The sequence below is a fragment of the Microcaecilia unicolor genome, chromosome 5 (genome assembly GCF_901765095.1).
Source record: "Microcaecilia unicolor chromosome 5, aMicUni1.1, whole genome shotgun sequence".
NCBI classification, from domain to species: Eukaryota; Metazoa; Chordata; class Amphibia; order Gymnophiona; family Siphonopidae; genus Microcaecilia; species Microcaecilia unicolor.
The window spans coordinates 325,966,442-326,206,850 of record NC_044035.1 but is presented as its reverse complement, the minus strand read 5'-3'; the positions used below and the strand labels follow the sequence as shown (position 1 = coordinate 326,206,850).

The following is a 240,409-nucleotide window of genomic DNA, read 5'->3' as shown; positions in this document are numbered from 1 at the left end:
CCTAGTGGTTAGGGTGGTGGACTGTGGTCCTGGGGAACTGAGTTCGATTCCCAGCACAGGCAGCTCCTTGTGACTCTGGGCAAGTCACTTAACCCTCCATTGCCCCATGTAAGCCACATTGAGCCTGCCATGAGTGGGAAAGCGCAGGGTACAAATGTAACAAAAATAAAATAGATACTATTGGAGATTCTACATGGAATGTTGCTATTCCACTAGCAACATTCCATGTAGAAGGCTGTGCAGGCTTCTGTTTCTGTGAGTCTGGTGTCCTGCACGTACAGGACGTCAGACTCACAGAAGCAGAAGCCTGTGCGGCCACATTGGTGATCTACAAGGACCGACTTACAACTACTACTACTTAACATTTCTACATGGAATGTTGCTAGTGGAATAGCAACATTCCATGTAGAATCTCAAACAGTAGCAACAGTGGAGGAGTGGCCTAGTGGTTAGGGTGGTGGATTTTGATCCTGAGGAACTGAGTTCAATTCCCACTTCAGGCACAGGCAGCTCCTTGTGACTCTGGGCAAGTCACTTAACCCTCCATTGCCCCATGTAAGCTGCATTGAGCCTGCCATGAGTGGGAAAGCACGGGGCACAAATGTAACAAAAAAAAAATACTATGTGTTAGATTATCTATTTTACATATTTCAGAAGGCTTATAATCTGCTCATTATAATATCTGGACGGAGTACAACTAATGGCAGCTGAGCTTCATCCCCCTCACACCTCGATTGATCCACTTTGAGCCAGGCTCAGTCAGAGGTCTATTATTTGCTTTTCTGCTAACATATTTTCCATGCAACTGTGAAATCTATATATATAAAACTCACCCTCAACGTTCTATTGTCTGACGTCACTGAAGTCAAGGTTCGTAAGTTTGAAGCTCTGAAGCCACGAAAAACACAGTCTCGGGGCCCCGCCCTCGCGTCAAATGTTATGATGTTGAGGGCGGAGCAATTCACTCACATCGATGGCGGCCAGGGCGGCGCAATGGTGTCACTGATGACGAAGGTGCGTTGGGTGGGGGGGCCAGAGTCATACATCGACGGCGACACAATGGCGTCACTAACAACGAAGGTGCGTTGGATGGGGGGCCGAAGGGCAGCCTTGCTAGAGCCCGTTTCATTGGCTCTAGAAACGGGCCTTTTTTTACTAGTAACAAATAATAAAAGAAAGCCCTCTGTGCTGTAACAAGAATGAAAACTGGAGCTTAAAAAGAGAGTTGAGGGTGCTGTCTAACAGCCAAAATCTCCGCTAGGCAGAGATATTCTCTTTGATATAAACCTCTGGAGTTCAATGAGGGTTTAGAACCTGTTAAAAGTTCCAAATAAAGTAAAATTATCATCAACTTTTTTATTACTGCAGGCCAGGCAGAGAACATGTTGTGCAAAATCAATTAGATTATTGGTGAGTAATATGTACCAAGATGATTGTGAAGTAAGGACCCAGCTGCCTGTACAGCTAAGGCTGTAGAGTTCTTGTCTAGTTGGGTCCCTGGTTACTCTGTCAAATGGCCTTATTTGATTTACAGCTGTGCTGGGAAACTTGTCCTGTCTCTTGCTTCTTTGTCTAGAATGGCTGATCTCCAGAGTTTACAGCTTAAAGTACAAAATCAGGTGGTTTTTGGCTCCTTGCCAAACGCACTGTGGTGCCGCGTCTGATGTCTCTGTAGGTACTGAAGTGTGTTTACCAGTCATGCTTAAAGTGGTGTTCAGTTTGGCATGCTTACTGTGACAGGCTGATAGTAATGTAGCCATTTTGTGTGGGGGAAGGTTCCCGAGTGTAGTAATTTTTCCTACTGTTATAATCAACAAACTTTAGAATGAAATGCATATTGTTTTAATGCAAAGCTATTTTTCACATATTTTTCCTAAATTACTTTCTTTGCAATTATGTTTTTTCACACTGCCAACAAAACACACATTGTCAGTGGCAAGCTGAGCAGAAGTGGAGTTCACTAGTTCTTTTTAAGAGAGAGAGAGCTTTTGAATTTGACAGGGTTATATTATCTCCCCGCTTGTTTTTCTGATTTGTGTGAAATCCAAATTAATGTCAGCTACTCGGCTTCAGATATGGTGCTGTGAACTCTTCCAGCTGTGCGGGCTGTAAGTCAGGGATGGCCAAATTTGTACACACCAATCCCTGGATTCTATATAGGTCATCCAAATTTGAGTGTGGACCCCATATCCATGCGTAAACTAATTAGTTCATCAGCCGTTAACAATCAGTAATTGATGTTAATTGGCAACAATTTGGATTTATGTGCAGATCTGCCCTCTGCCCTGTGCAACTCAAAAGGGGTGTGGCCATGGGAGGGGCATGGGCGGGTCAGGGGTGTTCCCAGAAATTAGGTGTGATGTTATAGAATGGGGCCATTATGCACCCAACTGCTATTAGTTGCATGTCAGCATTTACACCAGGTTTCAGGCATAAGTGCTGTGCCCAAAGTTAAGCACAAGATCCGTGCTAAACTAGTATTCTGCAAAGGGCCTATACGGCATTTGGGCCCATATTCAGCTGTTTCATTTAATCATTTGCCATTCAAAGAAATTGCTTGGCTACTTTTTTTTTCTTTTTCTAGATCTTGTTTTAAAAACTAAGACCTTTCTGTTAAAAATAGGTGTGATTATACTGTCACTTTTATTGACTCTAGTAAATCTGTTAGTGAATGCTCTAACTACATTCCATTTTTAGCTAAAGTTATGGAGAGGATGGTGGCTCATCAGCTGTAGGAACACAGACAAATTGGATTTGATCGCTTGGTAATCCAGCTTTTGGAGAACATATAGCACAGAATCTTGTTTACCGGCTCTCTATTCAGAGTTTCAATCAAATCTAGATAAGGGAACATCAGTTGTTTTGATGCAGGAAGATCCACTTTCGATCTAGTGCAGGCCTCCAGAACTGCAGACAGGCCAGGTTTATAGTAGGGGCGTAGCCAGACCTCGACAGGAGGGGGGGGCAGAGCCCAAGGTGGGGGGTACTTTTTGGCCTGCCCTCCCGCCGCCACTTCTGCCCCCCCCCACCGGTGGCTGCTGCTGCTCCCACCTCCACCGCCACTACCAAGGTACCTTGGCTGGTGGGGGCTAAAGTGTTTGTCCCGCACTGGTCTCACATTGCCTGGCACCCTGTTCTGTTTTCAGTCGCTGTGCACGCTCGTTTTAATAAAACAGTCTTCCGGAATATCTGGCAAAATTAACTGTTCCCTATGCTCCCTCCAGTTGTTTGCATTCCATGAATGATCATAGTTTGGTGCTGCCTTGTTTGTGCCAATCCTATTGGGAAGTAACACGTAAAAGTGCTTTTTATTTCTTGGCCCGTTATCTTTGGAACAATCTTCCCCTTGACCTCAAGGCTGAACCATCCCCGAAAACCTTTAAGACCAATTTAAAGACCTATCCTTTTTCCAGGACATTCTTTCAGTGAACTGGCAGGTACTTGGGATACAGTGCAGAAGGATAGATATTGTATGGCACTCATTTGACCTTTGATGTGTTTGTTCTCTGTTCTATAATTTTATGGCGTTCTTTTTCTTACTTTAGTTTTTACTTTTTGAATTTGTATGCAAATCACTTTGACTTATTAAAAAAAAAGCAGTCCATCAAACTTTAATAAACATAAACATATGTCCTTAACTAGGAATGAGATCACCCCAACAGTCTTTTCCCCCATGATGTTACTCCTTTATGTAAAGCCCCCCTACAAATAGCAATGTAGCATTCTGAAACATCTGTAATATAACTGCTACTCAACTTCCTTCTCCCGCTCACCCTTTGTCTCCACACAGACAGAGGACCTGAGAAAAAGGGGATGCCATCTGCCGCAGAGGAAGGCAGACCACCTTCGGGGGGACGAGATGCCAAATGCAGGTTGAGCTAGGTAATATTGCACTGTCACATGCACACACTATTGGCTGCCTCTTCACTTTGTGGTTATAATGGTCCAGAGTGTAACTGAGGAACTGCATGACTGTAACCTATGTCCATGTTCCTTGCCTTTGTAGGTATTCAACCAGCCACATCATCCCCCAGAGCGGCTGCCGCAGGGCTGGCTCCAGCAGACCCTTGGGAGAGGGAGGAAGAAGGAGGAGAGGAGGAAGCAAGAGGAGGAGGAGGAGGAAGAAGGAAGAGGAGAGGAGGAAGAAGAAGAGGAGGAGGAGGAGGAGAATGAGGCAGCAGCTGCCCCCCAAGCCCAACACCCCCTTCCTGCCCACACCATCCTCCCTGTACCACCCCAGGAGCAGCAGGACCTCCCTCAGGAGGGGGGATATCTCTGCAGGAGAGGACAATGGCCTCCCGCATTGTCTACACATCTTCCCCAAGACAGAGAGCTGATGACCGAGAAGAAAAATGAACCAGTTAAATACAGTACCACCTACACCAGGATAGAAATTCTCAGCCATAATGCCAATCACATATGTCAGCGAATGTTTAATATCTGATTGATCTTGCAATGTTTTGGGATTGCAGTACTACGTGTCTTTAATTTTCTTGAAGACTAAGCTCTGCTTATTTTATTTCCTTGGGATGGTATTACTGCTTAATATTTTCTTTTCTACTATGTAAATAAGTGGAAGATGAGGTGGGGAGAAAATACTAATGTAAATTTACTTTTTCTTATGGTGTTTCTATGTTTTTATATTTTTTGTTACATTTGTACCCCACGCTTTCCCACTCATGGCAGGCTCAATGTGGCTTACATATTGTATACAGGTACTTATTTGTACCTGCGGCAATGGAGGGTTAAGTGACTTGCCCAGAGTCACAAGGAGCTGCCTGTGCCTGAAGTGGGAATCGAACTCAGTTCCCCAGGTCCAAATTCCACCACCCTAACCACTAGGCCACTCCTCCACTGTTGCTACTATTGGAGATTCTACATGGAATGTTGCTATTCTACTAGCAACATTCCATGTAGAAGTCGGCCCTTGCAGATCACCAATGTGGCCGCGCAGGCTTCTACATGGAATGTTGCTAGTGGAATAGCAACATTCCATGTAGAATCTCCAATAGTAGCAACATTCCATGTAGAATCTCCAATAGTATCTATTTTATTTTTGTTACATTTATACCCCGCGCTTTCCCACTCATGGCAGGCTCAATGCGACTTACATGGGGCAATGGAGGGTTAAGTGACTTGCCCAGAGTCACAAGGAGCTGCCTGTGCCTGAAGTGGGAATCGAACTCAGTTCCTCAGTTCCTCAGTTCCCCAGGACCAAAGTCCACCATCCTAAATATGTAATTTTTGTTGAACTTATAATTATAAACCGCTTTGGATGACCCTAATTAGGCTGGGAAAGTAGACTATAACTAGTTTAAAAAAAGATTTTATAGGATGATGGAACACTAGTAAGGAGTGTTCAATAAGGTCAGTAGTGCCTTTCAAATCTAGCAGTACAATGCTGGTGACCTTTCCATTATCCAGGTGGAGCTAAAGTTCATTGATCACAGCTACCAAAATGGACTCAGTACTGCGATCAATGTGGAAGCCTTTGGTAAAAGGGACAAGTTTGTCGAGCTGTCCGTCTACCAGTTCTTTTGAGATTTGTAGAAATAAAAGTGAGGTTTGATGGTGGCTGGTAGTGTGTGATGCTGAGTAGATCCAACACAGGCTTCTTAAGAGCGGACAGATAATAGCTTACTTCCAAAGCTTGGAAAAATACTGGATACAAGAATCTTTCATCATAACAAGGATGTAGGGAAGAAGAGAGAGCACAAAATTCTTAACAAACTGAGTTGACATGACATCACTAGGCGAGGCTGAAAGCTTCATGGAGAATATAATCTTCTTGATTACGTGGGAAGGGGAGAGGGAGGGATTAAACGTATAATAGTTTTCTCCTCGTTTGGGTTTCACAAGTCCCAAAAAAGCTAGCTCCTAGAAATTCATTTTTAGTCCTGAATTAACTTCCTATAAAATGCCGCTAGGCTGAGAGCAGTAGGCATGGATTCCAAATTGATGGAACTAAGTAGAAAATTGCAGCTGGCTTAGCAATACCATGGGTATTACTATACACTGTATACACCAGGGAACTGGGAGAGGGAGTCCTAGCAGTGACCTTCATAGAGGAAGAGCATTTTCAAGTAGCAGGCTCATGTTTTTTCTGCTACTGTTGTCAATAGTTTCCAAAATAGATGCATAAAACTTTCATAGCTAAGAGAAATGCTCAGATTTACTGTGTACCAAAATAGATCTGGATTCTAACCAAAGTGTCTTCTATAGAGCTGATTGTAATTCCATAGTATTGACATCTCCTACTGTAAGAAGGCTATATATATATATATAAATCTCTTCCTGGATATGGGGAATTCTTACATAGTAAAATAATAAGGGGAAAGCCATGTGATTTACTGCTAATGTGGAGGGCTCGGCCTTGTCTGATTTATATCTGTCAGGTGCATATGTCACTCAGAGAAATGTGTTTGTCTGGTTCCTAGTAAAAGATTATGTGCCTTTATGTCTCTTTGTCCACCACTTATTACAGAAGTTGTTATAGCAAAGATATAAGGCGATGAATAATTACTACTACTACTATTTAGCATTTCTATAGCGCTACAAGGCATACGCAGCGCTGCACAAACATAGAAGAAAGACAGTCCCTGCTCAAAGAGCTTACAATCTAATAGATAAAAAATAACTAAAGTAAGCAAATCAAATCAATTAATGTGAACGGGAAGGAAGAGAGGAGGGTAGGTGGAGGCGAGTGGTTACAAGTGGTTACGAGTCAAAGGCAATGTTAAAGAGGTGGGCTTTCAGTCTAGATTTAAAGGTGGCCAAGGATGGGGCAAGACGTAGGGGCTCAGGAAGTTTATTCCAGGCGTAGGGTGCAGCGAGACAGAAGGCGCGAAGTCTGGAGTTGGCAGTAGTGGAGAAGGGAACAGATAAGAAGGATTTATCCATGGAGCGGAGTGCATGGGAAGGGGTGTAGGGAAGGACGAGTGTGGAGAGATACTGGGGAGCAGCAGAGTGAATACATTTATAGGTTAGTAGAAGAAGTTTGAACAGGATGCGAAAACGGATAGGGAGCCAGTGAAGGGTCTTGAGGAGAGGGGTAGTATGAGTAAAGCGACCCTGGCGGAAGATGACTTAAAAGTTCACCATACATGAACAACCTCTGATGAGGGCTGGATTTCAGATTTTGGATCATTTAGGCATGATCAGAAACAGGGGTTGGGGGGAGGAGGAGGAGGAAGAAAAGAAATCCTAAACAGTTTGGAAAGCCAGAAAGGGAACAGAGGAAGGCAAGAGTAGCACCCTTTTACAGTTTATTTAGAACGTGCTATAGTTCTATTTGTTATACTGTCATAACCGTTTACAAATAATTATAAACAGAAGTACAATGTTGAATAAAATATAGGTATTTAGAATATAGTTGCAGCATGTTAATGGCCCCGCACGAAGAAGGGTTCTCTTTGGCATGCATATTTGGTGCCTTCAAAATTTGTTACGCTACACTACTACTATTTAACATTTCTAAAGCGCTGCCAGGGTTGTGCAGCGCTGTACAATTAACAAAGAAGGACAGTCCCTGCTCAAAGGAGCTTACAATCTAAAGGACAAAAAGTGCAGTCAATCAAGATTGAGGCAGTCTAGATTTCCTGGATAGAGGTACAATGGTTAGGTGCCGAAAGCGACATTGAAGAGGTGGGCTTTGAGCAAGGATTTGAAGATGGGTAGGGAGGGGGCTTGGCTTATGGGCTCAGGGAGTTTATTCCAAGCATAGGGTGAGGTGAGGCAGAAAGGGCGGAGTCTGGATTTGGCGGTGGTGGAGAAGGGTACTGAGAGGAGGGATTTGTCCTGTGAGCGGAGGTTACGGGTAGGAGCGTAAGGGGAGATGAGGGTAGAGAGGTAGTGAGGGGCTGCAGATTGAGTGCATTTGTAGGTTAGTAGGAGAAGCTTGAACCGTATGCAGTACCTGATCGGAAGCCAGTGAAGTGTCTTGAGGAGAGGGGTGATATGAGCATATCGGTCTAGGCGGAAGATAAGACGCGCGGCAGAGTTCTGAACGGATTGAAGGGGGGATAGATGGTTAAGTGGGAGGCCAGTGAGCCTCAGCAAAGAGATCTGTCTCTCTTTTCTCCCGGACTAAGACTGAAGCAACAACCAGCAACTGCTGGGTAATTTCAAACTCCAGGCCAATCAGAGCCCAATCAACAAGTTTTAAAAGTATACTGCTCACAGTACTGTAGATTCACATCTTCACTGAGTGAAACTAAAATAGGGCGGGCACTTTTCTATAACGGCTTTAACATACAACATGCACCACCTGCTGGCCAAACTAGAGAAATGCACTTCAAGGTTTAATAAAGGCAGTTTTACAGGTTTAAAACACACTGTTTCTTTACAGGGGGAATAGCTTAATAAATCTGATGGGCAATCTGTGGTATCTTGCTACTGGAGACTAATGGGAAGAGCCATAGAATCCAAAATTTCTGTGATGTGAAATGTAGAAGAATACAGAACAGATGAATTATTAGGTGGATGGGAGTATAGTCTTATTATTCAGATCATGGGGGGTAATGCAATGTTTCTACATCGACATCACTTGTTTTGTTCTTAAGATGTCTTATGGATGATGGTATTGGTGGTTGGAGTGGGCAATGGGAGATGGAGGAGGATGGGGATGATTTGCCAACTCTTACAGATACTCAATACAGGCGAGAGTTAATGCCTTGTGGATTGGGAGCATAGGAGGACTGGGTGGTGACAATGCCAAGGCACTCATTTTGCACATCCTTATGCACGAGTGTTAAACCACCCTACTTACCTTATAGCTGTTTCAGTATCCTCTGCCAAAGCAATCTTTGAAAGCCTTTATGTCATGTTGCAGCTGTGCCAAAAGCAAAGTGATGGGATTTGTCACACAGTATCATGTGGCCTGTAACGAAATCCAGGCATTTACATGTGTTAACCAATTTTAAGACAGTTTTAGTGTTCCTTGATGACATCAGTTCTAATGTCACTGAAAATGCAACGAAGTTTGAGCATGAATCAAGAAAAGATAAACAGAGAAAACTATGGCAGATAGAGACCATCTGGCCCATCCGATCTGCCCATCCATACCAACTACTTGGTATGGATGGGCAGACCGGATGGGCCAGATGGTCTCTACTTATCTCTACTATCCTTTCCTCTCCCTTAGATCCTCTTGATGCTTTCTTGAATTCAGGTACAGTCTTCACCTCCACTAGGAGTTCATTCCATGCATCTACAGTATCACCCTTTCCCTCAAGTAGTATTTTTAGATTATTCCTGAGTCTATCTCCTTTCACCTTCATTCTTTGGCTTCTCATTCAGTTGCAAGAGGCTCCTTCGACAAATTTGGCCTGTTCAATTTAACATTCAATTTTGGTCCCAGGGTCTATTAAAATAGCAGCAGCATGCTTCAGAAGTGCATTTAAAGAGCTTTAGAAAATGGAATATATTGAATGTATTTCTTGGACAGTGAAGGGATTTGGCCCTCAGTTTCCCAGTGCCTTAGAATAAATCTTTTAATGCACATCCTGCCAAGTACTGTTGCCTCCTTTTGTAAACTGTAACCTTTCCTAGTGATTTCTTTTTGTTCTCATACAAAGGAGTACAAATCTACCATCTTAAGCTTACTGATTTGGGGGTAGGGGGTAATGTCAAACTCATTCACCTCAACTGTGGAAGTTTACTGTACAGCAAACTCCAGGGGCTCATATCACGATATATTTTAAAGGAGTGGTGTTCTACTCTGTGTGACTCATTCCCAAGCTCTGATACGTGGGCTTTTAGTAACACATTCAAGAGAAATTAGAATCTATTTATAAGTCTGGCTTGGAAGCTACTTATTAAATGGTTAGAAATGTCAGATGCAACCGGAAAGTCAGAACTCTGCCTGAACACTATGGTTTTCCAATTAGCAATGCCTATGACCTTGATTATTTTCGCAAACAGCAGTGACAGTAGTAATGCAATAATAGAAGATCTTTAATGTGTGCATTTGTTTACTAGAAGTTAAAAAAAAAAAAAAGACTAGAAAATTTATTGGGTTTTGGGGTTATTTTCATTCCATAATTTTGCACTTCAAGGAAAAATTATATTTTTAGTTTATTTTTGGTATTTATATAGCATGCAAAAATCATGCACCTTTGCAGTTAGTTACCTACATATGAAAGCTCTTTCCCTAAACAGCTTACAGTTGAAATGGGTCCCTGATGCAAGAAGAGACAAAGCAGTTTGCTCAAGTTCACAAGGACCATCAGTGGGAAAAGCAGGATTTGATCATTGGTCTTCCGACTTCTTGTTTATGAGTGTTACCCAGGGGCGTAGCCAGACAACAGATTTTGGGTGGGCCTAGGCAAGAAGTGAGTGAGCACCAAGTGTTTCCCTATCTCAGCTGGTGGGAAAATGCTTCTTTCCACCTTGGCAGTCTGCAGTAGGCATGCTCTGAAAACTGAGCATGCGCAGATGCTGGTATTGTGGAGAGTAGCGTTTTTGTTACCATCAGGGGGAAGTCTTTAGCTGGTGGAGCATGGGATCCCCACCAACTACCACTAAACTTGTGCTACTGTTGGGTAGGCCTGAGCCCTAAGTGGGTGGGCCCATCTGTGGCTACGCCACTGGTGTTACCACTTGCCTAGCACACCTAGCTAGAGACACTCAAACCCTATCTGCTTTGCATTTTCCTGGTGAGTTGGGTGTTCCAGTGTACCATAGCAATATTTGCTATCAAGCTCTTATTCACTAAAGAGCCTACTTACTAAATTGCACTAAAAAGCCTATTCCATAACTCCATGCCCACAATTGTATGCCACTTGGTGTCTGTAAATGTACAGAATACCAGCACTTTCATGGGTCAGTGTATACATACCCACATAATTGGCAACAAACATCTAAGCGCCATTCTGTAAGGGTGTAATTAGGTGACCTAGTGCATAAAAATGCAAGGGGACATTCACATGGGTGGAACATGGGAGGGGCATGTTTTGGCTTGGTTCTGAAAAGTCCTGCTCTAATAGTTAAAACAATGATGAAGAGGTTGTGTCTAGTTCATTGAGGGGCTGCTGTGGGTCTGAGGGGAGATCCTAGGAAACCGAGGAGAGGAAGAGGCTCTCTCTTTGCAAGATTACATTAAAGCAGTCATTTTGGAAGGGCTATTCAAGCTTGAGACATAAACCAGCACTTAAACATTTATCCTGCATAAATGTTTAAGTTCCATTTTACACAGCTGGGATATGCATGACTCTAATGTAAATGTGTGTAAATGGGAAGGGGCGTGGTCTGGGTTTGTCATGGGCAGGGCTAGGATGTTCTCAGAAGATACATGTTTATTCCCCATTTCAGGAGTATAAACGTGTCAGCCGTTACACATCAACATTGGGATTTATACCTTCTCTAATCCATGAACAAGTAATAACAAGGTGATACTTTGAGCAAGACGTTATGCTTCACATACCTCCTGCCCAAACTGACATATTGGTATTTACTTATTTATAAGCCCAGTCCCAACCTATCAGCATACCCCCCCCCCCCCATAAACATGCCTCTTCCCTGATTAGCATGACCTTCTTAACCAGGCCAACCCCCAAAAGCATGGCCTCCCAAAACCTGAACCACTCTCGATTTCCATGCCCTTCCCCCTATACCAGTGCTGCTCTCTGGAGCCATTCCCTCCATCTATACCAGACCTCCCACCCTCCCTGGGCAGCCCTGGGGTTTACTGGAGGGTAGCCTGGTGGTCTAGTGGATGGAGATGGGAGTGGTCCCTCATTGCTCCCTCTCTGACCAGCTCTAGCACAGCAAATTGTGTATATGAGTTCTTCCAGTAGTCCTGAGAGACTACCACTAGGGGTCAACCTTAAGGTTATATACAAAGGGCCCTGTTTACTAAGCAGCGTTATAGGCGCGTTAACCATGTATGTGCCTACAATATTCCTATAGCCGCCTACATGGTTAGCGCACATGCTAAGTGTAGGTGCGCTAAAACCACTAACACAACTTATTAAACAGGGCCCAAAGAGAGGAGCAATTTTATCAGCCTATGGTCTTCTTTTACAAAGCTGCAGTAGTGATTCCTGCGTGGTAAATGCGACAAAGCCTGTAGGAATTGAATGGGCTTTGTCACATTTGCAGCGCTGGGAATCACTATTGCGGCTTAGTAAAAGGAGCCCTAGATGTTTAAAATATAGATGGGATCACCCTGGGGCTTAAACTTGTGTGTGCTGCCAGTTACATATGTAGGTTGCAAAATAGCCTTGAGACAGCACATACATAGGCAGCAAAGAAGGGAGCTCAGGCAGCAGATCGCTTTGGCTGCGTGTAAGCAGTGTTGTAGCCACTGGGGGGAGGGGGGCCTTGGGGTTTGAGCCTTCTCACTTAGAACTCAGGCCCCTTCTAAAATTGTGGCATTCATGGAGTGGCTGGCGGGGATGCCCAAGCCCTGCCAGCCGAAGTGGCCCACTGTCCGAACATCCTCTCGCTCTGCCTGAACAGCGAAGAAGTCGGTGGCGTAGCTCAGCTTCTGATGCCAGGAGCCCCGTGCATGCTCAGTTCAGCAGCATGTGTAGGAGTGCTGGCATCAGCGGTTGAAGCAGGCCACTCATGACTTCACTGTTTAGGCAACCTGGGAGGGGGGCTCAGCCAGCAGAGTGCTATGGCTTACAGGGCTTGGGCATCCCTGCCAGCAAAGGTAGGATTTAATGCCACTGGAAGGTGTTGAAGGGGGGAGGGGGGAAGAGATGAGTGGAAATGCATAGCACTCCCAGTCCACTCTCAGGCTCCCCCATTGGACTTCAGCCCATGCCTGCATGTAAGTGACAGCACACATATGTTAAAGCCCCGGTGCGTGCCCCATCATTATTTTAAACATGGAGGATATTACAATTTCTCTTCCCTCTGTATCTTCCTAGCACCTTCTTCTATATGTTTCCCAGCCCACCTAAATGTTTTTTTTTCCTGGGGGCCAGGGATTTGTCAGTTTTAGATGGGACCTGCACATTTAGCCCTGCTCTTGTAAAATATCTCACGTTTTCTGTCCATTTTTACTTCCGTGTCAATATTCACCCATATATGACCAGTGCATTTTTTCTAGCAAAAAAAGGTGCCGGTACTCAAATGCAAGGCCACCCTTCAGAAATGGGGTGATCACCGAGGGACCCACCCCACAATAGCCAGGCCCCCCGTGCAACCAGTCACAGAATCTGTGACAAGGCAGATTTGGTGTGTAGAGCTTGACCTCTTTCATTAAAACTTGGGGACCATGAGCCAATTTTAGCAGACAATGGAAAAGGTGCCGGTTCTCAGTACCCCCGAGTACCTCCTCAAAAAAAGCCCTGTATATGACTTATCTAAAATGGCACCGCCTGTCTCTCAGTCAATCAAGGAAATTTGGAAGATTGTTCAAAACCTGTCCAAGTGACAACAATTTAATATTACTACAAGTAAGTGGAATGTGACATCCATAGAGGAGATAACATTTTTTCGATGCCATGGTCACTACATATCTCCATCTACTACAGTGAATTAATTCCATTATCTCTAACATAAGCCACGAACACATTGACAGGATCTGAAATGTGTGTGTGCCACCAGTCATGTGGCCAAAGTTCATCAAACGTTCTGAGTCTTTAAGTCAAAAATAGCCAGCGCTGAATATCTTAAATGAAAGATGGGCTATAAAAAGCCCTCACTAAGCCTGCTGAGTGTCCACATCATTCAGCTGGTGGGGTTTATTTTTGTTCAGAGTGTTGACACTGGTGCTTGTAACCAAGACAGATAGTGTCAGACAGTCCGTGTGCTATGACTCTCAAGGATAATGCAATGTACGGAAAGCCACACCTCTCGCAGGAAAGTATGATGTAAACGGCATACATCTCAGAATCACCTTTTAACCTGTAAAATCCCAAACAATTAGAAACCATCTGTAGGGAAAATGAAACGTGCAAAATTATTGGAACATTACAAAGACTAGGGGAATCTCGAGGAAGTTACATGGAAATACTTTTAAAACATATAGGAGGAAATATTTTTTCACTCAGTGAATAGTTAAGCTCTGGAACTCTTTGTCAGAGGAGGTGGTAACAGCGGTTAGCGTATCTGGGTTTGGACAAATTCTTGGAGGAAAAGTCCATAGTCTGCTATTGAGACAGACATGGGAAGCAACTGCTTGTACTGGGATTTGTAGTATGGAATGTTGCCACGATTTGGGTTTCTGCCAGGTACTTGTGACCTGGCTTGACCAGTGGTTTGGAAAACAGGATACTGGGCTAGATGGACTATTGGTCTGACTCAGTATGGCTACTTTTATATTCTTATGCTCTTATGCCTCCTTGGTACAGCATAGCTGTGCAAATGTGATGCTGTTTCAAATTTTCAACTTTTAAAGACTAAAATATATTGGATCAATATTCAGTCACTGCAGTCAATAATAATCCACATTTTCAGCATTCTGTTTCATTGTGTTTATTTACATGTGTCCTTCATTCGTGATTTAATCAAAAGATCTCTAAAAATTGAAAACCAAAATCCAGATGTTCAGCACCACTATCAGGATACGGCTGGTGCTGATTGTCCAGAAAAGGCAGTCAGCACCAGGAGTTATCCAGATAATGATGATATTCAATCTGCTATCCAGATAATTTAGGGGACCTTTTACTAAGTTGTGACAAAAAATGGCCTTAGCACATCCTTGCACAGGTTTTCCTGAAAAAAAAAATGGCCTTTTTGTATTAATGCCACAGCAGTATAGGGAAAAACCCACTCAAATTCAACCTCAATGGTCACACACAAAGGAGCGAGCAAAATTCAACAAGTGATTAACACCACTTAAAAAAGAAGTTAAGGGGAAAAGATCTCAAGAAAAAGGACCTGTCATCGCTCAAAAACCCCCCAGCTAACCTTTGTGGTTGGCTGGGGGATTTTTGAACCTTTGTGGTTAGCTGGGGGGGGGGGGGGGGGGGGGGGGGGGGGGGGTTGACCGATGATTACAACAAACTGGCACCAGACAAACATTGTCTAATGGCCATGGGCTTGCAGTGACAGGTCCTTTTTCTTATGAGGTCTTTTCCCCTTAACTTCTTTTTAAAGTAGTGTTAATCACTTTTTGTATTAATGGCCATACGCTGTTGCTATTAGCACATGGCCATTAAATAAAAATTAGCACATGAGCACTTAGCACCACCCATTTTGTAGGTGGTAGGGGCTCAGGTGGTATTCCTGTACTAAGCAGTTAGTGTGAAGTAATGTCATGATTTGCACAGGAATGCCCACTCTCCGCCTCTGACAGGCCCCCTCAAAAAGAAAATCAAAAATATATTTTAGCGTGCAGTTAGGGATAAGTTCTATGAGTTGCACCTACACATAGCTGCTGAGAGGGGGGGGTGGGCAGGGGGGACAAAATTCCCCGGGCACAGGCCTCCAATGGGAGCCCGGCGCCGCAGTCCCACCTGCCCTCCGTCTTCGGCTGTCTGCCCCCTGCATTGAAATCGCAGTCTCACCTCCATGAAAGCAGCACTGTAGGCAGCAAAACGCCTCCCTTCGGCCCTCCTTCCCTCCCTGTGTCCCGCCCTCATCTGATGTAACTTCCGTGAGGGCGGGATACAAGGAGGGAAGGAGGGCCGAAGGGAGGTGTTCTGCTGCCTGCAGCGCTGCTTTCATGGAGGTGAGACTGCGATTTTAATGCAGGGGGCCTGGCCCGGTTGCGGAGGGAGGGGGGAGCGGCGGCGGCGACCCCGGGGGGGTGTAGGGGGGAGCAGCAGCCTCTGGGGGTGGAGGGGGGAGCGGCAGCGGCGGCCTCGGGGGGTGGAGGGAGGGAGCAGTGGCTGTGGCGATCTTGGGGGGGTGGAGGGGGGAGCGGCGGCGGTGACCTCGGGGGGGGGGGGGGGGGGGAGGGCAGTAGGGGCCCTGCACCTACAAATCAGCACTGAAAATGTTACGTTCTGATCACTATTCTATAAAGGGTATGCGTCCATTATAGAATAGCACTTAGAGCATAAATTAGGTGCAGTTCTGCCGAATTGTGTATTTATACGTGTAAAATTTTGGAATGCCCCTGAAACACCCCAAGTCATAGTGCCATAAATTTATGCACATTAGAATTTATGCATGGATCCTTATAGAATATGATTTGCATGTGAATCCTAATTAAGGCAAATTAGAAAAAGTAATTGGATGTTAGCAGTCAATTATTGACATTGATTGGCTTGATAAGCAATTAAGTTGTGTGTGTAAATCAACTACACACTGATTTGCATATGCAACCCTTTTACAAAGGCATGCCTACAAGTGGCCTGCAGTAGTGTGGGTGCATGTATTGGATGGACACTGGACCATTTCTCCAATGCGTCTGGAAAAAGTGGGGGGAGGGGGGTTGGACTGGGAAATGGATGTACGCAAAATGAAAACCAGCGCGCATCTATTTACGACCTGAGCCCTTAACGCCACCCATTGACTTAGCGGTAAGGGCTCAAACGTTACCCGTGCGGTAACCATCCAGTGCGTGCCAACTGCCGATTACTGTCGGGAACTCCCGCTTGGTAGAAAATAGAAAATTATTTTCTACCTCGTGTTTTTTTTGCACACTCTAAACTCCGAATTACTTTCAGGTGCACGCACTAGCTGGGCGCTAATGCCGATTTGAAGCGTGCTGCACTTGCATAGGCCCTTACTCGCCTTTGTAAAAGGGTCCTTCAATCGCCATTTGTAGAATTCGAGGGCTAGTGCACATTAATTTGTAAGTTACTGCAGGACAGCTGAGCACATCCTGCAGTATGCCATTTTATGCTGCATCAGGTGTGTCTTAGCGCCTAAGGCAGCTTGGTAAGAGGGCCCCTTAGGACAGTTTTCTACCTGTCCTACATATTCTAAATAAGTTATCTGGCTAGCAGACTAAATATTGCCACCGTCTGGATAAGTCTTGGGACCCTGCCTCTGCCCATGCTCCACCCTGGCCTTATCCATTAGGGGAACATTATTTACAGCTCACCTAAAGTTAGGGGCCAGGATGATGTGCGCTAAGTGCCAATTCTATCTCCAGCAATTACACATGTAATTGTTATTATAGAATACTAGTGTAAGTCCACAGTTACATGCCTAACTTTAGGTGCGAATACTTACACTGGTTCAATGGCTGGTGTACATGCTTGATCCTAAATGCTGTCAATTAGGTGCATAACTGACAGTATTCTATAACGTATTTTTAAATGACCTAGAGATGGGAGTAACTAGTGAGGTCATTAAATTTGCTGATGAAACAAAGTTATTCAAAGTTGTTAAACTGCAAGAGGATTGTGAAAAATTGCAAGAGGACCTTACAAGACTGAGAGACTGGGCATCCAAATGACAGATGACTTTTAACGTGAGCAAGTGCAAAGTGATGCATGTGGGAACAGTTATATGATGCAAGGCTCCACATTAGGAGTCACTGCCCAGGAAAAGGATCTAGGCGGCGTTGTTGAAACCCTCTGCTCAATATGCAACAGCGGCCAAGAAAGCAAATAGAATATTAGGAATTATTAGGGAAGGAATGGAAAACAAAACTGAGAATGTTATAATACCGTTGCTCCATAGTGTGACCGCACCTCGAATACTGTGTGCAGTTCTGGTCATCGTATCTCAAAAAAGATATAGTGGAATTAGAAAAGGTACAGAGAAGGGCAACAAAAATGATAAAGGGGTTGGGACGACTGCCCTATGAGGAAAGGCTAAAGTGGCTAGGGCTCTTCAGCTTGGAGAAGAGACAGCTGAGGGGAGATGTGATAGAGGTCTATAAAATAATGAGTGGAGTGGAATGGGTAGACGTGAATCGCTGTTTACTCTTTCCAAAAATACTAGGACTAGGAGGCACGCAATGAAACTACTAAGTAGTAAATTTAAAACAAATTGGAGAAAATATTTCTTCACTCAATGAGTAATTAAACTCTGGAATTCATTGCCAGAGAATGTGGTAAAAGCAATTAGCTTAGCAGGGTTTAAAGAAGGTTTGAATAATTTCCTTAAAGAAAAGTCTATAAGCCATTATTAAGATGGACTCGGGAAAATACATTGCTTATTTCTAGGATATGCAGCATGAAATCTGTTTTGCTGTTCTGGGATCTTGCAAAGTACTTGTAACCTGGATTGACCACATTGGAAACAGGATAGTGGGCTTGATGGACCTTCGATCTGTCCCAGTATGGCAATGCTTATGTTCTTATGTTAACCTATGTGCATAAGTGCTAGACATGCCCCTGACCCACCCATGCTCCTTTCAAGTTCTCACCCTCCTTGCAGTTGGGTGCTATGGATTTTGTAAATTTGTAGAATATCGACTATGGGCAGTGGTGCACATAACAGAAAATTACTGCCAGTTAGCACCAATTAACACCAATCATTAGTTGTTAACACCAGCTAGCAACTAATTTAACAATTAAGTTGTGCACATAACTGGCACTTTTCTATACCTTGCGTGAGCAACTTTGAGCGCTAAGTTTAAAGAATTAGGGTGATAATGTTGAGGCAATCGGTAGGGATATTCAGAAGCAATTTCTGGGATAGCATCTCTGAATATTCCAGTCAGCACTTCTCTAGAGAGCAGGTGCTGTTATGGACTAGATTCTACACATGACGCCTAATAAAGTGGCACAGAAATGAAATATGCCTAGGCGTATTTTATAAAGTACGCCTAAATTTAGAATAAGCCTAAATTTCCACACGGTTTATAGAATACGCTGAACGCCCATTTGTGCGACTAAATTTAGTCATGGGCAGTTACGCCTAAATTCCGTGCAGATTGAGTGTATTCTATAACAGTGTGCATAGATTTTAGAGACGCTCACGACCCACCCATTCCACGCCCCCTTTTCAACTATGGAAAGTAGAATTTACATGCATTCCGTTATAGAATACGCCTTAGACAGTTCTGCATGTAACTTCTAATTAATGCCAATTAGTGTCAATAATTGCTTAAGTGGCAATTATTGGCACTGATTGGCTTGTCAACGAATTAAGTTGCAATGCAAACCCAGAATATGACTGGATTTGTGTGCGCAACTTAAGTTGTGCTATATAGAATCCAGGGGTATCTGGATAAATGCTTTTGAATATTGAACCCCATAATTTTTGTTTTGTATGCCGTAATATTGATTACTTCATAAATAAACTCATGTTGGTAGCAAAGCTCTATCTTGTCCTTCTTTCTGGTGAAAGGATGTTAAACTTACATCTGAGCTCCATCATGCTTTCTTTCTCATAAAGTCTCAGATTATGAATAAAAAGTTTGAAAGAATGTTGGGCACAGAAAATTTTAAGAACTGATTTTTTTTCTCTTTCCATATGACATTGGTGTCAGGGTCTTTTTTTCATTAAAACTGTTTCCCAAAGGCAACAAATCAGTAATGCCCTGAGACCATGCATTCAGAAATATTAAGAGAAAAATAACATGTTTTCCTTTATAAATGGCTAGTACACATTTTCACTTTTCTGGGTCACACTGAACTACACAAATTAATTTGAGAGGTGGAACAGTGTCATTTTATGTCTTACTACATAGAGGCATATTTTCAAAGCACTTAGCCTTCCAAAGTTCCATAGAAACCTATGGAACTTAGCCTCCCAAAGTGCTTTGAAAATATGCCTGATAGTCACCAGATTTTTGTAGGGAAATGAGGCTGGAGGTTTGCTATGTTCATTTGAACACATAGAAGTAAAAGTCAACAACTAAACCTTTGGTGACGTCGTTTTATTTTGCTAAAGTCCAAAGTTAAGAGAAAACAAACAAACAAAAAAAACTTCCACACAAAAATGAAAGCAAACAAACCAAGAGTGGAAGATGACAAATGTCAAGATGACCAAATGTTGAAAAAAAGTTCCTTTAAATATCAGGGTAATAAACGTGTTTTTTGAGTCCACTCAATTACGGACATTTATTGAAGCTGAGAAGATCATCAAATAGACGATATGACGGAAAAATTGAGAAATAGTCGGAAGTAGGCTAGGCCATTTGCTAATATATTTTTTCTTTTCTTCTTTTCTTTGAAAGAACTCTCCTCATTTGAACTTCACGCCCCCATTATGCTCTAGTTGTGGTCTAAGAAAGCATGTTCTTTTTGACTTTCCTCATTTAATTAATATGTAAAGTATTACTTGCTATTTTTCTGGTTTATAAGTGTATCTTGTAAATTTAAATGTTTAAATTCAATAAAAAAAAAAAGTTCCTTTAATGGGTAAAGAACATATAGATACAAGTCCCAGATTGAGAAACTCATCACAGGCTGTGTTTCAACTGGACAGACTGCATCAGGAAAATCTTGATACATAACAGAAAACCCAAAAGATATAATGATATTTTATTTATTTATGTTACATTTGTACCCCGTGCTTTCCCACTCATGGCAGGCTCAATGTGGCTTACATATTATATACAGGTACTTATTTGTACCTGGGGCAATTGAGGGTTAAGTGACTTGCCCAGAGTCACAAGGAGTTGCCTGTGTCTGAAGTGGGAATCAAACTCAGTTTCTTAGCCCAAAGTCCACCACCCTAACCACTAGGCCACTCCTCTCCATGGTACAACAATGAACTAAAGGAACACAAAAATTTGAAAGATTATGGCAGAAAAACAAAACAGAAGAAACAAAACAAATGGAAATCAGAATCAGACAATACAAATCTAAATGAAAGAACATCAGATTTAACTACTACAAACCACTAAGCAGGAATGACAATAAAACCACAAAAAAACTCTACAGCATAATCAACACTCTTCTATCCACAGCCCAACGTACATTCTACACAGAAGACTCACCGAGAGCTCAAGACCTAGCTAACTATTTCGAAGACAAAATAACATCACTGAGAGCTGGCTTAAAAAAAAACCTTAGTTCATCAATTACTACTCAAAACTACCAAATCCCACTGCGCACTAGACACATGCCCAAGTTACCTACTAAATGAACCTCCTGACCAGGAGGTCACGTGGTGCCATGTGGATGAGCAGTCGCTGAAAAGCGGAGCTCTTGCACTTCCTCCTAATCTTGCTCACTAAGCAAGCTTAAAGGCAATTTTATTGGCTTGAAGACTCCTGTGGAAATCTCTTAAGTGTTTTGGCAAGGGGATTTGGTACTGACCCCCAAGAGAAAAGCGAGATGGCGGCTAAAGTGCAGAAAAAGGAGAAGCAGAGGAACAAGAACCTGGAAACCAAAATGGCAGATACACAGGTACCGCAATGTTCCACTGTGTGCTTAATGCTGAGCCCTCCAAAAAAAACCCCAAACCCAGTGTACCCACATGTAGGTGCCCCCCTTCACCCCTTAGGGCTATGGTAATGGTGTAGACTTGTGGGCAATGGGTGTTGGGGGGTATTTGGGGGGCTCAGCACACAAGGGAAGGGTGCTATGCACCTGGGAGCTCTTTTAATGTTCTTTTGTAATGTGTAAAAGTGCCCCCGAAGGTGCCCAGTTGGTGTCCTGGCATGTAAGGGGGACCAGTGCACTATGAATCCTGGCCCCTCCCATGACCCTATGCCTTGGATTTGTTTGTTTTTGAGATGAGCGCCTTCGGTTTCCATTATCGCTAAAAACCGATAGCGCCCAGCTCAAAACCACCCAAATTCTAAGCATTTGCCCCGCACAAACCCGTATTATTGAAAAAAAAGATGGGCGCACAATCTTTTTCCGAAAAATGCAGTTTGTCCCGCACTTTCATATGGCCGCTCACGGAGATGGGCGTTCGCGTTCGATTATGCCCCTCCACATAATTCAGCAAATTAATTTAAACAATAAGCCATTGTTGTTGGTTAATATATATGCGCCTGATAAACATTTTTTTCAAACTATAATTAAACACCTGCATTCTTTTGATCAGATCCCAATAGTCATGGGAGGAGACTTCCACTTTGTTTTTTGACCCTTTGGTGGACAGTAGTGGGCCCTCATAGGTGAGACCTGTGAATTACTCTAAGGGAGTGCCATGGTTGTGCTCCGTTTTGGATATGTTGGACTCTTGACGCCTACTGCATCTGGGGGAAAGAGATTATACCCATCTCTCTAGAGCGCATGGTACGCAATCGCGTATAGACTACTTACTGGTGTCGAAGAGTAGTTCAGCAGCGTTACTAAGGCGGAGATAGGCCCGACTCAAGTGTCAGACCGCACTCTGGTTTGGATTTCATTAGACTGGAATGGGGAGTTGAGCTGACCTTTTCGCTGGAAATTCTCTAGAACCTTGTACTATGACTCTCAATTCCACTCTTATATGCAGTCCCAGTGGCGAGACTATGCAGACTTTAATAAGGAAAGTTTTCAATCTGACCCAGTGATTTTTTGGGAGGCGGCTAAAGCAGTTTTGAGGGGCTCCATCATATCTTAGTCTGCACACAAAAAGAAGATGAGAGAGGCTGAGCTGCTACATTTGGAGGCACGGGTACGAAGAGATAGACAGTTATACTGTTCTGCGCCAATCACAGTTAATAGGACCCACTTGCTTGCTTCTCAGGAAGCATTAAATCAGCTGATCTACTCGAGAGCACAAAAGTCTCACGTGTACTATCGCTATCAGTTATGTAAACATGCCAATAAGCAGGGAAAGCTGCTTGCACGGTTGGTAAAACAAGTAAGGGGATGCGATGTGTGACCCAGATAAGGGATAGGGAGGGCGGTACCATCACACAAATGAGGGTATAATAAGGTGTTCAAACATTTTTACGCCAATCTATATTCATCTCCAGCAGATGAGGGCCTTGAGGCTGGGTCATATGTTATGGGACAAGAACTTCCTAAGCTCATGGGAGCTCAACAAGACATTCTTAATGCAGATATTACCGAAGAAGAGGTCAGCTGATGTATCCGAGACAGCCCGCTATGTAAATCACCCGGAATAGACGGATTCTCCTCAGAGTTTTAGAAAATTTTAGTAGCGGAAGTGGCTTCTTGTTTGACAGTGGTCTTTAATGTTTTTATTCAGAGAAGGGAACTTCCTGATTCTTTATGAAAAGCCCAGATAATTGTGATGTTAAAACCAGGGAGAGATCCGAGCAGGGCAGAATCCTATCGGAAAATATCTCTGCTACCTTTCGAAACTAAATTGTTTGCAAAAATTATGGCTAACTGTCTTGCTTGGATTTTGCCCGACCTAGTAGCAGCCTCCCAGGTGGGTTTTGTGAGGGAATGTCCAGTAGCACGGAATTTAAGAAAGATCTTGTTATTGTTGGAGCAGTTACAACATAGCTTCACTCCTTCATTGCTTATCAGCTTTGATGCGGAAAAGGCATTTGATCGAGTCCATTGGAACTTCCTGTTTGCGACCTTAAAGGCATATAGCATAGACAGGTTTTTTATGTCGGCTATAAAAGCTCTTTATCTGGATCTGGTAGCGGAGGTGTGGGTGAATGGGATGTCATTGGACATGTTTGAGATTGCGAGAGGTACAAGACAGGACTGTCCCTTGTCCCCACTTCTTTTTGTTCTGGTGTTAGATCCTCTGATTTGGGATATCATGGGGGCGGAAGATGTGAAAGGTGTTTTGATAGGCACAGAACACTTCAAATATCCGCTTTTACGGGTGACTTGTTGGTGATTCTGCGGGAGCCTCAAACGTCTTTGCCAGCTATTCTAGAGCTCTTTGCTGAATTTGGGGATTTTTCAGGTTTCCGTCTTAATTTAGACAAATCGGAAGTCCAAACTATTCATGTAACAGAGGCACTATGGAAGCAACTGAATTGTCCATTTAAAAGAACTAGGACATCTTTCGTCTACTTAGGGATACAGCTACCGGAGAACCCTGAGCAACTGTACCAGCTAAATGTTGCCAGATTGTTTTCTTTCACTAAGGAGCTTATTGAGAGATGGGAAGTCTTACCGTTATCCTTGCTGGGTCGTATATCCCTGTTTAATACGATTATTTTCCCTAAGTGGCTATATTGCTTACAGATATTGCTGTTGTATCTTGCTAAGAGGAATTTGAGAGTCTTGATGGGCTTGCTTTCTAGATTTTTTTGGGCGAAGAAACGGCCACAGGTTCGTTTACAAGGCATGGTGGGTAATTGGAATAAAGGAGGCTTTGGCATCCTGGACATAAAGCGCTACAATATGGCTTGCTTGTTGAGACACTTGGGGGATTGGCTGCTTGGAACGGCATACGGTACACTGATCCAGAGGGAAGCTGCTTGGTGTCACCCATTGCACTTACATTATGTCTTGCAGGCCTTGCCCTCAGCATTGCCGCGACATCTTCATGCAAGTATTATAATTCGTCCCTTAAAGGCACTATGGGGAAACATGGTGTGACTTTGGTCCTTTGACCCTCACTATAGTAGATTATTACCTATTCATGGGAATGGAGATTTCCTCCTGGGAACAGAAAATTCACTCCTGTTGGCTTGGCAAGACAAAGGGTTTCAATCAATACAAGACTTTTTGGATCCAAGTGGAAACATCAAGCTGCTGTAACTATTGGATCTCGGCACAACAGAATGGGCAGATAGATTTGCATATAAACAGGTGTCCCATTATATAGCAGCTTTGCCCCGGTCCTCTCTTGATGTTGATGTGTCCACCAAATTTCACGAGCTTTATGAAACAGCCACGAACGAAGCTATTTAGATATCAATGCTTCACAAAAGATTATTGCAGAGCTGCCCCCAAAAGGAATTAGGCTTTCTTGCTCAATGATGGTCGGAGGACTTACAGAAACCGATTACAACAAGAGTTTTGGTGTGATGCATGAGTCAAATACCAGGTAGGGAAAGTAGTGCAGAACTCAGAAAGTGTCAGGGTAGAGTGATTTTTAGGGCCTATACCTCAAGGTCAAGGTTTCATAAAATGGGCGGCGCAGACTCGCCTCAATGTGTTAGATGTAGAGGACCTATGAGTACTTTTTATCATGCTATCTGGGCCTGCCCAGCGATAAAAGCTTTTTGGTTAAAAGTGATTTGCTTTATGGAGAGAATTTTGGGGTGGAAGCTATTGGTTTTGCCGGAAAGTGTTCTGTTGGGAGCTGTTGCCCCTTTGGGGGTACTGTCCATCAAAACTTATTAGTTCATAAAGCATATCTAATAGGTAAAAAATGTATTTTAGTAAATTGGATAAAACCGGAGACTCCTTCTTATTGGCAATGGCATAATAGATTTCATGCATTATTCTTATTGGAGCTTCGAGATTCACACTTTAAATTTAAATTACGCCAATTTTACTTGGGAGAGTTATATCTACAACCTAGCACACCGTGCCCGCAGCCTTATTCTTAACCAACTAGGTGCACTATCAGGTACTGGATGAGGATGGGTAGCTGTGGGATGGAGTAGGGTTCCCTCACTATAATTAGATAGATTTTAGGAGATATTGCATGAAGTGGGAGGGGGTGGGGGTTGGAGAATTCTAGGGGAGGGTTTATTGAATCTTTTCCAATAGGCTCGTATAGGAGGTCTGGGGTTTCGTTAATAATAGGTGCACTTGTTCTGGATAGATGAATAGCGGGTTAAGGAGGAGGGCAGGTCTGAGCAAGGGTTTCCCCTCTCCTTTTTTTACTGTCAATGATCCTTGCATTCAAGACTTCATCTGCTTGCTTGTTAGTAACTATTGCTTGTCGGAGAATGGTAAGATGTGATTTAACTGTTGAAATCTTTCAACAAAATTCAACATCCATACCCAACATAACCATAGACGGGACTACATACCCCCTCACAAATAACCTAAAACTCCTGGGAGTAATCATTGATCAAAAACTGACATTCGAACCCCAAGTCACAGAGGTGGTAATGAACTCATTCCACACAATATGGAAGCTGAGGAGAATCAGAAACAACTTTCCCGCAAAAGTATTCAGACTCATAGTACAATCCACAGTTCACACCCATACAACACATTGTAAACCCCCCTATAACCTCTCTTCTCACTATGTCCCCTCTCCTCTCTACCTCTTACTCTCCCATCCTTCCTATTAAAATGTAATTCACTATCTCTACTTTACTATCAATACTTAATTCACTGCCTCGACTAACTAACATTGTCAGCCACATCGAACCAAAATTGTTTGGAGAATGTGGGGTATAAATGTTGTTATAAATAAAAATAATAATTATGTAAGTATTCATATTGAAAAAGAAAAAAAATAATTATCTGCATTACAACAGAAAAAGGAAAAAAGAGAAGAAAATTTGAACCCAAAAACAAGAAATATGAACCAAAGCTCAAAACACTTGGTGGAGAGATCACTGTGATCACATGAAAATACATAGTTGTGAAAAGATGTGACTAACTGCCAAACTTCAAAAATGTATGTGAATAATCATATCTCAACACATAGTGAATGTCCATTGTACAAATATAAGGCCAAGAACTTATAGATAACCACACCGAAGCTGAAATGAAAGCGAAGTGCAAGAGGCAGTCAAAGTATTAAAAAACTTAAAAGAACAAAATATCTAATAACCTGTTGAGACTCCACAAAACAGAATTCAATTCAAGCGAGATAAAAAGGTGTTTGAAAAGTACCTCATGAAAGACTCCAGAGGAAATTGGAGAATCATAGGATAGGAGGTAGTGTTCTATTGTGGATTAAAAACTGGTTAAAAGATAGAAAACAGAGAGTAGGGTTAAATGGTCAGTATTCTCAATGGAGAAGGGTAGATAGTGGGGTTCCCCAGGGGTCTGTGCTTGGACCTCTGCTTTTTAACATATTTATAAATGATCTAGAGATGGGAGTAACTATTTGCTGACAACACAAAGTTATTCAAATTTGTTAAATCGCGGGAGGATTGTGAAAAATTACAAGAGGACCTTAACAAGATTGGGAGACTGGGCATCTAAATGGTAGATGACTTTTAATGTGAGTAAGTGCAAAGTGATGCACACGGGAAAGAAGAACCCGAACTATAGCTACATAATACAAGGTTCCACTTTAGGAGTCACCGACCAGGAAAGGGATCTAGGTGCCATTGCTGATGATATGTTGAATCCCTTTGCTCAATGTGTTGCGGCGGCGGCTAAGAAAGTAAATAGAATGTTAGGTATTATTAGGAAAGGAATGGAAAAGAAAAATGAGGATGTTATAATGCCTTTGTATCGCTCCATGGTGTGACCACACCTTGAATGTTGTGTTCAGTTCTGGTCACTGCATCTCAAAAAAGATATAGTGGAATTAGAAAAAGTACAGTGAAGGGCGACGAAAATGATAAAGGGGATGGGACGACTTCCCTATGAGGAAAGGCTAAAGCGGCTAGGGCTCTTCAGCTTGGAGAAAAGACGGCTGAGGGGAGATATGATAGAGGGCTATAAAATAATGAGTGGAATGGAATGGGTAGACGTGAATCACTGTTTACTCTTTCCAAAATTACTAGGACTAGGGGGCACGCAATGAAGCTACAAAGTAGTAAATTTAAAACGAATTGGAGAAAACATTTCTTCACTCAACGTGTAATTAAACTCTGGAATTTGTTACCAGAGAATGTAGTAAAAGCAGTTAGCTTAGTGGTGTTTAAAAAAGGTTTGGGATAAACATAAAGGAATCCTGTTCAGAAGGAAAGGATCCTCAGGAGCTTAACCGAGATTGGATAGCAGAGCCGGTAGTGGGAGGTGGGGCTGGAGGTTGGGAGGCGGGGATAGTGCGGGGCAGACTTATACGGTCTGTGCCAGAGCCAGTGGTGGGAGGTGGGACTGGAGGTTGGGAGGCAGGGATAGCGCTGGGCAGACTTATATGGTCTGTGCCAGAGCCGGTGGTGGGAGGCGGGGATAGTGCTGGGCAGACTTATACGGTCTATGCCAGAGCCGGTGGTTGGGAGGCGGGGCTAGTGCTGGGCAGATTTATATGGTCTGTGCCCTGAAGAGCACAGGTACAAATCAAAGTAGGGTATACACAAAAGTAGCACACATGAGTTGTCTTGTTGGGCAGACTGGATGGATCGTGCAGGTCTTTTTCTGCCGTCATCTACTATGTTACTATGTTACTATGTTCCTAAAGGAAAAGTTCATAGACCATTATTAAAATTCACTGCTTATTTCTAGACTAAGCAGCATAAAATGTATTGTACTGTTTTGAGATCTTGCCAGGCACTTGTGAACTGGATTGGCCACTGTTGGAAACAGGATACTGGGCTTAATGGACCTTTGGTCTTTCCCACTATGGCAATACTTATGTACTTGTACTGATAGAGAATCCAGCTAAAGATTTAAAAAGCTGCACACCTGTAAGGGTGCATATGAACTACATAAAGGGCTCTGTTTAGTAAGGTGTGCTAGCGTTTTAAGGGATGCTAACTTTGTAGGTGCCCATAGGAATATTGTGGGTGCCTATACCATTAATGAATGCTAAAAATACTAACGCACCTCTAGCGCGGCATAGTAAACAGAGCCCAAAATGTCTAATGTGTAATGGAATAAACCCTGCAGAAAATAATAGTTTAAGATTCCACTATTTAGAACATAAAACTGCAATCATTGTAGATTTAACTAGCTTAAAAATACCACGCTTAATTATATAAACAGGCCACATGGCCAAAATTTGCATGAAGTAAACTGTCTGCAATCGCTTTCATGGTATAAAGTGAACACAGGGGTCAATACAATATACTGTCATTTTTAGGAGCCATGCTTCCCTCCCTCATCAGGCCAGTATTGAATGAACTCATTCTGGACAGGCCTACTGAATGGGATTTAGTAATCAAATGCAGGTCATTGATGTATTTAAATGAGTGCATTTATAAGGCATCACATCTAACTTATATATGTAGAGGCATATAAAAGTTAGGTGTAACTCATGAAGCTTTTATTTTTTCATGACACCCCAACTTCTAAACACAGTTTTCCCTGCTGTTACAGCACATGGGCCTCTGAGTTCCACCGGTTAAAAAGGTTTCCTCTGCCAAGTTTCCAGAGAATGTGTTTGATAAGGGGTGGGCATCTTCATGACCTGACTGGCTATTACCTCGAGGGTAGTGGGAATATGATAGCTTACACAGTGCTGAGTAAGAATAGAAACATGGTTAACTTTAAAACAGATAGGTTAAAAACAGACTACTTGACACCTTCTATAATTAAGATTCCAGTTTCTGGTGGACATTTTAAAGAAGTGAAGGAGAATCTGAAGCAGGACTAAAAATAAACTGAAATGAGATGTAATCGGGGAAACAAAAGAGAACAAAGTTCTAGGACAATGGTGATTGGCTGTATCTGGTGTTCTGACCCTTATACTGGTTGATCACCATACATTTAGGAAAATCGTATCTTAAGAATGCCTGTAGAGAAAAATGTAATAATGTATTTTCTGCCTTATTTTTGTAAAAATATCTTCAGATTGTGCAGGTGAAGGAAAGAAAAATACATTTATTTTTTTATTTATTGCATTTGTATCCCACATTCCCCCACCTATTTGCAGGCTCAATGTGGCTTACATAGATTTGATAACATTGTCATAGCTGGATATCAGATACAGTTAGTTATGTGTAGCGATTAAGGAAGGGGAGAGGGAAGAAGGAAGAGAGTTGTTAAGGTAGTTATAGAGGGTGTACGATCATAATTGAGTGGACTTAGTGAGGTTATAGGTTTTCATTGTAGGCCTTGTTGAAGAAGAATGTTTTCAGAGATTTTTGAAACATAGTTGTTTCTTTGATTGCTTTCAGGTCTGTAGGTAATGCATTCCATATCTGCGTGCTCTTGTAAGAGAAGGTAGTAGCGTGCATCAGCTTGTATTTAAGTCCTTTGCAGCTGGGGTAGTGCAGGTTGAGAAATTTGCGGGATGATCTTGTGGCGTTTCTGGGAGGTAGGTCCACGAGGTTTAGCATGTAGATTGGGGCCTCTGCATGAATGATTTTGTGTACCATCGTGCAGATCTTGAACGCAATGCGCTCCTTAAGTGGAAGCCAGTGAAGTTTCTCTCTTAGGGGTTTTGCGCTTTCATATTTGGTTTTTCCAAATATGAGTCTGGCGGCTGTATTCTGGGCAGTTTGGAGTTTTTTGATTGTCTGTTCTTTGCACCGACATATAGTGCATTGCAGTAGTCCAGTTGGCTTATTACCATTGATTGTACCAGGGTACGGAAAATGTATCTCAGGAAGAAAGGTTTTACTCTTTTAAGTTTCCACATGGTGTAGAACATCTTTTTCGTCGTGTTTTTCACGTGGGTATCAAGAGTGAGGTTTCGATCAATGGCGACTCCGAGAATTTTCAAGTTTTGTGAGACCAGAAGAGAACAGTATGGTGTTATTATGGCGTTGAAGTTCTTTGTGTTATGTTGTGAGGTGAGTACAAGATATTGTGTTTTTTCTGCGTTAAGTTTTAGTTGGAATGCATCTGCCCAGGTGTGCATTATTTGGAGGCTTTGGTTGATCTCGTTGGTGATTTCATTTAGATCTTGTTTGAATGGGATGTAAATTATGACATCATCTGCATAAATGTAGGGGTTGAGGTTTTGATTGGCTAGTAGTTTGGCTAGAGGTATCATCATTAGGTTGAATAATGTTGGTGAGAGAGGGGATCCCTGGGGGACTCCACATTCCGGTATCCATGGTGGTGATCTGTCCCTGTTCGTTATTACTTGATGTGATCTTGTGGTCAAGAATCCTTTGATCCATTTGAGAACAGTGCCTCCTACTCCAAAGTATTCTAGTATATGTATTAGTATTTCATGGTTGACCATGTCGCCTGGATGTGCTCAACAGTAGTGCTGTTTTGCCACGTGCTACCTGTGTGCTAGCCCTACTGTGCCTTTTGTAAAAGGGCCCTTTAGTTAGACTGAATGGCTGAAATCTCCTACTCCAATATTGCATTTAAAAATCTGTGCTTTCCAGTGGAATGTGTGTTTGTGAGTGATTTTTTTTTTGCCCTTCTTAGTTTTCTTGAGTTTTGCAATGCCATACAAGGCATACAATGATTCCTTTATATTGGACAACTCAAGATCATGTATACATATGTAGTATCACACCATACCTTATGCTATGAGCTTATCTTGTTGGGCAGAGTTGGATGGACCATACAGGTCTTTATCTGCTGTCATCTATGTTACTATGTAAGATTTTCTGATTAATGCATCTGACAGAATAAAATCCTTTCTACTGTACTTATTCAGCATACATTATAGTTAGGTTCTCTGATTTTTGGCTATAACTAGAAAACCCAGATAGAACTCTACCAATGAAGAATATGGGGTTTCTGATTATAAGTGGAAGCATGAAGCGATTGGTGGTATGTAAAAATTTTAATAGAGAAAATTGAGACCTCCCCAAAAATATTCTTCCTTGGTGTTCTGATACATCAGAGGGAGATCGGCCTGTTCACCCTAAACATAATATAGTAACATAATAACATAGTAGATGACGGCAGAAAAAGACCTGCACGGTCCATCCAGTCTGCCCAACAAGATAAACTCATATGTGCTACTTTTTGTGTATACCTTACCTTGATTTGTACCTGTCCTTTTCAGGGCATAGACCGTATAAGTCTGCCCAGCACTATCCCCGCCTCCCAACCACCAGTCCCGCCTCCCACCACTGGCTCTTGCACAGACCGTATAAGTCTGCCCAGCACCATCCCCGCCTCCCGCCACCGGCTCTGCCACCCAATCTCGGCTAAGCTCCTTAGGATCCATTCCTTCTGAACAGGATTCCTTTATGTTTATCCCACGCATGTTTGAATTCCGTTACCGTTTTCATTTCCACCACCTCCCGTGGGAGGGCATTCCAAGCATCCACTACTCTCTCTCTGAAAAAATACTTCCTGACATTTTTCTTGAGTCTGCCCCCCTTCAATCTCATTTCATGTCCTCTCGTTCTACCGCCTTTGCATCTCCGGAAAAGGTTCGTTTGCGGATTAATACCTTTCAAATATTTGAACATCTGTATCAAATCACCCCTGTTTCTCCTTTCCTCCAGAGTATACATGTTTAGGTCAGCAAGTCTCTCCTCATATGTCTTGTAACGCAAATCCCTTACCATTCTCATAGCTTTTCTTTGCACTGCTTCAATTCTTTTTACATTCTTAGCAAGATACGGCCTCCAAAACTGAACACAATACTCTAGGTGGGGTCTCACCAATGATTTATACAGGGGCATCAACACCCCCTTTCTTCTGCTGGTCACGCCTCTCTCTATACAGCCTAACAACCTTCTAGCTACGGCCACCGCCTTGTCACACTCTCCAAGACCTGGAAACAGTAACGTTTCGCTATGGAGGTCGACAGTGGAAACGCCCGAAGTGGGTTAGGATTTTCACGCGATCCGAGGAGGTCCTGGCGCAGCATTGACTCCGGATAATAAACCAACTGGGGGATTGGAGAGTGAGCTTTTCCCCCCGAAGATATCTGGAGCAGTTTCTGTGGAGAAATTGGACCTGGTGAAGCCAAACAATGTCACAATGGACGCACTATGGGAAGTGCTGCAGAGTGTGAATAACTCTCTTCTTCAGATGTCAAAAAGTTTTTAGGAATAAATATGTGATTATATCAATACTTATCTAACAAAGTGGAAGTCCAAGATAAAAAAATAAAGACTTTGATTTCGGAAATGGTTTCTCTATGAAAATCAGTTAATCTGGTAATGAAGGACAATTATGTTTCTTGTAAAAAATTGGAACTTCTGGAGAACCAATTAAGGAAAAATAACTTGAGAAAGATAAATTTTCCTAAAATACCCTGTATATAGAGTTATATTATTAGTGACTTTTGCCTTTGATTTAGATTGGAACAATGTTTTGAAATTGTATTTCTGACATATGGCGAATAGTTTTTTTGGTTTCAAAGATAAATATATTTCCTGATATATCAAGGGAATCGCAGACTAGGAGGTATGAACTCTTGGCTTTTAAGCCAAGAATCATTGCCTTAGGTGGGACATTCCTAGAGCGATTCCCTTGTAAGTGTTTTATTTCCTGATTACTTATTTGTTGAACCCAGGAAATTATAAGAGTTTGTGGAGTTACAAGACCAGATGAAGAACCCTCTGCAGCAACTTCCTTTAAGTTACCACTGTACCGGCTGCAATTACCGATTAACATTCCTCCCTCAGAAAATATGAATTGTAAGATTAACAATTCCGTGTTTTTCTTATTTTCTTTGAGATTGTTTTCCTGATCTTGGATCCCCCAATTGTGGACAATAATGTGGACTAACAAAGATGATATTTTTCCTTAATGTTTGTTTTAATTGATATTTTCTCTTTTCTTTCTCATTTATGTATTGGACATAAATGTAATATAAAATGAATAAATAAAATAATCAAGGGGGCATGTCAGAGGCATAGCGAAGGCGGGACTTGGGAGTGCCTAACACTTGGACGTCCTCGACCCATAATCGAAAGAAACAAGGACGTCCGTGACGAACACTTGGACAACTTTACCTGGTCCTGTTTTTCTTACGACCAAGGCACAAAAATGTGCCCGAAATGACCAGATGACCACCGGAGAGAATTGGGGATGACCTCCTATTACTCCTCCAATGGTCATCAACCCACTCCCACCCTCAAAAAATATCTTTCAAAATATTGATTGCCAGCCTCTATGCCAGCCTCAGATGTCATACTCCGGTCCATCACAGCAGTATACAGGTCCCTGGAGCAGTTTTAGTGAGTGCAGTGCAATTCAGGCAGGTGGACCCAGGCCCATACCCCCTCCCCACCTGTTACGTTTGTGGAGGAAACAGCGAGCCCTCCAAAACCCGCTGTACCCATATATAGGCCATATATAGGTGCTCCCCTTCATCCATAAGGGCTATGGTAGTGGTGTACAGTTGTGGGTAGTGGGTTTTGGGGGGGGGGTTAGGGGGCTCAGCACACAAGGTAAGGGAGCTATGTACCTGGGAGCAATTTATGAAGTCCACTGCAGTGCCCCCTAGGGTGCCCGCTTGATGTCCTGGCATGTGAGGGGGACCAGTGCACTACAAATGTTGGCTCCTCCCACGACCAAATGGCTTGCATTTGGTCATTTCTGAGATGGACGTCCTTGGTTTCGATTATCGCCAAAAATCAGAAACGACCAAGTGTAGGGACGACCAAATTTAAGGATTTGGACGTCCCTGACAGTATTTTCGAAATGAAAGATGTATGTCCATCTTGTTTCGAAAATACGGGTTTCCCCGTCCCTGGATCGGGATGTTTTGCGAGGACGTCCATATCAAAACATGGACGTCCCTTTCGAAAATGCCTCTCCACATCTTTCTTGAGATGCGGTGACCAGAATTGGCTGTTAATAAGTTTCGGGTGTGTGGTGGAAGAGCACCTCTGCTGGTCTGAATGTCTCAAGTCTAGCACAGGAATTCCTGCACAATGTGGAATAAGAGCCCTGTGGTGAAGTTAATAGAGAGTAACTTTTTATAAGCAGTGGTTATATGTTATGCCTGACGTGACCAGAATAGAGACTGTCACTGAAATCAGTACCCTGTAAACATGCTGCACCTTTGTTTGTATTCAAGATCTAGGTTTACATTTTGCCTAAGGATTGTAGGTGCTGTGGCTGTTTTATTAATAGAATTATTAGCAACTCTGTAATTTTGTATTTGTGTGTGGGTGCAACGTTTGGCATCTCTGAATAGGCATAATTAATGGGCCAGACCATGGGTTTTCACAGAGTAGGGAGGTCTGTACACTTGAAACCTGAATATCTAGAGAGAGAGGGGGGGGAGAGAGAGGGAGGGAGGGAGGGAGAGAGAGGGAGGGGGAGAGAGAGAGAGAGAGAGAGAGAGAGAGAGAGAGAATAGGATTGGGGAATGAGAGGGAAACTGGGTGAGGACAGGTTGGGATGAATGAGAGGCAAAAGACTGGGTGGGGAGTGAAACTGCTGGGAATGATGACAGGGACTGAGAGAGTTTTGGCAAAAACTGGAATCCATGTAAAAATATATTTAAAATGACATTTTTTTTATTTTTGAATTATATTTTATTATTTATGCTGATTTGTTTGCTGCCAAGTATTTTTGGATTGTGCAGGTAATAAATAAATAAAATTTCATGATGCAGAAACACCGATTATTTACAGAATTTTAGTAGCTTCCTAAAGGCCCTAGTTGGCTTGACAATAAATAGCTAAATTTACAATTTAAAAATATGGCCATTCAGCTGGAGAAGCCACAATATCACATTGTTCTTTGCATGTATAGATTGTTTGTGAGCCCTTTCTACTGCTCTTAGGGTATAATCAAAATGTAAAAAACGAGTAGACTGATTCCTGAAGTGTCGCTGATTGCCAGAGTAGACGGTTCCCAGGCAACGAGGTCTGGCTATAATGCCGTACCATGCTTAGTTATAGCACAGCATGAGTACAGTGTGTTCTCTTGCTCAGGCCAGTGGCCACCAGTGAATAACAAATGGAAACATGCTGCATTTCATACTGCTTCAAAAGCATTTAGTATCAAGATTCTTGGCCCTTTTCTTCAATTTTTTTTTAAGAAACACTGCCTGGAGACTAGATGCCAAGTGACTTTTTTTTTTCATGTCAGCTCTTTTAATTGATCTTAAAACCAGAGATCTAAAGAATTTTCAGTTTACCTGTATTCTTGATCTTTATCTCTGCTTCCTCACCTGTTTTGACAGTTTTACTTGGATTCTGTGGGTCTAATGAGCTCTTCTGATTGGCACACATTACAGATGATCCAGAATACTGCTGTGAAACTTATCTTGGGGGCCCATGGCTTTGATCATGTTTCTAAGGAGATAGCGGAGATGACTCAATAAAACGATGACGCCCTGAGACAAGAGGTCTTCTGGAGAAAGGCTGTGAGAGAAAGAATCCTCCCAAGGAGTTGGCTGGGCTACAGTACCTGGGGGAGGCTCAGGGAAACAGAGTGGTCCTTAAGGTAATATCTCCAGAGTCTATGTGGGAAAGACAATCAAGACTCCTGAGGCAGGCCAGTGGGCCGAAACACGGCCGTGTCGAGTCATTGTTGTTGACCAATAAATCTTCTAGACCAATACAGCATCATCGTTTTATTGAGTCATCTTCACTGTCTACTAAGTGGCATTATCTCTGCAAAGTTTTTTGTTCTTTTGTATTTCTGCTTGATCATCTTTTCCACTCTTTTCAGGAAGTAACATTGGTTACCAGTTCCTACAGGCTGATTTTTAAAATTCTAGCACCAGTGCATAGAATCTATTAATTAGGGTCTCCCCTCTTCCTATCTCATTGGCTTCTTCTGGTTTCCCTTCTAGATCTATGCAGCAAAATCTTTTGGTTGTTCCTTCTTGTAGACATGACAACATAAGTAGTTCTATCTTTAGAGTCACAGGGTCCTCTTTAAGGAACTCATTGCCATTTGCTTTTCGGTTGGAGGAGTAGCTTCATGGTTAGTGCAGTGGGCTGAGAATCTAGGGAACTGGATTCAATTCCTACTACAGCTCCTTGTGACCTTGGGCAAGTCACACTCCATTGTCCCAGGTACAAACATAGATTATGAGCCCACTAGAGATAGAAAAAGTACCTACATATAACATGTAGAGTGCTTATATTGTACCCACAGAAAGAGAATATATCAAGTCCCTGACCCTTTATCCTAGGTTCCAATCCTTCCTTAATACATATCTTTTTTTCAATTGTTATTCCTTAAGTACATAATTCAGTAGGTTACCATGTGGAGATGGTGAGGGCTGAGCTTGGAATGCAAAGACAAATATATGATACTATCTCTCTATTTCCTTTTTGACTGAATATAATGGATTTCCTCTTACCTGTTTCTTGTTGATTTTCCTGTATGTTCATTGTAAACCACTCAGGTAGTATGCTGATGGGTGGTATATCCATTTTTAAAAAGTTGGAAACAGTATGGGCCACTACAGCACCTCAAGGGTCTGTGCCCTTACTTTATCTGTGGGTGCTGATGAGGGATTACTGTGCCAGCACCTTGATGGGACGTTTCTTCATGCATTGGGGTGATGCCTTTTCATCGGTCTTAACAAAGGCTTACTGGTAGGTAGATAACTCCATTTTATATATGTGTTTAATGCACACAGAAGGCTGAAATTCTGGGGGCCTGAAGATTTAGGACGACAGGAAAACCTTTAGTAAACAGAATTCAAAATGTTTCTGCCAAATACTAAGGGACCCTGTTAATAAACAGCAGTTAAAAAGTGGCCTTAGCCTTAGAGCACCTTTATGCGGGTCTTTCCTGTGTGCTAAGGCTATTTTTATTTGTTAATTTGTACAGCGCTGCGTAACCCTAGTAGTGCTCTAGAAATGTTAAGTAGTAGTAGTAGTAGTATTTTTACCTCTGGGTAAGATAAGCAAATTTCCTATTTTTTGTATTCATGGCCATGAGCTAATTTTGCCATTAGCCTCTGGCCATTAAAACAGATTAGTGTGTGAGCCCTTATTGCCACCCATTATGTAGGTGGTAAGGGCTTAAGTGTCAATGGCGGCCCTACCATTAGGCCAACTGAGGCGGAGGCTTCAGATGGCACTCTTCTGAGGTGGCATGGCGCCCCCCTTCCTTCCCAAACCTCCTTCCCTGAATTTACCTTTTCTTTTCTTATCTTTAAAAGGGCGGCTGTGGCAGCGTTTCCCTTAGGCTGCCCTGCCACTGGACCCGGCCCCTTTTCTCTACTGCAGCCCACTTCTCTGACTTAACTTCCTGTTTTCTCAAAGGCAGGCTGAAGTAGAAAAGGGGCTGGGACCGACAGCAGGGCAGCCTATGGGAACTGCTGCCGCTGCTTTTTGAAAAACAAGAACATAAAAGGTAAATTCAGCGAAGGGGCCAGGGGTTGGGGAAGAAAGGGGGAAGATGTCAGACCGTGGCGGGGTGGTGAAGGGCGGTGTCGGCAGTAGCAGCAGAGGAGTTGGGGCAGCAGCTCATTGCTTGCCTTAGGCCGCAGATTGTCTTGGGCCGCCCCTGTCAAGTGCTAAGCATGCACTAATCATTTAGTGTTCAGCAATGTAGCTATCAGGGGCGCAGCCAGACTTCAACAGGAGGGGGATCCAGAGCCCGAGGAGAGGGGGCACATTTTAGCCCCCCCCCGGCGCTGCCGAGCCCCCCTGACCACCGCCAACTTTCACCCACCCCCGCCGCCGCTGCCACAACCCTCTCAACCCCCCCTTCCCACTGCCAACCCTCTCCCGCCGCCATTGCGTACCTTTGCTGGCGGGGGACCCCAACCCACGCCAGCCAAAGTCCTCTTCTCGGCTGTGCGGCATTGCCGAATGATCTGATCAAGTTTGAATCTGTTTCTGTGCATGTGTCTGACGTCCTGCATGTACAAAGGGCAGGACATCAGCGCACGCACATAAACTTGATCAGATCATTCAGCAAGCAACGCCGTGTGGCTGAGAAGAGGACTTCGGCTGGCGGGGGTTGGGGTCCCCTGCCAGCAAAGGTACGCGATGGCGGCAGGGGAGGGTTGACGGTGGGAAGGGAGGGGTCGAGAGGGTCATGGCAGGGGGTTCCAGGGCCAAATCTATGGGGGCCCATGCCCCCGTGGCCCCATGATAGCTACACCCCTGGTAGCTAGGCTAACTGATTAGCACAGAACATACCCACTCTTCATTCCCAGACATGCCCCCTGCACTATAAAATAAATTATATATTTTTAGCACATGGGTAGTGCATGCACATGGCAAAATTATCACAGGTTACCTCAGCGCACCCTATGGTACACCATCTTTTGCTGCTATAAGCATGCATTAGTGTTTACCACAGCTTTGTAAAATGGCCCCTACATTTTTATAGTCCCCATATGTCAATCATAACAATGAGGAAAATTGCATTAAGTTCTATGAAAACTACACTACTTATTTCCCTTAATACTGAATACAGACTGCAGTATTCTGGGAACCATTGCATAGGACAGGAAATACATCTTAAATAGAACATGTCCTCACTGAAGGGCAGGCATGATTTGCTCTGTTACAACATGCTTGATATATATCCAGCTTTTCCCATGTCAAAAGATTCTGGTCAGAGCTGTCTTGTTGACAATTACAAGAGGAAAGACACTGCAAGCAAAGTGACTTCATACACAGAGGGTGACGTTCCAGTGGATGCACAAACCAAGCGCATTTTCAAGCAAAAGGGGTCTGAATACATTAAGTTTGAAAATGACTAAATGTGCACACTTAGGGGGTGAGCAAAATCCAGATGAATAATAATGATAACTTACTCTACTGAAGCCATTGCTGTGACAGTGTTCAGCAAAGAACCATGCACTCTTCAAGTATAAGCCCTAAATCTAGCTGAAAGGTGTCACTGTCAAAGAAGGACTATGATTTCCTCCACTTAGAGGGAGTATGAATTAAGAAGGCCAAGAGGGAGTATGAAAAAAAGATAGCATTAGAGGCAAAAAAACATAGTAAAATTTTTTTTCAGTATATTAAAAGCAGGAAGCCGGCAAAAGAATCGGTTGGGCCGCTGGATGACTGAGGGGTAAAAGGGGCGATCAAGGAAGACAAAGACGTAGCGGAGAGACTGAATGAATTCTTTGCTTCGGTCTTCACCGAGGAAGATTTGGGTGGGATACCGGTGTCGGAAATGGTATTTCAAGCGGACGAGTCGGAGAAACTTACTGACTTCACGGTAAACCTGGAGGACGTAATGGGGCAGTTCGGCAAACTGAAGAGTAGCAAATCTCCTGGACCAGATGGTATTCATCCTAGAGTACTGATAGAACTGAAAAACGAGCTTGCGGAGCTACTGCTAGTGATATGCAACTTATCCTTAAAATCGAGCATGGTACCAGGAAGATTGGAGGGTGGCCAATGTAACGCCCATTTTTAAAAAAGGCTCCAGGGGAGATCCGGGAAATTATAGACCGGTGAGTCTGACGTCGGTGCCGGGGAAAATGGTAGAGGCTATTATTAAAAACAAAATTACAGAGCACATCCGAGGACATGGATTACTGAGACCAAGTCAGCATGGCTTTTGTGTGGGGAAATCTTGCCTGACCAATTTACTTCAATTCTTTGAAGGAGTGAACAAACATGTGGACAAAGGGGAGTCGGTTGATATTGTGTATCTGGATTTTCAAAAGGCGTTTGACAAGGTACCTCATGAAAGGCTACAGAGGAAATTGGAGGGTCATGGGATAGGAGGAAATGTCCTATTGTGGATTAAAAACTGGTTGAAGGATAGGAAACAGAGAGTGGGGTTAAATGGGCAGTATTCACAATGGAGAAGGGTAGTTAGTGGGGTTCCTCAGGGGTCCGTGCTAGGACCGCTGCTTTTTAATATATTTATAAATGATTTAGAGATGGGAGTAACTAGCGAGGTAATTAAATTTGCTGATGACACAAGTTATTCAAAGTCGTTAAATCGCGACAGGATTGTGAAAAATTACAAGAGGACCTTACGAGACTGGGAGGACTGGGCGGCTAAATGGCAGATGACGTTAATGTGAGCAAGTGCAAGGTGATGCATGTGGGAAAAAAGAACCCGAATTATAGCTACGTCATGCAAGGTTCCACGTTAGGAGTTACGGACCAAGAAAGGGATCTGGGTGTCGTCGTCGATAACACACTGAAACCTTCTGCTCAGTGTGCTGCTGCGGCTAAGAAAGTGAATAGAATGTTGGGTATTATTAGGAAAGGTATGGAAAACAGGTGTGAGGATGTTATAATGCCGTTGTATCGCTCCATGGTGTGACCGCACCTTGAGTATTGTGTTCAATTCTGGTCGCCGCATCTCAAGAAAGATATAGTAGAATTGGAAAAGGTGCAGCGAAGGGTGTCTAAAATGATAGTGAGGATGGGACGACTTCCCTATGAAGAAAGACTAAGGAGGCTAGGGCTATACAGCTTGGAGAAGAGACGGCTGAGGGGAGACATGATAGAGGTATATAAAATAATGAGTGGAGTGGAACAGGTGGATGTGAAGCGTCTGTTCACGCTTTCCAAAAATACTAGGACTAGGGGGCATGCGATGAAACTACAGTGTAGTAAATTTAAAACAAATCGGAGAAAATTTTTCTTCACCCAACATGTAATTAAACTCTGGAATTCGTTGCCGGAGAAAGTGGTGAAGGCGGTTAGCTTAGCAGAGTTTAAAAAGGGGTTGGACGGTTTCCTAAAGGACAAGTCCATAAACCGCTACTAAACGGACTTGGAAAAATCCAAAATTCAAGGAATAACATGTATAGAATGTTTGTACATTTGGGAAGCTTGCCAGGTGCCCTTGGCCTGGATTGGCCGCTGTCGTGGACAGGATGCTGGGCTCGATGGACCCTTGGTCTTTTCCCAGTATGGCATTACTTATGTACTTATGTACAGCTCCAACATCCACGGCCCTTATACCATGGAATCAGGGCCGCCGAGAGGGGGGGGGGAAATTCTCCGGGCCTGGGCCACCAAGGAGGGCTCAGCACCGGAGTCTCTCGGCCTCTCTTGCTCCCAGGCCGCTGGCGCTGCAGTCCCGTCTCCACCTGCCTACCCTCAGCTCCCTTCTGTCCCTTCGTCCGACTCCTGCATTAAAAAAAAATCTCTAAAGCCGGCAGCGCAGCGCCTTCTCTGCGAAAGCGGCAGATCGCCTTGGGCGGGCCTTCCCTCACTGTGTCCCGCCCTCCTCTGATGTAACTTCCTATTTCTGCGAGGGCGGGGCACAGTGAGGGAAGGCCCGCTCAAGGCCATCTGCATTTTTTGCACAGAAGGCGCTGCGCCTGCTGCTTTAGAGATTTTTTTTTTTAATTTACACGAAGGAGGTCAGATGGCAGGCAGAAGGGAGCAGAGGGTAGGTAAGTGGAGACTGGCGACTGCGGCGCCGGCAGCCTGGGAGCAGGAGAGGGAGGCAACAGCAGTAGTGATTGAGGAGCAGGGCCGTGCCGACACGGTAAGCGAGGTAAGCATGGCAGGAGGGCGCCATCCTCTGGGGGGCGCCCCGCCGCACCATGCTTACCTCGCCCTCTTCTCCCCAGATCCTTGTCCTTTTTTTTTTGTTTAAATTTACCTCTCCGGCGCGTGGCAGCGTAGCGTTAGTGAGGAGGCGGCGCTCCCCCCGCCCCGTCGTGTCAGTCTCTTCCCTTCGCTCGGTTCCCCCTTCTTCTGACGTCAGAAATGACGTCAGAAGAAAGCGGGACACTGAGCGAAGGGAAGAAGACACATTGGGGCGGGGGAGCGCCGCCTCCTTCTCACTAACGCTACGCTGCCGCGCGCCGGAGAGGTAAATTTAAACAAAAAGGAAAAGGATCTGGGGAGAAGAGGGCAGGTAGTGTAGCGATCGTTTTCGGGGGGGGGGGGCGCGCCGGCGGGGCCAACTGCAGGGGGGCGCCGGAGACCCTAGGCACGGCCCTGTTGAGGAGTGGGGGTGCAATCCTTGGGGGGGGAGGCGGCCTTGCCCCGGGCCCGGCTCAGTCTCTCAGCGGCCCTGCATGGAACGTGGAAGACCTGATCTAGTAACTGAATTCAGGCATCACCACTTGGCTGTGCCACTGAGCAATTGGGTTAACCTAACTGGAGTAGTTTGGAATAGTATAGAGAAGATTAACTTGGAGTGTGAAATCACCTTCAAGTTCAAAAGACAGGCTTGTACTTCATGTGGCTTTTTCTAGCACTAGAAGCCATGGACAGGAATATGGGGGGGGGGGGGGGGGGGGGGGATCAACAGATTTATGGGTGAGTTTTAGATTGTTAAAGCGGTTTGAGGGTATAGGATAGTGGATGAAGGAGGGAAATTTGTTGGTTGTTTACCGTTTATTAGGATGGCTTCATTTTATTTGTAATCCACTTTGGGACCACTGAGAAAGGCAGGAAATCAAAATATATAAAATAAAATAAAATAAATAAATAAGGGCTGAGAATTTTTTTTAAGCAACATATGGCACTGGTTTCTCAAATCTGTCCTAGGGGCTTCCCAGCCAGTCAGGTTTTCAGGATATCCACAATGAATATTCATGAGAGAGATTTGCATGCAGTAGAGGCAGTGCATTCAAATTTCTCTCATGAATATTCATTGTGGAAATCCTGAAAACATGACTGAGGAACTACTGACATATAAGCAGATTCCAATTTTTTTCTAGTTATGTGAATCCTCATCCCACTGGATGGTGAATTACTGTCTGAATGGTGCCCTTCATATTTTTCCTGTCCATAAAATCCTTTGCTGCATTAGGAGGAGCAAAGCTGCCGGATTATGTCAGTTGAAATGATGTCATACTCTACTCTTTGTCACTGTACCCATTGTCAGCTGAGCTGAGTCATAGCAGTTGGCTCTGCTCCGACCTTTGATTTCATCAGGGGAATGATGCCTGTGGACAGAAACATCATGCGGGTGGCTGAGGACGTTCCTTCTCTTCTGGCTTCAAAATATATGTAAAAATCCTAGAGTTCTTCTCCATTAAGATACTTCTAGTGGTGGTTATACCCGAGTATTAGGTACTCCTGCCCAGTGATTGACAATGGTAGGAGGAGACATCTCTTGGAGGGAAACTGTGCTGGTATAAATACCTAGCCCAGTTTTAATACCTTTGTCCTTGGCTCCTGCTTCCTTGGCCACTGTACCATTATATTAAGAGAAGAGGGTCTCAGGCTAATGCAGCCTCTGCGTCTGGAGAGAGGAGGAGTGGGGAGCAGTACTGCCCTGCAATGGCAGAAGGAATTGAGTCCACTTATGCTCAAAAATAAGTTATGTACCTAAGGGCCTCTTTTACTAAACTGTGCTAGTGATTCCCGGCATGGCAATGCTGATAAAGCCCATTCGCTTTGAATGGGCTTCATTGTTTTGTTTACATTTGTACCCCGCGCTTTCCCACTTATGGCAGGCTCAATGCGGCTTACATGGGGCAATGGAGGGTTAAGTGACTTGCCCAGAGTCACAAGGAGCTGCCTGTACCTGAAGTGGGAATTGAACTCAGTTCCTCAGTTCCCCAGGACCAAAGTCCACCACCAATTGCTATTGCCGTGTGGGAATTGCTAGCATGGTTTTGTAAAAGAGGCCCTAAGTTAAGTCATGGAAGTATGTCCCATTATAATGTATATTGGACTTCTGCATGGTCTTTTCAGAAACCCCAATATGTCAGAGACAAAAGGCAGCAAGTTCATTGCAGAGAAACCAAGTAAAACGTGTTTCTTTTCTATGTTCCCACAAATCAGTCAGAGTGGACTTCCTTCTTTCTGCCGTTGTAGAGCATAGTGGCTGAGCTGCTTAAGCTGCTGCACTTGCCACAGGTCATCCTGCAAGTTACTACTACTACTTAACATTTCTAGAGCGCTGCTTGTGATGTAATTACTTTGAATACATTTGTGTCATGTATAAATTTGTTCACGTCACTAATTGTTCCCATTTCCATAACATCAGTTATAATTTTTCTCTTCAAAACTTCTCTTCACAGTCTACACTGTAGACCCATGATATTTTTGCTTTGGGTGTCTTGAGATTTTGTTGAGTAGTTTGTGTGGCTGCCTTCTTTGTGTCTTGGCCAATATTTCGGGAATGCATTCCCGGCTGAAAGGCGGTGTGAAACGTATTCATTATCTAAAATTTTGTAAGCAGTTCAACTGGTATTTAAAGACTCTATCAGGAAACAGGGTAGAGAGAATTGTATTGTAAATGTGTTCTACAGACTCATATATCTCCATACAGGGTGTAATGGGAAGGTATCAGTACTGAAGGAGTTTCTTTGAAATGTGGTGGAAGTCCATCTGTGTTGGGTTATTTATTTTGGGCCTGTCAGAGAGTTCAGTCCTTTTGGCAAAAGGTCACAGAGAGAGCCTTCTTAAGTTTGCAATATCGTTTTCAATGAGAGCTATGTTTTTTCAAGATTTTGTAATTCTCTAGACTTGATTTGGGGGGGGGGGGGGGAAGAAGTTTTTTCAAAAGGCAATTTTCTTGGCCAGGAAATGTAAGGAGAGTCACCTCCTGAACTGCAGTGAGTGGACAATACGACTCTTCCAGATGATGATAATGGACAAAATAGAGATAAATAGGTTAAAACTAGGGGATTGACAAACCTTTCAGAAGACGTGGGAACCATTTTGAGTATCCTTCACAAAGCTAGAAGTTGTCTCTTATATAAATCTCCTCAACGATTCTCATTTCCTTTTCTTGGGGTGCATTCATTATGAATCAGTCTACTCTTGGAATCAAGTGTTTTGAATATGGAGAGCAGGGGTATATATGTTAGATTGGGAGTTATGGGCCCTTATGATTATGCAGGAAAAAAAGCATAACATGAGACATGCTAAAGCATTCCATGTTAGTTTTGTCATGTGCAAAAATATCCTCTCTCTGTACCCCTCAGAGTACTCCCCTATATATACCTATAAAGCCCCCCAGCATCCCTACCCGCCTTCCCCCAGCCCCTCCATGCACAGAGAAGAACCCCACACAGTACTCAGCCCACAGTGCCTCAATCTTGTATACCCCATTCTACCAACGCCTCGAGCCCACTGCCGCCCCAGCCATACAAGCAAGAAATCTGCCCATAAAGTTGTTCCAACCGAAACTCCAATGCTCAACTTACTGCTGAGGTGAGTTGTTAAAGCTGGGTTTCTGTAAATGGCGGTGGCACTGGCTAGGCAGTGCCATTCTAGCCTAACCCCAGAGCTTTTCTTTGTCTTACCAGACATCTCGTTTACAACTTTGGATAAAAATTTGTCCATATAGCTATAAGCAAGCCTTTGATGTGATCTGCTCCTCTGTGTCTGACAAAAAAGTTACCACAAGGAAAATTTGTAGATTTTTTTTTAAAATTATGAGTTTCATGGGTTGATTGTTTCAGCACAACAGATTCTAGACTTTTCACACATGAAGCTTATTCAGCTTTGGTACATTATCAGCATCCAAAATAAACCCCAAAAGCAGGTCAACTGTCTCTTAGGTTTTATCACTTTATATAGAAAGGTTATATTCTACAAGACATCTCTTTAAAACTTTCAGGGGCTGATATGAACCTATTTGTGCAGCCACTCTGTAACTCACATCTTAACTGCAATCACCAGAAAAGCAGCCGATCGGGCAGTCTGGAGTTTCTCAGTAAGAGGAACTGGGATTTTTGTTAACATAAGATCAGATGTACTAATGGACGTTTTTCTGTTTTTTTGTATATGTACTAAATATTTTTCCCCACAGACACAAAATGCAAAATGCTTTTCGTAAAGCACACCAATAGAAAAAAATATTTACTGGTCAGTATTCGCTGCTGACAGCCATGGGCTGAATTAAACCCAGGTATTCAATGCTGGGCCATCTCCAGACACTGGAATTGAATATCCGGGTCAGTACAGTGCATTCACTCTGCAGCCCCTCACTACCTTTCTACCCTCATCTCTCCCTACACTCCTTCCCAGAAACTCCGTTCACTAGGTAAAACTCTCCTAACTGCACCCTTCTCCTCCACCGCTAACTCCAGACTCCGTTCCTTTTATCTTGCAGCTGAGCCGCCTTGTCAAGCTCCAACTCTGGCCGCCTTCAAATCCGGACTAAAAGCCCACCTGTTTAATGCTGCTTTTAACTCCTAATTTTTCACTTGTTCGTAACCTTTATCTTATCTTCCTCTCTTCAATAGTCCCTTATCCCTATGTGTCCTATCTGTTTGTCCTATCCTTATCCCTTATTTGTCCTGTCTGTCTGTCCTGATTTAGATTGTAAGCTCTCTTGAGCAGGGATTGTCTCTTCTTCATGTTCAATTCTGAAGCACTGCGTACGACTGGTAGCGCTATAGAAATGATTTGTAGTAGTAGTAGTAATACAGTCACCAGGAAGTAAACTGGGCATCAGCCGATATTAGACCAGTGCCCAGTTTGCTTGGTTTGATAAAGTTAGGACAGACTTTTTGTTCTCCTAATTTTATGCACTTGTTTAACCAGTTAGTCAACTGAATATCATCGCTAACCAGTCAAGTGCTGGATCCACCTAAGCTCCGCCTCAGTCCACCCGGTACTAACCAGATAGGCGCAATGGTCAGAGGCAATATTTAGTTAAATTGCAGCTGGCCCAGTGTGGTCTAAGTGGGCAGAAGCCTATCCTGTCTGCTTAAACTGGGCTGAATATCAAACTCATAGTATTTATACCTCATAGTTAACATTGGATCCTTTGCATATAATCACAGTACAGATCACTTGCTAATTTTGTGCAAAATAAAATGTATTCCTAATCTCATCTCCTATGCCTAGAGTCTTTAATTGATGGCCCCAGTGCAGCATCATCTTGTTTCACATATCCATCATGAGGGGCTAGACATCTTTAGAATCAAAGTCCCAGTTAAAGCCAGAGTAAAACCATTTCTTTATCATGCCTGTTAACATTGCTTTAGTGGTAAGCAATAAGTTCTTCCAGTTGTATCATTCCTGATGAGGATTATGTGTGTACATCTTGGATACAAGGCAACAGCCAAAAAACGGCATTGAATTAGCGTTAAGTCTGAAACCTGTGAGTAGTAGTGTCACTTGTCAAGGCTTCAGTCCTTTGGATAAGTAATTTGGGATGTGGCCTTAATGCCTGGCGCTTATGATCCACTGATGCTCACACGTGTCAGACCTGTGCTAATTCAGCTCCTTAGGAATCAATGTGGAAAGGGTTTGTTTGGAATTAGACAGATAAACCTTCACAGTTAAAAGTCTTCCTCCTGCAGTGACTGGTTAAATTTTGTTTGAGCTTACTGTTTCTGGACAAATTTAGTCAAACAAAATGAGGTGGAACAGAGGCACGGTTCAATTTTAACCATTCTGCTCTCATATTACACATGGGTCAGCCAACTGAGGCAGCTCTGGTCAACCAGACTTCAGGCCTAAGATTAACTGGTCAAGTATCTAAAGTTATCTGGATAAAGTTGTCAGGATCACTTTACTTATGAAGGGTGGACTGAAAATATCAGACTTTCTGATTAAAATGCCATTCAATTTTTTTTTTTTTTGCTTTCCTGTTTCTTCCTGTTCCTTGGACTTTTGGCTGGCTCTGTTGGAACTGGGGTTGGTATTTGACAGTGTGAATCCTTATTTGAAATTTCTTGGATTTTTCCCCTTCCATTCACTCAGCCCTTTTATTGCAGGGACAGACTTCATTTGGGGAACCAGGAACTTGAGCACCAAAGCTTCTGGAACCCTACAAACATCAGGTAAGCAGAATTAAAAAAAAAATATGGGGCAAACCTAGGTAGTCACAATTGAAGGTTAATGGTTCCATAGCCCAACTGGAACCTCAAAGGAGCAGGAAGAAATTGTCAGGCAAAAAACTGAAACTGAAACAAATGAGTCCCTCTTATCAGTCAATGCACACAGAACACTATATCAAGGACGTCTTAGAAAGCAATACAGTCTGTCATTCTAGGATATAATTGCATTAAACATGAGAGACAGTAAAAAGATTTTATTATGCAGGTGATATCTGGAAAATCAAAAGTTCCGTGCTGGTTTATTTTATACTGGAGACTGCAAAGGAATTGTGTCCGATGTCCTTGTTGTCTTCTTTTTGCTGCTTCCCAGGAGAAAGAGTCGTACAAAAATTATAAGCAAGAAGAAACCTAGCCAAAAAAAAATAAATAAATAGCATGGCCTAATTAAAAAAATACATTCATAGGGGTTTTGCCTGGCCTGTTAAACATTAATTATTATTCTATATGAATATACAGTGGGGGAAATAAGTATTTGATCCCTTGCTGATTTTGTAAGTTTGCCCACTGACAAAGACATGAGCAGCCCATAATTGAAGGGTAGGTTATTGGTAACAGTGAGAGATAGCACATCACAAATTAAATCCGGAAAATCACATTGTGGAAAGTATATGAATTTATTTGCATTCTGCAGAGGGAAATAAGTATTTGATCCCCCACCAACCAGTAAGAGATCTGGCCCCTACAGACCAGGTAGATGCTCCAAATCAACTCGTTACCTGCATGACAGACAGCTGTCGGCAATGGTCACCTGTATGAAAGACACCTGTCCACAGACTCAGTGAATCAGTCAGACTCTAACCTCTACAAAATGGCCAAGAGCAAGGAGCTGTCTAAGGATGTCAGGGACAAGATCATACACCTGCACAAGGCTGGAATGGGCTACAAAACCATCAGTAAGACGCTGGGCGAGAAGGAGACAACTGTTGGTGCCATAGTAAGAAAATGGAAGAAGTACAAAATGACTGTCAATCGACAAAGATCTGGGGCTCCACGCAAAATCTCACCTCGTGGGGTATCCTTGATCATGAGGAAGGTTAGAAATCAGCCTACAACTACAAGGGGGGAACTTGTCAATGATCTCAAGGCAGCTGGGACCACTGTCACCACGAAAACCATTGGTAACACATTATGACATAACGGATTGCAATCCTGCAGTGCCCGCAAGGTCCCCCTGCTCCGGAAGGCACATGTGACTGCCCGTCTGAAGTTTGCCAGTGAACACCTGGATGATGCCGAGAGTGATTGGGAGAAGGTGCTGTGGTCAGATGAGACAAAAATTGAGCTCTTTGGCATGAACTCAACTCGCCGTGTTTGGAGGAAGAGAAATGCTGCCTATGACCCAAAGAACACCGTCCCCACTGTCAAGCATGGAGGTGGAAATGTTATGTTTTGGGGGTGTTTCTCTGCTAAGGGCACAGGACTACTTCACCGCATCAATGGGAGAATGGATGGGGCCATGTACCGTACAATTCTGAGTGACAACCTCCTTCCCTCCGCCAGGGCCTTAAAAATGGGTCGTGGCTGGGTCTTCCAGCACGACAATGACCCAAAACATACAGCCAAGGCAACAAAGGAGTGGCTCAGGAAGAAGCACATTAGGGTCATGGAGTGGCCTAGCCAGTCACCAGACCTTAATCCCATTGAAAACTTATGGAGGGAGCTGAAGATGCGAGTTGCCAAGCGACAGCCCAGAACTCTTAATGATTTAGAGATGATCTGCAAAGAGGAGTGGACCAAAATTCCTCCTGACATGTGTGCAAACCTCATCATCAACTACAGAAGACGTCTGACCGCTGTGCTTGCCAACAAGGGTTTTGCCACCAAGTATTAGGTCTTGTTTGCCAGAGGGATTAAATACTTATTTCCCTCTGCAGAATGCAAATAAATTCATATACTTTCCACAATGTGATTTTCCGGATTTAATTTGTGATGTGCTATCTCTCACTGTTACCAATAACCTACCCTTCAATTATGGGCTGCTCATGTCTTTGTCAGTGGGCAAACTTACAAAATCAGCAAGGGATCAAATACTTATTTCCCCCACTGTATATGACTAGAACTTGAGATGCACGTGTAGGGGGCAAAACTAACTTGCAAAACTTGACTTGCACTGTTTACTCTATTTGGACTTTTGTGGACTTTTGCACTAGCAGGATTTTCTATTTGGACTTTGCATTCATACTTGCACCTTTGCTTTGTACCAAAACCTCAGCTTTTCTATAATGAGCCTAGACTAAAACCTACAGTTTGGACTTTTACTAGTAATATCTATTTGTTAACCAGTAGCTAGATAACAAATTGTAGTAGTCAGCAATTTAGGTTTGTAAGGAAGGCAGCTGGCTCTGCCAGTGCAGTCTCGTGATCCATGCATGGAGGCTGTATTGTGTGAATGTGCTGGAACACTGCAATAAGTTACATTTCTTGCAAAGTAACAATTTCTATGAAAGCTATGAAACTGACGTATCTTTTCTCTGTGAGAACTACAGAACTACTAATGTACTGCGTATGTGTATGTGTGATGTATGGTGTGTTTTATGCGCATGACCACTAATTTGTATAAGAACGAGTGTCAGGTGACGCTAGGGGCGCAGTATCCTGAGTCTGAACTTAGTACTGTGACAGCTAGCTAATAAAAGTTGCCTTGCTTTGGAAGTCAGGGTCTCGGCCTCCTGATTTACTTGCTAATTAGTCCTGTTTCACAAGGAGTGTGACGTGTTAAGATGAAAGGAAAAAGCTGAAGTGAATGAGCCAGGAAAACTCCCAGACTTGTAACTTAATTCCTGGCCCTAATTTGTGTGATTATCAGTCAGCTTACTTACCTGCCTGTGTCTCAGGTTGAGGGAATTACACTGACTCCCACTCAATTTAAGAATTCAGGGAGCAGGTACTGCTTGTTAACCTGAAAATAGTGGGAACACCCCCAGTAGGTGGTATGTTGAATTTGCAGCTTCAATGGAGAAAAATCCAGCATTAAGCTGTGCTAACTGCAAATTTTACCATGTTTAGTAAAAGGGCCCCAGAATTTGTAAGAAAATTGGGCAGAATGCACCACTGCATGTGTCATTAATGCAAACGCCATTTCTGATGTGAGTTGCAATTCCATCTTTATCTAAGGAGAAATTGATTATCTTGCAAACTCATTGAATGGCCCTTTTGTATTACAGAGGCAACCATTTCTCATGGACTGGCAGATGTCTTATCTGACGTAGCAAGAAGGTATAGCTTAAATGCCCTAATTCTATACATGGTGCTAAAAATTGCACACGTAAATTTGGGTGCACCCAATTTGCACACTCAATTTAACTGATAAATGAGCCAATTAGTGCTGATAATTGGGCACGAATAATCAATCATTGGCGCTAAGTGACATTAGAATTTGCATGCACATCTTTAGGAGACGGGATCTGCATGGAAAATTTACACTCAGATCCGAAAATAGGGTGAGGCCTTGGGAAGGGCATAGGCGGATCAGGGGCATTCCTAGAATTTGCGCATGGTGTTATAGAATTCAGAGGATCCACGCCTAACTTAGGCATGAGAATTTACACCGTTTATAGACTAGCGTTTAGCATTAATTTTTATTGGTTGCTAAATCTGAGCACCATTTACAGAACTGAGTCCAAAACAACTATTGAAACTACACATGCCACATGCTGGTATCATGTTACTTTTATAGTTACAGTGTTACAACTACTTACTACTACTACTTAACATTTCTAGAGCGCTACTAGGGTTACGCAGCGCTGTACAAATTAACAAAGAAGGACGGTCCCTGCTTAAAATCTTGGAAGACCATTTCTCCTTTTCCTTTTTCATAGGAGTGGAGGAGTGGCCTAGTGGTTAGAGCACCGGTCTTGCAATCCAGAGGTGGCCGGTTCAAATCCTGCTGCTGCTCCTTGTGATCTTGGGCAAGTCACTTAACCCTCCATTGCCTCAGGTACAAACTTAGATTGTGAGCCCTCCTGGGACAGAGAAATATCCAGTGTACCTGAACATAACTCACCTTGAGCTACTACTGAAAAAGGTGTGAGCAAAATCTAAATTAATAATAATAATAATAATATACCTACCCATAACTCCCAGGGTTCCAACGATGAGGCTGACTGCTGAAAAGATTGTGGGCATTCCTTCCATCCTCCCAACCTCTCTGAAGCAGTAGCTTGCAGCAATGCACTTACAGATAGTTACTGTTTCAGAAGGGAAAGAAAAGATTCAATATTCATTTGTCCACTCAATAGCCTAATGTGTAGAGCAGCAGACAGAGAATCAGGAAAGCTAGAGTTGAAATCCCACTGATGATTCCTTGTGATCTTGGGCAGGTCACTTTACCCTCCATTGCCTCAGGTGCAAAATTAGGCTACAAGCCTTCCAGGGACAGAGAAATACCTATAGTGCCTGTATGTAACTCACATTGAGCAGCTACTGTAAAAGTTGAGAGCTAAATCCAAAACCCTTCAAAGACAAGCAAAACACTATGTACTTGAAAATGAGATGTATGTGTTGGTAGAACAAACATAAGTAAAAAAAAAAATACAAAATGGGATCATAAAAATATATCAAAACCTCCAAACACTAAAATATAAATTAGAGGTTATAGGTTAGATTCTATCAGAGCCGAAAAAAATATGCTTAAGCGTATTCTATAAACTACACCTAAAGTTAAGCGCGGTTTATAGAATACATCTAAATTTAGGTGTGGTTTATACAATACACCCAGCACCCATTTCCTGCAGCTACATTTAGTCACGGACATTTTCGCCAACTAAATCCTGGTATAAATACCAACGCTTAAGTTACATGCGAAACGGGCATATTCTGTTATACTGCACGTAAATTCTAGGAATGCCCCTCCCATGGCCATGCCCCCTTTTCAGATCTGTGTCTTAGAATTTGCATGCATCACTTTATAGAATACTAGTAAGAAATGCCCGTTTCTGGCAAAAATGAAACGGGCGCTAGCAGGGTAATCCCCCCCCCCCCGTCCTCCCTCCCTCCTGAGTTGCAGACACCCCCTCCGTGCCTCCGTTCCGAGTTGCACACCTCTCCTCTTCGTCCCTTCGTCCCTCAGTGACGTGGTTGTGTGGGCCGCCCCGCCCTCAACGTCATCGCGTTTTGACGCGAGGGCCGCCCCGCCCTCAACATCATCGCGTTTTGACGCGAGGGCGGAGCTACAGTGACTGGAGCCTGCAGGCCAAACCGGATATCTCGGGCGCCTCAAGTTTCCGGCTTGAGGCTTCAAAGTGCCTTTTATATATATAGATGCTTAGAAAGTTGTGCCTGCAAATTCCAATTAGTGGCAATAAATGCTTGTCAAGTGCAATTATCGGTGCCGATTGGCTTTATTAAGCCAATTAAGTTGCACACACAAATCAGAATATAACCAGATTTGAGTGCACAACTTAAGTGTTTAGAATTTGGGGGTATATGCAAAAAGAAAATTTTAAATTAAATATAAAAATAAAACAAAACAAACTATCAAAATAGCACAAAAAAATACCCACAAAGTAGGTAATAATGATATGTGAGATTGGTACTCAGAATCATGTAGCGTGATCAACCAAGCAATTGGCAAACTCCAAATTCAATCATTGCACCAGACCCTATCTGAAAGGATTCAAACATTCTTGTTTTTTTAAGTAAAATATCCACAGTTTCAAAATACTGCAAAGAAACAGAGGAAGCCCTTTGTACTTTTCTGACTTATTTTATACAAAATATAAATACAGGCCAAAGGGTATAAGAGCCAGGATAATGTAAAATGAAGAAAACTGCCTCTGTAGAAGTCCCTGCTCAGATCTCATTTAGAGTGCTGTGAACAATTCCGGAGACCGACCCTACAGAAAGATATAAACAGGATGGAGTATACATATAAAGTATCACATACCATGTAAAATGAGTTGGCAGATTGGATGGACCATACAGGTCTTTATCTGCCGTCATTTACTATGTTACTATGAGTCGATTCAGAAGGCAGCTACTAAAATGTTCTATTCTATTCATAGTATTTATTAGACACCAACTCCCATGCGACTGATCCAATGATCAGGATTTAACATACACACTAACTCCCTAATTCTATAAACTTGCACAATTTCTAGAATAAGGTCTTTGCACGCGCAACTTAATTTAGGGGCCCTTTTACTAAGTCGCCTAGGCACCTACGCACACCCAACGCGCACAAAATTGGAGTTACCGCCTAGTTACCGCATGGCCCTTGCAGTAAATTTATTACCTCCCAGTTACCGTGTGAGACCTTACTGCTAGGTCAATGGCTTGCGGTAAGGTCTCAGACCCAAAGTGGACGCGCGCCAATTTTCATTTTGCCACATGTCCATTTTAGGCAAAATTTTTAAAAAGGCACTTTTTGTAGGTGCGCTGAAAAATAATTCTGTGCGCATCCAAAACATGTGTCTACACTACCGCAGGCCATTTTCAGCACACCTTAGTAAAATGACTCTTTAATAATTCGTTGTTAAGTAGGGTTAACAGTTATTGGCTTAAATTGGTGTTAATTGGTGCTAATTAGCAATTAGAAATGTAGAAAACAGAGAAAATGACAGCAGATAAAGGCCATATGGCTTATCCAGTCTGCCCATCCATATCATCCGCTATCTCTTCCTCCCCCTAAGAGATCTCACATGTCTGCCCCAAACTTTCTTTGAATTCAGATTCAGGCCCAGATGCACAAAACCTAACGAGCCCACAACTTGCGTTTTAAACTGGCTCCAGCCAGTTTAAAACGCAAGTAGTTCACCCCGGGCATGCACTAAGGGCATTTTCCCTGCCACGGTAGCAGGCAACGAAAACGGAATGCAAATGATTGAAAAGCTATTATAATGAGCTGCACTACCGTTGCAGCCCATTATAATGAGATGCACTACCGTTTTTCCGATTCCCTTACCGTAGGAACCCTAACGAGATGTCTGACCTCTTGTTAGGGCTCCTGTGAGGGAATCGGAAAGGAAAAGGGCCCCCAAAAAAGGTAAAAAAGAAACAAAAAAAAAAGCAGGGAGTGCATATGAGGGGCGTCCTTTAAGGACGTACTCTCCCTGCGCTTCTGAGAGACGTCTTTTTTTTCGCATTTTTTTTTTTAGCTCTGCCAGCGCTAGTGTTTTTCCCCCTTCTATTTTGTCTTCGCCGCCCCTCCACAGCAAAACTTTTATGTTTTCCTGGTTGCCGGAGAATCGGGACGTCCCTTTAGATTAGGCTCCTCTTCCTGGTTTCTTCAGCCAATCAGAGCGCGTTTCGCTGACAACAGCCAGCTAAGCCTGCTTTGATTGGCTGAAGAGACCAGGAAGAGGAGCCTAATCTAAAGGGACGTCCCGATTCTCCGACTCAGGTACCGAAGGACTAGAGAATGCAAGTGAGCTACAACAAGTAGCTCATTTGCATTCCCTATCGTTAATGCATTCCTGTTCCCTATCGATTCGCTATGGAATCGGTAGGGAACGGGAATTACCAATGTCTTTAATGCATCTGGGCCACAGTCCTCATCTCTACGACCTCCACTGGCCACCGGGAGGTCATTCCATGCATCCACCACCTTCTCTGTAAAGAAGTATTTCCTTAGATTACTTTTGAGTCTACCTCCCTTCAACTTCATCTTATGCCCTCTCGTTCCAGAGCTTCATTTCAGTTGAAAGAGACCTGCCTCCTGTGCATTTATGCCATGGAGATATTTAAATGTCTCAATCATATCTCTTCTCTCTCATCGTTCTTCCAAGATATATACATATTGAGATCTATGAGGAAGGGTATGGAGTCCAGGTGTGCGGATGTTATAATGCCGTTGTATCGCTCCATGGTGCGACCGCACCTGGAGTATTGTGTTCAGTACTGGTCTCCGTATCTCAAAAACGATATAGTAGAATTGGAAAAGGTACAGCGAAGGGCGACGAAAATGATAGTGGGGATGGGACGACTTTCCTACGAAGAGAGGCTGAGAAGGCTAGGGCTTTTCAGCTTGGAGAAGAGACGGCTGAGGGGAGATATGATAGAAGTGTATAAAATAATGAGTGGAATGGATCGGGTGGATGTGAAGCGACTGTTCACGCTATCCAAAAATACTAGGACTAGAGGGCATGAGTTGAAGCTACAGTGTGGTAAATTTAAAACGAATCGGAGAAAATTTTTCTTCACCCAACGTGTAATTAGACTCTGGAATTCGTTGCCGGAGAACGTGGTACGGGCGGTTAGCTTGACGGAGTTTAAAAAGGGGTTAGATAGATTCCTAAAGGACAAGTCCATAGACCGCTATTAAATGGACTTGGAAAAATTCCGCATTTTTAGGTATAACTTGTCTGGAATGTTTTTACGTTTGGGGAGCGTGCCAGGTGCCCTTGACCTGGATTGGCCACTGTCGGTGACAGGATGCTGGGCTAGATGGACCTTTGGTCTTTCCCAGTATGGCACTACTTATGTACTTATGTCTTTATATGCTGTTTGATGAAGACCACCCTCTGGCCTGACTCCATCCTAGTTATATCTTTTTGATGGTGCGGTCTCCAGAACTGTACTCTGAATTAGTCTCACAAGAGATTTATACAGATTTTATCACCTCCTTATTCCTGCTATCCATTCCATGCCCAACTGCCCTTAGTCGCTATTCTAGAATTTGCTTGTGCAAATTCTATCACATACAACTTCTAGGGGGCATGGATGTAGGAAGGTCATGAACAGGTCAGGGTTGTGCCTATGAGTTACACTTTCACAGTATAGAATTCTAAGGGTTCCTTTTAAAAAGCTGTTCTACTGATTAGCAGTCCACTGGATGCAAAGAAGCCCATTCTGTTCCCATGGTCTTCTTTGCATTCAGCATATTAACATAGTAAATGATGGCAGATAAAGACTTATATGGTCCATCCAGTCTGCCCAACAAGATAAATTCATTTTACATGGTATGTGACACTTTATAGTTATACCCGAGTTTGATTTGTCCTTTCCATTCTCAGGGCTTAGACCGTAGAAGTCTGCCCAGCACCGGTTTTGCTTCCCAATTACCGGTATTGCCACCCAATCTCTGCTAAGATTCCATGGATCTATTCCTTCTAAACAGGATTCCTTTGTTGTGTTTATCCCTGCACGTTTGAATTCCATTACCGTTTTCATCTCCACCACCTCCCGCGGGAGGGCATTCCACGTATCCATCACCCTCTCCATGAAAAAATACTTCCTGACATTACTCCTAAGTCTGCCCCCCTTCAACCTCAATTCGTGTCCTCTAGTTCTACCACCTTCCCGTCTCCGAAAAAGGTTGGTTTGCGGGTTAACACCTTTCAAGTACTTGAACATCTGTATCGTGTCACCCCTGTTTCTCCTTTCTTCCAAGGTGTACATGTTCAGGTCGGCAAGTCTCTCCTCATATGGTTTGCAATGCAAATCCCATACCATTTTTGTAGCTTTTCCTTGCACCGCTTCCAGTCTTTTTACATCTTTAGCAAGATACGGCCTCCAAAACTGAACACAATACTTCTAATCGATAGCCCAGCTTTGTAAAAGGAGCCCTAACACTTGCACATCTAATTGCCAGACTTTCGCTAGTATTCTCAGGGCTATTTTTGAGGGGGTACTTGGGGGTACTGAGTACCGGCACCTTTTCTATTATCTGCTAAAATTGACCCATGGTTCCCAAGTTTTAATGAAAGAGCTCAGGCTCTACACACCAATTCTGCCTTGTCATACATTCTGTGACTGGTTGCAGGGGGCCTGGCTATTGTGGGGTGGGTCCCTCAGTGATCACCTCATCCCTGAAGGGCGGCCTGGCATTTGAGTACCGGCCCCTTTTTCACTAGAAAAAACGTACTGAGTATTCTAGAACATAAATTCCACATGGAACTGCCATTATCGAATTCATGCTAAACCGCATCATCCCAGCGCCTAAATTATGGTGCTCTTTCTTGAATCTACCCCTAAGTCTAAAATATGTAAATCTAATTACACTTTTTGAAAATATTTGGCAAAATGAAATATTTTAATAACATGACAGAAAGAATAATAATAAAAATGATGATATTTCATCCACTTAAGAAAACTATTCCATAGTTTAATAGCCTGGAAAGCAAATGAAGGGTTCAAAAGTCGTTCATACCGGACCCCTTTGACGGATGGAAAATTAAACAAGCGTGGACTTGTACAACTAGAACAATACCTAAGAACATAAGTGGAGGAGTGGCCTAGTGGTTAGGGTGGTGGACTTTGGTCCTGAGGAACTGAGTTTGATTCCCACTTCAGGCACAGGCAGCTCCTTGTGACTCTGGGCAAGTCACTTAACCCTCCATTGCCCCATGTGAGCCGCATTGAGCCTGCCATGAGTGGGAAAGCGCAGGGTACAAATGTAACCAAAATAAAATTGATACTATTGGAGATTCTACATGGAATGTTGCTACTATTGGAGATTCTACATGGAATGTTGCTATTCCACTAGCAACATTCCATGTAGAAGGCTGCGCAGGCTTCTGTTTCTGTGAGTCTGACGTCCTGCACGTACGTGCAGGACGTCAGACTCACAGAAGCAGAAGCCTGCGCGGCCACATTGGTGATCTGCAAGGGCCGACTTCTACATGGAATGTTGCTAGTGGGTTGCTAGTGGAATAGCAACATTCCATGTAGAATCTCAAATAGTAGCAACAGTGGAGGAGTGGCCTAGTGGTTAGGGTGGTGGACTTTGGTCCTGAGGAACTGAGTTCGATTCCCACTTCAGGCACAGGCAGCTCCTTGTGACTCTGGGCAAGTCACTTAACCCTCCATTGCCCCATGTAAGCCACATTGAGCTTGCCATGAGTGGGAAAGTACAGGGTACAAATGTAACAAAAAAAAAAAAGTGTTGCCATACTGGCACAGACTGAAGATCCTTCAAGCCCAGAATCCTGTTTCCAACAGTGGCTAATCCATACTCTGTTTATCCTAGAAATACTGTTCAGATAACTGTAAACTTTTAAGTGGCGTTTTACTACTATCACAAGTTAATACTCAATACCAAATAGTAGAATATTAAACAAGCGTCGAGTGCTTTCAAGCCACTGTCTCACAACACGATGTTGTTTATAGGGGAAGTCTCATATAGTCACTACTTAGATTTGACCCAATCATAGAGGTCTATATCTGTCTCGTGACGGCTGTAATCATTGACTCTTCCCCCTTCCTATGTGAGGTAGGAAGGGGGAAGAAAGGGGGAAGAGTCAATGATTACAACCGTCACGAGACAGATATAGACTTTTATGATTGGGTCAAATCTAAGTAGTGACTATATGAGACTTCCCCTATAAACAACATCGTGTTTATTTATTTATTTATTTAGAACATTTATATCCCACATAATCCCAACAGAGCAGGCTCTATGTGGCTAACAATATATAGAGGATGAACATCAAACAAATGCAAGGGCGGAGCAAAGGAAAGGTACATTGGGGGGGGGGGGCGACGCCGCCTTAACTCCGAGGTATGCCTTTTAAATTTCGGAGGAGGGGGGCCCTGGTGCTGGGAGGGAGGAAGGGTGAGCGGGCGGGTGGCCTGGTGCTTGGTTGGCTGGAAGAGGGAGGGAGGGCGGGTGGCCTGGTGCTTGGTGCGAGGGAGGGAGGCTGGCCTGGTGCTCAGAGGGAGGGAGGGTGAGCGGACCAGCGACAGCACGCGCCATGATGGACGAGTCCCTGGGGAGCAGAGGCGAGCTGGCTCGCACTTCCTAACAACCAGCTCGCAAGATGCCACTAAATTTAACAACGGGCTCTTGCGAGCCGGAGCGAGCCGGCTCCAGCACACCACTGGCTCTGCCAGTTCCCTGCTTCCTCTGCTGTTACTTCCTGTTCCGGGGCACAGGGAGCAGGGAACCGGTGGAGCCAACATCCGCACGACTACTCCCAGCACCCCAGCAGGTAAGAAGAATGCTACCGGGGGGGGGGGGGGGGGGGGGAGGGGATGCTGCACCAGGGGTGTGTATCATGCTGCACCTGGGGGGAGGGGGACACAGATGACGCTGCACCTGGGGGAGGGGGGTGCGCAGCAGTGATCTGCACCGGGTAGCAGCCAACTAAGGAACGCCACTGCCAAAATGCTTGGCGGCTACAATTCAGTGTCAAAAAGGGCATCTCAGATCCCAGATTATTGCAATTCAGATTGATGTTGGATACATTCACCATTGCAGCCGGGAGTAAGCTAGAAGGTTGAAATCCATTTCAGGCAGCTGATGTGAAATTAGCATTTGCATTTAGGATGCTGAAAGCTGTTAGAATATTTCTAAGGTCTCTTTCACAGGGTCAGAATAAAGACAGAAAGCAGCAAGAAAAATGGCAATAGTCAGCATGACCTCACACTGAAAATCCTTCATACAAGAGCTGCACAGTTAGCAATTAGCAGGTCTTTGGTCTTTAAAAGGTTAGAACATAATTAGAAAATGGTAAGTTGCCAAGGGATTACTCTCAGTGCCAAAAATGAATCCAGAGTCATTGTGAAACATTAATACCTTAAGAATTACAGGAGCTCTAATCCCCTTCTGGCTGCTACTGCCGTAGCTGTAAATATTGTAAATCAACAAATGTCCTTGTTGATTTGTACTTTCTTAGGCTGGGTGTTTTGAGAGCAGTAAAAATGATATTTTTCTTTCTTTGATTGATGTGTGAAGGCCTGTCAGTAGAATGGAAAGGAATGGAAAGCAAAAATGAGGATGTTATAATGCCTTTGTATCGCTCCATCATGTGACCGAACCTCGAATATTGTGTGCAATTCTGGTAGAATTAGAAAAGGTACAGAGAAAGGCGATGAAAATGATAAAGGGGATGGGACGACTTCCCTATGAGGAAAGGCTAAAGCAGCTAGGGCTCTTCAGCTTGGAGAAAAGATGGCTGAGGGGAGATATGATAGAGGTCAATAAAATAATGAGTGGAGTGGAGCGGGTAGACGTGAATCGCTTGTTTACTCTTTGCAAAAATACTAGGACTAGGGGGCATGCAATGAAGCTACAAAGTAGTAAATTTAAAACAATTTGGAGAAAATATTTCTTCACTCAATGTGTAATTAAAGTCCGGAATTCGTTTTTTCTTCTGTACGTCTATTGAAATATTATTTTGAGGAAATTCTTTTGTTGCCAAAAGAAGTGTTTCCACCTACTGCTAAGGCATATTACATACTAAATAAATGTAAGAAATTTCCTCAACAGGTTAAGACCTTAGAGGCTGCTCAGATTCGAAACCTGGAGGAAATATCTCAGGGCAGCCTTGATTTAACTGCTTTTTTGGAAAAATCTGATTCTGAAATTGTGACTCGAGAGATACTAATTGTAACTTTTTTATTTCCCCAAGACCGTGACCATATTTTGAAATTGTAATTTTGTCACAAAAACCTTTTATGGGTCAGAAGATATGGACGATTCCTGATTTAACTAAAAGCACACAAGATCGTAGAATGTTATTTCTTCAGATGCAGCAAAAAAATGCTTGCAATTGGTGCCAAATGTATTTTGAGAGTTCCCTTTAAATGCTGTGAGACTTTGGGTTCCCAGAAATGTATCTTTTTTGACCCTAATCAGTTGAAAACATTTCTAGAAGCAAGGAAATTAGAGACCCCTGTACCTGCGGGCGAATAAGAGCAGATGAAAACTTTGTATAGATAGTTTTTCTCATATGTAATTTCTATTTTTGTTATTTAGGTTTTTCATGTTTACCCTTGTTTCAGGGATTTTTTTTCCTTTAGATCTCCTCTCTTTATTGTGGACTGCCAAGGCACTAATAATTTCCTTTTCTTTCTCTTGTTTGCATTATTATTGAGTTGTATTACCTTATAGTGCTTTTCTTATCAAGACGATACTTGTAATATTTTGTTAAATTCAATAAATATAAATATAAAATAGATTCATTGCCAGAGAATGTAGTAAAAACAGTTAGCTTAGCAGGGTTTAAGAAACATTAGAGACCATTGGATTAATGCATGAGACTAAAAACTAAGAAAAGGATAATGGATTATACTAGGAGGTAGAAGTCATGATGGATTGTTATGAAGCAGGCTTCATACGACCATAGTTCCCTGTGTTGAAGACAAAGGGGAGCATTGGAGCCGACTGTGGGTGCTGTGGGTGCTTGAGCACCCCCAATATTGAGAAAATTCCTTGTATGTGTCCAAGGAGGGGTAATTTTCATTGGGCTTAACACCCCCAATAATTTTGAAAAGTTGGCTCCTATGAAGGGGAGTGCTGGGTACTTGTTATCATAAGTGGTAGGACTGCCCAGTAGGGAAGCCATTTTGGGAGCAGTTTGGATCTGAACTTCAGGTGGTTTTAGGCAGTGCTTTTTTTCTAGCGAAAAAGGTGCCGGTACTCAAATGCCAGGCCACCCTTCAGGGGTGGGGTGATCACTGAGGGACCCACCCCACAATAGCCAGGCCCCCTGCAATCAGTCACAGAATCTATGACAAGGAAGAATTGGTGTGTAGAGCCTGAACTCATTCATTAAAACTTGGGAACCATGGGTCAATTTTAGCAGACAATGGAAAAGGTGCCGGTACTCAGTAACCCCAAGTACCTCCTCAAAAAAAGCCCTGGTTTTAGGTCACAAGTGTGTGTTAATTCCCAAAATGTGTCTACTTATCAAGGGATTATCAGCTCATGACATAACTTTGTAAAAGGTCATAGCCAACTGTCTTATTGTAGTGAGACTTGAAATAGATCCTGAGTGGAAACAAAACTATGTTCCACTGCCCAGAAGGTGGAAACACAGATTGCACCATGTTATACTAATGTAAAAACTAACAGCTATATGTATAGGTGCCCTTGAAAAATTCTCCACTGGCTGGGGCCTATTACAACCATAGGGGTCCTTTTACTAAGGTGCACTGAAAAAATGGCCTACAGTAGTGTAGGCGTGGGTTTTGGCCGCGTGCAGGCTCATTTTTCAGCGCACCTGTAAAAAATGCCTTTTTCGGGAGGGGGGCTGAAAATGGATGTGTGGCAAAATTAAAACTGGCGTACGTCCATTTGGGGTCTGAGACCTTACCGCCAGCCATAGACTTAGTGGTAAAGTTTCACGCATTAACCGGGCAGTAACGGTCAATGCACGTCAGAATGCCAATTACCGCCTGCGCCCCAGAAAATAAAAATATTTTCTGATGCTCGTATTGGACGTGCGTCAAAATTGAAATTACTGCCCGGGCCACGCAGTAGCCGGGCAGTAACTCAGAACTGACGCATGTTGGGCACACGTAAGCACTTAAGCAGCTTAGTAAAAGGACCCCATACTTAGATGGTGATTAAGTATATTCTTAAGTGGTTCACTGAGTATTTCCTTCAAGACTTTTAAAAACCTTTTAAAAACAAAAAAACTGTTTATGCTGCTGGGAGGGGGAGGGCAGGAGGCGGCACATGGATACTAGGGTAGAAAAAGTCGTACAAACTTCCTTTGGAAAGATAATTGGACAACTCAATATTGTTCCTTATTGGTTGTAATATGGTTAATGGTGTGCACTCTGGGCATCTTTTACTAAGGCACGCTCACGTGTTTAGCGCGCGCTAACATTGTGGGTGCGCTAAAAGTTAGAGATGCCCATAGGAATGCATTGGCGTCTCTAATGTTTAGCGCACCCTCAATTTTAGCGCGTGCTAAAAACATGAGCACGCCTTAGTATCCACAGGAAAATCTTCGGTGAAGTCCCAGAATATATGCTTGAGTTAATTGCCTTACCACCCAGACACAGATTCAGTACCTCACTATCATACCTGAACTTGCACTACCCAGACTGTAATGGCCTTAAATACAAGTCAATTAACGCCTCCAGCTTTGCATACATAGGCACTCAACTGTGGAATGCTCTACCTAAATCAGTAAAATCTACCCAGAACTACCTAAACTTCAGAAAATTATTGAAATCAGTATTGTTTAAGAAAGCTTATTTCCCAGGTTCAACTTAATTTGAATTAACTCTTACCATTAATACAGTGGCGTAGCAGGGGGGGCTGCCACTCGGGGCGGGGTGGTTCGCCGTTGCACCCCCCCGGATGCAGCACGATGACACCCCCCCCCCCCGACGACCAGCTCCTGCACCCTACCTTTAAAAACCTTTAAAAAGAATATTGGGAGTCGCGCCTGCCCTGCACGTACAAGAAATGTGGACCGTCGGCTCTTCCCTTGCTCTGTCCCGCCCTCCGCTGACGCAACTTCCTATTTTCGCAAGGGCGGGACAGAGCGAGAGAAGAGCCGACAGTCCACATTTCTTGTACGTGCAGGGCAGGCGCGACTCCCGATATTCTTTTTAAAGGTGGTGGGGGGGGGGGGGGGTATTGATTCGGTGGGAAAATGTGGGATATAAATGTAATAATAAATAAATAAAAGACGCCCTCTGTTTATTACAGTATTGTACTTTGGATGTGATATTTTCGTATTGTTGTTGGCCGTCTCTATCTTTTCAATAAACATTCAAGTTTTAGAAAAAAATATCTAAGAGAAATTTTATATCATCCAATGGTGAATAAATTTCTGTCTTCAACTTATATTATTTGCCTTCAAAAATTATTAAGGAAGAGGAAGAAAGTGTGACTTATGACGTGATGGAATCCAAGTCTGATTTTCTCTTAACTAATTTCTAGAAACATTTCAGGATGAAGTCGCAGAACAAAACTTCATTGTTATCATTTGCGTTTGAATGTGCTAAAATGAAGATTTTGAAAGCTTACTTTAAAAAGGATTTGCTTTGCTGTGGACAAAAATGGCAAACGTTTGCAGCTGTGGCGCAGGCCACTCAGTTGAGATGGAAATCATTTCTGAAGTTAAAATCTAGAACATTTGCATGACAGCTAGTTTTCATTTAAAGTTCCCATGTCAGCGTCTGCTCAAATTTCAAAATAGTTATAAATATGTTTTCACAGATCCCTCACAGTTGGAAAGAATTTTGCTTGAGGGAAAGTTTGGCGGTTTGTTTAGTGGCCAGCTTGGGGGTGTGTAAGTTGGAGGATTTCTTATGTATTCGGCTGTTATTGATGTTTTCATTTTCCTTTTTTTAGTCTCTTGTTTATTGATTTTTTTCCCTTTCTCTCTTGATGTGGGGCTTGATATTGAAATATGCTGATTTATGTTATTTTTTTATTTCCTGGTTTATTTTCTTCTTACATGATTTATTTGCCTATTTGATTGAAAATTAAAATCTGAAAAAAAAGATACTTTGGTTATAGCTCCAAAATTAATCAATTTAGGCATTGTCTGCCATGCCCATTTTCTGGAATTAATGTGACTACAACAAGGTAATTGTATAAACCATTTTTTTGTGTGAAACAATGATTTATGCACCTAAACGGGCTCTTATAAAAAAGTACAGGCGGTACAAACCAGAGCATAAGTACATAAGTAATACCACACTGGGAAAAGACCAAGGGTCCATCAAGCCCAGCATCCTGTCCACGACAGTGGCCAATCCAGGCCAAGGGCACCTGGCAAGCTTCCCAAATGTACAAACATTAAGTACATAAGTAGTGCCATACTGGGAAAGACCAAAGGTCCATCTAGCCCAGCATCCTGTCACCGACAGTGGCCAATCCAGGTCAAGGGCACCTGGCACGCTCCCCAAACGTAAAAACATTCCAGACAAGTTATACCTAAAAATGAGGAATTTTTCCAGTCCATTTAATAGCGGTCTATGGACTTGTCCTTTAGGAATCTATCTAACCCCTTTTTAAACTCCGTCAAGCTAACCGCCCGTACCACGTTCTCCGGCAATGAATTCCAGAGTCTAATTACACGTTGGGTGAAGAAAAATTTTCTCCGATTCGTTTTAAATTTACTACACTGTAGTTTCATCGCATGCCCCCTAGTCCTAGTATTTTTGGAAAGTGTGAACAGATGCTTCACATCCACCCGTTCCACTCCACTCATTATTTTATATGTTATTCCTGGAATTGTGGATTTTTCCTAAGTCCATCTAGTAGTGGTTTATGGACTTGTCCTTTAGGAAACCTTCTAACCCCTTTTTAAACTCTGCTAAGCTAACTGCCTTCACCACGTTCTCCGGCAACGAATTCCAGAGTTTAATTACGCGTTGGGTGAAGAAACATTTTCTCCGATTTGTTTTAAATTTACTACACTGTAGTTTCATCGCATGCCCCCTAGTCCTAGTATTTTTGGAAAGTGTGAACAGATGCTTCACATCCACCCGTTCCACTCCACTCATTATTTTATATCTCTATCATGTCTCCACTCAGCCGTCTCTTCTCCAAGCTGAAAAGTCCTAGCCTCCTTAGTCTTTCTTCATAGGGAAGTTGTCCCATCCCCGCTATCATTTTAGTCGCCCTTCGCTGCACCTTTTCCAATTCTACTATATCTTTCTTGAGATGCGGTGACCAGAATTGAACACAATACTCAAGGTGCGGTCGCACCATGGAGTGATACAACGGCATTATAACATCCTCACACCTGTTTTCCATACCTTTCCTAATAATACCCAACATTCTATTCACTTTCCTAGCCACAGCAGCACACTGAGCAGAAGGTTTCAGTGTATTATCGACGACGACACCCAGATCCCTTTCTTGGTCTGTAACTCCTAACGTGGAACCTTGCATGACGTTGCTATAATTCGGGTTCTTTTTTCCCACATGCATCACCTTGCACTTGCTCACATTAAACGTCATCTGCCATTTAGCCGCCCAGTCTCCCAGTCTCGTAAGGTCCTTCTGTAATTTTTCACAATCCTGTCGCGAGTTAACGACTTTGAATAACTTTGTGTCATCAGCAAATTTAATTACCTCGCTAGTTACTCCCATCTCTAAATCATTTATAAATATATTAAAAAGCAGCGGTCCTAGCACAGACCCCTGAGGAACCCTTCTCCATTGTGAATACTGCCCATTTAACCCCACTCTCTATTTCCTATTCTTCAACCAGTTTTTAATCCAAAATAGGACATGTCCTCCTATCCCATGACCCTCCAATTTCCTCTGTAGCCTTTCATGAGGTACCTTGTCAAACGCCTTTTGAAAATCCAGGTACACAATATCAACCGGCTCCCCTTTGTCCACATGTTTGTTTACTCCTTCAAAGAATTGAAGTAAATTGGTCAGGCAAGATTTCCCCACACAAAAGCCGTGCTGACTTGGTCTCAGTAATCCATGTCCTCGGATGTGCTCTGTAATTTTGTTCTTAATAATAGCCTCTACCATTTTCCCCGGCACCAACGTCAGACTCACCGGTCTATAATTTCCCTAATCTCCCCTGGAACCTTTTTAAAAAATGGGCGTTACAAAGTATTTCGTACAGGAACTGAAGCATTAAAAATCTGCACGGTAAACATTTTTGCTTAGGCGTATTCTATAAGCAATGCTTAGAAACAAGGACTGAAGCCAAGGGGAATCAGCTGACTACACAGTGTGTTCACTGGCCCCGCAGTGGCCCTCTCTTCGTTTCTATGGTTCTTCTATTTAAAATCTGAAGCTCTGCAGAGCAGGGGCATAGCTATGTGGGGCATGTGTCCCCACAGATTTAGCCTTGGCCCCCTCTATTTTTGACCCCCCGCCGCTGACCCTCCGCCACCATTTGATCCCCCCTCTCGCTGCCACCAACCCTCCCTCGCCGCCGCCAGGTACCTGTGCTGGCAGAGGTCCCCAATCCCCGCCAAGCCGAAGTCTTCTTCAGCGCCGGTCTCCGGTGCCTTCGCTGATCTGTTTCTGTCAGTCCTGACTCCAGACGTCCTGTATGTAGCCCCATGCAGGATGTGCATGCAGGATGTCAGGAGTCAGGACTGACAGAAACAGATCAGCGAAGGCGCCGGAGACCGGCACTGAAGAAGACTTCGGCTGGCGGGGGTTGGGGACTCTTGCCAGCAAAGGTACCTGGCAGCGGCGAAGGCGATGGGGAGGGTCTGTGGCGGGAGGGGGTCGGCGGCAGCAGGGGGAGGGGTCTAACTTTTGTGGCAGACAGTGCACAGCATATTAAAATGCATGGTAAGTAGCAGTGTTCCCTTTAAGCTGAGCAGGAGTCCTCAACTGCATTGCTGCTGGGGGGGGGGGGGGGGGGTAGGTGCTTCACTATTATGTTTTCAATCGCTAGGGACAGGCAGGTTCCCTGGAGACCTGCACAGCTTACTTGTCCCTCACTATTGAAACTGTGATAGTAAAACAGCACCCCCCACTGGCAGGACTGTAGATGGAGGACTCCCACTCAGCTTAGTGGGAACAGTGGAAGCAGCCTTCTATCTAACCCTGAGCAATGCAGAGTTGTGCACTGATCCTACCATGCAGCCACAACACGAGAAAACCCACCCCCAGGTCTGAGATAGCATAGGGAGCCCCTACAGTCTGCATCTGCCCCAATCTCCCTTCCCCTTCCCCAACTTGACCTGACCCACACATAAATACACAGCAGCACCCTCCACATTCCTGACATGCCCCCCCTACACTAAACACAAATTACCACCTAGTAGCATCCCCACTGACTCAAACTAAAACTCCCTGGTATCTAGTGGCAGCTCCTCCAACCCCCCTAACCCGTCCCCTCCTTCATTGTAGTGCATAAAAATGCCTGGTGTTTAGTGTACCCCATCCTCCCTCTCCCCCCAACTAAACCTGCCTTCCCCCGACTTTTAAAGAACCCCCAACAATTCCCTGGTGCAGTGGCATAGCTAGGACTGAATGGGCCTTGGTTGGAAAAAATAAGATGGACCCCCTATAATATCACCTCTCCTAGTAAACAAACCCTGGAAAAAGCAAACACATTCCAGACCTATATAGAAAACCTGTTATAGTAATAGAAATAGAAACTGAAATACAAGATATCAGAAATGCACATTTCCCAAAGTTGACATATTACAGTTAGTAAATTCAGAAAAAAAAACATTTTTCTACCTTTGTTGATTAAGCATTGTTTTGGTCCCAGTGTGTCTTTCCTGCTTTTTCTTAACTCTCTTTCTAGGTCTCCTGCCTTTTTTACATTTTTTTCTCTCTCTTTGTCCACCATCCATCTTCCCTCTGTGTCCATTATTCATCCTATCTAGTATCTCCCCTCTGTGTCCCTGTCCCTATTCTCCTGTGTCTAGCAATGCCCCTCTGTGTCCTTGTCCCTATTCTCCTGTGTCTAGCAATGCCCCTCTGTGTCCTTGTCCCTATGCTCCCTCCATGCCCAGCATCTCTTCTCTGTGTCCCTGTCCCTCCCCCTTCTCTCTTCCTTTCCTTCTGCACCCCCTGTCCTAGGCCCAGCATTTCTCCCTCTCTCTCTCCTGCCACTCTTGCGTCCGCTCTCCCACCCCCAGGCCAGCATCTCTCCCTCTCACATCCTGGCCCCCCCATGGTCTGGCATATCTCTCTTTCCCTCTCTCCGTTGGTCCAACCTTTCTCCTCCTCTCTATCTTCCCCTCCTTTTTGGTCTGGGTGTCTCCCTTTTTTCCCTCCACTTCCCCCCAGCATCTCTCCTTCTTTCTCTCTTCCTGCTGTGAGACACCACAGATTTTTAGTTGAGTCAGAGGGGGGTGCCACTAGATGGGAATTTGTGTTTGTTGGGGGAGGGGGATCATGTCAGGTAGTGGGATGGTGCTGCTAGACACCAGGGGGGTTGTTGGGAGGGATGCCATGACTTTTTTTCCAGCAACTTAAAAATAATGTCACTCTTACTGTTAGTGGATGAGCCAATCATCGCTCATGCGCTGACAGGAAGGGGGACGCTTTTCAATGAGCTGCAGATTACTGCTGTGATTTTAACATAGCAGTAACTTGCCTGCTCATTGATTACTGCATCTGAATGGTATTTATTTGTGGAGAGCTTGTGTTAGAAACTGTGCGATTAGCAGCTCTAATGCCTGGCTTTCTGTATTGATCCCTCTGTGAATCCCTGTAATGCTGACCCATTAGTGGGGGGAAGGAACACATGGCAAATGGGCAGAAGGAATGGAAAATAGAATGGCGGAGAGGGAACAGTCACCCTGGGAGTTTCCAGAAGGAGTTTAGACACTGGAAGGATGATGGGGCCCAACTAATCTAGAAATCTCTGCAGTTTTGTGAGTGCATACTAAAATGCAAACAAATACCTGAATTTACAAAATAGAAAATTTTAGCTCTTGATGCTGTTTCATAGTGAAACTTCTTCCAGGGCATGTTGACAGAACCCAGGTATGTCTGCAACAAGTTTCATTGAAGCAATGGATGACCTATTCCCTTGTCTGTCAATGTACTCCAAGACTGCTTTCCAGTTGGGAAAGGATTAGCTGATCTCTCGTTTTAATACTATGTGGCATTTGCCTTACTGTTACACGTTATATGCTGCTTTTATTCTGTGTATATTATCTGTTGTATTTATTTACATTTCCTTGGACACTATCTGATAAACTGTGCATATAAGTGCAACACAACTCCGCTTCCCCCAAACCATAGACTCTAAGGAAGTATTGGAGGCACAAGGTGCCCAAGATCACAGAGTAGCAGCAGAGGGCACCTGACCAGACCTCAGATTTCCTCAATCTAGCTCATTTCTCAATGGACTAGGCCATGTTATACTACATTCCCTCCCCTAGCCCTCTTTTAGGGAGTCTTTTACTAAGGCGCGCTCACATTTTCGGCGTGTGCTAAAAATGGGCATTTCTAACATTTAGCGCTCATCTGTTTTTAGCGTGCTTTGAAAACGTGAGCGAGCCTTAGTAAAAGACCCCCTTATTTTCTTTCTCATTGCCATCTGGAAACAACACTTCATGGTCTACTAACTGAGAACAAGGAGGCAGCTGTTCTCGTGGCTTCTGGAGCTCAGTGCCACGGTCATAGCTTCCATCTGTGATCCTTCCAGTTCTGCTTGCGGGTCTGCCGCTCACACTTCTCTCCCCACCCAGGGTTCAGCAGCATCTTCCCCCCTCTCCACTCCGAACCCTTATTTTATCATCCTCACTTTAATATTTCCTTGTCTCTTGTTTGTCCTGATTGTCCTAATTAGATTGTAAGCTCTGTCGAGCAGGGACTGTCTCTTCATGTTCAAGTGTACAGCGCTGCGTACGTCTAGTAGCGCTTTAGAAATGATAAGTAGTATCTTAATGGGGCATAACTATTCAAGCTCATGTTCCTCTTCTGAGTGTGTTTGGTCTAAGGAGGTCCCCTTTAATGACCTGTCACAGAACACTCAGAGAGGTTCATTTTCAAATAAAAATGAAAAGCACACAATTTAATCTGAATAGCAATTTGAGATGCAAGCATCAAAACATTATCTAGGTTAAGTTAATTCTAACATGCCCACAGCAATGGACTCTTAAATTTTTAAGTGCCCGTTGACCTTATAAAATGCTAATGAAGCTTTGGAGAATTTTATGCTGTGCTAGGAAAACAAATACTGTGCTAACTGCTAAAATATCTCGAGAGCAGTTTTTTAAAATAGGAAATTAAAGGAGTAACCTAACGGTCGGTGAAGTGGTTTGAGAACCCAGGGAACTGGGTTCAATTCCCACTAAAACTCCTTGTTACTCTGGGCAAGTTGTGTAACCCTCCATTGCCCCAGGTACAAAATAAGTACCTGTAGATAATATGTAAACTGCTTCGATTGTAACCACAGAAAAGCGGTATATCAAATCCCATCCCCTTTTCCTTGGTAACAGCAGCTTTTAGAAGAGGCTCTCGAGTTTCACCAATTGTGTATCTTTCTAAAGCAAAATATGAATCTTGCTCAGGTTTCAAGCTGACGAGTACAATTTTGCATACCATGTAAGGTTGCCTCTTGTTATAGTTGAGTGACTAATAATTAGGTTATTGTTCCCTATTATTCAGGTCTGTTTCCTGTGCAGCATTCCTGGAACACAAAATGATTAGATAGAGCTCCAGTAGAGAGGGAAATGAATTTTGCCGTGTGAGTCAGGTAGAAAATTATGGGGCAAAGAAGTTGTGGGTTTTTTTTTTTTAAAGTTGAAGTGCTCTTTGGTTCTTTGAAGAATCTGTAATCTTACAATATGTGTTTTGCCACTATAACGCCATGCAGGAGCCTAGTAATAGCGACCGATGCTTCCCATATAGTCCAAGAATGTTTGTAGCTATTACCTGACATCTATAGCCGCTACAGCTCAGAGGTAGATCTGCAGCAAAGGGTAGATAATTCTGTGGCGGTTTCTGAAATTATGTGACAGTTATATGTCACATCTGCAAAAGTATGAATGATATTGCATAAGAAATAATGGACCTTGCATGATAAAAAAAAAAAAAGTAGTTTTCCCAACTTTGCTTTGTGTCCAAATAATTGTACTCTTTTGGGAGTTTTATGATATCAGAGGAGGGGAGACCTGCTGCAAATGGGAGCAGGCAGTGAGGGGGTGGGGGAGAAGGGGAGAAAGGAAATGGGGGAATAAGAAGAAGGCTCTAAGATGTTGTGGGGAGGGAACAATGGACTCCAGAGAGAGGAGAGAGAGAGAGGAATTCTTCCTCTGGTCCTTTCCCCTCTCTTGGGACCCGATGCAGGGGCGTAGCCAGACACCCAATTTTGGGTGGGCCTGGGCCCAAGATGGGTGGGCAGAAGAATTCTACCCTGTCCCACAAGTGATTTGATCTCTCCCTCTCTCACCTGCATGCCATATGGACTCTCTAACAACCCCCCCCCCCCCCCCCCACATACCTTTTAAATAGCCGATTTTCACTGGCAGCAAGCAGCAACTAATACACACTGCTCATGCTGGCCCCACAGCCTTCCCTCTGATGCAACTTTTTGTTTCCGCATAGGCTGAAATACATCCGAGGGAAGGCTGTGGGGCCGGTGCGAACAGTATGCATCAGTTGCTGCTCGCTGTAGGTGAAGATCTGCTATTTACAAGGTATGCAGGAGGTACAGTTGTTGAGAGTTTTCGGCTGGTGGGCCTTAGTGATCCCTGCCAGCCACATCACAGGTGTGCTGCTACTGGGTGGGCCTGAGCCCAAAGTGGGTGGGCTCGGGCCCACCTGGGCCCATCCTTGGCTACGCCACTGACCCGATGATCAAAGGTAAGTGCGGGCGCTAGAGGCCACTAGCACCGGACTAGAGTCCGCATTTACCAGCGCGGGATGATCGGCACCAGGGAATACTGCAGAGCTCATTTAAATGATGGGCAATATTCCGCCCATATGATCAGAGCACTGTACTCTGATCTTATGGGCGGAATAGCATCTTTACCCTACGCCATCTTGAAGCTGGCATTAGGGTTAAGGCTCTCTTCCTCCTCCCTGTTCATACCAGGCAGCCTAGTAATAGCGACCCAATGGCTAAGGCCTGCCCTGGTGCCCTCCTCAACTCCCCCCCCCCCCCCCCCCCAGACAGAGACCCTGGAGGTCTAGGGCCCCGACTTACCCTGACCTAATCCAACCACCACCACCCCTGAAAGAAGAAAGTACTGATAGTTTAGTGCTCCCTGGTGGTCTAGCACAATGGCGTACCAAGGGGGGGGGGGGCGGTGGGGGCGGTCCGCCCCAGGTGCATGCCGCTGGGGGGTGCTGCGGCACGCGCCTGTCGGCTGAGTCCGAGTTCGCTAACTTCGCTAACTTCGTTCGCTGCAGCTCCCTCTGGCCCGGAACAGGTTACTTCCTGTTCCGGGGCAGAGGGAGCTGCAGCGAACGAACGAACAAAGTTGGCGAAGTTAGCGAACTCGGACTCAGCCGACAGGCGCACGCCGCAGCACCCCCCTAGCGGCGTGCACCCGGGGGGGGTCATTTCGTAGGGGGGGGGGCCGCGCTGCACCCGGGGGGGGGGGGCGCATCGGAGGTCCGCCCCGGGTGTCATGCAGGGTAGGAACGCCACTGGTCTAGCGGCCCTGAACTCCCCATACCTTCAAATGATGGAGGAGGGAATAGCACTCCCTCCTCCTTCCAGAGCTGTCTACAAAATGGTGGTATCTTGATCTGCCCAGTGCATCCTGGGATGTGCTGATCAGGGTTTCCCTACCATATAAAGGAGTTTGAAGCTGTGAGGAGGGGGGGGCACTAGACCACCAGGGAGGGGCTGGAGGTGCAGCTGACCTCTAGCTCTTTCTTATGTCAAGGGGAAGATAGGGATCGGTCCTAGGTTCGGCTCTTTTTAACATCTTTGTGAGTGATATTGTGGCAGGGCTGTCTGGTGGCAGATACCAAACTCTGCAACAGGGTGGACACCCCGGAAGGTGTAGATGACATGAGGAAAGACCTAGCAAAGTTTGAGGAATAGTCTAATATTTGAAAACTAAGATTTAATGCTAAAAAATGCAGGGTCATGCACTTGGGTCACAAGAATCCAAGGGAACAGTACAATATAGGGGGTGAAATACTTCTGTGTACAAAGGAAGAGTGGGAATTGGGGGTTATTGTGCCTGATGACCTTAACGTTTTCAAACAGGTAGAAAAAACGATGGTCATAGCCAGAAGGATGCTTGGGGGAGCATAAGGAGAGGGATGACCAGCAGGAACAAAGGTGTCATAGTACCCTTGTATAAGTCTCTGGTGAGGCCCCATTTAGAGTACCGTGTGCAATTCTGGAGACCACACCTACAGAAGGATATAAACAGGATGGAGTTGGTCCAGAGGACGGCTCCAAAATTGGTAAGTGGTCTTGAACATAAAACATATAGAGACAGGCTTATGAACCTCAACATGTATACGCTGGAAGAGAGGAGGGACAGAGGAGATATGACAGAGACGTTTAAATATTTCAGGGGCATTAATGTACAAGAAGTGAGCCTTTGTCAAATGAAGGAAAACTCTGGAATGAGGGGGCATACGATGAAGTTAAGAGGAAAAAGACTTAGGAGGAATCTAAGAAAGTATTCGTTCATGAAAAGGGTGGTGGAAGCGTGGAATAGCCTCCCACTATTTTTGTAGTGCTGGAGTGTACCCAGTGGTAATTGGGCAGTGCCGTGCGCTGCCTGGTTTCCGCTGGGTTAACGCAGGAGCCCTTACCACCTCTTCAATGGGTGGCGGTAAGGGCTCCCCCCTGAAATGGCCGTACAGCTGCAGAAAGGTGAGACTTCCCTTTTACCAGCTGCGGTAAAACGGGGCCTCAGCGTGTGTGTAAAACATGCACTGACGCCAGTGCAGGCCCCCTTTTGCTGCAGCTCGGTAAAAGGGGCCCATACCGGTTATCGGCTACCCGCTAAGTGCTAATATTCAATGGAGATAACCGGCTATCTCGCACTGAGGATTAGTGATTAGCTGGCTAAGCGCTATTTAATTGGCCTGGAGCCATTCCTGGCTGGTTGGATGGCACTGAATATTGGGCCCACTATGCTCCGGGAGAGTACATGCTTCCTGTAGATCATTCCAAGACCCAGTAGAGAAGAAACTGAGTCTGTCAACTTACAGAGGGCGTACACTCAACCTCTCTGTAAAGTATACAGCTACAACAGATTTTATATAGCAATTTTTCCTTCACTAAAGGTTTGTGCTGCTTAAAAATAGTTTAATCGGACTTCATCATCCATTGAAAATCTGCATCCAGCAGAGAAGTATGAAGAATGCCAATTTTCAGCATATACTGGATGACTCATGCTGGTTTTATATGTAGTGATTGTAATTTTTTGCATTGTTGATTTTACTGAAACAATTTTCTGTTTTAATGGCGCAGACCTTGTGGGATTACTGTAAATGTGATTTAAGGCATGAGTTCCCTGGAAGAGTGCCTCTCTTTTCATTGTTGAACAAAAGACACCAAGTTCTTCAGAGGACAGTGAGACAAGCAGACTGGGTAGGTCTGCCTCCAGGACTGGGTAAGGAAACACAGGCCTAATCTATCATTGAGCAGTTATAATGGGTTCTGGGAAAAAATGTTTCCTGTCTTCTTTTGTCCAATATTTTTCATTTTAAGAGTTAGATAGAAAGGAATCTGATGATAGCTGATAGTAACTCATGCTGGAACATCAGGGCTAAAAATGAATTACTAAGGGCTAGCTTTGGGGGGCTTGGTTGAGTGGGATTGGGGTGGGTGGTGCAGCATTGTGTTGGCAATCTTCTTAGTTCCTTGATTTCTACCTCAGTCCTATGTTGTGATTACTGATAGGGTTGTACCGAGTCCTTGCTTATTCTATTGTAAATTGTGAAGTCCACTGCAGTGCCCCCTAGGGTGCCCAGTTGGTGTCCTGGCATGTCAGGGGGACCAGTGCACTACGAATGCTGGCTCCTCCCACCACCAAATGGCTTGGATTTGGTCATTTCTGATATGGGTGTCCTCAGTTTCCATTATCGCTGAAAACCGGGGACGACCATCTCTAAGGATGACCATCTCTAAGGTTGACCTAAATGTTAAGATTTGGGCTCCCCTGACCGTATTATCGAAACGAAAGATGGACGCCCATCTTGTTTCAATAATATGGGTTTCCCTGCCCCTTCCCGAGGACGTCCTGCGAGGACGCCTTCAGGAAAACTTGGGCGCCCCATTCGATTATGCCCTCCACGTCTTCATCAGGAGTCAACGAGCTCGTGAATGTTGAAAAAAGCAAATGGCAATTATAGATACACTTCTTTTAGATATTCTCACTACACAAGCTTCCACCAGTAACAAAGCACTGTTATGTGGTGCCAATGAACATCATGTGTGACTGGTATGATACTACCCAATTAGTGCCAGAGCGGTCCAGGGGCAGAGCAGAAGCAAAGCCGGACGTTATTTGGGTACTGTCGATACCGAATGCCAGCGCTTGGATATTATAACAGTCCTAACTTGCTCAGATAGCTATATGGGTACTGAATATTGGTGCTAGATAGGTTCCAGCAGCTTCCAAAGATCCAGTGCTGGTACCCAGATATGGCCCAGCACTGAGTGTCTGGGTCTAATTCAGCCTGCACCGTGCAGTGTTTACAATCACGTCCTACCACTTCTGATGCATCAAGGTTCAGGAGCCTCACTGGTTCTTGGCCCAGGATGGAAAAATAGCGTTCACATCCACGCTGAAGGATAAACAGAACAGTCCTAAAAATGTCCTCATGCAGATTGGCAACCAAGCAGCAGTTTGGAGAGAGGTTTCAGAAATAGCCTCAGTGGGAATGCATACGACCCAGCAGGAGTTCAAAAATGCTAAGTTTAATCTTCTTGGATAAACAGATTTTTTTTTCAAACCTTGATAGCCTCTGGAGCAAATTCAGCTTTTACTTCATGCCATGTTTTCTGACTTAAGAAGTCCTTTATAGTGAAGAAGATTCTGGAAACCTCAGTTCAAGCCCTCGTGACCAACAGTTTTGGCAAGATAAAGAAGCGCTTTCTCTGCTTTGAATGTGAGGTTTCTGTTCTGCTGAGCAGAATGAATTGAAATCTCTAGAATAGCTGTTTCTGGTACAAAATGGAGGTGCCAAGCACAGGAATAGCCCTTGGATTCGGGAAAGATTTCTGGAGAACAATTTCTGCTTAAAACTTACTACTTAGCTAGATAACCTAGCTGAGCCCAGTTTCATAAAGCAGTTATATATTTGGTGCCATGCTGAATGTATAACTAAGAGTCTGGCAGAACTACACATTACATTAGGGAAATGGGATGGGATTTGATATACTGTTCTTTTGTGTTTACAAAGTGGTTTACGTGTTTACTTATTTTGTATCTGGGGTAACAGAGGGTCAGGGGCGTAGCCAGACAACAGATTTTGGGTGGGCCTAGGCAAGAATTACTACTACTACTTAACATTTCTAAAGCGCTACTAGGGTTACGCAGCGCTGTACAATTTAACATGGAAGGACAGTCTCTGCTCGAAGAGCTTACAATCTAAAAAGACAAATGTACAGTTTGGGTGGGCACCAAGTGTTCTCCCCCCCCCCCCAAAAAAAAAAATTATCTCAGCTGGTGGGAAAACGCTTCTTTCCACCTTGGCAGCAAGCATGCACTGAAAACTGCGCATGCGCAGGTACCGGTGTTGTGGAGAGTAGCATTTTCATTACCATCAGGGGGAAATCTTCAGCTGGCGGAGCTTGGGATTCCCACCAGTTACCACTAAATGTGCTATTGTTGGGTGGGCCTGAGCCATAAATGGGTGGGCCCTGGCCCACCCAAGCCCACCTGTGGCTACGCCACTGCAGAGGGTTAAGTAACTTGCCCAGAGTTACAAGGAGCTAAATTGGGAATTGAACCTAGTTCCTCTGGCTCTCAGACTGCTGCACTAACCATTAGGCCAGTATTCTATAACTTACCCATGTAATTTTACACGCTAATCAGAAAAGTGCATGTAAGATTACAGACTTAGGGGGTTAGTTAGTTCATAGGTATGTACATAGATTAGTGCATTTTAAGATCAACATAATATTTCATGACTCCACCTAGACATTGTCCTTGGCACCACCTACAGTACAAGGATGTGTGTACTTTTGCGCCTGACTTAACTTTTCATGCACATATATTGCCACATATACCCAAAAATGACTTTATAAAATTACCCCTTTATGTTTTGGAAAAAATAGGAAAGCTATTTGCAGGAAACCTTTGCTCTATAGATAACCCATTCCCCCCTCCCCCTCAAATAGTTTAATAAACTACCTCGGTTTTTTGAGCTTCATTTAGGCAGGCAAAGGCCATTTTTAAAGGGCTAATGTCACTTTTCCCATTGTTTGACATATGTACCGCTGCTTGTTATCTCTCTCTTTGAAAATGTCTTCTGTCTTGGAAGAGTGTTACGAACCATACTGCGAAGTGTACAATGTACATGAAAGTTTGCACTGTTCAGACTTTTTCATGATATAGTTCTCTGTATAACATTTCTTGCTATTTCCAGATAACTAGAAATGGGGTAATATTCAGCCCAAAGTGGCCAGTGGATTTTAAGCCACTGACAGCAGCAGCAGCAGGCTGAACTGATCTAACTGGAGGTATCGTGGAAGAGATAGGCAGGCATGAGTGATTTCACCAGGCAGGAGACTCTCCTGTCCAGTTAAACCATTTTGAATCTGGTTTTTTTTTTTTTAATGTGTTTTTTGTCGCATAGTAATTTAAAGTTTTTTTCATTGAGAGTGGGGTGGGAGGGAGATTTAGTTCATGCCTGTAGTTAAAGCTAAGTTACATGTAGATACAGTATGTATTTCTCTGTCCCCATAGGACTTCCAATCCAATCTAAGGCTGTAATTTACTAACATGTTAGTGCACATAGGCAGTGGCGTAGCAAGGGCGGGGTGGTGGGGGTGGTCCGCCCTGGGTGCACGCTGCTGGAGGGTGCAGAGAGCAGCCGCGCGCCTGTCGGCTCCGCTGGTTTCCTGCTCCCTCTGCCCCGGAACAGATTGCTTCCTGTTCCGGGGCAAAGGGAGCAGGGAGCCAGTGGAGCCGAGAGGTGTGCGGCTGCTCTCTGCACCCTCCAGCAGCCAAGAATGCACCCGGGGGAGGGGGGGCTTGATACGCTGGGGAGGGGGGTGTCATTGCGCCGGGGGGGGGGGGGGAGGTGTCGTGCTGCACCCGAGGGGGGGGTGTGCAGCGGCGATCCACCCTGGGTGGCAGCTGACCTAGGATCGCCACTGCACATAGGGCCTCTTTTACAAAGCCACGCTAGTGATTCCTGTGCGATAAGTGAGAGGAACCCATTCAATTCCTATGGACCTCCTCTCATTTACCACGCAGGAATCGCTAGTGCTGCTTCGTAAAAGAGGCCAAATGTACACTAATGTGTTACTAAATTACAGCCTTAGATTGGAAGTCCTCTGGGGACAGAGAAATAGATACTGTACCTACATGTAATTTAGCATTAACCAGGGGCGTAGCCAACAGAAGGTGACCACTCCACTGAAGATCAAACGCCAAGCAAAAAAAGTGGAGATAACAGACCTCTCTCAGATGGTGTCCACAACTAAGCCTTTATTCAAATTGATAAAATCAGCGACCTGACACTAGTTGTGTTTCGGCCTTATCGGCCTGCATCAGGGGTCTAGGAACTTATTAGACAAAATATATTCCTAGAGCAGTTAGATTGCAACCAAATCTCTTATGGTGTCATACACTGATCTCACCAAAACAAAGCGTAACCTCTCTGTGAAACGCTGTCTACTGCATAGAAAAAACCCAAGTTCCTAGACCCCTAACGCAGGCCAATAAGGCCGAAACACGACTCGTGTCGGGTCGCTGATTTTATCGATTTGAATAAAGACTTAGTTGTGGACACCATCTGAGAGAGGTCTGTTATCTCCACTTTTTTTGCTTGGAAATAAAGAACACATTTCACAGAATGTATTAAGCATAACAACGTGGGCAGGCAAATCGCTAATTCTCCTTCTGTAACCATAGTACATATTCAGCCAGACCTGCTCAGCAGTATGAAATCTGGACTGAACTGACACCACGTGCTTTATTTGTTATCGTGGTGGGGTATGAATCAGACGACCATGAAGTATTAAATTAGAAGTCTGAAAGTCCCTGGCAGATCATTTTATATAAACATATATGAAACCTCCTGGCTTCTGGACACGTGTAATGTTTTTGTTCATTTGCACTGGGAATTCCATTCTTTGAAATCTCCAGACACTAAAATTTGCAAGTGCCCTCAGGGGAATGCATTATCCAAGATTTCATACCTCTGAAACAAAAGGGCCCTTTTACTAAACTGCACTAGTGAATGGGCTTGGTGCCTTTACGTAGGTCTTTCCTGTGTGCTAAGCCCACCGTAAACTTTTTCAAATTGTAGAATTCTGGCCATGTGCTAATATCAGCATTAGCGCGCGACCATTAAAAACTTAACACAGGAGCACTTTCTGCCTCTTATTTATGAAGTGCTAAGAGCTCCCGCTTTAGGTCTGTGTTATTCTGTTAGCACGCGCTAAAGTCTAGTTAACTAGCGCATTCACGCCCATTCTAATTCCTGATATGGCCCCTCTCCAAAAAAGTAATAATAAAAAAATTACCGTGCGATTAGTGCATGCAGATAGCAAAAGTAGGGCCTCTTAAAAATCCGCTGGCCACTTTGGGCTGAATATTACCCCATTTCTATTTATCTGGAAATAGCAAGAAATGTTATGCACAGAACTATATCATGAAAAAATCTGAACAGTGCAAACTTTCATGTACATTCACTTTAAACGGGCTCCGTCAGCATTTCTGCACAGGAATCGCTAGCGGGGCTTGATAAAAGAGGCCCCTAATGCGGAACATTTTAGTGCATCCCACGTTAGTCCATTTTTGTTGCATTAGGTGTGCAGCGCCTAATCCATTTTAGTAAAAGGTCCCCTACGCCAGTAATATACTTCTAATGGATTCTCTTCGTTGTACAGTGATGCAGGTTACAATGCTGAAACTCAGGAGGCTGCTTTTTTTCTGTAGCTGGCCCATTTAATGTGGAATAAATTGCCTGTGTATTTATGATTGTGAATGTTTTTTTATTTTTTTATTTTTTTGCGGGCCTACTGATTTATTCTATGTAGTAGTACCTTGATCATTTAGCCTCAGTCATTGGGAAAAGCACAGTTTCATATGTGTATATTGTATATGTTTGATTATAAATCGAGGTTTGAAAGCTCAAGACCGCTGCGTGAGAAACTGCATTGGCTCCCTGTCAAGGACCGAATAACATTTAAAATTTGCGCACTGGTGCATAAAATTCTCTATGGTGAAGCCCCTGCGTATATGGACACCCTTGTCAGCTTACCACCTCATAACTCTCACAGATCAGCTTGCTTGTACCTAAATCTGCATTACCCAATCTACAGAGGCCTCAAGTATAAAACCACCTACGCTTCCACCTTTTCCTACATTAGCGCACAACTGTGGAATGGTCTACCTAAATTTGTGAAAATCACCGTGATCATCCGACCTTTAAAACAATACCTTAAGACCTTCTTATTCGGGAAAGCTTACGCTCCTGACCCGCCCCGCACCGCTGTCTATTGAATTCCATTTCTCTTTCCACATTTCCCCACCTCTGCTATTACTTACTAGCCTCTTTCACTACAATGCCATTGACTGTTTGTTGTAGACTTGATGTATGCTTTCTGTAAATTCCTGTAAGCCACATTGGGCCTGCCCTTGGGTGGGAATATGTGGGATATAAACGCTATAAATAAATATAATTTGTATATGAAGGTTTTTATTGTAACCTGCCCATGGGCGTAGACTGGGGGGGGCGAGGGGGGGCAATGCCCCCCAAATGATGACGAGGCGCCGCCGTGCCAGTAGTTAAAAAAAAAAAACAAGCAGGCACGCGCTCCTCTCCGTCCGCTTGGCTTCCCTGCCCTCTCTGTCTGCGCCCCGCCTTCCTCTGACGTCATTTCCTTTCGGGTGGGACGCAGACAGAGAGGGCAGGGAAGCCAAGCAGATGGAGAGGAGCGTGTCCGTCTACCCCCTCTCTTCCTCCCTCTCTCTGGTGCAGGCAGCAGTCTTTTTCAGCGTTCCTGGTAGCGGTAGCGATGTACACGCTGCCTTTGGATCTGCCCCGAAGACTTCTCTTCAAGTTCCTGTTCCCGCATAGGTGGGAACAGGAGCTTGAAGAGAAGGCTTCCGGGGCAGACCGAAGGCAGCGTGTACATCGCTACCGCTGCCAGGAACGCTGAAAAGGACTGCTGCCTGCGCCGGAGGGAGGGAGTGAGGAAGAGAGGGGTGTAGATGGAGTCACGATCTTGGACCTCGCGGGGGGGGGGGGGGCAGCAGAAGAAAGATGGATGGAACTGGGAGGGGTGGGGAGCAGATGGAAGATGGATGGGACTGGGAGGGGTGGGGAGCAGAGGGAAGGAGCAAGAGATGGATGGGACTGGGAGGGGTGGGGAGCAGATGGAAGATGGATGGGACTGGGAGGGGTGGGGGGCAGAGGGAAGGACCAGAAGATGGATGGGACTGGGAGCATTGGGAGCAGAGGGAAGGACCAGGAGATGGATTGGACTGGGAGGGGTGGGGAGCAGAGGGAAGGAGCAAGAGATGGATGGGACTGGGAGGGGTGGGGAGCAGAGGGAAGTAGCAAGAGATGGATGGGACTGGGAGGGGTGGGGAGCAGAGGGAAGATGGATGGGACTGGGAGGGGTGGGGAGCAGAGGGAAGTAGCAAGAGATAGATGGGACTGGGAGGGGTGGGGAGCAGAGGGAAGTAGCAAGAGATGGATGGGACTGGGAGGGGTGGGGAGCAGAGGGAAGTAGCAAGAGATGGATGGGACTGGGAGGGGTGGGGAGCAGAGGGAAGTAGCAAGAGATGGATTGGACTGGGAGGGGTGGGGAGCAGAGGGAAGATGGATGGGACTGGGAGGGGTGGGGAGCAGAGGGAAGTAGCAAGAGATGGATTGGACTGGGAGGGGTGGGGAGCAGAGGGATGGACCAGGAGATGGATGGGATTGGGAGAGGTCAGGCACAGCAGAGGGAAGGAGCAGAAGATGGATGGGACGGAGGGATGGTGAGCAGAGGGAAGGAACAGAAGATGGATGGTACTGGGAGGGGTGGGGAGCAGAGGGAAGGAGCAAGAGATGGATGGGACTGGGAGGGTGGGGAGCAGAGGGAAGGAGCAAGAGATGGTTGGGACTGGGAGGGGTGGGGAGCAGAGGGAAGGAGCAACAGATGGATGGGACTGGGAGCGTTGGGAGCAGAGGGAAGGAGCAAGAGATGGTTGGGACTGGGAGGGGTGGGGAGCAGAGGGAAGCCTACTGGAAAGAAGACACTGCATAAAACAGAAGACACTGGGACCAAAGCGAATAGAAAACTAAATGATCAGACAACAAAGGTAGATAAAAGTATTTTATTCAGAATTTATTAATTGAAATATGTCAGCTTTTTGAAATGTGCATCTGTGATATTTTGCCTGTAAATTTCAATTCCTTCCTCCATATTAGCATATTCATTTGCATATATATATATGCAAATGAATATGCTAATATGCTCCACCCATCCTTTGCCCCCCCCCCCCCCCCCCCAAATGAAACAGTCAAACTACGCCTATGAACCTGCCTATGTTTTGGGTAGAGTAGGAATGTCAAAAATAAATAATGAATACGTAAAGAGGAGGCCTATATGGCCTAAAAATCATTTACATAAAATTCCTTAAATAATATTGGTCCGCTGTACCTGCAAAGCATTACTTTCAGTGGAAATCCTTTTTCTCTTGTTACTCTACCTGGCAGTTGGATGTGTTGGTACTGAAGTGGTGTTCCACTATCTGAGATGGTAACAGGGACAAGATGCACTTTTGGTTCCAGCCAGCTGATTCCCATTGAGAGCCGAGCATGTGTGTCTAAAAGATACCAGGAAACACACAGTGAGGGTATTGCATGACAGGGTTCTTAAGTTAAGTGGGCTGGAAGGCACCAATCTTGTGCTTATTTTACAAAGACAAATAGGTGAATATGTGCCTTTATAAATTGCTAGCATAAATCCTGCAGAGATTGCACCTACATTGCAGGCTTGAGAGCACGTGTAAATGTCTGCGCATAAATTAAGGATGTTTATAACCTATGCGCATACCTTGTGACTTTGCCCTTGCTTCACCCAGACTGTGCCCCAGGCAGTGCCTATTCATGACATTGTCCTCCTAACTCCTATTCACTTGTTCAGTACCCATGTCTGTTTTATCATTCCCACTACAAGTAATTCCCTGTTTGTCTGTCTTGATTAGATTGTAAGCTCTGTTGAGCAGGGACTGTCTCCTACATGTTCAGTGTACAGTGCTGCGTACGTCTAGTAGCTCAATAGGAATGATAAGTAGTAGCAGAAGTCTTTCAGATTCCAGAATGTTGCTACTCTTTGGGATTCTGGAATCTTGCTACTCTGTGTCCTTATCCCTTATTTGTCCTGTTTGTCTTGATCAGATTGTAAGCTCTGTTGAGCAGGGCCGCCGAGAAGGGGGGGGGGGCAGGGGGGAGAAAATTCCCCAGGCCCGGGCCTCCAAAGAGGGCCCGGCGCTGCAGTCCCACCCGCCCTCCGCCGTCGACCGTCTGCCACCGGGCCGGGCCCCCTTCATTGAAATCAGAGCGCCTCTCACCTCCGTGTGAAAGTGCTGCAAGCAGCAGATCACCTCCCTTCGGGCCTCCTTCCCTCCCTGTGTCCCGCCCTCGTCTGACGTAACTTCCGTGAGGGTGGGACCCAAGGAGGGCCGAAGGGAGGCGATCTGCTGCCCTGCTGCCTGCAGTACTTTCACACGGAGGTGAAAGGCGCTGTGATTTCAATGCAGGGGACCCGGCCCGGTAGCGGACGGAGGGGGCGGGTCGGGGGGGAGCGGCGGCGACCTCGGGGGGGGGGGGGGGGGGGAGGGGGGAGCGGCGATGGCGACCTCGGGGGGTGGAGGGGGGAAGCAGCAGCAGCGACCTCGGGGGGGGGGGGCGGCCTTGCCCCGGGCCCGGCCCAGTCTCTCGGCGGCCCTGCTGTTGAGCAGGAATTGTCTCTTACATGTTCAGTATACAGCACTGCGTATGTCTAGTAGTGTTATTGAAATGATAACTAGTAGTAGTAGTAGTCTTTGGGATTCTGGAATCTTGCTACTCTTTTGGATTCCGGAATCTTGCTACCCTTTGTCCTTACCCCTTATTTGTCCTGTTTGTCTGTCTTGGTTACATTGTAAGCTCTGTCAAGCAGGGATTGTCTCTTACATGTTTAGAGTACAGTGCTGTGTACATCTAGTAGCGCTATAGAAATGATAAGTAGTTTTAGTAGTAGATTCTTTATATGTCATCCAAATTTTGGCACGGATCCCAGATCTGCATGTAAACTAATTAGTCAATTAAGCACTAACAACCAATAAGGACTTAATTGACAGTAATTAGACTTTTGCCCAGATCTTCCTTACACCCTATTCTATAACATGCGCACCTAAATTTCACCGTGCCCAACTCTAAAGGCGGCATGGCAAAGGGAAGGTCAGGGGTAGATCAGGGGCATTCCCAGAATTTATGCAAAATGTTCAGTACGTGTTTTCTAGCAAAAAAGGTGCCGGTACTCAAATGCCAGACCACCCTTCAGGGGTGGGGTGAACAATGAGGGACCCACCCCACAATAGCCAGGCCCCCTGCAACCAGTCACAGAATCTATGAAAAGGCAAAATTGGTGTGTAGAGCCTGAGCTCTTTTACTATAACTTGGGGACCATGAGTCAATTTTAGTAGAGAATGAAAAAGGTGCCGGTACTCAGTACCCCCAAGTACCCCCTCAAAAAAAGCCCTGATGATGTTATAGATTATCTGCATTTGTGCACCTCTCATGAGTTTATTAGATATGTAATGCGAGTTGTAACACACATTAACTGCTAACATGGATTTCAAACAAACAGGTGAAGGGCACTTCTATAACTGGGTGTGAACATTTATGCACCTGTTGCACACGTAAATATTTAGAATATTAGCATATAAGCACGTAGGTGTATACAATAGACACATATATGCAAGCATGGCGCCTAACTTAGAGAATAGAAATAGAAAAATGAACACTGATAAAGACCATATGGCCTTTCCAGTCTGTCCATCCATGCAATATACTATTCCTTACTCTCCCTTAGAGATCCTATGTTCTTTTCCCAAGCTTTCTTGAACTCAAATACAGTATCAACCATTTCCACCAGGAGGCCTTTCCACAAATTCACCACCCTTTTTGTTAAGTATTTCCTCAAGCTACTCCTGAGTCTATCCCCTTTTACCTTCATCTTATGCCCCCTCATTCCAGATTTTCCTTTCTGTGAAAGAGACTTGCCTCCTGTCCGTTTCCGTTTATGAACACCTCTATAATGTCTCCCCTCTCCCGCCTTTCTTTCACATATTGAGATCTTAAGTCTGTCCCCACATGCTTCGTCATGAAGAACATTGACTAGACTAGGAATAGACTCCCTGAGCCGCTACATCAAGCTCCATCTCTTGCTGTCTTCAAATCTAGGCAAAAGGCCCACCTTTTTGATGCTGCTTTTAATTCCTAACCCTTACTCACTTGTTTAAGTACCCATATTTTATCATTCCCACCTTGTTATTCTCTTATCTCTTATTTGTCCTGTTTGTCTGTCCTAATTAGATTGTAAGCACTGTCGAGCAGGGACTGTCTCTTCATGTACCGTGTACAGCTAGGGCTGGTGGTAAGTGATCATGGAAGGGGTGTTTTAGGTATCTAGTTTGCTTTGTACAATAGGCTTGAAACAGTTGCTGTTCTTCTGCCTTAAACTAAGTGCCTGATCATATAATACCCTCCACCCGTGCTATAGACAGATGGGCAGAAGTGGTACCAGAGGTGTCCGCAGCATGATCTCAGCATGGAACACGGAGCAGTTTTTACTGTGTTACAGGGCACAATGGACAAACAATGCTGTATCACAAAGATACGTGATAAATCATGAGATCTTTGATCTGTTTACATACCATTGATGGCATCAATTCTCCAGTTTCTCTGAACTGTGGGGTCTCGAGAAAGGGAAAAAATAAATGGGGTGCTATGCACTATGGAATCCCGGTCAAAAGCACTGAGCGTGATAGCTTGCCCTTCTTGTTGTGGGGTACAGAGGAATTCCTCAGAGTAATCGCCAACCAGGATAGGGTAGTTGTCATTGACATCTACAAGATGAATCACTACTTCTGCAGTGGCTGACACAGATGGGCTGTCTTCGAAACAAACAAACAAAACAAAAAAGCAGGTTAAGCACACATGTCAGTCTTAATTTCAATCCAGCCAATATTCAAAGGGGCTACCAACTGGTTTTGTGCCAGCCAATGGAATATTTAGAGACTCTAACCAGATAGTGCCACTGAATATTCCCACCGACAACCTTGGCACTATCTGGACAGTGCAGGGGCAATCTGTGGCTGGAGCTTGGGTGGAGCCATGTTCTTTTGAAAATTCATATAATTATTATGGTCATCCTATAACAGATATCATAGCCAATAAATAGAAATAAAATAAAATAAAACATGGAAAAGAAAATAAGATGATACCTTTTTTATTGGACATAACTTAATACATTTCTTGATTAGCTTTCGAAGGTTGCCCTTCTTCGTCAGACCGGAAATAAGCAAATGTGGTAGATGACAGTGTATATATAAGTGAAACATCAAAGCATTTCAGTGACAATCTAACAGGGTGGGGGTGGATAGGAGATATGCATGGGAACATCAAAGCATTTCAGTGATAGTCTAACAGGATGGGGGTGAATAGGTGAGAGGAGGGTGACAAACAGAGCAATACAATTTTATGGTTTATAATGGGCTAGAAAACCTAGATCTTTGTTAAGTCCTGTCTGTTGGGTGTCAAAATATTCAATCATTCTGACTTCATAGCCAATAAAGAATGCATATGGGCCCACAGCAAAGTATCCTATGAAACCTCAACCAACTATATTACAAAGAAGACCATCATTCCTGCCACCCTCCCAAAGGTGAGAGGAACAAATTCGTTCAACCAGTAATAAATAGAATCTCAGTAAATACTGGAGGAGAGGGTAGTTACAAAGCTGTGGTAAAAGTTGGCATTTTACTGTAAATGTTTAGAATACCAGCACATATGCACATTACCTCCAGGTTCTATATAGGTTGTCAAAAGTTAGGCACCAAATATTAAGCATGGATCCCAGATCAGTGCACAAAATAATTAATGGACTCTAATCATTTAGTCATTCGAATTAATGAGCATTTAATTGGCAGTAATTATGATTTACGCATGGATCTGGTGGCACATTATTCTATAACACTGCATATCTAAATTGGCTCGTGTGCAACTCAAAAGGGGACATGGCCATGAGAGGGGCATGGGCGGGTCAGGGCATTCATGAGATTTAGGCGCAATGTTATAGGATACTGGGGATCAGCATTGAACTTGCATGCCAGGATTTACACCAGGTTCCAGCAGGTATAAGTCCTTGCGACCAGTGTTGAGCACAGGAATCCATGCTAGGTGCTATTCTATAAAGGATGTTCATCCCAGAATGTCCTTTATAGAATAGCGCTGAGCATGGATTTTTTTCCTAGCACTTAATTCTTGGTACCATTTACTGAATTCGGCCCATGGTGTACCTGAATGTAACTCACCTTGACCTACCATTGGAAAAGGTGTGAGCAAAAAAAAAAATACAATTAATTAATTAATTTGTGAACATATATGCATGTAAATGCTGAAAATCTGTTCTGTAAATATGCATGTAGAGTGCTTAGGGTTCTGCGATGGGGTGATAGCTGTCTTCTAGAGACAACTAAAGAAATATACTTTTCCCTAACCTTGACAACATCACTGGTTGCTGGAGGAGGAGTTAAGAGCAGCTTCGCAACAAGTAGTGTATCCTGATTTTCCTATTACATCAGTGGTTGCCAGGCAGAAGCATACACTTTAGATCTTTCCAGTGCACCAGTTTCTAGATAGTAGCAGTTACACTTGTGGACAGTACTCCAATGAGTAGAGGAGACTTGTTTTGGAGGAACTGCCCAAGATATGTAACCTTCTGCATAACTCAAATCCTATTCTTTGGGTTCCTGCCACTTGAGCCACTGACCCACATGTGAGGAGAGGGCAATTCAGCCCTCAGCCCCTAGACCTCTAAGCCTAGCACTTATAGAAGGTAGAGGAGCCTGTCTACATTAGCCAGGACAACCTAATAGTAAAAGTCTAGGAACCAGTACAGTAACAGTAGTCACTTAAGTTCTGGATGTGAAGGGGACAGGTGGAAAAAGGGCGCCTGCTGCACCCACCCCTAGGATTAAGGAGTAAGGGAGAAGCTGGGTTTATTTGTGTATTTCCAGCAGGGTGACTAGAACCATTTATCACCTGTCCAGGTGCCTTGAACATCCAGTGATGCTGAGGAAACAAGACCCATTTACATCTACAAGTCTTCTGGGGACCATCATATTTCTCATCAGGATCAAACTAGTTAAGTACTGCCCTGGAGTGTCAGAACCCCTGATTCTTCCAGCTCAGCTAACCATAGAGATTTAGGTGATAGTCTTCTTTGAAACATAATTATTTATACTTGCTATTTTGTGGTGCAGGAGAGTTACAGAGAGGATATGCATATATTCTCACATAAAGGAGTTAAGGATACAGAAGTAGTAGAGGACTCTGTAAATATTGTTTTTTATACTGTCTCTTCCAAAGAGACGGTCTCTGCTATTGTTGTTTAATGAATACCAGACTCTGCAGTAAACTAATTGATTCAGAACAGTATCTCTAGAATGGTCTGACTTATGGACTGAGTGAAGATTGCAGCGTGAGTGAAATACTTGCCTATGGCCTCTCAGTTTTTACTGGTTCCGGTCCTGACCCAACCAAATAAATATTGCTATGTCAATAATCCCCCCACACAGCATCTGGGCATACAAAGGGATCCACCTTACACGTGCATATCTTACAAAGTACATATTTTACAGGTAAGCTTATACATGGGTGGGCTTATACTAATGGGTGTAACTTATAGTTTTGCTTTGTTTTTAAATTTGGCTTTATTTACCACTTTTTTGAAGGAATTCACTCAAGGCGGTATACAGTAAGAATAGATCAAACGAGCAATAGGCAATTAAAGCAGTAAAAATAGTCAACTAACAATACAAAGTATGGCATGGTATACTACTTGTAATATCAACACAATACGTAATAGAACATTATAATTGATAGTGAAGGGTAAGGCAAAGTTGGCATATAGATGGTTAAGAAAGTAGGAACAGTTAGAAAGTAAGGTGACTGACTTGAAGAAAGTTGCACATGAGGTTAGAAAGATGGTTAAATATTATCTCAGCTAGGGAAGGAGTGGATAACCATGTCCCGCTGCAGTATGTGCAGCCTGAGTCACTCCTTGTGTGTATGAGTGAGACTAATAAGTTAGTTACTTCTTCCATTAAAGGCCTGGTTGACGAGACAAGCTTTCACCTGCTTCCTGAAGTAGACATAGTCTTGTGTTAAGCGGAGCCTTTCAAGCAATGCATTCCAGAGTGTGGGGGCTATTCCGGAGAAGGTTCGCTTGCGAATATCACATCGTGTAATGTCTTTTGGAGAGGGTGTGGTTAGTAAAAGTCCTTGGGAGGACCTTAGTGTCCTTGGCGGTGTGTGGAGGATCATCTTATTCTTCAGATACTCAGGGCCATTTCCTTCCAGGGCCTTGAAGATCAGAGTTTTAAATTTAGCCCTGTATTGCACTGGTAGCCAATGAAGTTTTTGCAAAAAAATGGTGTGATGTGGTCACGTCGCTTGCAACCTTCTATGAGTCTTGCTGCTGCATTCTGAATCACCTGGAGCTGGTGCAGGCCCTTTGTAGTCAGATCATTGTATAGTGTATTGCAGTAATCCAGTCTTGATGTTACCATGGCATGTACAACTGGGATAAGATTTACCCTCTCTATATGACACCAGAATCCCAGCATTGGTTCTAACTGAGCTTGAAGAAAAAAAAAAAAGGAACTACCTTCCATATTCCAATAATTTATTTAGGCATAAGCACTTACACCATGAATATAAAAGTTCATGCCTCAAGTGCTGCAAAGAGGCCAGGTTCTCAGAATATCTATAATAAATATGCATGAGACAGAGTTGTATCCATGGAGGTAGTATCAATGCAGATCTGTCTCATGCATATACACTATTATTAATCTCCTGAAAACCTGGCCTGTGTGGCAGTCAAGGCCTGAACTCCTGTATCCCTGACCTGCACCAGGTCTTACACCTAAACACTAGGTAAGTATTTCCCATGTTAAACTAATATGCTAATAAGGCAAGTAGGTGTCTTTGTTCCTTTATAGAATAAGCAGAACATAGGCACCTTCTGGGTGGCTATCATATATAAGTGTTGTGTTTTAGAATTACATCTCACCCATTCCTGCTTGTTCTCTACAAACCTACATTTAAATAAACCTTTTTCAACATGTACACCTCAGTTATTCAAGCACACAGCATACAATTATTTCAATGAGTAAAATTAAATTTTTGGAACCTTTCCTTCAAAAACAAAAAACCATCATGAACCTTTGTGACAATGCCAGGTTGTAATTGGAAAAATTAAAGCATATGTGGCCTCTGAAATCTTTACAGAATTAAATTCTAACGAATGCTAAATGACAGCAAACTTACGGAATTGAATATTTTATCTGTATTAAGATTCATTAAGTTCATAAAGATCGATCTTGTTATAATGCATAGCAAAAACAGATAATGGAATGGTACATTAGCTGCATTAAATGTATTTCTATTGAGCTGTAGGATGCATCGTCTTCCTGGACCTAACTGGTTTTAGAAAGCTAGATGTAACGGTAAAAGATACTAATCGTCCAAAGTCAAAGTTTTGTATTGTTTTGGTTTTTTGGCAAAGAGAAGTCTCCACTGTGTCTAACTCTACCGTCCACCTTTCCTAAAAGGTGGCTAACTCTGCCGTCCACCTAAAAACTGAGGGCCTGATATTCATCCCTGAATATTCAATTCTGGCCATTTTCGGGCTCTGGCATTGAATATCCAGATGTACACAACTGGGCAAAACTTAGCCAGTTAAGTGCAATATTCAGCACTTAACCGGCTAAGAAGAACTGCATAATGATAGGACTGGGTTTTATGCAGTTCTATTTATGTGATTATCTTAGCCGGTTAAATGATGAAAATTGGCACTTAACTGGCCAAGTGTTGACTTTGGCCCAGGAACGCCTCCAAAATAGATGGTTTTGACTTGGACACTAACAGGTCATTTTCAGTGGCACTATCCAGTCCCAGTTAGCCCCAGATAGGCCGTTGAAATAGTTTTGAATACGGATCCCTGAGTTAATAACCAAAGGAGCAAGAGTGGAGGATAGAATAATGCAGTCTTAAATCCAGTAGATTGTAGAATCCACAGCACTCTTATTTTACCTGAGGGAGATTATGGGGCTCATTTTCCAAAAAGTGGCGTAAATTGGCATTTGGGTATTTTTCTCACTTAACCGACTATCCACGAATATTCAGCGGAAAATAGCCAGCTATCTCCCGCTCAGTATTCGCAGTCAGTGCATACCCACGGATTCTATATAGCACGCCTAGAGATCCACGCCAAAATCAGAGTGGATTCTATAACAATGCACGTCATTTAACAAGCTTAACAAGCTAATGAGCGCTGATAATAACACTTGAGCAATAATGAGCACAAAGTGGCTCTGATTAGAATTTAGGTGCACAACTCATTAAGCATATTCTATAACAATGTGCGCTGAACTTCTAACGTGTGCAGGTAAAAAGGGGCATGGTTATGGGCGTTCTGAAACTTACATGCCTAGTTATAGAATATGGCCCAGTGCACCTAAATCTACATGCTGGTGTAAATGGATGCGCCACTGAAATATCAACTACACGTATTCTATAATCGGCACCTAAATCTAGGCACTGATTATACAATACGCTTGGTTGGCACTGATTTCAACGCTGATTTTTAGGCGCCATATATAGAATCTCCCCCATAGTGGCTAACTGGCTATATCGCCACTATGTAAAAGTGGTGTGTGTATCTGTGGGTGAGTGGATGGTAATTTTGTCTGTTTGGCACGGGGTCATCAGAATCCCTTTCAGGGGTCCCCTTTGCCCCTCACACTCACTAGGGGATCAAATGGTATTAGTCCCTTCCTTGAGAGTATAGTGATTTTCATTGTTTTTAATTTGATTTTTGCAATAAAGGGATTAGATTTGTTCAGCTCCACTTCTCCAAGGAGGCTATGAACCTTCTCTGGGGCAGCAGAACATTTTTTTGACTGAAGGCGCCAAACAAACCAATCTCTAGCCCTACTCCAAGCTCTCCATTGCTGATGCTTTCTTAGGCAAAATATTAGTGGGTCCATGTGGTCCATCCCATTCTGTTGCATATGAACCTCCTAGCTTGTGTGTTCCTGTCGGAGATGGGAAAGCTTGCATCAGTATTGGAGAGATGAGCGACTTCTGGCATTCCCTCCTCCTATGATTCTGTAAGAGACCCTCATATCCTCAGGAGCTGGAGGACCTAAAGAAGAAGGTGAAGTCCCTCTCCATGAGGCAGAGTGGCTGGAACAGGTGAGAGCCACTCTACTGCCCACTACAGGTAGGTGGTATTCATTGATATGTTTCAGTCTTGCACACTTCTATATATGCTGCCTCTCTCTTTCATCTTACATATACCCAGTGCATTTTATCTAGCAAAAAAGGTGCCGGTACTCAAATGCTAGGCCACCCTTCAGGGGTGGGGTGATCACTGAAGGACCCACCCCACAATAGCCAGGCCCCCTGCAATCAGTCACAGAATCTATGACAAGGAAGAATTGGTGTATAGAACCTGAGCTCTTTCATTAGAACTTGTGTTCCATGGGTCAATTTTAGCGGACAATGGAAAAGGTGCCGGTACTCAGTACCCCCAAGTACCCCCTCAAAAAAAGCCCTGCATATACCCACTAGCATGAGTCTTCCACCCAAGGAATTGTGTCCTCCCAAAAGAGTACAACTAAAGTCACACTCAAAGCCGCTTCTAACATACAGTCATTCACAGAGCTGTATTTTGGAAAAATAAAAATTCAACTCTCCCTGCTCTGACTGATTAGGGTTATAATGGAACATGTTTCACAAAGATATTATGGTCCCAAATTATGCAGGGCCTTAGAAACATTGGACTAAACCCTCAAGTGGTATATTGTAGTAGAATACATAATTGGTGACACTTGATCCCTTCACTTTAAATTCTGAAAGACCCTGGCTGTGGAATTCTTCATCTGTGCATTTGCATTTATTGACTTTGGGCTGAAGTCAAACAAAAATATTTCCACTCAACATCCCATTGCACATGCTGCCACTATAACCTATGTTATAAGATGCATTGCTCTAATCTTGATTTCAATTGTTGCTTGTGCATGTCTCAGATAGTTTGTCTATTCATGAATGGAAGATTATAGTTCCTCAGGTTATCTTGTAATGTCAAGGCAAACTTAATTCCATCCTTGATCTAGCTACTACTCCCAGAAAAGTTCTAGGTTTTGTAATTTCTCCGCAATTTTTACAGATTTGACAAGCTGGAGTATAAGTGATGGGGCTTTTACAATTTATGTTCCTTGCTTTTGTTTCCTTTTTTACTCTCCATTATATTAATTATTATTTTATTTATGACATTTATATCTTACATTATCCCGATGTACCTGAAAAAGGCGTTACTATAAGTTTTTGTCTCCATGTGTCTTCTTGACAGTTTCTTCTCTAAAATCTTATTAGGATATCTGGAGAATAACAGACCCTCCCACCCTCCCAACCTCTCCTTTAGGATTATACAGATCTTGCAGAGTGGTGAACAGCAAACCAGCTAAACAACTCTCTTCATCGAGATAGGCAGTAGGGCTTTTCTGATGACTCCCTATATTCAAGGGAGTGCTTTACCTGGATGTGTAGTCAAGCATAGGCTTCAAAGAAGGAGTCTGAAATGTATCAACAATCTCTCTTTCCCTTCTAGAGTTTTCTACAGCAATGGTTCTGAACCCAGTCCTCAGGACACACCCAGCCAGTCACGCTTCAAGATATCCACAATGAACATGTATGAGATTTGCACCCCAAGAAGGCAGTACATGCAAATCTATCTCATCCATATTCATTGTGGATATCTTGAAAAGCCAACTGGCTGAGTATGCCCTAAGGACTGGGTTGAGAGCCACTGTTCTGCAGGCAACCTACCAATTAACAGGCTACTCTTAAAACCCTGGACTGGATTATAGAAAAATACTGCAATCCAGGTAATAGTCTTGTTTCCTCTTGCACCCCTTCTCCATCATTTGCCAGTACAAATATAGGTATAAAATCAATGTATATTGTCTGCTGTCTCCTGTATACCTGGTTGCAGTCTTTTATTCTGATAAGAATTGCATGAAATTTTCTATTCATTGAAAAAGTGTCAGCCCCACACTCAAGGCTTTCTTTTTGCATGTATCATGAATTTTCTTAACAATTAACTTGACATAACAGAATTCAGGGATGGGATGTACATTTTTTCTCCTAGCTCAATTATATTCTTTTCATATTTAACAGAGGTATTCTGAGCCTATTTTATCACTGATTTATGGCTCAGTTTAATGCTTTGTGTTTTTGAATTACAGGAATCATTGCAGGAGAATCTTCACCAGATGAATACATGGAGGGACATTTTCGATCGGGGATGCCCATCTCTAAGGGCGCCCATCTTCGAGGATGGCGCTGCGAAGGGGCGGGGCCAACCGTATTTTCAAACAAGATGGGCATCCATCTTTCGTTTTGATAATACGTTGGGGGCGCCCAAATCGCGACCTAAATGCTGAGATCGACGGATTTAGAGATGGGCGCCCTCGGTTTTCCCCCATAATGGAAACAGATGGCGCCCATCTCAAAAACGAATAAATCCAAGGCATTTGGTCGTGGTACGGGCCAGGATTTGTAGTGCATTGGTCCCCCTCACATGCCAGGACACCAACCGGGCACCCTAGGGAGCACTACAGTGTACTTCGCAAATTGCTCCTAGATACATAACTCCCTTATCTTGGGTGCTGAGCCCCCCCGAACCCCCCCAAAACCCACTCCCCACAACTATACACCACTACCATAGCCCTAAGGGGTGAAGGGGGGCACCTACATGTGGGTACAGTGGGTTTCGGGTGGGTTTTGGAGGGCTCCCATTTTCGACCACTAGTGGAACAGGTGGGGGGGGGGGGATGGGCCTGGGTCCGTCTGCCTGAAGTCCACTGCACCCACTAAAACTGCTCCAGGGACCTGTATACGGCTGTCATGGACCTGAGTATGACATCTGAGGCTGGCATAAAGGCTGGCAAAAAAAGTTTTGAAAGTTGTTTTTTTTTAGGGTGGGAGGGGGTTAGTGACCACTGAGGGATTCAGGGGAGGTGATCCACAATTCCATCCGGTGGTCATCTGGTCAGTTCAGGCACTTTTTTGGGACTTGGACCTGAAAAAAAGGGACCAAATAAAGTTGACCAAATTCTCGCCACGGACGCCCTTCTTTTTTCCATTATCGTCCAAGGGCGCCCATCTCTTATCCACGCCCTGGTGCGCCCCTGTCCCACCTTCGCTACCCTTCCGACACGCCCCCGGGAACTTCGGCCGTCCCGGCGATGGAAAGCAGTTGGGGACGCCCAAAATCGGCTTTCGATTATGCCGATTCTGGCGCCCCTGAGAGAAGGACGCCCATCTCCCGATTTGTGTCGAAAGATGGGCATCCTTCTCTTTCGAAAATAAGCTGGATAGGGAAATGGAGGGCTTTTTCGTACTGTTTAAATATGTGTTTTACCTCTGTGATTGGCTGTTAGTAGGTTACAAGAACGAATAAGATTACGTTTCTCTCCCATAGCAGTATGGCCACTTGAACTCCTCCATTCAAGCTGAAAACAGATAATGACCTCAGCTGGTCTGACTAAGGCCCGTTTTGCCTCTCCCCCTCCCCTAACTGAGTCCCATTTAGGTAAATTGTTGTTAGCATCAATGGGGCATGAATCACTGCAGAGAAACTCATGGATGAATAAACAGCCAGTGACCATCTTTGATAGATTTAGCTGCTCTGGTCATTAAAATAAATGTATCTTGGGGTTTTCATTCCTCACCCACGTAGCGTAACACATTCAGAACAGAACGAGGAGCCTTCCAATGCAGTGAGTGATGGAGGCTGGCAATGCATCATGAAGACATCTTTTCGACACGGGAAGATATATTGTCTCCCATACTGATGTTGAGTCATTTCTAAGTCAGCCTGCCCTCCTGCCGCTTACGCTGGATATGCATTATCAACACCTTGTTTTTCAAGTCCTAAGAAAGATGTATATTCATTGAACTCATCATAGGAAACGTATTATGTCAATTATATTCTTTATAAGGAGTGCACTGCAGTGCTTAATCACGCTGTAGCCCTTCATGTGCAATTGTAAGTTATGGTTGAATATACTTTAACTGAGAAAGGGAACCAAGCAACAAGGATTAAAAAAAAAAGAGTAAATACCTTTTCTGGAATTAAAGGGTTGAGGATTAATCTGCTCTTGTCCCTGAATAAATTGATCCCAACAGGGAAATGCCCTATTTATTTATCTATTTATTTATTGGGATTTATTAACTGCCTTTATGAAGAGATTCACATAAGGTGGTGAACAGCAGGTACAGCTTGACATAAAAACTTACCTCTCCCCCCTTTTACAAAGCCAGTGGCTGCCGGTGCGGTAATACTGAGCGGCAGCCGCTAGCACGGCTTTGTAAAAGGAAGGATTACAGTTTTGTTAATAGCATAACTGTAGTACAATGACCAAATATAAGCAAATATGAACTTGGAGATGGCAAATTGAATCCTAGGACTAATGCTATACAGGATCAGAAATAGAGAGGCATATGAGCCCCATAGTCATTTAATAGCATTGTAAAACAGAAATATGATAAATATCAGGAAAATGCAAATGATACCATAATAGCATGGGAAAATATTCATATCAGGGGCGTAGCCAGATCTTGGCGGGAGGGGGGTCCAGAGCCCGAGGTGGGGGGGGGCACAGTTTAGCCCACCTCCCCCAGGCGCTGACCCCCATGCCAACCCTCCCCCACCGCCGCTACCGCCGCCAGGTACTTTTGCTGGCGGGGGTCCCATCCCCCACCAGCAGAAGTCTTCTTCAGCGCCGGCTGACTCTGGCGCCTTCGCTGATGATCTGTTTCTGACTTCCGACATCCTGCATGCACGTCCTGTATGTAGCCCCGTGCAGGACATGAACGCAGGACTTCAGGATTATCCCTGCATGTCCTGGGCTGGAGGAGGGGTTGTAGCTGATCACAGAGGTGCTGTATGGCAGTCCTGTCGAAGCAGAACCTAGTCGGGCATTCCTGGTCAGTGAGGTCTCGGAAGCAGGTGCAGGGCCTGAACACTCTATGATACTGATATCTCCTCTGGAACCTCCCCTCCAAACTCTCATCCACCTCCAGTGAGGCGTGAGTCGCCATTCAGCTCATCCATGATTGGCGTGCAAGTGTCCCACCACAACAACAGGTGCAACCACTGTGCACACCTCGACCTACAGCACCTCATGAGACCCAGACCAGCGCCCGCACACACACAGTCATGAGCAGTGGCGTTCCTAGGGGGGCGGACACCTGGGGCGGCGCCCCGCCCCCCGGGTGCAGCGCCCCCCCCCCGATGCAGCACGGACCCCCCCGCGAAAGAGCCCCCCCAGGTGCATGCCACTGGGTGGGGGGGGTGCCGCAGCACGCGCCTGCTGCAAGTTTACTAACTTTGCTCGTTCGCTGCAGCTCCCTCTGCCCCGGAACAGGAAGTAACCTTTTCCGGGGCAGAAGGAGCTGCAGCGAACGAGAGAAGTTAGCGAACTCTCGCAGCAGGCGCGCGCCGCGGCACCCCCCAGCGGCGTGCACCCGGGGCGGACCGCCCCCACCGCCCCCCCTTGGTACGCCACTGGTCATGAGACACACACTAGCTGCCCAAAACACTCACTCACCCATCACCAACAAACAATCATAACATATACAGCTGGAGCATTAAACGCTCACTCTCCCAAGAACAGCACAGAGCCCTCACACAAACAGCAGCAGCAGCACAGAGCACAGTGAGACACTGGGAGTGAACAGAGGAGCAATGAGAGACAGGAGATAAGCAGAGAGGAGATAAGTAGAATGGGAGATGTGGGGGTTTGGGGACAGTGAGGGTTTGGATGAGGGAAAGAGGCGAGATACAGAGGAAGGGAAGGGTGTGGCTGTGGGGCTAGGAGGTGTAGGCAAGGACTTGAGGAGGTGAGACACAGAGAAGGCAAGTCAGGAAATGTAAAGGTCAAAAGGTTCAGACTGGGGAAAACAGACAAAGGTAACAAAACACTCAGCAACTTTCCATTATTTCTCACAAACTTCTACCTCTCCACTCCCCAACTCAACAGCAATCACCATCCCCGGATTCCATAAAGGTTGCCCAAATTTGGGCACAGATCTCAGGTCTGCATGCAAACTAATTAGTTAATGAGCTATTATCAATTATTGACGTTAATTGGCACTAATTAGGATTTATGCTCAGATATGCCTATGTGCTATTCTGTAACACTGTGCACCCAAATTGTCTCGCACACAGCTCAAAAAGGAGCATGGCCAGGGGAAGAGTATGAGTGGGTCAGGGGCATTCCGAAAATTGGGTGCAGTGTTATAGAATAGGGTCATTGACCCGTCCAACTGCCATTGGTTGCACGCCAGCTTTTACACCAGGTGACCTTTATAGAACTGGCGCTTAGCGCGGAACTTAACAGCGTGGAACTTAACAGCACCTAACTTTGAGCGCTATTTACTGAATCCAGCCACATTGGTCTACATCATTAGAAGAAGCATCCTTGGATTACTGTGAAGCTTTGAACCTTGGCAGTGCTCTTCTGGTATTTTGCATGGTCCTACCTTTCTCCCACGCTATCACCTCTACAATGTACAAGTCTGGTACCAACTCTCGGTCCAGTAGCTGAATGAGCTGAATCTCCCCAGACATTTCATCCATGGAAAACCAATTTGTAGAATCATTTCTCAGAGAGTAACTGTAAAGGAAAAACCACGATAGAAGAAAATAAGATGATACCTTTTTTATTGGACATAACTTAATACATTTCTTGATTAGCTTTCGAAGGTTGCCCTTCTTCGTCAGATCGGAAATAAGCAAATGTTGGTAGATGACAGTATATATAAGTGAAACATCAAAGCATTCCAGTGACAGTCTAACAGCATGGGGGTGGATAGGTGAGAGACAGGAAGAGTCGGGTGGATGAGGGACAGGGAGATATGCATGGAAACAGGAGGGTGACAAAGCAGTACAATTTTATGGTTTATAATGGGCTAGAAAACCCAGATCCTAAGTATAGCAAATTGCAATAGTCCAAAAGCCTAGAGATGTAAGCAGTGCTGTAAACAGGGAGGCTGAACCCCATCTCTTGAAGAAGCAATGAGGCATGGCAAATGGGGAGCCTGGAGGAGGAGATACAGATGGTTAGATGAGGGGGAGGAGGAATTAAAGAAGACCCTCCACCTGGCAAACTACTTCCATCATTCTGAAATCAATGCTCATATTCACTTACTCTTCCCAGCAATGCTCTTTCAGCTTCCCCTGCATTCACTCAACCCACTGCCACTCATAAGATCACCCTCCACCACATCCTATTACTCACCCAGGCTCCCCCTCCTGCCACTAACTTCCACCCACTCACTTATCCTGACATTTATATCGCCATTTGCTTACTTGGCTCCTCCACCATGAACCCTTATCTACTCACTAATTTACTTACTCAGCTCACCCTGCCACTCTCTGCTTCTACTCACTCAACCATCTGCTACTTGTAACCCCCATCCACTCACAAACTCACTTAAACATATAATCCACTACTCTTAACTGTCACATCCATTCATGAATTGCCCCCAACCCCCATAAACTCATATGCACTCACTCAACCCACCTGTCTCTCTGAAACCCTATCTACTTACAGTGGCTCACTCCACCATTCATAACACCCATATCTACTCACTCTGCCCACATTCGCCATTTATAACTCTCCAGGCCAGTGGCATAGCTATAGGGGGCCTTCGGGGGCCTGGGCCCCCCAAATTAGATCCAGGGACCCTGGTTTGGCTGGCGGGTGTCCCCAACCCTCGCCAGCTGAAGCCTTTCTCCTGCACTGTTCTCTGCGCATTGCCTACCCTGCTTCCTCTTACATCGCATGCATGCTTGGTTTTAGTGAAACTGAGCATGTGCGACACTTTGCGCAGGCTCAGGTTCACTAAAACCAAGCATCCATGCGACGTGAGAGGAAGCAGGGCAGGCAATGTGCAGAGAACAGCGCTGGAGAAAGGCTTCAGCTGGGGGGGGGGGTGTCAGGGACCCCCGCCAGACAAAGTATGTGGGGTGGTGGCAGGGAGGCAGGCCAAACTGTGCCCCCCCCCCCACTTTGGGCTCCGGACCCCTCAAACATTGAGGTCTGGCTAAGCCCCTGCTCCAGGCATGTACTTGCTTATCCTTACTGCCAGTCTTAATCCCTCATACACTCGTTCATTTAGCCTTCCCATCCATTCACACGTTTGCTCACTTTCTCAGCCCCAGCACCCACTAATAATCCCCTATCCACTCAATCACTTGGCTTCCGCCACCACTTCTAGCCTCTCCGTCCATTCGCTCATTCATTTAGTCCCTTTACCACTCTTAAATGCTCCATCTACTTGCTCACAAAGCCCCAGCACACACTCCCAAGTGAAACACGCCTTTGTGCAGAGCTCAGAACGTGTGCTTTTCAACTGATTATTTTGGTATTGTGTATTGTTTTGTTTTTGGCTGTGTTAAAATGCTACATGAAGTCTACTGCCTAAAATCTGGAATTGTGGCAGACCCAGTGCAGTCGCCCACAGAATACGCTGTTGACATGAGGCTGCCAGGGAAACTTGCCACTCACATTATCATCCTTCATGTTTCATGATTTATCTCACCAAAGGGGTAAACAAGATTTCAACAGTCTGTGGGAAAAGCTGGAAAGACTTTCTGAAGTACAATATTCCCTCATGCTGGTGGATGGTTATGCCTTTTCTAAGGAGCATTGGGAGGATAAAATATTCTTTATGTGTTGCATGTTCACTTACAGATAAACAGAGAAAACCTGAGCCTAGACCACTCTTTGCCTATGCACATCTTGCAAATTCTTGCCTAGAGGAAATAGGTAAAAACTGGATCCTCCTGATCCTATGCTTTCCACCTTTAAAAACTGCTGGGGATCCAGTGGATCCGACTTTTGCAGTGCTCTGGAACTGCTTTTATCCCGGAGGCTGTAAGTTGCAGCTCCAGGAGCCACTGTAGAGGACCCAGTTTTCAGCGGATCCTACTTTAGAGCCAGCTGCTGTCATTTCAAGAACCAGGACCCAGAGCAAAGACCAGATCCCATACACTGGCACCCAGAGCGCTTTTCTATTACATGGCGCTTAAATGCGATGCTGCATAGTTTGATGGTGGGGGGGGGGGGGAGCGGTATATATGGGCGAAGTCTGGGCAGAGTTTGGGTGGGACATACGTTTACATGCAGACCGCTTCTTTCTATAACTTGGCATTTACATTTATGCACTAAGTGTATGTGTAAGTTATAGAATGCTAGCACTTATGTGTGTGATTGTCACAGTTGCACATGTGCCAGTTGTGCACTAAGCAATGTTCTAAAACTTTAGCACACAGCTTGCTTAGTGCATAAATGCAAGGGGTGTGCACGGGGGAGGCGCATGGGCATGTCCTAACATCCCATCCCAAACTCCAGACCACCCAAAATACAGCAGCCATAGGAGCCAACTTTTCAAAATTATTGGGGGTGCTAAGCCCAATGGAAATGACCCCTCCCTGGACACATACAAGGAATTTTCTCAATATGGGGGGGGGGGGGGTGCTCAAGCACCCACAGCACCCACAGAGTCGGTTCCAATGAGTCAGGCTGATATTCAGCAAAACACGCTTCGAAAGTGCCAAACCCCTCCGAGAAAAGTTAAATTGGCTCCCAATCAAAGAACGGATCATCTTCAAAATCTGCACCTTAGTCCACAAAATCATGTACGGCGTAGTCCCAGGATACATGACAGACCTTATAGGCTTACCAATAAGAAACAAAGTCAGATCGTCAAGATTTTACCTAAACCTACACTACACAAATTGCAAAGGACTGAAATACAAAACAACTTACGCAGCCGGCTTCTCCTACATAGGCGCACAACTATGGAATGGGTTCCCAAAAGCTGTGAAAACAATCTACGACCACTTGAACTTCAGGAAATCACTAAAAACCAACCTCTTCAAAAAGGCCTACCCCAACGACCCCACGTAACCCTCTTCACCTACCAACACAGCATGACTATGATCGAACAAGACAACACGCAATCTTCATTCATTCTGACCCTCCACTTATACCTCTTACGATCACTATACAACTTTGTATTTGTTAACCACCGACTGGGCAAACGCCTTTGATGGTACTATGTAAGCCACATTGAGCCTGCAAATAGGTGGGAAAATGCGGGGTACAAATGCAACAAATAAATAAATAAATCTACATGTGCAACTCTTTTGAAAATGGGGTCTGTGGCATTTCCCCTAGAAAGAAACAGCAATTTCTTTCACAGTAAATTCTTATCTGTTCCCATTGAATTCCATTGACAGAAAATGAACTTGTTACTAAATGGAAGCATGCATAATAGATTATAAGCTGGGGTTGTTGAGATTCTTACCGTAAGGATGGTGTAGGAGTGGTATCTGGTTCCAAGGCTTTCACAGTTACGACTACTGTTCCTGGCTGCAGGTTCTCAAGTACATCTACCTCATACTTCTCTGAAGTAAAGACTGGGGCCTCATTTATGTTTTCCACCAACATGTGTACGGTAGCTGTGGAGCTGACACCATACTGGACTCCAAGCAGTGGGGCTTCATTTTTTGCAGACACAATCACAGTATACTCTCCGATTTTCTCATAGTCAAGTTCCTGTGAACATATTAACCAGGTACTTTATAAGATCTTCCATGTATTTAAAAAAAAAAAAAAAAAAAAATATATATATATATATATATATATCTCATGTTCTTGATTCACAAAAGAAATCTGCTTTAAATGTCAGAAGTAAAATCTTTCCATTACTACCTTTTTCCAAACCATTACCCAAAATGCTTTTCCTACAAGGTATTACATTAACAATTCTAAGGATAAATATTAGTGGCATTCATCTGGAAGGGTTGTCAAACAAAGATATGTCACAAAGGGTTTTGACAATGTGGAAATATCACTAAGCCATGCTCGAGTCATAAAATGCATGACTATTTTTTTAACCTATTATGAAGTTCTTTTCTTTGCTTTTTTTTTTTTTTTTACTGTCATTACAATGACACCTTGTTCTGTGGCCACAGAGGTGTTTGTGACTTAGAAATTCCAAGCCCCTGGCATGAAGGGGGAGCATGACACGTGCTATGAATAAATGAATGCGCTTCAGTTTCGATGACAAATATTTGGGAGTACCAGAACAGAAGTACATGCAATTTTGTTTTGTTACTTTCTTTGAGTGTTAATGTTTTATAATGGATGAGAGAGGGAGGGTAGAGGACATAAATGACAATGAAGAGTACGGGTCTGTTGGGGGAGGGGGATTCATATCTCTGACTTGGGTCCCAAGTGTATTGATCTTTCTGGCATACATTTGGCCCATAAACTATAATTGATCATGTCACAAAATCAGCACTAATGATGGAGAACTAGTTATGTTGCTTAGTCTCAGTTCGAAATGTTCTTGGTCTGTGATGCTAGGATAAATGGAATTAAAGGTCACAATTAAATTATATAGAACTACAAGCACTCAGGCTTCTATAATATTCTTGTACTATGGACAGAAATAACCGTGTTTATGATACTGCAAGTGACTGTGAAAGCCAGCTGAAGTCTCGCTTCCTTGCTCTACTATGTGACTATCTATTGCTAACCTTTTTCACATAAGCACTAAAACTAATGAAATGTATAAGCAAAAACAATTCATTATCCTTAGTAGCTTTGACTGTAATGATAATTGATTCCTGGCTCTATAAATCCTGAATTTTTTTTTTCCTACATAGGAAAGTCTTGGATACTGGAGCACACAGAAAGCTCGTGTGAAAACTGATTTGCTCATCTGTCTGTGCAGCTGGTACTGGCCCAAAATATCCTTGCTGGCACATGCCTCAACAATAACAAAAACTGAACAGTGGAACAGAAACCTGGACAAATTCTTGCAACAGCTAATATTACTCTACAATATTTGGCTCTGGAAATTTTGAGAAGAGCAATCGTTTTCTGACATTTTCGAGAATTCAACAGATGTTTGTCTCCCCCAGCCCAAACCTATAACTCTTCCCGTCACCCCTTCCTGATCCAACCAAACCCCAGTGATGCCAAGGGTAAAACAGTTTTTGCTGCATATCGCCTAATGCAGCCTAGTAAAAGGACCTTTAAATGATATAATTATGACTTACTTCATCTTAGTTACGGCATTTAAGGTTGGCTTGGCAAACTCTTACAGTACATGGCCACGTCAAGACAGTGATAATGAATTTAAAAACTCCAAACAGCCCAGAACACCGCAGCCAGACTCATTTTTGGAAAACCTAAATATGAAAGTGCGAAGCCCCTAAGAGAGCAACTGCACTGGCTTCCGCTCAAGGAACGAATTGAGTTCAAGATCTGCACGACCGTACACAAAATTATTCACGCAGATGCCCCACTTTATATGTTAAACCTAGTGGACTTACCGCCCAGAAATGCCAAAAGATCAGCCCACAAATTCCTCAATCTGAACTTCCCCAGCTGTAAAGGAATGAAATACAAACAGGCCTATGCTACTACCTTTGCGTACAAAAGCACACAGTTTTGGAACGCACTACCCATGGCCTTGAAAACCATGAATAATCTAACTAGCTTTCGCAAAGCTTTGAAGACATATCTTTTCAATAAAGCCTACAAGAAACATCCTTAATGAAACAAATCATTCCTTAAACCACCCAAGTACATAAAAAAACACCTCTCACACGACCTTACCTAACACCTGCCATCTAAACCCTCTTTACCTTCAGCTTACTACCGACTGTATTTCAAACCATGTAACGACTATATCATTACAACACTCTGTAAGCCACATTGAGCCTGTAAAAAGGTGGGATAATGTGGGGTACAAATGCAATAAATAAATAAATTAATTAATGAAACATTTTCTGTGTCTTTTTAAAAAAAAGTCTCCCATCTTATGTTCATGGCAGATCGCTCCTTGCCCTTCCCCGAAGAATTAGATCTACCACCCCAAATGAGCCAGATTGAAAACTTGGGTCTGCATAGGCAACAGAGCGGCAGATCGCAAAGATTGGCGAGTGAAAAGAGGAGCTGAGGAAGGACACAGTGCCCCAGGTACGCCTTTAGGACAAGGTGCATGGGGATTTGGTGTCTTCAAAAGCTGTGAACTAGGCAGCTGCCTGTGCTGCTTATACCTGCACCCCAAAGAATGAGATTGAAGGCAAAAGAGTGAGATTTTTAGTCAGTGAATCCAGGGTATAAATCTAGAAAGATTTAAGAGGCCTTTTTACTAAAATGCATTAAAAAATGGGCTTCGCTCATTGTAATGCTGGACTTCCCTACGCACTAAGCCCATTATTAATGCAGAGGTAATATAGAGCTCTTTCTTGTTGTACTTTTGCAGGTCCTGTGCTAATTTGTCTATCAGCATGTGAAACCTATCAAAAATTAACATGGGCGCACTTACCATCCAGCGTTAACTGGTTAGCGTGTGCTAATCCTAACATGCTAGCTGGCTAACGCTTCTGTGTCTATTCTCCACCCATGATACACCCCTATTAAAAATATTTTTAAAAATAACAAGTACATTAACACAAGCAAACAGGTAAATTACCGCAGAATACTTTAAACATGTTTTTCATTAAGCCTGCGTTAAGGCTTAGCACATTAGTAAAATGAAACACATAAATCAGATGAATATATTTATATTAAAAATTAATTATTTTGGATATATCGCAAAGGCAAATTTATTACCGATAGTATGTTTAGTAGTGGACAAGTTTTGATATATATGTAATTAATTTTGGTATATATATTTTTTTATATACTTTTATTGTTTATAATTATTTTTCAATTTTACAAATAGAAGTATTCTCTCTATTGTTGATTGTCCAGACAAAGCCGTAATGATACTACATATGTATGATTCATTCATAGTGATGTCTTCCTACCATAATGTTTATTATCTTTTTAATTTAGTATAGAATTATTATTATTATTTTTTATTGTTATTGTACTGTGATTAAATTTATGATTCTTAATTATTTAATTTTTGCAAAAATGATATGCATGTTTTTAAAATATGTTTTATTGTTAGACCCCTGAGGCAGGCGTTGCTTTACGCCGAAACACGACCCGTGTCGGGTCATTTAGTAATAAAACACTCCTGTTGTCTCAGTCTTGAAGGCCCAGTGTTGCTTTTTTGTTTGTGTACTTTTTATGTATGCTGGTTACCCTCTCTGTTTGGCTTGAGCCCTTATGCCACCCACTGAGGTGGCGATAAGGGCTCCCGCGCTAACTTGGTGGTAACCGGGCAGCACGCAGCGATGCCCGATTACCGCCGAATTATCACTATGCAAGCCATTTCCGGGTTTTTTCTTTTTCCCCCGGAAATGGAGCACGCTTGAGGCGGGATTACCACCGGTGGCTGTGTTGGGCCGGCGGTAGTCCTGAAAGAGCGAGCGGTAAGCCCAACATGCGTGCGTTCTGTAAAAGGGCCCCTTAGATGCTTAACTGGAGCCTGTTCTATAAAGGAAATAGGCACCTACTTTCTTTATGGATTACTAGTGTAGCAGGGCAAATACACAAGTATATTTCAGGCACGACCTCTTATATCAGCTATAAAGCTGGTGTAAATGCTCATACCTTAATTGCTAAAAACCATGCTTAAATTATAGCATTCTCTTATTTACACTCTTAACTGTGCACCCTGCCCATGCTACTACTACTACTACTTATCACTTCTATAGTGCTACAAGGCATACACAGCGTTGTACACCATACATGAAAAAGACAGTCCCTGCTCAAAGAGCTCACAATCTAAAAAGGCAGGTAAACAGATAGAACAACTAAGAATTAAAAAGAATTAAAGGGAATTAAAGAGGTGGGGTACAGGGCAAGTGAGTAGAGGTTAGGAGTCAAAAGCAGTGTCAAAGAGGTGGGCTTTTAGCCTGGACTTGAAAATGGCCAAAGACGGGGCTAGACGTACAGGCTCGGGAAGTTTATTCCAAGCATGAGGTGCAACGAGATAAAAGGAACGAAGTCTGGAATTAGCAGTAGAGGAGAAGGGGACAGACAAGAGAGATTTATCTACAGAGCGGAGTATCCGAGGGGGGGGGGGCGTAGGGAGAGACAAGAGTGGAGAGGTACTGGCGAGCGGCAGAGTGAATGCACTTATAGGTCAGTAGGAGAAGTTTGAATTGAATGCGAAAACGGATAGGGAGCCAGTGAAGTGACTTGAGTAGAGGGCTAATGTGAGCATAGCGACTTTGGTGGGAAAATGCTCTGGCCAGACTCCGCCCACATGTACACCCACCTTCAAACTACACACCACTGTTTTTAGGTGCCATTTTATAGAATAGGGCTTAGCTGGAAAACTTGCATTTGCGCGTGAATGGGCACACATATGTACATATATACCAGTATTTTGGTCATTTACAGGCAATTTTGGCAACTAAATAATTCCCAATATGAGTACATTCTCTGGGTTTAAAATTGCTCTCCACTCATTGGCTAAAAATACGTGTAGTTTATGGTTTATTAAATTTATTATACCGCTTTATATAAATTCAATATCAAAAGCAGTTTACAATACACTTATATTATTAAAGAAAAAGAAAAGGAAATGAAATGAACTACAATAACAGGAAAGCCCACACATCTCAGACCATTCATTCAAAGATGAAAACATCCACTTCAGTTACCAAAAATCAGACCCCCAGACTTGCTCTTGGAAAAGCCAATGGAAAAAAAAGTATGCTTTCAAAAGTCGCTTAAAATAAGATAAACTTTTCTCAGCCCATAAGGTCCCTGGAACCTTATTCCAGAGATCCGGTGCCACTACATAAAATGCTCCCTTTCCTGTTGCTACCAAGCCTCTGTATCCCCTATGCAGAACTTATTTTATTCTGATTGTATGGGGTAAGATCTTCATCGGCTTAAAAAAGCCTCCTTCACAATTCCAGAGCACACTAAGGAGAAGCCTAACTGGGATAATCAAACCAGTTCAAGCACGAGGTCTATACCCTTGAGAAAGCCGTATTCGGCGAAACGGGACCCCGTCGGACTAAAAGATAAGTGCTTGCCGTTTCACAATTAAGTTATATGAGTTAAAATTACAATAATTTGTGTATTCAAAATGGAATTGTGAAGGAGGTTTTTTTTTAAGCCGATGAAGATCTTACCCCACACAATCAGAATAAAATAAGTTCTGCATAGGGGATACAGAGGCTTTTTTTCCTCCACAACTGTGTAAAATAGATTGCCACGCTATTGTCTAATCCACCATTGGAGGATTTAACAATATTAGTTTTGAATAGTGTGGTCGAGTCCCATTTAATAGCAGAAAGATGTAGCCCATCATTACAAAACAACCTGGGCCCTGTGCTGGTCAGTTTTGTTCCCCCTCCCCCCCCCCCCCCCCCCCCCACACACACACCCAGGACTTAAGATTTCAAATGAGGAGTCAGGGATTTATTTATTTCAACAGAATTCTTTAATCTTAGTGGTTTAGAAGCTTGGGATACCCTGGATCGAAAAAGCAATAAAATGGAACTGTCCCTCCGAGGAGCATGAAACCAAAGGGCAAGGGGGAGTGAGAGGGAGGTGATGTAAGGGCTAGCTGGCAGTGAGGTAGGAAGAGTATGATTACCAAGGGGGAGGGGAAGGAGAGAGAAGGAGGCAGAAAGGAAGATGGAGATGGAAAGAGAAAAGAAGCTTTAACTTTTGGTCAGCTGCCAACTGCAAAGTGGGATGCATGGGAGCACAGGACCCTATGGGGCTGCCCATGAATCCCATGACTCTATGGCTTTTGCAAAGAGTGTGCTCATACATAGCTTAGTACATGCATTTGATGATACACAGCATCCCCTGCAGGCACAGCCAAGACCAAGGTCCTTGATAACCAGCATAGAGCAGAAGCCACGTTTACTTCAAGTGCATTGCCGTGCTAGCATGTGCTGCCAACACATATTAACGTGTCATTTACTGCAGATCCGTTTTATGCAATGAGACTTGTTTACTAATGCATGTTAAATGGCAGTAGTGTGTGCTAATGCAGTAGTACATTTTAATAAGTGCATTATATAGAGAGAGGTTTTCTTTGAGAAAATAGTTCTACTGCGTTGACTGCATATTTTTTGAATTGGGGGTAAGAAGGAGAGTTGTCTGTTCAGAGAACAGCCTGCTCTTTGCAAGCTAGAGGTGCCCCTTTGCTAAGCCACATTATATTCAGCTGTTTGTTGTTCTGGTGGGTGAAAGCATGATTCATCTTTCATTTGAAAAGACAGATTCTTTGGACTTCTCTTGCAGATAAAGCACAGTACATTCTGTTCTCTCGGGAAGAGAAAGCCAAATAAAAATTACTTTTTTGTGGTTTTTGTTTTGTTTTGTTTTTTTTCTTTTTCTCTTTAAGATGATAACATTTAGTGATATCCAAATTGAAAGCTGCAACAACAACAGATGTCAGATATTGGGTCCGATGTGCTAAAACTGTTTTCTCAGACTGAGCTATGCTGGATGGATCTCAGGCCTTTTTCATAGATGTCTTCAGCTGATGGGACTTGGGAATCCCCTAGCTCAGGTGTATAATATTTAAGTTGGGGTGGGGGCACAGAGAGAGAAGGGTGGAAAGGGCTGGCTACAGAGAGGACACTGTGCCCCCCATTTTGGTGGTTGGCCCACTGCTTACAATGGTGAACAGGTTATGTAATGTGGACAAATGTCTATTGATGACCAGGTTGTATGCTGAGAGGCTAGGTCTTCAGAAATGAACCAGCTTAGCCCAAATTATTAACTCCATCCTCATGACAGAAGTCCACTTGCCTTCAGAGTCCTAAAACTGAACTTCTCATTTTTCCCCCTAAACCCTCCTACCCTCTTCCCCCTTTCTCTATCTCTGTTAATGGCTCTCATATCCTCCCTGTCTCCTCGGCTCGTAACCTTGGTGTCATCTTCGACTCCTCTCGCTCCTTCTCTGCTCATATTCAACAAATCGCCAAAACCTGTCGCTTCTTTATCTTCAACATTAGCAAAATTCGCCCCTTCCTTTCTGAACACGCCACCAAAACCCTTATTCACACACCCTTGTTACTTCTCGCCTAGACTATTGCAATTTACTTCTCACTGGTCTTCCACTCAATCATCTTTCTCCTCTCCAATCTGTCCAGAATTCTGCAGCTCGACTTATTTTCCGCCAGAATCGTTATGCCCACACTAGCCCACTCCTCAAGTCACTTCATTGGCTCCCTGTCCGCTTCCGTATACAGTTCAAACTCCTCTTGCTGACCTTTAAATGCATCCACTCTATGACCCCTCACTACCTCTCCTCTCTCCCTACATTCCTCCCCGTGAACTCTGCTTTCTGAACAAATCTCTCTTGTTGTCCCCCTTCTCCTCCACCGCTAACTCCAGACTTCGTTCCTTTTGTCTTGCGGCACCTTATGCCTGGAACCGTCTTTCCGAACCCATACTGTACGTCTAGCTCCTTCTTTACCTGTTTTTAAATCTATGCTAAAAGCTCACCTTTTCACTACTGCCTTTGGCTCCTAACCACTACTCATTTGCCCTCCTCCCCCCTGTTCCTTTTTACCCTGTAATTCCCTTGCCCGTAATGTCTTGTCTGTCTGTTTTATCTAGATTGTAAGCTCTTTGAGCAGGGACTGTCTCTCTATGTCAAGTGTTCAGCGCTGCGTGCATCTGGTAGTGCTATATAAATGCTATTAGTAGTAGTAGTAGGTTTGCCTTTATTGTGCCATGATAAAATGTTTAATGCAGCCATACACCCCACAAAATTAAGCACTGGTACTGTTGTATATTTAGTGGCCCTGGCTGTTCAAAGGACATTGCTAAAAATATCTATAAGTGTCTACTGTGCTGCTGCTCACACACATTAATTTTTTTTTGTTACATTTGTACCCCATGCTTTCCACTCATGGCAGGCTCAATGTGGCTTACATGGGGCAATAGAGGGTTAAGTGACTTGCCCAGAGTCACAAGGAGCTGCCTGTGCCTGAAGTGGGAATTGAACTCAGTTCCTCAGAACCAAAGTCCACCACCCTAACCACTAGGCCACTCCTCGAAGGCTTGCTTTGTTGGGGTACCTTTTGTGCATAAATTATATGAAGAATCAACTAAAGTAACAACAATGATGGGTGTAGAATTACAAAATCACTAAGATAAACAAACAAAAATTTTTGTTTATGTCACAGTCCCACCATCTGGGACTCTGAAGCAACTAAGCGAAACGCTGGCCATCGTAGGCCCGGGAGCGAGTGAAACAGGGGCGTATCTGCGTGGGGCCACAGGGGCCTGGGCCCCCGCAGATTTCTCCCTGGACCCCCCTACCACCGTCAACCCTCCCCTGCTGCCGTTGTTTACCTTTGCTGGCGGGGGACCCCAACCCTCCGCCAGCCGAGGTCCGCTTACCGCCTTTAAAGCTATTTCTTCAGCTGGCGGGGGACCCCAACCCCCGCCAGCTGACCCGATGTCAGACTCCGAACTGGATTGAACAGCTATCAACCACAGCACTGCCATGGAGGCCAAAGAAGAACTTTAAAGACGTCGGGTCGGCTGGCAGGGGTTGGGGTCCTCCGCCAGCTGAAGAAATATCTTTAAAGGCGGCAAGCAGACCTCGACTGGCGGGGGGTGGGGTCCCCCACCAGCAAAGGTAAGCAACGGCAGCGGGGGAGGGTTGGCGGCGGGGGGGAGGGTGGAGAGTCGTTGGTGGGGGGGATCTGGCAATGGCGGGGGGGGGGTTCTGGCAATGGCAGCGGGGGGTAAAATGTGCCCCCTCCCTCTGGCTCTGGCCTCCCCTACTGCCGGAGTCCAGATACGCCCCTGGTCAGTGAAAAATTGGAAGAATTCACTAGGATCTTTATCCTGCATATTATTGCTTCACTAAGGTAAGTGGGTTTTTTTTTACACTTGTGCTTTCAGTAAATAATAATGGACATTGAATGCTTGAAGATTAAAAAGATTTCGCTCTCTGGATATCTTGATAACAATTGATAAAATAAATTGAATACATTTTATGGAAGATTTTTTGCCAAGGATGAAGTGAAGATCGGTTGATCAAGATAGCTCTGCAAATCTTTTTGATTTTGAGCTCTTTGAGGCTTTTTCTTCCTTTTTTTTTTTTTCCAAATTTTTGGTTTATGTCACATATCATTGTTTTATGTGTTTTCATTTTGTGGATTACTTTTTGTTTGTTTATCCTTGTACATTATATAAAGAACAGCTGAATTTTGTTGCTCTGTACATAACTGTTCCTCTAGCCCAGTGGTTCCCAAACCTGGTCCTGGAGGCACCCCAGTCAGTCAGGTTTTCAGTATATTCATAATGAATATTCATGAGATAGATTTGCATACAGTGGCAGAAGTACATGTAAATCTGTCTCATGAATATTCATTTTGGATATCCTGAGGTGCCTCCAGGACCAGGTTTGGTAACCACTGCTCTAGCCCCTGGCCCGCCCCTAACTCAGTCTCCCAGTATACACATGGAGGGGCATTTCAAAAAAGCTGTCTAAATTAAAAAAAAAAAAAAAGTCCAGCTCATAACATCAAAACTGCCATCTCACAATGTCAAAATGGTCATCTCACAGCCAAAGTCAAACAGGAAAAGCATCTGGATTTCCTGTTCAATTAGGGCTGTGAGATAAACATTTTAACACTGAAAACATCCAAAGTGAAAAGCCATTTTCCAAAGTGAAACTTTTGAACAACAAGAAACCAGGAACCTGAACATGTGTCTGGCATCTTTTTCAAAAATATGGCTACACAGATGTCCTTTCAGAACAGAGGAGTAGCCTAATGGTTAGTTAGTGGACAGTAAACCAAGGGACAAAGGGTCAAACCCCACCATGACTCTTCTTTTTGTAAATTTGGTTTATGTTTATTAACATTTTTTGTACCGCTTAACTTTCACTGAGCAAAGCAGTTTACAATTTAAAAAAAAATACAGCATATATATCAGTAAAATAACAGATAAGAACTCCATTATTATGATAGGAGAGCCTAAAATCTTTCACCCAAGAGACCATTGATAAACCAGGGGTGTAGCCAGACTTCGACGGGAGGGGGTCCAGAGCCTGAGTTGAGGGGACACATTTTAGCCCCCCCCCCGGCGCCACCACCACCTTTGACCCTCCCGGCGCCAACCCTTTCGACCCCCCCTTCCTGCCACCGCCGCCAACCCAGGTACCTTTGCTGGCGGGGGTCCCCAACCACTGCCAGCCGAAGTCCTCTTCTCCGGCGCTGCCACATTGCTGATCTGCAAGGCTTCTGTTTACAGAAGAGGACTTCGTATGGCGGGGGTTGGGGACCCCGCCAGCAAAGGTACCCGACGGCGGCGGCGGCAGCGGGGGAGGGTTGGCGGCGGGAGGGGGGTCGAAGGGGTTGCCGATGGGGGGGGCAGGGCCAAATCTACGGGGGCCCATGCCCCCGTTGTCCCACATAGCTACGACCCTGTGATAAACATATCATCCTTAGTAGATCATGTTTCCTGGAGAAAGACATACATCCTGTTAATATATCTTGTCATTCTGTTTTATGTCAGTATACTATACTGTATTAGCAGAGTTTTCTATACTGCTGACATTCCTTGGAAGGATTCAGAGGGGTTTATAGTTTTTAAGATATCAGTGATCAAGGAGAGAACATAACAGAGCTTGACAGCATTAAGTACAGGAGCAGAAACAGAGTTGAACCTGCGGAATTAGAAAGTAAAGTCAATGTTATTGTTCAAACAGATAAGTTTTCAGTATCAAAGGCCTGATTAAAAAATAGAGCTTTCAACATAACCTTGAATCTACTAAAATTTGCTTCTGCCTGTAAGGAAGGTGGCAGATTATTCCATAGTGAAGCTGCAGCATAAAAGAAGACCGTATACTGAGTGGATACCCGTCTAGCTCTTTTCAAATTAGGTATAACCATTGTGTTACCTTGTAAGGAGCGTAGATTTCTAATTGGTGTATACGGAAGTGTCATGGAATGTAAATAATCTGGACATTGTCCATAATAGGCTCTATAGGACAAAGTCAACTGCTTAAAATTTATTCTATATGATATGGGCAGCCATTGATAATTCAAATAATAGGTGACATGAACATAAAATCTGCCACTTCCCAGCAGTCTTAAATAAGTACATAAGTAATGCCACACTGGGAAAAGACCCATCGAGCCCAGCATCCTGTCCACGACAGCGGCCAATCCAGGCCAAGGGCACCTGGCAAGCTTCCCAAACGTACAAACATTCTATACATGTTATTCCTGGAATTGTGGATTTTTCCCAAGTCCATTTAGTAGTGGTTTATGGACTTGTCCTTTAGGAAACTGTCTAACCCCTTTTTAACCTCTGCCAAGCTAACCGTCTTCACCACGTTCTCCGGCAACGAATTCCAGAGTTTAATTACACGTTGGGTGAAGAAACATTTTCTCCGATTTGTTTTATCGCTGCATTTGTCTTATCGCTGCATTTTGTAATGTTTGCATCCTTTTAAGGTTGGAACTAGGTTCTAGCTAATACTACATTGGCATAGTCCCTCCAGGCCTGAAAAATACCTACTGTACCTGAATGTACACCACCACTTCAATAGCCTCCAGGTTTGCAGGTGTCATATATTTAGGTATAATAGGTAATTTTCTGTTTCTGGAAGGCTCAGAATTATTTAAAAAGAGTTGAAGTAATACAGCAGAACCCGAATCGGCGGAACCACTCCTAAACACCTAAGAGAAATCAACTTGGAGTTTTGGCTCCCGTGGAGGTTACATTGAATACCATCTGGAAGGCGCTTCGGGACCTAACGGTGGCAGTAAATAATTTTGTTTCAGATATAATTTTATTAGAGAGTTACATGGACAATTTAACTGAACCCTTTGAGAGTGAAAAATTGATATAACAAATGATTCTACACGAGCAAGAAGTGGTTATGATTTTGAAAATGATAATAGACCAAAAGCTTTGAATAATAAAATGAATATTATTATAGATGATTAATATCGAGATTATTGTTTTTCCCAGAGTTCCGGGTATGACTCCTAAAGTTTTCCTCACAAATATTTCCTTAATTATTGCTTTAAAAGGAGTGAAGCCTGTGAAAACTGGGATTACTTTAATCAGTGGGATTTGAATTAGAGACTTAAGTAAACGTATTGTTAAATAACTTCTGGTTTTTAAAAGAGAAAGAATGTCATCAGATGTATTATTTCTAACTAATATTGGACAATAAGTATGTTTTCAATGAAATGATTTGACTATACACCGTATTGGCCTTGAAGAAGCCAACCAGATGATCAATGTGGAATAATGAATTAGACGAGTAATATCTGGGGATAATCAGGTTAATACCACGTTTTTTTTCTGTTTACTGTTTAATTAATTTCCTTGTTTTGTTCCACTCTCCCTATTTAGTGGTCTAAGGAAGAGAATAGAATTACCTGACTGAAATAATTCCTATATATTACTTTCTCTGTATTTCCGACAAGTTGTTTTATCACTTGTAAAAATTTAAATGGTTATAAATAAAAAATTTAAAAAAAAGAAAAAAGAGTTGAAGTAGGACTTGAACCTGAATTTCTTGGTTCATAGTCCACTGCACTACTCCTCTGACCTGCTTGTGTTTTGTTTAGAATAGCCATAATACCTACAGAGAGAGGGGTGGAAGCCTGGTTTTTCATTCCAGTTTCACTTTCAGGGGAGAGGTAGGGGGGCAGCAACCACTGGGAGATTAAGGAGGGGATCATGCCTTAATCCCCCCAGTGGTCAGCTGCTCAATTATAGCAACTTTTTGTAACTTGAATGTGACTGAAATAGGTCTAGAAAAAAACTTCCTTCTTTTTAGACATGGACGTTTCTTCCCATTCAAATATTAAAACTCAATAGAGATAAAACCCAATGTCTCATTCTCTTGTCCCAATACAATAATGTTCTCCCCTCGGCAATTAACGCACAGGGTTCATCCCTCCCAATCTCAGACCACTTGAAAATCTTAGGAATAACAATTGACCGCAACCTAACGCTAGAAAGCCAAGCTAAGAACACGACCAAGAAAATGTTCCATACTATGTGGAAGCTCAAACGTATAAAACCTTACTTTTCTAGGGATTCATTCCGCAACATGATCCAAACCATGGTGCTAACCCATGTAGACTACTGCAATAGTATTTACGTAGGCTGCAAAGATCAAATCATAAGAAAACTACAGACAGCACAAAATACAGCTGCCAGACTCATCTTCGGAAAAACACACTTTGAAAGCGCGAAACCCCTCCTAAGAAGCTTACATTGGCTTCCTATTAACGCTAGCATAACATTCAAAATATGCACAATAGTCCACAGAATCATCTACGGACTCGCACCAGATTACATGACAGAACTTATTGATCTACCATTAAGAAACGTGATGTGAACAGCAAGAACCTACCTAACCCTTCACTACCCCAATTACAAAGGTATAAAATACAAATCTTCACATGCCACCAGCCTCTCCTTTATAGGTACACAACTTTGGAACTCACTACCCAAAGACCTGAAACTCACAGAAAACTACCTACAATTCAGAAAAAAACGTGAAAGCACATCTTTTCAAGAAGTCTTTCCCCCCTGGATCTGCCTAATTCCACACCACCATACATCATGAAAAGTTCAGAAATGGAAAACAATAATATTAACCTCTCTCACAACATGCTAATATATCAACCTAAGCATTTATTGTACTTCTGTATTATGTACTAGACTTTTACAAATTTAAATTTTGTATCCACCTTTTTAGCAATATGTAAGCCACATTGAAGGTGGGAAGATGTGGGATACAAATGCAATAAATAAATAAACAAACAAATAAATAAAATAAATAAATATCCTTGTTAGACATCTTACTTTTGGGCCCTCCCTATTGCCGCTCACAACATACCCCCCCCCCCCCCCCCCCCCCGCTTCCTATTTGGATGAATTGCATTGTGAAATGTACAAATTCTGACTTTTCAAAATCAGGTTTTTGACTTTTTCAGCAGATTAATGTTTTTTTTAGGCATTTTAAGAAGTCCATCTGCTTTGAAAATAAGCACCATAACTTGTATCCGTAGAATTCACAATGGTACAATCTACCCCACTGCTTATCAATACAGTCCCTGGGGAACACCCAGCCAGTCAGGTTTTCAGGATTTCCACCATGCCAAGAAGGCATGCATGCAAATCTATCTCATGTATATGCCTTGTGGACATCCTGAAAACCTGACTGGCTAGGTGTTCCCTGAGGACTGGTTTGAAAAGCACTGGTTTTCATATAAAATTATGCATATAACCATCAAAAATGTAAAATATAAACACTTATGCAGTTGGCATTGGTGCTGACTACGAGTCTTTTTGAATATTGGGCCCATTGTGTCTGTTGGCTGATGCACCCTCTAAGTAGTTTGAAGTTCAGCTCTGTGCATCTGACAGTATCATCAGCCAGAGGAGAATGGAAGCATTTATGAAGTGTTTTAGTGTTAAGAAGGTCTGCAGAGGGAAAGAGAAGACAGGGAAGCTCAGTTTAAGACTAAACTGTGCTAAGGTTAGACATCCGGCGCTACGGAAAAACAAATCAACTACTCTGTATATTTCAGGTATCAAGGGAGGCTGACTAATTTTCCATGTATATTCCATTAAATTTATTACCCTTGTTCCGTATTTGAAAAATTCCTCGCTGGAGTGGGATTATTATAAGCACTACCAACCAGTTGCGAACATTGCCTTTTTAGCTAAAATGTTGGAAGAGCTAGTTGCTTCTCTGCTTCAGATTTGTTGAGTCTCATCAAATACTGGATCCTGCTCAGGCTGGTTTTAGAAACTTTTGTAGCACTGAAGCAGTACTGAAGAGTATGTTAGCACAGCAGCGGTCTTTGGTGGATAAAGGAAAAGAAAAGATTGGTTACCAGTATACAACTGGATCAAATCATTGCATTCAGCCTTCTTGATCACTCCCTCTTACTGGGTAAACTGAGGGCTACAGAGCTTGAGTGGAGCTTTCTTGAACAACAGGATGATGTGAATGAAGCAGAATAACCTATTATCTTCCTCCTGGTGATGGGTTGTTTGTCAATGTTTATTGTAAAATTTTCTTGACTGCCCTTCCAACCATGACCCATCGAGGTTGTTTACAATTAAAAAAAAATACAAAGACATGAAGTGACATTAAAAGACATAATATAAAACCAAATGAAGGGCCCCGTTTACCGATCTGCTGCAAAAGGGGGCTGGTGCTGGTGTCAGCACGTGTTTTACATGCGTGTCAAGGCCCCCTTTTACCACAGCTGGTAAAGGGGAAGTCTCGCCTTCCTGCAGGAAATGGCCGTGTGGCAAGTAAAGCACTTGCCGTGAGGCCATTTCGGGCGGGGGGGGGCTTACTGCCACCGGATACACTCCAGCACTACAAAAATAAATACATTTTTGTAGCGCCAGATGTGATGTCGCGCTAGGGTGGGGGGGAAGTACCGTCGGGCTGCTGTGGTAGTCCAGAGGTACTTCCTGCATAGCAAACGGTAAGCCTGCTTTGGGCTTACCGTTGCTTAGTAAAAGGAGCCCTAAAACAAGACAAACTGAAACCTGTGAAATTTCTCACTTTAATATTCCCTGCTCAAGTCTTGTTAGAAAAAACAAGATTTCGGACCACATTTGAATTTCAAAAAGCCAGGATCTGATGCCAAGGCATTCCACAGTACAAGAACAGGGAAAGCAAAGGCAGCATGACACAAACTCCCTATGCGAATGAAGGAGGATGAGGAAGAAATGGACAACAGTGATGCCTGAGATGATGAAAGACTAAGAGGTCCTTTTACTAAGCTGCGCTACAAAGTGGATGGTGGTAATTTTATTGTGTGGGTTTCCTGCACTTCAGCCACTTTTTAGTGTGGCTCTAAAATGGCTGAATTTCAATTTCTTCCATTAATGGCTGTATGTTAATTTCCAAATTGGCACACGGCCATTACCACCTGAGCCCTTACTGCTTCCTATTTAGGAGGCGGTAAGGGCTCACGAGCTATTCCTGTGATAATTGGGCCACATGCGGCAATGTGCCTGTGCTGCCCGATTACCACCGGGAATGCGTACGCCCTGTCTCCCATGCTAGAAAATAAAAATGACTCTCTAGCAGGCAAACCCAGAACTACTGCAGGGTGCCTGGGTGCTCCCAGAGGTACTGCATGTGGTATCCCTACCGTGCTTTTGTAAAAGGGTCCCTAAGAAAGGAAGAATAAGGAGCAAGACAGTGCTCAGTAGGCAGATTGGTAAGTAGGACCACTCTAAAAGAATCTAAACGTCATCCACATAAACATATGGATTAACTCCACGTGCCTAGATTAATGCAACTAATGGACAAACAATGGTGTTAAAAAGAGTAGGCACTCTGAGGGATACCACATGAGAAAGGCTTTGCCATAGGCAAATTACCACTCAAATGATCCCTGAAGGACTGATCCTCCAGATAAGGCTTAAATCAGCTGAAACGTTTACAAGTAATCCCCAGTTCCTGATCTCATTACAGGAGTAATAAATGATCTACCAAGTAACGCTATGGACAACTCCAAAAATATTAAAAAGACTAAATTTCTAATCCAAGTCTGATCCCATAAAGAACCCTGAAGAGCCTGTAGAACAGTCCCCAATTTCACCAGTTCTTTATGTATGCAGATAACATACAAATAAAGGATAATTCTATAGGGTGAGGCAAAAAAAAAAAAGTAACCCCCGACAGTCTGCAGTCGCTTGGAATTTCAATGTGAAATTTTAAAGCTTTGGGCCCTCTTTACTAAGGTGCGCTAACGTTTTTAGCGCATGCTAATATTAGCGTGCGCTAAATGCTAGAGACACCCATATGCTCCTATGGGTGTCTCTAGTGTTAGCGCATGCTAAGAGCACCTATAGCATGGCTTAGTAAACAGGGCCCTTTACTTGCTGTTACTATCTATGTTTATGGGCTCTATATTCCCCCTTCTGTCAAGTGATAAGTAGTCAGACGGTAGACTCTACTGCTTCTGACTGTTTAAAGAAGACATATCTTAAACATATTGCCTGGTTTCTGCAATCCCCATTTTAAGCTGATGAGGCACCAGGCAGAGGTTAAGGAGTTCACCTTCAGAGGTTGCAGCCAAAAAACACCACTACAGGGAAAATCATTTACCCCATAGGCAAATTCACACTTAACCTTGGTCTGATACTTGGGCCTCAATGCTTTCTCAAAGGTTTTCTTCACTCCATCAGCCTAACCTCTCCTTCCATTCTCCCCAGTAAGCTTTATTATTAATTCTTTTGTTACATTTGTACCTCGCACTTTCCCACTCATGGCAGGCTCAATGCAGCTTACATGTGGCAATGGAGGGTTAAGTGACTTGCCCAGAGTCCCAAGGAGCTGCCTGTGCCTGAAGTGGGAATTGAACTCAGTTCCCCAGGACCAAAGTCCACCACCCTAACCACTAGGCCACTCCTCCACTCCATTATTGAATTCTTTATATATTTATGATTATTTCCTTATTGATGTGTGTGGGTTTATATATTGTGGAGGAGTGGCCTAGTGGTTAGGGTGGTGGACTTTGGTCCTGAAGAACTGAGTTGGATTCCCACTTCAGGCACAGGCAGTTCCTTGTGACTCTGGGCAAGTCACTTAACCCTCCATTGCCCCAGGTACAAATAAGTACCTGTATACAATATGTAAGCCGCATTGAGCTTGCCATGAGTGGGAAAGCACAGGGTACAAATGTAACAAAAAAGATAAATTTTGTAATGACTTCTTTTTAGCTTGTTAGCCACATTGACCTCGAAATTGTACGGGAAAATGTGAGGTATAAATGTCATAAATAAATAATAAATATACTTTTCTCAAATACTTTTTAGAAGATTCCATTTCACATCTGGTTGTTCTCCCTATGAACTGGGGATTGGTACCCTCTGGAACAAACTCCATTTAAAAGTCATCCCTAACTTTGGAAAGACACCCTCTAAATGTCCCTATCTTCTCCTCGTCAATGACTCCACATTTTATACCACTTGGAAGAATGAACAGAATCTCTCTCTCTCTTCAATTTTCCCCTTTCATAACCCTCTCAGCTCTGGAAATTTCTCTATATTGACAAAAAAGACAGTAGTTTCTGAAGTGGAACCCAACAGACCCTCACATATCTACAGTAAAGGCAGTCAGCAATATCAGGACATGTATATTTCAGTGTGCTTTTTAATATTCAGTATTTACATTCCAAACTTTATTATAATGGCATTAAACATGATCTGGAAGTTAAAACAAGCCCCTGGATTCTGTATATCGTGTCCAAATTTCTGTGCCTGTGTCTACTTTGATCTTGGTAAGGTGGGCAATTTTCAGATAGTGAAGCTACCCCAAGATGTGTTTACCTGTGTAAATGGTTTCTGAAAATTGCCCTTTCTGAGATCTCCTAGTTCTACCCCCTGAACGAATTATTACCTGACTCTGAGCAGTCAACACCTAGTACCTTGAATTAAGTGCCAATCTCATCATACACCTCCCTAATTCTGAGTGGAATACACATCTGTGCCATTCCTTTCCACCAACTTTAGTATCCTCAACCTTTTCGAGATGAGAACTTATTCATAAAAATAAATAAAGGTCATTGCTAGCCTCAGTCAACACCTCTCTTTGGTAAATTGCATTGGCCTCTGATTAAATGCTGTTTCCAATTCAAGATCTTTCTTGCTTCTTACAAACATAGTATAATGTGCATGCTGACAGTAGAAAAAGACCACTAGCCCCTTCCAGTCTACCCAGGTGCCTATGCACACTGTAAATCTATGCTACTTATTGTTTTGAATGTCTGAAAACTGGAATTTAGATGTCCATACTGCACGGATGACAAATACCGATTTTATAAAGCCTGAATATGGATGTTTAAAACTGCTATACATCCATATGGCAAGAGGGAGTGCTCTGGGCATGGAGAGGTAGCCTAGTGGTTAGTATGGCAGCCCACGAACCAGTGGAATTGTGTCCAATTTCCGCTACAGCTCCTTGTGACCCTAGGCAAATCACTTAACCCTCCGTTGCCCCATGTACAAAATAAGTACTGGTGTATAATATGTAAACCACTTTGATTGTAGCTACAGAAAGGCAGTATATCAAATCCCATCCCCATATCCCTCTTTTGGGAGGGACCAAAGATGGACATCCAGCTCTGATTTCAGAAGAGGAAGAGACATCCATATTTAGACCTGGTGCCTGGTACATGCAAGTTACAGAAAGTGCTCTGATTGAGCTGTTCTCCACTGAATGGAGTAAGGGAAGTCACAGTAGATATTTTCCTGTCTCTGGAAGGCTCACAATTTTAAACAAATAAGAAACAAAAACTACAAAAAGCTACAATGGGACTTGAACCAGGAACCTTCAGATCTCTGCTCTAGCCATTACACTACTCCATCACATGGATGTCTCTGTGTTCATTTTATAAGAGGTAAGAACACTTCGTCAGGAAAAGAAGACCAAAATGTTCTACCTATAAATAAGTACAAAACTTCAACATTAGGTGTGCTGTACCAGAGGAAAAAAGATCTCAGATGTCACAAGACACATTTACCCAAAACCCTGCACATAACGGGTAAGGGAATTTTCACTTCAGTGACCATTCAATCACTGCTCAAAAAACCTCCGGTTTAAACGTTTTTCTTGTGTGCTTAACTGAAAACTCCTCTGTGATAATAGAGTTCATGGTATGTTGTTCTAAATTTATCGAATCAAATCAAATCCATATCGCAGGAAATACGGCATGACATGGATTGGCCGCTGTCGTGGACAGGATGCTGGGCTCGATGGACCTTTGGTCTTTTCCCAGTGTGGCATTACTTATGTACTTTAAAGAAGAATCCTAACAGGCACCTACTTCACCTATTTGCTTCTTCAGAGAATCTTCCATAATGGTCTCTCGCCTATAACCTGTATTTCTTGCTATATGGATTTGTACGTCCTTTAGCTTCACATCTCAGCTGCCGGCTGTAGAAGCATGACTACTTATCACTCCTTATCCATTCCATTTATGTTTTCTTTCCTCCGGGTAGATGAGCATAGACATTCCCACACTTAATCCAACAACAAGCCCCAGAACTTCTCTATCTAATCGTATCTTTCTCTCGTCCAAATCCTAACCCATAAATCTCTATATAATTTTTCTCTATTTCTCCCTTCCTGATGTCTCCACTGTTCTTACCAGACTTATTACTATGTTCCTTGTGGTAATTAGACTTCTTCTTGATTTCAGGTTCTCTCTGTCCTTGTTCCCCTATAGAATGAGCTCCCACCTGGAATCCAAGTCTTAGCCACATTGACTGCTTTTACATCCAGGTTAAAGACTGTTTTTCAATTTCACTTTTGATTAAGCCATTACTTATGATTTTGGTCACCTGTACTCTTAATATCTACCTGCCTACTCTCTAAATAGGAATCAATGTCTTACAAAGTGTCCTGGTTAAGGGCATCTGATACATGTGAACAAATAAGTTGCTTCTGTACAGCAGCACAAATGTGACATTTTAAATTATTTGACCATTTATCACTCAGTGGTGTCTTTAATTCATCTTCAGATTAGAGAGTTAACTATCTAGAGGTAAGTCTCCATTCTTCACCTTAATTACATATGCTATCACTTTTGGTCGCTAGGATCAGGGCCGGTCCTAGGGTCTCTGGCGCCCCCCTGCAGACTATGTTGGCGCCCCCCCCCAGCATCTCCTTTCTCTCTTCTCCCACCCTGCCCCTGTCCAGCAGTTCTCCTTTGCCCCCATCCCCCTCCCATTTATGGCCACCTGCCCGCCCTCTTCTCCCCCCAACATCCCCCTTTTTCTTCTTGCCACCCTGCATGGTTTAAGTCTTTTCAAATTTACCTCCTTCCCAGCGGCCGCATCATTTCAAAGCCCTGCCCGTCTCTAGGCTTCCCTCCCTTCGTGAGTTCATTCCCTCAGAGTCCCGCCCTTGAGGAAATGACATCAGAAGGCAGGACTCTGCGGAATGAACTCACGAAGGAAGGGAAGGCTAGAGACGGGCAGGGCTTTCAAATGACGGCTGCTGGGACGGAGGTAAATCAAAGATTTAAACCCCCAAGGGCGGCGCGGTATGGTGCCACAGCGGCGCCCTTGAAGGCAAGCGCCCCCCTGCGGTGCTTACCCCGCTTACTGGGTTTGACCGGCCCTGACTAGGATAGCATACAGTGTGCAGTATTTAAAATCTAACAAGTAGCAGGTCAGGTCGCATTTGTTTATATGTTGTTTTATTGACATGTAGATGACCTTTTGAAGACCTTCTAAAGGTAACCAAGGACAGAATGAACCTATTGAATGGGATTGGGAACATCATGTTAAGGGACCAGCAGGTGCATTCTTCCAACTTGTACTCTGTTTTTCTTTATAAATAGCCTGAAAAGATGTCCTTAGTGAATGTTTGGTATGACAACCACTGTGTGACATGCCAAACTGAGACAGAGAAAACAAAAAACATTTTACCTTTTCAAGGAAGATGTGGACCACGCCATTCTGCTCTGCCCTTACAATTTCAAACATTCCATCTTCATTTCCAGACACCACAGTAAAATCTATGAGCTTGTACTCTGCTTTTTCATCTTCATCAGATGCTGTCAGAGTCGCTATCAGCACACCAGTTTCCGTGTCTTCTGGAATAATGAAAGGGCCAAACTGCAAAATGAGAAAGACAGGGCTCTTTCATTCCATGAGGAAAAGCCAGTTTAAGACACTCTAATTGTTAGCAAAAAAAATAGTATGCCAAGGAGTGGCCTAGTGGTTAGGGTGGTGGACTTTGGTCCTGAGGAACTGAGTTCAATTCCTGGCACAGGCAGCGCCTTGTGACTCTGGGCAAGTCACTTAACCCTCCATTGCCTGCTGCATTGAGCCTGCCATGAGTGGGGAAAGTGCGGGGTACAAATGTAACAAAAAAAAGATCTAAAAGGCTTCCATTACGTGAATTCGCAGAAGCTCTGACAAAAGCAAATCTACCTCTTGGCAGTTTGATGTATACAGTAACCTGCTTTCTTGATGGGATGGAATTTTTTAAAATTTGTTTTCCATTTCTTAGGTTTTGTTTAATGCTAACTGCTATTAATTTGGAAGGGTCGTGCTGCTTGCTATGTATGTGACTTGCCAATTGTAACGTATGACATGTTTGTGGTGGCATATTGAGATCAACATTGCATAACCTAGTTTATCATACTAATATACAGCACACATTGTTATCTTTGGTAGCCTTGTAATGGGATAGTTCAAAACTGTGAGTCAGACTCTGGACTGGGGCAGCATATAAGTTTGATCAGATAGAACAGAGATTGGCACCATCATGTGGCATGTAAAAAACACTCTTCTGGCCCATCAATGTGTGAGCAGAGATGGCTTGTGAGTTTTGAAAATGTGATGCTGCTCATCCAGGTGGGTTTGGAAAATTCAGAATTTTGCCAACATGCCTGCCCCCTAGAGTGCAGAAATTTTCTAGGGGATAGCCCCACCCTCCTAGAGGAATGCTAAAACCTCTCATGTCTGAATGCTAATTTTTCGCAATGTGTTCCTGAATTCTTCCCAGCAGGCCTTATCACAGACAGGGCCGGTGTTAGAGGGGGGCAAACAGGGAAGCCAATCTCTCAAACCTCACCCCCCCCCCCGGTCTATTTTAAAGCATCTCCAGGGGCCCTCCATGGTCTGCATCTCTTCCCATTCTCACCACCCCAATCCAAGGTCTCCCTCCCTTCCCCTCACCTTCCCTGTCTACCTTACATTGCAATTTTTGTTGACAGGGGGATGGCAGTGCAGCAGCAATTCTTATACACTGCCTGCGTCCACCCCAGCACTGTCCCTCTGTCATGATCCACCCCCTTCTGACACAACTTCCTGTTTCAGCCTGGCAGGGACCAGCAGAGAAACTGTGCTGATGCAGATGCAGGCAGTGTATAATAATTGCTGCCGCGCTGGCGACCTCCTGTGAATAAAAAACGCAATTTAAGGTAGACAGGTAAGGTGAAGAGAAGGGAGGGAGACTTTGGGAGGAGATAGCAGACTACGGGGGCCCCCTGGAGTTGTTTTAAAAGTAGACAGGGAGGAAAGGTTTGAGAGATAGAGGGATATACTGGGAGTGGGGGGAGAGGATGGAGGAAGAAATGATGGGCCCAGGAACAGAGGAGAGGAAGAGAGAGAGAGAGAGAGAGAGAGAGAGAGAGAGAGAGAGAGAGAGAGAGAGAGAGAGAGAGAGATGGTGGACAATGGGGTGGAGGGAAGAAGAGAGAGGGAAAATATTGGCTATGGAGTGGTGGAGAGGGAGGGAGAGGTGCTAGATGGGAGGGCAGTTGGGAAGAAGGAGAAAGAAGTTGGGCCCAGGTAAGCAAGGGAGGGAGAGGCAGGTGCTCAACAATGGGAGAGTGGAAGGGAGAGAAGAGAAAGGGAGAGATGTTGGCTCATGTGGGGTGGGGTGGGGGTAGGGAACAACAGCAAGAAAGAGAGAGGGAGTAATATTGGACTATGGAGGGGAGAGAGAGGAAGAGAGATGACTTACCATGGGGTGGGAGGCAGGCGGGAAGAGAGATGGGACAGGAAGATGATGTGGGTGTGGAGGAAAAGAGACAGGGAGAGGAGATAATGGGTTGCAAGAGTGGAGGGAGGGAGGTGGAAGGGAAATAGTAGAAATGGTGGAACCATTTGGGAGAGGCCAAGAAGGGGTGGCAAGATAATCAGTGAGAGGAGGATAATGAATACAGAGGTAGAAATGTAGTAACGGAGGGTAGAAGAAAGATGGAAGGGAATAGCAGGCCGGGGAAGGAGTGAGATGGGAAATGGGAAAGCTAGGGAATAAGAGAAGAATATAGAGCGTTAATAGGTAGCTGAAAAGTTAAAAGAAGGAGAAGGGTGAGAAAGAAGGTGAAATCTGAGTGGATAGAGAAGCAGAAAATAAAATAAAATAAATGGAGGAAAGACCTATAAAGGAAGGATCAATATGTCAGAGACAGGTTTAGTGAAGGAATACAACAAGACAGGAGAGAAAAGAAAAGACAAATGGAAAAAAGCCACTGGAAAGAGAATTAGCAGAAACAGATGGAGAAACTGGGACCAACATCATAGAAAAATAAAATGTACAAACAACAAAGGTAGAAAAAAGTGTTTTATTTTGAATTTATTAAGTGGAATATTTAACTTTGGGATATATGTTTTAGATTTTCTAGAGAACTCTGATGCAGGCATATGCTTATGCTGAAACACAGCTGTGTCGGGTCATGTAATTGATGCTGGTTCTCATTGTGGACTCCACTTTGTGTTCCCTTTGGATTTATTCTATTTGTGGAGGCTTTTTCCTTCTTTGTTTGTGGTTTGGGATATATATATATATATATATAACAGATGTCTTTGTGTTATGTTCAGTGGCATAGCCAGATGGTTGATTGGAGGGCAGAGATGAACTCAAAAGTAGGTGGCCACCAATTTTTCTCCTTACCTCTTGCCCCCAGCCTGAATGCAAAATATAAATACCTGAACTGGCAGGGATCTCCAGGACCCTCCAGGTGAAGACTTCCTCTTCCTTTACCGCTCTGACAGCCAGAACTCTGTAAACGCTGCTGTCATCTGCAGTGTCCCTGAGCTGCTGCCACCATTGCTGACCCACCCTTTTGAATGCTTGGTTTTTCTGCATGCATAGGGTGGGGGGGGGGGGGCAGCAGTGGCAGCAGCAGCCTGAGGAAACAGCCACCAGCTGCAGAGCTTGGAGAGCTCTGGCTGCCATACCAGAGGAGGTGGTCTTCAGCTGGCACAGCTTAGGGATCCCTGTCAGCCACAACAAGGGTGATGGATAATTTTTTTTTTTTTTTTTGGGGGGGGGGGGGGGGGGGGGAGGCCCAGGTCCCCTGTGGCTATGCTACTGATTATGTTCAATACAAAAGGAAGTACATTTCTGTTTTTCTTTCTTCAGTGTTGCACTACTTGCCAAGTTTAACTTCTTGGGGTTCCTAGTTCAATTTTGGTGTTCATATTTCTATGTCTAATTTCTGATCCCTTGCTCTGTATTTGGTGAAGGCCTGTGGTGGACTTTGGTCCTGGGGAACTGAGGAACTGAGTTTGATTCCCGGCACAGGCAGCTCCTTGTGACTCTGGGCAAGTCACTTAACCCTCCATTGCCCCATGTAAGCCGCATTGAGCCTGCCATGAGTGGGAAAGCGCAGGGTACAAATGTAACAAAAATAAAATAGATACCATTGGAGATTCTACATGGAATGTTGCTACTATTGGAGATTCTACATGGAATGTTGCTATTCCACTAGCAACATTCCATGTAGAAGGCTGTGCAGGCTTCTGTTTCTGTGAGTCTGACAGGACGTCAGACTCACAGAAGCAGAAGCCTGCGCAGCCACATTGGTGATCTGCAAGGGCCAACTTCTACATGGAATGTTGCTAGTGGAATAGCAACATTCCATGTAGAATCTCAAATGGTAGCAATAGTGGAGGAGTGGCCTAGTGGTTAGGGTGGTGGACTTTGGTCCTGAGGAACTGAGTTCAATTCCCACTTCAGGCACAGGCAGCTCCTTGTGACTCTGGGCAAGTCACTTAACCCTCCATTGCCACATTGAGCCTGCCATGAGTGGGATAGCGTGGGGTACAAATGTAACAAAAATAAATTTAAAGTTGATGTATGTGTTGACACTAATGGTGAGTGGGGTAGGGGGCCCTCTCCTTAATTTCTACTGTGGGCCCTGATCACAGATTCCAAATGGCAGCAGAGTAGTGACCTTCTCTTGTGTGCGCCCAGTGTTCTAGAATGATCTGTAAATGTTTATTTATTTATTGGGGATTATTAACCACCTTTATTAAGAGATTCACTCAAAGTAGTATACAGCAGGTGCAGCTTGACATAAAGCTTACAATGTGGTTAACAATAGTACAATGAACAAAAATATACATGAATACAATCAATGAGAAATTTGGAAATGGCAAATTGAATCCCAGTAACATGAAATAGTATCATAAACATTTAACAGCACAGTAAAACAATCATATAACAGAAATATGAAAAATGTCAGCACAATATGAGGTGATAAGTGCTGGTACTGCACACTAATGGGAATATTAGGGCATGACCTGTAAAAAAAAGAAAAAAAAAGGGCCACTTTGAGTCTGGGCTTAGTGCATAAGAAAGTCCCACATTAGAACTGTTAAACCCATCTTCAAATCCTTGCTCAAAGCCCACCTCTTCAATGTCGCTTTCGGCACCTAACCATTGTACCCCTATCCAGGAAATCTAGACTGCCCCAATTTTGATTGACTGCACTTTTGGTCCTTTAGATTGTAAGCTCCTTTGAGCAGGGACTGTCCTTCTTTGTTAATTGTACAGCGCTGCACAACCCTGGTAGCGCTTTAGAAATGTTAAATAGTAGTAGTAGTAGTAGTAAACCCAGAGTTTACCACACTTTGTTTCTTTTTATAAACCACCTCATAGCCAGTTTGGAACAGGGATTATATAAACATTAGAACCCAATAGAAAATCTCTGAGAGAGGTTGCATAATTTTGGGCATTTTGCCAAAACATTGTTGATCCTTGGGCATCCCATAAGACAGTGACTCACACAGAATAAATATAACCGGCAAACACCAATAAAGCAAGAGTAGCCACATCATGCAAGGAAGCGTTTGCTATGTGAAATGTTGGGAGAGGTCAAGCTTGTTCTGTAGACACAAAGCTTTAGTTATTTATGTACATGTAGTGAAAGAAAGTGAAATGAGACCGATACTGCTTATTGCAAACTGTAAAATATACAAAAAAGATGAATGCAAGCAACCCTGAGAAATAACCTCATTTCACACATAAAAAGGCTTCCTGATAACACATTACTTACCTTCATTTTTTTTTTTTTCAAAAACTCAGATAACTATTTGGAGTGGAGGAGTAGCTTAATGGTTAGTGCAGTGGGCTGAGAACCTGGGGCCCAAACTGGGTTCAATTTCTACTGCAGCTCCTTGTGACCCTGGGCAAGTCACTTAGGGCCAGATGCACTAAACTTAACGAGCCATTAACGAGCAAGTAGTAAACCCTGGCATGCACTAAACACTTTTTTCCAACGACAGTAGCAGCTAATGAAAACGGAATGCAGATGAGCAAATCGTATAGAAACCCTATTGTAATGAGATGCACTAACTTTTTCCGATTGCCTTAACGCTGGAAAACGCTGGAAAATCTAACGAGAGGTCGGTACCTCTCATTGGGGCTGCGCGGGATTGGAAAAATTATTAAAATGTTTTTAAAAAATCGGGGAGGGGGGGCTAAAACGGCCAAGTGCTCGTCATGGACGGCCATTATGGCCGTTCTACACCTGAAAAACCACCCAAGTGCTCGCCACTTTATTGTGAGAGATGGTCAACCTAAATGTTGAGATCGCCGACCTCAGAGATGGGCGACCTCATTTTTCGCCGATCATGGAAACCAAGGACGCCCATCTCAAAAACGACCAAATCCAAGCCATTTGGTCGTGGGAGGAGCCAGCATTCGTAGTGCACTGGTCCCCCTCACATACCAGGACACCAACCGGGCACCCTAGGGGGCACTGCAGTGGACTTAATTGCTCCCAGGTGCATAGCTCCCTTACCTTGTGTGCTGAGCCCCCCAACTCCCCCCCCCCAAACCCACTCCCCACAACTGTACATCACTATCATAGTCCTTAGGGATGAAGGGGGCATCTAGATGTGGGTACAGTGGGTTTGTGGTGGGTTTTGGAGGGCTCACATTTACCACCACAAGTGTAACAGGTGGGGGGGATGGGCCTGGGTCCGCCTACCTGAACTACACTGCACCCACTACAACTGCTCCAGGTACCTGTATACTGCTGCGTTAGACCTGAGTATGGCATTTGAGGCTGGTATAGAGGCTGGCAAAAAAAGCTTTTAAAGTTGTTTTTTTGAGGGTGGGAGGGGGTTAGTGACCACTGGGGGAGTAAGGGGAGGTGATCCCCGATTCCCTCCAGTGGTCATCTGGTCAGTTTGGGCACCTTTTTGAGGCTTGGTCCTGAAAACAAATGGGCCAAGTAAAGTTGGCCAAGTGTTCGTCAGGGACACCCTTCTTTTTTCCATTATCAGTCAAGGACGCCCATCTCTTAACTATGCCCCCGTCCCGCCTTCAGTACGCTGCTGACATGCCCCTGGGACCTTTTCTCGTCCCCACGACAGAAAGCAGCTAAGGACGCCCAAAATCGGCTTTCGATTATGCCAATTTGGTCGACCTTGGGAGAAGGACGCCCATCTCCCGATTTGTGTCGGAAGATGGGCGCCCTTCTCTTTCGAAAATAAGCAGGATAGTCTTCATCTCCACTGCCTTCACTGGGATGCCATGCCACACATCCACCACCCTTTCCATGAAGGAGTATTTTCTTAGATTCCTTCTAAGTGTATTACCTCTCAACTTCTTCCTATGCTCTCTCATTCCAGGGTTTTGTACATTAATGCCACTGAGGTATTTAAACGTCTCTATCATATCCCCTCTCTCCCGCTTCTCTTCCAGTGTATATCTATTTTTTAGATGCCATTTACAGAATCTGGACCTATGAAGGCAAATTTATAAAGTACATGTGAGCATTTACATGCTGATTTTGTGTGTATGTCATAATGGCATATCCATACATACATGTGCTCAGTGGCGTACCAAGGGGGGGGCGGTGGGGGCGGTCCGCCCCAGGTGCACGCTGCTGGGGGGTGCCGTGGCGCGAGCCTGCTGCAAGAGTTTGCTAATTTCTCTCATTCGCTGCAGCTCTCTCTGCCCCGGAACAGGTTACTTCCTGTTCCGGGGCAGAGGGAGCTGCAGCGAACGAGCAAAGTTAGTAAACTCGCAGCAGGTGCGCGCTGCGGCACCCCCCCCCAGCGGTATGCACCCGGGGGGGCTCTTTCGCGGGGGGGGTGTCTTTCGCTGGGGGGGGGTCCTTGCAGCATCGGGGGGCGCTGCACCCGGGGGGGCGGGGTGCCGCCCCGGGTGTCCGCCCCCCTAGGAACGCCATTGCATGTGCTCATATGTGCGTGAATGCCAAAATTCCATCTAAGGGCTATTCTGTAAATAGGCTCATGTCATACATAGTGCAGATCAAAATGGGGCAGATTGATAGAATGGTAAGTGTTTCGATGCTGCAGTTATTTGTTTAGGAGTCATGTTTTTTATTTGGTGTTTTTTGATATAATGTCAGTTTTAATTATTTTGTATAGCATGCAGTTCTCTCATTGGGGTACGTTGCGGTATATAAAAATTTGTATTAAACTAAATCCCATTGGCTTCCATTGACCCCTAGCTGCAGCTCTTATGGGCTGTAAACCAGTCTGGTCTCTACAATATGCACGTTCATTGCTTCTTATACTTGCTCTATGCATGTACATCTATGAATACTTACAGTAGGTGTCATGGAAATCTCGTTTTCCAGACCCTTGCTGTAGTTCAGATTGTATCTCTATTTCACAAAGGAATGCACTACATTCAAATATTAATATTCTCTACACAATCAACCACAAAGGTCAGTATACGGATTAATTTAGGTGTACAAGCGCTGCTGCCATAATTTCAACCCCTACTGGCCTCTGGCTTCAGTGTGATTAAACTTTGAAGAGTTAAAAAGAGTACAAGATCTTATCTTTATTTACTGGGCAATAGGATGGATCACTGGGTGATGTCAGCACTCATTTCACAGCTTGTTATTACAGTTTCCAAGTGCATGGTGTTAATCTTTAGATTCTGTTCCACAGAAGTTCCATTCTAAGACTGTCTGTGAGAAAGACAGCAACCTTGTGAAGTGAATGATAGAAATCTGAAGGTCATCTCACTATAGCTTTGATCATAAAAGCACCAAAGATATATTTGAAATTGAAAGAAAATAGGAACAATTATAGCAGCATAACATAGATGAAGACAACGTTAACTTATGGGAGGTGTAAAAGGCCACAGAGAACTTGAAAGCACTATGCTTGTTGATTTCACGTCTTTACAGATATGACCGGATCAATATTCAAAACCACTTATCCAGAAACCAAAAGTGCTGCTGGCCAGGATATTCCACACATAAGTACATAAGCATCGCCATGCTGGGACAGACCACGGGTCCATCGAGCCCAGCACCCTGTCACCGACAGCGGCCAAAAGAACAAGCAATTTGTCCCACCCATCCTAGAAATACTGTATTCCCTTGTCCATTCAATAACATTCTATGGCTTTTTCCTCCAGGAAGCTGTCCAACCCTTTTTTGAAGTCCGCTAAGTTAACCGCCTTAACCGGCAGCGAATTCCAGAGTTTAACTACGCGTTGAGTGAAGAAAAATGTCCTCCGATTCGTTTTAAATTTACCACACTGCAGCTTTATCGCATGCCCCCTTGTCCTAGTATTTTTGGAAAGCGTAAACAGATGCTCCACATCAACCCGTTCCATTCCATTGATTATCTTATAGACCTCTATCATATCTCTCCTCAGCCGCCTTTTCTTCAAGCTGAAGAGCCCCAGCCTCTTCAGCCTATCCTGATAGGGAAGCCGTCCCATCCCCTGTATCATCTTTGTCGCCCTTCTCTGCACCTTTTCCAATTCCACTATGTCTTTTTTGAGGTGCGGTGACCAGAATTGAACACAATACTCAAGGTGCGGTCGCACCATGGAGCGATACAATGGCAGAATAATATCCTTATTTTTGTTTTCCATCCTTTTCCTAATGATACCCAACATTCTATTTGCTTTCCTAGCCGCAGCAGCACATTATGCAAATAGGACTAGATTCTATATATGGTGCCAAAAAAATCAGCAGGGAAAAAGACATGCTTAGCGTGGCGTGGTTTATGGAATACCACGTAGTGTGACTATTTATGCCAATTAAAACCTGGTGTAAACACCCCTGCCTTAGACACAGATTGGGCGTATTTTATAACAGTGCTCATAGTTTCTAGGAATGCACATGATCTGCCCATGCCCCTCCCATGGCCACGCCCCCATTTGAGATCTGCACATTAGAATTTACAAGCACCACTTTACAGAATGCGCTTAAAAGTTGCACACAAAAAATTCTATTTGGTGCCAATTAGTGCTTATATTTGCTCGTTATTGGCCAATTATCAATGCCGACTGGATTATTAAACAAGTAAGTTGATCACGCAATTTGGTTACACTGCCAAATTTGCATGTGCAACTTTAGTTGCCATATATAGAATTTGGGGGATAAATGGCAATTCTAGGATTGGGCGCCTGCGTTTATTTAGATTCAATAAATGGTAGCCAGAGTTAGGTACTAGGACGTTCTGCACTATCCTAGTATTGTGTAAAGGATGCTCTGCGTGGCGCATCCTTTGTAGAATATTAGCTTAGCGCAGATTTCGCGCTTAATTTTGGGTGCAATCATTTCTGCCTGCAAAAGGCTGGTGTAAATGCTTTTGTGCAGCTCATAGAAACAGTGACGATCCTAGGTCGGCTGCCACCCGGGGCGGATTGCCGATGCGCCTCCCCCCCCCCCTCCCCCGGTGCAGCAGAACACCCTTCCCGGTGCATCAACCCCCCCCCTCCCGGGGTGCATTCTTAGCTGCTGGGAGCAGCCGCGCGGCTCTTGGCACCGCTGGCTCCCTGCTCCCTCTGCCCCAGAACAGGAAGTAACCTGTTCCAGGGCAGAGGGAGCAGGGAACCAGCGGAGCCGACAGGCGCGCGGCTGCTCTCTACACACCTCCAGCGGCGTGCACCCGGGGCGGACCACCCCCACCGCCCCGCCCTTGGTACGCTGCTGCATAGAAATACTATACCAGCATCTGCATGCTACTTAACAATGGCCAAAAACTTACGAAAATCTTTAACACATTTTTGAATTTTTGTTCTGGATCCTCAGAAACTTGGCTAGCTGAATGCATATAGCTTTTTTCAATTGCATACGCTGCCTTTTCTTCATTTGCTCCAATTTTTTAAAAGAATTATGTGTATAATCTGCCACTTAGCTTTCAAAATGTCAGTCTTTGAGCCTCTGCCGACATGGCCAGGTTTTGATAACTTCATCAGGGTAGAGGTCCAAATCACATTTCAACAGCGGTTTATGTTTCCCTGCACATTGAGTTGGTCCTTTTAATCTGATTTGCACAACTCATGGCAATTAGGTGCGGAAATGCAGGTATTCTATAACATCGCGCCTAAATCCTGGGAATCCCTGACCCGCCCATGTCCTTCTATGGCCACGCCCCTATGGAGTTGACACCATGAAATTTAGGCCCGCACATTATAGAACAGAGCGTAGGGCACATCGATGCATAACTTCTAATTACTGCCAATTAAGTGCCTCTTAACACCAATAATTGTTAGCACCTAATTGACTAAATGGTTTACTTGCAGATCTGGGATCTGTGCTCAAACCTGGATGCCCTCATTTGAGTGACCTATACAGAATCTGGGGACATGTGCACACATAAATGCACAGAATACTGGGATTTTTGTAGGTAAGGGTACAGTTATGTGTATAATGACAGCTAAGCAACTAAGTGCTGTTCTGTAAGGGTGCAGGTAAGTGGCATACCCCTAGATTCTATATACAGTAGTGTGCCTATTTATTTTATTTATTTGGATTTTGCTCACACCTTTTTCAGTAGTAGCTCAAGGTGAGTTACATTCAGGTACACTGGATAGAGGGCTCACAATCTAAGTTTGTACCTGAGGCAATGGAGGAATGGAGTAACCTGTTCCAGAGCAGAGAAGAAGCATGGAACAACGAAGGGCAGGTGCGCGCGGCACCCCCCTGGTGGCGTGCACCCGGGGCGGACCGCCCCCACCGTCCCCCCTAGGAACGCCACTGGCTAAGCGTATTCTGTAATGCAGTGCGCCTAACTTCTAACAGGTGCAGGTAAAAAGGGGCATGGTAATGGGTGAGGAAATAGGCATTTCGTGGGTGTTCTGAAATTTACATGCGTAGTTATAGAATATGGCTCTCCGCCAAAACTATGTGCTGGGATTTACCCTATGTTTTTGTTGGTGTAAATGGAGGTGCATAGTTTTAGGTGCTGGGATATTGACTAAGCATATTCTACATATCACACCTAAATCTAGGTGCTCCATATAGAATGCGCTTAGTCGGAAATGTTGCCCACACGGATTTTTTTAGGTGACGTACAGTGGGGGAAATAAGTATTTGATCCCTTGCTGATTTTGTAAGTGTGCCCACTGACAAAGACATGAGCAGCCCATAATTGAAGGGTAGGTTATTGGTAACAGTGAGAGATAGCACATCACAAATTAAATCCGGAAAATCACATTGTGGAAAGTATATGAATTTATTTTCATTCTGCAGAGGGAAATAAGTATTTGATCCCCCACCAACCAGTAAGAGATCTGGCCCCTACAGACCAGGTAGATGCTCCAAATCAACTCGTTACCTGCATGACAGACAGCTGTCGGCAATGGTCACCTGTATGAAAGACACCTGTCCACAGACTCAGTGAATCAGTCAGACTCTAACCTCTACAAAATGGCCAAGAGCAAGGAGCTGTCTAAGGATGTCAGGGACAAGATCATACACCTGCACAAGGCTGGAATGGGCTACAAAACCATCAGTAAGACGCTGGGCGAGAAGGAGACAACTGTTGGTGCCATAGTAAGAAAATGGAAGAAGTACAAAATGACTGTCAATCGACAAAGATCTGGGGCTCCACGCAAAATCTCACCTCGTGGGGTATCCTTGATCATGAGGAAGGTTAGAAATCAGCCTACAACTACAAGGGGGGAACTTGTCAATGATCTCAAGGCAGCTGGGACCACTGTCACCACGAAAACCATTGGTAACACATTACGACATAACGGATTGCAATCCTGCAGTGCCCGCAAGGTCCCCCTGCTCCGGAAGGCACATGTGACGGCCCGTCTGAAGTTTGCCAGTGAACACCTGGATGATGCCGAGAGTGATTGGGAGAAGGTGCTGTGGTCAGATGAGACAAAAATTGAGCTCTTTGGCATGAACTCAACTCGCCGTGTTTGGAGGAAGAGAAATGCTGCCTATGACCCAAAGAACACCGTCCCCACTGTCAAGCATGGAGGTGGAAATGTTATGTTTTGGGGGTGTTTCTCTGCTAAGGGCACAGGACTACTTCACCGCATCAATGGGAGAATGGATGGGGCCATGTACCGTACAATTCTGAGTGACAACCTCCTTCCCTCCGCCAGGGCCTTAAAAATGGGTCGTGGCTGGGTCTTCCAGCACGACAATGACCCAAAACATACAGCCAAGGCAACAAAGGAGTGGCTCAGGAAGAAGCACATTAGGGTCATGGAGTGGCCTAGCCAGTCACCAGACCTTAATCCCATTGAAAACTTATGGAGGGAGCTGAAGCTGCGAGTTGCCAAGCGACAGCCCAGAACTCTTAATGATTTAGAGATGATCTGCAAAGAGGAGTGGACCAAAATTCCTCCTGACATGTGTGCAAACCTCATCATCAACTACAGAAGACGTCTGACCGCTGTGCTTGCCAACAAGGGTTTTGCCACCAAGTATTAGGTCTTGTTTGCCAGAGGGATCAAATACTTATTTCCCTCTGCAGAATGCAAATAAATTCATATACTTTCCACAATGTGATTTTCCGGATTTAATTTGTGATGTGCTATCTCTCACTGTTACCAATAACCTACCCTTCAATTATGGGCTGCTCATGTCTTTGTCAGTGGGCACACTTACAAAATCAGCAAGGGATCAAATACTTATTTCCCCCACTGTATATAGAATCTGGCACATAGCGGGTAAATGCAAGGGGGCGTTCACATGCGTGGATCATGGGAGAGGCATGGGCAGTGCTGCCACTTACTGTAAGTTACATGTGCTCTTGTCGCATTTAGGTGCTCGCACTAGCATTTTATAATGGAGTCCGGGTGCCAGCTACTGTTCTCACAGTGTGGCATCAGGACATCTAAAACGAGGTGCCCACTTTTAGAACTACCCCCATAGTGGGCAAAGTTAGAGTGGTCTTCACAACAGATTCCACAACTGTGGAATCAATGCCAACTCAACCCCCCCCCCCCACGTATAATCATGCTCAAATACATTTCATAATACCTAAGTTATTTGTTGACACTGCTCCTAATGAATGTCTTTATAAAACTTTCAGATAAGCCAAAATTTTAAACTGTTAATTTAGTTTATAACAGAAACCTGTGGAAGGTTTTTAGGTTTGTGAGGTTTTACCCCTATAGTCTGTGAGAATTTGAAGTTTCCGGACTGGGTTCTGAGGCTTTTCCTTCCACTCTATAGTTTTTGATTTACATTGTGATGATTTTGATCTTCATTGCTTTATGGAATCAGGGCCGTGCCTAGGGTCTCTGGGGCCGTGCCTAGGGGGCGCCCCCTGCAGACTATCAGTTGGCATGCGCCCCCCGCCCGGCTTCAAGGCATGTGGAAGAGCTGGGCAGTGCCAAAGAGCCGAGCGCTGCTCCCCCAAGCTGCCGTCTGGGGCGCGATGGAGGAAATGGCTGGGTTTGGCCTGCAGAGGAGGCTCTGAGCATACTTCTCATTCAGCCTGAGCCTTCTCCGCTCCATCCCCGATTCCCCGGTGCTTTAAATTTACCTCTCTCCGCCTCTGGCTCTGACGTCTGCGCAGCGTCAGTGAAAGCGCTGTCTGTCTGACGTCTCTCCACCAGCCTTCCCTTCGCTTGTTCGTTCCCTCTGTGTCCCGCCTTCTTCTGACGTCATTTCCTTGAGGGCGGGACACAGAGGAACGAACAAGCGAAGTGAAGGCTGGGGGAGAGACGTCAGACAGGCAGCGCTTTCACTGATGCTGCGCAGACGTCGGAGGCGGAGCGAGATAAATTTAAAGCGCCAGGGAATCGGGGAAGGAGCGGAGGAGTAAGTTTTTTAAAAAAAATACAAATCGACAGCGTGGCGCCCTTGGCACGGCCCTGTATGGAATGTGTTTCAGCATGATTATATGCTTGTGTGGTTCATTCACCAGTGGTCTCAGAACTTACGCAGTTAGTGCCAATGTTCAATTTGCTATCCCGATTAATCATCTGAATAACCTAGGACAGATAGTAAGCTGCCCTACATTATCTGGACAGCAGACTAAATATTGCCTCTATCTGGATACGTTCCAGTGCCAACTACCTTATCCGCCTATTCAGCACAGCCTTTATCTGGATATTTTGTTGACCGCCATAGCTGCATGCTCAGACAGTGGCTGAATATTGACCTGGCTATTTTTAGTTGTTTTATTTTTTGCTTACCTGACTTTTCAGGAACACAGGAGGGCTGTCATTAACATCCACCACATTAATTACTACAGTACAGGTGCTGCTCAGACCTACAAATAAAATATACACAGGCCTGAATTACACTGGGAGGACAGGCACAAGGAGAGAGAGGATGCAAAAAGAAGATTTAAAAAGAGACAATAAGCAAGCCTGAATTCTCACCTGTGAGCTAAGAGGCAGAGATCTTTCACTGAATGGGCAGAAAGGGTTGTTTTGAGGCCAGCAATGGGTCCGGGGGTAAACATACACATAAGAACATAAGATGTGGTAACAGCGGTTAGAAATCTGGGATTAAAAAAGGTTCAGACAAGTTCCTGGAGGAAAAGTCCATAGTCTGTTATTGAGATGACATGAGGGAAGCCTCTACTTGCCCTGGGATTGGTAGCATGGAATGGTGCTACTAATTGGATTTCTGCTAGGTACTTGTGACTTGGATTGTCCACTGCTGGAAGTAGGATATTGGGCTAGATGGACCCAGTATGGCTATTCTTATGTTCTTATGTTATGGTTCAAGCTTTAGAAACTATGGGTAGGGAGACTAGTTAATAAAGTTTGCTTTTTTAAATTCTTACTGTCTTTATCAATAAACCTACCTTACCTCTTTAAACCCCAACCTTTAAATCACTGAGTACAAAAAATGTTCACTTACCCGGAGAAATGTCTCCATCATAACCCCCTGCTTGAACTTAGCCTGCTCATGTCTGCCTCTCTATCTCATTTCATAGTCCTTGGATGGTACAGCTATTCTGCTACATGGATTGGTGGGGAAAAGAGGCTTCTTCCTTCAATCAATTTAAGTGAAATTTGACAGGACTTGCCATGTCAGAAAGAGATCCACGTTCCAGCATTCAGCCAAATTATTTCATGAAGACAGACACAATATATTTATACATACAGAAAGACAGACAGACATATTGATTAAACGTGCCTAAAAATCTAGCAGCACTTGAAAATATGAAATGAAAAAAACTGTAGAGAAAATGGTGTTGGCGGAGGATTTTTCCATAAGTGAAAAGATATTGCAGCTCTTTGTTTAAGAATAAATAAATAGACAGATCCAAACTATTGAAAGACTTACCCTCTTCTTTTCCTCCAAGGTCAAAAGCTGTGATCTGTAGACTGTATTGTTTGGCAATATTTGTCTTTAATTCTGCATTCTGTAGTGTTATCATTCCTGTTTTCTCATTGATATGAAACATTACACTGCTTGGCATCCGAGGTTCCTGGCTTATAATCTTATAATAAATATCTGAATTGGAACTATTAGGGTCATCAGCATCTTCTGCACTAACCTGAACAATTTCAGCACCTAAAGAGACCACAAAAATTATTACATTTATCAGAGGAGCTGTAAACAGTAGAGCCAGTCCATCTTTACAGGATTTATGACTTTCACAATAGTCCCTCATTTCAGCGCTTGGTAGCAGTTTCATTATACTGCATAAAAAATGGCTAATGAACGAACTCTTTTAAAATATTACAGGACAGAAGTAAACTAAATAAGAATGATGATGACAAAGACTAAAATTGAATTCATTTTAGAACTACAGCAACAAAAGGAAGGGTAATAGATGGCATGGAGGGGCAGACTGGAGAGGCCAAATGGTCTTTATCTGCGTTCAGTAACAACTTCCGTATAAATTATAATGTATAGTCCCCATCCATTACCCTCCCACTTCCACCCCAACATGGTATGATCTATGATTGCTATTTAGAAAGGATTTTAGTGTATGTTAACAGTCAGAATATTTTAGCCGCATATTTTAGCAGACAATGAAAACAAAATTCCTTGATGATTTTCCGGATCTCCCTTGAAAAAACTTGGAGGAAGAAACGGGTCCCTGTTGGGAGTTACAGGACCAGGAGTTGAGCAGCCGGATCAGATAAGAAGCTAAGTGCTATATGTATATAGATATACTCTTGTTGGCGTTCGAGTAATTTGGATTGCAGTGTGATGAGTTCTTGCACTAAAGAAGATAAAAAGAAATAAGAAAAATATAAAATGCAACAATACACATTTTATGGAGATTTTTGGCCAATGATGACTATAATAACCTGTCGAGTGCTGTGAATATTTTAGTGATAAGTTCACTGTAGCACCGAGGTTGATTGAGGTCTTTTCCTTCATGTGTTCGTGTTATGATTTTTATTTTTATCTTCATTTTTGCTCGTCACTTTTAGGAAGATTCTTGAGCAATTAACAATTTAGATTCTACAGTATTTTGTTGAAAGGAATTTGAGTCACGTTTTGGAAGATGTCCAACAGATCAGACACAGTTGATTGTAGAGTATGTGATGGTTGGTAGAGATACAAAGTAGATGATGCTACTGGAGAAATCTTAATAAGACTTTAAATACAAGCAATAAAACCTTATAGCAGATCCAATATTCAATCGGTAGCCAATGTAACGCAATCAAAGTAGGAATAATATGTTCATTTCTAGAATGTCCTGCAATCAGATATGCAGCAGCATTCTGTGCACTCTGCAAGGAGTTTGGTGATTGTTTAGGGACACCCATCAATAGACTATTGCAATAGTCAAAGTGAGGAACAACAACCTTCTGAATTATAATTAGTTGATTTTTCAAATCTCTGACAATCTTCAGTTTAGAAAAAAATCATTCTAATAGTGTTACATGCATGTTATTGCACTGATAGAGTCAAATTAAGAATAATACCTAATATATGATTTTCTGAATTACGGGTATTTCAACTCCATCAATCATGCAAGTCTTAGGAAAAGATGGAATTGGATAACTAGATAGCAACATAATCTGGGTCTCATATTTAAAGACAATTAGGGTCCTATTTACTAAGGAGCGCTAGCATTTTAGCACGTGGTAAGGCTAGAGACACCCATATGTTCCTATGGGTGTCTCTAGCATTAGCGTGTGCTAATTTTTAGTACATTCTAAAAATGCTAGTGCGTCTATATTGCAGGTTAGTATACAGGGCCCTTCGTCTTCTTCCATTGCCTAATTATATTTAAAGACAGATTGAGAAAGTCTAAAGTCTTAGTAAAAGGTTCTTCTACTCTTAGAAGAAACTGAATATCATTACAAAACAGCATTGGAAAATACTAACAACAATGCTATCATTTACAGATAAGAAAGTGCAGATTGCACACTGCAGATGGTGGAATTTAAGGGAATGACTGAGTCCGGCAATGCTATTTCAGAATACATTGCAAAATGAATGAGTCAGTCAATGGTCATTGTAAATGTACTAAATGTCAAATGTGTGATATTACGCTTCAGTTATCTCAATTCGTTAATCCTCTTGATCAGAAAAAATATGTATTATAATATTCAACTACCTCTGACACCGTTGTTATGTATTACAATATTTCAACTACCTCTGATAACGATGTTATAAGACTAAGGAAATTTAAACTTTGGATGAATGAGCATCGGAGCTGTATCAAGAGAAATAAAATGGAACCACAACTGGCATCATATTGTACTGAGAAAAACTACTGTTATGAAGATCTCCGATGTTTTATATTAATCACATATCAGGACATATGATGGGGGTAACAGAAAGAAAAAAACTGCAACAATGGGAACAATTTTGGGTTGTTAAACTCAGCACCATGGAACCAAATTTTAAATGTGGCCGTAGAATGGCATTGATTTTTGTTTTTGACAGGACAATTGAGGAATCCTAAAGTGGATCTGATTGATTGATTTCAACCAGCATTTTTTTCTTTTAGCTGGAGCACCATTTTGTTCACTTGTCAAGTAGGGTTGAAAGTTCACTGATAATTAAGTACAGTGAACTTACAACCCAACAGTGAAGCAGTGAGTATTCATGGCTACATCGGTCTCTGCTATTAAAGATTGTCATAATGTACATTTAAACTTAGAAATGATAGAGAATACTAATAAAGCTAAGAATTTGCATTTCTTGAATTTTCCCTATATTTAAACGATTTCACCTGAGATTCTCCTAAGGAAATATCTTAAGGAGGTCTTAGATTTAGTAGTAGCAGATACTGTTTCAATTCTAAATGTTTATTATCTTCCTGGGAAGAAGAGACTTCAGGATGATCAGCAGGGCGGGGATCAGTTGGTCTCATCTGAAATTGATTTAACAGCTTTTTTTTGGACGATACTCAAGATGCGATCAATATTAGATCAACTCTGCTGGTTACCCTGGTCTCTGAATTAGATAAATGTATGATACTAAAAAATATTTTCAGAAAAAAGATGTGATATTTTGTGATGCAAAAATTTATATGTTTCCTGATGTGTCCAAGGCTATGCAACTTAGGCGGTGGGCGTTTTTGACCCTCAAGTCTAGAGTTCTTGCCTTGGGCGCAAATGTCTTCCTTACGTTTCCGTGTAAGTGTATTCTAACTTTTCAGGGTAAAGATTTCATATTTTGGGATTCTTTGCAGTTGGAGCAAGGGCCATGAGAAATAAGGGTCTTGGACTATTTGAAGTTAAGAGTACATAGTATGAGTATGCACTTATAGGCTATAAGTCTGGCTTTATTTTTCCTTTTTGGGTATATTTCATTTAATGTTTGGTACTGCTGCTTCCCTTGATGCGGGCTAGTACGTTTTTCTTTGTTTTTGTACATTATTCTTGTTGATTATGTACTGATAACAGCAAATAAAAGTTTTCATTAGTTTTCTAAAGCAAAGATAAACTGTAGTTCCCTTAATAGATAAAGGAAGAGCGTCCCAGGTTAGTGTTGCTTGATAGGGTAATGAATTGCCTAACAACTTATGAGATTTTATGGATTTTGGCGATGGAAATCCCAGCAGTAGTTTCTCTCTCATATTCTTTGAAGAGGCCGACCGAAACTGGTTTTCTTACAGTTTTGGCCAAAACCACTACCGAAACTGTCTAAACGCTTTCAGCTGAAACTGAAACTACAGCCATGGTTTTGGTCAAAGCCAAAGCCAAAAAAGAAAACTAAAGATTGGTTGTATGGATGTGAACTAATGAGGCCCACTGGAGACTGTCAGAGGTTGCAGTCGGCAACAGGGGTGTAGCTACGGGGGGCCACGGGGGCCTGGGGCCCCGCAAATTTCATCCGGGCCCCTGGTTTGGCTGGCGGGGGTCCCCAACCCCCATCAGCCGAAGCCTTCTTCAGTGCCAGTCTCTGACGCAGCCGCTCAGCGTCAGCATGCACAGGAGGAGCAAGAAGAAAGAAGAGCAGGGGGCAGGCAGTGAACTTGGCTGTGCCGGAGACCGTGCTGAAGAAGGCTTCAGTTGGCAGGGGGTGGGGACCCCCACCAGCAAAGGTATTTGTTTGTGAGCGGGCGAGGGAAGGCGGTTGGGGGGGCAAGGAGGCGAGGCGTGGCAGTGGGGGGGGGGCAGGCGGCGGGGTGGCACTCAAAATGTGCCTCCAACCTCAGGCTCTAGTCCCCTCCCACCGTGAGGTCTGGGTACCCCCTGGTCGGCAGCCCACAGGAGATTATTACCCTCCAGTCCCACGAACTACAAGCACAGGCTGATAATTGGGAGAGCCATTTTAACAAGGCCTTCTCAACATGTAAGTCTGGCCTGTTTAGGTTCCCAAGTCAGTGCAGATGTAGTTATATATCCTCTGAGACAGGAACTTTTGAGAACGTGTTAAAAAAAAATCCATGATGGCCAACTTTTTATGCTTACTCAAACTGTGCACAAGTAACAAGAGAAAGTAGCATTGAGATGTTTCCCGTTTTAATTTAGTTATAAAACCGATTAAGGACAAGTATGATATTAGATTCTTCCTAAAATAAGGTAAAGAAGTCCAGATATCGGTGTACACTGTTCACATTATACCAGCCTGATGCACAATCCAGAATAAAAAAAAGCAATTGATGTTATTAAATGCAAGGACTTTATGCTCTGAAAAATTAGGAACTCCTTGAACCCAAGAAAAAGGATAGAAGGTAGAGAGACATTTTTATTGTTAAACAGAATGTAGAAAACTACAGTATTTACTAGAACAGTAGTTCTTGAACCTCTCCTGGGGGACTACTATCCAGTTGGGTTTTCAAGATACTTTGCATGCCTACCTCTCAGGCATATTCGTTAGGGATTTCCTGAAAACCAACTGGCTGGTGGTCCTCCAGGAAAGTACACAGTTTCTGCCACCAAATATGCACTGGATATGCATTACATGTCTTCTTCAGTGGCAGAAACCGTATCCTTTCTTTGAGGTCCACATGACTCCTTTTTGTTCAGTATCAGAAGATTATATGAACTGTAAAGAGTTCCCACCTCCTGCTGTTTGCTCTTTAATATCGGCATAATACATCTCTTGAGTAAACAATGGTTTATTGTCATTCCGATCGGTTACTGTTATATTCAGCTCCAGGGGTTCATCATACAGCACATCCTCTTCATTTACTGCAAAAACCTGAATCTGGTACTAGCAGAATTCAGATAAAAGAATAAAATGAAGAAACTTCAGGTCAACAAGTTTATTTAGCCAAACTCAAGATTTATGCACTGCAAAGTTCAGTCTGCCCTTTTGGAAACAGAAATTCATGGGCCAGTCTAGACCCATGGGGCTTGCTAGGACTATTAGTTATTTGGATTTGTTATTTGTGATGAAATGACATTTTGAAAGAACAACAGAAACATAGTAATGAAAATAATTCAGGTCTTTATTATTTCTTTCTTTGGGAAAATGAATCACCAGCTGTCACTGGTTGACAGCCACCCAACATGCAGACATGACTCCTAAGGAAAGCAGATTTGAAAATCAAGAAGCATAAAGCCAGATTAGACTACAGACTGCATAATATGATGAAGAAAATGTGGTTAATTGAGGCAGTTTCTTTTTTAATTGTGGTATTATAACTTTTATAATAAATTCAGTTCCAATAACAATTTATTTGTCAATATACAGTTAATCTCAGAATTAAAGTGGTTTATAAATTTAATAATAATAATAATAATAATAATAATCTATATATATAAAAGGCACCTCCAACGTACCAATGAAGCCTCAAGCCGGATGAGGCGCCAGAGATATCCGGTTTGGCCTGCGGTCACTCTAGCTCCGCCCTCACGTCACAACGCAATGACGTCGAGGGCGGGGCGGCGAAGGCACAATGCACGAGTTCCAGAGATTCAGTGACAGCAGCGGGGAGAGCGCTGTGAACTTTCATCACAAACTCGCAACCAAGGGAGTGAGGGAGGGAGGGAGGGGGGGTGTGTGGAACTGGAAAGGGAGGGACGGAGGGGGGGTCTGGAACTCGGGAGAGAGGGAGGATGGTGGTGGGGGATTACCTTGCTAGCGCCCGTTTCATTTTTTCCAAAACGGGCATTTCTTACTAGTAATAATAATAAAATACACTGCCTAATTAATATGTTAATATTTCTATCTATAGTCCCTTGTTGCAATAAATTAAAAAATAACATACAATTAAATCAAAAACAGATGTTCTACTAACACATTTGGAGAATTTGAATCATATGAGGTGAACCAAGTCTCGGTTTTGCTAATGTGCCAGTTTTTTTTCAGCAACGTTAATAGCAGTAAGCCTACAGATTTCCAAGTCACAGTAAAATTTATGTAGGTTGACTATCGAATGTACAATTACCTCTGACTGAACTTCTCTATCCAGTTCTTGTTTCACGTAAATATTTCCATCAGGGTCAATTTGAAAAAGGTCCTCAGGGAAATTACCTTCCAGGTAATAATGAACTTCTTTGCTATTCCAGTTAACCTGTTAATTCAAATGGCATTTAATTGACTTACAATACAAAATAAATATTTAAGAATATAATAATGTTGTACCAGAACATGTATCATCACTGTCACTGTTCCCTCTGAGCTGAACGTCCACTCTTGCTCAGCTTAGAGGAATTAGTGACCATTCTACTGCACTGCATACTTGCAGGACCATTATAAAAATAAGAATTATTAAGACAAAATGCACTTTTCGGGCAGGATATTGGATTTCTAGTGGTTTGGTTCAGGAGCTCTGTGAGATATTCTTCCGTATCTGACTCAAATTCCTAAAAAGATTGAGTCAGAAGTATCTCTTACACATGCCCAGGAAACTCAAACTCCAGATCTTGTCAGCATATCCAAGCTATAGTAAAGGAAAGCTGTGCCCATTACAAAGCCCCCAGGTCATTAATATTCCTCAGAAATGTAAAATATTAAATACCTATACAGAGAGCTTTGTATATCAATGCCTAGAAATAAGGTTGAAGATCTAGAAGCTGTGATGGTACAGGCTGACTTGGATATAATGACTGTCACGGAGACATGGTTTATGCAGAACCATGACTGGGATATAGTTATACCAAGCTATAATCTATTCTGGAAGGACAGGGTAGGAAAAAAGGGTGAAGGGTGTATGTTAAAGATAATATTAAAGTAATAGAATTACAGGATATGGGGTAAGAAAGAAGCACTGTGGATTAATCTGGAAAGAGGATATGGAAAATGTATTTACATTGGTGCGATATACAGGCCTCCTTCACAGACAGAAGAAATGGACAGAAATTTAATTGAAGATATTCATAAATAGCTATGAAAGGGGAAGTGATACTAATAGGTGATTTTAATATGCCTGGCATAGATTGGGGTGTTCCTGTTGCAGGATTATCTAGAAGTAAGGGGATCTTGGATTCTCTACAGCAGTGGCGTAGCTACGTGGGGCCACAGGGGCCTGGGCCCCCCCCAAATTTCCTCTGCTCAATTTCACTAAAAGAAGTGTGCAGGATATGAGAGGAAGACAGAGCAGGGCAGGCAACAGAAACCAGCGTTGGACAACAGCCAAGGTATTTGCTGTGGCAGTTGGTGGAAAGCAGTAGGGCGGCCCACCTCGGCTCTGGCCCCTCCCACCGTGAAGTCTGGCTACACCCCTGCTCTACAGGGTGAACTATTCTAGCAGATGGTAATAGAACCTGCACAGGATGGAGCCATACTGGACCTGGTCTTTAAGAATGGGGAGAGTGTTCCTGATGTTATAGTAGGTGACCATTTGGCATCTAGAGATCACCGGATGGTATAGTTCAATATCAAGACACACGAGGTGAGGGTTTATTCAAGACTGAAGGTTCTAGACTTCAAAAGTTGGAAGAATACCTCAAGGAAGCGTTAGCTAGATGGAAATATGTGAGGGAAGTAAAAAAGCAGTGTGCAAAACTGAAAAGAACTATTTTAAGGGCAACAAATCTTTTTGTTAGGAAAGTAAATAAAATAATAAGAAAAAAAGGCTGATTTAGTTCTCAAAAAGTAGTACTGAAAAAATAAGGGGAAAGAGGGTAGTCTTCATAAATTACAAGATATCACAGAAAGAGAAACACAGCGTGCCTACAGTAAACAGGGCCCTCAATAATAAAAACTCTCTCCCTCAGTGTTTATTATTATTTAAAACAAACAAATAAGTATTAATCCCTAATCTTTCCTTTCAAGAACAACATCCCAACAGCATCTTTTATTAGTTTTACTCAACACATAGTCACAACATTATACAGTAACTACGCTTACAGCCCTTATAAATTCTCTACAGCCAAAACTCATTCAACTCTCAACAAACACTTTCACTAGTTAACCCAGCAGGTACCCAAACCTCCTGACTTTTTAAATTACCAATTTCCCTCCCAAAAATGCAGCACACATTCTGCCCCATCACCAAGCTCTCCCAACTTCAACAGCCTTGAGTCTCAATGTCTGCGGGGCTCAGTGTTTAAATTATTTCACTCAAACTTTCTCAAGCGCTCCATTACTGATTGTTTTTTTTTTTCACTAAAATATTCACTTTTAATCTTCACCAGACAGATGCTAACACACGTCTGTCCTTCAAAAGATCACCCTCCCAACAGCCTGCCTCAGCAGTTTAGAACTTTGCCCTAAAATTCTTCCAGCACATTACAGCACATGCTGCAGAAGAATTCCCCTTCTCCAAGGCACCATTTTTGGGCATAATCCACACACCCCAAAAAACTCACAAATGGTCATTTTCCCCTTCCTCCTCCCTTTCCTGGCTAGGGCCTTCAATGCACCAAACTCCCCTTCTTAAACTTGCACTCGTTCACTTCCACTGCACAGCTGTTATAGGGGTGTAATGTCAGTGGGATTTACGTCGGGCCCTGAGGTCCTTCATCATGTACCAGATGAAGCCTGGATCTTCCCACCACATCTTCCTGTACCTGCGCCTGAGTGCCTCAAGATCCCTGTGGATGCCAAATCATCCACAAAACACAAGTTGGTGGAGACAGGGTTCAGGTGATGGTCTTTCTTGGCATCACGTGCAGAAATATTTTTGGCTATGTGCAATGCTCCTCATATAGCCTGTGAGAGATGGCTATCGCCAGAATGGGGAGGTGGGGGAGAGGCTGAGGGAGTGGGTGTGCAGTAGCCAGGCAAAGTGATGTACGTGGGAAGGAGGAACCCGAATTACGGCTATGTCATTCAAGGTTCCACTTTAGGAGTTACGGACCAAGAAAGGGATCTGGGAGTCATCGTGGATAGGACGTTGAAATCTTCCGCTCAATGTGCTGCGGCGGCTCAGAAGGTGAACAGAATGTTGAGTATTATTAGGAAAGGGATGGAAAACAAGCACGAGGATGTTATAATGCCGCTATATCGCTCCATGGTGCGACCGCACCTGGAGTATTGTGTTCAGTTCTGGTCACCTCATCTCAAAAAAGATATAAAGGAATTGGAGAAGGTGCAGAGAAGGGCGACGAAATGATAAAAGGGATGGGACAACTACCTTATGAGGAGAGGTTAAGAAGGCTAGGACTCTTTAGCCTGGAGAAAAGGCGGCTGAGGGGTGATATGATAGAGGCAGTGCATTTTGTCTAGCAAAAAAGGTGCCGGTACTTAAATGCCAGGCCACCCTTCAGGGGTGGAGTGATCATTGAGGGACCCACCCTACAATAGCCAGGACCCCTGCAACTAGTCATAGAATCTACGACAAGGCAGAATTTGTATGTAGAACCTGTTCTCTTTCATTAAAATATGAGAACCATGGGTCATGTTTAGCAGACAGTGGAAAGGGTGCTGGTACTCAGTACCCCCAAGTACCCCCTCAAAAAAAGCCCTGGATAGAGGTGTACAAAATAATGAGTGGGGTACAGCGGACAGATGTGAAGCGTTTGTTTACGCTTTCTAACAATAATAGAACCAGGGGACACAAGATGAAATTAGAATGTGGTAGGTTTAAAACAAATTGGAGAAAGTTTTTCTTTACTCAGCGCGTGGTTAGACTCTGGAACTCATTGCCGGAGAAGGTAGTGACGGCAGCTGGCCTTGCTGAGTTTAAAGGGGGTCTGGACAGATTCCTGAAGGAAAAGTCCATTGATCGTTATTAAATTTTGGGGTTTTGCCAGGTTCATGGCGCCTGGATTGGCCGCTGTCGGAGACGGAGTGCTGGGCTTGATGGACCTTTGGTCTTTTCCCAGCATGGCAGTGCTTATGTACTTATGCTTATGTACTTATGTAGGTGCTGTGCGAGCTGAGGTGGCCATGGGGACAGAGGGTGGCATGGTGGTTTTTCTGCGGAGTATGTGCACTGTTGCTGGGAGGTGGGGATGTGCAGCGGGGTAAAGCAGGTGTGCCATTGGGTGGCTCAATGTACTTTACTGAGCTGCTGTCAACAGTATGTAGGCATGGGGCGGGATGCTGATGTAGAGGGGAAGAGGGTTTATGTACGTGCAGCCCCTCATTTCAGCACTGAATAGTTAGTGGAGGGGGCCCCATAATTACTTGTCATTTGGACATGCTGATTTCACCCATGTTTTGTTATTCTTTCTTATGAAAGATCAATAACATGTATTGCAACCACAAAGGTACCTCACTGTACGTGACCCTGCCTATGTATGGTGCTTGCACATGAGTGGTGCTATGATCCTGGTGGGCGGGGGACAGGGGGGGGGGGGCACTGCTTCACACTCACCTTGACAGGGTGCCTCTAATGGATCTCCAGGCCCTCACGTAGACGTTGTTAGGTGGCAGGTGGTGATGAAGCTTGAAAATTTCTCTCCTGTGCCTAATGCCTAACTGGACAAAACTTAACCCTTCCTCCTTGACTTCCCAATGTAGCCTATCACTTATTGATCCTTAATGCAATTACCACTCTGCATTTCTCATACCGGTATTGGCGATCACCATCACGGTATTATGTAAGCCACATTGAGCCTGCAAATAGGTGGGGAAAATGTGGGATACAAATGCAACAAATAAATAAATGTGCAGGAGGACCAGGAGCTGTGTCTCTGGCACACTGAAATTAGGCTCCCTCCGAAGAGACATGACTGGCCACACCGAGGAATGTTCCTCCACATGCAGGAGGTATATATGCATGTTTTGCATGTGGAGAGAATGTGCTGCTGTTGCCATGGATGCTTTCTCGAAGTGAGGACCAGTACCGCCATTGCACGTTTTGCACAGTGTATTTCCAGTTGGCGGAGATGTTTATCTCAGAGCATCTATGATGCTTGCAATGTGTCCTCTTTCTAAGTGAGAGATGGCTATTTTTTTTTGTGTGTGTTTTTTGAATGAACATGTTTATTTATTTCTTCCAGTGTGGATGCATTTTTAAATGGTTTCCAGTAAACATATATTTTGCCATTTGAATGCCATATTGAAAATGCCCCTTCACGTGTCTTTATGTTTTTTAAATAAATTTTTGCAAAATTTATAACAAAGCACACCACGTTAAAGAAATACTGGAAGCAAAAGGAAAAACAAAACAAAACTAAGATTCAACGCTAAAAAATACATATGGGCTGCAAAAACTTGAGGGACCAGTACAATTTAAAGAGCGAAGTACTTTTGTACACAAAAGAGGAGCAGGACATGATCGTGATCACATGTGGTGACTAAGATGGCGAAACAGGTAGAAAAGGCGGCGATGAAATCTAGAAATGCTTGGGTGCATAGGTAGAGATATGTCCAATAAGAAAAAGACAGTGATAATGCCTCTGAATAACTCTCTCGTGAGACCTCATTTAGAATACTGTGCACAATTCTGGAGACAGCACCTTAAGAAAGTTATAAACAGGATGTAGTCAGTCCAGAGGGTGGCTGCTACAATGATTAGTGGTATCTGTCATAAAGCGTATAGGGACAGACTTATAGGATGACGTTAGAAGGTTTTAGATTCAGAAGTAATCTAAGGAAATATTTTTTTATAGAAAGGGTGGTGGATGCACAGAAATGCTTCCTGGTGGAGGTGGTAGAGATGAAGACTATCTGAATTCAAGAAAACATGGGATAAGCACATGGGATTTCTTAGGGAGTGGAAGAGAGAGTAGATGGTATGGATGGGCAGACTGGATAGGCCATATGGCCTTAATCTGTCATCACGTTTTATGTTTCTATGTGTAGAAGGTAGCCTTACGTGTACAAATGGTCAAACTGAATACATCTGAAGACAGCAATGAAATTGAAACCAAAGAGAAGAAAACTCTAAAGCAAATGGAAAACACATGGATCATATATTACCTCCATACGCTCAGGACTGAATTTCTCATTAAGCAGAGTAAGCACCTACCTGGGGGTGCCTTCTGTCTGGAGGATTCCATATGCCTTTAAGGGGTGGGTCTAAGAGGAGATAAGGTTGCCCAGAACAAGAATGAGGAGTAACTCACTGATCACATAGAGGGCCTTCCCTTACCCATATCCCTTTCCACTCATACACTTATCATGATGGCTACAACTTTCCACTTTATAGACATCAGCCATATTATCGTGAGCACTCTTTTAAAGAAAATAATCACTTTAGCACTTGGCTGAGAAATTTACATGAATCAAACAGGGAGCTACAGAAAATGATGCTGATTGTTCAGAAACTTCTGTTCTTTCCATGGAACCAATGACCCCTAATAGAGTTAGGAAACACAGTGGGTTTTTTTTTTTAATTTACCACATTCTGTAGCATGCATAAAGCCTAGGTCCTCTTTGGATATCACTGTTAAAGAACTTAAGACATCTGTAGCAAAGTTGGGGATTTTAATTTAGTTACTGTGGCCTCAATCTATCAAACTCTCTAGTATCTGGCCTGCCTATCATTCCTTTGGAAAAATGCAATTAGATAGGAACAGATTTTCACGTTGGCACACTACCACGGAGCACAGAACACCCTGGAAAATGAGATACTAATGACAAAGAAAATTTCTTTATAATGAATTGTGCTCTAAATGAAGTCGCTTCATCCAGACCTAACAACATGTACCTCTTTCAGACCTACCATTCTCTGTTATACTAAGAATTCACATTCCCTTGTGGTCAAAGAAGATACATTAATGATTTACAGTCTATGCTCGGGCTACTTTGCTTCAATGCTAATTTATTCACCTAGAAGTGAATTACTAAGCCTAAAATAACTGTACAGTATAAAACTGAAACCCGTTTTACATAAATACCGCAACTTTAAATGTTTGCAACTTTAGACAGGCTTGCAAAAACAGTATTAGCTTTGACTGTGCAGACTCCCAGCAAATTATAACATTTTTAATGTTGCCATGGAAATACTCTGACTACAAACACTTCTGTTTAGATTGTATGGCCATACTGAAATATCACCTGTCAACTCTTTTTTACAGGGTATCAACCTCTTCATCTTCAAGCCCGTAAAACAGTTCCTAACAAGGAGAAAGCCTTCTGATAACTCTTACATGTGGGATACAGTGGGGGAAATAAGTATTTGATCCCTTGCTGATTTTGTAAGTGTGCCCACTGACAAAGACATGAGCAGCCCATAATTGAAGGGTAGGTTATTGGTAACAGTGAGAGATAGCACATCACAAATTAAATCCGGAAAATCACATTGTGGAAAGTATATGAATTTATTTGCATTCTGCAGAGGGAAATAAGTATTTGATCCCTCTGGCAAACAAGACCTAATACTTGGTGGCAAAACCCTTGTTGGCAAGCACAGCGGTCAGACGTCTTCTGTAGTTGATGATGAGGTTTGCACACATGTCAGGAGGAATTTTGGTCCACTCCTCTTTGCAGATCATCTCTAAATCATTAAGAGTTCTGGGCTGTCGCTTGGCAACTCGCAGCTTCAGCTCCCTCCATAAGTTTTCAATGGGATTAAGGTCTGGTGACTGGCTAGGCCACTCCATGACCCTAATGTGCTTCTTCCTGAGCCACTCCTTTGTTGCCTTGGCTGTATGTTTTGGGTCATTGTCGTGCTGGAAGACCCAGCCACGACCCATTTTAAGGCCCTGGCGGAGGGAAGGAGGTTGTCACTCAGAATTGTACGGTACATGGCCCCATCCATTCTCCCATTGATGCGGTGAAGTAGTCCTGTGCCCTTAGCAGAGAAACACCCCCAAAACATAACATTTCCACCTCCATGCTTGACAGTGGGGACGGTGTTCTTTGGGTCATAGGCAGCATTTCTCTTCCTCCAAACACGGCGAGTTGAGTTCATGCCAAAGAGCTCAATTTTTGTCTCATCTGACCACAGCACCTTCTCCCAATCACTCTCGGCATCATCCAGGTGTTCACTGGCAAACTTCAGACGGGCCGTCACATGTGCCTTCCGGAGCAGGGGGACCTTGCGGGCACTGCAGGATTGCAATCCGTTATGTCGTAATGTGTTACCAATGGTTTTCGTGGTGACAGTGGTCCCAGCTGCCTTGAGATCATTGACAAGTTCCCCCCTTGTAGTTGTAGGCTGATTTCTAACCTTCCTCATGATCAAGGATACCCCACGAGGTGAGATTTTGCGTGGAGCCCCAGATCTTTGTCGATTGACAGTCATTTTGTACTTCTTCCATTTTCTTACTATGGCACCAACAGTTGTCTCCTTCTCGCCCAGCGTCTTACTGATGGTTTTGTAGCCCATTCCAGCCTTGTGCAGGTGTATGATCTTGTCCCTGACATCCTTAGACAGCTCCTTGCTCTTGGCCATTTTGTAGAGGTTAGAGTCTGACTGATTCACTGAGTCTGTGGACAGGTGTCTTTCATACAGGTGACCATTGCCGACAGCTGTCTGTCATGCAGGTAACGAGTTGATTTGGAGCATCTACCTGGTCTGTAGGGGCCAGATCTCTTACTGGTTGGTGGGGGATCAAATACTTATTTCCCTCTGCAGAATGAAAATAAATTCATATACTTTCCACAATGTGATTTTCCGGATTTAATTTGTGATGTGCTATCTCTCACTGTTACCAATAACCTACCCTTCAATTATGGGCTGCTCATGTCTTTGTCAGTGGGCACACTTACAAAATCAGCAAGGGATCAAATACTTATTTCCCCCACTGTATGTGTAACTCATCAGCAGCTCTCAAAATAACCAAGACAAAAACTGTCCTGGAGATCCCCTTCTGTATTGTTTAATTTTAGTGATGGTGTGTCTCTCCACTGACTGTGCTTTTCTCTGGTGGTTTATTGCCTCATGACTGTATTGAACAAGTATTTGGCCACGGTCACATGGGTGAAAGTGTTCCTTCTGGAAAGTACTGCTGTACTGGATCAGCTATTCAGGGAATAAGAAGGAAGCGAAACAGACCCCGAGTCCTGTGTAAAAATACAGCTGTTATTTTGAGCTGCCTTTTTTTCCATTCCTGGTTTCTGAGGGATTCCCTTTGGTGTTTCAGCCTGCAGACTGAGATCGAGTCATCCGCTTCGCATTAATAATGCAATATGATTTCTCCCTTACCAGTATAAGGTTACCACGGCAAAGAGGAAAATTTAGAGCAGGAAAGTGAGAGGACCCAATAATCGGATTACTCATAGCAGTATGTTAAAGGAACACTATTCTGTTTTGAAAAGTTCGGGTGTAAGATAAATTGAAACCGCATGAGACCATGTTCACATTCTTTGGAATAACTATAGTCTAAAATATGAAATACAAAAATGTTATATACAGCAGAAGAAAGCATAAATATTACTGTTAACTAAAATCAGTTTAGTGTCATTAAAAACACTTGGTTTTACAGATAAAATAGAGAGGTGTGGTAGCCGTATTAGTCCACTCTTATCAATAGAAATCAAACAAAATAAAACATGGAAAAGAAAATAAGATGATACCTTTTTTATTGGACATAACTTAATACATTTCTTGATTAGCTTTCAAAGGTTGCCCTTCTTCGTCAATCAGACAGACAGAATTCCCCTTGTAGTGACATACAACCCAGAGCTGGAGAAACTGAGGAAAATCATAAGAGACCTACAGCCACTACTCCAGGAAGATGAATTACTGAAAGAGATATTCCCATCCCCACCAGTGCTGGCCTTCAGACAGCCACCAAATTTAAAACACAAACTGATCAGAAGTAAACTTCCAAAACAGACGGAAAAAGAAAAGGGCACGTTTCCGTGTAACACAGCCAGCTGCAAACTATGCCAAAACAATTCACAAGACCCCACAGTCATTCACAAAGGAAAAATATTCAACATAAAGGACTATTTTACATGCTCATCTTCCAATGTGGTATATATCATTCAGTGTAAAAAATGTAACGAAGGATGCTATATTGGAGAAACAGGCCAGATGCTTAAGACAAGATTCAATCTGCACAGACATCACATGAAAATAGCCGGTGCCAGTCAAGCCCCCACCCCTGTGGGCCAACACTTCACTAGACCAGAACACTGCACCAGTGATTTCACAGTAAGAATACTGAAAGGTAATTTTAAAACAATATAGGAACGTAAGACCTTTGAAATAAGAATGATTGAATATTTTGACACCCAACAAACAGGACTTAATAAGGATCTGGGTTTTCTAACCCATTATAACCATAAAGCTGTATTTCTCTGTTTATTTCTCTGTTTATTACCCTCCTCTTACCTACCAACACCCATTGTGTTAGAATATCAATGAAATGCTTTGATGTCCCCATGCATACCCCCACCCTCCCACTCTGTCAGACAGTCAAAGTAATGCTTTGATGTTTCTCTCATATATACTATCTGCTACCTCATTTGCTTATTTCCGATCTGAGGAAGAAGGGCAACCTTCAAAAGCTAATCAAGAAATGTATTAAGTTATGTCCAATAAAAAAGGTATCATCTTATTTTCTTTTCCATGTTTTATTTTGTTTGATTTCTATTGATAACAGATAAAATACAAAGCGACAATATAAAAGGCAGTGCAGGAAAGCAACCTTTCACACAAAATTGTAATCACTGCTTCCAGCTCAAGATATGCTTAAGATCTGTGGGAAAAGTTTGCAGGTCACATTGAAAACATAACTGCGCACCAGTCTTTTTACAGGAAAGCTGAAAGTTAACCTACTCTTGAGATGATCTTTGGGTATGTATCGCTCAAGTTTTCTGGAAGGAGGATGGGGCCTGGTGACGTCCAAGTATTTTCCACAACTTCAATTTCAATGTTGGCGAAGGTGTAAAATCCCAAAGGCTGATCTCCCATGTCTTTAACCTGAACAACTAGATTGTATTTCTGTAACTGGGATGAGTGTAGCAAAGAAGCACCTAAAGTAAATAGCAAAATGACAAATTTGGTTGGTTTTGTTGATGAAAACAGATACTAAAGGGACTGTATTATTATTGAATTTGGCAAAAGCTTTATTTAGAAAAATAACATTTAAGAGGGAAGTTATCAAGGTATGGTAAAAAATGAGCTTTTATCGCACCTAGATTTACAACGGCAGTCACCAACCTGCAGCAGGGGCGTAGCCAGACTTCGGCGGGAGGTGGGGTCCAGAGCGCGAGGTGAGGGGGCACATTTTAGCCCCCCACACCACTTTTGACCCCCCCTGGCACTGGCGCCCCTCCCCGTCCCTTTCAACCCCCCTCCCGCCAGCAAAGGTACCTGACGGTGGAGGCGGGGGACGGTTGGCGGCGGCTGCAGCGGGAGGGGGGGGTCAAATGTGGCGGGGAGGGTCGGCAGCGGGGGGCCAGGGCCAAATCTGCGGGGGCCCATGCCCCCGTGGCCCCACCTAGCTACACCCCTGAATCAGAGGTTGCTGACTCCCATGGTAAAGGACTAACGCTGCTTGTGAGCCACCAAGCCATGGCTCAGGTTGCCAGGCCACATCTTAAAGGTGCCATGGTGCTATCCCTACTCCCCTGAGAGCACTTGCACTTTTCTCCCAATCACATCCATCCCCCCTGTGCAGCACCTTCACCCCCTCGATCAGACCCCCCTCCCCTGATCTCAAATCCCTGATCACAACTCCTCTGCCAATCCACTGATCAGAAGCCCCTTGATCAGATCCCCACCCCTCCCTGCAGCCTACAGGCCTGTACCTGGTAGTAGTGTTTCCTAGGCAGGAGCTCCAGTTGCTCCTGGTCTTGCTGGCACCACCTCTCGAAATGGTGCCCCTAGTGGTAGTCTCGCATTATAGAATTTTTATAGTAGTAAGTTGCTTTATATGCTTTTGCATGTATAATAACAATTTAAGTCACGTTAGTGCCCTTTAATGCACATTGGGGTCCTTTTACTAAGGTGCGCTGAAAAATGGCTTGCGGTAGTGTAGGCACGGGTTTTGGGCATGCGCCGATCCATTTTTTAGCTTGTAAAAAAGTCCTCTTTTTTTTTTTTGCCAAAAATGGACGTTCGACAAAATCGCCACGCGTCCATTTGGGGTCTGAGACCTTACCGCCAACCACTGACCTAGAGGTAAAGAATCCAGGCGGTAATGACCTACGCACGTCAAATGTCACTTGGTGCGTGTCCGTTGCCGCGCTTGAAAATAAAAAAATTTTCAGACACGTGCCAAAAATGAAATTACTGCAAGAGCCACGCGGTAGTCAGGCGGTAGCTCCATTTTGGCACGCGTAGATGCTTACGTGGCTTAGTAAAAGGGCCCCATTAAGGGGCAAATAACGCAACTTAGAGACTTAATACAACTTGATACCTTCCCCCTTTAACCTGGACTTGATTAGGTCTTCACTAACAATAAAGACCTATGAGTTCTGTACTGCAGTATTAACTCTTCCAAAGAAGGCATCATAACATATTTCTACTTCTTTTTCAGCAGGTTAAATATAAAAAGGTCAAACTGGAGCACTTTCTAACAATATTTGCATATACAGTAAGACTGAATAATGATCACTAAACTTTTGATCCAAGTTTTCTTTCTACAAAATTTGCTGTTACCTAACTTAAGCCAGGAGTAGATGAGCAAAACAAATATAAAAATTGAGGGTAGGGAGCACTTTTCAGAAAACATACAGCGCTCCAAGGCATGAGGGTACTAATTTGTGTATAATTTTCCAAGGGGAAACTACCTTTGTCCTTAATCTTCGTTCCTCGAGGGCTGCCAGTGGATCAGATTTTCAGGATACCCCTATTGAATTTACATGAGGGAGATCTGCATGCCTACTACCTCCATTGTATGCAATATCTTCCATTAGAAAGTGCCTACAGGAGCTGCAGGTATTAAAAAATGAAATCTGCACACATGGAGAGCGATTCTATTACTGGGAACCTATACTTAGGCAAATAGAGAGCATCAATAAAGAGCCTAGACTATGAAGGAAAGTATACACATACCCCCGATATTCAGCTGGCGATGGGCAGTGTTTTTTCAAATGCTGACCATCACCGGCTAAATTAGCCCCCAACATTCAGTGCCAGGCCATTTCCATGCACCGATATTGAATATTGGGGGATAAATGTGGGTGGGCAGGATGCCAGAGCTCATGCGGACCTGGCTAATATTCAGCCAGGGCTGCATAAGAGAGTTATACAGGCAATGGCTGAATATTGGGCCGGCAACCGCTTAGCTATTTTTAATTGCTAAAACCTTTTTGATCCCTATCCTGGCCTCTTTAATAGCCCCCTCCCTCCTACCCACGGGCCACGATGCTCTAAGTACATCCCTTTCCCCCTGAACAAACCCCCCTGCTCCCTAGTCAGGGCCGGTCTTAGCAAGTGCGAGGCCTTGTGCAGACCAATTTGATGGGGGCCCATCCTAGCCCCACCCCACCCTAGCCCCACCCCACCTTAGCTCCACCCCTCCGAGCTCCAGGGCCCCTCCCTCTGAGCTCCAGGGCCGCCACCCCTCCCTCTGAGCTCCCTCTGAGCTCCAGGACCATCCCCTCCCTCCCTCTGAGCTCCAGGGCCCCCCCTCCCTCTGAGCTCCAGGGCCCCCCCTCCCTCTGAGCTCCAGGGCCCCCTCCCTCCAAGCTCCAAGGCCCCCTCCCTCCTTCCTTCCCAAATCCAAGGCCCCCTCCTTCCCAGCTCCAAGGCTCCCTTCCCTCCGAGGCCTCCCTCCGAGCTCCAGGGGCCTCCCGCCCTCCCTCCGAATTTTAAATATCATCTTACCTCGTCGGGTTACAGTGGCAGGCAGCAACAGTGAAAAGCGTGCGAGCTCGGTGCTTCAGGAGCCTTCCTTTCTCTCTCTCAGCTCTGGTCCCGACTCCCACCCTTATTTCCTGTTTCCGCAAGGGCGGGACCAGAGCTGAGAGAGGGAAGGGAAGGCTCCTGAAGAGCCAAGCAGCTCGCGCGCTTTTCACTGCTACCACCTGCCGCTGTAACCCCGATGAGGTAACTTAGATGACTTTTACAATTCAAAGGGAGGGGGACTGGAACTCGGGTGGTTGGGGCGGAGTTCAGGCGCACCGCGCGGGGCCCCTTTGAGCTCGAGGCCCTATTCGGTCGCCTCGCCCTAAGACCGGCCCTGTCCCTAGTGTCTGGGTAGGCCTTTCTGAGCCTATCTGTCTCCCTGGTCATCCAGTGCGGGGTCCTTGGGGGCAGGAGCACTGTTTAGCTATGTGAGTGCCGGCAATGAATACTGCCAGCACTCGCATAATCCCAGGCTCCTCCCCAGTGCAGACCCCAGTGCCACTCCTGGGATATTCAGCGGCACTGTCCGGTTAAGTGCCACTGAATATCCCCACTTAGGCAGTGACAGGCGATTTAAGCGGGCAGGAGCCTCTCCTGTCCGCTCAAATCGCTTTGAATATCGGCCCATTACTTTCTTTTATAGAACACTAGCATAACCAGGTATATATTGTTAGACATGAGCGATGCTTGCACCTATATTATTTTAAAAAGGAGTATTAATTATAATATTGTATAATTTGTGCATGGAACTGTGCATCCCAACCACACCCTGCCCAGACTGTCCATTAGACACCCACATTCATACTGCGCACCATCTCATTCAGGTGATGGTTATAGAATAACATGTGGAAGAAATATTGGCATTTATGTATGTCTAGGAGCAGGAGTGTCCAAACTCAGTCCTTGCCAGTTCAGGTTTTCAGGATTTCCCCAATGAATATGCATGAGATCTATTTGCATCCAGTGGAGGCACTGCATTCAAATAGATCTTTTATATTTAATTCAAAGGCAAGGGGTGGGGATGAGAAGGGCATGATGTACAGAAATGTCACTTTGGCTTGCTCCCCCCCTTCACCCCTCCCACCACCACCATTGCCCAGAGGCATAGCCAGGTTTTGATCTCAGGGGGAGCAGACTTTTATAAAATAGGCACCAGTTGGTGTCAGCTGCATACAGTGTTTGTGTTGTTGCTCAGTGGCTGTAGCGGCAATGATTAATACAGGCTGTCTCTGTTGCATCCTGTCTACAAGGAAACAGTAAGTTACATCAGTAGGCAGGACACTGAAGAGGTCCCTGGACTGGCCAGAGCAGGCAACCTGTCTTCTTAACTTCAAATAAAAATATTCAAATCTTGACCAGCACTGCTAGACACCTTGTTTAAATCAGATGGGCTTTTGTTTGTGTGGTGACTCTACAGGATGTGAAGAGCATTTTTGTTTTGGGTGACAAAGGGCACCAAAGGTGGCCCTTGCCCCACAGTCTATTTTCAAATAGGGCTAGACACTTTGTGAAATAACAAAAAACCCCTACAAAAAGACACCCAAAACCTATACTGAAAACTTACCACACCTTAACAGCCCTAACCCACCCATGAAAAGACAGTGCTATAAATATATATATATATATATATATATATATATATATATATATATATATATATATATATATATATATATATATATATATATATTTTTTTTTTTATTTGTTGCATTTGTATCCCACATTTTCCCACCTATTTGCAGGCTCAATGTTGGTTACATAGTACCAGAGAAGCGTTCGCAGGCTCCGGTGTGTACAAATACAAAATGATATTGTGGTGGGATAGATTCTCGTGGATCATTCTTATTGGGGTATCATAAGGCGGAAGGGTTGTGTAATGACCATTGCGTACTTAGGTTTTGATGTGTTGCAAAGTTTGAGAATTTAAGTTGGATCGGTAGGGTATGCCTTTTGAAATAAGTTGTTTTTTAGTGATTTCCAGAAGTTTAAATGGCCATATGATGTTTTCACAGCTTTCGGTAGTGCGTTCCACAATTGTGTGCTTATATAGGAGAAACTGGATGCATAACTTGATTTGTATTTAAGTCCTTTGCAGCTTGGGTAGTGGAGATTTAGATATGTCCGTGATGATTCAGATGTGTTTCTGGTTGGTGGGTCTATGAGGTCTATCATGTAGCTCGGGACTTCTCCAAAGATTATTTTATGGACTAGGGTACAGATTTTGAAGGCAATGCGTTCTTTGATAGGGAGCCAGTGTAGTTTTTCACGGAGGGGTTTTGCGCTTTCAAAGCATGTTTTTCCAAATATAAGCCGGGCTGCTGTGTTTTGAGCGGTCTGAAGTTTCTTTAGGATCTGTTCTTTGCATCCTGCATAAATTCCATTACAGTAGTCGACGTGACTTAGTACCATTGATTGTATCAGATTGCAAAATGTTTCCCTCGGGAAGAATGGTTTCAGTCGTTTGAGTTTCCACATTGAGTGGAACATTTTCTTCGTTGTGGATTTCGCTTGGCTCTCTAGTGTTAGGTTACGGTTCAATATGATGCTGAGGATTTTCAGGGTGTCTGAGATAGGGAGGGTGTGGTCTGGGGTGTTGATAGTTGTGGGGTTGTATGTGTTGTATTGGAATGAGAGGATAAGACAGTGTGTTTTTTCTTTGATGAGTTTTAGTTGAAATGCGTTAGCCCATGAGTCCATGATGTTCAGGCCGAGCTTGATTTTGTTGTTGATTTCTGTTAGGTCATGTGTGTATGGAATGTATATTGTGACATCATCTGCATAGATAAAAGGGTTAAGGCCTTGGATGGATAATGCCTTGGCTAGTGGGGTCATCATAAGGTTAAAGAAGATCGGTGATAGTGGTGATCCTTGGGGTCTTCCACAGTCTGCTTTCCACGGTGGTGATATGTTGGAGTTTGATTTCACTTGGTAAGTTCTTGTGGTTAGGAAACCCTTGATCCAGCTAAGTATATTTCCACCTATTCCGAAGTAATCTAGTAATCTTAGTAATATGTTATGGTTTACCATGTCGAATGTGCTGGACATGTCAAATTGGAGGAGAAGGATGCTTTTGCCTGTTGCTATTTCCTGCTTGAATTTGGCTAGGAGCATAATTAGTACTGTTTCAGTGCTGTGGAGGGGGTGAAATCCTGATTGTGATTCATGTAGTATGGCGAATTTGTTTATGTAATCAGTGAGTTGCTTGGTTACCAAGCTTTCCATCAGTTTGATTACCAGTGGGATAGATGCTACAGGACTGTAATTAGTGATATTGTTTGTTTTTTTCTTGGTGTCTTTTGGTATTGGGGTGAGTAGGATATTGCCGTTGTTCTTAGGGAAGAGACCTTGCTGAAGCAGGTAGTTTAGGTGGGATGTGAGGTCTGTTGTGAAGCGGTCAGGGGCGGATTTTATTAAGTAGCTGGGACAGGTATCAAGTTGACAGTGGGTGTTGGCGAACATTCTGATCACTTGGGTGACTGTTCTCATGGTGAGGAAAGCGAAGTTTGACCAGGATCGGTCAGCTGGGTATTCTCCGGGTGTTGGGTCCAAACCAGTAAGGAAGTTTTCGATATCGGTATTGTCCTGGGGCAGCGTGTTGAGTAGGTTTACAATTTTTTGGTTCAACAATGAACTGAAAAAGTTAAAAACACAATCCCGGAGACTTGAACGAGTATGGAAAAAATCAAAAGACGAACCCACACTCAATATGTGGAAACAAATACAAAGGAAATACAAATATGCAATAAGACAGACCAAAAGATCATACTATAAAAATAAAATAGGGAAAGATCACAAAGATATGAAGAAACTATATCAAGTCGTGAATAAACTCCTAGACACCACCTTGGTCACTAATACCAGCACAGACCTCCCAGCTGCAGACAAACTTGCTAAGTACTTAGTATGATCTTTTGGTCTGTCTTATTGCGTATTTGTATTTCCTTTGTATTTGTTTCCACGTATTGAGTGTGGGTTCGTCTTTTGATTTTTTCCATACTCGTTCAAGTCTCCGGGATTGTGTTTTTAACTTTTTCAGTTCATTGTTGAACCATGGTATTGTGTTGTGTCTACGTGAAGTTCATGTTCATGGGGGTGCTATTTTGTCTAATATTCTTTTGCATCATTTATCACATTCTTTGAGGTAGTGAGTGGAGTCCGTTTGTGCTGTCCACTCATTATTATATATCTGTTGCCAGAATGTTTCCGGGTCTACTTGACCTCTTGTGATGTAGGTTGTGAGTTCTTGTGTATGATGGGAACCCTTCTTTTGCCAGTTTAGGGAGAGGTTTAGCTTGTAGTGATCTGTCCACGGTGTTTCTGTCCATTTTAGGTTCTGGTCTGTTGACAGTTTGTGTGCGAAGAGATCGAGTGTGTGCCCTTTGACATGGGTTGCTTGCATATGTAGCCATTTAAGATCCCACAGGTGGATAATTACAGAGGGACCTAGAGAAGTGTTTCCCTAGGTGGTCCTGGAGTACCCCCTTGCCATTCAGGTTTTCAGGCTATCCACAATGAATCTGCATGAAAAAGATTTGCATGTAATGGAGGCAGTATATGCAAATCAATGTCAATGGGGCGGAGATGGGGACAGAGCCCGTGAGGACGGGGACAAACTTTGTCCCCGTGTCACTTTCTACTTTGAAGCCTGTTAATGAACTGGACTTATTTATATTTGATTGATGCAGACAACAATATTTTTATTTTTTGGAAAAACAAGCAAACATGATGGCAACAGCTAGCAAACTTTTCATGGGGGATCCTGTACATCCTGCTACCCAGTGGTGTACCAAGGGTGGGGTGGTGGGGGTGGTCCACCCCGGGTGTCAGCGGGTGGGGGGTGCTCATCTGGCACCCCAGTCCCCACCTGCCTACCAGCTCCATCGACACACGACCCTCTTCTCCTGCCACCCGGCACCTGACCCAGCAGGAGAAGAGGGTCGTCTGTCGACGGAGCTGGTAGGCAGGTGGGGACTGGGTCTGGGAGGGGGTCTCAGATTGGAGGAGGGGGGCTCAGATGAGAGAAGGGGAGGGCTCAGATGGGAGAAGGGGACTGGATCGGGGAGGGAGGCTCAGATGGGAGAAGGGGGCTGGAACTGGGGTCTGAGAAGGGGACAGGAGGGAGATTGGAGCTATGCGTGGGGCAGGTGGGAGAATGGTTCTGGGGCTGAAAGGGGGGGGCATAATGCAAGGCATGTGGATGAAGGGGACTGGAACTGGGGGTTGAAAAGGAGAGTAGGTGGGATAAGGTGGCCGTACTGGAACTGAGGGCTGAAAAGGGGCAGGGGCTGAAACTGTGGGGACTGGAGCTGAAAAGGGGACAGGGAGAAGTGGCTGGGGCTGAAGCTTGGCAATGGTGGGAGAAAAGGGCTGGGGTTGAAACTGGGGACTGGTGTGGGGACTGGGGGCTAAAAAGGGGGGACAGGGAGAAGTGGCTGGGACTGAAGCTTGGCACTGGTGGAAGAAAAGGGCTGGGGCTGAAACTGGGGACTGGTGTGGGGACTGGGGGCTAAAAAGGGGGACAGGGAGAAGTGGCTGGGGCTGAGGCTCGGGACTGCTGGGACAAAAGGGCTGGGGCTGAAACTGGGGACTGATGGGATAGTGGGGCTAAAACTGGGGGCTGAAAAGGGGGGCATGTGGGAGATGTGGGCTGGGGCTGGAACTAGGGGCAGGTAGGATAATGGGGCTAGAACTGGGGGCCGAAAAGAGGGGGCAGAGAGAGCGAGGGGACAGATCCTGGATGGAAGGGGGAGCGAGAGGGAGGGCAGACCCTAGATGGATGGGAGAGAGAGGACAAATGGTAGATTGAAGGGGTAGAGAGAAAGGGCAGACAGTGGATGGAAGGGATAGAAAGGGCAGACAGTGGATGGAAGGGGGAGAGAGAGAGGGCAGATGGTGGATGGAAGGGGCAGAGATAGAGGGCAGATGGTGAATGGAAAGGGCAGGGAGAGAGGGCAGACATTGGATGGAGGGGACAGCAGAGAGGGCAGACACTGGATGGCAGAAAGAAAGCGAAGACAGATGCTGGATGGAAGGAAGACAGTGAAAAGAAGATGAGGAAAGCAGAAACCAGAGATAACAAACTGTAAATAAAATATATTTTTGTATTTTTTTGCTTTAGGATAAAGTAGTATTTTTTTTACCTATTTTATTTTATTTATCATTTTACTTACCGTATTTTTCAGACTATAAGACGCACTTTTTTCCCCCCAAAATTTGGGAGGAAAATGGGGGGTGCGTCTTATAGTCCGAAGGATACTCACGCAATCTTCCCTGGTGGTCTAGTGACGTCGGGGCAGGAAAGAGCCTCCTCTTTCCTGCCCAGCGCGCTGCTCTCCATCCTCCTGTATGCAGCCTGACGGTCTCGGCGAGATTCAAAATGGCCGCCGAGACTTCAATTCTCGGCGGTCATTTTGAATCTCGCCGAGACCGTCAGGCTGCATACAGGAGGATGGAGAGCAGCGCGCTGGGCAGGAAAGAGGGGGCTCTTTCCTGCCCCGACGTCACTAGACCACCAGGGAAGATCGCATGAGTAGGGAGAAGTGGTGACAGGGCCGGGGGGAGGGCGGGATTCGGACAAGACGCACCGGAGCACCTAGGTTTTAGAGTTGGGAAAAAGGAAAAAAAATTTTTTTTCCTATTTCCCTCCTCTAAAACCTAGGTGCATCTTATGGTCCGGTGCGTTTTATAGTCCAAAAAATACGGTAATTACATTCACATTTATCACATAAATGTAAGGGAAAACAGAAATTGATATTAAAAAAGAAAACATTTTCTCCCACCAATATATGTTATATAATCGTCCACAACTGGGAGATCCAAGATCAGGAAAACAATCTCAAAGAAAATAAGAAAAACTCAAAATGGTTAATCTTACAATTCACTTTTTCTGAGGGAGGAAGGTTAATCGGTAATTGCAGCCAGTACAGTGGTAACTAAAAGAAGTTGCTGCAGAGGGTTCTTCATCTGTTCTTTCAACTCCACAAACTCTTGTAATTTCTTAGGTTCAACAAATAAGTAATTATTAAAATTCAAAGAAATAGAACACTTACAAGGGAATCGCACTAGGAAGGTCCCACTTAGGGCAATGATCTTTGGCTTAAAAGCCAAGAGTTCACACCTCCTAGTCTGCGATTCCCCTGATAAGTCAGGAAATATATTTATCTTTGGACCCAAAAAACTATCAACCATGTGTCGGAAATACAATTTCAAAACATTATTCCTATCTAAATCAAAGGCGAAAGTCACTAGTAATATAGCTTTTCCAAAATATCAGTTATAGGGGAAATATAAATCGCTTTAGACACCGGAGGGTGGCTATCAGAAAATGTTTGCAAAGGATAAAGTAGTATTGTAGCGGTGTTAATAAATATTTATAAACAGAACATGTAAATAAGGTAATCTTTTTATTGGACTAATTTTAATACATTTTGACTAACTTTCGGAGAACAAAACCCCCTTCCTCGGGTCAGGATAGGATACTGTAACAGCACTATACTGTATTGACCTGAGGAAGGAGGTTTTGGCCTCTGAAAGCTAAATGTATTAGTCCAATAAAATAATATTATTTGTTTTATTTCTATTTGTTAATTTGTAAAGTGTGATTGGTATTTGTTAGTTTTTTCAAATTTACATCTGCTGTCTTTATATTTTGCACAGTACTAGGGGACGTTTTCTGTTTCTGTGGTGTTGCATTGTATGCAGAGTCTGGCATCTTGGGGGTTCAGTTTAATTTTTGTCTAAATAGAAAGTTTATGATTACTTATTCTATAGTGGATTAGGGTGTATCTGTGTTTGTGAAAAAGACATGGCTTTCAGTTGGCATTGACTGTGCAGAATCGACGATCTGTACTATTCTGTCTGGTTTCGTTTTACAATAGGTGAATTGATGTTCTAGTGCTCACTGTAGTGTTTAAGATGCTTTCCTTTTCCTTGTGTGACTCGTAGAAGTGACTGCTTATGGTATGGTAGAATTGCTCTTTAGGTCCTGAGTGTTTTATATTTTCGGTATGCCTAGTACTGGATTTTGGAGGGGGGTGTTAAAAAATGACCAGCCCCGGGTGTCAACTACCCTAGTTACACCACTGCTGCTACCAGCACATCTTCTAAGAAGACATCTTCTATTGCAGGAGGGACTGTGGAAGACAGGAGAGCTAGACTGAATCCTGAATTGTTAATGACTTCTTATTCATCCACAGATTTAAAAAATCATAATAGTGCATCATAGGGCATATTTCTCCCCTCTAGGGCACACAGAATGGGTTGTACGTTGTACTCCTCGACATTTTAACAGGGTGGATTAGGATTCCTTTGGGTAGTAGAAGTCAGCTATTGTTGGGGTTGGAATGGCAGAGGGTGGTGGTGGGAGGGTTATTATAGATGCTCGTTGTTATTATTTTTTTCTATTTGTAATTTATACACAACAGTTGTACAGCATATTGTTCCTTTTTATACTTTAATAAAAAGATTTAAATATAAAATCATAAGTGTTCGAGGCTTCTGCAGATGAGAACAGAGCCCACGGGGACGGGGAAGGAACCTGCAGGGGCAGAGACAGGGCCTGTGGGGACGGGATGGGGACAGAGACAGAACCCACGGGGACAGGGACAAAGTTTTTCCCCGTGTCATTCTTTAGTTGAGAACCCCTGGTGTAGAGACACCCCTGGCTATAATGTCAGTGTCTAATAGAAACATAGAAACATGATAGCAGATAAAGGCCAAAAGGCCCATCCAGTCGGCCCATCCTCTATAACCACTCATTCTTCCTTTTCCTAAGGGATCCCACGTGCTTGTCCCACACTTTCTTAAATTCTGACACAGTCCTCATCACTATGGATACTGGTGGGATTCAAGGGCTATAGTCAGTGTCCCAGTGATGCTTTATTTTGCACCACAACCCGGCCTGAAATTAAGTGTTCTCAGCAAATACTGTCATTGGTGCAGTTCATCAGAATCATACTGGTCCATTTACTATCACAGACTTTTTCTTTATGTCAAAAACCATAGCAAAATTGGTGCCATAATCAGCAAGATTACTGTTGTAAAATATCTTATTTTTATTCAATTTCTGATCCATTAAAGCACTTGCATTGTCCTGTGTTTTCTGTAGCTGTTAAAATCATTCGACCTTGATATTTCTTAGTTTATCATATGTTCAAGCACTGAATCATTTCAATAAATGAAATTCACAAAGGTCTCAGTACAGAACAGCTAATGTAACACGGCATTGTTGGTGGTAACAGAATGTGGCTTTGAATGACAGAAAGCAATGTCTGTTCCTCAAGGACAGCAATTCTATAGTTGTTTTCCAATACAATAATATTACTCTCTCAAAAAAACTCAATAAAAATGTTTCCTTATGATGAATGCCAATGGACGTCTTAATCCCTTCACTAAAATGCCTTGACACCTATCAAATTAACTAGTAAACAACTCAAATTATAATTGATACAAACTGAAGGGTCTGTTTTTCTCTCATTGAAAGTTGTTCATGAGGGCTCTTACCATAAACCTTATTCTACAAGGAGTTGTGCTTAAGGCTCAGAATGGAAGAATCCTTTGCTTTTGAAAGAGAAGTGGTTAGTCTTATATCTGAATGATGACCTTTGAGAAATAAGCGTCATCAAAGCAAGCTATATCTTGGCCTGGTTAATGTCCACAACCAATGTTTAGTTTTGATGTTTTATAGCTTTTGTTCAATTTTGATCACAGTTAATCACATTTCTGGAAGTTACAGTAACAAAATTAACCGGATAGTAGCAATATTCAACTTGCTACCCGGTTAGCTAACTTGGTAAAGTTGGGAGATCTGGAAGTCACAGCCACCATTTTGAATTTGGAGCCAGCCTGAGCTGGAGTGACTGGGAATTACTCCTGCCCACCCTACCCTAGATCTCCAGGGCATCCTTAAGATAGGCCTGGGGAGGTGCCTAGAAGGGAATGGATAGGAGGAGGTGGATATTCTTAGGTGGTTGTTCTACGAGGAAGACTTTGGGAGGGGGGATACTCTTGGGGGAGGGCTTCATAAGAGCATAAGAGAGCCATACTGGGTCAGGCCAATGGTCCATCTAGGCCAGTATCCTGTTTCCATTGAGAAGGCCTTTGGAGGGGGAGGGGGTAGATGCTCAGTTCAGCCCACAGCAGTCAGCCTTTTAAAAACAGGCTGAATATGAACCCAGATAGTTGGCATTGCATTAATGATGTTAATGATAATTAACTATGATTAATCAACGGCACTAGTTTATTTACAATTTGATAACCACATGATGGCTCCACCAAGGAATCTTGAAGCGGATAACATAATAAATATTAAGCTCCATTTACACAGAATGTAGAGATTGAAATTCAGAGAGCCAATTTGAGATGTGCTGTTTTAGAAAAGGATCTGCCTGTGTAAAGCGTTTTCTAGAATTCCTGCAGAAGTGCACCTGTATTTGCTGTCACACGCAGCAGGAGCAGCCATTTTACAAATATGCCCATTGAAAAAATGAATGGCATGGATCCAGCAACTTTCATGTGGAGGTGTTGGCAATTATGTGTGGATGGCTAGTGATGGCCACAAGTCTCATCTCCAATAGTGATTTTGATTCAGTTGAGTCATTTCCTGCTGAACACTTTTTTTTTTAAAGGAATGTGTGGTTTGGTTGCCTTGGAGGCATAGAAACCAACTCTGTGGGTGCTATTGGATGCTGAACACGCCCCCCCCCCCCCCCCCCAATATTGAGCAAGCTCCTTTATTGTGTCCAAGAAGAGGTAATTTGGCACCCCCTGATCATTTTGAAATGTTGGCGCCTATGCTTGCAGGTACAGAGTTTTGCCTTTGAAGGTCGTCATCCACTGATCTCTTAACTCACGTTTTAATTAATCCATTTTAAGCACCAAAAGGACATCCTAGCTCAGCTCCTGTGAGATGTTACCATCCTGTTACACAGTGATGATGGCATCGGTGTTGAATGTATTACAGTAATACCGAACGATGGCAAGCGTTGTAGAGCTCACAAGCATAATTATCTATCACAAGCATAATTATCTATGAATCTTCCAGATACCAGTGGGAACACCAGATGTAATCACACACACACAAAGGCCCATTTTACATAGAACACAGAGATTGGAATGTCCAGGGCAGGGAATGCTCAGTTCCAGCGGTATTTTAGAAAAGGCTCTGCCCATGCAAGAATATGTATTTGCTGGTACATACAGCAAAAGCATTCATTTCAGAAACGTACAAGTGGATAAAATGAATGCTACATCCCCAACAACTTCCACGTGGGAGTGTCAGCACTTCTACGTGGAAGTGACAATTGTGCAACTTCCATGTCTAAGTGGCGCTGCTTCCATGTGTCGTTTCTACATATGTTTGTGCCACCAGTTCAATAGTGAGGCCACAGTTTTAATTTAATTCCGGAAAGAACTAAAATCAAACCTGTTAGAAAGGCATACCCCACCGACCCAACATAAGAACCTAAGCACCTGCAACACAACAAAACCAAAGATCATAATGGACACAACCCAACTCTCCCTCTTCCTCTCCTATGTCCCCCAATGTATCTACCATATATGAACCTTATCCTACTACCATTTCACCTTGTATTTGTTATACTTGAACCGGCGAACGCCGATACGGTACTATGTAAGCCACAGTGAGCCTGCAAATAGGTGAGAAAATGTGGGATACAAATGTAACAAATAAATAAAATAAATTTGGTATCATTTTGGAGGTGGAAATAAACAATGGGAGATAAGGTAAGGGACTCTTTTAATCCCTTATTTAAAGCCCTGGTCAAAATAAGCACCTTTTGAAAATCTATCTGAGCTAGAGTAAAACCTGATGGGGATATTTTTCCTCATAGACATGTATTCCCTTTATGAAATGGGCAATGCAGATGTAGATTTTTGCCACACCCAAGCTATGCGCAAACCACACCACCACATGTCCCCTTGAAATCTCCACATGGTGTAGATATCCCTACGTTAAATAGTGGCTTTCTAAAATCGTTGTTTACATGTGTCTGTGATCTACCCACATGTGTAAATGTTGCTATGTACGCACAATTGAGCCAATAGTCAAAGCTATTTAAGTGGACAAGAAAGGCTTCTACTCGTTTGAATCACTTGGGGCTGCCAAACTAACGATATTCAATGGCACTTAACCAGGCAGTGCTGCTGAATATTTGTTTAAAGTCAAGGGCGGTCAGTGCATTTTTTCTAGTGAAAAAGGTGTCGATACTCAAATGACAGGCCATTTTTCAGGGGTGGGGTGATCACTGAGGGACCCACCCCACAATAGCCAGGCCCCCTGCAACTTGTCACAGAATCTATGACAAGGCAGAATTGGTGTGTAGAGCCTGAGCTCTTTCATTAAAACTTGGGAACCATGGGTCAATTTTAGCAGACAACGGAAACGGTGCTGGTACTCAGTACCCCTCAAAAAAAGCCCTGGGGGCAGTACAGTTAGCAATATTCAGTGCCGACACCCAAATATTCAGTGCCGGGTGAATTTTGGACAGCTTCAAAGCTGTCCTAAATTAATCCAGTTAGCTATGCGGGCCCTGGCTGAATATTATCCGGGATCTACATAAATTTTTTAATTAGTCAGCCCTTCCGATCTCCCCCCTCCCACCCACCCGACACAGCCGCCCTTCTTCCGACCCCCCCTTCCTCCAGATTCCTCATTCCCCTGTCAAGGAAGGAAGCCCCACCCACTCCCAATCCCCCCGGCCTACCTGGGATCATTGGTGGTCCAGGGAGGTGATGGGGCAGGAGTGAAACCCACATGCTCCCGCTCCTAGCGGCTGCCACAACATAATGGCTGTGGCGACCAAGCGCCAGGACCCGCATAAACACTTAAATTAGCACCAGATATCCAAACATGGCACAGCACTGAATATCTGGGGCTAAATTTAACCAGTGACAGTCAACATTTTTTAAAAACACTGACACTGCAGGCTGAATGTGGATCCGAAATATGTTCAAATAGAGGCATTAAGGCAAAATAAAGCATTTTTCATACCTTCAGCAGTTAAAGAAAGGCCACCTGTTCTTGCATTGATCTGGAACATGTTTTCTGAAGGTTCTTTTGGAGTCTGACTGAAGATTTGATAACGTAAATCACCGTTTGCAGTAGAAGGATCATCCAAGTCAGTGGCATTAATATGCATAAATGATTTCTCTGTTTTAAAAGGGAACAGATAAGCTTCGTTGGTACAGAAGTAAGAAAAATAAAATGATTCCAACCTGAAAAATACTCCCATTGTAACACATTCCTACCACTTTGAATTAACTGAAGTATACTTTATTAATAGGCATTTTAAGGGCACTTTTAGGTTGAAGACACCAATCACGGGGACATTTTTCAGTCGCCACCCTTACTATAAAGTATGGAGGCACTTTTGTATTGGTAGATAAAGCACAAAATACATGGGTGCCAAAGTGCCCACTACATTTGCACATTGTCCAGCTGAATTGAAAATGATTTAACCAGCCAGAAACAGTCGCTGTCCAGTTAAATCACTTTTTAGTGGCTCTCTGGTCATTTTCACTGGCATTTAATCGGTTATCTCTGCTGAGAATGACCACTTAGTGCTGAATTCAAAAGTGGCTAACTCGTGGGCATTCCAGGAGCTGAGTCAGTAAAGAACCAATATTCATCCCTTCACCTCCTAAGTAAACCGCTTAAATTGAGCCATATTATTATTTGTTACATTTGTTCCCCACATTTTCCCACCTATTTGCAGGCTCAATATGGCTTACACAGACCGTAAAGGCATACGCAAAGTCCGGTTGAGAACAAATACAAGGGTATGTTGTAATCGAATAAGGTAGGTGCGTTTCAAGCACCATGAAGGTTAAAGGGAGGGAAGGTTGTAAATTGTCCAGTACGATCATTGGTTATGCTGTGTTGCCGGATGTGGGGATTTTACGTTGGATCGGTGGGGTAAGTCTTTTTGAGGAGGTTGGTTTTTAATGATTTCCTGAAGTTTAGGTGGTCATGGATTGTTTTCACAGCTTTTGGGGAGTGTGTTCCATAGTTGTGCACTTAAGTAGGAGAAGCTAGAAGCATGGGTTGTTTTGTATTTAAGTCCTTTGCAATTTGGGTAGTGGAGGTTTAGGTATGTTCGTGATGATCTGGTTCTGTTCCTGGTTGGTAGAACTTAGGTCAATCATGTATCCTGGGACCATGCCGTAGATAATTTTATGGATCATGGTGCAGATTTTGAAGACGATCCGTTCTTTGATTGGGAGCCAGTGCAATTTTTCTCGGAGGGGTTTAGCATTATCGAATCGTGTTTTACCAAATATCAGCCTGGCTGCTGTGTTTTGGGCGGTCTGGAGTTTTTTTGTGAGTTGTTCTTTGCATCCCGTGTAGATTCCGTTGCAGTAATCTGCATGGCTCAGGACCATTGATTGAATTAGGTTTTGAAAAATCTCCCTCGGGAAGAAAGTTTTTATGCGTTTCATAAATAGTAATCCTATCTTTAAGCAGCTTGGCTTATGTTTGTTTTTAAAAACCTGCTTTATGTGGTCAAGGGTTGCTGGCTCAATCCCCCCCCCCCCCAAACAGATTTTCAATGCCAAAGCCCAGACAGGGCCCGGCATTGAATATCCAGGAATAATGCTGGGGGCGGGCAGCAAAATGCTCACCGCTACTGGTTGAATATTGGGGGGTGTATTTCTGTGGATGGCAGAACAGGGATTAAAACAAAGAACATAGTTTTTGAAAATTCTGTTCTATATGTTGTTTACCCTCCTGATCTAACCAAGTCCTCAGAAGCCTCCTCATTTTAGGGCTCTTCAGCTTGGAAAAGAGATCATGGCTGAGGGAGATTGAGGTCTGTAAATTCCTAAGTGGTGTAGAATGGGTAGAAGTGAGTCGATTTTTTACTCTTTCAAAAAGTACAAAGACCAAGGGACAATCAATGAAATTACATGGAAATACTTTCAAAACAAATAGGAGGAAATGTTTTTTTCACTCAAAGAATAGTTAAGCTCTGGAACTCGCTGCCAGAGGATGTGGTAACGGTGGTTAGTGTACATGGGTGTAAAAAAGATTTGGACAAGATCCTGGAGGAAAAGTCCATAGTTTGTTACAGAGATGGACATTGGTCAGCCACTGCTTGCCCTGGGATTGGTAGCATGGGATGTTGCTACTAACTGCGTTTCTGCGAGGTACTTGTTACCTGGATTGGCTACTGTTGGAAGCAGGATACTGGGCTAGATGGACCAGTGGTCTGACCCAGTACGCCTATTCTTATGTTCTTAGACGCACCGTGAACTTTGTAATTTATTTTTAGCTAGACCGAGGGGGCAATTTTCAATGAGGCCAAATCTCTTTGAAAATTGCCCTCCCTATAGTTGTTGGTTTCTTTGAAGTTTTCACCTGTTTCCCTGTGGTAGGTTAGAAATTTAAACCAATATCATCTTGAAAAGTTCTACAACAACCTAATGTGCCTGCAGGGTTTGAGTATATCACCTACGTTGAGGCCCTGTGGAGAGGAAGGATGTCTGCATTCACTAGAAGAAACTCACACCCAGGAAAGAGTAATAAATGGTTCCTGCATCAAAAGACTTTCCTGTCATCTCTTGGCCAGTAGAGAATGTGGATTAGCCCAATCCAATTTAGAGGGGAGAAAGCAGAGAAACAACAAAATGAATTAGTTTCCCAAGATTAATCTCCTAGAAGTCATATGTTATTTCTTATGTATATGGGATCTGTGAAATGCAAACATCACTTAGGAATATCAACAAATCACCAACCAAAATGCATTCTTTATATTATTGACTTTGTATCCTAGGCAACCTCACAAATAAAGTCTATTTCAAAAACACAAGGAAAGCAAACAACCCCTCTACACGCTATATGCAGTCCTTTTCAATATGACTTTATGCTCAACTTTCCGATTAACACAGAGGTGAATGATTGGGGTTTAAAAATGTGTTGCAAAGTTTATCTGTAAACTAATGATAGAATATCCCAGCTGGTGAGATAAGTAAGCTAAAAGGAGCCTATCTCTCCTTCTGACATTTCAGAGCTGAGTATCAGTGTACGGGAAGCTTTGTAGTCACATCTGAAAGCAACTCCACCGCCACATTGTGAAAAGGGTACACTGAAGCATCAGTCACATGCATTCTATATTTTGCCTGTTGCTTTCGGCATCAATGGCCCCAAATGGCAAATGGAAAGGACCTGTTAATCCAAGATAGAGAGGCACTCAGTTTCTCACATTCAAGCATACCCTTCTGGATATTTCAGGAGAGGGCGATTAGTTGCCATCTCAGTTTTGTTTTTTAGGATATCGTTTAGACATATTCACCTTGAAGGTTACAACTGAGCAGGGCTGGCTGTGGCCAACTGACACTCTTGCGAAAAATGAAATTGATGCCCTGATTCCCATTCGGTGATTGTATCTCCGGCACAATGCTCCCTCTTTCACTTGAAGCAGTGAATCCAGCACAGCAACAGCATCTCTCTCTCTCACTACCCAGCATCTCTCCCGCTCTCCCACCCCATCCTCTCCCTCTCTCCTCCTGCTCAAGTGATGTGGAAGGGTGTAGCACAGGGGAGGAGGCACTGACATAGCAGCACCCCTCACCTTTGGTTCCCTGTGTGGTTGTAAAGGTCATACGGACACAAAGCTCAAATCCAGTCCTGGAGCAGAGGAACTGTGTTATAACCTGAAGGACAGAAGTTGTAGGATATATGGTAATGCATCTGAAAAGATCTTGCCAGGAGCTCCACAGCAGGTGATGAGATTCTAGAGGGGCAAAAGCTCTTGACAATAAAACATTTCTTCATGAAATGGAAAGACAAAGGTTGAGGACCATTAGTGTATATCTTACTTTCTTGCCCAAGGACACATTTGTGGGCATAGGATGAAGCATCATCAAGGACACAACATAGTAAATGATGGCAAATAAAGACCTGAACGATCCATCCAGTCTGACCAACAGTCACACTCATTATCAATTCATGATTAAACCAACAATGAATGTGATATAAAATCCTTCATCATGGTCTTTCTTTGGCATTTCTGGGACATAGACCGTAGAAACCATCCCAGCACTGACCTTACGTTCCAATTATTGTTGTTGTCATTGAAGCCCACTCCAGCCTATCTGAATCCATCGAGTCGTTTGTGGGACATAGACCGTAAAAATCTGCCTGGTACTGACCTCATGTTCCAGCTACTGGAGTTTCTGTCAAAGCCCTCTCTAGCCCATCCTAAACCATATTGCCGTATTTGGGACATAGACTGTACAAGTTAGTCCTTGGCTGAGACAGTTCAAATTTTCTTGAGAGTGTGAGCACGTGACTTTCAAGATATTCTGCTATTGGTTAAATCTGGCTTATATCAGATGAAATCGTGGTCATCTGCTTTCAAATTAAAATTAAATAAAGACAAAACCAAATTCTGGGTTCTCACTAATCCTTTTGATCAGACCCCTTTAGAGAGTTTTACTATTGACCAGGTATCTTACCCTTTGGAGTAAACATTGGGACTGCTGGAGATGGTGGCAGATTGGCACTTGCCTTTTGAGCCCCAGTTCTCCTCTGTTGTGGCCAAGTCCTTTAAAACCCTTTGGCAGTTAAGGAGGTTACGACCCTTCTTCTCTGCTGCAATGTTCAGACTCCTGGTCCAGACGCATGTTTTATTTCAGTTTGACTATTGCAATGCGATTTATGCTGAAGAAACTTCAAGCTGCCCAAAACACTGCAGCTAGGCTTGTCTGTAAAGCTTCTCATTATGATAGGGCATCACCATTGTTATCTAGTTGCATTGGCTCCCAATTAAAGCTAGAGTCACTTTCAATCTTTGTGTTTTTATCTACCAGATATTGTTTGGTATGTCCCCTGACTATATGCAACCTCTTGTTGACCTTCCACCAAGTAATGCTGTTTTAGGGGTTAGGAATTATTTACAGTTACATTATTCGAGCAGTAAGAAAATTGCATATAAGTCAGTTTTTGAAGAGGGATTTGCTTATCACGGTGCTAAATGTTGGAACTCTTTACCTAAATCTATCCATGGTCAACATGATTACATAATACTTAATGATCAAAGGCTCTTACTACAGTCCAATCGTATGAAAACAATGTCAACAAGTGATGGACCAATTGTTCACTGTGCAAATAAGTGAATAAACACATGGAAGAAAAAATGGAGGAAAAAATCTCATAAATCACTGGGTCAGCGATCCACTGTTCGCTTAAAGGAGCCTGATTCAATGACCCTTCTGTGATCAGTGTAATTATTGACAACCCCCCCACCCCCGTCCAAGTGTTATATAGCATGCAAAAAGTGATGTTTGACTTTTTATCTAAATGATCTTGAGTGACTAGCAAAAGCTCATAAGTTAAGCAGGGTAGCACTTATCTTTCAGCTCACTGGTTGACATTGTTTTCATACAATGTGATTACATGACATTTTGAAAAATGCTAAAGACTTTCCTCTTTAGCAGATTTCAGGAAGTGGTCCCTGATCTTCCTGTTTAGGCAGATCTGATCGATTTTACCTTTTTTTTTTTTTTGTTACATTTGTACCCCGCGCTTTCCCACTCATGGCAGGCTCAAAGCGGCTTACATGGGGCAATGGAGGGTTAAGTGACTTGCCCAGAGTCACAAGGAGCTGCCTGTGCTTTCCGTCTCCCTGTCTGATCTAGGCATTGTAGAGTTTTTTATTCTCTGTAATATTGTATGATGTTGATGTAGTTGTATTCACTTTGTTTTGTGTACTTTAACCTTGATTAACTGTATTGTTAGCCACATTGAACTCAGGTTGCTGGGATAATGTGAGGTATAAATGTCATAAATAAATAAATAAACAAATAAATAAATAAATAGTAAAAACAGAAATTTAACTGAGAAATTTTGACTTGCTGCATGGTAATGGAAGCACAATAAATATCTACCTCTATTGACCAGTTCTATAAAGCATGACACATAATGGATATGGATACATTAGGGTCTGCTCTTATTAAACCATCATGATTGGTTCAGATTACCCAGCCATTTTGTCCTCATTATAGACCAAGCAGAGAATGTCAGGGTTTGAAATGAGATATTTACTTTGAGTACGTCACTTCAGTAGTATGGAAACTTACCTTGCTGCCTACTTTAATTGAATGTAAAATAGTTATATAGTTATGATTTACTAAATGAACGGGCCCTTCAAATACGATGGCAGAGAATGCTCTTCCTGCTATGCATTCTCTATATCACCATCCTCAATTCCTCTCTGCCAATCAGTGGCTGTCATAGACTGCTTTGCTATCTCTTAAACACTGTCATGCAGTATGTCTCCCATATAGTCACTCCGGGACAAAACAACTCTCTGTCACAGAGGCACAGAGACAGCAGCTCTTCTCCATTCCAAACACGGTTGTTGTATCTCACACTCTGTCCCGTCCTGTCCCCCCCCCCCCCCCCCCCCCCCGTATGCATTTAGTATGCACAGTTGCTTTATGCTATTGGGATGCAGTAGGGCAATGTCAGCATTCAAGTGTTCAGTCTTCTCTGCATGAAATGTGCTTATGGCCTGGGTCATTAAAAGGCTCTATTCTAATGAATCTTGCCTGAATGTTAACTCAGTGTCTGGTGGCAACGTCTATGGCAGAGGTTCCTAAACCTGGTCCTGGAGGCACTCCATCCAGTCAGGTTTTTAGGATATCCACAATGGATATTCATGAGAGAGATTTGCATGCACTGACTCCACTGCATGCAGATCTCTCTCATGAATATTCATTGTGGATATCCTGAAAACCTGACTGGATGGGGTGTCTTCAGGATCAGGTTTGGGAACACCTGGTCTATGGCGTTTCTAAGCTGCAAGGGTACCACTCACCGAGGTAGCTATATAGAGTAATATTTGGGAGTAATTACCATAGGGAAGGGACATACTGGACTATTGGCCACTTTTTGACTCGTAACCACTTGTAACCACTCGCCTCCACCTACCCTCCTCTCCTCCTTCCTGTACACATTAATTGATTTGATTTGCTTACTTAATTTTTTGTCTATTAGATTGTAAGCTCTTTGAGCAGGGACTGTCTTTCTTCTATGTTTGTGCAGCGCTGCGTACGCCTTGAAGCACTATAGAAATGCTAAACAGTAGTAGTAGTAGTAGTCTTGGATAGATTGGGTGACCTATATGTGAGTCATCACAAGGACATTGAAATTAAAGTGGAAAGCAGGGATGCAACATGTATATGGGGGCAACCTATAGATGAGAATATATGGTATATATAGATGGCTGTCCACACTGGGAGTAGCTGTGGGAGGAAACAGTGATGTCACTGAGATTATGAAGGAAGGAGTTTGGGAGGGAAAATTTGTCTTTGCCTCCTTCCTGCCAAGCTGCCTCGTGTTCAGTTCAAATTATTGTGTTTTGTTTCTGAGTTGTTATATGGTGATTGTCCATTCTACCTTTGGCTCCTGAGAAAGGTAAGATTTGGCTTATTAAAATGATTAATTCACATAATCAAGTCTGAACTCTCAACAGCTGCTTCTACTAGGCTTTTATCGATGCATAAGAAACTTTTCAGTACTGCATTTCTGATTTTATAAAATTCCCTACCTGCAGAGGCGAACAAGATTATTTTAAGTTTTATAAATCATTGAAAACATAGTATTCACTAAATACTTAGACTAAATATATGTTATGATGATTAATTGCGTTATTCTTGCTTTAAACATCCCAGTCCTGGCACTTGTACAATTTTGTGGGCCAAAACATATAAGCCGGCATTTTACAAAAGGTCAGGACAAAACGTATAAGCCACTAAAACGTCTAGGGCTGGTGGAATCGTGTCGGGGGCAGTAAGAGGGCATGTCTTGGGCAGTGTGATGCTTTCTGCATCTGTCCTTGATTCTGGATAGCACATTAACGTACAGACAATGCAAGATTTACATTGGGACTTAGACCATCTTCAAATTACAAAGAAGTGTCACTGCAGCATGTCCTTGTGACTGTTTGTGTTTGGTGCTGACTCCAAGAGAACTGAGAGTCTGTGAGCCAGACTGCCATTTCTGTCCACCCAGGTCTGTCATCTGAAACCCATTTGTCTCCACACCTGCTACCTGCCCTCCCCACCACCAGCTAACGGCTTGCTGCATTGCCTGCTCCCGCAGTTGCCCACCTTTCCAATATCATGCCAACTACCTCTTGCCCCTCACCTGTTCCCTTCCCCTCCCCCTCCCTCTCTGGGGTGCAGCAGGACCCTTCTGTGATCCTGTCTGGTTCTCAGCATGTTCATCATTCTGCCCTCAGCCCCTTGTACTGTCTCAGGTACTTGAACACAGTCCTCCGTCACCACAGCAAATACCAAGCCATGCCTTGCGTGTGATGTAGGTGCTGAGCCTTTGCCCTGCCACAACAAAAAGATATTTGTGGTGTCTCAGTACTTCCCCCGCACAAATGTCCACCTCCTCTAAAACGAGGCTTCCTTTGCAGGACAAGAACTGCAGTTTTGGAGCCAGTACAAACCTTCTCATCCAGAGATTGTCAAATGGCAAGCATCATGTTTAAATATGCCCTACAAAAGCATCTAGGTGAGAGAGCTGTAAGCATTGATATTTGGTACATCCAAGTTTCTGAAGCTGCCGGCAGCTCTAAATGTTTAGGGCTGCAAAATGCCTATGCCTGACATTTTACAAAGCTAGTTGCTTCTCTGGCTCAGTATCTGTCTCCACCCCAAGGAGTATAACCATTAAAATGTGAGATAGAGTTGTTTATACAAGATTTGGGTGGTACAACATTCTTTTTATTTAAATTGTTTTTTTGTAAATTGATGTCCTTTGTATTGCATTTGCTAATGGTGTATGAACCATGTTCCATTTCTATGCAGTGCCAATTAAATAAAGGTAAAAAAACAAAGCTGAGTGCTAAATGTTTTGCACCCTGCAAGAAGCATAAAATGTTTTGCATTGCCCTGGGGTGTAAAACATCTAGCACTACTCTGGGGTGCAAACACTTTGTACTTCAGAGCAGTGCTAAATTTTATGCATCTCAGAGCAGTGCAAAATACTTTGCACCCCAAGGCAGTGCTAAACATTTTGCACCTCAGAGCAGTGTAAAACATTTTGCACCACAGGGCAGTGCTAAACATTTTGAACCTCAAAGCAGTGCAAAATATTTTGCAGTGCTAAATGTTTTGCACCCAGATCAGTGCTAAACGTTTTGCAGTGCTAAATGTTTTGCATGTACTATATGCATTGTACCACCACCACTGGTGGTACTAGTGTGAACACCATGTATTTGTCCTATGCTGGCAGGGAACGATAGTGTGGGCTCGTATGGGCCCCTTTCAGCTTCATAGGCACCCTTGTAAATACATCTCTATTCATATGTTTCACACTGCAGCATTTTGAGACATTGCTGGGCATGTGATAGACTTTTCAACGTCTTGGTCTAGGGGCGGAGATATATCAATTTTACAATACGCTTATATGCTCAGCCTTGCATTTGTAAAATATATCACATACTTTAGATGTTTTGGCAAAAATGTCTATATTTAGACTTCCACAATTTTTCTAAAATGGTGCTGTTTACTTTTGCTTTTTTTTTGTTCTTACTGATAAGAGTGAGCATAGGGCAGTTGTATTTTGTCAACATTTTCTTCCATAAAGAATAGTTGAGGGGTTGTTTGTGCCATTCTAATGGCCTTGTTTACAAAGGCACGCTAGCATTTTTAGTGCATGCTAAAAATTAGCACGTGCTAACCGTGTAGATGCCCATAATATTCCTATGGATGTCTACACAGTTAGCGCATGCTAATTTTTAGTACAAGCTAAAAACACTAGCGTGCCTTTGTAAACAGGGCCCTAAGACAGGTAGAATCTGAAGAATACAGAATGTCAGGCCTTGAAGGACTGACCCAGAAGTACCTATCAGTTCTGGGTAAATGAAGCAGTTGCTGTCTTTTGCTTCCTTTCCATATTAGAACTTTAGAGGGCATTGCTGGAAGTCCATGACCAGTGGAGTCCACTGGGGAAAGGGACATCAAAGTATCTTAGAGACTAGAAGGTAAATTATGGGATCTAAGAGCAGTGAAGAATACTGGGAGACTGCCTAGTCAGAGTCTTCTGGGGACTCAAAGAAGCTGGTGAAAATTCTGCTGCGCTGTTCTGCCGGGGAGAATGGAACGGAGAAGAAGAGCAGCCTGATAATTCTGTACAAAATAAGTCCAAAGACAGGGAAAGAGGAGTATCTTAATGTCTACAATTTTTTGTCTCTTTGATTTTGTCTCAGTGAAGCTAACAGATTACTTATTCTGATTTAATCACCCAGTAAAAGTTTTATTTTGATGTGGTAATCCAAATCTAGACTGGACCATGATTCTTTTAGGTGAGAGGAAGAGAAGTGAGGGAAGAGCGAGACACTGGTTATTACCTAAAGCACCCACAGAAGTGGGACCTTGAAATAGATATTCCCTCTGCCCACAGCATCCATAGAAGGTACGGAGGTAAGTTTATATAGAAGGCACCAACATTTAGGCATCAAGGACACATATACATGACTAGAATACTGCCACATATGTGTGCATATGTTCAAGTATGCATGCATATGCAAATATTCTGGTTATGCATTACTCCATAAAATGGTGCCTAGATACGATGGTGATATTTTGAAGGTCAGCATACATGGGGGACAGAGATGGGTGGGCGCATGGTTCTGCATTTAAATTATAGAATGCCATAATTTTCATGCATTTCCAGAATTCCAGGCACAAGCATTTACACCAGCTCTACGGCTGAAATCAGTGGGTGTGCCTATTTATATATGCATATTGCATTTGTTGCAGTAGTCAAACATATACATTGCGAGTGACCGTACTCACCCGCAAATGCGCAGTAGAGACTTTCCCTCTCTGTCCCGCCCCCGCATCAATACGTGATGACGGGGGCGGGACAGAGAGGGAAACTGCACGAAGGGGAGGGAGGGAACCGCCGAGGTCGCTACCGCTCCCCCCCCAACTGGAGTCACCGCCACCGCCCCCCCTCCACCCGGCCCGGGCCCTCTCTTCACAATTCAACTTACAGCACCAAAAACGCAGCAGGCAGATTCAGCTGAGCTGCCGTCGGCCTTCCTTCCCTCCTCTGTCCCGCCCTCGCTGACATTACGTCACACGAGGGCGGGACACAGGCAGAGAAGGAGGGCCAACGGCAGCTCAGCTGATCTGCCTGCTGCAGTTTCGGCACTGTAAGTTGAATCGCAAGAGAGGGCCCGGGCCGGCGACTCCGGGGGGAGGGGGGAACGGTAGCGGTGACCTCGGGGGGGAGGGGCGGCGGCAACCTGGCGAGGAGGGTAGCTGGAAATCTCGCCCGTTTTAACGGGCATAACGGCTAGTATTCTATAAAGGAAAGGAGGTGCCTACTTTCTTTTATAGAATAGGCTCCAGATAAGCATTTTTTATAGGTTTGCCCTCCATGTGTCCTGGACAGTAGTCATTTGGAACATGTTGTACAGAGTGACCAACACAGAAATGCTAGGTAATTATGTACAGAGATTTCTTTGTCCTTAATGATTGCAAGAATGCGTTTACCTTGTTTCATCCCTCTGCTGACTCTTCCAGAAAACATGTCCTTGGCCATTACCGGCTTATTATCATTCACATCTTTTACTATTATTTGGATGAAGATAGGGCCAAAAAGTATCTCTCCAGCTTCATTTTTTGCAGTCACCTGGTTTACAACAGATCGTGTTATGACAATTTTTGGCATGTACATTTATCCATAGAACAAAAAGATATTAATTGTAGAGTTTACTCCTCTCTTGTAACTATGGTATAGATACCTATATTTATTTTAGTCCTGATTCACTTTTCAAGTGCTGTACAAATATCAGCAAATTATTATTATTGTTATTATTTAATCTATGATCCAATTCAGCTTATCTGTAATATGTTATAATATCTCAGTTAAATTTTCCACTACGTTCCTGAAGGAGTTAAAAAGAATTGCATATCCTTTGTTTCTGTGGAGAATTTTTCCATATTAGTCACTTGCTGGAACTCATCTGCCACAGAAATACTGTTACGAGCGAGCTGATCTTGAGATGGGGAAAGACTGTCATGTACCCGAGAGTGATCCTTTTCTGTCATTACGCTTAAATTGTGGCAGTTTCTCCCTGGAGAGATTTGCCTCCTGAGGGATTATGGCTCCTTGGGAAAGGTACTACGAGCTATATTTACTAAATTGAGGTAAAATACTATGACACTGGTTCAAAACAAACACACAAACGTGTTATTTGCTAATCTGTGGTACCCAAGTTCTACAGGTTATTATGTTATTGTGCAAAGTTTTTGCAACTTTCCTGTGGTCAGGGACATTGCATACTCCAGGCTGTCCACACTAACCCATGGTGGTGGGCCTCTAACCCTGGCTACCATCTTGTAAAAGATCTGGCTAGCTTAAAAGAGAAAAAAAGAAGTCCTTCTACCATGATGCTGTTCCACAAGTTCTCCCTAATTCTGTGAGCTTGCATGCGCAATTTTATGCTTAGCACGCAAAGCTGTATACGCAAGTTATAGAAATAATGTCAGTTACATGTATAACTTAATGTAATAAATAGCTGCTAATTAGTGTTAAATACCCATCAATGGCTGTAATTGGTGTTAATTGACACTAATCAGCAGTTACACATGGAACTGCCATGAGTCGATATTCTATGAATTGTGCATGCAAATTCTATCACTTGTAACAGCAAAATGGCACTGATCCGGGAGGGGCATGGGTGGGTCACGGCCGTGTCTAGCATTTACACGCACAGGTTATAGAACACTAGCAGTTATGCACCTAACTGCTTACAGTTAGATGTGACATTAATATCAGCCTTTGAGCTAGCATAAATGCTCGCATCTAAGTTAGGCCTAAAACTGTGGTCTTAAACTAGTATTCTATAATTACAATTGTGTTATTGCCATTATAGAATTTGCACTTATGGCACTAATTAGATTTAATTGGAACTTACCTGCGTAAATTTAGATGCAGGAGCCATGACTAAATTTTACATGCAAGTGAAAAAAAAGTGGTGTGGAAATGGAAGGGTCAAGGGCGGAACGGGGGCGTTCCTAGCATTTATATGCGTTGTTATAGAATAACAGGGATTGAGCCTAATTTAGGAGCATACATTTGCACCACATTCCAGTTGATGCAAATGGCCATGCCTAAAGTTAGGCTTGAGTCCTGGATGTAAGCACAATTCTATAAACAGCGTCTAACTTTAAGCGTGGCTTATAGAATAGCCCTTTTTTCAGCTCCGATTTTTTTAGGCACCATATATAGAATCTTGCCCTGAGTGTGCATCATCCAGGTGCCTAATTTTAAGCAACCTGTAGAGAATTACCCCCTTTATGGTAGTATGAACTGAATTCATATTTTATTCAGTTTTTTGATAGGTTAATGCAGGGGCGTAGCCAGATTTCGGCAGGAAGGGGGGCCCAGAACCTGAGGTGAGGGGGCACATTTTAGCCCCCCCCTGGCGCCGCAGACCCCCCCGCCATTGCCAACCGCCGCCGCCACCGCCGCCACCACCAACAACAACTTTGACCCCCCCCCTGCCGAAGACCCTCTTGACCCCCTCCCGTTGCCAACTCTCCCTCGCCACCGCCGTCGCCTACCTTTGCTGGTGGGGGACCCCAACCCCCACCAGCCAAGGTCCTCTTCTTCCGGCGCAAGGCTTCAATCTGTTTCTGAGTCTGACGTCCTGCACGTTGTATGTGCAGGACGTCGGACTCACAGAAACAGAACGAAGCCTGCTGGCTGATCTGCAAGGCTTCGTTCTGTTTCTGTGAGTCTGACGTCCTGCACGTACAACCTGCAGGACGTCAGACTCAGAAACAGAACGAAGCCTTGCGCCGCAAGAAGAGGACCTCGGCTGGTGGGGGTTGGGATCCCCCACCAGCAAAGGTAGGCGGGTTGGCGGCGGGAGGGGGGGTCGAGAGGGTCGTCGGTAGGGGGGGTCCGGGGTCAAATCTATGGGGGCCCAGGCCCCAGTGGCCCCACGTAGCTACGCCACTGGGTTAATGTACAGTAATTTTGCTGTAGAGTGACTCTTATTATTTGTATATCTTTCACAGATCTCGGTAACAGATCATTCTTTCTTACGCTCATATTCGTTCCATTGAGTATTATAGACTTTCAGGTGTTCATTCATGTCTTGTTCCATAACTGCACTGATTATTGTAATGCACTCTGTAATGATGTCAAGTGGCTTCAAATCGTTCAAAATACTCATAGTAACATAGTAAATGACGGCAGATAAAGATCTGTACGGTCCATCCAGTCTGCCCAACAAGATAAACTCATTTTACATGGCATGTGATATGTATACCAGAGTTTGACTTGGCCTTGCCTTTCTCAGGGCACAGACCGTAGAAGTCTGCCCAGTACTGTTCTTGTACTAAGTTCTGAAGCTAACATCGAAGCCCATTAAAATTTACACTCCAGCCCATCCCTATCTAGTCAGTCACGATCAGGGCATAGACCGTAGAAGTCTGCCCAGCTCCCGTTTTGTTTCCCAATTACCGGAATCACCACCCAATCTCCGCTAAGATTCCATGGAACCATTCCTTCTAAACAGGATTCCTTTGTGTTTATCCCACGCATGTTCGAATTCCATTACCGTTTTCATTTCCACCACCTCCCGCGAGAGGGAATTCCACATATCCACCACCCTCTCCATGAAAAAATACTCATAAATTTGATTGTACAACTCTACTAGTCGATCCGCAATTTCATTCTATATGAAATTTGAAATGATAATTTTTATACACAGAACAAAACCCATTATAGTGGCACCTCTGTTTATTTGTTCAGATGACCTATCCCATACTCACTTGATCTAATCTAAATTGCTATTTCTAACCCACTTCATCCCTACATAGGTTCAAAGTGGCTAACAATGCAAATCAATACAGATACAGATCAAACATACATGCGTGAAACTAATATGATAACAATTCCTAAACATATCAAATAAAAAAGTTTTCAGATCCTTTCAGAATGAATCATAAGAAAACTGACATTTAAAACCTAGTGGTAAATCATTTCAGCCTCTGGTGCCCAGTAATGAGGCTTGGAATGCACTGAGGAACACAGCAGGGCACCAGAGCAAGGCTAAGATACAGTGACATTAGACTGAGGCTTGGACAGTCCCTGGAATGAGGCTTGGAGAACCGGGAAACAGGCAGCAGAGTCATCAGTACAAGAGGAACGTAGTGGGGAGAAGCCGTAGAGCCTGACCACTGGAAGGAAAAGTGAGTTTGGAAGCGGGGGCATGGCCATGACATTCAATGCGGCAACAATTTAAGGGGTGGGGTTGTGCCCAGCATGTCCGTTGCAGATCTCGCATTAAAATGTCCATAAGCATGGTACCCATTGTTCCCTCTAAACAGAGTGGGAGTCATCCAACTATATTACTGCCAGTGAGGGGTGGTGCTTCAATATTATGTTTTCAGTCACTAGGTTGAGGCAGTTTCCCTGGAGCCCTGAAGAGCTTGCCTGTCCCTCACTTTTTAAAATGTGATAATTAAATAGCACCACCCGCTGGCAGGACTGTAGGTGGAGGACTCCTGCTCAGTGTAGAGGAAACAGGGCTGGTGGTACCATGGTTGCACTTAGTGTGGATGCAGTGGCGTACCAAGGGGGGGGGCAGTGGGGGCAGTTCGCCCCAGGTGCATGCCGCTGGGGGGTGCCGCGGCGCGCGCCTGTCGCCTGCGAGTTTGAATCGCTACACTAAATTCTCTCGTTCGCTGCAGCTCCCTCCCTCTGCCCCGGAACAGGTTACTTCCTGTTCCGGGGCAGAGGGAGGGAGCTGCAGCGAACGAGAGAATTTAGCGTAGCAATTCGAACTCGCAGGCGACAGGCATGCGCAGCAGCACCCCCCCGAGCGGCATGCACCCGGGGGGGGTCATTTCGCCGGGGGAGGGCCCCGCTGCACTCGGGGGGGGGTGCATTGGCAATCCGCCCCGGGTGTCGTTGACGCTAGGAATGCCACTGTGTGGATGCACAATTTTTGGTTTGCGTGTGGTATGTGTCACGCGCTAACTGCAGTATAATCTCCACATCCAAACTCTGCCCATTCCCTGCCTATTTAAAACATGAATTAGCATTTGCTAACCATTCAAATAATGTAAAACCAGTTATCGTGCTTGTGCAGTAGCAGTTAACATACCCTAATTTACATGTTAACTATATAATGAACTTTAATAAAAGGGCTCCTGAGTCTTTCAGGGATCCTTTTACTAAAGCTTAGCATGTGCCAAGGGACATTAGCATGCACTAAAGTGCCATGTGGCCCACAGGTAATATTTATTTTATTTATTTGTTACATTTGTATCCCACATTTTCCCACCTATTTGTAGGCTTAATGTGGCTTACATATTACTGGAGGGCGTTTGCAGACTCCGATGAAGAGGATGCACAGCATTTAGTGTGCACTAATTCTGTTAGCACATGACCCCTTAATAAACTGAACTTTTTTTTCCCATTTGTTTTTGTCCTTGAAATTTTATTGAAGATTATTATATAAATGTAATACAGTAACATCCTTAAGTTAGCAAATATCAATAACATAAAACAGATGTATCTATAAGCACCAAGAAGGGAGCAATTCATAAATGCAACATCTGAAAGAAAGAAATAGGCAGTCATTCGGAATGTACCTGAAGTCTGTAGACAGCCTGTTGCTCGCGGTCAAATGGCATGGTAGCATATAGAATGTTGGACCCTGCATCAATTCCAAATATCCCTTCATCATTCCCAGTCAACTCAAGATTGTACTGGCCTTCAGTAGCAACATTTATCTGAAAGTAAATTTACCCTCAGGTTAATTGAGCAGTAATTTAGCATAATGCAAACAAGAAAGGCAGGAAAACAAACATATTCAAAGACATACACACTAGCATTTAAAAATATGGCACACAATCTCTTCTTCTGCAGGTGCACTTAAGCAGAAGGTTACTTGGTTACCAGCAAGCTGTAAATCAACTAGAGAATATGGCATTTCTCTAATTCTTTCTCAATGCAATAGCCATATTATGTAGCAGATATGCCAAGGTAATTCTCCCATGTTAAAATCTATTCTTAATTAGACTACTACTCTTCAAAATATTCATATATAACAATTCTTTATTATTACTCACAATCCATCTCTTATTCTAAAACACTCAATAACATTCATACAAATTACCCAATACCCCAAAACAGATCAAGAAGGAAAATCTCATGACAAATTCACTTATCTTAAAGTCCACACTGTGAAATATACATCATGATGAAACATGCTTATCTCCACTGTCCATTCCGTGTGTCTTGTAAAGTCATGAGCAAACAACTTTTCCTTTACCAGTTCAAACTCAGTCCTGTGATGAAATTCAAATTCATTCCAATGATGAACTAAGGCGCACTCGTTGTCAACGCCTTTTCTTTATTAACGGGTAAACAAACCCGAATTCTTCTTACAGACAAAATTCCAGTCTCTTTCCACCTCGGGTTTTGGTTAACCCTCACTTTGTTTTACAAACACAAATCCAGAGTAGGTAATACAGATTTGACTGCTTAAATTGTGGACAACCCTTGGAGTAATTACATGTTAAAATCTATGGGAAGAATGCAAGGTGCATCCTGCAATGAACCGCTTAGTGTCGGCCTTGTTTACACTTGAGTTTCTATTTTTTAGGAGTACTTTTCAAAGGCATTGCAAAGAGTAAGACAAGGCAAAGTAGAGGGAAGCAGAGATGTGGAACAAAACAGTATAGTAGGCCACAGATGGAACAATGAAGCCAAACCGTTGAAGGAAGCTGACTTTAATACGGAACCCGACACGGCCCGTGTTTCGGCACATGCCTGCATCAAGGGTCAGATGTGGGTATACCACAAGGCGATCCTATGTGGGTCTTCTCATTCAATGCAACAATTGGAACGAGGAGAAAAAATCAACTCGCATACAAATAGCTGATTCAATGGTTTGGCTTCATTGTTCCATCTGTGGCCTATTGGAAAGAGTAAAGCAGTATTCTATGTGCAGAAAAAGCCTTTTATAAAATTGCCAAGAGTATATGTGCCTAAATTTATGCACATACAGACTGTATACAAATACGTTTACCTGAACTAAGCAGAGGTGTTCCTGGGGGTGAGATGGGGCATGTTTGAACTTATGTCCATTCTTTATAAATTACTAACAATACTGTACTATAAATCTACTCAAGGGGAAGACAGTTAATACAAATAATTACATCTCCCACTATTTAACTTTTCTATTTTTGTTGGATCATCAGAGTGCGTTGGGCAATTCACATATCTTATTTTGCCTCTATGCTATCAAATTCTTCGTAGATCCAGTTTTGTATTTTCTTTTCTCCTCAGATATAATAATTTATATATATATTCAATAAAATATCTTCTTCAATATTGATGATGTGTCAAACAAGTCACATCTTAATCAAAGTATTAGGCAGCCTTTACAAACTACACTCAAACTTATGTGTATATCTGCTGCACAGATTGACTGGATTGTTACAAAATTCCTCTTCCTGTGTCTACCATAACTACTAGATCTTGTTTAGTTGACTATTGCATTCCCTGTTGCTCTCTAGAATACATTTTCAGCTTTTAAATCTCTCATGTTTGGTTGTACAACTTTTCTCTGAGGCCACTGTCACATAGACATTCCTTGATGCCCACTAACATAAAGGCAACACAGCCACACTGGCGTTTTGGCACAATACAGTGCCTGCTTCCGGAGGAACTTCATCTCCAATATAAATCAGATTGCTTGCCTCAAATCAACAGTTAAACAACTGACTCACACATAGATCCAATGGCCACCATAGAACACCTTGAGCTAAGTGCCTTTTTGATTTACATCACTTACATATTTGAATTGAAGTTTATATTTTTGGTAGCAAGCTTGACAGATATAAGAAGATAATAAAAGTTTGTAAGTTAGATGTTTGCAGGCTGTGGAGAGTAAATGATTGAGGAATAGTAACCTTGAGGTTGGAAGGCTTGGAATGGGATGCCCCATAAGAGGCTCCATAGCCTAATATTGGTCAAGTTGTACTTTGAAAGTACTCTGATACTCTCCCTTCTTCGCAGACATTTTAAAACTTGGGTTGGGCAAATACCGCTTCCTATTTTTATAACTGCATGTCTTTTAGGCAGCCTTTCAACCCTGTATGGCTTGTTTCAGATATCATAGGGAATCTCAGTTGAAACTGGCAGTTTAAGATCTTTTCATCATCCCTGTTCATTCTCAGTCAACAAATCCCACTGCAGACCCGAGGCTTGAAATTGGTCTCTGAATTTCTGTTAGCCACAGTCCCATTTGTCATCTGAACCAAAGAATTCAGTTTGATATGAGTTACTTTCTCAAGTATCTCTACAAGTTGGTTTTGTCCAACTCTCGCCTAGAGAAGGTAAGCCCACCTTTGCTGAGAAAATCAAACAGATAAAACCCCATCAGGTCCTCTTTCCTCTGTCCCCTAAACTTTCATCAGCTTCTTACCCCATCAGCCCAACAATACACAGTGCTGTTTCTCAAAATGAAATTGGCCAGCACCATTTTGTTGCATGGAATCGTTTAACAGTTTTAATTAGGTTTTCATTAGCACTGGAGTGGGGAAGAATTTCATCTAGGTGAACATATTACAAGCCAATGGAAATAAGAATATCTGTACCTTTGTTAGATACCATGGAAACGAACCATCGTAATTCTCTGGAACCTCTACATGTTGCTCAGTTCTGGCGGGATGAATTATCGACAGGAACATGGAAATCTGTATCAGAAAAAAAAACAATTCTCTTAGAGGTTCTCCCCAAAAGAAAGTAGAAGTAATCACAGTTTGAAAATAACTGAGTAGATGACCTTTGCGTATTTCAGCACTTTGAAATGATGTTTTTGACATGGCTTTTTAATTTTTATAAGCATGCATGATGTGTGCCTGGTTTTGGGGAAAAGATTTCAAGTGTATACACTGGAGCAAAGTCTGCAGGTACTTTGGGTCCAATATTCAGTCGACAGTGGTCAGTATTTTGCTGACTGCCGCCTGCTTTACTACTACTATTTATCATTTCTATGGCGCTACTAGACGTACACAGCGCTGTACACTTGAACATGAAGAGACAGTCCCTGCTCGACACAGATTACAATCTAATTAAGATAAACAGGACAAATAAGGGATAAGGACAAAGAGTAGCAAGATTCCGGAATCCCAAAGAGTAGCAAGATTCCATGCAGAATCCCAGAGTAGCAACATTCTGTGCAGAATCCCAAAGAGTAGCAAGATTCTGGAATCCCAAACACTACTACTACTACTTATCATTTCTATAGCGCTACTAGACGTACACAACGCTGTACACTTGAACATGAAGAGACAGTCCCTGCTCGACACAGCTTACAATCTAATTAAGATAAACAGGACAAATAAGGGATAAGGACAAAGAGTGGAGGAGTGGCCTAGTGGTTAGGGTGGTGGACTTTGGTCCTGGGGAACTGAGGAACTGAGTTCGATTCCCGGCACATGCAGCTCCTTGTGACTCTGGGCAAGTCACTTAACCCTCCATTGCCCCATGTAAGCCGCATTGAGCCTGCCATGAGTGGGAAAGCGCGGGGTACAAATGTAACAAAAAAAAAAAAAAAAGAGTAGCAAGATTCCAAAATCCCAAAGACTACTACTACTACTTATCATTCCTACAGCGCTATTATATGTACTCAGTGCTATACAGGGAGCGGCAGAGTGAATGCCATTATAGGTCAATAGGAGAAGTTTGAATTGAATGTGGAAACGGATAGGGAGCCAGTGAAGTGACTTAAGGAGAGGGCTAATGTGAGCATAGGGACTTTGGCGGAAAATGAGTCCCTGCTCGATAAAGCTTACAATCTAATCAAAACAGACAAACAGGGCAAATAAGGAGGAGTGGTCTAGTGGTTAGAGTGGTGGACTTTGGTCCTGGGGAACTGGGTTCGATTCCCACTGCAGGCACAGGCAGCTCCTTATGACTCTGGGCAAGTCACTTAACCCTCCATTGCCCCAGATACAAATAAGTACCTGTATATAATATGTAAGCCGCATTGAACCTGCCATGAGTGGGAAAGCGCGGGGTACAAATGTAAGAAAAATAAAAACAAGGACAAAGAGTAGCAAGATTCCGGAATCCCAAAGACTACTACTTTCTATAGCTCTACTAGACGTACGCAGCGCTGTACACTTGAACATGAAGAGACAGTCCCTGCTCGACAGAGCTTACAATCTAATTAGGACAGACAAACAAGAGATAAGGGAATATTAAAGTGAAAATGAGCCATTGGATATTCAATGCAGGGCCATGTCTGGGCACCAGCAGTGAATATCCGGACATACCCAGCCAGATAAAATGTGATATTCAGTATGAACCACATAAATATAGGACTATGTTTTATTCAGTCCTACTTATGCAATTATCACAGCCAGTTAAGGGCTGAATATTGGCACTTAGAGGAGAAGTTATCAAACTGCATTAGGGCAGAAATCACTTTATTTGCCCTTTTGTGCAACTTAAATGGCCCTAACACAGCTTGACTTAATTTACCACGGGTTACATAGTAATGAGATGTAAAACATGGAAATGTATGTTGTGCATCTCATGACAAGACAAATACCCCAATGTATCACTGCAAGTTGCGTTAGGGCAAGCAAATCACGGTAAAATAACACCAGCTTTTTGCTGGGGTTATTTCATGGCCCAGGAGCATTTGGATGCAAATTTGTGGCCCAATGCTCCTAGACTGGCAAAGCAGGGACCTCCCCGGTTTACAGTCCGCCCCTCTCCCCCCTCCCCCCCACAGGGAGCCAATATTCCTTTCTCAGATTCGGGGGTTACATGGTCAATCTTGAACCCCCCCCCCCAAGTAATCAATTTGATGGCGACATTTTGAATAAGTTGGAGACGTCTTAACTCCTTCTGGGGCAGAATATTAAACAGTGAATTGCAATAATCAACATTAGATAAAACCATTGCATGCACTAGGATGCAAAGTGCAGCAGGTTCCAGAAAGGGGCAAAGTGACCGGATTTGGCACAGGCGAAAAAAACACCTGGAAACTACGAAGGATATATGAGAAGAGAAGGATAAATCAGAATCTACAATAACTTCTGAGATCTATAGGAGTTACCACTAATAAGATGCTATTAGACGTTTGCAGCGCTGTACACACAACACTAAGAGACAGCCCCTGTTTGACAGAGCTTACAATCTCTTCGTGTACATAATGATATTGACATGTGTAGATTGGCTACACATGCAGATATAAATTTTAGAGGAGCCACTATTTACATGTGGAGATCTACACCTCATACATATTTCAGGGGGATGTAATTTGTGTGTGGGTAGGGTTGTGGTTTGAGTAGGCCAAAAATAAAGATATGTATGCCCCATTTTACACGTGAAAACCAAAAGGTTTGCACATAAGCCTTTATACTTGCCCCAAGGCACGTACAAGTGCCAGCTTTAAATTCTGACACAGTCCTCGTCTCCACGACCTCCACCGGAGGCCATTCCACGCTTCCACCACCCTTTCCATGAACAAATATTTTCTTAGATTCCTCCTAAGCCTATTTCCTCTTAGCTTCATCATATGCCCCCCCCCCCCCCTCATACCAGAGTTTTCCTTCATTTGACAAAGGCTCACTTCTTGTACATTAATGCCCCTGAGATATTTAAATGTCTCTATCATATCTCCTCTGTCCCTCCTCTCCTCCAGCATATACATGTTGAGGTTCAAAAGCCTGTTCCTATATGTTTTATGTCCAAGACTACTTACCAATTCTATAGCCGCCCTCTGGACTGACTGCACTTCAGTTACTTGTTGCATGCAGCTAATGTGGATAGGGGCTGACACCAGGTTCGCTCCCTCTTCTATATGCCCTTCCGGGTGGTGTGGAGAAAGGTGGGACAGATGCTGCATTGAAGTTCTTGAGTAACGCCATTCTTGCCTTTGGTGGGGAATTTGGAGTTCCTGCCCAGTTTTTTGGAGGGAGCATTCGAACATTGCATGTCAAATGGTGTTCTGTATCTTTTTCATGTGGTGGCTAATTCTGGCCATTTGAAATCTTTGGCGGACTTAAGGGCAGAGTTTCAGCTGAGAGCACAGGCCTATTTCCAATATTACCAATTGCGACATTATGTGGCTTCCCTGCCACTGGAGGCGCTATCCTCATCCTCTCATGAAACTTTAACAGAGGTGTACTGGTTGGATGCCCAGTTGTTGGTCCCGTTGAAGTGCTATCACAAACAACTTCAGGAATAAATCCCCGATCTTGATTATAAAAGTTATATGGATAAATAGAATGCATATCTAGATATTACTGAGGAGCAATTGAAACGCAGTGTCCTTCAAAAACAGGCTGTTACGCAGGATGTGCTGCATGGCGAGTTGCAATATCGCTTTTATCTCCGACTGTATAGCTCTCTGCAAGGGCATATTTGATTACTTTACGACCTACTGCGGAATGTCCAAAGTGTACTCAGGATCCAGCCACTTTAGGTCACATGTTCTGGAGGTGCCCACTTATATTGTCTTTTTGGAGAAATGTAGTTTCTCATGTCAATTATCTCTTGAGTTGTAGGTGGCAGGCTAAGCCTGAAATGTTGTTTGATAGGATTTCGGTTACTCAACCTACCACCAGAGGATTACTGGGCTTTCTAAAATGAACCACCCTTTTGGGAAAGAAATGTATTTTACAGAAGTGGCTGGATGGAGATTCGCCAACCTTGTCTCTGTGAAGATTGGCGATACTGCATCTGGTGGCACTGGAGTGCCGATCATTCTCATACTTGGACATGGTCCCGGGGCAGAGCTTTCAAACTCATTGGGAACCTTTCTGGAACTCACTGACACCACTGGTTCATAGCCGGTTATTGAACTAAAAGTATACTTTAGATGGACTCTCTGTTAATTAGATTGTAAGCTCTGTCGAGCAGGGACTGTCTCTTCATGTTCAAGTGTACAGCGCTGCATACGTCTAGTAGCGCTTTAGAAATGATAAGTAGTAGTAGTAGTATATGGAGCAGGGGATGTATATGGGTGGGGGAGCGGGGTTTCTGGGTAGGTGTTTATTGTCTAAAAGTTGTGTTTACGTATGTATTGCAATGTGTTAGTATTATGTATACCCAATAAAGATGAGTTACAAAAAAAAAGTGAGCAGCTTGGACTCTGGCATGGGACTATTGGAAATAAGCCTTCTGTATAGATATGTTTGTTAATTTTTGCTTACGTGTGTTTTGATGTTTTACAGATATCACTGCGGATTTAACGGGGAAGGGTGGATAATAAATAACACATTCTAATTCTAAATTCTAATCTAGATAGATGTAAAACTCTGAAAATATTTTATATCCTCAATAAAAGTCTTCTGAACATTTATTTGTTTCAAATACTAGCTCTGTCTTTGGAATTCAAACAGCATTTCAAGTATAGTTTTCATTTTTGTTAAGGATACAAAACAATAGAAAAATAGAACCTAGTGCAAACTGAGGATGGTTGTGTTCTTGCACCAGCCTCTTGGTAAGTATTTTAAAAGATGTAACTCACAGTGCTTCCGTGTGTCATGCTATGTGATCATTCCTTACACAAGGATAATGAGTACAATGTTTTTTTGAATTCCTTGGGAGGGAAAGCCTTGAACTACTCATGCCAATGGCCTTTGTACTAGCTGAAAGCCTGCTACATAAGCATTCAAGATAGAATCCAGCTGTTTTAGCATAAGCTGTGTTACATCCACCAGAGCTCAGGAAAATATGTCATGTTCAATGACAAGCCTTCGATGGAAACCTGATTTCTGTATTTTTTGGAAGAACAGGAATGGCATAAGCTTGCTTGTTTATGAAGGGGGTATTGCAGTGGTTCTCACTGTTTTTCAAATGGAGGCCATTTTGGAGAGAAAAAATCGTCAGGATGATAGCCTGGACAGTTGTACAATAAAGTGGCCTGTGCCCAGGTCAAGGGAGTCCTTCTCCAATCACAAGGCTAGTCCAGAGTGGCTCCAGTAAGTAACTAAAGTGTACTCTAAATCACTATATATTCATCTCAATCAGTCTGCACACCCCAAGTGCTCTCTCTTTTCTCTTCACCCCATCTTCCTCCATGCACTCTATCCATTTCTCTTTCCCAGCACATTTACTTATTCCACCACCCTCTTTCTGTACAGATCCTTCCCTTTCCCCAATACACTCTGTTCCCCTACTGCAGTGTTTCCCAAATCGGTCCTGGAGTACACCCTAGCCAGTCAGGTTTTCCAGGATATCCACAATGAATATACATGAAATTGATTTGTATACACTGTCTCCACTATGTGCAAATCTCTTTCCAGCAATGGCCAATCCAGGTCAAAAGTATCTGGCAGAAACCCAAATAGTAGCACCATTCCAAGCTACCAATCCCAGTGCAAGCAGTGGCTTTCCCCATGTCTATTTCAACAGCAGACTATGGACTTTTCCTCCAGGAACTTGTCCAAACCTTTTTAAAACCCAGATAAGGTAACCACAGTTACCATATCTTCTGGCAACAAATTCCAGAGCTTAACAATTCACTGAGTGAAAAAATATTTCTTCCTATTTATTTTTTAAGTATTTCCATGTAACTTCATTGAGTGATCCCTAGTCTTTGTACTTTTTGAAAGAGTAAAAAATCAATTCACCTTTACCTGTTCTACACCACTCAGAATTTTGTAGACCTCAATCATATCCACATTCAGCTGTCTCTTTTCCAAGCTGAAGAGCCCTAACCTCTTTAGCCTTTCCTCATATGAGAGAAGTTCCACCCCCTTTATCATTTTAGTCTCTTTTCTTTGAAACTTTTTTAATTCTGCGATATCATTTTTGAGACATGGCAACCAGAATTAAATACAGTACTCAAGGTGAGGTCACACCATGGAGCAATACAGAGGCACTATATTATTCTTGGTCTTATTTACCATCTGTTTCCTAATAATTTCTAGCATCCTGTTTGCTTTTTTGGCCTCCACCACATACTGGGCAGATTTTAGCGTAATGTCCACATTAATGACACCTAGATCTTTTTCTGGGGTGCTGACTCCCAAGGTGGACCCTAGCATCAGGTAACTATAATTTGGATTATTCTTCCCAACGTGCATCACTTTGCATTTGTCCACATAAAATTTCATTTGCCATTTGGATGCCCAGTCTTCCAATAACCTAAGGTCTTCCTGCAATTTTTCACAGTCCACACATGTTTTGACAACTTTGAATAGCTTTGTGTCATCTGTAAATCTAATCACTTCACTTGTCATTCCAATTTCCAGGTCATGTATAATATGTTAGATAGCACCAGTCCCAATACAGATCCCTATGGCACTCCACTATTCACCCCTCCTCCATTGAGAAAAATGGCCATTTAACCATACTTCCTGTTTTCTGTCCAATAACCAATTCCTAATCCACAACAGAACATTGCCGCCTATGCCATGGCTCTTTAATTTTCAGGAATGTTGTCAAAAGCTTTCTGAAAATCTAGGTACACTACATCAACCGGCTAACCTTTATCCACATGTTTATTCACATCTTTAAAGAAATGAAGCAAATTGATGAGGAAAAACTTCCCTTAGCTGAACCCATGCTGACTCTGTCCCGCTGAACCCATGCTGACTCTGTCCCATTATACCATGTTTTTCTATGTGTTCTGTAATTTTATTCTTTATAATAGTTTCCACTATTTTGGCCGACACTGACGTCAGGCTTACCAGTCTGTAATTTCCCAGATCACCCCTAGAACCATTTTTAAAAATCAGCATTACATTGTCCACCCTCCAATCTTCAGGGTTTACAGACAATTTTAATGACAGGTTACAGATCACTAACAACAGATCAGCAATTTCATGTTTGAATTCTTTCAGTACACTAGAGTGCATGCCACCTGGCCCAGGTGATTTACTACTCTAATTTGTTGATTTGTCTTAGTACATTTTGCAGGTTCACTGAGATTTCTTTCAGTTCCTCCACATCATCACCCTTGAAAACCATTTCTGGTACAGGTAGATCTCTTACATAAGACCAAAACAAAGAATTTATTCAGTATCTCCCTGAGTGCCCCTTTTGCTCCTTCATGATCTAATGGTCTCACAGATTCCCTCACAGGCTTTCTGCTTTGTGATGTACCTGGAAAAAGTTGTTACTGTGAGTTTTTGCCTCTGCGGCAAGTTTCTCTTCATTTTCCCTTTTAGTCTTCTTCAGGAGTGCTTTGCACCTAACTTGCCAGTGCTATTGTTGCTTCTCAGTTTCTTCATTCGGGTCTTTTCTCTAGTTTTTGAAGTGTGTTCTTTTTTCTCTAATAGCCTCTTTCACCTCACCTTTTAACCATGCTGGCTGTCATTTGCTCTTCTTTCTACTTTTGTAAATATATGGAATACATCTGGTCTGGGCTTCCAAGATGGAATTTTTAAACAACATACACCAGAAAAAGGAAATAATACCCTATGTACAACAACAAATCAGGAAAGTAGGGCTGGACATATGGCCTTTTAACAGAACCCAATCAGAGGATTCTAAGTGTAAATGAATATATTTGAAGCAGAAGTGTCCAAAGGGCCCTCTGTGTCCATAATCAGAGCAGTTACATCCCTACATTTTTAAATACATCCATGCCTGATTTAAAGTCCTAACCTTTGCAGCCAATCCTTTTAGCTTCTTTTTAAACATTTTCCTCATTTTATCATAGTTGCCCTTTCGAAAATTAAATGTTGCTATAGTAGATTTCCTTCGTGACTTCACTCCAGATATTAGCTCATATTTGATCATCTTATGATCACTGTTTTCCAGTGGCAGGGGCGGACTAACCATTGGGACAATAGGGCAATGCCCAAGAGCCCACAGCAGTAGGAAGCCCACTTTCCCCTACCCACCATTTAGTTTAATTGCTTTTGATATGTGGTTAGGGGCCCATGACCCTTATTGCCCAGGGGCTCAGATCTCTATCAGTCTGCCCCTGCCCAGTTGACCCAACACTGTTACCTCTCATACTATGCTCTGCATTCCACTAAGAACTAGATCTAAAATAGCTCTCTCTCTTGTTGGTTTCTGGACCTGTTGCTCCAAGAAGCAGTCATTTTATTACATCTAAGAATTTTACCTCCTTAGCGTTCCCTGATGTAATATTTATCCAATCCATATTGGGGTAATTGAAATTACCCGTTATTATACTGTTGCCAATGTGCTATCTGTCCTAATTTCTGTAAACATTTCTTTATCTGTCTATTCGTTCTGTCCTGGCAGATGGTAGTAGAGCCCAACCAGTATACTCTTTCCCTTCACACATGGAATTTTTATTCATAATGATTCTACGCTGCTATCTGTTTCATGTAGAATGTTTATTTTGTTTGACTCAATTCCTTCTTTAACATATAGCCCCCCCCCCCCCCCCACAATTTGATCCACTCTATCATTGTGATATAATTTGTACCCTGTTAACACAGTGTCCCATTGATTGTCCTACTACTACTACTACTACTTATCATTTCTATAGCACTACTAGACGTATGCAGCACTGTACACTTGAACATGAAGAGACAGTCCCTGCTCCACAGAGGTTACAATTGTCCTCCTTCCACCAGGTCTCTGAGATGCCTATTATATATACCTCTTTATTTAGTGCTATATATTCTAACTCTTCCATCTTATTTTTTAGGCTTCTAGCATTTGTATACAGACACTTCAATTTGTGTTTTTTCCTTACATTTACAAGCTGCTTAGAAGTTGATGGGGACTCTCCTTAAACACTCCTCGCTTTTTTTCATCATTGTTGAAACCTCTCCATTAGGATTTCCTAACTGTCCTGTTTCAATAGTATCCTTTAAGGATACTACACATTGAACCATGTGCTCATGTGTGATTGTTGCCCCCTCGCCCCATTGTGGATATCCTGAAAACCTGACTTGCAAGGGGGTAATCCAGGACCAACTTGGGAAACATTGCAGTAGGGGAACAGAGTGTATTGAGGTAGGGGGAGGATCTGTAGAGAAAGAGAAAGAGGGTATTGGGATAAGTAAATATGCTGGGAAAGAGAAATGGGGTAGAGTCCATGGAGGAAGATGGGGTGAAGTTAAAACCTGACTTGCAAGGAGATAGTCCAGGACTGACTTGGGAAACACTGCACTACTGCACACACTTCCCTAACTCCATCCCAGTCGGTCTCAATCTCACCTGCCTCTCCCATCAGTCCCAATTTGTTTGGATAACTCCAGAACTGCATGCAGTACTCCAAATGAGGCCTCACCAGAGACTTATACAACAGCACTATCACCTCCTTTTTCCTGCTGGTCATGCCTTTTATGCACCCAAGCATCCTTCTGGCATGACCAGCAGGAAAACGGAGGTGATAGTGCCGTTGTATAAGTCTCTGATGAGGCCTCATTTGGAGTACTGTGTGCAGTTCTGGAGACCTCACCTACGGAAAGATATAAACAGGATGGAGTCGGTCCAGAGGGTGGCTACGAAATTAGTAAACGGTCTTGAATGCAAAAATTATAGGGACAGGCTTATGAACCTCAACATGTATACACTGGAAGAGAGGAGGAAGAGAGGCAACATGATAGAAATGTTTAAATATCTCAAGGGCATTTATGTACAGGAATAGAGTCTTTTTCAATGAGGGGAACGAGGGGGCATATGACAAAGTTAAGAGGGAATAGGCTTAGGAGTAACCTAAGGAAGTATTATTTCACAGAAAGGGTGGTGGAGGCGTGGAGTGGCCTCCCGGTGGAGGTGGTGGAGTCGAGGACTGTTCCAGAATTTAAAAAGGCATGGGATAAGCATGTGGGATCGCTTAGGAACAGGAAGAATTAGGGGTTACAGAGGATGGGCAGACTGGATGGGTCATATGGCTTTTATCTGCTGTCATGTTTCTATGTAAATCAAATCAAATCAATTGTTGTATATTGCTAATATCCCCTTTCCAGGGTTCAAGGCTCCTTTTACTAAATGGCAGTAAGCCCAATGCAGACCTACCACTTGCTACACCGGAAGTAATGCCGGGCTCCCGCAGCAGCCCAGTGGTACTTCCCACCCCTAGTGCGCAGTCATTTCCGGTGCTACAAAAGTTCACTTATTTTTGTTGCACCAGAGTGTACCCGGTGGTAATCGGACAGTGCCATGCGCTGCCCGGTTACCTCCAGGTTAACATGGGAGCCCTTACTGCCACCGCAATGGGTGGCGGTAAGGGCTCCCCTCCCCCAAAATTGCTGCACGGCAAATTCATTACATTCTTATCACATGTCCTTTGTAATGCCTTTCATAATGTAAGTAGTTATGATCATCACAATTTATAATACTGTTCCTACATTTCCTTGTTTTTACTGTATTCTTTACTATGTAAGATGCTTTCTTTTACTATGTAAGCCGCACTGGACCTGCTGTATGTGGGAAAGAGCAGGATACAAATGTAATAAATAATAATAATAATAATAATTTCCTGCAGGAAGTGTAGACTTCCCTTTTACCAGCTGCAGTAAAAGGGGGCCTCAGCGCATGTATAAAACACACGCTGATGCCAGCACCGGCTCCCTCTTGCCGCAGCTTGGTAATAGAGGCCCTCGGTGCGGTTTACATTTTAGGTGAGACAAAAGCCAATAATGTTACTATGAGGTAGGAGAACAATTAGAGACTATGGATACTGGCATGGAATAACTGCCGGATATCCAGGTATTTGGCATCAGTATATGGATACGATCCTACACTGATTATTCAGGTATTAAAATACTAGTAAACAAAGGCCCGTTTCTGAGCGCAATAAAATGGGTGCTAGCAAGGGTTTCATGGCTGCATGGTTCGTCGCGGTTTTGCCTGGTTCGTGGCGGGCACCGCTGCTGTTTCTGTAGTAGCTCTGTGTGGGTGGCGGTTTTTGTGCCCCGCCCTCAACGTCATCGCGTTTTGACGCAAGGGCGGAGCAGAGCTACAGTGTGGAAATCCGGAGTTTGTGGCCTGAGTAGATCGTTAGAGGTGAGAATCTGCTCCGCCCTCAACGTCATAACGTTTGACGCGAGGGCGGGGCCCAGAGACTGTGATTTTCGTGGCTTCAGAGCTTCGAACATACGAACCTTGGCTTCAGCAGACAATAGAACGTTGAGGGTGAGTTTTATATATATAGATCTGTGGCAGCCAGCATTTAAAAAAAAACACTGACCAGTACAAACTGAACATTACCCCCAATATTTTGAATAAAATATATTGATTTTGTCATGGAGGAAGACAGAAGCATATCTGTACTCAAGGATGAGATACTTACTTGAATAACTGTAGAATAGGTAGTCAGGAGCTGGGCAGAACACATCTTCCTGAATATGTAAAATTGAAAAAAACAAAACAAAAAGATAAATGTAGGTTTGGAGCAATGAAAGGGACATATTTTGAAGGCTGCCATTCTTTCTACAGAGGAAAATAACAAGACAATTATCTTAAAAGGAAAATAAAATGAAGAACCAGGCATAAGTAGCACAGCAAGATAAAATCAGTCTAGTATTAAAAGAAAATACAGTTTCTAATATAAATTTTAATTATGATTCTGGCTGTAAGTAATCCATGAAATCAATTTCAAGAGGGCAAGTAGTACTTGAGAAGTTGTTTTGGTTTGGAGGTAGAAAAATTTGCAAAGTCTGCTTTGAATATGAAAACAGCAACTGGAGTGCATAAGCTGGTCTTGGGAGTACAATTTTCCCTTTACTTGTGTGAAGTGGATTTGCAAAATGTTTTGCTTCACATATTTTAAACTTCCATGCATAGGTTTATACTTGCAAAATTTTTTATGCAAAATCAAAGTTAGTGAGATGTTGTAATAGAAATCCATGCAAACCAGCTCATTAACTCTATTTGCAGCACTAAACAAATGCATGGAAAAAAAACAATTTTGGAGTACTTTAGTGCATCGGCCACCTTCATTAGATTTTGATTTGAAGTAGTGTAAGATCACCCCGTAAAAGAGCTTACAGTTGAATCTCAGGCACAGAGAGGTTAAGTATCTGGCTGAAGGTCACATAGAGGGGCATAATTGAAAGGGATGCCCAAATTTTGTTGAGGACGTCCTCGCAAAACGTCCCGATGGAGGGGTGGGGAAACCTGTATTATCGAAACAAGATGGACGTCCATCTTTCGTTTCGATAATACAGTCGGAGATGCCCAAATGTTGAAATTTAGGTCATCCTTAGAGATGGTCGTCCCTAGACTTGGTCGTTCTGATTTTTGGCGATAATGGAAATCAAGGACGCCCATCTCAGAAACGACCAAATGCAAGCCCATTGGTTGTGGGAGGAGCCAGCGTTTCTAATGCACTGGTCCCCCTGACATGTCAGGACACCAACCGGGCACCCTAGGGGGCACTGCAGTGGACTTCACAAATTGCTCCTAGGAACATAGCTCCCTTACCTTGTGTGCTGAGCTCCCCAACCCCCCCCCCCAAACCCACTACCCACAACTTGTTATATGTTTAACTGTACACCACTACCATAGCCCTTACAAGTGAAGGGGGGCACCTAGATGTGGGTACAGTGGGTTTTGGAGGGCTCACATTTACCACCACAAGTGTAACAGGTAGGGGGGGATGGGCCTGGGTCCACCTGCCTGAAGTGCACTGCACCCACTAAAACTGCTCCAGGTACCTGCATACTGCTGTGATGGACCTGAGTATGATATCTGAGGCTGGCAAAAAATATTTTTAAAATGTTTTTTGAGGGTGGGAGGGGGTTAGTGACCACTGGGGAAGTAAGGGGAGGTCATCCCCGATTCTCTTCGGTGGTCATCTGGTCATTTTGGCCACCTTTTTGTGCCTTGGTCGTAAGAAAAACAGGACCAGGTAAAGTCGTCCAAGTGCTCAGGGATGCCCTTTTTGTTTCCATTATGGGTCGAGGACGTCCATGTGTTAGGCACGCCCAAGTCCTGCCTTCACTACGCCTACGGAAAGCAGTTGGGGATGTCCAAAATCGGCTTTCGATTATACTGATTTGGACGACCCAGGGAGAAGGACGCCCATCTTCCGATTTGTGTCGAAAGATGGGCATCCTTCTCTTTCGAAAATGAGCCTGATAGAGGGTAATAACAGAAGAAAACTGGGCAGAGGTTTCCATTTTGGCTGCTACTGCAATAAACCCTTAAATTTAATTACTGTCTCAGTTTTACTACTGATGTCACCAAGCATTTTCTGTTGCAGTGCAATAGAGAGTGAAACATGCTCATTCCTCATGCTTACTCACATGGTTTGCTTACATGTATTCCTGCTGTATTTTAATGTTCTCCCAGTTTCAGTGCAGGCAACTGTAATGGGGAAGAAGTCACATTGTACTGTACTTTGTAAATTAACTCAATTCAGGAATATACCAGTTTGCACTAGGTCAATCTGTCCTCCCGTTGAAAGTGCAGTCCAGTGTGTCATCCATTCAGCTTTATAACTAAAGTCAAAAATCCCTCTGCAGGAGGAACCGGGAAATCCACAGTAAATTCTTTTCTATTTGTAACTGGTTTTGCATGATAAGCTCTGCAACTAAGGTCTCTGCAATCTAGTTTTAATAGGGGTAAAAGAAATCAAAGACCGTACATTAAGAAATCAGAACCTGAAATAAGCTATGCGGAATCAGAGCAAGGTGCATAGAACCCAGCACCCTATCTCTGAGAGTGGGCCAGTGCAGGTCACACGTACCTAAAAGTAGACCAAACTTCTCGTGGCTCATTTCAAAGAATAGGCAATGGCTTTCTACCTGGTTAATATTTTTTATGGACTTTTCCTTCAGGAACTTGTCTACACCTCTTTTGAATCCTACTACCATAGTCACCTTGATCATGTACTCTAGTAATAGATTTCAGAGCTCAATTGTGTGTTGCATGGAAAAAAAATGCTTTCTATGATTTGTTTTCTCTCTGCTGGTGGTTAGTTTTGTATGCTCTTGTTTTAGTATTCTTTGGAAAGTTTACCAGCAGTTCCCTATTTAAACAATCTACCTCACTCAGGGGCCCTTTTACTAAGGCACGTGGAGGGGCATAATCGAACGGGGCGCCCATGTTTTCCTGAGGACGTCCTCGCAGGACGTCCCGGTGAAGGGGCGGGGAAACCCGTATTATTGAAACAAGATGGGCGGCTATCTTTCGTTTCGATAATACGGTCTGGGACGCCCAAATCTCAACATTTAGGTCATCCTTAGAGATGGTCATCCCCGGTTTTCAGCGATAATGGAAACCGAGGACGCCCATCTCAGAAATGACCAAATCCAAGCCATTTGGTCATGGGAGAAGCCAGCATTTGTAGTGCACTGGTACCCCTCACATGCCAGGACACCAACTGGGCACCCTAGGAGGCACTGCAGTGGACTTCACAAATTGCTCCCAGGTGCATATCTCCCTTACCTTGGGTGCTGAGCCCCCCCAAAACCCACTACCCACAACTGTACAACACTACCATAGCCCTAAAGGGTGAAGGGGGGCACCTACATGTGAGTACAGTGGGTTTCAGGTGGGTTTTGAAGGGCTCACATTTATCACCACAAGTGTAACAGGTAGGGGGGATGGGCCTGGGTCCACCTGCCTGAAGTGCACTGCACCCACTAAAACTGCTCCAGGGACCTGCATACTGCTGTCAGGGAGCTAGGTATGACATTTGAGGCTGGCAAAAAATATTTTTAAAGTTTTTTTTTAGGGTGGGAGGGGGTTAGTGACCACTGGGGGAGTAAGGGGAGGTCATCCCTGATTCCCTCCGGTGGTCTTCTGGTCAGTTCGGGCACCTTTTTGAGGCTTGGTCACAAGAAAAAATGGACCAAGTAAAGTCGGCCAAGTGCTCGTCAGGGACGCCCTTCTTTTTTCCATTATTGGCCGAGGATGCCCATGTGTTAGGCATGCCCCAATCCCGCCTTCGCTATGCTTCCGACACGCCCCTTGAACTTTGGTCATCCTCGCGACAGAAAGCAGTTGAGGATACCCAAAATCGGCTTTCGATTATGCCGATTTGGGCGAACTTGGGAGAAGGATGTCCATCTTGCGATTTGTGTCGAAAGATGGGCGCCCTTCTCTTTCGAAAATAAGCCTGATAGGCACCTATGCACGTCCAATGCATGTCAGTTTGGAACTACCGCCCAGCTACCGCATGCCCTAGGTGGTAATTCCATTTTTTATGCACATCAGAAAATATTTTTTCGGTAATCGGCAGTGTACGCATGCTGATGATTACTGCCCGGTTAACGCATGAGACCTTACCGCTAAGTAAATGAGTGGCGGTAAGGTCTCAGGCCCAAAATGGACGCGTGCCAATTTTTATTTTGATGCACATCCATTTTCTGCCAAAACACGCACCTACACCAGTGCAGGCCATTTTTCGGTGCGCCTTAGTAAAAGGACCCCCTCTCAGTCATCTCATTACCAAGCTGAAGAGTCCTAAACTGTTTAACCATTTTTTACAAGGAGGTGTTCTCTGTTCGTTTTCAAACAATCCCTCGCTTTCATTCGATTTTTGAGCTGCTGCACATATTGGGCTGAAACTTTCCACAGTGACTCCAGTATCTTTTCCTTGCATGGTAACTCTTAATTCAGAACCATTTTGTATCTAATTGGGATTATTTTCCCTATGTGCATTACTGAACACCCTCTGTGGTGTTCCCCAGGTGTCTGTGTGGACCACTGCTTTTCAACATATTTACAAATGATCTAGAGATGGGAGTAACTAGTGAGGTAATTAAATTTGCTGATGACACAAAGTTATTCAAAGTTGTTAAATCACAAGAGGATTGTGAAGAATTGCAAGAGGACCTTATGAGACTGGGAGACTGGGTGTCTAAATGGCAGATGACATTTAATGTGAGCAAGTGCAAAATGATGCATATGGGAAAGAGGAACCCAAACTATAGCTAAATGATGCAAGGTTCCACATTAGGAGTCACGCTCAGGAAAAGGCTCTAGGTGTCATCGATACGTTGAAACCCTCTGCTCAATGTGCAGCAGTGGCTAAGAAAGCAAATAAGAATGTTAGGGACCATTAGGAAAGGGATGGAAAACAAAAATGAGAATGTTATAATGCCTTTGTATCGCTCCATGGTGCAACCACACCTTGAATACTCTGTGCAATTCTGGTCACTACATCTCAAAAAAGATATAACAGAATTAGAAAAGGTACAGATAAAGGGGACAAAAATGATAAGGAGGATGGGACAACTTCCCTATGAGTAAAGGCTAAAGCGACTAGGGATCTTCAGCTTGGAGAAAAGACGGCTGAGGGGAGATATGATAGAGATCTATAAAATACTGAGTGGAGTGGAATGGGTAGACATGATTCACTTGTTTTCTCTTTCCAAAAATACTAGGACAAAAGGGAACACAATGAAGCTACTAAATTTAAAACAAGCCAGAGAAAATATTTCTTCACTCAATGTGTAATTAAACTCAGGTAGACGGTGCTGCATGCAGTTCTGCTCCTTCAATTATTGAAAACCCGCCTTACACTCAAACAAGTGTGGTGTGCAGTTACTTTATGCACCATAAGCAACTTTCATATTTCTAGTTTTACCCAAATTCGTTCCTTAACAGTATCATCTGCAAATACACACACCTTAAGGCCTGCAATTCCATTTCAGGGTGTCTTGCAGTGGACTATATGCTCTACAGAACATTTCCTATTTGTCTTGTTTCCAGGTTTCTGTCCAAAGAGTTTGACATTGGGTATTTTGGTTAGGGTTTGTACTCCGTTAGAAATCCAAAAACGAATGATCCAAGCACCTTCCAGAGTGCCTTGTAGAGTTAAATCTTAACATCAAGGTGACTTTACCAGAACAAGTTCAATGTCAAATGTAAGACCTAGGAAAATTTATGGGCTTGGCACTTACACTCAACAAACCTGGAAACAAATCCAAGGTTAAACGCTACAGATGGCTGGTTACTACTCTTCCATGAAATATTTTGCAAAATAAAAATGTCTTTTTCTTGGTATACATAGAGTTCTCATTTTCACTTTGGTACATCCACAACAGTCTTATGAAAAAACAATCTGAAAGAAAACTATCACACGTTTGCTTCTTGGCTACATGAAGCAGAATTAATTGTTCTTAGTCTCTAGGTCCCTATAGGTGACACTTTTTCATGCTATTCACAATTTAAATGTACTTAATTAATGCCTCTGTTACTAAAGTGTGTTAGAGTTTGCAGTTACCGCACCTTAATGCAAAAACTTAATACGTGGTAAGTGAAAATATAAAAACAGCAACTATAGGGGGGGGGGGGGGGGGGGGGGTCAAGCATGTCCTTTTGCTATTCCATGTCAAAATGTCCATTAGCGCACGGTACTCTGGTCACATTTAGCATGGATGCACTTAGGGACAGATTTTATATAAGGCGTCTAAAAAATCCATGTGGTAAACATTTCTGCCTCAGGCACTTGCAGGGGCGTAGCCAGACTTCGGCTGGAGGGGGGTCCAGAGCCAGAGGTGAGGGGGTACATTTTAGCCCCCCCGGCACCGCCGACCCCCCCCCCCCCCGCTGCCGCCGCCACCAACAAGTTTGACCACCCCCCTCCCGCTACCAACCCTCCCCCACCGTCGCCTACCTTTGCTGGCGGGGGACCCCAACCCCCGCCAGCCGAGGTCCTCTTCTTCCGGCGCAAGGCTTTGTTCTGTTTCTGTGAGTCTGACGTCCTGCACTCAGAGAAACAGAACGAAGCCTTGCGCCAGAAGAAGAGGACCTTGACTGGCGGGGGTTGGGGTCCCCCGCCAGCAAAGGTAGTGGACGGCAACGGTGGCAGGGGAGGGTTGGCAGCAGGAGGGGGGTCGAGAGGGTCATCGGCAGGGGGGTCCAGGGCCAAATCTACGGGGGCCCAGGCCCCTGTAGCCCCCACGTAGGTACGCCACTGGGCACTTGTATAAGCGGCACCTAGATTTAGGTAGCAGTATATAGAATACAATTAGTAGATATCCCAGCGCCTAAAACTACGCAATTCCATTTACACCAATGAAAATGTGGAGTAAATTCCTGCAGGTAGATTTACACGTACTGGGTCATATTCTATAACTATGCGTGTAAATTTTGGAACGCCCACAAAATGTCCATTTCCCTGCCCTTAGCTACACCCCTTTTGAACTGTGTGTATTAGAATTTAGGCACAGTGCATTACAGATTATGCTTAATGAGTTGTGTACGTACATTTCAATTATTACCAATTAGTGCTTATTCTGCTGGTTAAGTGCTGTCATCAATGCTGATTACCTTGTTAAGCCAATTAAGTTACTCATGCTATTATAGAATACACCTGGATTTCAGTGGAGATTTCTAGGAGTGGCCTAGTGGTTAGAGTGGTGGACTTAGTTCCTGGGGAACTGAGGAACTGAGTTCGATTCCCAGCACAGGCAGCTCCTTGTGACTCTGGCAAGTCACTTAACCCTCCATTGCCCGCCACATTGAGCCTGCCATGAGTGGGAAAGCGCAGGGTACAAAAGTAACTAAATAAATAAATCAGTACATAAGTAGTACCATACTGGGACAGACCAAAGGTCCATCAAGCCCAGCATCCTGTTTCCAACAATGGCCACTCCAAGACACAAATACCTGGCAAGGTCCCAAAGTACAAAACATTTTATGCTGTTAATCCCAGAAATAAGCAGTGGATTTTCCCCAAGTCCATTTTAATAATGGTCTATGGACTTTGCCTTTATGAAGCCGTCCAAACCTTTTTAAAACCCCGCTAAGCTAATCGCCTTTACCACATTCTCTGGCAACAAATTCCAGAGTTTAATTTAGGGTTAAATCTGGGGATTAGCGCCTACTGCACAAGTGCTGGTTAGTGCAGGGTATGTGCCATGTGCTACCTGCAGTTTCTCTATACCCACTCTCTGCCCATACCCTCCTAGTTATTGCTCCTAATACAAAATGCTCTTGATGTGCAAATTTGCATATGATGCTAATCCAGCAGCAAGAAAAGGTTGCTGCAATTGTGCAGTAGCAGTTACTGTGTACTGATTTGTGGATTAACTGCCTAACACGCTTTAGTGAAAAGGCCTTATAGTACTTTATCACTTGTAAAACAATCCAGATCCATGTTTCAAAAGTGTCAGTCGTCAATTCTGCAACAGGAGTAACATCTCTTAAAATATTAATAGGATGCACCCCACTCAAAAAGTTGAATAAACAGCATAGTTCCATTTCATCTAGCCAAGCAGCAGATGAACGATGGTCCTGACTGTTGTAGATGTGCTGAAGTAAAGAAGACTAGTTCATTTGTAATGCCATAGTTAGTATTGCTAACCTTCAATTCTACATGTGGATTATATAGATAGGTATAGCTAGAATTCTCATCTATCATATGAACAACTTGAAGGTCTGTTGAACAGGCACAATATAAAAGTTGTTTTACACTTTACCATGAAATAATAATAAAAAAAGAAACAGTTCACAAATATAGAGGTTAAGCATGGTCAACGTCTCAACAACTGATGGGAAAAAGAAGAAATGATTTGGAGGTTGTTTTTTTTTAACTTCCTTAGACATGGGAAGAACTAATTTATATTTTATACCAGATAATTATTTGCAGTCTGTTTTACCACTGGAGACACGGGAAGACACATTCGGGGCTATTTTATAAGCTGGTGCCTAGAGGTACGTACTACTTAGGTGCCTCAAAGGCACCATGAATTGTCTGTAACCCCCTTCTTCTTTCTGTTTCAGGCCACCTTCCCCCATCTAGCTTTAAAAGCAGATTTCCCTTCCTAAACACAGACAGTATTTCACCTAATGCTACCCACATCAGCACCCCAGTGACTTCTTCGTGCCACATCCTGGCCCCTCCTTTGACATAACTTCTTGTTTCCACAGTGGTGTGGCAGAGGGAAAATGTATGGGCCCTTGTGGATAGCGTTAGGTGAAACACTGTCAGTTTTAAGGAGGGGGGAAACTGCCTTTAAAGATAGGCCAGGGGGAGGATGTGTCAATGGGGGGAGCACCAATGGGAAGGTGCCAAACCAAAACTTGGCTCAGGGCACCATGGTCCTTTAAGCCGGCCCTACCTAAATGAGGAACCAATGTATAGCATTGCCCCATTAAGAACTCATGTATTGAAACTTAGAAACCTGTCAACATTTTATAAGACAGGGAACCCTATAACAACAGAGATATTTTTCATTAGTAACAGTGGACGTAAGAGCTGACCACTTGATTCATTTGAAGGACTAAATAGCGCTCAATCAGATTAAATATATATATATACATGTAGAGAAGAATCTAATACCCTTCCGACATCTACATTTATGTCAACATTTCAAATATTAACTTTTTGAGGGGGTTGTGTAAAGAAAAAGCATTGACGTGACAGAACTAAAATTCCACATAGTATAGCAGCAGATTAACAAAGTTTTTTGATACTGTAGTTTTAAAAATCAGTGCAGATTTTTACAAGAAGGAATGAAGTTTGGGGTACTGAGTATCGTTCAGGCAGTAATGACCTTCTTGTTCAGTGAAATGCAAACAAGACATTCTTTCCAGATTATGATTTAAAAGTAGAAAAGACAAAGTATTAACAAAAGTTCTTTTGGCAAACCAAAAAAATTGCTTCTTACCTCATCGAGTTCTTGAAGGACAGAAGCAAAACTGCATGAGTGATATTATAAAGACCTGCTGGTTAATTATTCACTTTCTCATTAATAGTGTACCAATCACTAACCATGCTAAAGATGCCAGAGGCTATCTTTAGCCTATTACTTCTAAACAATACTCCCGAAAGCACTGAATGCCAAACAAATTAAAAGTCAACTGACTTGTTTGTGCTTTATAAATTAACGGAAATGTTAAAAAATATATATATATACGTTCCCTTTTAGTGCTAGCTTACTTCATGAGAGCATCACGTCAACGGAGGCCTGAGTTATCGTCTCTGTGTTGCACAATGGCAGCAGTAATACTCAGAAATACAGAAACAGAGAAAATGATGGCTGATGAAGACCATATGGAGGCATATTTTCAAAGCACTTAGCCTCCCAAAGTTCCATAGAAACCTATGGAACTTAGCCTCCCAAAGTGCTTTGAAAATATGCCTCATAGTCTATTCAGTTTGCCCAACCCTACCAACTGCTCAACTCTACTATCACTTCTGCTCCCTTAGAGATCCCTCTGTGCTTGTCCCATGCTTTCTTGAATCCAGATACGGTCTTTGCCTCTACCACCTTCACTAGGAGGCTATTCCACGTATCCACCGTCCTTTCCATAATCTGAATAATCCGTTCCCAAGACTTAGGATCTACTGTAGCTGACTAGCTGAAATATCAGTGGTAATAAAAAGAAAGGGAGGGCAAAAACCAAACCAAACCAAAAACCAAAAACAGAGAGTGATCATGACAAAACAAAATAGCACAATATTAAACTAAAAATACATTTTCAGAGAAAAAAAAACAAATAAACAAATTTGGTTGGGGGAGGGGTGAGGTTTCAGCGTGCTTGTCTGACATTGCTGTCTGGATGTCTCAATGCCACCTGAAATTAAATATGACCAAAACCGAGCTTCTCATTCCCCCCCCCCAAACCCACCTCCCCGCTCCCCCCGTTTTCTATTTCTGTTGATGGCTCTCTCATTCTCCCTGTCTCCTCAGCTCGAAACCTTGGGGTCATCTTTGACTCTTCTCTCTCCTTCTCTGCTCATATCCAGCAGATTGCCAAGACCTGTCGTTTCTTTCTTTACAACATCCCTAAGATCCGCCCCTTTCTTTCCGAGCACTCTACCAAAACCCTCATCCACACCCTTGTCACCTCTCGTTTAGACTACTGCAATCTGCTTCTTGCTGGCCTCCCACTTAGTCACCTCTCCCCTCTCCAGTCGGTTCACAACTCTGCTGCCCGTCTCGTCTTCCGCCAGGGTCGCTTTACTCATACTACCCCTCTCCTCAAGACCCTTCACTGGCTCCCTATCCGTTTTTGCATCCTGTTCAAACTTCTTCTACTAACCTATAAATGTACTCACTCTGCTGCTCCCCAGTATCTCTCCACACTCGTCCTTCCCTACACCCCTTTCCGTGCACTCCGCTCGATGGATAAATCCTTCTTATCTGTTCCCTTCTCCACTACTGCCAACTCCAGACTTTGCGCCTTCTGTCTCGCTGCACCCTACGCCTGGAATAAACTTCCTGAGCCCCTACGACTTGCCCCATCCTTGGCCACCTTTAAATCTAGACTGAAAGCCCACCTCTTTAACATTGCTTTTGACTCGTAACCTCTTGTAACCACTCGCCTCCACCTACCCTCCTCTCTTCCTTCCCGTTCACATTAATTGATTTGATTTGCTTACTTTATTTATTTTTTGTCTATTAGATTGTAAGCTCTTTGAGCAGGGACTGTCTTTCTTCTATGTTTGTGCAGCGCTGCGTACGCCTTGTAGCGCTATAGAAATGCTAAATAGTAGTAGTAGTAGTTTAGCTTGGTGAGGGGTCTTGTTGCGTTGGAGGGTCTTGGAGAGGAGGTTGGATGATTTGTCCCAAGGAGAATGGAGGATTGGAGGGGGGGTTCTGATCATGGGGTATGAGCAGGGGGTGGTGGTTGTGATTGGGGGATCCTTCTCAGTGGAAGGGGGGGGGGAATCAAAGTGGGAGATGTGATTGAGGGGCAGTAAACCTTTCTAGGAGAGGGAGGTGATCAGGGAGGTAGCTAGTAAAGTACAGCTGATACCCCCCTGAGTGATGCTCATGCCAAGATTTCATGGTTTAAGCCACCACTTATACCTATAGATTGCCTCTGTATAAAATTCTGATGAGACCTCATTTAGAATATTATATACAATTCTGGAGATCACACCTTCAAAAAGGTATAAGCAGGATGGAGTCGGACCAGAGGGCAGCAACTAAAATGGTTAGTGGTCTTTGTCATAACGCGTATGTGGTCAGACTCAATATGGAAGAAAGAAGGGAGAGAGGGATATCACAGAGATGTTTAAATACCTATGTGGCATAAATGCACAGGAGGTGAGTCTCTTTCAATTGAAAGGAAGCTCTGGAATGAGGGAGGGGTTCTGGCATAGGATGAAGGTGAAAGGGGATAGACTCAGAAGTAATCTGAGGAAATACTTCTTCATGGAAAGGAAGGTGAATTTGTGGATGGCCTCCCAGTGGAGGTGGTGGAGATGAAAATAGTAACTGAATTCGAGAAAGCTTGGGTCAAGTACATAGGATCTCTAGGGGAGAGGAAGGGATAATAGATGGCATGAATAAGCAGACTGGATAGATCATATGGACTTTATCTGCCATGATGTTTCTATCAGGGTAATTCTATTCACCTAACTTTCAGTGCTCAAACAGAAGTTATCGGTACTTAAATGCCAAAATGGGGGGAAATGGCAGTTAGACACCTAAGTATACTTAGGTTCTATTCTATAACTGAGCACCTAAGTGTTCTAGCATGTAACTGTAAAGGGAGTATTCACATGGGTGGGACATGGGCATTCTGACTATTTCTGCATGCTCTTTATTGAAAAGTTAGTTAGGCACCTAACTGCAGCATTTGGGTGCTCACATTTGCACCTGCCATAGATCAGGTGTAAGTGGTTGAACCTAATTTCTGACTTACACTAGTATTCTATAATGCATTAGACACACAAATTTGCTGTTATAAAATACCAGCTAAGTGCCTAGATTTTGGGTGCCTAACTTTTAGAGCATTTAATAGAATTGCCCTCTATCCCCCTGATTCTATAACTTATGCTCTCAAATTTGCATGTGCAAATTATGGAACAGCCTGCAAGGGTCAGATCATGCTGCTAGGCTCTCTCCACTCCCACCTTACAGTAGGGCTAATTGGACATGCCATAGGTGGGAGTGGCAGGGTTTTCTTGGCTAAACTTAAGGATGTGCAGAAGAAACAGGAGACAACCCTCTGTAACAATACACAAGCCAACCAACAGCAGAGGTGATCTAGGAATGAAGAGCAGACCAGAGTACACCAAAAAATGATCTTATCAGAAAGGGACCCAACCTGGTCAAGGATCGAGTGACAGTAGCACGCTACACAGCATAAGGAGTATTTTTGTTGAACACCTCTGATTTTGCTTGGAACATTTGTGGTGACCCCTGATGAAGGCATAGCCAAAGCTTGACCAGGTTGGGTCCATTTCCAATAAAATCATTTTTTGGTGTACTCTGGTCTGCTCTTCATTATTACAATTAATTTTCAGATTGTTGGTTGGGTGACTGGGATTCGCAGTTTGTGAATTTGGCCTATTTGACTGGATCATCCTAAGTTATATGTGTGCTGATGATTGTTTTGTTGTATCTGATGCATTGTATATTTGTAAAAGGTTATTTGTTAAACTGGTAGAATTGTAAACTGCCTCAGGGCACAGCCAGAAGCAGTATGCACTTGGTATTGTGGAGGACCAGCCTTATGATTACAGTACTGGACTGAGAGCCAAGAAAAGTTGGGTTGTGGCCCCTTGTGATCTTGGACAAGTCACTCAATACTCTATTGCCTCAGGTACAAGCTTAGCTTGTAAGCCCTCCAGGGAAATACCTACTGAACCCAAATTTAATTGGCCTTGAGATGCCACTGAAACAGTATAAGCTCAATCCAAAATCCCAGTGTATTAAATTGATGGTATCAGGCGAGTTACCACACGGACAGTTCCCACCCACCGATTCCTACCTAGAACAATTCCTCCCGGGGACAATTTCCACTTAAGGGGACAATTCCTACCAAGGACGCCCCCCCCCACCCAGACATTTTCCCTCCCTCCCTAGTCTGTAGCTATTTTCTTGTATCGGGTCCCATAAGCCCTGGTGGTGCTTTTTGTTTTTTTACGGCATCTGAAACAAGGAGGTTAGAGCAGCATATTGATGTACACAGAGGCCGTATAACAATGCAATAACTGTTCATAGGTAGAATAATAATTTGTTATAAAAAATTATCAGTGTGTCATTTTGAGGGGCTGAATTAGGTTGATAACTAGTTTGTGTGTGTGTGGGGGGGGGGGGGGGGGGGGGGGAGGGCATTGTCCCACCACATGAACTATACTTTGTATGTATGTATTTATTTTTTTATTATCTCATTTATACCCCACATTTTCCAACTGTATCAGGCTTAATGTGGCTTACATCGCACCGCAGAGGCGAACGCCAATGCAGTAAATTCACCTAATATAATAATAAATCTACAATTGAAATAATAGGAAGGAAGGGGAAGGAATGAAAAGAACAGGGGAACCAGGGGAGAAGGGAGGAGGGATGGTATGTACAAAGTTATCAGTAGATTGAAGTGTATCAGGCAGTGGAGACATATGTTGAGTCCCTGGAGTAGGCTTTTCTGAATAATATAGTCTTAAGAGATTTCCTGAAACTCGGATGGTTGTGGATGAGTTTTATAGTTTTTGGTAAAGAATTCCATAAATGTGAGTTTATAAAGGAGAAGGATGAAGCATATGTGGATTTATACTTAAGCCCGTTGTAGTTTGGGTAATGAAGATTTAGATAGGAACGGGATAGTCTCAATGCATTCCTTGGTGGTAGGTTGATTAGGTTAATCATGTAGTCAGGGACTTCTCCGTAGAGAATTTTGTGTACAAGGGAACAAATTTTAAAGGTGATTCGATCTTTGACAGGAAGCCAATGTAGTTTCTCACGGAGGGGTTTTGCACTTTCAGATTAAACATGAATTAGGTTGAAACCTAGTTTGGGGATGGGGTGGATTACCCCCCCCCCCCCCCCCCCACACACACACACATGAACTGCATGTCTGGAAGGGGAAAGGCATGTGTAAAAGATAATGTTGTAGGGGGAGGGGGTATGAGGGGGGTACTGGCTCCCCAAACGATGTGGAAGAGAAAAGAGAGGGAGATTATTTGGCCTAGTGTGTTTTGTATTTTTTTGGGTAATGGGTGGGAATTGTCCTCCCTGGTGTGGTGGGAATTGGTTCAGTGGGAATTGTCTCATTGTCCAGATGGGAATTGGTGGGTGGAAACTGTCCAGTGTGAACTGTCCAGGGGGGAAATGACTTAGAACCTAAATCGATTTGTTTGATTTGTTTTCCTAACTGGTTACCAGCTACGAACAAGAAGTTGCCCTTTCCAGTGCTAGATGGCTCTGACACTGCTTAGCTCAGAACTTATAGAAAGAAAGTACATGAGCAGATTTCAATGAAAAAAATAGACTCAGGAAATGTCCAATTTTGGAGGCATTTGTGGTCACTTTTAAGGAGATAGTTCCAACGTGGCAACAGCAGGTTGTGTACCAGGGGCGCAGCTACGTGGGGCCACGGGGGCATGGGCCCCTGTAGATTTGGCCCTGCCCCCCCCCTCCGTAACCCCTTCGATCCCTCCTCCCGCCGCCAACCCTCCCCTGCCATCGGGTACCTTTGCTGGCGGGAGTCCCCAACCCCCGCCAGCTGAAGTCCTCTTCTCCGGCGCGGCCACGTTGCTGATCTACAAAGCTTCTGTTTCTGTGAGACTGACGTACGTGCAGGACGTCAGACTCATAGAAACAGAAGCCTTGCAGATCAGCAACGCGGCTGCGCCGGAGAAGAGGACTTCGGCTGGCGGGGATTTGGGACCCCTGCCAGCAAAGGTACCCAACGGCGGCGGCCGGGGAGGGTTGGCGGTAATGGCGGTGGGGGGGGGGGGGGGTTTTGTCAAAAATGGCAGGGGGGGTTGGCGGTGTCGGGGGGGGGGGCTAATATGTGCTCCCTCACCTCGGGCTCTAGACCCCTCTCCCGCCGAAGTCTGGCTACGCCCCTGTTGTGCACTGCTCTGCTTCAAAGTGACACTGCCGATCCCTACCTGCTGCATATACATCTTACCACATTATCCACACTTATCCCTCTCCAGCTCCTCCTCCTCCTTCTCATAATCACTTTCACAAAAATACACAAAGTGCCTTGTATTTTACAATCGTATTCCTGAATTTACATGGACACCTCTATGCCTAGTAAAACTACAAAGGACACCAAAAGCAAAATATTTTCCCCCTTTCATTGAGGGGTGGGGCAGGGGGGAGTGAGAGATTAGGCCATCCTAACCTAGAAGATACTATGCCATCGAGATGTATGATGCTTGTGTTGTAGAACTACTAATAATTATTTCTATAGCACTACTAGATGTACACATTATATGCAGATTCTTTTTCTGTCCTTAGAGGGTTCACAATCTAAGTTTTTGTACCTGGGGCAATGGAGGGTTAAGTGACTTGCCCAAGGTCACAAGGAGCTGCAGTGGGCATCAAATCCAGGTTCCCAGAATCAAAGCCTGCTGCATTAGGCCACTCCTCCACTCCAAAGAAGATGGAAAGTACGCGCAAAACTGGGACAAATGAAGGCCGAAGCCCCTCTATTATGGCATGAGTGCTGGGGCTGCAAGGATCTCTCCTGTATGACAGAAAAAGCTTTGCTGAAGTGTGTAGAAGGGGTTTGCAAGAGTGTGAAGCCAATGGCAGTAAGGGAGTGGTTGAGGATTGCAAGTTGTGTGTAAAGCGGCTGGTGTTCTGTAAATGCTTCCCATTCACAATGAAGGATTCAGAATGAAGACTGTGTAGATAAGAGCAAGGTTTTTAAAATTATTACTATTATTCTTTTCATTTTGACACATGCCGGCCTTCCATGCCAGCAGCTCCTCAAGCACCGCATATTGTAAAGGTATTGGAACTTTTTTTCTGACTATGTCTTCTACAGGAAGGTGAAAGCTTGGGATATCCCCAACAGCGTAGCAAGGGCGGGGCAGTGGGGGTGGAGGGGAAGAGAGAGCAGGGCAGGCAACACAGCTCCAGAGCTGGACAAATGCTTCAGCTAGCAGGGGTTTGGGACCCCCGCCAGCCAAGGTATTTGCTGCGACAGTGGGTGGGGAGCGGCAAGGCAGTGAGGTGGTGAGGCAGCAAGGTGGGAGGGGGAGGGCTGCAGACCAAAATGTACCCCCCACCTCAGGCTCTGGCCCCCCTCCCACCACGAGGTCTGGCTACGCCCCTGCTGACAACACCGCACTAGCTCTACCGTGGCGTTGAAAAAGGGCCCCTAAAATCCTTATTTAAAATACACCTTTTCAAAACAGCATACCCATCCACTCAAGCCAATACCTGTCCCTGATTTACACCGTTTCCACCTGTCCTTCCCTGCTACTCATGTAGTCCTGTCTCTTTTTCACTTCCTCCCCTCTGTTTGTATCTTATATAATTCTACTATTTGAAAATTTCAACTGTAGTTTAACCAATATTTGGGGCCCTTTTACGAAAGGGTTGCTGCGCGGCAACTGGCCTGTGCTGCACGGCAACCCGAAACTAGCGCCAGGCCAGTTACCTGAGTTAGCGCGGTAGACCTAACCACCACCTCAATGGGTGCTTCCCCCGAAATGGCTGCTTGGCGAGTGCAAACGTACCGCACAGCCATTTTTCCCCACCTTTTTACCCACTGTGGTAAAAGGGGACTCTGCACATGGCAAAAACACGCGCTGCTGCTCGCGCAGGACCCCTTTTACCGCAGCTTGGTAAAAGGGTCCTTTAATGCAATAATTCTTTACTTCCAGCCCTTATGTTAGAACGTAACTTAGGCCTCCTGTTTTATTTTCCCTCTCATCACTCCTCAATACTCTTTTTAACTCATTGTAAACCACTTAGATGTTTATATATATATTTTTTTTTTTTTTATTCCCACATTTTCTCACCTATTTGCAGGCTCAATGTGGCTTACTTAGCACCGTAAAGGCGTTCGCCAATTTTGGCATGAACAAATACAGTAATGTTGTGGTAGAATAAGGTTCGTGTGTACAGACACATTAGGGGATCGTAGAGAGGAAGAGTTATTATATGTCCATTATATGACCTTCATAAGGAGAGTATTGCGGCTCCCTATAGATGAAATACTTCAAGACCTGTACATATCCATTTGGTCAACTCCTAATTCAGTTAGACCAACTAAACGAAATTCAGATAATAAATATTGAGTGTAGGAAGTTTTAGGACATGGCAAGCAACACTTGTCTCATCTTTCTTTGATAGTCAAATCTGCAATGAAGAAGAACAAAACATCTAAAGACCGCATGCCTTATTCTCCAAACAAGGACCTTAAATCTATAGACTTAATAATTATAATTTGCGTTACAACAAAATAAAGTTGAACTATGAATTATGAACGTTTCCAAGGCTTGCACTTAACGCGTGGTGTTTTCTATCAACTTTTCTCAATTGTTCTTTCCCCTGTCAAATATATTATCCATCCCCAAGGCTTGGTGGCCTCTGCAAGTATTTCCCAACTTGTTCAGAATGAAAGCTTTTAGGGGTCCCTTTTATTAAAGGGTTGGTGCGCAGCAATGGGCTTGCTGTGTGCCAGTCCAGAACTACCACCCCCAGCATGCACCATTTCTAGCACAACAGGGATTTTTTTAGATTTTTGCACTACAGGAACTTAACCGTTGGTAATCAGGCAGTGCCGCGTGCTGCCCGGGTACTGCTGGGTTAGCACGGGAGCCCCGACCACCATCTCAATGGGTGGCGGTAAGGGATCCCCACCGAAATGGCCGTGCCTAAGCGGTTCACTTATCGCACGGCCATTTCTTTTCATGAAAAATGGCAGCCTTTTACCTACTGTGGTAAAAGAGGGCCTCAGCATGCATCAAAAATGCACGCTGACGCTAGCGCAGGCCTCCTTTTACTGCAACTTAGTAAAAGGGCCCCTAACAGTAAGAAACACACGTTTTCTGCTTATAAAATTCATTAGATTTAACCATTGAGAAAACATTAGCATCAGCTTGTCAGGCACTTCTTATTTTTTTAAATTATTTTCATACTACATATGTTTATTACATACTAGAAAAAAAAGGCCCGTTTCTGTTAGAAATGAAACGGGCGCTAGCAAGGTAATCTCGATTCTCCTCTCTCCCCTGCCCCCCCTCCAGCCACCCAGTGATTCTCCTCTCTCCCCTGCCCCCCCTCCAGCCACCCAGCGATTCTCCTTGCTCCCCTGATTACCTCCGTCGAAGCAGCCGCACTATTGAAAGCCCTGCCCGTCTCTAGCCTTCCCTTCGAGTTCGTTCCCTCAGAGTCCCGCCCTCGCGGAAAGAGGAAATGACATCAGCCGCTTCAATGGAGGTAATCAGGGGAGCAAGGATAATCGCTGGGTGGCTGGAGGGGGGCAGGGGAGAGAGGAGAAACGCTGGGCAGCGCAGGCAAACAAAGGCAGTGGTGGGGAGGGGTGCCTGGTGCTTGAGACGCTTCGCGGTTTCCCTGGCATCTCGGTGACGTCTCCGGAAGGCTTCAGATATTACGAACCGAGAGCTTCAAAACGTTGGAGTGCAAATTATTATAGTAGATAGTTTTTGCCTCTACTTATATAGTTATATGCCCTTATATCTGTTTATAGGTGTGCAAATAATTGATTGTTAAAATGTTACTATATAAATGTAGAATTTACATTAGGTTTATTTCTACACAGTACACTTACGGCCCCTTTTACTAAACCAAGCTAGTGATTCCCGTGCGGCACATGCGACGATCGCAGTGCGGTTTAGCAAAAGAGGCCCTTAGTTAACATTTGTAGAAAGTATTTTTTAATTTAATTTTATTCTTTTTCTCTTTTATTATCTGAGGGGTCCTTTTACTAAAGGTGCGCTGAAAAGTGGCCTGCGGTACTGTAGGCACGTGTTTTGGGCGCGCACAGCTCCATTTTTGTGTGTCTGCAAAAAATGCCTTTTAAAATAATTTGTGCCGAAAATGGACGTGCGGCAAAATAAAAATTGGCGCGCGTCCATTTTGGGTTTCAGACCTTACCGCCATCCATTAACCTAGCGGTAAAGCCTCACATGGTAACCGGACGGTAACGACCTACGCGTGTCAAATCCCACTTGGCACGCATAGTGGATGCGTGCCATAAAAATTATTTTTCGGACACGCGCCAAAATTGAAATTACCGCAAGAGCCACGTGGCAGCCGGGTGGTAACTCCAAATTGGCACATCTTGGGCACGAGTAGACACGTGGCTTACTACTACTATAAATCACTTTTATAGCGCTACCAGTCGTATGCAACGCTTTACAATTGAACATGAAGAAGAAAGACAGTCCCTGCTCAAAAGAGCTTACAATCTAAATCAGGACAAACAGACAGGACAAAAAAGGATAAGGGAAGGACAGACAGAAGGACACATAAGGATAAGATAAAAGTTACAAGTCAGGAGTCGAAAGCAGCATCAAACAGGTAGGCCTTTAGCCTGGATTTGAAGGCTGCGAGGGATGGAGCTAGACGTAATGGCTCAGGAAGCCTATTCCAGGCATAAGGTGCGGCGAGATAGAAAGAGCGGAGTCTGGAGTTAGCGATGGAGGAGAAGGGAGCAATTAGGAAAGATTTGAGATAGAGTGGATAATAAGTACATAAAAATAAATATGTACTACAGACGTATCACCCAGCGTCATAACTTGCGTAAGAAACAGGCAGTCATATGATTACATTATAACAGGGAATAACACTTTATTATCAAAAAAAATCAGCATGTAAACAAGAAACATATTAATGGGATAATAGTTAAGGAAGTGCAAATCAACTTCATAAAATATTATTTAACCTACACTTTTACTATAATATTTTTCTTCCCTGTGCCTATGTGGTTTTAATGAACTATATTAAATTTAAAAAAAATATCACTGCTTATTTTATACTGAAAAGTGTGTACGAGCCTGCGTACAAAATTTCAAGTTTTGCTATACAAAGGAGACAAGCGGAGGATGATATTCCATCCGTACCAGCATCCTCCTTGTCTTTGCATCTGTTATTATCCATAGGACAAGAGGAGAAAGGAGCAGTATGCACAGAGGAAGCCAGGGCGTGTGAAGCTGCCAGCCTTGAGAACTCCCAGACTGAAGCGGAACCACTCAATGCAAGTTTCCTGGTCTTGTTTATGGATTTTAAGGCATTAATGCAAAAGTCCAGAGAAGACAGCTTCACAGTCTCTTTACTATGCCACCATGCTCTTCTCTGCCTGTGTCTGCCCTCGTACTAGTCCAATGATAGTCTGTGTGAGCGGCATCAGCAGGCAGAGCACAGGCTCACTGACTGAGGTTAAAGCACGGACAGGTCGTGACAAGACTTGGACTTCTGCTTGAATGCCATCTTCTTGTTGTTTTTAGCTACAATTTTCCCAAGGAACCGCTTTGCTTTCTTGCTTATGCTTTCTCTTCGCTTGCTGCTGGCCATTCTCCTGGCGTTATCTTCTTTGCTGTCTTTCCGGAGTCTGATTTGACGGACGATCCCCTCAAACAGGTCCTTGACGTTGTGGTGGAGAGCAGCGGATGTCTCAATGAATTTGCAGTCAAAGACCACAGCACAAGCACGTCCCTCTGCAATGAGAAAAAGGGGTGTGTTTTGAGTCCTCGGTGTCTACTGCTGAACACTGCAACAGTGCACACATCAACTTATATAATATTCAGTGTGCAGTAAAACTGGAAATCAACTACTTAAAAAGAATATACTTCTGCGGTTCCTAGGTGCCTGCCTTTTTTGATTTCACACAATTATTTATAGTGCATGTCATCTGTCAGAAACTCCTAATGCACCAAGCACCGGTGGGATAACTATATAAATACAGATATGGAGTGGAGGAGTGGCCTAGTGGTTAGAGCACTGGTCTTGAAATTCAGAGGTGGCCGGTTCAAATCCCACTGCTGCACCTTGTGATCTTGGGCAAGTCACTTAACCCTCCATTGCCTCAGGTACAAACTCAGATTGTGAGCCTTCCTGGAACAAAGAAATATCCAGAGTACCTGAATGTAACTCACCTTGAGCTACTATACTGAAAAAGGTGTGGGCAAAATCCAAATAAATAGTACTATATAGCACCTTTCATTCAATAGCAACCTAATACACCTTACACTGCAATATTTCAGAAACCTGCAGAAAAGCCACTTCTGGGGTTGAAGACCTAACATTTTTTTTTACAGAAGGCTTAATTCTCCTAGGGGGCCTTTTACAAAGCCGCGCTAGTGTTTTTAGCTCATGGTAAAAATCAGCTGGTGGTAAACGGGCACTCAGCGTTTTGATGATTTTTACTGCAAGCTAAATTGTTAGTGCAGCTTTGTAAAAGACCTCCTAGTTTGGCCAGGGTTGAAATGCTTTAATTTCCTCTGTGGGGTGGGTGGTAGGGCAGTAACCCCCATACTGTATTGTCAAAATGCCAAGAAAGGACATTCCTCAGTTCACGGTCCTGACCATACATTTGATGTTAGGTAACAGTGGCTGAACAGCAATGGATAACCTACTAAGACTTTCAGGCCATGGAATAAACTGCATACAAAAGAAGATGGGAGGGTGGCGGACAAAATTATCCATCAAATAGAACTGAATAAACCATGGGGTGAAAAGAGATACACATGGGGCAACCCAGAGTAAGAGCTTAAACACACATTGCAATGATTCCCAAGCCTGTCCTGGGGAACCCCAGGCAGTCAGGTTTTCAGGATATCCACAATGTATAAGCATGAGATAGATTTGCACACCAAGGAGGCAGTGTATGCAAGTCATGAATATTTATTGTGGATATCCTGAAAACTTGACTGGCTGGGGTTCTCCCAGGACAGATTTAGCCCTATTCAAAATTACTATACAGCCTCCTGCAGTCAGAAATCAAAATCACTTCTAGTTTAGAAAGACTTTGCATTGTAAGAAGACTAGGTCTGAAACAAATTCCAGGTTCTGCATCATTCATACCTTCAATGGACACTTCCCGTGATCGGACCAGGTCGCTTTTATTTCCCACAAGAATGATAGGGATATCCTCTGTTTGCCTTTCTCTCCTTAACTGGATTCTTAGTTCGGAAGCCTTCTCAAAGCTTGCTTTGTCTGTCACCGAGTACACGATGATATAGGCATCGCCCATCTTCATGCATTGATTATGAAGCCAATGGTTGTCATCCTAAAGGAAAAATATTGATTAGTTTCCTCTTGCCTGAAAGCCAATGACTCTAATGCTTTGCAGAACTTTATTTTTATCTCTAAGCCACAGTAATCTATCAGAAACAAGTGCCTACAGGTAATATTTTTCAAAGGAAAGTCCTTTTCAAGTGGATTTTGTTTTTGAGAAAATAAACTATATCCCTATTCAATGCAGTGTCCCACAAAGGGTAACAATGGGAAAGAGCTGCAACCTGCACCCCTCCATTTCCTAGTTTAGTTCATTCACAGAAGATGCCACCCTAGACGATAACTTAGTGGAATGTCCCTATCCTGCCTTTTTCCTTTCTGGGGTATTAGTCGAAATTTGATCATTCTGCTGAGAACTTGGGTCTATTAGAATCGGCTGACACAGTGTCCCATATTTATCAGGGTGACACAGAATTGAAATATGAGGCAGGCAATCACCTTTCACTAAAACAGTTGAAGATGACTCTAAGAAAACTATCTTGATAGAGAATTAAGCTTGACATAATAAAATGATTTCTGTCTACAAATGTAAATAATATAAGGGAAAATTGAATATACATTATTTGTAAATATAAAGCAGTAGAAAATCTCACACACCTGTTCCCATATGTCAAATACAAGCAGACAAGCTTCTTCTCCATCCACTATGATTGATCTGTCATATGTATTTCCTAAAAGGAAAAATAATGGTCCCCATTTAATCCAAACATGACAGCAAATAATAAAAGAACGCATCTAAACCCTAATTATATGACGCTAAAAAAAACCCCTGTGCACACAAATATAGGCACACACCCAATTTGCACGCATAATTTAATTGATAAGCCAATTAGTACTGATAATTGGGTGCTAATAATCAATTGTCAGCACTAATTTGCATTAATTAAAATTTGCACACACATCTTTAGGAGCTGGGATCCATGCATAAAATTTTACACGCAGATCCAAAAGGGGGCGTGGTCACGGGAGGGGCATGGGCGGATCGGGGGGACGGTCCTGGAACTTGCACGTTGTTTTACTGAATAAAGGAGATCCATGCCTCATTTAGGCACAAGAACGTACACCGGGTTTTACTTGGTGAATAAATCCTCATCCTCAAAATGGGGCGCAAATCCCAGCTCCAAACGCTATTCTATACACGGTGCCCAACTCTCAGCATCGTTTATAGAATAGTGCTTAGCGCTCACTTTTTGTCTATGCCCAGTTTTGGGCACCATTTCTAGAGTTGAGTCCCCAATGCCTTGCATTTACAAATGACAAGCTATACTGAGTGGTCACTGAAGGCTGAAAATTAGGATCTGCACTTGATTTGACCCAAACCGTTTAGCTTTTAACATCAGTTCTGAGTCTCCCCCTTAGATATGACTTAGGCAGATCTATTCACCGGGACACAATCTATACACAGTTCTGTGTCACAAAACCTGTGACCGAGAACCCAAAGGAAACAGCATAAAAACTGGCACACTTCTGCCCACACTGGACATTTTAGGGAATAAAACTTACAAAGTGACAGGGGTTATTGCACAATCTGTAAAAGCAGTTTCTTCTGTACTAAAAAGCAGTGTGCAATCCTAAGACAAAAGGTACATTTCCTTTAGAGGGTAGTGGAACCTCTTGCTGAGATCATTACATGTCTGAGGCCAGTCTCACCTGCCTCCTCTGCTTCATGTGAGTCCTCAATGCCTCCAAAGATCCTGGCCAGGCTGGACTTGCCCACACCATGCTCGCCCAGCAGAATGACCTTGTAGACATGGTCCTCGGAGTCGCTGCTGGAGATCACTGAGTCCGAGGAGTCTGATGCGCAGCTCTCACGGTGCTCATCTCCAGGGTTGTAGGAGGGGCAGCGGACCAGGTTGGAAATCTCAGCTGGCACAGTGGCCTGCAGCTCCTTCTCATCCACAGGCATGCTCCTCCGATGCAGCTGCTGGTGGACAGAGAAAGGCATGCTACCACGTCTTCTCTCCAGGATTTTCAATTTGTCGCTGCGGTTCAGAGTCATCTAGGATTTCTGAGGAGAGGGACGGAGGCTAGAAAAAAAAAGAGAGAAATATTACACCATGAAAGTGCAGCCATTTAATTGTTTTACTTTCACATCTCCCACCTTTGGCATTTCTTCCAGTACAGAACACATCATCTACCCATGGATGGGGACACGCTTCTGTCCCCCACCCACTGCACTACAAGCTCAGTGCAGTTTAGTGAAAGAGGTTTGAAAGGTTTAAGAACCCCTAAATATTTTTTTACAAATATGCAGTACAGCTGAAGATGTGGGTAGCACTGAGATAAATACATTAATGGGGGAAGAATTTCACTTCTTCCTGTAAGTCAGGACACCAAAACAACTAAAACCATTCTTGGTTTAAACAGATCGTATGGCAGAGTTGAGGAATGCTGCATTAAATTAGCAGAGAGAACATCATTTGAGGGAACCAAAGTCCGTCGTTAATCTGATAATAAAATGTCTTGTGATAGGGTGATCTCTCTCACTTTTTTTTTTTTTTGCAGTTTTAGCTTTGGGAGAAAAAGGCTATTTTTCTTTACTATTGATTTTCAAATAACCTCAATTTATAGTTAATTGAATTTTTTCCCCTCAAGCATAGCATCTGTCTAAACCCAGGGCTTACAAAAACACTGTGCACATCTGGACTTGGCACAGTCTCCGAAGATAAATTCTAGTTAGTTATAAAAAATTAAGTTATAATCACTGGCTCTGTTACAAAAGAATGCGATCCACACTGTTTCCATGACACCTCCACTCAATTCACAAACTGAAATATTGATTTAATTATTTTAATCTCTTAATAGAGTATGTAACTTTGTAAGTCTATGTGCTTTGAAAATACGCCTCCAATTGTCAAATAATATGTTAAGAACATTTTACATTTAACTTAGTAAATGTCTTTTGTAGTGCAAGGTCTAAAGCACTCTGTACAGGAAGATGAGGGATCCCTAAAACCTCGATAGTAAAGAATGACGAACACTTGAAACAAATCCACACAGGAGGCAAATATGTACAATATAATATATTTGCCCAAACCTCAACAGTTAACTAGTCCAGCACTGCTCACAAGGTTATCATGTAACAGACTTAAACAATGAAACCTCAAAGCTCCAGGAATGGATTAATTTATTTATCATATCATTCCACAATAGAGACACCAGTATTATCACTGGTTTCAAATCAGCTGGCAAAAAAGGAACAATGGAAAAAAAACTCCACCCCTACAACACACTTCATGAGGGGGGGGGGGGGGGGAACAACTGCCCTTCAAAAAGCCAACATATTCAAAGATCAATTTTTAACAAAGCCGTGTGAGACCATCTAAAGAGGGAAAATGGAGAAAAAAAAAATAAGAAACAAAAAGTTCCAAAAACTCATTCACAAACTGTGCACAGAAAAATAAGAATGATGATCAAGAATGATGAGCAATAACTTACCTTAAGGTACTCTGCAGTGACTTGGTGCCACCAAGAAGGAAAAAAGGTTCTCTACAATTGTTTCCCGAGGGCACGTTCACCTGCTCTGTGATCTCAGAAACTGTAGCTCAATCCTCCCTATCCCTTTACTCATGTGTTGATGTTTCCTCGGGCTCCCGTTCTTCCTATTTATGCCTCCCGGGCGGTGACGTCACCCTGAGCCAGCCCTAGCCCTGCCCCCTCCCTGCACAGGAAGTTTGTAAGATGACATTTCGTGCACACACTGCCTGTCAGTTCTCGCTGCAGCTGTTGTTCTCTGCTGCATAGAAACCGTGGATCCGCAATCTGACTCAGCCGAGCCTGCTCGACCTTAGCACCCGTGCTAAGAGGCCCTGCGAATCCTGGCACTCAGGTCATGAACCTATTTGCAGCAGCGGAGCCCAGTTCCAGCAAAATCCTCCCCAATGGATATGGTGATGAGCACAGAAGGGAATGGTGCCAGAAAAGGAATAAGATACATTTCTATTTTAAAACAGACAAGGGAGGGAGCTTCTCATTAGCATACAGAAATACATGTTGAGAGATTCTCAAGAAAATGTAGGAAGTCCAGTGCATGGTTTGGAGATAGATGTACAATGCTGGAGAATACAGAGAATTCTACATAATTTTTTTTTTTTTTTTTTTTGGGGGGGGGGGGGGGGGGGTAGGTGATGATAATTGAATGAGCCAAATGGCTTCTGCTGAGGATTCCTGAGGCTTCTCAGCAATGGAAGAGTTGGCAGAGAGATGAGTGAATAGTCTCTTTACAGAAAGTGACTGGTACCTAGATTGTATTACTGGGGGTTGCATGCACTCCTTCCCTGATGACTCCACCTCACTTGGACAGAGCAGTGACAAGGCCAGTTAGGTTTTTCTCGTTAGCTGCTGGACTTGTGCCTAGTACCCAATTCCTGAACCGTGGTCATGCAGTTGCTTCTTTTGATCTGTGCCGGAACTCAAAAAAGATATAATGGAATTAGGAAAGGAACCGAGAAGGACAACGAAAATGAAAAAGGAGATGGGATGACTTCCCTATGAGGAAAAGCTAAGTTTCAGCTTCGAAAAGAGACAGCTGAGGGGAGATATGATAGAGGTCTATAAAATACTGAGTGGAGTGGCATAGCTAGACCTGATTCACTTGTTTACTCTTTCCAAAAAATACTAGGACAAAGGGGAACACAATGTAGCTACTAAATAGTAAATTTAAAACAAACCAGAGAAAATATTTCTTCACTCAATGTGTAATTAAACTCTGGAATTCATTGCCAGAGAATGTGGTAAAAGCAGTTAGCTTAGCAAGGTTTTAAAAAGGTTTGGATAATTTCCTAAATGAAAAGTCCATAAGCCATTAATAAGATGGACTTGGGAAAATCCATTTCTTATTTTTAGGATAAGCAGCATAAAATCTGTTTTACTGTTCTGGGATCTTGCCAGGTACTTGTAAAGTGGATTGGGCCATTGTTCGAAACAGGATACTGAGCTTGAAGGACCTTCGGTCTGTCCCAGTATGGAAACACTTATGTTCTTATGAGAAGCTAGAAATAATTGATGCTCTCCATGAAAGGGAGATCATGTTGCACTGCAGTCTGCAATCTGCAATGTTTAATTCACCACATGCAAAAAGCCATAATACTACTATATGGGACTGAAGGCCCTACTTTCAGAAATACCTCTCAGAATGGCTCTGATTTGCACATCAGAACTGCTAGGGATCTCCACCAGAGTTTTCTTGGGCTTCACCCTGCCCAGGCATTGTTCACTATCTTTTGGGTCCTATCAGAGTTCAAAGTTAAGTTCAAATTTATTTGATAACACCACCCACAAAGGAATAGCTAAGCTCCACCTCCCTGACAGGGCAGGAGAGACAGGCCGGTGGTTTGCTTGCCGCTGGACTTGGCGGGATCCCACCTCAGCCAATGCACGCCATCCCTCAGCTTCATTGTGCTGCAGGGTTTTGTGGGGACCTCTGACTAGTGCATGTGTTAGACACCTTGGTCCGTTTTTCAAGATAGGTTAAGTGGGTCTTCATCATCACTGTGCCCAGTATAGGCCTACTTGCCCAGTGGTGCCATGTGGTGAGGGTGCACTGAGGACAGTCTAGCCTGGCTGACACGTGCCAGGGGTGGGAAACCCCAGGGCAATGATCCGTTCCAGTGGAGTGTGTGGTGGCGGTATTACTGGATGATAACAGCTTGTATAGAATAGTGTTCAATGTGGATCTGGTGCCTAACGTTTTGGCGCCATACGTACGCCTGCTAAAAGTAGGTGTAAATGACAGCACCAAATTTGGGTGCACTTAGGTGAGTTCTGTAATTCAGAGCACTATTTTTTTTAAACAGCCCCCTGGCCACACCCTCTTTTCTGATATACACTAGAGAATTAGGTGCCAAGTCTAATAGGATAACCACAGCCAGCTGTGTGTGAAAAGTCTAATTGATGCCAATTAACTGCAATAATTGGTTGTTAGCGCCTAATGGAGTGGAGGAGTGGCCTAGTGGTTAGGGTGGTGGACTTTGGTCCTGGGGAACTGAGGAACTGAGTTCGATTCCCACTTCAGGCACAGGCAGCTCCTTGTGACTCTGGGCAAGTCACTTAACCCTCCATTGCCCCATGTAAGCCGCATTGAGCCTGCCATGAGTGGGAAAGCGCGGGGTACAAATGTAACAAAAAAAATCATTGTGCAACTTTGGGCACTATATATAGAATCGGGGGGGGGGGGGGTTAGCGTGCAAATGCAAGGGGTATTCACATGGGAGGGACATGGGCTGGGCACAGGTGGGGCCTCATTTAGGTGCTTATTTTACAGAATACTGTAACTTAAGTGCATAAATGTCACATGTAGGCACTCGTATTTAAAGCTTAAGTGCATGTGCCTAAATGTAGATGCACTGATGCCAACTTGTGCGGAAATGTTTTCATTATTTATTTATTTTATTTGTTAAATTTGTATCCCACATTTTCCCACCTATTTGCAGGCTCAATGTGGCTTACATAGTACCGTAAAGGCGTCCGCCATCTCCGGTAGAGAAACAAATACAATGTGATGTTGTGGTCAAATAAGGTTCATGTGTTATAGACACATTGGGGAATCGTAGAGATCTGTTCTTATAGATTAGGCTCACAGACCGCCTAAAGTGGATGCCCAAATTGGGGTACCCAGTTATAGAAATACCCAGGGGCAGCCCAAGGCAATGTGCCGCCTGAGGCAGGGATAAGATGCCGCCCGCCCCACCCCCTTGCCTGGTCCAGCATCTCTCCCCCTTCCCTTTTCAGCCCTCTTCCCCACGTTTACCTTATTCTTTTTCCAAAAGGCGGCAGCAGCAGCGATTCCCGTAGGCTCTCCTGCCGCCAGCACCAGCCTCTTCGCAACTGCGTCCCGCCTCTGAGGAAACAGAAAGTTATGTCAAGAGGCGGGTCACAGTGAGAGAAGACGCCGGTGTCTGCAGCAGGGCAGCCTATGGGAATCGCTGCCACTACCATCTTTTGGAAAAGAATCAAATAAGGTAAAGGGTTGAGGAGGGAAGGAGAGCATGCCACTACTGGAGCGTGCCACCTGAGGCCTCTTCTGTAGGGTCGCCACTGGAAATCTCCCCTTGCTATTCAGCATATATATTACCTTTGATTTCCTTAGTCATGTATAAGGTGTCACTTCCCTACGATGAAGAACTAAAGCAGAAGCATGCAGATATCTGAGGAGCTCAGACAGTGATGCCATATTCCATTTCATCATCTGAACCTATAGATAGCCTTGCTCGACACTGCAAAATGTGCTCATTCAAATACTAATTCAGATGCTTGCCAGTCTACAAGGTTACTAGTGAACAGCCTGTTTAAGCTCTGTGCTCTAGACTATGTCTCATACACACCTCATCCAATTTAGTTGATTGAAATTTTAAGTGAGCACTTTTAAGTGGATGGGTACTTATGGATTTGTTCCAGCACGATGCACTCGAAAAATGGGAAGCTGCCCGCTGTTCATGAATAAGAAAAGGATTAGGTATTGATCTTTGGTCATGTTCACGAAACACGATCATCCCATTGTTTTGCAGCTTGCAAGAAGGACTCACGCCTGTATCTAGGCAACACGATCAATACAGTATTTTTAAATAAGCCATTTTCTCAATGAGGGAAAACACGTCTGTAAAACTCTGTGAGCCTCAGCTGGAATGCATCAATCCGTTATAACTGTAGATTGCAACCAAAGACTCCATTCCCCTCTCACACTAACATGACTCCTGATGAATCAGCCTTCCGTAATCATTTTCCCCTTCCCTGTCTATTATGAGATATATGGTAGCCAGACAGGATGCTGAGGGCTTTCCATGGAATATATCAGTATAGGGAGGAAGGCTGAGACAGGTAGATAACATATCTCTCTGTCTGCAACCATAAGCCTTATAACCAAAGGGGATTAGAATTAGATGCACATTAAAGTAGATCAGGTAAACAATATACTTTGTGGTAAAGAGGAAAATAGGGAATGAATCCTACTAAGCAGCCACTAGCCCATACCTGACCTCTATACAGAGACCCACTGGGAACTTAGAGCCTTGGAGGAAGCAGGAACAATGGAGTACCAAGGGCGGAGCGGTGGGGGCGGTCTGCCCCGGGTGTACGCTGCTGGAGGGTGCAGAGAGCAGCCGTGTGCCTGTCAGCTCCGCTGGTTCCCTGCTCCCTCTGCCCTGGAACAGGTTACTTCTTGTTCTGGGACAGAGGGAGCAGGGAGCCAGTGGAGCCGACAGGCGTGCGGCTGCTCTCTGCACCTTCCAGCAGCCAAGAATGCACCCGGAAGGGGGGGGGGGGTCGTGCTGCATCCTGGGGGGATGGACACCGCTGCTCCCGGGGGGGGGGGGGGGTGCGCAGCGGCGATCCGCCCCGGGTGGCAGCCTACCTAGGATCGTCACTGAGCAGGAAATCCCACATACAATCAATATGTTTGTCCTAGGTCTGTGCATTTGGACCAAAATTACTTTTGGGAGTAGATCAGTTCTTTTGCTAGAATAGGATTGGGCAACCTTGGACCTCAAGGGCCGCAAACCAGTCGGGCTTTCAGGATTTCCCCAATGAATATGCATGAGATCTATTTGTATACAGTGAAGGCAGTGCATGCAAATAGATCTCATGCATATTCATTGGGGAAATCCTGAAAACCCGACTGGGTTGTAGCCTTTGAGGCCTGAGGTTGCCCACTCGTGTGCTAATAGGTGAACTGCTGTTACACCGAGATCCATGAGCTAGAGCAGGCTTGTCTATGTTCAGTCCTCGAGGGCTGTAAACAGGCCAGGTTTTCAGGATATCCCTAATCAATATGCATGAGAAAGATTTGCATGCCACTATATCTATTGTATGCAGATCTCTCTCATGCATTATTAAAAGCATTTTCATACTGCCCTTCACTATACATATCAGAGCAGTTTACATCACTAATAAAACTGCATATAAAAACAATCCAATTTGAAATTCTTACAGCATATCAGACTCTTAACGTACTGTAAAAAAACAAGGGGAAGGGTATGTAACAATGTCAGTGTGATACAAAAGGGTAACAGCAATAACAAAACATTGTTTCGAATCATGCCAATAAATCGTACACCTCCCTGCCCGCCTAATTTTAGTCTAACCTCAAGATGAAAGGAAGGAAAATAAAGAAGTTCAATAGGGATATCCGGAAAACCTGGTCTGCTTGCAGCCCTCATGGACTGAACTTGGACAAACCTGAATTAGTGTGTCTCCACCCTTGTGCAACACTAGAAATTGCACATCTCTAGCACAGATTGCCACAGAGTGTTATGATATGGCTGACAAAAGGCACAACAAACTCACATTTCAAAATGCCAGCAAGAGTTTTATTTGTGTGTGTGTTGAAGGGAAGAAATGTATCACCAGCAGTATAGGGTGCATTCCCGTATCCAGTGCTATTATACTGAAGGCCTGTTTCCAGTCCTTCAGTCTCTTGCATAAGATGTAGATCAAATCTACTGTGTTTCGCTTCTGTTTTCTCTGGGCTTGTGTACAAGATCACTAGACAGTTTCGACAGCTCAGCTTTCAAAGGTGACCTACCCCTGTGCCACTTTGAAACTGGCAGTTTCCAAACTCTGCTGTTTTAGTTTAAGGTATATTCATACGTGGAAAAAAAAAGAAAGCGATATTACACTAATATTTATGGAGAACAAGCGGAGTAATTTGGCAGAGAGCCCTTAATGATTATTAACACATCAGAACAGAGCCAGGGGTGTTTGAACATGACAAGGATTGATGACATTATTCCATTGGACTTGCAAGATTTCTTGGAATAAAAAGTCCATACAAAACCCAAATATTTAGGAAAAGCACATTCACTCAGCTGCACACATTCCTTGTTTATAGTGAAACCTTTTAAGCAAAAGGATGTGAGAGGCAGAGCTGAGGCGAAAATACAAACTTTAAGTGTCTGAGCTAAAGAACAGCACATGCATGAACTACAGGTCAGGAATCTTGGGACACTGCTAGACTCATCGCTTACTTTCATACTGCAAATTCAAACAACTTTTTAAAAAATTGCTTTTATCTCCCATAGGAAATATGAAATCTCTCTCCATATACTGAGAAGATTAGTTTGATCACAGTGGTCCATGAAAGTCCGTGAACATAACAAAAGCATTGCCATACTGGGACAAATCAAAGGTCCATCAAGCCCAGTATCCTGTTTCCAGCAGTGGCCCATCCAGGTCACAAGTATCTAGCAAGGTCCCAGAACAGTAAAACAGATTTTATGCTGCTTATCCTAGAAATAAAAAGTGGATTTTCCCAAGTCCATCTTAATAATGGCTTATGGACTTTTCTTATAGGAAATTATCCAAACCTTTTTTAAACCCTGCTAAGCTTACTGCTTTTATCACATTCTCTAGCAACGAACTCCAAAGTTTAATTACACACTGAGTGAAGAAATATTTTCTCTGGTTTGTTTTAAATTTACTACTCAGTAGCTTCATTGTGTTCCCCTTTGTCCTAGTATTTTCGGAAAGAGTAAACAAGTGATTCACATCTACCCGTTCCGCTCCACTCAGTATTTTATAGATTTCTATCATATCTCCCCTCAGCTGTGTGTTTTCCAAGCTGAAGAGCTGTAGCAGCTTTAACCTTTCTTCATAGGAAAGTCATCCCATTCCAGGGCTGCCGAGAGAGTGAGCTGGGCCTGGGGCAGGGCTCAGCATTACCTGCCCCTGCGGTTGCTTTCCTCAGGTCGCACATGCTTGGTCTCAAAACTGAGCATGCATGGCCTGAGTGCCCAGCAGCTGCTAAGTAGTCAATGCGGGGGGGGGGGGGGGGGGGGGGTCGGCACTGGAGATTTCTCTCTCCTGGTTCTGTCAGAATGCGATCACCCGGGTCCCGTCAGGAGCTGGAGAGACATAGAGAGAGAGACCCCGACGCCGCCCCCCCCCACCCTGGATGCAAAGGCCTGGGGAAATTTGCCCCCCCCCCTCTCGTCGGCCCTGTCCCATCCCCTTTGTTAACATCACAATTACACCACTCTGATACCCTGTATAATGGTCAAACCAAAAAGAGTGTGTATCAATTCAAGCTAATTCAGAATGCTGCAGCAGGACTAATAGAGAGCTGCAAGTGGCATGGCCACAACACTCCCTTCCTGCAAAAACTGCTAGGGATCTGCAGCCAGAATATAATCATGCCGTTGTATTCTGTATTGTTTGGTTTTGTTTAAACATATGCACTATATGCACATGGGGTAATTCTCTTCAGATCACTTAAAGTTAGGCACTTAAAATGTGTGTGCGCTAAGTTCGAATTCTATAATGGTAATTACACGTGGGAAGGAGGGTGATGGCTTTCTGTTTGGAGGTTGGGAGGAAGGGAGGGAAGAGGATTGCACACTGTTCGGGGGATCAGGATGGAGCGGGATGGCACTTTATTTGAAGAGTTAGGAGGGAGGGAGGGGGATGGTACTGTGTTCGTGGGCGGGAGGGACAGGATGGTACTCTGTTCAGGGGGTCAGAAGAGAGGGGGATGGCACTCTGGGGGATCAGAATGGAGCAGGACGACACTCTGTTTGGGGGCATCAAAGATGGGATGGTACTCTGGGGGATCAGGAGGGAAGGGGATGGCACTCTGGGGGTGAGGTGGGAGGGAAGGTGGTGGCACTCTTCAAGAATCTTGAGGGAGGGGGAATGGGACACTGTTCAGGGGATCAAGATGAGCAGGATAGGCCTGTTCAGGGGCAGGAGGGAGTGAGATGGCACTGTGTTTGGGGATCAGGATGGCACTCTGTTCGGGGGATGGTATTCTGTTCAGGGGATCAGGAGGGAT

At 43.6% G+C, this 240,409-nt stretch overlaps 2 protein-coding genes across 4 annotated transcripts; both read right to left on the bottom strand.

Moving 5' to 3' along the window:
• Positions 1–48,075: 48,075 nt before the first annotated feature.
• On the bottom strand, positions 48,076–215,391 carry CDH16 (cadherin 16). Of its 3 annotated transcripts, none has more exons than XM_030204463.1 (18): positions 215,353–215,391; positions 206,076–206,124; positions 194,482–194,580; positions 191,467–191,607; positions 186,346–186,484; positions 174,818–174,976; positions 158,791–158,987; positions 148,171–148,296; positions 146,840–146,990; positions 141,699–141,929; positions 140,594–140,670; positions 125,884–126,072; positions 103,829–104,079; positions 99,995–100,128; positions 87,031–87,270; positions 83,818–83,934; positions 52,002–52,118; positions 48,076–48,279 (listed from the first exon to the last, which is right to left on the bottom strand). In XM_030204463.1, the coding sequence occupies exons 1-18, from the start codon at positions 215,355–215,357 to the stop codon at positions 48,176–48,178; spliced, it is 2,526 nt and encodes an 841-aa protein (XP_030060323.1). In that variant the 5' UTR covers positions 215,358–215,391; the 3' UTR covers positions 48,076–48,175. The 3 variants fall into 3 exon arrangements, with proteins under 3 accessions (XP_030060323.1, XP_030060324.1, XP_030060325.1); XM_030204464.1 differs by lacking the exon at positions 215,353–215,391 and adding an exon at positions 208,033–208,207; XM_030204465.1 differs by lacking the exon at positions 215,353–215,391 and adding an exon at positions 208,046–208,207.
• A 10,800-nt stretch (positions 215,392–226,191) lies between these two features.
• Positions 226,192–232,243, bottom strand: RRAD (RRAD, Ras related glycolysis inhibitor and calcium channel regulator). Its single transcript, XM_030202571.1, has 5 exons — positions 232,087–232,243; positions 230,299–230,675; positions 229,246–229,319; positions 228,436–228,640; positions 226,192–227,069 (listed from the first exon to the last, which is right to left on the bottom strand). Exons 2-5 carry the CDS (start codon positions 230,645–230,647, stop codon positions 226,792–226,794), a joined length of 906 nt encoding a protein of 301 aa, XP_030058431.1. The 5' UTR covers positions 230,648–230,675; positions 232,087–232,243; the 3' UTR covers positions 226,192–226,791.
• Positions 232,244–240,409: the final 8,166 nt, after the last annotated feature.

What these genes read in the sequence shown, in the direction of transcription:
- CDH16 (XM_030204463.1), bottom strand. An exon ending in ATAGAGAAGTTCAGTCAGAG is followed by an intron (nt 146,991 to 148,170) that starts GTAATTGTACAT and finishes GAATTCTGCTAG; the next exon opens with TACCAGATTCAGGTTTTTGC. An exon ending in GAGAATTGATGCCATCAATG is followed by an intron (nt 83,935 to 87,030) that starts GTATGTAAACAG and finishes GGTATCTTTTAG; the next exon opens with ACACACATGCTCGGCTCTCA.
- RRAD (XM_030202571.1), bottom strand. Translation starts at nt 230,647, where the DNA reads ATGACTCTGAACCGCAGCGACAAATTGAAAATCCTGGAGAGAAGACGT. An exon ending in ACATGAAGCAGAGGAGGCAG is followed by an intron (nt 229,320 to 230,298) that starts GTGAGACTGGCC and finishes TTTTCCTTTTAG; the next exon opens with GAAATACATATGACAGATCA. An exon ending in ACGGGAAGTGTCCATTGAAG is followed by an intron (nt 227,070 to 228,435) that starts GTATGAATGATG and finishes TTCTCATTGCAG; the next exon opens with AGGGACGTGCTTGTGCTGTG.